General features: G+C 40.7%; 2 protein-coding genes across 3 annotated transcripts; one reads left to right on the top strand and one right to left on the bottom strand.

The window, feature by feature from the left end:
• Positions 1-51,280: 51,280 nt before the first annotated feature.
• Positions 51,281-196,485, bottom strand: LOC126484262 (N-alpha-acetyltransferase 35, NatC auxiliary subunit). Of its 2 annotated transcripts, XM_050107683.1 has the most exons (14): positions 196,361-196,485; positions 170,774-170,871; positions 163,435-163,507; positions 142,105-142,253; positions 137,163-137,386; positions 136,816-136,978; positions 108,078-108,276; positions 107,398-107,579; positions 89,816-90,007; positions 73,973-74,113; positions 64,519-64,697; positions 55,748-55,955; positions 53,946-54,209; positions 51,281-51,558 (listed from the first exon to the last, which is right to left on the bottom strand). In XM_050107683.1, the coding sequence occupies exons 2-14, from the start codon at positions 170,804-170,806 to the stop codon at positions 51,418-51,420; spliced, it is 2,148 nt and encodes a 715-aa protein (XP_049963640.1). In that variant the 5' UTR covers positions 170,807-170,871; positions 196,361-196,485; the 3' UTR covers positions 51,281-51,417. The 2 variants fall into 2 exon arrangements, with proteins under 2 accessions (XP_049963640.1, XP_049963639.1); XM_050107682.1 differs by lacking the exon at positions 163,435-163,507 and having other exon boundaries at positions 196,361-196,479.
• Positions 196,486-196,696: 211 nt separating this feature from the next.
• On the top strand, positions 196,697-223,618 carry LOC126483969 (probable U3 small nucleolar RNA-associated protein 11). The gene is made up of 2 exons (XM_050107269.1): positions 196,697-196,810; positions 222,762-223,618. Exon 2 carries the CDS (start codon positions 222,776-222,778, stop codon positions 223,535-223,537), a length of 762 nt encoding a protein of 253 aa, XP_049963226.1. The 5' UTR covers positions 196,697-196,810; positions 222,762-222,775; the 3' UTR covers positions 223,538-223,618.
• Positions 223,619-284,114: the final 60,496 nt, after the last annotated feature.

Raw genomic sequence — 284,114 nt, 5'->3', positions numbered from 1 at the left:
GTTGGGTGAGGGGGTGGGGGACAGAAGAAAAGGCAAAAGAGAGACACTTGTTTTATCAAATAAATTTTTTTATCTTATAAAGTTTCTCCTTTCAGTTGCGAGAGGGGAATATTTATCTTTTCTAATGTGCACGTTTAAAAAAGTTTAAGCTCAGCAGTATTTTCGATGTATGAAGCTATTTTGTTTCCTGTTTACAATTCCTTTCGTTGAAAACGACTGTAATCTAATGACTGGCAACAGTTGGACATTTACACATGTAAATTCATTCACATTTCCAGTGACGATGTCAAACGAAAATAAATAAAAGAAACGAGTTCATTGTAAGGGGGTTGGGGTAAGTTTCGATAGCAAAATGGATCAAGTAAATATAGTTACTTGAATGTAAAATTTCCGAAGCTTGCAATGGGGCAGAGCGTCTTCTCATGTTGATTTACGTTTGTTTCGACAGGATTCAGTAATACAGAACTATGATCTTCATTTGTAGCTTTACGATAGTAAGAAAATCTTTCATCTAAATAAAACTGCAGAATCCAAAACAATACCAAACATTTTGTCCAGAAATAAGAGATTTATACTGATAATCACGCCCAGGCGTTTCTGCCTGCAACAGACCTGGCGTTCGCCGTGCCTAGCTGACGTGACGTCACCAACAAGCGCCGAGGCCTTCCTTTGAGTCGGTGTTGGTCACACGCACGACACTGTCTGCGGAACGGCCTGGGCGCGCCTACAGCTAGGAAGCAGCGCCAAGTGGACAGCTACAATAGTTTAAATATTTAGTGTTGGACTAATACATGTAACCAGAATTTGAAACCACCGTTATAGGTTTAATTGAAAATAAAATAAAGAAATGATTACTACAAGCGACCCAGAAATTTATGGTTCAGCCACGTAACAATGGAGGAGACTGCCACCAGTACCGTAGCTATCAGTTACTTTCCACACAGACCCGACATTCTTTTCCATATAACATCCATCTTAAGACTTTTCACATCCCAATGTCTACCCACAACTACGAGTAATACCCACAGTTATTGGTAATAAGGAGAATGTACATCATCACACCACCACCTTGTCACAAATATCACTACCTACTCTGACGGACAACTACACTGCAACCCCAAGAAATAATAAATGTAGAGTATCCTCCGGGAATTTCTCTTCTAATTCCCGCAGCGTCACCCGATTTAATTCGACTACATTCCATTATGGTCCTTTTGCTTTTGTTGATGTTCATCTTATATCCACCTATTAAGACACTGTCCATTCCGTTCAACTGCTCTTCCAGGTCCTTTGCTGACTCTGACAGAATTACAGTGCCAAATTTGGGTGAAATCAATTCAGGGATTTTGAGGAGATCCTGGACGTACAAGTACGTACAGTCTGCTTCATTATATACAAATAGATTATGAAAATTTGTCTGGCAGTTCTACAGTGTTTGAAACGTCCGATTAGAATAATTATGAATGACTATGCTGGTAAAATTCTAATTTATTTGAACGTACTCAGACAGTTCTCTCTTTACTTATTCTGATCACTAAACTGACACACAATATTTTTTAGCGCAACGCAATCTGACTTTCAATAATCCCTACAAAAGAATGGATGGCCCTGACTAACAATAACCTATACCTTTCATGACTCACTTACCTCACAAAAATCTTCGTTACTTGAACTACTGCAATACAGCGAGCGCCAATATTTCCAGCTAAATAAAAGATTCTAACTACTGAAGGCACTAAATACTGATAGGCATAGTTAGCAAATGAAAGATTTTTATAGAGAACAAACAATGTATTTACCTTAATAGCGTTCAAAAGTCATTATATATATATATATATCAATTCATGACATCCATCTATATAAATTTCCTTTTTCTGGCGGACACACGTCCAGTTCGTTCGCTTATAGTGTTGTTATTGTTGTTGTGGTCTTCAGTCCTGAGACTGGTTTGATGCAGCTCTCGACGCTACCCTATCTTGTGCAAGCTTCTTCATCTCCCAGTACCTACTGTAACCTACATCCTTCTGAATCTGCTTAGTGCATTCATCTCTTGGTCTCCCTCTACGATTTTTACCCTCCACGCTGCCCTCCGATACTAAATTGGTGATCCGTTGATGCCTCAGAACATGTCCTACCAACCGGTTCCTTCTTCTTGTCAAGTTGTGACACAAACTTCTCTTCTTCCCAATTCTATTTAATACCTCCTCATTAGTTATGTGATCTACCCATCTAATCTCCAGCATTCTTCTGTAGCACCACATTTCGAAAGCTTCTATTCTCTTCTTGTCTGAATTATTTATCCTTCATGTTTCACTTCCATACATGGCTACACTCCATACAAATACTTTCAGAAACGACTTCCTGACACTTAAATCTATACTCGATGTTAACAAATTTCTCTTCTTCAGAAACGCTTTCCTTGCCATTGCCAGTCTACATTTTATATCCTCTCTACTTCGACCATCATCAGTTATTTTGCTCCCCAAATAGCAAAAGTCCTTTACTACTTTAAGTGTCTCGTTTCCTAATCTAATTCCCTCTGCATCACCCGACTTAATTCGACTACATTCCATAATCCTCGTTTTGCATTTGTTGATGTTCATCTTATATCATCCTATCAAGACACTGTCCATTCCGTTCAACTGCTCTTCCAGGACCTTTGCTGTCTCTGACAGAATTACAATGTCATCGGCAAACCTCAAAGTTTTTATTTCCTCTCCGTGGATTTTAATTCCTACTCCGAATTTTTCTTTTGTTTCCTTTACTGCTTGCTCAATATACAGATTGAATAACATCGGAGATAGGCTACAACTCTGTCTCACTCCCTTCCCAACCACTGCTTTCCTTTCATGCCCCTCGACTCTTATAACAGCCTTCTGGTTTCTGAACAAATTGTAAATAGCCTTTCACTCCCTGTATTTTACCCATGCCACCTTTAGAATTTGAAAGGGAGTATTCCAGTCAACATTGTCACATAACTAATGAGGAGGTATTGAATAGTATTGGAGAGAATAGAGATTTGCGGCACAACTTGACTAGAAGAAGGGATCGGTTGGTAGGGCACATTCTGTGGCATCAAGGGATCACCAATTTGGTATTGGAGGGCAGCGTGGAGGGTAAAGGGTTGGGGTTGGGTTGTTTGGGGAAGAAGACCAGACAGCGAGGTCATCGGTCTCATCGGATTAGGGAAGGACGCGGAAGGAAGTCGGCCGTGCTCTTTCAAAGGAACCATCCCGGCATTTACCTGGAGCGATTTAGGGAAATCACGGAAAACCTGAATCAGGATGGCTGTACGCGGGATTGAACCGTCATCCTCCAGAATGCGAGTCCAGTGTGCTAGCCACTGCGCCACCTCGCTCGGTGTGGAGGGTAAAAATCGTAGAGGGAGACCAAGAGATGAATACACTAAACAGATCAGAAGGATGTAGGTTGCAGTAGGTACTGGGAGATGAAGAAGCTTGCACAGGATAGAGTAGCATGGAGAGCTGCATCAAACAAGTCTCTGGACTGAAGACCACAACAACAACATTCTTCCGGAATACATTTGTCTAGGTAACATAGTTAAGTAATTAACATTATAAGATCACAGGCTAACGTAAGCGCGTGATAAGCCATTGAAAATGTGGAACGCCGATACATTAATGACCAGTGTAACCGCCATGCTGTTGAATGCAAGCGTGCAAACGTGCCTGCATTGTGTTGTGCAGGTGCCGGGTGTCTGTTTGCGGAATGGAGTTCCGTGTCTGTTGCACTTTGTCGGTCAATACAGCAGTTAATGCTCGCTGTGGATGGTGCAGAAGGTGTTGCCCGATGATGCTCCATGTGTGCTCTATTAGAGACACATCTGGTCATCGAGCAGGTCAAGGCAACATGTCGACACTCTGCAGAGCATGCCGGGTTACAACAGCGCTATGTGGGAGAGCGTTAGCCTGTTAGAAGACACCCCCTGGAACTATGTTGATAGACGGCAACCCAACAGGTCAAATCACCAGAGTGACATACATATCTGCACACAGGGTGCATGGGATGACCACGACAGTGCTCCTGCTGTCGTTCTAAATCGCACGCCAGATCATAACTCCAAGTGTAGGTCGAAAATGTCTAGCATAAGAAAATTCCTGACAGATTGTGTGCCGGACCGAGACTCGAACTCGGGACCTTTGCCTTTCGCGGGCAAGTGCTCTACCAACTGAGCTACCCAAGCACGACTCACGCCCTGTCCACACAGCTTTACTTCTGCCATACCTCCTCTCCTACCTTCAGCGCACACTCCGCTGTAGAGTGAAAATTTCATTCTAGAAACATCCCCCAGGCTGTGGCTGAGCCATGTCTCCGCAATATCCTTTCTTTCAGGAGTGCTGGTTCTGCAAGGTTCGCAGGAGAGCTTCTGTAATGTTTGGACGGTAGGAGAGGAGATACTGGCAGAAGCAAAGCTGTGAGGACGGGGCGTGAGTCCTGCTTGGGTAGCTCAGTTGGTAGAGCACTTGCCCGCGAAAGGCAAAGGTCCCGAGTTCGATGCTCGGTCCGGCATACAGTTTTAATCTGCCAGGAAGTTTCATATCAGCGCACACTCCACTGTAGAGTGAAAATTTCATTCTATGTCTAGCATACCTTCTCTGCGCGATAACAACGGTGAAGTTCAAAATGGTTCACATGGCTCTGAGCACTATGGGACTCAACTGCTGAGGTCATTAGTCCCCTAGAACTTAGAACTAGTTAAACCTAACTAACCTAAGTACATTACAACATCCATGCCCGAGGCAGGATTCGAACCTGCAACGGTGAAGTCACTGATGACAGTGCCACTAAAGCAGAGTTACCAAACACTGTTTCTCGAAACTCCTTCACCAAAAATACGAAGCAAATATTCGTGAATTTCAATCAAGAACAACTGCCAAGATGAGAAACATAGAAGTAGATATCCTCGGTGTAACAAAGCAACTTAAATCACTTAATAAAGGAAAGGCCTCCGGTCCAGATTGTATACGAGTCAGGTTCCTCTCAGAGTATGCTGATAAAATAGCTCCACAATTAGCAATTATATACAACCAATCGCTCACAGAACGATTCGTACCTAAAGACTGGAAAATTGCTCAAGTCACACCAATAACCATAAAGGGAAGTAGGGGATAATCCGCTGAATTACAGGCCTGTATCACTAACGCCGATTTGCTGTAGGGTTTTGGAACATATACTGTATTCGAACATTATGAAGTACCTAGAAGAAAACGATTTATTGACACATAGTCAGCATGGATTCAGAAAATATCGTTCTTGTGAAACACAACTAGCTCTTCATACTCATGAACTAATAAGTGGTATCGACAGGGGATGTCAAATTGATTCCATAATTTTAGATTTCCAGAAGGCCTTCGACACCGTTCCTCACAAGCGTCTTCTAACCAAACTGGGTGCCTACGGAGTATCGCCTCAGTTGTGCGACTGGATTCGTGATTTCCTGTCAGAAAGGTCACAGTTCGTAGTAATAGACGGAAAGTCGTCGAGTAAAACAGAAATAATATCCAGCGTTCCCCAAGGAAGTGTTATAGGCCCTCTAATGTTCCCGATCTATATTAACGACATAGGAGACAATCTGAGAAGCCGTCTTAGATTGTTTGCAGATGATGCTGTGATTTACCGTCTTGTAAAGTCATCAGATGATCAAAACGACTTGCAAAATAATTTAGATAAGTTATCTGTATGGTGTGAAAAGTGGCAATTGACCCTCAATAAAGAAAAGTGTGAAGTTATTCACATGAGTACTAAAATAAATCAGCTAAACTTCGATTACGCGGTAAGTCACACAAATCTGAAGGTTGTAAATTCATGTAAATACTTAGGGATTACAATTACAAATAACCTAAATTGGAACGATCACACAGATAATATTGTGGGTAGAGCAAACCAAAGACTGCGATTCATTGGCAGAACACTTAGAAGGTACAACAGGTCTACTAAAGAGACTGCTTACACCAAGCTTGTCCGCCCTATTCTGGAATATTGCTGTGCGATATGGGATCCGCATCAGGTGGGACTGACGAATGACATCGAAAAAGTACAAAGAAAGGCAGCTCGTTTTATATTATCGCGAAATAGGGGAGATAGTGTTACAGACATGATATGTGAATTAGAGTGGCAATCATTAATACAAAGGCGTTTTTCGTTGCGATGGGATCTTCTCATGAAATTTCAATCACCAGTTTTCTCCTCCGATTGCGAAAACATTCTGTTGCCACCCACCTACATAGTGAGAAATGATCATCGCGAAAAAATAAGAGAAATCAGGGCTCGTACAGAAAAATTTAAGTATTCGTTTTTCCCGCGTGCCGTTATAGAGTGGAACGGTCGAGAGACAGCTTGAAGGTGGTTCATCGAACCCTCAGCCAGGCACTTTATCGTGAGTAGCAGAGTAATCACGTAGATGTAAATATACACTCCTGGAAATTGAAATAAGAACACCGTGAATTCATTGTCCCAGGAAGGGGAAACTTTATTGACACATTCCTGGGGTCAGATACATCACATGATCACACTGACAGAGCCACAGGCACATAGACACAGGCAACAGAGCATTCACAATGTCGGCACTAGTACAGTGTATATCCACCTTTCGCAGCAATGCAGGCTGCTATTCTCCCATGGAGACGATCGTAGAGATACTGGATGTAGTCCTGTGGAACGGCTTGCCATGCCATTTCCACCTGGCGCCTCAGTTGGACCAGCGTTCGTGCTGGACGTGCAGACCGCGTGAGACGACGCTTCATCCAGTCCCAAACATGCTCAATGGGGGACAGATCCGGAGATCTTGCTGGCCAGGGTAGTTGACTTACACCTTCTAGAGCACGTTGGGTGGCACGGGATACATGCGGACGTGCATTGTCCTGTTGGAACAGCAAGTTCCCTTGCCGGTCTAGGAATGGTAGAACGATGGGTTCGATGACGGTTTGGATGTACCGTGCACTATTCAGTGTCCCCTCGACGATCACCAGTGGTGTACGGCCAGTGTAGGAGATCGCTCCCCACACCATGATGCCGGGTGTTGGCCCTGTGTGCCTCGGTCGTATGCAGTCCTGATTGTGGCGCTCACCTGCACGGCGCCAAACACGCATACGACCATCATTGGCACCAAGGCAGAAGCGACTCTCATCGCTGAAGACGACACGTCTCCATTCGTCCCTCCATTCACGCCTCTCGCGACACCACTGGAGGCGGGCTGCACGACGTTGGGGCGTGAGCGGAGACGGCCTAACGGTGTGCGGAACCGCAGCCCAGCTTCATGGAGACGGTTGCGAATGGTCCTCGCCGATACCCCAGGAGCAACAGTGTCCCTAATTTGCTGGGAAGTGGCGGTGCGGTCCCCTACGGCACTGCGTAGGATCCTACGGTCTTGGCGTGCATCCGTGCGTCGCTGCGGTCCGGTCCCAGGTCGACGGGCACGTGCACCTTCCGCCGACCACTGGCGACAACATCGATGTACTGTGGAGACCTCACGCCCCACGTGTTGAGCAATTCGGCGGTACGTCCACCCGGCCTCCCGCATGCCCACTATACGCCCTCGCTCAAAGTCCGTCAACTGCACATACGGTTCACGTCCACGCTGTCACGGCATGCTACCAGTGTTAAAGACTGCGATGGAGCTCCGTATGCCACGGCAAACTGGCTGACACTGCCGCCGGCGGTGCACAAATGCTGCGCAGCTAGCGCCATTCGACGGCCAACACCGCGATTCCTGGTGTGTCCGCTGTGCCGTGCGTGTGATCATTGCTTGTACAGCCCTCTCGCAGTGTCCGGAGCAAGTATGGTGGGTCTGACACACCGGTGTCAATGTGTTCTTTTTTCCATTTCCAGGAGTGTAGATGTAGGTTGGTTGCAGGACCTCAAATTGCCTCCTTCTAAGCAACACACGACGATCACTGGCACTGAGGCAGAACCATCTTTCACCAGAAAACACAACAGACCTCGACCGTGCCCTCCAATGAACTCTCGCTTGACACCACTAAAGTTGCAAATGGTGGTGGTTTGTGGTCACTGGAGTCACGCTACAGAGCACCATCTCCTGCAGTCATGTACATTCCTGCCAAGTCTTTCTACAGTATCGCAGAAAGGACATCCAGGTTCTCTTAGCCCCATTGGCTAGTTCAAATGGGTCTGAGCACTATGGGACTTAACTTCTGAGGTCATCAGTCCCCTAGGACTTAGAACTACTTAAACCTAACCTAGGGACATCACACACATCCACGCCTGAGGCAGGATTCGAACCTGCGACCGCAGCGGTCGCGCCGTTCCAGACAGTAGCGCCTAGAACCGCTCGGCCACTACGGCCGTCTCTTAGCCCTATTACACGACATTGTTCAAACTCAGTGAGTTGTAGATAATGGTGTCTTTGTCACCGTAACTAACATTCTTAACTAACACCAATTCACCACGTGCAATCTCAAAGGTTATTAACGCTCACAACCGTTACCGCATGTATTTGAAGCAAACCTGATCTGAATCCTCTTAGTGGCGCTACTAGGGACGTTCTTATACGAATTCGTAAAGTTTGAACAAACGTCATCTTTCAGATGTAGAAACACTTCTACCAACTTCGTTTCTACATCTACATCCATACTCCCGCAAGCCACCTGATGGTGTGTGGCCGAGGGTAACTTAAGTACCTCTATCGGTTCTCCCTTCTATTCCAGTCTCGTATTGTTCGTGGTAAGAAAGATGTCGGTATGCCTCTCTGTAGGCTCTAATCTCTCTACATCTACATCCATAGTCTACGTTTATGTCGCACAACTCCTTTTTTATGTTTTGATTTTTTCCGTCAGTCTATTTCACCTTCTAAAACGTTTTATATTAAAACTGAAAAACTTTACAACGTAATGGCTGAAGAATGACAATTTGACCGCAGCCAACCTGCCCCCCAAGAGGGGAAATGTACATGACTGGTTAATAAACTCAACATTCCCCCACCCATGACCACCCTCATACACAGCCCCTACATAACTGGTCGATGAAGTGGGCTGATACTACTCCAGCACAAGACAAGGTGACCACCGTGCCGGGCAGCCTCTACGTCGCAGGCTGAAAGAATGTGCTTGCTGCATTTCCACTCCTATTAGAGGCGAGAAATTAATACCCACAGGACTGATACTCGTGACGTGTGCTGTTTGTGTGCCAAATTTGGTTGAAATCAATTCAGGGATTTTGAGGAGATCCTGGACGTACAAGTGCGACAGTCTGCTTCATTATACACAAATAGATTATGAAAATTTGTCTGGCAGTACTACAGTGTTATCTGTAAATATGTATAAGATGATCAACATTTCAGAGTGCTTCGGTAGTATTCTTAGTAGCATTCGTCAGTTCAATGTAAATGGTCAGATGCAAACAAGATGGCCGATTAGACTGTCCTTACTGTATGTAGATCGTCGGAAACGGACTATGTCGAACTACTTCTATCACATGATTCTGCCAGTATCACACTAATTCAGTGACTCATAAGGAATTGTGAGTTTTTATATTATTCTATGTGTAGCTTGCGAACAGCTTTCAACACAAACAGCATAATGTACTTCAGATTTTATTTTTTGCATTTGTTTTAATCGTTACGACATCTGCATTTTTTCCGTCTACTTACAAAGCTGCTGATTATATTTCATGGGGCCTTAAACTGCTAACCTGAACTGCGGTAGTTCCATGAATTTTGGAAGACGTGCCGGAACAATCTATATGCTGGGAAAGTTTCAAATTTGTAACGATCTATAACAGTTGTCATGGTATAACATTTATTTCTCTTTCGGTAAAAAATTATCAGGAGGGTTTCTTTAAAACTCAGTAAAACTGTACTTTACTTTAATGGTCGAAATAACAAGATCCACTGAATATAAGAAAACCTCTGACATTGCAAGAAATATTCGGTGGAACGTGAATATGTGTGACAGTAAATTAGTGATCAGTCGGAATTCACTAGCCGACAAAAAATATATGATCCAAAAGAAACATCCACTAGTGCAAATACAACTTATTAGACACCATGCTACGATATAATTTTCAATAAAGCGAGTATTGCTATCGCACTCAGAAATGGGTACGGCCGGCCGAAGTGGCCGTGCGGTTAAAGGCGCTGCAGTCTGGAACCGCGCGACCGCTACGGTCGCAGGTTCGAATCCTGCCTCGGGCATGGATGTTTGTGATGTCCTTAGGTTAGTTAGATTTAACTAGTTCTAAGTTCTAGGGGACTAATGACCTCAGCAGTTGAGTCCCATAGTGCTTAGAGCCATTTGAACCATTTTTGAAATGGGTACGAGGCTCCTCAGTTGACATAACGAAAATTCTTACTGCCTTTACTGAAAACGATTCCTGTTGATATCAGCGTACTTCTTCCACCCACTCTGTAATAACGTTTTCTGCAGTAGCTACGACCGCTATTCGACAGCGTCCAAGACATCGTTGTCAGCAGAAATCTTTTTTTAACCGATATCTTCGTTGAGTTTTGGGAATCACTGGAGCCAATTCAGCCAAGCACAAAGGATCTGAAAAACTTGGAAATCTGTTTGCAAAGCACTAAGTTGTAGGATGTAGGTTTCGTCATGATTAGGAAAGTTACTGTGTACAGTACAGTGATAGGCGGTGGGGGATCATGGACCTGAGTTCTGGGGAGGCCACTAAACATATTGGATTGGTTGGTTGATTTGGGGGAGGGGACAAAACAGCAAGGCCATCGGTCCCATCGGATTAGGGAAAGATGGGGAAGAACCGTCCCGGCATTTTCCTCAAGCACTTTAAGGCAATCACGGAAAACCTAAGTCAGGATCGCCGGACGTGGGTTTGAACCGTCGTCCTCCCGAATGTGAATCCAGTGTGCTAACCACTGCAGCACCTCGCTCGGTGAAACATAACTGAAAATCGCCTTTCCTTCCCATTTAATGTACGCGCACCTAGCGTACCTAACGACCAACATCAACAGCACGACCACCATCATCACCACCGCTGCTCCTAGTACTAAGGCAATGACAACTACTAAGCTACTAGTTCTACTACTAACTAGTGTAATAATAACGTCTCTCTTCTTTCTTTTTTTTTTTTTTTTTTTTTTTTACAAACAATCTTGTGTGTTTGAGCGCTGTAACAAAAGTGAACTCTCCGGTCCTTCTTCCCGAATCATTTCATGACGTCGTCTTACCATGTGTCTCGGCATTCAAGTATTCGCAGTACTGGTTTCTCGACTGAGGTACAAGCAAGAGTTGATAAGCGATCCAGGCCCATACTGTTCCTGAAATACGTTTTTACACGCTTAAGACAAGAAAAACTCCTTCCAATTGCAGCACTCGTTGCAGGTATGGTAGCAATTATACAAAATAGTTTCAAAGCTTCTGGAAGAATTTGGTCCATTTCACTCTCGGTCATTCTTTTGATTACATCTCTCAAACTGACAGAATGAACTGTTTCTTTATGCTAGAATGACAAAACAGCCTCCAGTTCTACACGCAGCTGCGAGCGACTGAAGGACGCACCATATGTTTGTTTTAATGAATCGACACTGTCTACAGGAAATGCTGAGCATAACTCGCGAACTGAATAGGACCACCTAATTTAAGGAAGAGCAGTTTATCAAAATGTGAAAATCTTGTTTCCAGGAGTGTTAAATAGTACCTCAAAGTACACATGTTTGTATTTTGACGTCAATGGATTGCCATTGTATTCATCCATCATTTCAGCTTATTCATTGAAGCTTCAGCAAGCGAATTAGTCGAGCATATCGTATAATTTAAAAAGTCGGTCAGTTTATCTCAGTTTCTTAAATTTTTCGTGTAATTTATGCACTCTGAGAAGGTATTGTTTCAAAATTGTGCGTCATTGCTGTTTATTCTGAAGAATGATGAAAAACGTTTCAGTCTTTAAAATATGCTTTTGAAAACAAAGAGAAGAAAAAAAGTCAAAGCCTAGGAGGCTGTTTTTGAAATCAAAGATTTCTCTTATAGTTGTTGCACTGGAGTCTAAACTGCCTATTACTTCTGTTATGACAGGTTATCTGTCTTCAGCTGACTGCATTGTAATTAAAAAGAATTACACCAGACGCGTTTCGCTTTTAATGACAAAGCATCTTCTGTGGTATTTATTTTTAATTACATTGCAGTCAGCTCAAGACAGATAACCTATAATAAAACATGTTAACAGCTGCTGCGGAAAATGGCCACACAAACTAACGTCTATTATTTCATTTAAAAACTCAGTTGACCCCAGACGGTTTTCGTGAAAGGCAGATATTACTCTGGCGTTACAGTTCCGTCTCGTTCCACTGTTCGAAGGAATGCGTTTAGCAACAATACTGTCGAGAATTGCTGTGCACTTGGAATACCGGTGGAAGAAAGCGGGAATGCCCTGACGTATGGAGAAAAAAATCCCTACTGGCTTTATATGAGAACAGCTCTGCTGGAAAACTAAATCCAAACGGCCTGCAGGACAGTGAGTTAAAGGAGTTTGGGGCAATTTCAAAGATATTAACTTGCAGACCATTCAATTATTCTACCAGACGGAAGCACCATCATAATTCTAAAACACACAACTCTGCACAATGAATAAAGTATCTTGGCTAACATCATGAAAACCAAGAAAATGTTCGCCTTCGGAGTCCGCAAGCCTCACAACAATAGAGCATTGTAACTTGTCCAAAACGTCTGTTGCTTCATCCACAATGCAGGCATTAAATAAGGTTCTATCTAATGTTGAATGAATGCATTCACAAATCGTCTCATTTATACGTTCACTCAGTTTGTTCTCCATAGCTTTTGAAAATCGCCGGAACTAGCCCATATCCTTCCACCATGTTTTCAGATCTTCATGACTGTTAAGCACAAGTTTAAAAATGGCTGTGAAATTTCGGAGAATGTTCTCTCTCATTATGACCTTTGAAAGCTAACTCCTGCTTACACAAAAGATATGTGGCGTCAAATTGGAATTTTCCTGATGGCTGTTAGTTTTCACTTCATCTTTGATTTTCATCAGTTTGTGGTGTTCATTAAGTAGCTCTGAAATACTAAACACTTTATAACACCAGCCTGCCGTGACACAAGCTAATGTTACCCTCTGAGAGGATTTCGGAAATTTTGACCGCATCTTTGCCTAATGAATGAAGGTATCGGACTGTAAATTTGAAAATAGTGCAATTATAGAAAAACTAAACAGGCTTTAACTTTGGGGTTCATGAAAGTAGTAAAATTCATATACGAATGAAAAATCGAACGGTCACCAGCCCAATTAGGCACATTAACTTGAAAATACGAGGGGCGTATGAAAAATCCCTGCAAAAATAAAAACTACTTACGTGTTTGGGGTAAACCTTTTTTATTTTTCGACACTATCTCCTTTTAGACTTATACACTTTGTCCAACGCTGCTCTAATTTGTTGATTCCTTCCGAATACAAGGAATTGTCCAAGTCTGCAAAATAGCTGTTAGTTGCTGCAATCATCTCCTCATTTGAATAAAATCTTTGGCGCGCCAGCCATTTCTTCAAATTGGGGAACAAATAGCAGTCCGAGGGAGCCAAGTCTGGCGAATAGGGGGGATGTGAAACGAGTTGGAATCCTATTTCCATTAATTTTGCGACCACAACTGCTGAGGTGTGTGCTGGTGCATTGTCGTGATGAAAAAGGACTTTTTTGCGGTCCAATCGCCCGCGTTTTTCTTGCAGCTTGGTTTTCAAACGGTCCAATGACAATGAATAATATTCATCTGTAGTAGTTTTACATTTTCCAGATAGTCGATGAGTATTATCCCTTGCAAATCCCAAAAGACAGTCACCATAACCTTTCCAGCCGAAAGAATGGTGTTCTCCTTTTTTGGTGCAGATTCTCCCTTGGTACCCTATTGTTTAGATTGTTTTTTGTCTCAGGAGTATAGTAATGTATCCATGTTTCATCCACAGTGACAAAATGATGCTTGAAGTCCTACGGATTCTTCCTGAACAGCTAGAAACCATCCTCGCAACACTTCACACGATTCTGTTTTTGGTCAAGCATGAGCAATCACGGAACCCATCTTGCGGGTAGTTTTCTCACATCCAAATGTTTATGCTAAGTATTATGTACCCGTTCATTCGAGATGCCCACAGCACTAGCAATCTCACGCACCTTAACTCTTCTGACAACTATCGCCATATCATGGATTTTATCAATGATTTCTGGAGTCGTAACCTCCACAGGGCGTCCAGAACGTTCAGCATCACTTGTGCCCATATGGCCACTCCAAAAATTTTGAAATCGCTTATAAACTGTTCTAATCGAAGGTGCAAAGTCACCTTAATGTTTATAATGCTTCTCTTTAGTCTCCTGAGGCGTTTTGCCTTTCATAAAGTAATGTTTAATCACCACACGAAATTCTTTTTCGTCCATGTTTTGACAATCACTCAACTTCCTTGATTCACACGAATGCCAAACACAAAAAAATAGACCAATATGGCTGAAACTTGATGTACGTTCTTTCCAAAGATGCTACTAGCTAAACATGACCTTGATACATGCCAGTGGTGCCATCTCTCAGACTTCGCACGGACTTTTCAAATGCCCCTCGTATATCTTTAAGAAAATTGAATATTAGTTGTTGAAGTGACTTTCATTAAGATTCCCTTTGACTAGCACACTGGATACAAACGGTCACAGGGTCATCCAAGCTGCGGGTAGCAGTAGTTACCAATAATGCACAAACCAGTAATCATAGAAAGCAAAATTGTACCCAACTCCTAATAATAACAGCTACAATCACGATCATTACATGACTCAGTACTGAGTCGTTACTGTAGGAGGCACCGAATTTAAGTTGGACATGGAGGGGCTTCTAACTTAACTGACAAGTAAGAACCAGTAATAAAAATAAAAATAAACAAATAATATCACAATTACACTTTTTATACTCCAATGTAAAGAAATATATCACATTTCCTTAGTAGCAATAATATTTCAATTATCTTTTTAATATGAGAAGAATATAGTGTGGCCCATAAACTGATATTGTATCATTAGTCAAACCCTATGGTGATCTCAGTAGCTAAATTCAATTCAACTAAATTTAATTCTTAGCTTCACTTGAAATAGTTTATGTTTTTATTTTTTCAAGGCAAATTATACTACATTGAGCTCAATGAACTTAAAAAAAATTTTCATGATAGTAATCAAGGCTCAGTTATGTTTCAAATAAGTTTAACTTATGTGTCTTTTTCATCACCTGTAAAGTATATATTTTAGACAGTAACATTTACACACTCTGGCACTGAATTTTTGCAAAACGATACTTTCCAATAAGTTGAGAATATTTTGGAAAAATTCTAGCTAGCTTCAACGTTTGCTAATCCTTGCACATTTCACAAACATAAATAAACGACTAGTTCATTTGAAACAGGATACTCGGTTGAAGTTGGTGGAGCAGTGGCGAAGTAATGGTGGCACGCGACGTGGCGGCTGACTGTACTCATGGCTCTTGATGTTTGAATGCTCTACAATTTCTTCTTGACAACGGATTTTTAATGTGTTAGAGCCACGCCGTATTGCCGAGAGTACATGCAACAGCCAAATCCACATCCGAGGCAAAATTCCTAGCAAAGCGGCTTCCAATTGTCTCCCTCGGCACCGACGATGTGTATCGTGCAACGGCTAGCCACTGACTGCTTACCGTTCACACAAAGGAGCCGCCCAGTTTGACCGCCAAAACGACCTTTTACATTGCGCCAAGCCACTTCCGTTGCGGAGGGACTTCCTTGCATCTTTTACATTTACAAACACAAACGCCCTAAGCATGAACTAGCCTCCAATATACAAAGTTTATCTTCTAAATAGACACATATTATAACATTTCATTATTTTAAACTTTAAGTAGATTTTTGTATATATACATTACAGAACTCTAAATTTCCTGTCACAAATCAATGACCTTTACTAACAAAGAACGCTCACTTCATAATTACAGTTACACAGTTACCTGATATAAACCTGCCACTAATCGATATAAGTGTTACAACTTGTTTGGATACTTTTTGAAATGAAACAACAATACTTAGATGGTCTTTAGAAGAAGCATACCGTGCTAGACCCCTAGACAGATTCTTAAGACCGTCGGTAGCCTCAGCGGACCATATTGTTTTTTCTTGTGCTCGAGAGCTAACGTGGCCAGCAGAATTATTTCCCTTTTGTGGGGCTAGCACATAACCACTTGAATTGCTCACACCATTAAGTCTGGAATGCACGTGTTTTGAAGTTAACTTTCTGAAGAAGGTGTAACACCGGTGTTGGATGCCCTTCTTTAAAATTCCATGTCGTTCAGCTTCACACCTCCCTCAAATCGAAAGCTCCTGCAAGGAAGTAATGATGTTTTCACTCTAAAGCGTTACATCATTACTTGTACGAGGTTGGTCTTTACCCATATTCACTGTACACAGGACATTTAACGTATGGTACGTCTGAATACTCTAATAACGGAACGTAGTTGCAACGCAGTTGTAGGGGAAGGAATAGAAGACAGAGGGTTAATGAGTTGAGTTTGACGTTCTCTAAAGCTGTAGATACCGCGACAGCGAATGTTACGGAAGACAGTCCATTTGAAGAGGAATGGACATCTCTAAAAAGGATACATGAAAGACGTTGGCCAGGCAAACATAGGTACAACGAAGCTAATTGCGAAGAAACCCAGAAGAAATACTTCAATTGGTCAATGAAAGAAGTAAAATACAACAGAGTCCAGGAAAAGACCGGAACATAGCAATATAATTCACTTAGGAATGAAATAAATAGGAAGTTCAGGGAAGATGAGACGAAATGGATGTGTGAAAAACGCGAAGAAATTGACAATGAATTGTTCGCAAATCTAAAAAAACCTTCGGTGAAAAAGCAAACAAAGGTGTCAAAGATAAGAGTACAAGAGGAATTCTACTGTTAAACGTAGAGGAGAGAGCGGATAGGCGGAGGTATTACACTCTCTATTATAACTTAGAGAATATAATATTTCAGCCTACATTTATGGCCTGTCTGACGACGTGATTGAAGAAGAAATGGAAGTCTACATCAAAGACATAGCGGAATTAGTGTTAAAGGCGTAGTTTAACATATCCTGGATGACTTAAATAAGGCAGAACGCTCAGATAACTCTTCTTTGGGATTCTAACATCACTGGGGACGTGGCAACCGAAGGACTATATATATATACTAAGATGGTATCTGTTCTTTCGGACAGATGAAAATATGTGCCCCGACCGGGACTCGAACCCGAGATCTCCTGCTTAGATGGCAGGCGCTCTGTCCATCTTTTTTTTTTTTTTTTGCATTTTGTACGTTGTTGATCGTTGTGTTTGGTCGTTGCGGACGTCTCGTGACATCCATTCAAGTTCGTTGTTCATCGTTTCACTCAGTTTTTTATTACAAAGGCCAACCAGCTCTCTGACCGAACACGCTGAGCTACCGTGCCGGCATCCATCTGAGCCACCGAGGACGCGGATTTATCTCTGGCACGTCTCCCGCGAAACCCACATTCTCAACGTATTGTCCCGCACTGCATTCGTAGTGCCCCTGCCCATTAGACTCATTACTCGCGGCGCATTGCCGATTCCCGTAAGAGTTCGGACTCTGTTTGTGCATTCGCACAGAAGAAGAAGATGGTCAAATGGCCGGTGAGCCTTAACTATATATATGCTAAGATGGTCCGAAAGAACAGATACCATCTTAGTATATATATAGTTAAAGCTCACCGGCCACTTGACCATCTTCTTCTTCTGTGCGAATGCACAAACAGTGCCCGAACTCTTACGGGAATCGGCAACGCGCCGCGAGTAATGAGTATAATGGGCGGGGGCATTACGATTGTAAAAATGGTTCAAATATCTCTGAGCACTATGTGACTTAACATCTGAGGTCATCAGTCCCCTAGAACTTAGACCTACTTAAACCTAACTAACCTAAGGACATCACACACATCCATGCCCGAGGCAGGATTCGAACCTGCGACCGTAGCAGTCGCGGGGTTCCGGACTGAAGCGCCTAGAACCGCACAGCCACCGCGGCCGCCTGCTACGAATGTAGTGCGGGACAATACGTTGAGAATGTGGGTTTCGCGGGAGGCGTGCCAGAGATAAATCCCTGCAGTCGCACTATCCTCTGTGTCCTCGGTGGTTCAGATGGATTGGACACCGTGGCCAGGCCTCCAAGTACGACGCCTGCCCACTGACCTACTACACCATTTAAAAAAAAATAAAAATAAAAGATGGATAGAGCGTCTGCCATGTAAGCAGAAGGTCCCGGGATCGACTCCCGGTCGGGGCACACATTTTCATCTGTCCCCGTTGACGTATGTCAACGTCTGTAAGCAGCTAAGGGTGTTCATTTCATTGTAACCAAAGGACTATTCCACTTGGTTTTTAAAATCTATGAGTTTGGGGACATACCATCAGCCATTCGGAAAAATGTAATCCACACAATCCGAAGATAGTAATAGCGTATCATCTCAAGAACAAATGGAAAAAATGTCATCGATTTGTCATGATTAGAAATTATAGAACATATTTTTCGTACCCAAGATATATGGTTTTACGGGTTTATCTTGATAAAGGATACAATCCTTATAGACCGGGGAAAAGGCGTTTCTAGATGAATGCCTAAACAACGTATAGTTAAAATTTGAGCCATTTGCAGTGGTTAATTATTTAGATTATTGCGGCCCACGGTGCAAAAACGGCAAAAAAACAATTTTTGCGGTTTTCTGCGTAAGTCACTACCTTTGAACCTCTGGATCTCGGTAATGGACAATGATATAGAAAAAAGTTTCGAAGTTCCCCGACAATGCCATCTTAAGAACGTATGGTAAAAAATTCGACGACCTGCCGTGAATATAAATTATAGAAGTGGCCGTCCCCAGAATTAGTGCTTTTCGTAACCATTAGAACCGACCAATTTTGTCACTCTGCCTGGGCTGGAAGAAGTGTGTAATGTTTAAATTCTGACAAGACGCTGTAGGATGACTAAAGTATGCCCGTTCTTCCGATCGGTATACAAATGGTAGCTAGAACAAGGGCTAACCAAAACCCTTGAGCCCTTATCTCTGTGATCAATAGAACCCATGACACGAACCCCTGACACGTCACATTTTAGAGCGCGGATTTTGAACGTACTAGTACCGTGCACATCCGTCACGTCATTTTTAATGACCTCCGTGAACGTACAGGGTGAGCGAAAAGTCTTTCCCTGATTACATAAATTGATAACTCAGGCTGGAAGTAAGATACAAATATGAAACTGGTGTCTAATTGTTTACAAACTATCAAAGTTTTTTCACACATCAGTAAACTTCCACATGAGCCCCCTTGGTAGCACGTAGCTCATCTAGGCGATATTCAATCTCCGTCCACACATTAGCCTACATCACTGGAGGGATCGATTCAACGACTGTGGTTATCCGTTGCCGCAGGGTTTCAAGATCTGGTACATGTGTTCGGTAGACCTCGTCCTTGACATAACTCCATAAAAAGAAGTCTAATGGGGTTATGCCAGGAGAGCGTGGAGGTCAAACCGTTGGCCCATCACGACCAATCCATCTCCCAGGAAAGGTCATATCGAGATAGGCACGGACGTCCAAACCCCAATGAGGCGGTGCGCCGTCTTGCTGAAACCAGACATCGGGGTGATACTGAAGCAGCTGAGGAACAGCATACAGTTGCAACATGTCCAGATACACTGAAGATGTGATGATAGCCTCAGCGAAGAAGAATGGCCCGATAATTCGATCGTGCAAAGGCCTGAACGATTTGCACTTTCTTCACTTAAAACTTCCGGGCTGATAGGCCATGGTCGAAGTATAAAACTCTCTCCTGACGTTTCGTCTCCGACTGCGGGAGACATCCTCGGAGGTAGAGCGGGGAACTTTGTACTTTGCACTTTGTATGCACGAAACAATAAAAGTTTGTGTGAAATGTCATGGAGAGAGCTTTTTGGCATCTGTAATTCACGTGAGGCCCTGCGTACCGATTTTTTCGGACTTCGCAGAAAAGACTGCCTTACAGCTTCCACCCTGTCTGCTGAGGTTCTTGGTCGACCAGACCTCGGAAGGTCAGCAACCGATCGTGTGTACTTGAACTTCTCATACCAGGCTTTAATGCTCTTGACATCAGGTGGATTCCTTCGAAATGTTGTCTGGAAGTGTCTCCGCACTGTGGTTGGTGATTGTGTCTCTTGGTACCACAGGACACACTGTGCCTTCTCCTGATTGGTTAACATGGCTTCTTGGGCACTGCACCTCATCCACTACTTACGTACTGCGAACCTAAAACAGAAAAAAACTTTGATAGTGAGAAACAATTCGACACAAGTTTCATATTTGTATCTTACTTCTAGCCTGAGTTAGTGTGTGTGTGTGTGTGTGTGTGTGTGTGTGTGTGTGTGTGTGTGTATGTGTGTATGTATGTATGTGTGTGTGTGTGTGTGTGTGTGTGTGTGTGTGTGTGCACACGAGGGCGTGCGTGTGTGTTAGTATTTTTGGTTTTAGATAGTGACTAAACGCTACACGCATATTCTGTGTTATTCCTCTACAAGCTTTTCAGGGCAAACGAAACGATTGTTTACATTTATCTGGTCAACAAGCACTATACGCAACTGAAGTTTTCAAAACCTCGAAGTGAGTCATCTGTGTCAAGCTTCACTTACTATCGAGACTTCAAGGAAATAGAAGACCTTGAGAAACAGAAGCGTCTGATAAAACGCCAGCCACTGATGCGCCACAAACACACGCATATTTCTAAAAGATATTGGCAGTCAAAAGCTTCTTCCAATTACGGAAACACTTCACAAATGACGTGCCTAAACTTGTAGTGGAAAGGAAACGTTTTAGGTGCGATCTACAGTTGTACAGCAAAGAGCTTTACTAACGCGAGAATTATAACGGGATGTTCGATACTGAAATTATGCACCTGTTGGTTTTTATAATTTTATGCTCATCAACAAGGAACACTTACACATTTGAGCTCCTCTTGCTCTTTAGAAATATTCTATTCTCATTTTTTTTTCATCTTTCTGTCAAATTCTGATGTCTGTCTTCCGTCCGTTATGTTTGTCTTTATTTCTCTAGCTCTTAATTCGCGAGGTGACTTTTCTGTAACGTATACCACGAGGTGGGGTCTCTGGAACTCCCAAGTTTAAACTTAGATTTAAGGCAAAAATCATTTGAAATTTTTAATTTATGCTATATAACATTTATTTTTATAATTATTTCAGTGTAGTTTAAATGCTTCTAGTTTATTTTCTTGCACTAAACAAAGCCTGCAGAATTTTACTATTTATCACACAAAAGCACATAATTTTGTGTGGTTCTTTTAAATAGTACACAAAATAGACTCTTAGAGTACTGAATTTTACATTCTGAAAAATTATACAATCTCTATAGCAAATAAATTTTCAAATAAAACTGAATTCCAGGGTTCAAAATTGCTCATAAAAATTCCACCCGAGAGGTACAAAAAGAAAGTCCGTCAATCTGACATTCATTGCTGGTAACTACGTTTTTATCACCACTCAGAATACATTCGATTTTAACACATACTTTAAGTAGTTCATTGGAGAAAAAGACAGATCCACATTACAACTTTCCTGAAGTCCTTCCTCTGAATGATACTCTTGATCGATAGCAGAACTGTGATCACTGGATAATGCAAGACCGTCGTCTTTTTAGTTTATTTCTTGATCTATATCACTGACACCTTCCTCCATAGACCGACTAACAATTTCATCAAACTCGGAAAAGTTAAAAATGACACATTCGTGCCAACACATTTTCAGCTATACGATACCGTACTGAAGGAAACAGGTACGTAGTTCACGAGGCGCGGTCTAGGAGACTCCAACACCAATCAGTAACACGTGTCAACAGTAAATACATAAGGTGATAAAGTAACCAACAACAAAACATCGAAGGCTTCGCAGTTTAAGGAGGGTAGGGGGAGTATAGAAGCATTCCACCACAAATGGCCTTTGAAATTGAGTTCGAACATTTTCGCGCTGTCTGAGAGACCACACCTCGTGAGTTACGTGCTAGCTTCTAATTATTTTTGTTTCGTTTCTTTTCCTATAATTATTTCTCTTTTTTTCAAAATCTACAGTTTAATTCTTCAAGGCATTTTGACATTCCGATACAAGCAATCGATTTGTTTTCCAAGAGATATGTAATTTTTTAAATTTAGGTTTTCTCATTCTGTAAAGGCGTGTACTTTTAGCCCATTCTTAATTGTTCATGTGCACTGAACATCATTTTTAAATAGTATTCTACGTAAATTATACATTTTTTCTTTTCAGTTCGCCGTTAATTCTTGCTCATTTGTGATATTTCACATATTTAATTCTGAGAATTTTTGCGCTGTTGTCTGTTTCAGTAATTATGTAATCGATACCGTTTGTGGGTTACTCACGAATTCTTCTTCTGACAATATGCTGAATTCTGAAATGACCTGATAGCGGTAGCTATTCTGCCTCGTACATGTGTCGAATGTTGTAAGCTACCCGAAAAGCTAAATGTTGCTTAAATTCTGCATACTTTCGCAAGTTATGAATTCCTGTTTTCAGACTTTTCGCCTTTTTAAGACAGAACTGCACTCTGAAGATTATAATTCACGAACTTGTTTTAGGTCCAGTACATTTGATAATTTAGATAGCATGTTTTTAGAGATATCCTTCATCAAGGGATTAATTTTTACCTGGAAATTGCAGTTTGTTAGATGGCTCTGGTTTCTGTATGTTAGTCCATTGTGCGATACCTTATAGTTGATGTCAGGAAATTATATGACCAGCACATTAATTTGTTGAACCCAATGGCTGTTATTGTCTCAAGTCTCAAGTATGCATTGAAAACATCTGATTTTTGTGTGGGTCCGCATCTATGAAGATACCGAAACTCCTTTATTTGTCCTCCCAACTTGAGAATCTGGCAGTCACAGTACAGTAGTCTGCAGTATATTTTGGCAAGATAACATGTATAATTCTGAGTCTCATTTTTTCGTAGCTCATGATTCTGAAGGCTTGGTTTTGTGCGACTGTTGTGGGGGCAGTCTCATCCAGCTGCTTCTAACCAAGTTGTTGTTGTTGTGGTCTTCAGTCCTGAGACTGGTTTGATGCAGCTCTAAATGGTTCAAATGGCTCTCAGCACTATCGGACTTAACATCTATGGTCATCAGTCCCCTAGAACTTAGAACTACTTAAAGCTAACTAACCGAAGGACAGCACACTACACCCAGCCATCACGAGGCAGAGAAAATCCCTGACCCCGCCGGGAATCGAACCCGGGAACCCGGGCGTGGGAAACGAGAACGCTACCGCACGACCACGAGATGTGGGGCTTGATGCAGCTCTCCATGCAACCCTATCCTGTGCAAGCTCCTTCGTCTCCCAGTACCTACTGCAACCTACATCCTTCTGAATCTGCTTAGTGTATTCATCTCTTCGTCTCCCTCTACGATTTTTACCCTCCACGCTGCCCTCCAATGCTAAATTTGTGATCCTTTGATGCCTCACATGTCCTACCAACCGGTCTCTTCTTCTCGTCAAGTTGTGCTGCAAACTCCTCTTCTCCCCAATTCTATTCAATACCTTCTCATTAGTTATGTGATCTACCCATCTAATCTTCAGCATTCTTCTGTAGCACCACATTTCGAAAGCTTCTATTTTCCTCCTGTCCGAACTATTTATTGTCCATGTTTCACTTCCATACATGGCTACACTCCATACAAATACTTTCAGAAACGACTTCCTCACACTTAAATCTATACTCGATGTTAACAAATTTCTCTTCTTCAGAAACGCTTTCCTTGCCATTGCCAGTCTACATTTTATATCTTCTCTACTTCGACCATCATCAGTTATTTTGCTCCCCAAACAGCAAAACTCCTTTACTACTTTAAGTGTCTCATTTCATAATCTAATTCCCTCAGCACCACCCGACTTCATTCGACTACATTCCATTATCTTCGTTAGCTTTTGTTGATGTTCATCATATATCCTTCTTTCAAGACACTGTCCATTCCGTTCAACTGCTCTTCCAAGTCCTTTGCTGTCTCTGACAGAATTACAATGTCATCGGCAAACCTCAAAGTTTTTATTTCTTTTCCATGGAATTTTAATACCTACTCCGAATTTTTCTTTTGTTTCCTTTACTGCTTGCTTAATATACAGATTGAATAACATCGGGGATAGGCTACAACCCTGTCTCACTCCCTTCCCAACCACTGCTTTCCTTTCATGCCCCTCGACTCTTATAACAGCCTTCTGGTTTCTGAACAAATTGTAAATAGCCTTTCACTCCCTGTATTTTACCCATGCCACCTTTAGAATTTGAAAGAGAGTATTCCAGTCAACATTGTCACATAACTAATGAGTAGGTATTGAATAGTATTGGAGAGAATAGAGATTTGCGGCACAACTTGACTAGAAGAAGGGATCGGTTGGTAGGGCGCATTCTGAGGCATCAAGGGATCACCAATTTGGTATTGGATGGCAGTGTGAAGGGTAAAGGGTTGGGGTTGGGTTGTTTTGGGAAGGAGACCAGACAGCGAGGTCATCGGTCTCATCGGATTAGGGAAGGACGCGGAAGGAAGTCGGCCGTGCTCTTTCAAAGGAACCATCCCGGCATTTACTTGGAGCGATTTAGGGAAATCACGGAAAACCTGAATCAGGATGGCTGAACGCGGGATTGAACCGTCGTCCTCCGGAATGCGAGTCCAGTGTGCTAGCCACTGCGCCACCTCGCTCGGTGTGGAGGGTAAAAATCGTAGAGGGAGACCAAGAGATGAATACACTAAGCAGATTCAGAAGGATGTAGGTTGCAGTAGGTACTGGGAGATGAAGAAGCTTGCACAGGATAGAGTAGCATGGAGAGCTGCATCAAACAAGTCTCTGGACTGAAGACCACAACAACAACATTCTTCCGGAATACATTTGTCTAGGTAACATAGTTAAGTAATTAACATTATAAGATCACAGGCTAATGTAAGCGCGTGATAAGACATTGAAAATGTGGAACGCTGATACATTAATGACCAGTGTAACCGCCATGCTGTTGAATGCAAGCTTGCAAACGTGCCTGCATTGTGTTGTGCAGGTGCCGGGTGTCTGTTTGCGGAATGGAGTTCCGTGTCTGTTGCACTTTGTCGGTCAATACAGCAGTTAATGCTCGCTGTGGATGGTGCAGGAGGTGTTGCCCGATGATGCTCCATGTGTGGTCTATTAGAGACACATCTGGTCATCGAGCAGGTCAAGGCAACATGTCGACACTCTGCAGAGCATGCCGGGTTACAACAGCGCTATGTGGGAGAGCGTTAGCCTGTTAGAAGACACCCCCTGGAACTATGTTGATAGACGGCAACCCAACAGGTCAAATCACCAGAGTGACATACATATCTGCACACAGGGTGCATGGGATGACCACAACAGTGCTCCTGCTGTCGTTCTAAATCGCACGCCAGATCATAACTCCAAGTGTAGGTCGAACATGTCTAGCATAAGAAACTTCCTGGCAGATTAAAACTGTGTATCGGACCGAGACTCGAACTCGGGACCTTTGTCTTTCGCGGGCAAGTACTCTACCAAGTGAGCTACCCAAGCACGACTCACGCCCCGTCCTCACAGCTTTACTTCTGCCATACCTCCTCTCCTACCTTCAGCGCACACTCCGCAGTAGAGTGAAAATTTCATTCTAGAAACATCCCCCAGGCTGTGGCTAAGCCATGTCTCCGCAATATCCTTTCTTTCAGGAGTGCTGGTTCTGCAAGGTTCGCAGGAGAGCTTCTGTAATGTTTGGAATGTAGGAGAGGAGATACTGGCAGAAATAAAGCTGTGAGGACGGGGCGTGAGTCGTGCTTGGGTAACTCAGTTGGTAGAGCACTTGCCCGCGAAAGGCAAAGGTCCCGAGTTCGATGCTCGGTCCGGCATACAGTTTTAATCTGCCAGGAAGTTTCATATCAGCGCACACTCCACTGTAGAGTGAAAATTTCATTCTATGTCTAGCATACCTTCTCTGCGCGATAACAACGGTGAAGTCACTGATGACAGTGCCACTAAAGCAGAGTTATCAAACACCGTTTCCCGAAACTCCTTCACCAAAAAGACGAAGCAAATATTCCTGAATTCCAATCAAGAACAACTGCGAAGATGAAAAACGTAGAAGTAGACATCCTCGGTGTAACAAAGCAACTTAAATCACTTAATAAAGGAAAGGCCTCCGGTCCAGATTGTATACGAGTCAGGTTCCTCTCAGAGTATGCTGATAAAATAGCTCCACAATTAGCAATTGTATACAACCAATCGCTCACAGAACGATCCGTACCTAAAGACTGGAAAATTGCTCAAGTCACACCAATACCCATAAAGTGAAGTAAGGGATAATCCGCTGAATTACACACCTGTATCACTAACGTCGATTTGCTGTAGGGTTTTGGAACACTTACTGTATTCGAACATTATGAAGTACCTAGAAGAAAACGATTTATTGACACATAGTCAGCACGGATTCAGAAAATATCGTTCTTGTGAAACACAACTAGCTCTTTATACTCATGAACTAATAAGTGGTATCGACAGGGGATGTCAAATTGATTCCATAATTTTAGATTTCCAGAAGGCCTTCGACACCGTTCCTCACAAGCGTCTTCTAACCAAACTGCGTGCCTACGGAGTATCGCCTCAGTTGTGCGACTGGATTCGTGATTTCCTGTCAGAAAGGTCACAGTTCGTAGTAATAGACGGAAAGTCGTCGAGTAAAACAGAGGTAATATCCAGCGTTCCCCAAGGAAGTGTTATAGTCCCTCTATTGTTCCCGATCTATATTAACGACATAGGAGACAATCTGAGTAGCCGTCTCAGATTGTTTGCAGATGATGCTGTGATTTACCGTCTTGTAAAGTCATCAGATGATCAAAACGACTTGCAAAATAATTTAGATAAGGTATCTGTATGGTGTGAAAAGTGGCAATTGACCTTCAATAAAGAAAAGTGTGAAGTTATTCACATGAGTACTAAAATAAATCAGCTAAACTTCGATTACGCGGTAAGTCACACAAATCTGAAGGTTGTAAATTCATGTAAATACTTAGGGATTACAATTACAAATAACCTAAATTGGAACGATCACACAGATAATATTGTGGGTAGAGCCAACCAAAGACTGCGATTCATTGGCAGAACACTTAGAAGGTACAACAGGTCTACTAGAGAGACTGCTTACACCAAGCTTGTCCGCCCTATTCTGGAGTACTGCTGTGCGATATGGGATCCGCATCAGGTGGGACTGACGAATGACATCGAAAAAGTACAAAGAAGGGCAGCTCGTTTTATATTATCGCGAAATAGGGGAGATAGTGTTACAGACATGATATGTGAATTAGAGTGGCAATCATTAATACAAAGGCGTTTTTCGTTGCGACGGGATCTTCTCATGAAATTTCAATCACCAGTTTTCTCCTCCGATTGCGAAAACATTCTGTTGCCACCCACGTAGTGAGAAATGATTATCGCGATAAAATAAGAGAAATCAGGGCTCGTACAGAAAAATTTAAGTATTCGTTTTTCCCGCGTGCCGTTATAGAGTGGAACGGTCGAGAGACAGCTTGAAGGTGGTTCATCGAACCCTCAGCCAGGCACTTTATCGTGAATAGCAGAGTAATCACGTAGATGTAAATATAGATGTAGGTTGGTTGCAGTACCTCAAATTGCCTCCTTCTAAGCAACACACGACGATCACTGGCACTGAGGCAGAACCGTCTTTCACCAGAAAACACAACAGACCTCGACCGTGCCCTCCAATGAACTCTCGCTTGACACCACTAAAGTTGCAAATGATGGTGGTTTGTGGTCAGTGGAGTCACGCTACAGAGCACCATCTCCTGCAGTCATGTACATTCCTGCCAAGTCTTTCTACAGTATCGCAGAAAGGACATCCAGGTTCTCTTAGCCCCATTGGCTAGTTCAAATGGGTCTGAGCACTATGGGACTTAACTTCTGAGGTCATCAGTCCCCTAGGACTTAGAACTACTTAAACCTAACCTAGGGACATCACACACATCCACGCCTGAGGCAGGATTCGAACCTGCGACCGCAGCGGTCGCGCCGTTCCAGACAGTAGCGCCTAGAACCGCTCGGCCACTACGGCCGTCTCTTAGCCCTATTACACGACATTGTTCAAACTCAGTGAGTTGTAGATAATGGTGTCTTTGTCACCGTAACTAACATTCTTAACTAACACCAATTCACCACGTGCAATCTCAAAGGTTATTAACGCTCACAACCGTTACCGCATGTATTTGAAGCAAACCTGATCTGAATCCTCTTAGTGGCGCTACTAGGGACATTCTTATACGAATTCGTAATGTTTGAACAAACGTCATCTTTCAGATGTAGAAACACTTCTACCAACTTCGTTTCTACATCTACATCCATACTCCCGCAAGCCACCTGATGGTGTGTGGCCGAGGGTAACTTAAGTACCTCTATCGGTTCTCCCTTCTATTCCAGTCTCGTATTGTTCGTGGTAAGAAAGATGTCGGTATGCCTCTGTGTGGGCTCTAATCTCTCTACATCTACATCCATAGTCTACGTTTATGTCGCACAACTCCTTTTTTATGTTTTGATTTTTTCCGTCAGTCTATTTCACCTTCTAAAACGTTTTATATTAAAACTGAAAAACTTTACAACGTAATGGCTGAAGAATGACAATTTGACCGCAGCCAACCTGCCCCCCAAGAGGGGAAAAGTACATGACTGGTTAATAAACTCAACATTCCCCCACCCGTGACCACCCTCATACACAGCCCCTACATAACTGGTCGATGAAGTGGGCTGATACTACTCCAGCACAAGACAAGGTGACCACCGTGCCGGGCAGCCTCTACGTCGCAGGCTAAAAGAACGTGCTTGCTGCGTTTCCACTCCTATTAGAGGCGAGAAATTAATACCCACAGGACTGATACTCGTGACGTGTGCTGTTTGTGTATCAAAATTTGGTTGAAATCAATTCAGGGATTTTGAGGAGATCCTGGACGTACAAGTGCGTACAGTCTGCTTCATTATATACAAATAGATTATGAAAATTTGTCTGGCAGTACTACAGTGTTATCTGTAAATATGTATAAGATGATCAACATTTCAGAGTGCTTCGGTAGTATTCTTAGTAGCATTCGTCAGTTCAATGTAAATGGTCAGGTGCAAAGAAGATGGCCGATTAGACTGTCCTTACTGTATGTAAATCGTCGGAAACGGACTATGTCGAACTACTTCTATCACATGATTCTGCTATTATCACACTAATTCAGTGACTCATAAGGAGTTGTGAGTTTTTATATTATTCTATGTGTAGCTTGCGAACAGCTTTCAACACAAACAGCATAATGTACTTCAGATTTTATTTTTTGCATTTGTTTTAATCGTTACGACATCTGCATTTTTTCCGTCTACTTACAAAGCTGCTGATTATATTTCATGGGGCCTTAAACTGCTAACCTGAACTGCGGTAGTTCCATGAATTTTGGAAGACGTGCCGGAACAATCTATATGCTGGGAAAGTTTCAAATTTGTAACGATCTATAACAGTTGTCATGGTATAACATTTATTTCTCTTTCGGTAAAAAATTATCAGGAGGGTTTCTTTAAAACTCAGTAAAACTGTACTTTACTTTAATGGTCGAAATAACAAGATCCACTGAATATAAGAAAACCTCTGACATTGCAAGAAATATTCGGTGGAACGTGAATATGTGTGACAGTAAATTAGTGATCAGTCGGAATTCACTAGCCGACAAAAAATATATGATCCAAAAGAAACATCCACTAGTGCAAATACAACTTATTAGACACCATGCTACGATATAATTTTCAATAAAGCGAGTATTGCTATCGCACTCGGAAATGGGTACGGCCGGCCGAAGTGGCCGTGCGGTTAAAGGCGCTGCAGTCTGGAACCGCGCGACCGCTACGGTCGCAGGTTCGAATCCTGCCTCGGGCATGGATGTTTGTGATGTCCTTAGGTTAGTTAGGTTTAACTAGTTCTAAGTTCTAGGGGACTAATGACCTCAGCAGTTGAGTCCCATAGTGCTCAGAGCCATTTGAACCATTTTTGAAATGGGTACGAGGCTCCTCAGATGACATAACGAAAATTCTTACTGCCTTTACTGAAAACGATTCCTGTTGATATCAGCGTACTTCTTCCACCCACTCTGCAATAACGTTTTCTGCAGTAGCTACGACCGCTATTCGACAGCGTCCAAGACATCGTTGTCAGCAGAAATCTTTTTTTAACCGAGATCTTCGTTGAGTTTTGTGAATCACTGGAGCCAATTCAGCCAAGTACAAAGGATCTGAAAAACTTGGAAATCTGTTTGCAAAGCACCAAGTTGTAGGATGTAGGTTTCGTCATGATTAGAAAAGTTACTGTGTACAGTTCAGTGATAGGCGGTGGCGGATCATGGACCTGAGTTCTGGGGAGGCCACTAAACATATTGGATTGGTTGGTTGATTTGGGGCAGGGGACAAAACAGCAAGGCCATCGGTCCCATCGGATTAGGGAAGATGGGGAAGAACCATCCCGGCATTTGCCTCAAGCACTTTAAGGCAGTCACGGAAAACCTAAGTCAGGATGGCCGGACGCGGGTTTCAACCGTCGTCCTTCCGAATGCGAGTCCAGTGTACTAACCACTGCAGCACCTCGTTCGGTGAAACATAACTGAAAATCGCCTTTCCTTCCCATTTAATGTACGCGCACCTAGCGTACCTAACGACCAACATCAACAGCACCGCCACCATCATCACCACCGCTGCTCCTAGTACTAAGGCAATGACAACTACTAAACTACTAGTTCTACTACTAACTAGTGTAATAATGTCTCTCATTTTTTTTACAAACAATCTTGTGTGTTTGAACGCTGTAACACAAGTAAAGTCTCCGGTCCTTCTTCCCAAATCATTTCATGACGTCGTCTTACCATGTGTCTCGGCATTCAAGTATTCGCAGTACTGGTTTCTCGACTGAGGTAAGTTGATAAGCGATCCAGGCCCATACTGTTCCTGAAATACGTTTTTACACACTTAAGACAAGAAAAACTCCTTCCAACTGCAGCACTCGTTGCAGGTATGGTAGCAATTATACAAAATAGTTTCAAAGCTTCTGGAAGAATTTGGTCCATTTCACTCTCGGTCATTCTTTTGATTACATCTCCCAAACTGACAGAATGAACTGTTTCTTTATGCTAGGATGACAAAACAGCCTCCGGTTCTACACGCAGCTGCGAGCGACTGAAGGACGCACCATATGTTTGTTTTAATGAATCGACACTGTCTACAGGAAATGCTGAGCATAACTCGCGAACTGAATAGGACCACCAAGTTTAAGGAAGAGCAGTTTATCAAAATGTGAAAATCTTGTTTCCAGGAGTGTTAAATAGTACCTCAAAGTGCACATGTTTGTATTTTGACGTCAATGGATTGCCATTGTATTCATCCATCATTTCAGCTTATTCATTGAAGCTTCAGCAAGCGAATTAGTCGAGCATATCGTATAATTTAAAAAGTCGGTCAGTTTATCTCAGTTTCTTAAATTTTTCGTGTAATTTATGCACTCTGAGAAGGTATTGTTTCAAAATTGTGCGTCATTGCTGTTTATTCTGAAGAATGATGAAAAACGTTTCAGTCTTTAAAATATGCTTTTGAAAACAAAGAGAAGAAAAAAAGTCAAAGCCTAGGAGGCTGTTTTTGAAATCAAAGATTTCTCTTATAGTTGTTGCACTGGAGTCTAAACTGCCTATTACTTCTGTTATGACAGGTTATCTGTCTTCAGCTGACTGCATTGTAATTAAAAAGAATTACACCAGACGCGTTTCGCTTTTAATGACAAAGCATCTTCTGTGGTATTTATTTTTAATTACCTTGCAGTCAGCTCAAGACAGATAACCTATAATAAAACATGTTAACAGCTGCTGCGGAAAATGGCCACTCAAACTAACGTCTATTATTTCATTTAAAAACTCAGTTGACCCCAGACGGTTTTCGTGAAAGGCAGATATTACTCTGGCGTTACAGTTCCGTCTCGTTCCACTGTTCGAAGGAATGCGTTTAGCAACAATACTGTCGAGAATTGCTGTGCACTTGGAATACCGGTGGAAGAAAGCGGGAATGCCCTGACGTATGGAGAAAAAAATCCCTACTGGCTTTATATGAGAACAGCTCTGCTGGAAAACTAAATCCAAACGGCCTGCAGGACAGTGAGTTAAAGGAGTTTGGGGCAATTTCAAAGATATTAACTTGCAGACCATTCAATTATTCTACCAGACGGAAGCACCATCATAATTCTAAAACACACAACTCTGCACAATGAATAAAGTATCTTGGCTAACATCATGAAAACCAAGAAAATGTTCGCCTTCGGAGTCCGCAAGCCTCACAACAATAGAGCATTGTAACTTGTCCAAAACGTCTGTTGCTTCATCCACAATGCAGGCATTAAATAAGGTTCTATCTAATGTTGAATGAATGCATTCACAAATCGTCTCATTTATACGTTCACTCAGTTTGTTCTCCATAGCTTTTGAAAATCGCCGGAACTAGCCCATATCCTTCCACCATGTTTTCAGATCTTCATGACTGTTAAGCACAAGTTTAAAAATGGCTGTGAAATTTCGGAGAATGTTCTCTCTCATTATGACCTTTGAAAGCTAACTCCTGCTTACACAAAAGATATGTGGCGTCAAATTGGAATTTTCCTGATGGCTGTTAGTTTTCACTTCATCTTTGATTTTCATCAGTTTGTGGTGTTCATTAAGTAGCTCTGAAATACTAAACACTTTATAACACCAGCCTGCCGTGACACAAGCTAATGTTACCCTCTGAGAGGATTTCGGAAATTTTGACCGCATCTTTGCCTAATGAATGAAGGTATCGGACTGTAAATTTGAAAATAGTGCAATTATAGAAAAACTAAACAGGCTTTAACTTTGGGGTTCATGAAAGTAGTAAAATTCATATACGAATGAAAAATCGAACGGTCACCAGCCCAATTAGGCACATTAACTTGAAAATACGAGGGGCGTTTGAAAAGTCCCTGCAAAAATAAAAACTACTTACGTGTTTGGGGTAAACCTTTTTTATTTTTCGACACTATCTCCTTTTAGACTTATACACTTTGTCCAACGCTGCTCTAATTTGTTGATTCCTTCCGAATAAAAGGAATTGTCCAAGTCTGCAAAATAGCTGTTAATTGCTGCAATCACCTCCTCATTTGAATAAAATCTTTGGCCCGCCAGCCATTTCTTCAAATTGGGGAACAAATAGCAGTCTGAGGGAGCCAAGTCTGGCGAATAGGGGGATGTGAAACGAGTTGGAATCCTATTTCCATTAATTTTGCGACCACAACTGCTGAGGTGGGTGCTGGTGCATTGTCGTGATGGAAAAGGACTTTTTTGCGGTCCAATCGCCCGCATTTTTCTTGCAGCTTGGTTTTCAAACGGTCCAATGACAATGAATAATATTCATCTGTAGTAGTTTTACATTTTCCAGATAGTCGATGAGGATTATCCCTTGCAAATCCCAAAAGACAGTCACCATAACCTTTCCAGCCGATACAATGGTCTTCGCCTTTTTTGGTGCAGATTCTCCCTTGGTAACTCTATTGTTTAGATTGTTTTTTGTCTCAGGAGTATAGTAATGTATCCATGTTTCATCCACAGTGACAAAACGATGCTTAAAGTCCTACGGATTCTTCCTGAACAGCTAGAAACCATCCTCGCAACACTTCACACGATTCTGTTTTTGGTCAAGCATGAGCAATCACGGAACCCATCTTGCGGGTAGCTTTCTCACATCCAAATGTTTATGCTAAATATTATGTACCCGTTCATTCGAGATGCCCACAGCACTAGCAATCTCACGCACCTTAACTCTTCTGACAACTATCGCCATATCATGGATTTTATCAATGATTTCTGGAGTAGTAACCTCCGCAGGGCGTCCAGAACGTTCAGCATCACTTGTGCCCATATGGCCACTCCAAAAATTTTGAAATCGCTTATAAACTGTTCTAATCGAAGGTGCAAAGTCACCTTAATGTTTATAATGCTTCTCTTTAGTCTCCTGAGGCGTTTTGCCTTTCATAAAGTAATGTTTAATCACCACACGAAATTCTTTTTCGTCCATGTTTTGACAATCACTCAACTTCCTTGATTCACACGAATGCCAAACACAAAGAAATAGACCAATATGGCTGAAACTTGATGTACGTTCTTTCCAAAGATGCTACTAGCTAAACATGACCTTGATACATGCCAGTGGTGCCATCTCTCAGACTTCGCACGGACTTTTCAAATGCCCCTCGTATATCTTTAAGAAAATTGAATATTAGTTGTTGAAGTGACTTTCATTAAGATTCCCTTTGACTAGCACACTGGATACAAACGGTCACAGGGTAATCCAAGCTGCAAGTAGCAGTAGTTATCAATAATGCACAAACCAGTAATCATAGAAAGCAAAATTGTACCCAACTCCTAATAATAACAGCTACAATCACGATCATTGCATGACTCAGTACTGAGTTGTTACTGCAGGAAGCACCGAACTTAAGTTGGACATGGAGGGGCTTCTAACTTAACTGACGAGTAAGAACCAGTAATAAAAATAAACAAATAATATCACAATTACACTTTTTATACTCCAATGTAAAGAAATATATCAGATTTCCTTAGTAGCAATAATATTTCAATTATCTTTTTAATATGAGAAGAATATAGTGCGGCCCATAAGCTGATATTGTATCATTAGTCAAACCCTATGGTGATCTCAGTAGCTAAATTCAATTCAACTAAATTTAATTCTTAGCTTCACTTGAAATAGTTTATGTTTTTATTTTTTCAAGGCAAATTATTCTACATTGAGCTCAACTAACTTAAAAAAAATTTTCATGATAGTAATCAAGGCTCAGTTATGTTTCAAATAAGTTTAACTTATGTGTCTTTTTCATCACCTGTAAAGTAGATATTTTAGACAGTAACATTTACACACTCTGGCACTGAATTTTTGCAAAACGATACTTTCCAATAAGTTGAGAATATTTTGGAAAAATTCTAGCTAGCTTCAACGTTTGCTAATCCTTGCACATTTCACAAACATAAATAAACGACTAGTTCATTTGAAACAGGATACTCGGTTGAAGTTGGTGGAGCAGTGGCGAAGTAATGGTGGCACGCGACGTGGCGGCTGACTGTACTCATGGCTCTTGATGTTTGAATGCTCTACAATTTCTTCTTGACAACGGATGTTTAATGTGTTCGAGCCACGCCGTATTGCCGAGAGTACATGCAACAGCCAAATCCACATCCGAGGCAAAATTCCTAGCAAAGCGGCTTCCAATTGTCTCCCTCGGCACCGACGATGTGTATCGTGCAACGGCTAGCCACTGACTGCTTACCGTTCACGCAAAGGAGCCGCCCAGTTTGACCGCCAAAACGACCTTTTACATTGCGCCAAGCCACTTCCGTTGCGGAGGGACTTCCTTGCATCTTTTACATTTACAAACGCAAACGCCCTAAGCATGAACTAGCTTCCAATATACAAAGTTTATATTCTAAATAGACACATATTATAACATTTAATTATTTTAAACATTAACTAGGTTTTTGTATATCTACATTACAGAACTCTAAATTTCCTGTCACAAATCAATGACCTTTACTAACAAAGAACGCTCACTTCATAATTACAGTTACACAGTTACCTAACATAAACCTGCCACTAATCGATATAAGTGTTACAACTTGTTTGGATACTTTTTGAAATGAAACAACAATACTTAGATGGTCTTTAGAAGAAGCATACCGTGCTAGACCCCTAGACAGATTCTTAAGACCGTCGGTAGCCTCAGCGGACCGTATTGTTTTTTCTTGTGCTCGAGAGCTAACGTGGCCAGCAGAATTATTTCCCTTTTGTGGGGCTAGCACATAACCACTTGTATTGCTCATACCATTAAGTTTGGAATGCACGTGTTTTGAAGTTAACTTTCTGAAGAAGGTGTAACATCGGTGTTGGATGCCCTTCTTCAAAATTCCATGTCGTTCAGCTTCACACCTCCTTCAAATCGAAAGCTCCTGCAAGGAAGTAATGATGTTTTCACTCTAAAGCGTTACATCATTACTTGTACGAGGTTGGTCTTTACCCATATTCACTGTACACAGGACATCCAACGTATGGGACGCCTGGATACTCTAATAACGGAGAGTGATTGCAACGCAGTAGTAGGGGAAGGAATAGAAGACAGAGGGTTTGACATTCTCTAAGGCTGTAGATACCGCGACAACGAATGTTTCGGAAGACAGTCCATTTGAAGAGGAATGGACATCTCTAAAAAGGGCAATGAAAGACGTTGGCCAGGCAAACATAGGTACAACGAAGCTAATTGCGAAGAAACCCAGAAGAAATACTTCAATTGGTCAATGAAAGAAGTAAAATACAACAGAGTCCAGGAAAAGACCGGAACATAGCAATATAATTCACTTAGGAATGAAATAAATAGGAAGTTCAGGGAAGATGAGACGAAATGGATGTGTGAAAAACGCGAAGAAATTGACAATGAATTGTTCGCAAATCTAAAAAAACCTTCGGTGAAAAAGCAAACAAAGGTGTCAAAGATAAGAGTACAAGAGGAATTCTACTGTTAAACGTAGAGGAGGGAGCGGATAGGCGGAGGTATTACACTCTCTATTATAACTTAGAGAATATAATATTTCAGCCTACATTTATGGCCTGTCTGACGACGTGATTGAAGAAGAAATGGAAGTCTATATCAAAGACATAGCGGAATTAGTGTTAAAGGCGTAGTTTAACATATCCTGGATGACTAAAATAAGGCGGAACGCTCAGATAACTCTTCTTTGGGATTCTAACATCACTGGGGACGTGGCAACCGAATACTAAGATGGTATCTGTTCTTTCGGACAGATGAAAATATGTGCCCCGACCGGGACTCGAACCCGCTCTATCCATCCTTTTTTTTTTTTTTTTTTTTTTTTGGTCGTTGCGGACGTCACGTGACATCCATTCAAGTTCGTTGTTCATCGTTTCACTCAGTTTTTTATTACAAAGGCCAACCAGCTCTCTGACCGAACACGCTGAGCTACCGTGCCGGCATCCATCTGAGCCACATTCTCAACGTATTGTCCCGCACTGCATTCGTAGTGCCCCTGCCCATTAGACTCATTACTCGCGGCGCATTGCCGATTCCCGTAAGAGTTCGGACTCTGTTTGTGCATTCGCACAGAAGAAGAAGATGGTCAAATGGCCGGTGAGCCTTAACTATATATATGCTAAGATGGTCCGAAAGAACAGATACCATCTTAGTATATATATATAGTTAAAGCTCACCGGCCACTTGACCATCTTCTTCTTCTGTGCGAATGCACAAACAGTGCCCGAACTCTTACGGGAATCGGCAACGCGCCGCGAGTAATGAGTATAATGGGCGGGGGCATTACGATTGTAAAAATGGTTCAAATAGCTCTGAGCACTATGGGACTTAACATCTGAGGTCATCAGTCCCCTGGAACTTAGAACTACTTAAACCTAACTAACCTAAGGACATCACACACATCCATGCCCGAGGCAGGATTCGAACCTGCGACCGTAGCAGTCGCGGGGTTCCGGACTGAAGCGCCTAGAACCGCACAGCCACCGCGGCCGGCTACTACGAATGTAGTGCGGGACAATACGTTGAGAATGTGGGTTACGCGGGAGGCGTGCCAGAGATAAATCCCTGCAGTCGCACTATCCTCTGTGTCCTCGGTGGCTCAGATGGATTGGACACCGTGGCCAGGCCTCCAAGTACGACGCCTGCCCACTGACCTACCACACCATTTAAAAAAAAAAAAAATAGATGGATAGAGCGTCTGCCACGTAAGCAGAAGATCCCGGGATCGAGTCCCGGTCGGGGCACACATTTTCATCTGTCCCCGTTGACGTATGTCAACGCCTGTAAGCAGCTAAGGGTGTTCATTTCATTGTAACCAAAGGACTATTCCACTTGGTTTTTAAAATCTATGAGTTTGGGGACATACCATCAGCCATTCGGAAAAATGTAATCCACACAATCCGAAGATAGTAATAGCGTATCATCTCAAGAACAAATGGAAAAAATGTCATCGATTTGTCATGAATAGAAATTATAGAACATATTTTCCGTACCCAAGATATATGGTTTTACGGGTTTATCTTGACAAAGGATACGATCCTTATAGAACGGGGAAAAGGCGTTTCTAGATGAATGCCTAAACAACGTATAGTTAAAATTTGAGCCATTTGCAGTGGTTAGTTATTTAGATTATTGCGGCCAACGATGCAAAAACGGCAAAAAAACAATTTTTGCGGTTTTCTGCGTAAGTCACTACCTTTGAACCTCTGGATCTCGGTAATGGACAATGATATAGAAAAAAGTTTCGAAGTTCCCCGACAATACCATCTTAAGAACGTATGGTAAAAAATTCGACGACCTGCCGTGAATATAAATTATAGAAGTGGCCGTCCCCAGAATTAGTGCTTTTCGTAACCATTAGAACCAACCAATTTTGTCAATCTGCCTGAGCTGGAAGAAGAGTGTAATGTTTAAATTCTGACAAGACGCTGTAGGATGACTAAAATATGCCCGTTCTTCCGATCGGTATACAAATGGTAGCTAGAACAAGGGCTAACCAAAACCCTTGAGCCCTTATCTCTGTGGTCAATAGAACCTGTGACACGAACCCCTGACACGTCACATTTTACAGCGCGGCTTTTTGAACGTACTAGTATCGTGCACATCCGTCACGTCATTTTTAATGACCTTCGTGAACGTACAGGGTGACCGAAAAGTCTTTCCCTGATTACATAAATTGATAACTCAGGCTGGAAGTAAGATACAAATATGAAACTGGTGTCTAATTGTTTACAAACTATCAAAGTTTTTTCACACATCAGTAAATTTCCACATGAGCACCCTTGGTAGCACGTAGCACATCCATGCGATATTCAATCTCCGTCCACACATTAGCCAACATCACTGGAGGGATTGATTCAACGACTGTGGTTATCCGTTGCCGCAGGGTTTCAAGATCTGGTACATGTGTTCGGTAGACCTCGTCCTTGACATAACTCCATAAAAAGAAGTCTAATGGGGTTATGCCAGGAGAGCGTGGAGGTCAAACCGTTGGCCCATCACGACCAATCCATCTCCCAGGAAAGGTCATATCGAGATAGGCACGGACGTCCAAACCCCAATGAGGCGGTGCGCCGTCTTGCTGAAACAAGACATCGGGGTGATACTGAAGCAGGTGAGGAGCAGCATACAGTTGCAACATGTCCAGATACACTGAAGATGTGATGGTAGCCTCAGCGAAGAAGAATGGCACGATAATTCGATCGTGCAATAGCGCGCACCAAACATTCACCTTCGGACTGCCTCTGGTGCACTCCATGACCTCGCCAGGGGGTTGTGAATCGCAAATGCGCACATTATGGCGATTCACTACTCCACTGACAAAAAATCTCGCTTCATCGGAAAAGGCAATTCGTCTGAGATAACCATCATCGTCCTCAATACGTGATAGCATTTCGACCGCAAAGTCATATCAACGTGTACTGTCACTGGGCAACAAGGACTGAACAATTTGCACTTTCTTCACTTAAAACTTCCGGGCTGATAGGCCGTGGTCGAAGTATAAAACTCTCTCCTGACGTTTCGTCTCCGACTGCGGGAGACATCCTCGAAGGTACAGCGGGGAACATTGCACTTTGTATCCACGAAACAATAAACGTTTGTGTAAAATGTCTTGGAGAGAGCTTTTTGGCATCTGTAATTCCCGTGAGGCCCTGTGTACCGATTTCTTCGGACGTCGCAGAAAAGACTGCCTTACAGCTTCCACCCTGTCTGCTGAGGTTCTTGGTCGACCAGACCTCGGAAGGTCAGCAACCGATCGTGTGTACTTGAAGTTCTCATACCAGGCTTTAATGCTCTTGACATCAGGTGGATTCCTTCGAAATGTTGTCTGGAAGTGTCTCCGCACTGTGGTTGGTGATTGTGTTTCATGGTACCACAGGACACACTGTGCCTTCTCCTGATTGGTTAACATGGCTTCTTGGGCACTGCACCTCATCCACTGCTTACGTACTGCGAATCTAAAACAGAAAAAACTTTGATAGTTTGTAAACAATTCGACACAAGTTTCATATTTGCATCTTACTTCTAGCCTGAGTTAGTGTGTGTGTGTGTGTGTGTGTGTGTGTGTGTGTGCGTGCACGCGAGTGCGCGCGTGTGTGTCAGTATTTTTGGTTTTAGATAGTGACTAAACGCTACACGCATATTCTGTGTTATTCCTCTACAAGCTTTTCAGGGCAAACGAAACGATTGTTTGCATTTATCTGGCCAACAAGCACTATACTCAACTGAAGTTTTCAAAACCTCGAAGTGAGTCATCTGTGTCAAGCTTCACTTACTATCGAGACTTCAAGGAAATAGAAGACCTTGAGAAACAGAAGCGTCTGATAAAACGCCGGCCACTGATGCGCCACAAACACACGCATATTTCTAAAACATATTGGCAGTCAAAAGCTTCTTCCAATTACGGAAACACTTCACAAAGAGCGTGCCTAAACTTGTAGTGGAAAGGAAACGTTTTAGGTGCGATCTACAGTTGTACAGCAAAGAGCTTTACTAACGCGAGAATTATAACGGGATGTTCGATACTGAAATTATGCACCTGTTGGTTTTTATAATTTTATGCTCATCAACAAGGAACACTTACACATTTGAGCTCCTCTTGCTCTTTAGAAATATTCTATTCTCATTATTTTTTTTCATCTTTCTGTCCTGTTGTCTGTCTTCCGTACGTTATGTTTTGTCTATATTTCTCTAGCTCTTAATTCGCGAGGTGACTTTTCTGTAACGTATACCACGAGGTGGGGTCTCTGGAACTCCTAAGTTTAAACCGAGATTTAAGGCAAAAATCATTTGAAATTTTTAATTTATGCTGTATAACATTTATTTTTATAATTATTTCAGTGTAGTTTAAATGCTTCTAGTTTATTTTCTTGCACTAAACAAAGCCTGCAGCATTTTACTATTTATCACACAAAAGCACATAATTTTGTGTGGTTCTTTTAAATAGTACACAAAATAGACTCTTAGAGTACTGAATTTTACATTCTGAAAAATTATACAATCTCTATAGCAAATAAATTTCCGAATAAAACTAAATTCCAGGATTTAAAATTGCTCATAAAAATTCCACCCGATAAGTACAAAAAGAAAGTCCGTCAATCTGACATTCATTGCTGGGAACTACGTTTTTATCACCACTCAGAATACATTCGATTTTAACACATACTTTAAGTAGTTCATTGGAGAAAAAGACAGATCCCCATTACAACTTTCCTGAAGTTCTTCCTCTGAATGATACTCTTGATCGATAGCAGAACTGTGATCACTGGATAATGCAAGATCGTCGTCTTTTTCGTTTATTTTTGATCTATATCACTGACACCTTCCTCCATAGACCGACAAACAATTTCATCAAACTCGGGAAAGTTAAAAATGACACATTCGTGCCAACACATTTTCAGCTATACGATACCGTACTGAAGGAAACAGGTACGTAGTTCACGAGGCGCGGTCTAGAGACTCCAACACCAATCAGTAACACGTGTCAACAATAAATACATAAGGTGATAAAGCAACCGACAACAAAACATCGAAGGCTTCGCAGTGTAAGGAGGGTAGGGGGAGTATAGAAGCATTCCACCACAAATGGCCTTTGAAATTGAGTTCCAACATTTTCGCGCTGTCTGAGAGACCACACCTCGTGAATTACGTGCTAGCGTCTAATAATTTTTGTTTCGTCTCTTTTCGTATAATTATTTCTCTTTTTTCAAAATTTACAGTTTAATTCTTCAAGGCATTTTGACATTCCGATACAAGCAATCGATTTGTTTTCCAAGAGATATGTAATTTTTTAAATTTAGGTTTTCTCATTCTGTAAAGGCGTGTACTTTTAGCCCATTCTTAATTGTTCATGTGCATTGAACATCATTTTTAAATAGTATTCTGCGTAAATTATATATTTTTTTCTTTTCAGTTCGCCGTCAATTCTGGCTCATTTGTGATATTTTACATATTTAATTCTGAGAATTTTTGCGCTGTTGTCTGTTTCAGTAATTATGTAATCGATACCGTTTGTGGGTTACTCACGAATTCTTCTTCTGACAATATGCTGAATTCTGAAATGACCTGATAGCGGTAGCTATTCTACCTCGTACATGTGTCGAATGTTGTAAGCTACCCGAAAAGCTAAATGTTGCTTAAATTCTGCGTACTTTCGCAAGTTATTAATTCCTGTTTTCAGACTTTTCGCCTTTTTAAGACAGAACTGCACACTGAAGATTATAATGAACTTGTTTTAGGTCCAGTACATTTGATAATTTAGATAGCATGTTTTCAGAGAGATCCTTCATTAAGGGATTAATTTTTACCTGGAAATTGCAGTTTGTTACATGGCTCTGGTTTCTGTATGTTAGTCCATTGTGCGATACCTTATAGTTGATGTCAGGAAATTATATGACCAGCACATTAATTTGTTGAACCCAATGGCTGTTATTGTGTCAAGTCTCAAGTATGCATTGAAAACATCTGATTTTTGTGTGGGTCCACATCTATGAAGATACCGAAACACCTTTATTTGTCCTCCCAACTTGAGAATCTGGCAGTCACAGTACAGTAGTCTGCAGTATATTTTGGCAAGATAACATGTTTAATTCTGAGTCACATTTTTTCGTAGCTCATGATTCTGAAGGCTTGGTTTTGTGCAACTGTTGTGGGGGCAGTCTCATCCAGCTGCTTCTAACCAAGTTGTTGTTGTTGTGGTCTTCAGTCCTGAGACTGGTTTGATGCAGCTCTCCATGCAACCCATGTGCAAGCTCCTTCATCTCCCAGTACCTACTGCAACCTACATCCTTCTGAATCTGCTTACTGTATTCATCTCTTCGTCTCCCTCTACGAGTTTTACCCTCCACGCTGCCCTCCAATGCTAAATTTGTGATCCCTTGATGCCTCAGAACATGTCCTACCAACCGATCCCTTCTTCTCGTCAAGTTGTGCCGCAAACTCCTCTTCTCCCCAATTCTATTCAATACCTCCTCGTTAGTTATGTGATCTACCCACGTAATCTTCAGCATTCTTCTGTAGCACCACATTTCGAATACTTCTATTCTCCTCCTGTCCGAACTATTTATTGTCCATGTTTACCTTCCATACATGGCTACACTCCATACAAATACTTTCAGAAACGACTTCCTCACACTTAAATCTATACTCGATGTTAACAAATTTCTCTTCTTCAGAAACGCTTTCCTTGCCATTGCCAGTCTACATTTTACATCTTCTCTACTTCGACCATAATCAGTTATTTTGCTCCCCACACAGCAAAACTCCTTTACTACTTTTAGTGTCTCATTTCCTAATCTAATTCCCTCAGCATCACCCAACTTAATTCGACTACATTCCGTTATCCTCATTTTGCTTTTGTTGGTGTTCATCATATATCCTTCTTTCAAGACACTGTCCATTCCGTTTAACTGCTCTTCCAAGTCCTTTGCTGTCTCTGACAGAATTACAATGTCATCGGCGAACCTCAAAGTTTTTATTTCTTCTCCGTGGATTTTAATACCTACTCCAAATTTTTCTTTTGTTTCCTTTACTGCTTGCTCAATATACAGATTGAATAACATTGGGGAAAGGCTACAACCCTGTCTCACTCCCTTCCCAACCACTGCTTCCCTTTCATGCCCCTCGACTCTTATAACTGCCATCTGATTTCTGTACAATTGTAAATAGCCTTTCGCTCCCTGTATTTTACCCCTGCCACCTTTAGAATTTGGAAGAGAGTATTCCAGTCAACATTGTCAAAAGCTTTCTCTAAGTCTTCAAATGCTAGAAACGTAGGTTTGCCTTTCCTTAATCTTTCTTCTAAGATAAGTCGATTTTCTAAAATAAGTTGTACTGTCAGTATTGCCTCACGTGTTCCAACATTTCTACGGAATCCAAACTGATCTTCCCAGATGTCGGCTTCTACCAGTTTTTCCATTCGTCTGTAAAGAATTCGTGTTAGTATTTTGCAGCTGTGACTTATTAAACTGATAGTTCGGTAATTTTCACATCTGTCAACACCTGCTTTCTTTGGGATGGGAATTATTATATTCTTCTTGAAGTCTGAGCGTATTTCGCCTGTCTCATACATCTTGATCACCAAGGCCGTAAGTAGTTCTAATGGAATGTTGTCTACTCCCGGAGCTTTGTTTCGACTCAGGTCTTTCAGTACTCTGCCAAACTCTTCACGCAGTATCATATCTCCGATTTCATCTTCATCTACATCCTCTTCCATTTCCATAATACTGTCCTCAAGTACATCGCCCTTGTATAGACCCTCTATATACTCCTTCCACCTTTCTGCTTTCCCTTCTTTGGTTCGAATTGGGTTTCCATCTGAGCTCTTGATATTCATACAAGTGGTTCTCTTTTCTCCAAAGGTCTCTTTAATTTTCCTGTAGGCAGTATCTATCTTACCCCTAGTGAGATAAGCCTCTACATCCTTACATTTGTCGTCTAGCCACCCCTGCTTAGCCATTTTGCACTTCCTGTCGATCTCATTTTTGAGACGTTTGTATTCCTTTTTGCCTGCTTCATTTACTGCATTTTTATATTTTCTCCTTTCATCAATTAAATTCAATATTTCTTCTGTTACCCAAGGATTTCTGCTAGCCCTCGTCTTTTTACCTACTTGATCCTCTGCTGCCTTCACTATTTCATTCCTCAAAGCTACCCATTGTTCTTCTACTGTATTTCTTTCCCCCATTCCGGTCAATTGTTCCCTTATGCTCTCCCTGAAACTCTGTACAACCTCTAGTTCTTTCAGTTTATCCAGGTCCCATCTCCTTAAATTCCCACCTTTTTGCAGTTTCTTCAATTTTAATCTGCAGTTCATAACCAATAGATTGTGGTCATTGTCCACATCTGGCCCTGGAAATGTCTTACAATTTAAAACCTGGTTCCTAAATCTCTGTCTCACCATTATATAATCTATCTGATACCTTTTAGCATCTCCAGGATTCTTCCATGTATACTACATTCTTTTATGATTCTTGAACCAAGTGTTAGCTATGGTTAAGTTATGCTCTGTGCAAAATTCTACGAGACGGCTTCCTCTTTCATTTCTTAGCCCCAATCCATATTCACCTACTATGTTTCCTTCTCTCCCTTTTCCTACACTCTAATTTCAGTCACCAATGACTATTAAATTTTCGTCTCCCTTCACTATCTGAATAATTTCTTTTATCTCATCTTACATTTCATCAATTTCTTCATTATCTGCAGAGCTAGTTGGCATATAAACTTGTACTACTGTGGTAGGCGTGGGCTTTGTGTCTATCTTGGCCACAATAGTGCGTTCACTATGCTGTTTGTAGTAGCTTACCCGCACGCCTATTTTTTTATTCATTATTAAACCTACTCCTGCATTACCTCTATTTGATTTTGTATTTATAACCCTGTATTCACCTGACCAAAAGTCTTGTTCATCCTGCCACCGAACTTCACTAATTCCCACTATATCTAACTTTAACCTATCCATTTCCCCTTTTTAAATTTTCTAACCTACCTGCCCGATTAAGGGATCTGACCTTCCACGCTCCGATCCGTAGAACGCCAGTTTTCTTTCTCCTGATAACAACGTCCTCTTGAGTAGTCCCCGTCCGGAGATCCGAATGGGGGACTATTTTACCTCCGGAATATTTTACCCAAGAGGACGCCATCATCATTTAACCATACAGTAAAGCTGCATGCCCTCGGGAAAAATTACGTCTGTAATTTCCCCTTGCTTTCAGCCGTTCGCAGTACCAGCACAGCAAGGCCGTTTTGGTTATTGTTACGAGGCCAGATCAGTCAATCATCCAGACTGTTGCCCCTCAACTACTGAAAAGGCTGCTGCCCATCTTCAGGAACCACACGTTTGTCTGACCTCTCAACAGATACCCCTCCGTTGTGGTTGCACCTACGGTACGGCCATCTGTATCGCTGAGGCATGCAAGCCTCCCCACCAACGGCAAGGTCCATGGTTCTTGGGAGGGGGGGGATCTAACCAAGTACATGACATTATAACTGTGAAGATTTCCTTTTCACCAGTATTTTATCCTATTTTCACTCCGATGTTCCGTGTACTCTTATCATGTCTCAAATGAGTTAACATCATACATTCGTACATCCCATGAACAAATTTTGCAACAGATCTTACCTGTTGTCTTATTTCCATCCAAGGTTGCCTTTTTGTTATACTCGCATGCAGTGGCGGATGCAACGCATGCAGTGGCGGATGCAGAAAAAGTTCAAAAAGTGGGCGCTCAAGATACCTTGAGCTACCATTACTTTTAACGTAATAAAAAATAATCAAGTCAAATGCAGAGTTTAAGAATGTTTTATTTAAACTAATTATACACATATACAAGACAACGCCATCTTATGATATAAAAAGTTATAATTGTGGTTCTCTTCCTTAAATGATGAATTCTATGCGCCTATTCTCCTGGCAAATTGGTTAATTACATCATCAACAGGACAATCAATGTCAGGGTGAGTGTTCGACAGAGCTAAGCAATTAAGTCAATCCTCCTCCATTGTCGACCTCGGTCATGTCTTACGAGTTAGGTATGGGAAACTGTTGTTGCGTTATTAGTAAAAATATTGTTACGAATCTCGTAACAATATTTTTACTGAGAAATTACTATGAATTACTATTATTAATACTTCACAATCAGCTGATCACTCTTACTCTTGACTGATCCTCACACATGCACTTGCTACAACTAGGACTTTTTACTTATTCATTCTTAAGTCTTAATATTTCTGTTTCTGAATGTATAGCTTCCTATTAGGCAAGTTGTCCGTATTTATAACGCTACGTATCGAAGGTGCTCTTTACAAGAAAACAGTAGAATATTCGTGACTTTTCTCGAACAAATGCCCGACAGAATAACGTACTGAGATCTCAAGATTGGCAGCGACTTTTCTCGTAGGTATTTGTTAGCCATATATGTGCCAGACAGAAACTTATAAAATACGCGCCCCATGCGGGCCCTCATATGTATCTGCTACTGCTCGCATGGAGTGCGTATCTGCACCAGCTGTGATGATGTAATACACTACTGGCCATTAAAATTGCTACACCACGAAGATGATGTGCTACAGACGCGAAATTTAACCGACAGGAAGATGCTGTGATATGCAAATGATTAGTTTGTCAGAGCATTCAAACAAGGTTGGCGCCAGGGCCGATACCTACAACGTTCTGACATGAGGAAAGTTTCCAACCGATTTCTCATACACAAACAGCAGTTGACCGGCGTTGCCTAGTGAAACGTTGTTGTGATGCCTCTTGTAAGGAGGAGAAATGCGTACCATCATGTTTCCGACTTTGATAAAGGTTGGATTGTAGCCTATCGCGATTGCGGTTTATCGTATCGCGACATTGCTGTTCGCGTTGGTCGAGATCCAATGACTGTTAGCAGAATATGGAATCGGTGAGTTCAGGAAGGTAATACGGAATGCCGCGCTGGATCGCAATGGCCTCGTATCACTAGCAGTCGAGATGACAGGCATCTTATCCGCATGGCTGTAACGGATCGTGCAGCCACGTCTCGATCCCTGAGTCAACAGATGGGGATGTTTGCAAGACAACAACCATCTGCACGAACAGTTCGACGACATTTGCAGCAGCATGGACTATCAGCTCGGAGACCATAGCTGCGGTTACCCTTGACGCTGCATCACAGACAGGAACGCCTGCGATGGTGTACTCAACGACGAACCTGGGTGCACGAATGGCAAAATGTCCTTTTTTCGGATGAATCCAGGTTCTGTTTACTGCATCATGATGGTCGCATCCGTGTTTGGCAACATCGCGGTGAACGCACATTGGAAGCGTGTAGTCGTCATCGCCATACTGGCATCACCCGGCGTGAAGGTATGGGGTGCCATTGGTTACAAGTCTCTGTCACCTCTTGCTCGCATTGACGGCACTTTGAACAGTGGATGTTACATTTCAGATTTACGACCCGTGGCTCTTCATTCGAACTCAAACTCGGGAGTTCGAGTTCGAGTCTCGGTCGGGCACACAGTTTTAATCTGCCAGGAAGTTTCATATCAGCGCACACTCCGCTGCAGAGTGAAAATCTCATTCTATGCTTTTCATTGTTCAGAAAAGCAACAAGTTCACCATTCTCACCTGTATTGTCAAGCTCCTTAGGAAGTCATGGGAAACACTCAGAGCAGCTTGTGTCCTGGTCACTGCTTCCTCCGTAATTGCGCTCTCGGTAGACCTGTCACTACTTGGATGTTATTGCACACCACCTGCATTCCCTCAAAGTTGATGTCTAACCTGACGGTAATGGCAGCTTCTGGCAAAATAATGGTCCAGTCCATGTCTCAAGGCCAGAATTGTGCTACAGTGGTTTGAGGAGTATGGTAGTGAACTTACATTGATGTCCTCGCCACCAATTTTCCTGTTCTGAATCCAATGGAACACCTCTGGGATGCTATTGGGCAGCATCTCTGTGCCCATAAGCAACTCTTCTGTAATTTATGGAAATTGCATGATCTGTGCATACGCATCTGGTGCCATATATCATGTAGAAATTGTCAAATAGATGCCATGCAGAATCGCTGCTGTTCTGCCTTCCAAAGGTGAACCAACACACTATTAAGCAGGTAATGTAAGTAAAGGGGATGGCAATACTGAAAGTCATGGATTCTTGATCATAGCCCCACATGGAATCTGCAAACAGACATCGCATGTTTTTTCCTCAGTAATTCCCTTCTTAGATTTAAATATATCGTGTGAGTGTAGTAGGTTGCCTAAAGATATGTCATAAAATACCAGAGAATAACAATAAAGAGCTTCATACATTAGTCACAATCTAGGCCGAATGGAATAACACCTAAAATTCGTTACTAGATGAACTACATGATTCTCTGGACCCTTTTAATCAATGATTAATTCAATGGTCAACTTCACTGACTACAGCCTTTCATATGAGGGTACGATTTTACTTTTAGTCGAGATATATGATAAAACATCAATACTGTATGTGCCATTGGAAAGTACATTCCGAAATTTTTTTCTCTCTCTCTCACACACACACACACACACACACACACACACACAAAATATATTCCTACAATAGTGAAAGCTGTAATAACATTAATGATCATTTGAATTGCACTACTTTCTAATTTAAACACATTATTTGACCGACTTGTATTGTTTTTGCAACTCTTTCACCATCTGTATACTGATAAGATAACCATTCACTAAGTTACACCTACAATAATTATTTGAACACACAAATTGGGTGCAGAGCTGCAATAAAGTGGCTTAAGAACAAACTTTAGTCTGTTCGGTGAAGTTAGTCGACTTTCGATGGAGCTACGTGGTTGTAGACATACCTGTAACTAGCTAACAAATCACAAACACTAACACCAATGTCTTCTTACATTTTAACTCTCCATGAAGAATAATCTACAATTTAACAGGAAAAATTTGGCCATCTAAATTTCTCCATATCATTTTATTGTTTTCTATAAAACTGTCTAATAATGTGCCTAGGGGATTTGGAGAGATAACAAACGAATTACTTTAACAACATTGGTCAAACTGACCTCTCAAATAAGACACTAAGTGTTTTCTTAAATAACACAGATTATAAAATAAAATAACTGAATGCTCAATATCTGCAGTCAATAACATTATCCTTTTCCATTTTTCTGAGCATATCATCTCACTATTTATTTCTTCTGGGTGCAGGAATGAGTATACATTGCCAGTACGGTGATTCTGACGTTGGGTGGAAGTGAAATGAAGAAAGGAAGCTCAAGAATTTCAATGTCCCACTGACATCAAGGGGTCAGGGGTAGAGCAATGACCAGGCTTGGCAAGAACAGGGAAAAAAATCCACCATGGATTATTTAAATAATTAAAAGAAGTATCTTTTTACTCTCCCAAAGTGACTTTATTCTTGTCGTGTGAAGATACGAACTCAGAAAACGCAACAAATGCACACGAGGATAAAGTCACTTTAGGGGATTAGAGAGGTGCTTCTTTTAATTATTTAAATAGGCCACGGCTGATTTCTTTGTTCTTTTTCAACTTGGTCTGACACTTGACATCAGTGGGACACATTGTAATTCTACAATCCAGACCAGGATTCAAATACTATACCTGCCTTTCACATGTATTATTACTTCTCTAACTCTTTCACACGATGAAAGAAAAGAACTGGTTAAGAGAAGAAGGAAAGAGAATATGTTAATCCAATTTTTTTTTTTTTCCTCCTTAACTAAACTAGTCAAAAACACACTGCAGTGAAATTCCTGGACTGTCACAATAGACGTAATGTACGTTAATATATAAATAAGCAGAGACTACAACACTGCACAAGAGTGATTCTCGACAACAGCAAAAAGTAACTGTTAATGTTAAAGGAGCATTCCATGTATTTAAATGAATAATGGTACTATTTAGTATTTGTGCTGAAGAAACTGAAAGAAATGATCATGGGTGGATTATATGCAATTGTTTGACTATTTCTGCACTTATTGGACAATAATAAGATGCCCATGTTTCTTATATGAATGTTAAATCTATGTTGAGTGCTAACACTGGTTTTGAAGGGAGTGATCTCTTAAATATTAAAACCTGCAACTGAGTGTACAATTAAAAAACAATGGATAAATAGTTCTTTCTGCCTTTAATTCAGATTCAATTGGAACTAATAAAATAGAGTCTTTAAAGAAGCTTACGAAAGGGTAGACGGCTGGAGATGGTGGGGAGGCAGGGGAAGGTTAAATTCTGTTAGTAGTTTATCATATATGGGCAATGCATGTATCATCAGTTTTAATTTTTTATGTACTTCCACTAAGCAGAACATTCAACATTTATGAAATTATATGACTGATGTGAAAAAAGGACAGCAATAATAATTTAGAACATCCTACAGCAGCGGGATCACTGGAATAAAAAATAAATAAATAAATAAATAAATAAAACATAAAAAATAAAAAGTTATTGATGACTCAAATCTTGCAAGCCTTTCTTATTAGCACAAAAGGGAAAGTATTACATACTTCGTGTGAATTATGCAGTCCAAAAACCCTCAGGATTAAGTAAACGTGAAAGGAATTACAAAAAGGAAAAGTAATTTTAAAAAAAACATTGTTGTATTAACACACAGTGAGCTCTACAATGTACAAACTTCAAAATAAATAATTTTAATTACAAAGAGACACAGGACAATGTAATATTACATTAATTTCAATAAAGTTGTCAACCATCTCAGGGAAGTTTGATTATTGGAAAATGACGATGAGTTGAAAAGTCAAATTCTGGTGGTGTGGTCGAATCTTTCTTGTGGCCTCCTGCAAGTAGTTTCAGGACAACAAAGTTTGTTTTGGCCACTTTCAGCAGATCATTAACCTGTATAAAAAGTAAATGTACCATTAGCTCCTTGTTTTAGACATTACACTACACACTAACGAGAGGGAAAGAGAATAAAAATAATCATATCCCATGCAGCTAACATAATAAGCATTAATACCAAACATCCATAAGCAGGTTCCATGCATTAAAGTAACCCAGTTAGACTGAAGTGTGTGAGAGACAGACAGAGAGAGAGAGAGAGAGAGAGAGAGAGAGAGAGAGAGAGATGTTTTTGATCTATCAACAGAGGTTTATTCACAATCAAAATGTTTATCTAAATTCACAATGGATGAAATTTTGACTTGTAACAAACACAATAAAAAATTACAACCTTACTATTATTTGATTGTTAGGAGTGAGACAATACAATACAGAGATACCCAACGGCATAGTTTATTAGCACTCTCATGTGCGTCATTTAGGACAAAAAACTCAACACATCATCTACTGCAATTCCTTGTGACTAAGCAACCAAAAAGTATACCCAAGAAAGAGAGACACTGTAGAAGTAACGTGAATTTAGGGAGCAGAGATCTTAAATAGCTTCTAACCAGGAGTGAACTATATAGTTTCATCTGTGTGTTTTGGTAGTTTAGTTTTTGAATCTCTATGTATTAATCTACTTTATTGGACACAGTTCTTGCATTTACCCCCATGTCTACTGTAGAGTTCTGTAACGCTTTTTATAAGAGAACACTGGTAACGCATGTCCTGACATACTGATTTAACCTTCCTCTCACCTTGACAACAGCTACTGGTACATTGCAAAAATATCTGCCATTAAGACTTACTACATGGCCACAACCAACTACTTGTCATCTAGACCAACTACCTGTCATCTAGAGCTACAAGTATGTGTCTGTGTATATGAATTTTATGTACTTCCAATCACAGTTTTCATGGTCCAGTTGGCTAGCCAATGGGATTTGCACCAATCCAGCAATGGCAGCTGAATGATCTCCAGTCAATCTCTGGGCACTGACCCAGATGGCACACATTTGTTGAAGTTTTGTTCTGATATACTGGCACATGTTGTGCAATAATCTAAGTCAAGCGACAATTTGATCAGCAGAATAGTCTTGTTAATATGCTGTGTGACATGTGGTTCCATCATGTGGATAAGCTGGAATACCGTCCATCACATATTCTTTATTTCAGGTGGTCTGTCATCAATGAAAGTTTATCCAACTGGAAAATGTTTATCAGAAACATAACAGAAACAATGAGAAAGTGCACAATACACTATAGTACAAAGGGTGATTAGTGATTCATAGGGTCCGAAATAGATGATACTATGGGCATTTCAGAAAGAGCACTGTACAGGAGGAGGAGGAGGAGGAGGAGGAGGAGGAGGAGATTAGTGTTTAATATCCTGTAGACAATGAGGTCATTAGAGACGGAGCACAAGCTCAGTCTACGAAAGCATGGGGAAGTAAATCGACCATGCCCTTTCAAGGGAACTACCCCAGCATTTGCCTGAAGTGATTTAGGGAAGACGTGGAAACCTAAATCAGATGACTGGACGTGGGTTTGAACCATCATCCTCCTCAATGCGAGTCCAGTGTGCTTAACCACTGTGCCACCTGGCTGGGTAGGAGTACTGTACAATTCACATGAAAAAGCTATGTGTGAGACGGAAGCTGCATCTGTTGAATACTGAGCAAAAGCAATGTGAAAACGAAATTTCCCGATATGTTTGGACCATTTTTTTCAGAATGATTCTAACTGAATGAATGAAGCAATTAAATTTGTTACTGTTGGTGACACGCAGGTACTGTGGTTGATGACAGAAGGGAAGAATAATCAATGAAGTGAACGGAAGCCATTAGCTCTGCAACTAAAAAATAAAATTTACTTCACTAAGTGATGTGAAGTACGATTTGCTGGAACATTCACATCATTTGCCAGATATGGCACACACTGACTTCCATCTATTGTAACACCTAAAGAAATCTGTGGTTGGAAAAGGTTGCAGCACTCATGAATGGCTATTTTGTAGATCCTCCCAAATCCAACCTTTGGGATGGAATCTACTCACTGGAAGAGTGTTTGACAATGTCTATTAAAGAAGACCACGTCATCATTTTGGGAAAAAAAGATATTTCATATCCATTTGAGAATTCCTCTCCCCCCTGCTCTTATAAATTTTGATTTTCCTAGTTGGACCTCTCACAAAATTGTAAACACGGTCCACCTCTCACTACAATCTAAAATATTATTCATGGATAGCTCTCCAGTCATGGAATATGAAAACTCCCCCCCCCTCCCCCCCCCCCCTCTCTCTCTCTCTCTCTCTCTCTCTCTCTCTCTCTCTCTCTCTCTCTCTCTCTCTCTCTCTCCCTCCCCTCCCCCATATAATAATACATACAGTAAGTAATGCTTACCTCTTGATCTTGATTTGTAATCCCTTCTAATATTGTTCGGGCTTTATGGAAATGTTGACACCCCGACAAGTACAAGTTTGTGCTTGTAGGTGGCTGCTCATAGCGTTGCAAGGAAGTCATCTCTCTAAACTCCGTATATTGCATAGGTGGGGGAGTCAACAAGCTAGCAAATGGTGCAAATCGATGCTCATAGCGTACTTGTTCATTATCAAATTCTGGATGAGGAAGCCTGATTTTTCCATCCAGTCGGAAACCCACCATAGCCTGTGAACGTATGAGGAGTATTTCATAATGACCAGTTGCTTACATCACGAAATTAAATTTACATTACTCTATAAACTTAAGAAAACGTCTTGATAATTTTTAACATTGATGTGCCACATTCATGACTTAAATGAAATATGATAATACAACAAAATTTTGGTTTGTATAACAATAATGGAAATTCCTGGAAGAAGCAATACATAAAATACGGGAATGACACATTCATAGACACAACCACACAGACACCCAAACGCACTCTCCCACGGCTAAAGAAAGACTAATTATTGATACTCGATTACTGAAAGCAGTTGCCTGAGCTAGTGGAGATGGTGACAGGGGTAGTGAAAGACATAAGGAGGGGGTAGTGGAAAAGAGGCAGATCTTTGGATGGATGACTCCATGGCTGCACAGTGAGATAAAAAGTGTAGAGAAGGTAAAGCAAAAAAGAAATGTAGGAACAGGGAAGGGGTGGAAAACAGAGAGAAAGGTGAAGGTGAAAAGAGAAAAAGGGAAACGAGACAGGTTGAAACAGGAAGGATGGAGAGGGGGAGACAGTGAGTGGGAGAGAGGGAGAGTGGGAGAGAGAGAGAGAGGGAGAGGGACTTACACTGGGTGGGGGGAGAGGTGGGACAAAGAGTGGTGGAAAAGACAGATCATGATCTGGACTGAGGAGGAGTGGTGTGGACAGAATATAGAAGGGAAAACGTAAGGCAAGGCAGTGGTAACAGTTTAGTGGAAGTTTAGGCTACAGGGGATTGCGAGAGTGCAGAATATGTTGAAGTGACAAAAGGCCCATGTAGAGAAGCAGCTATTGACATCATTTGTGTTGCGGTGTGCACTATGTTCAGCAACTGGATGGTCAAGTTCGCAGTTTGCCACAACTTGGCAGTGGTCACTCATGTGAGTTAACAGTTGGTTACCTGTCATGCCCACGTAAAATACTGTACAGTAATTGCACCATAACAGATATGTGACATAACTGCTTTCACACCTGGCCTTATCTTTTACTCACTAGGAAGTGCCTGCAACTGGACTGATGTGGGTGGGTGTATGGGACAGGTCTTAAACCCACTACTTTCTCCAACCACACAACTCTCCGCCCCCCCCCCCCTCCCCCTCCCATGTGAGCATTCTCTCCCTCTCTCTCTCTCTCTCTCTCTCTCTGGACTCTCTGTGCCTCGTCATCTGTCCAAAGACCTGCCTCTTTTGTGTAACTCCCTCTTTGTGACCCCTTCCGCACCTATATCTGTTCAGACAACTGCTTTCTGTAATCGAGTGTCCATAATTAGTCTTCCCGTCGCCACGGGAGTGGGTGTTATGGTGTCTGCATGGGTGCACGTGTGAACATATGTACTTTTGCTAGAGAAAGCAATTGTACTCGAAAGCTAGTGAGAGTGCTGTTTTCCATTACATGTTTCTGGGCTCAATGCACTGGTCCACTACAGGTGAGTAGTTGCCTTTCCCTTATTTTATGTAAATATTGGTTTGGCTATGTTTTCTACTACGCTACCATAAAATGACCATCACAGAAGTTATACCTTGTACAAACCACCACAGATATTCTGCAGTGCTTGGTAGATCATGATCTCCCTCCCATAAGGTCTCATTTTCTTTTTCTTGGCTTTATTCTTTTTATTTGCTCTACTCCTGTTATGTTGCTCAACTACAGATTCTTGCTCAGCAAAGAAGCTTTCAGCACGGTTCAGGGCAGAAACCAACCAGCTATACAAGAATTCATACATGTACCTGCAAATAAGTTTCTGTTAAGTATGGTCAGTATCAAACAACAGATTTCAACATTTGCAACAATGCATTAATTTCTAACAGATCAATGAATTCAAGCACTTAATGAATGTTCTTAACAATAATACACTGGGGTCACTGTTTCATCATAACAAATTTTTATGTGGAAGACAAAGGTGAAAAATGCTTTTTGTTTTGTTAGAAGGCACAACCTATTACAGAGTCTTCCTCCTAAAACAGGTGTGTCCATCACCACCTAAAGCGTGAGTAAGCACACCCCTCCCCCACCAATATTTTTATTCTTATTTTTCTGAATGGACTGCTCCCTTTCATATGTGACACAGTATGAAAGTTATACATTGCTGAATTCACAGCAGAATCATTTTATCAGGTCTGGATGGAGAGACAAAGGAAAGTTGATGATTAAAGAGACAGTTATAAGGTCCAACTGTAATGAAAAATTTCTCTTGGGCATCAAAACTTGTATATTTCTAACCTGGGATTTTACCTCAGCTGTCACAGACAGTGCGGCATTTTGCTTACAGAAGTGCCAGTAAAAAATTTTTGATAGTAGTAGTAGTAGTAGTAGTTGTTGTTGTTGTTGTTGTTGTTGTCTTCAGTCCTGAGACTACAGTAGAAACCCTCGAATTTGACCTTTGATGGTCCGTCACTCCAGTTAGTCCGACCATGCTCAGGCTTGCGAGCCTGTGCCAACTTGTCCCTGTCTGGACGCCTGTCGGGCCATTGTTGCGGTGTCTATCGCTGTGCATATTGTTATACTATGTGTTACTGTGCAGTTTTATCCTTTGTTTGGATTAAAAAACGTCGTCGTTTGCTTTATTCCGTATTCTCTACAGTACTTCCTACTGTAGATTCATTGTGTGTACAGTTGTCTGTTTTTCAACATATCTGGATTCAAACGTAAACACTTAACTCTTTCGCTAAATGAAAAATTAGCAGTGCAACAAAGACTGGACGAAGGAGAATCGCTCCAAAAAATTGCAAAGGAACTGAATGTAGGTGTTACGACAATTACGGATTGGAGGAAAAATCGGAAAGACATTGACTCCTATACAGTTACAATTGATGGTGAAAACACTCTTCAGAATCGCAAAGCATTAAAAAAGCCTAAACTTGAACTGCTTGATAACGCATTGTGGATGTGGGTTTGTCAAGAAATAAGGAAAGGAAATCCAATATACGGACCAATTCTCAAAGAAAAAGCGACAGTTTTGCACAAAAAACTGGAAGCCGAAAGTAAATTTGCTACCAGTGAAGCTGAATTGATCGCTGGAATACTCATCATGGTGTCCGATTTTTTTCTATTTCTGGTGAAAAACTCTCTTCCGACGAAGCAGCTGCTAAGGAGTTTTCTGTTAAGTTCCAAGAAATTGTAGGAGAAAATGAACTGTTACCCTGCCAAGTGTGTAACGTCGACGAGACAGGGCTGAACTTTAAAATGTTACAAAAAAAAAAACACTCGCAGCTTCAAATGAATCCGTAGTAGGAGAAACTTATAAAAGATAAAATAACAGTCATTCATTGTAGCAACGCAGATGGTACCCACAAGATCCTCTTGTTCATCACTGGCAAATCAAAGAAGCCAAGGGCATTTAAAAATCTAAAATTATCTTCCTTGCCGGTTTATTACCGCAATCAAAAATCCGCTTGGACGGACTGCAACCTTTTTAAATCCTGGTTTTTCGACGAGTTTGTGCCATCAGTCGAAAAAGACTTCATGCAAAAAAATCTGCCTGTTCGTGCTCTACTGCTGTTGGATAATGCACCATCACATCCATCTGAGGAAGATTTGGTGAAAGGGGACATAAAAGCTGTCTTTCTGCCTCCTAATGTGACCTCATTCATCCAACCAATGGATCAGGGCGTTATCGAATGGTTAAAAAGGCGATATCACAGAAAGTATATCAGCTCAGTCTTGGAAAAATCTGAAGGAGGTCATAACTTATTTGATGCAATGTAATCCCTGAACATCAAAGATGATATCTACACAATCGCTGCAGCATGGGATGAACTGAAACTTGACACACTGCGGAAATCATGGCGTAAGCTTTGGCCAAAAGTTATGACTGAAAATGAGCATACCAAAGAGGAGCAAAACAACAATGCACTGGAAATCGTTAAAGATCTACAAACTCTGGAGCTGAACATCCATGCCAATGAAGTTGAAGAGTGGGTCAACGGATGTGACAAAGACTGTGACACTTTTGAAGAGCTGAATCACGACCAGATTGTTCCCGCTGTTAGCCAGGAAACTGAGAATGAGGACTCTGACGGCGAAGGCAAACCCTCCAACCCAGATTTCACACAACAATGCCAAAAACGCTTTTGACATGGCCCTTCAATACATCGAGCAGAATCCAACTTCAACTCCAATGGAAGTTTTGTGGATAACAAAATGGAGGGACACTGCAGATAAATCTAGAATAACATCTGCTAAGCAAAAATGTATCACTCACTTTTTTTCCAAGTAATTTGTTTTCATTTCTACTGTAAAAACAATTCATACAGTGTATTCATTTCTTAGTTTATACATACAGTAGTTTATTTCATTGCAAGAAATCTCTTTTTTATATACAGTGCTATAAACATTTTTTAGTTTACAGTATATATCGTTTATACGTTATTAAGTACAGTACAGTACTCGTAATTTGTTTGTCGTTTTTCATTTCCAAAAAACCAATAAATATTATAGTGTGTGTAGACTTTTTTAGTTAATATATTGTTTAACACTGTGTCAAAAATATCTTTTATATTACTGAAGATGTCTTTTAGTTCTTAAATTGTTTAATTTTTTGTACTAAATTTCTTCATATTTTTTGCAATAAATATTAGATTTTTCGGATAATCCGACCTTTTTTTCTTTCCGACCATGGTCCCGGTCCCAAAGGTGACGTATTAGAGGGGTTCTACTGTAGTTTGATGCAGCTCTCCATGCTACTCTATCCTGCGCAAGCTGCTTCATCTCCCAGTACCTACTGCAACCTACATCCTTCTGAATCTGCTTACTGTATTCATCTCTTCATCTCCCTCTATGATTTTTACCCTCCACGCTGCCCTCCAATGGTAAATTGGTGATCCTTTGATGCCTCAGAACATGCCCTACCAACCAATCCCTTCTTCAGTCAAGTTGTGCCACAAACTGCTCTTCTCCCCAATTCTATTCAATACCTCCTCGTTACTTATGTGATCTACCCACCTAATCTTCAGCATTCTTCTGTAGCACCACATTTCGAAAGCTTCTATTCTCCTCCTGTCCAAACTATTTATTGTCCATGTTTACCTTCCATACATGGCTACACTCCATACAAATACTTTCAGAAACGACTTCCTCACACTTAAATCTATACTCGATGTTAACAAATTTTTCTTCTTCAGAAACGCTTTCCTTGCCATTGCCATTCTACATTTTATATCCTCTCTACTTCGACCATCATTAGTTATTTTGCTCCCCAAATAGTAAAAATCCTTTACTACTTTAAGTGTCACATTTCCTAATCTAATTACCTCAGCATCACCCGATTTAATTCGACTACATTCCATTATTCTAGTTTTGCTTTTGTTGATGTTCATCTTATATCCTCCTTTCAAGACGCTGTCCATTCCGTTTAACTGCTCTTCCAAGTCCTTTGCTGTCTCTGATAGAATTACAATGTCATCGGCGAACCTCAAAGTTTTTATTTCTTCTCCGTGGATTTTAATACCTACTCCAAATTTTTCTTTTGTTTCCTTTACTGCTTGCTCAATATACAGATTGACTAACATCGGGGAGAGGCTACAACCCTGTCTCACTCCCTTCCCAACCACTGCTTCCCTTTCAAGCCCCTTGACTCTTATAACTGCCATTTGCTTTCTGTACAAATTGTAAATAGCCTTTCGCTCCCTGTATTTTACCCCTGCCACCTTCAGAATTTGAAAGAGTTTTCCAGTCAACATTGTCAAAAGCTTTCTCTAAGTCCACAAGTGCTAGAAACGTAGGTTTGCCTTTCCTTAATCTATTTTCTAAAATAAGTTGTAGTGTCAGTATTGCCTCACGTGTTCCAGCATTTCTACAGAATCCCAACTGATCTCCCCGTGAGGTCGGCTTCTACCAGTTTTTCCATTCGTCTGTAAAGAATTCATGTTAGTATTTTGCAGCCATGACTTATTAAACTGATAGTTTGGTAATTTTCACATCTGTCAACACCTGCTTTCTTTGGGATTGGAGTTATTATATTCTTCTTGAAGTCTGATGGTGTTTCGCCTGTCTCATACATCTTCCTCACCAGATGGTAGAGTTTTGTGAGGACTGGCTCTCCCAAGACCGTCAGTAGTTCTAATGGAATGTTGTCTACTCCCAGGGCCTCGTTTCGACTCAGGTCCTTCAGTGGTCTTTCAAACTCTTCACACAGTATCATATCTCCCATTTCATCTTCATCCTCTTCCATTTACATAATACTGTCCTCAAATACATCGACATTGTATAAACCCTTTATATACTCCTTCCACCTTTCTGCTTTCCCTTCTTTGGTTAGAACTGGGTTTCCATCTGAGCTCTTGATATTTGTACAAGTGGTTCTCTTTTCTCCAAAGGTCTCTCTAATTTTCCTGTAGGCAGTATCTATCTTTCCCCTAGTGAGATAAGCCTCTACATCCTTACATTTGTCCTCTAGCCATCCCTGCTTAGCCATTTTGCACTTCCTGTCGATCTCATTTTTGAGACATTTGTATTCCTTTCTGCCTGCTTCACTTACTGCATTTTTATATTTTCTCCTTTCTTCTTCTTCTTCTTCTTCTGCTTTTACGGCCTCATTGGACCACTTCAGTCAATCATTTCTGTTCCTCTTCTTTGGTATTTTCCCCTTCCGAGTGGCCCAGTATCTCTTCATTCTTTCCTATGCTTTTTGTCGTTCCTCATCTGTAAATACCCTTTTCATTGTATGTCGTTTGTCAATTTTTGGTTTAAATCTTATTTCTGTGTCCCTCAACTTCTTTAAATTTGGCGTTTTCTTCTGCAAATCATTCAGAGTTATTTCCAGTTCTTCCATATCCTCTCTTATTTCCTTAAGCCATCCTCCTTGTTGTTTCAAATTCCAGAGTTTCTCAATAATTTTCCTTGATAATCTGGTTTCTGGTGTCCTCAGAATGTGACCACAAAAAGAGATCCTTTTATTTCGTATAGTATCGGTGATGGGCTCCAGTTCTCTGTATACCACTTCATTTGGAACTATCCGCCATTGCCCAGCTTTTTGATATTTCTTATTTATGCATGTTCTAGCAATTCTTCTCTCTACTTTTAAAATTTTGTCAATTCTGTTTTTCTGGGTGACTTTAAAAAGAGTTTCACTTCCGTATGTAACCTCTGGTTGAACCACCGTCTTGTAATGTTTTAATTTTGTTTTAATTGATAGACATTTTTTATTGTACGTAGACCATGTTAGTTTTTGAGCTTTTATCATTTTATTAGTTCTTGCTCGCCATGCAGGTTTCTCGTCCAATTTATGTGTTATAATTTCACCCAGGTATTTAAATTGTTTCACTATTTTAATTTCCCTATTGTTCACTGTGATGTGATCTATTACAAGTGGATCCGTTACCATTATTTCAGTCTTTTCAAATGATATCTGGAGTCCTAATTTTTGTGCTATATTTTGTAAGCTTGTTATTTGTTTCGTGGCTTCCTGAATATTATTAGCTAGTAATGCTAGGTCATCAGCAAATCCCAAGCAATTTAGGTTTATTTTATCTTTCCTACTTCCAATTTTAATATTCATAGGATTTTCCTTGTACCATTCTCTCATTACATATTCAAGAGCACAATTGAATAGCAATGGTGATAAACAATCTCCCTGTCTCAACCCTGTTTTAATCGTAAATGGTTCAGATATTTCTCCTCTAAATTTTACTTTGGATTTGGTGTTTGTTAAGGTTAGCTGTATCATTTTTATTAATTTAGGATGAAGTCCAAAATTCCTTAATATTTTCATCATTGAAGATCTATGGATGCAATCATACGCCTTTTTGAAATCTACAAAGGTTATGACTAGTTGTTTTTGCCTTCTTTTGTAGACATCCATAACTAACTTCAAGGTGATTATCTGTTCTGGGCAGCTTCTCCAGGATCTAAATCCTCCTTGATATTCTCCCAGTTCCAGTTCTAGTTGATCTTTACAGCGGTTGTATAGTATTCTTGACATGATCTTATACGTGCAGTCCAAAAGGGAAATTCCTCTGTAGTTGTCTGGATTTGATTTTTCTCCTTTCTTATGTAATGGATGTATTATAGCAGTAGTCCAATTTTCTGGTAATTTCTCTTCATTCCAGATTTTTACTATGCATTGGTGTAATGATATCTTTACTGGTTCTGCTGCATATTTCCAAAGTTCAGCAAACGTTTGATCTTCTCCACTTGCTTTGTAGTTTTTGAGTTCTTTCAAAGCTCTGTAGACCTCATTAATTGTAGGTGGATTTATATTTTCTGCTGGTGTTTTAATTGGGGTTTCTGTGTTTATCTGAAGAAGTTCTGGGGGATCTTCACAATTTAGTAACTTGTTAAATGTTTCTGCTAGAATTTCTGTATTTTTGCTATTGCTATGGGCTAGGTTATTATCTTTATCTTTTAACATTAATGTTGGAGGATCATATCTTTGTAATTGTCTGCCAAATATTTTGTAATAGTCTCTTGAGTTTGTTTTTTCACTATTTGTTTCTATCATTAGAAGTATATCTTTTTGGTACTGACGTTTAACTCTCCTTATTATATTTTGTGTTGTCTTCCTTTGTTTTGTGAGTTCCAAATATGATTTTTCTGTTTTTTCATTTTGATGCCTTAACCAGGCTTGGTGTCGATCAAACACTGCTTCATCACATTCATCATTCCACCACTGGTGTTTTTTCCTTGGATTTATAGGGGCAACTTGTTCAGCTATTTGTTTCAGTTTGGGAATTATTTCTTCCAGATCATCTGTTATTTTTATATCCCTGGTTTGTGCTTCATAATCCTCATTTTGTATCAGTTTATGAGGGCCATAGGTTCTCTTCTTCTTCTGGTGGGATTTTTTCTTTGCTAATGGGGTTAATTTAATTTTAATTTTTATCATGTAATGATCTGATCCAGTATCTGTCCCTCTCAGTACTTTCACATTGTAAATTTCCTTGTGGTAATTCTTATCCATGCATCAATTAAATTCAATATTTCTTCTGTTACCCAATGATTTCTACTAGCCCTCGTCTTTTTATCTACTTGACCATCTGCTGCCTTCACTATTTCATCCCTCAAAGCTACCCATTGTCCTTCTACTGTATTTCTTTCCCCCATTCCTGTCAATTGTTCCCTTATGCTCTCGCTGAAACTTTGTCCAACCTCAGGTTTAGTCAGTTTATCCAGGTCCCATCTCCTTAAATTCCCATCTTTTTGCAGTTTCTTCAGTTTTAATCTACAGTTCATAACCAAAAGGTTGTGGTCAGAGTCCACATCTGCCCCTGGAATTGTCTTACAATTTAAAACCTGGATCCTAAATCTCTGTCTTACCACTATATAATCTATCTGATACCTTCTAGTACCTCCAGGCTTCTTCCATGTACACAACCTTCTTTCGTGATTCTCGAACCAAGTGTTAGCTATGATTAAGTTATGCTCCGTGCAAAATTTTACCAGGCGGCTTCCTCTCATTTCTTAGCCCCAATCCATATTCACCTACTACGTTTCCTTCTCTTCCTTTACCTACTATCGAATTCCAGTCACCCGTGACTATTAAATTTTCGTCTGCCTTCACTATCTGAATAATTTCTTTTATCTCATCATACATTTCATCAATCTCTTTGTCATCTGTGGAGCTAGTTGGCATATAAACTTGTATTACTGTGATAGGCATGGGCTATCTATCTTGGCCACAATAATGCGTTCACTATGCTGTTTGTAGTAGCTTACCCGCATTCCTACTTTTTTTATTCATCATTAAACCTATTCCTGCATTACCCCGATTTGATTTTGCATTTATAACCCCGTATTCACCTGGCCAGAAGTCTTGTTCATCCTGCCACCGAACTTCACTAATTCCCACTATATCTAACTTTAACCTACCCATTTACCTTTTTAAATTTTCTAACCTACCTGCCCGATTAAGGGATCTAACATTCCACGCTCCGATCTGTAGGACGCCAGTTTTCTTTCTCCTGATAACTATGCTACTTAGAGTCTCAAAAATATCATTCATGGCAATCACATTTGCTTATATTATAATACATTCTGGGCTTACACATCTAACTGATAATTTGAATCTCAGAACAGATATATTCACATCCGTCTTTTGCATTCATACACCGAGAAGAATTCACCGTTTCTTCTTAATTTATCAGATTTTTGGGGTTCTACTTTCTTATCTTGTTTGATTTTTTGTATTTTTAGTATAAAGTGAAGGGTAATTTATCTTATTGATACTATAAATATCCTTGTGTTGTGTATCCATAACTAGAGCTGAAATTATTTCCATGCATATTTTAATTACATAATGTCTAATTATACGCAGAACAGAAATATAACATACACATATGTCTTCAGATTCCTTACCAAAAGATGTAATGATATTCATGTGTGCTGTACAGTTCAAGTTCAAACCCAGACAGCAAATACATAATCATTATCCTCAAAGTATGATACAAAATCCAGGTTCCAAAACATGCTAAGTGTGGCCTTGGTGTTTCAGACTTCAAGGAAAGTGTGTGCAGATATCCATCAACTCGTTCAGCCTGATTCAGAAACACAGAAGAAAAATAAATAAACTGTTTACAAACATGTAACTAACAGGTTGTTGCAGTTTAAATTAACAATACCTGATAGCACAGAAACCAAATCATGCATTTTTTTAAGAAAGAGAGGAAAACAGAAGATTAAGGTTTAATGTCCTGTCAACGACATTACAGAGACAGGACCAAAAAGGTAGAGACAAGATGAGAGGACAGGAAGAAAATGAAGGACGGCAATACTTGCATGAAATTGACAAGAAACGTCATACACGAGTGTCGCATATCAAAACGTGCAGCTCTACAATAATGTAATTTATTATTGATGTAATGTGGCTGGAACTACTGTTTAATGTGTGACAAACATCATTGTTACTAAAATGTAAACTTTCACGGCCAGAAATATCATGTCCATTATAATTATCCGAGCTGTTATGCCGTGGTCGGTTGATGAATTCTGAGGTGATTCCCAACGCTCGCAAACCATTGGAAAAAATCTGGAGTGTATAGGATCCCATGCAGCTGTGGTGATGTTTATGAGGGTACCACCAAAAGAACTGTTTCTAAACGTTTGGAAGAGCACAAGGGAAATTGTAGAAGAGGAGAAACGGAACGATCAGCTGTTGTGGAGCATGCTTTCCAGCCAGGGAACCACAATATTCGTTTCGAGGAGACGCAAGTACTAGCGGCCACGAGCGGATACTACGAAAGGCTCTACAGGGAGGCAATCGAAATCGCTAAACACCCAAATAATTTCAACCGAAAGGAGGAGGGCGTCAAATTAAACGGTATATGGATGCCGGTGTTAAAGAAGATGTGTACCACTCGTCCACTACTGGGTGATGGCAACGGCGATCGACGGCGACGGACAGCGGCCAATTGCACTGACGTTTTCAAAACACGTGACGTCACGCCGCGGCGCGGGGGGCGCGGACACGGAATTTAGCGGCAGTCAGTAGCGACCCAGTGTGTGTGTTGGACCTTCCATCAAGCTACGGACCCCCTTGAAGATGTCTCCCGCAGTCAGAGATGAAACGTTGGAAATCACCTCAGAATTCATCAACCGACCACGGCATAACAGCCCGGATAATTATAATGGACAAAACATCATTGTTATGGAAAATATGATAATCTCCAACTTTTGTATTCTTGAAAGGTAGGAAGTGCAAAATCACCCACCCTTTCCTGGTGAAAGGGGGGGGGGGTGTTATTTTCCTAAAAAAGAAATATTTTTCTCAGATATTTGAAACAAAAACTGAGCACTTAACCACACCTTCAAATATACACTGAAATTATGCAGTGGAACATATTTGTCAAGAAGGTAACTCTGGATTTAGAACTTAGTGTGGTTTCTCCTCACTATTAATTAAAATTTTTAGTATTCTGTTTAAGCAGATTATTTTCATTTTCTACAGCATAAGGAAAAGACACTGCTACTTACGGTAAAGGTGACATATTAAGTTGCAGACAGGCACAACTAAAACACACTCACACATTAGATTTCTGCCACAGCCTTCATCAGCAAGCACACCTCATGTATACAATTTCCATCACCTGAAGTTCAGATCAGAATGCAGCTGTTACTTAGAATGGAAACTGCTATCTGGTGGAGGCAGCGAGTGGGAAGAGTACGGATGAGGAGAGAGAAGAATACAGTCTGGCAGAGGACGCATGGACTAGACTGCCGATAGATGCAGTATTGGAAGGCTGTGGTGTGATAGGAAGGTAGGGGACATGGAATGAAAACGGAGAGGAGCAGGGAAGGGGATAGATGGACAGGTGTGTTGGCTGAGGGTGGTAAGCAAAGAGAGCGGAGATGAAAATACGGAGCAGGTGATAGGACAGAGAGGGTGGAAACAGTTGGGTGGAGGGCGTGGAGACGGTACACTGCTTTAGGTTGAGGCTGGGATAATTTCAGGAATGGAGGAAGTATTGTAAGCATAACTCCCATCTGTGAAGTTCAGAGAAGCCGGTGGTAGAGTGAAGGATCCAGAGGGCTCAAGTAGTGAAGCAGCCATTGAAAGTACACATTTTATTTTCAGCTGTGTTTTGGGCCAGAGGGTGGTCTACTTTGCCCTTCGCCACAGTTTGGCGATGGCCATTCATCCTGGTGGACAGCGAGTTAGTAGCTGTGCAATGATTGCAATAGAGCTAGTATATGACATGGCTGCTTTCATGGGTGGCCTGGCCTCTGGTTGGAGCCCTCTTATTGGGTAGGATAAGGCAGTGACAGGACTGGAATAGGAAGTGCTGGATGGTGGATTGGGCAGGTCTTGAACCTAGGTCTTCCACAGGGGTATGATTTTTGTGGCAAGAGGTTTGGATTGGGAGTGGTGTAGGGATGGACTAGGATGATGCTGAGGTTGGGTGGGCAACATAATGCTATTTTAGGAGGGATGTGAAGGATCTTTGGCAGAATGTTCCTCATTTCAGGGCAAGATGATAGGTAATCGAAGCTCTGTCGAAGGATGTGGTTCAGCTGTTCCAGTCCTGGGTGATATTGCATGACAAAGCCACTCTGCATCAATGACCTTATCTGTGCACAACACACGAGTAAATGACCTTGCTGATTGTTGTTCTTCCCACCAATTATCATCCCACTTCCTCCCTCATCCTCACATATTTTAGCATTTTATTTTCCACACCTATCAGTGCCACACGACTTTTGGTCCTCAACTTAACCAATGCCGCCTCCCTCTTTTTTTCCCTTATCCCAACACATGCATACTATCACACATTATTGGTTCCTTTTCTCCCAGGTTTCTGTATGTTTTAATGTATGTTGTGCATTTTTATACATTTGTGTGTATTTTTATGTTTTCGTGCCTATTTTGCATATATGTGCATGTTTTTGCATGTCTAAGTATTTTTATGCACCTTTTCTCTTATCCAGATCCCCTCATAACCATCTGACACCTTTTTTCACCCATTTCTGCATCATTCCCATTTCCCTTATGCCATCCCCACCACAATGGACCCAGCTCCATTTTTCTGCGCCAGTTCAGAAAAGTATCTCTTTCCCCGACTAAAACCCAGTCCCATATCCTGCTTCTTAAATGCTACCTATACCATGGAATCTCCCCCAATGCCCTAACCATAAAAATTCCTTGCTCTGGATCCCACCTCTCCTTTCACAATTACCTTTGCTGTTTCAGATTCTCCAAAAACACATCTCCATGGCACATGCATCCCAGAACCACCTCTGCTCCCTCTGCAAGACACTGCTACTGTGCAATCCCTACGCCGTACATCACATCTCTGAAACTGAGCTCCTTGCTCTCCAACACCTCGACGATCATTCCAAACACCACCTCCATAAGTCATCCAACCTGTTGGCATCTACTGCCAAAGTGATTCCATCCCAGAAGTCCAGCATAACCTCCAATCTCTACTTAAAGCCTTCGGCTCTTCCCAGAACATCTTCCCCGAATCCATTCCCCCTCACCCCTATGACACCCCACATACCCATCATCTTCTACATGGTCCCAGAAATCAACAAACCCAACAACACTGGATGCCCCATTGTGGCTGGTTATTGTGCCCCCAGCGAAACATTTCAACTCTCACTGATCAACAGCTTCAACCAATTGTCCATTATCTAGCCTTCCTACATCGATTCTCCACCAGCCCTACCCCTTTACCTCCTGGAGTCCTACTTATCACTATTAACACCGCCTCCCTATATGCAAACATTCCTCATGCCCATGTGCTTACTGCTATTGAACACTGTCTTTCCCAAAGTGCTACTGACTCCAAATTCATTACCTCATTCCTCATACACCCTGCTAACTTTATACTAACTCACAACTACTTCTCCTTTGAGGGGAAGGTATACAAATGAATCTGCAGCACAACCATGGGCACTCACATGGCACCCTCCTATGCTCATCTGTTAATAGGATATTTAGAGGTGATCTTCCTAGCCTCTCAAAATGCCTGGTTCAGGTTCACTGATGATATCTTTGTGATCTGGACTCAGGCCTGAGGCATACTGTCTTTGTTCCTTCACACCCTCCAACATCTCTCCCATCCCCTTCACCTGGTCCTCCTCAACTCAGTATGCTACCTTCATAGATACTGACCTCTTCCTCTCTGATTGCTCTTTCCACACCTCTGTCTATATTAAACCCACCAACAGAACCTGCATTTTGACAGCTGTCATCTCTTCCACACCAAAAAATTCCTCCCACAGAGCCTGGCCACTCACGTCCACCACATCTGCAATGACAAAAACTCCCTTGCCCAGCATGCTGAGGGTCTCCCCTGAAGGTCTTCACAGACAGGCACTACCCCCCACCCCACCCCACCCCACCCCACCCCACCCCACCCCCCCCTTTCCCACCCTCCCTAAGACCTACTCCACAGACAGATCTCCTGAGTCATTTCCCTCTCATACCCCCAATCCTCCCACCATTGAACCACATCCTTCATCAGGGCTTTCATTATCTATCATACCCTGAAATGAGGGACATGCTACCCAAGATCCTTCCCACCCCTCCTAAAGCAGTGTTCCATTGCCCACCGAATCTCCGTAACATCCTAGTCCACGCCTACACCTGCCCCAATCACAATCCCTTGCCACAGAGATCATATCCCTATAGAAGACCCAGGTGCAAGACTTGCCCAATCCATCCATCCATCCAGCAATTTCTATTTCAGTCTTGTCACAGGCTTATCCTACTCCATCTATCCCAGCAGTGGCCAGGCCACCAGTGAAAGCAGGAATTTCACATACCAGCTCTGCTGCAATCATTGCACAGATGTTTGTATTGGCATGACTACCAACCAGCTGTCCACCAGGATAAACTGCCACTGCCAAACTGTGCCCAAGAGCAAAGTAGACCACTCTGTAGCTAAACATACAGCTGAACATAACATGCTTCACTTCAATCCCTATTCTTGTCTCCCATCTTCTTTGTGTGCCGCTCTCTGCCAACGCACCTGCCCATCTTTCTCCTTCCCCACTCACCATCTTTTTCACCGACCCCACGGCCTCCATATGTTGCACTTGTTGCCAAGACTGCCATTTCCATTCTAAGTGACTCTTGCATTTCAGTCCAAGATGCTGGAGATAGCAGCTTGTGTGAATGAATGCATGTTTGGTTCCTTTTCTGATGAATGCTGTTGCTGCAAGGTAATGTGTAAGTATCTTTCAGTGTACCGTACCTGTCTGCAATTTAATGTGCCATCTTTACAGTAAGCAGCAATCTATCTTTCCTTTGTATGTTTGATATTCCAACCTGGAATTTCCATTATTCTCACTTTCTCCAATGTTGCTTACCTCAGACCGCCTCTCTTGACCTTCCTCATCACAGGAAGAAGGTGTGACGAAGACCTCTAATTCACTTCTCAGTTTCAGTTAAGTAACCACAGAAGATGTCTAGACCTCTAGAGTTGTAGTGCAAAAGAACTATCAGATTCACATAATCACTTAGATTTCTTCCACACATGTGACAATGTGTGTCCACAAAATTGAATAAGGCTATTTTTAATATCTGAAAAATAATGGGATCTCTTTCAAGTCAAATGAATGGATCAATGGGCAGTGAAAGCAGAAATTTCACATACCAGCTCTGCTGCAATCATTGCACAACTGTTTGTATTGGCATGACTACCAACCAGCTGACCACCAGGATAAACTGCCACTGCCAAACTGTGGCCAAGAGCAAAGTAGATACTGTATTGTATGGTGTCCCCAGGAGCAGATCTAGGCTCAGATCACAATGTAGTAGTGATGAAGAGTAGGCTGAAGTTTAAGAGATTAATCAGGAAGAATATATAAAGAAAGAAATGGGATACCAAAGTACTAAGGCATGACAAGGTATGCTTGACGTTTTCTAAGGCTATAGATCAGCAATAGGAATAGCTCAGTAGGCAGTTTGTAGTGATTTGAGACTTTCGGTGTAAATTCTAGAACCACTCGGAATTCTACCGTCTCGAACACACAACATTTTAGATGTGAGTGTGGGATGATAGAATCCTACCTACTGCGCATCACATGTTTGTGTGTGCAGGTTTGAAATTCAGCCGCGAGAAGAATGTAGACCCGGTGGTCAAACGGCACTGACAAATACCTGTCGGGTGATCCATGGAAGTTTTAGAGGAAGTGCGTATGAGAGGACCATGGAGTATTTATGTAACTCTGTGATAATAGTGTCAGTGGCTATTGTTAGTGAAAAAAGAACAGTGGAGAAAGAACTCTTTTAAAAAAACTCTTATTCCAGCCTTGCTAGAGGCAAGACGTATTTTATGAATCCTGTGATAGATTCATGGTTATTAAATCAACTCTGTTGAAAATGTAACTTACTTGTTTCTAATGTGAGACGACACGGGTGACTTGCAAGAAGTCGAATGTTTATGTGAGAAGTGTGAATTTTGTTCTGTATGAAGTTCTAATATATCGTTAGTTGAAACTTCCTGGCAGATTAAAACATTGTGCCCGACCAAGACTCGAACTCGGGACGGGACCTTTGCCTTTCGCGGGCAAGTGCTCTACCATCTGGGCTACCGAAGCACGACTCACGCCCGGTACTCACAGCTTTACTTCTGCCAGTACCTCGTCTCCTACCTTCCAAACTTTACAGAAGCTCTCCTGCAAACCTTGCAGAACTAGCACTCCTGAAAGAAAGGATATTGCGGAGACATGGCTTAGCCACAGCCTGGGGGAGGTTTCCAGAATGAGATCGTTAGTTGATGAAAAGTAACCTTCGAGTATCTACTTATTTCACAAGTAGAGGGAGTATTTTAAATATTCCTGTACCTAGCATCACTCTTCGGAGAAGAAGTTTAAAGAGATTCCAGCAGCCAATTAACCAGCGAAGAAGATCGGCTGCGCACTTCCAAGTAAGTCAACTCGTATAAAGGAGGTGGGAAGGTAGCATACATACACTTCACACACTCTTCTGTCGTCATAACCATTAGAAGTTCAGTTGAAGAGGAATGGATATCTCTAAATGGACAACCATGGAAGTTGGAAAGAATAACATAGGAACAAGGGAGGTAACTGAAAAAACCATGGGTAACAGAAGAAATACTTCAGTTGATCGATCAAAGAAGAAAGTACAAAAATGTTCAGGGACATTGAGGAATACAGAAACACAAGCTGCTGAGGAATGAAATAAATAAAAAGTGCAGGGAAGCTAAGACGAAATGGCTGCATGAAAAATATGAAGAAATACAAAAAGAAAGTCAAAACAACCTTCGGTGACATTAAAAGCAAGGTGACATTAAAAGCACGGGTGGTAACATTAAGAGAGCAATGGGAATTCCACTGTTAAATTCAGAGGAGAAAGTGTATAGCTGGAAAGAGTACATTAAAGGCCTCTATGAGGAGGAGGATTTGTCCGATGTGTGAGAAGAAGAAATAGAAATCGATTTAGAAGAGATGGGGGATCCAGTATTAGAATCAGAATTTAAGGCAGCTCTGGAGGATTTAAGATCAAATAAGCAAATTATTCAAGTTTATGTGTAGACTGTATGAGTCTTGTGATATATCATCTAACTTTCAGAAAAATACCATCCACATGATCCCGAGGACAGCAAGAGCTGACAAGTGCGAGAATTATCGCATAATGGGCTCAACAGCTCATGCATCCAAATTAATATACAGAAGAAAATTGAGGAAGAAAAATCATGAAAAAAGCTGCGAGATGTTCAAAATTCTGAGAAAAATAAGAGTAAGTTGTAGGGAGAGAAGGGTAAAATACAACATGTACAAGAGCCGAGAGGGAATAATAAGAATGGATGACCAAGAATGAAGAGCTTGGATTAAAAAGGGTGTAAGGCAGGGATGTAGTCTTTTGCCCCCACGGTTCAATCAGTACACTGAAGAAGCAATGATGGAAGTAAAAGAAAAGTGCAGGAGTGAAATTAAAATTCAATGCAAAAGTACGTCAATGACATGATTCGCTGATGACATTGCTATCCTGGGTGAATGTGAAGAAGAATTACATGATCTGCTGAATGCAATAAACAGTCTAATGAATGCAGAATATGGACTTGACAGTAAATTGAAGGAAGTTGAAGGTAAAAAAAGGTAGCAGAAATGAGAACAGTGAGAAACTTAAGATGAGGACTGATGGTCACGAAGTAGATGAAGCTGAGGAATTCTACTACCTAGGCAGCAAACTAACCAATGACGGACGGAGCAAGGAGAACATCTTGCCATTCCTGGCTAAGATAAGTCTATTAGTATTAAACATTTGGCTAAATTTGAAGAAGAACTTTCTGAGAATGTATGTTTGCAGCACAGCACTGTATAGTAGGGTGAAACATGGACTGTGGGAAAACTAGAACAGAAGAAAATCAAAGCATTTGAAATGGGGTGTTACAGATGAATGTTGAAAATTAGGTGGACTTTTAAGATGGAGAACACTGAGATCAGGGAAGGACTTCCGTGATACTAGAGGGAGCCACATATCAAACCAGTCGGAAGACTGGTGGTGGTGATGGTGGTGGCGGTTAGGTCCAGTATTGACATATGGCTCAGAATCATGGGCATTGATATAGCAGTGTGTAAACTTATAGGGTGTTTTGAACATAAGGTGCTACACAAAATGTATGGGGCGACTAGTGAAAGTGGGCTATGTCGTACACAATGTAGATGTGAACTTTGTGGATTCTATAGACCTCTTGAAGTCACAAATTTCATCAAAATAAACCACTCGAAATGAGTCAGACATATTTTTGGTATGGAACAAAGAACCCAACAAAAATAGTGGTGATACAAAACCCAGTGGGATGAAGAAGCAGGGGAAGATCAAGACTTTGATGACATACAATGAGCTCTGAAATCTACTGGTGGCTGAGCATGGAGAGACAAAACACTGGACAGGGACAAACAGAATTATGTCACAGAGCAGGCCAGCGTCCATAATGACCTGTACAGCGAGGAAGAAGAAGAAGAAGAAGAAGAATAAGAAGAAGAAGAAGAAATACAATTCATTTCAAAATCTGTCGATAACAAATCATCACGTGGGAATTAACAATGCTATAATTAAGAAAGTAGTTAGGAGAAGAGTCTGACAATGTAACAGATCTTATATACTTGGTATAGTATTTATGAAATCTACAACATCACATGTAAGATGTACTTTTTTGCAAAATAATTTGTTAAAGGCAGTTCCAAGAGGAACAGCAACGAAGCTGAGGCAATGACCAGCTGATACATCTATACATTATTCTCTTGACACTGAGTATTTTTCCTCCTCCTAGTCACTACTTTTATTTTTTGAAAACTTTTTCAGAAAGGTATTTATTATATGTAGAAATTTGAATATTACCTCATCTTGAAGGGCTGCAAAATCTTCAAGTAGATGGGCTAATTTATCCCTCTGTCTGGCTCTGTTATGGCCACACAGTTGAATTAAATTTCCAAATGGCCTCACACAGTGACCAAGGAATGATTCCACAAATTCTTTTGCCTGAAATTCAAAGCAAACACTGCATCATTCTGCTATAAATCTGACAATGGCTAATGATATGATATTCCTGTATCGCCATGCTAATTAACACAGGAAAATAAAGAGCTTCCTTAAAATTCTTTAGTCCGTCAAAGTTTCAGAGTTGATAAAGTACATATATCAGACTTACATGAAGACAATTATTATCAAAAACATAATGAAAAATTCATATGATTTATAGAAGTTTTGTTTTGATAGTTACATAGGAGACTGTATGAGGTTGAAATTTTGTAGCTAAAATTCTGTACTACATCTCACACAATACGTACTTAATGTAAAATTTGTTTTAAACCTACTATTCATGAGAGGATAGAGGTATCTGAGAGTAAACAAGGAATCAGACATGACAAATACAACAATCGAAAATCTACGATGCATTGTAACAATATTATGGAAAGGATAGTTGTTACTCACCATACAGCGGAGATGCTGAGTCGCCAACAAAGTCTTCACTGGAGATACAACACACACACACACACACACACACACACACACACACACACAAGCGCGCGCGCGCAAACACCAGTCACATGCACATGACCATAGTCTCTCAGTCTCTGGCTGCTGAGGCCACACTGTGAGCAGCAGTGCATGATGGCAGTGGTGGGGGTAAGGAAGTAGCTGGGGCAGGAAGGGGGAGGGATAGCATGGTAGGGTTGGGGGGACGATAAAGTGCTGCTTGCAAGAGCATACAGGGACAAGCTAGACACATGGTCGGGCAGCTAGGTGCAGTTGGGTGGCTAGACGGAAGGTGGGGGAGGGTTAGTGGAAAAGGAGAGAGGTAAAAAGACTATGCATGCACTGGTAGAATAGAGGACTGTGTAGTGCTGGAATGGGATCAGGAAGGAGCTAGAGGGTAACAACAAAGACTAACAGAGGTTGAGGCCAGGAGGGTTATGAGAACGTATGATATATTGCAGGGGGAGTTCTCACCTGTGCAATTCAGAAAAGCTTGTGTTGGTGGGAAGGATCCAGATGGCACGGGCTGTGAAGTAGTCACTGAAATGAAGAACACTGTTTTGGGTGGTGTGCTCAGCAGTGGGGTGGTCCAGCTGTTTCTTGACCACCATTTGTTGGTGGCCATTTATGCGGACAGACAACTGGTTGGTTGTCAAGGCCACATAAAATACATTACTGCCACTTAGCTTTTAGATCACATGACTGGTTTCACAGGTAGCCCTGCACCCGACTGTACTAGGTGGTGGTGGGAAGATATACGGGACAGGTCTTGCATATTGGTCTGTTACAGGAGTATGAGCCGTAAGACAAGGGGTTGAGAACAGGAGTTGTGTAGGGATGGACGAGGACATTGTGTAGGTTTGGTAGATGGTGGAATAGCACTGCGGGAGGGATGGGAAGGATACGGGATAGGACACTCCTCATTTGAGGGCACAATGAGCGGTAGTCAAACCCCAGTGGAGAATGTGATTCAGTTGCTCCTGTCCCTTTTTTTGTATGTGTTTAGGGCGCTCAACTACTAAGGTCATTAGCGCCCAGTCACAAATGTTAGTGCAATAATAGTGTAGAAAAACACAAGGGGGCAACACCAGAAAGTACGTACAAAGACACAGATAAACAAAATAAAAGAGTTAGATCTCTTTGGACAAGTCCGTCAATGTAATAAAACTAAGGACACGAGCAGCTGCTCGAGCATCATCAGCTAACAGTTCCTGTAAGGTAGACGGCAGACACAGGACAACATGAGTGAAGAAAATGGGGACAGGACTATAAAACATGGCACACTTTCAATGGATGACCACAGGGGCACTGCGGGGCGGGGTCACCAGACAACAGGTAGAGGTGGCTAAATCGGCAATGTCCAATCCACAACCTGGCCAAAATGACCTCCTCTCGCCGGGAAGGGCGTGACGAGGTCGTCCAATCCGTCAGGATCGGTTTGATGGCCCTAAGCTTATTTTCATGGAGAGAGGACCAAGCCTCATGTCACAATGATGAAACGTGCTGACAAGGAACCCCACTAATATCAGTTGATGGAACACAAAAGGAAGCTGTCCGAGGCAGGAGGACAGCAGCCTTCGCTGCAGCATCAGCAGCTTCGTTCCCAGGCACATCAACGTGGGCAGGAATCCACAAAAAAAGGACACGAGCACCAGTATCAGCTAGTGACTGAAGGGACTAGTGAATTCGTTGCACGAGAGGGTGGTCCGAATATGGGTCACGGAGACTCTGAATGGCACTCAAAGAATCAGAGCAGATGGTATAGGGAGAATGACGATGGCAGCGGATATACTGAACAGCCTGATAGAGAGCAAAAAGCTCAGCCGTAAAGCTTGAACACTGGTCAAGGAGCTGATATTGAAAGGTATCATCCCCAACAACAAAGGCAGATCCGACGGCAGCAGTAGTCTTGGAGCCATCAGTGTAAATAAAGACATTATTAGCAAGCCTCGAACAAAGTTCGAAAAACCTTGAGCGGTATATCGAATCCGCAGTCATCTCCTTTGGGAGCAAGCTGAGTTCAAGGTGAACGCGAACCTGAGCCTGGAGCCAAGGTGGTGTCGGGCTCACACCCACTCGAAAAGTCGTAGGGAGGGTAAAATCAAGTTGCTGAAGCAGGCGATGAAAGCGGACTCCAGAAGGTAACAGGGCAGAGACATACAGCCCATATCGGTGATCGAGACAGTCGTCAAAGAAGGAGAAATATGACGAGTGGTCGGGGACTGACATCAGTCGGCAGGCGTACCGACAAAGCAACATATCGCGTCGGTAGTTTAGCAGTAATGCGCCAGCTTCGGCATACAGACTCTCAACAGGGCTGATGTAGAATGCTCCAGTCACCAGACGTAACCCTCGATGGTGGATGGAGTTTAGACGGCGTAAGATGGACCGCCGGGCAGAAGAGTAGACAAAGCTCCCATAATCCAGCTTTGATCAGACAATGGACCGATATAAGCGAAGCAGGAGCATTCGATATTCTCCACATGATGTACCGCTGAGAACACGGAGGACATTTAGGGAACGTGTACAACGAGCAGCCAAGTAAGACACATGTGGAGACAAGCAAAGTTTCCTGTCAAATGTTAGACCTAAAAATTTTGTTGTCTCCACGAATGGGAGAGCAACGGGCCCGAGATGTAAGGACGGTGGAAGAAACTATTTGTAACGCCAGAAGTTCATACAGACCGTTTTCTCACCAGAAAAACGGAAACAGTTAGCAACACTCCAGGAATATAGGCGGTCTAGACAACACTGAAGACAGCGCTCCAGGAGACATATTCTCTGAGCGCTGCAGTAGAATGTAAAGTCGTCCACCAAAAGGGAGCCTGAAACTTCAGCTGGAAGGGAATCCATTACTGGATTGATAGCTATGGCAAAAAGGGCCACACTCAAAACAGAGCCCTGGGGCACCCCAATCTCCTGGCGAAAGGCATCTGACAAAACAGAACCCACACATACCCCGAACATTCAATCTATTAAAAATGCATTAATAAAAAGAGGGAGGCGACCGCGAAGGTCCCAAGTGTGCATGGTGCAGAGAATGCCCACCCTCCAACAGATGTCGTAAGCCTTCTCCAAATCGAAGAACACAGCCGCCGTCTGGTGCTTACGCAAACAGTTGTTCATCGCCTACGAAAGCCACATGGGACATTGGTAAGGAGGCGTCGAGATTCAAGGAGCCACACCAATCGAGAATTTACCATGCGCTCCATCACCTTGCACACGCAGCTGGTACGGGAGATGGGGCGATAACTGGAAGGAAGGTGTTTGTCCTTTCCTGGTTTGGGTATGGGAGCAACAATTGCCTCACGCCAGAGTGTGGGAACATGACCTTTAGTCCAGATGCGATTATACGCGCGAAGAAGAAAGCCTTTACCTGCAGGAGAAAGGTTCTTCAGCATCTGAACACGGATACCATTGGGCCCCGGAGCAGAGGATCGGGACCAGGCGAATGCACTTTTTGAGTTCCTGCACGGTGAAGGTGGCATTGTAACTTTCACGATTCAAAGACTGGAAAGAAGGTGGCCGTGCCTCCTCTGCTTGTTTTCGGGGGAGGATGGCGGGGTGGTAATGGGCAGAGCTCGAAACCTCCACGAAAAAGCGGCTGAAGGCAGTTGAGACATCCTCAGGATCCACAAGGACTTCATTCACTACAGTCAGGCCAGAAATCGGGGAGTGGACCTTGGTGGCAGATAGCCGGCGCAGGCCACCCCAGACAACCGAAGGAGGAGTAAAACTATTTAATGAGCTGGTGAAAGCCACCCAGCAAGCCTTTTTGCTTTCTTTGATAACACGGCAACATTGTGCACAGAGTTGTTTGTAACTGATACAGTTCGCCATCGTAGGGTGGTGTTGGAAGGTGCGTAAAGCACGTCACCGAGCATGAATAGCATCGCTGCATACTGTAGTCCACCAGGGGACTGGGACTCAATGTGGAGAAGAGGAAGTACGAGAGATGGAATATTCAGCAGCAGTGAGAATAACGTCCGTGAGGTATGCGACCTGACTATCACAGCTGGAGAAGGTTTGATCATGGAAGGTCGCCAGGGAGGTGAAAAGCCCCCAGTTGGCTTTGGAGATGTTCCAGCTAGTGGAACGTGGAGAAGGGGTGTCATGCATGAGATGGATTACGCAGGGGAAATGGTTGCTCGAGTATGTCAGACAGAGCATACCACTCAAACCGACATGCAAGTTGGATAGTGGATATTGAGAGGTCCAAGTGGGAATAGGTATGCGTTGCATCCGAAAGGAAAGTAGGTACACCGGTATTTAAGCAGACTAGATTGAGGTGGTTGAAAAGGTCTGCCAAGAGGGAGCCTCTCGGGCAGGATGCTGGAGAGCCCCAAAGGGGATCGTGGGCATTAAATTCTCCAATCAACAAAAATGGTGTAGGAAGCTGAGCAATCAGTTGTATCATGTCTGCCCTAGTAAAGGCAGACGATGGAGTGTAAACAGAACAAATGGAAAATGTGAAAGTGGGGAGAGTAATCTGGACGGCAACTGCCTGCAGATCTGTGTGCAATGTGATGGGATCGTAGTAGACATCATCCCGAACCAGCAACATGGCCCCTCCATGAGCAGGAATACCTGCCACAGGGGGTAGGTCAAAACGCATGGAGGTATAGTGTGCCAGGTCAATACCATCGCATGGGCATAACTTCGTTTCTTGGAGACCCACAACAAATGGGCAGTGCATTCGAAGAAGCAATTTTAGTTCCTCTCAGTTGGACCGAATGCCACGAATATTCCATTTTCCTGAGCTGGTCAGGAGGGGCAGCTTCCTCCGCCGGTGAAAGGCCAGCTGATCGGCTACCAGCAGCGGTGCGGCCTGGCGAAACTGGAGATGGCCGGTAACGGCAACCACTGGGTGGCACAGGAGAAGAAATGCACCTCGGCGGAGATGGAGAACTCTTCTTTCTATGAGCCTTCTTTGAAGAATTACGTTTTGTCGAAAGAACAGTTGATGGCTGTGAAGTTTGTGTACGCAAGAAATCTGCGAGTGTCGGTTCTTTTTTGAAGGTCTGAGCATCTGATTTAGAGGTCCTCGTCTTAGCGGTAGCAGGTGATGATGTTTGAGACTTAGGATTGGTGGGACGAAGAGGAGACGTTGATTGGGCGATCTTAGCACTGGCCGATCTGACGGCCAAATTGCTAAATATTAGATGGCATGTCTGTATATCTACCTCCCTGGTAGACCGAGGAGAGGCGAGAACGGTACTGTATTGACCTGCCGGAAGCACTGTGGGTTTTCTGCTATTGAATAACTTGAGAGCAGCCAAGGTCGACACCTTCTCTTTCACTCGAATTGCCTGTACACTTTTCTCATCTTTGTAGATGGGGCAGTCGCAAGAGGAGGCAACATGGTCGCCCATGCAGTTGATGCAACGAGGGAACGGAGGGGGACAGTCACCCTCATGGGCGTCCCTGCCACAGGTAACGCATTTAGCCGCACTTGAACAAGACTGCCGTGTATGGTTAAACTGCTGACATTGGTAAGACCTTGTAGGGCTGGGTGCATAAGGCCGAACAGAAATGATCTCATAACCCGCTTTAATTCGTGAAGGCAATTGCACATTGTCCAATGTCAGGAATGTGGTTCGGGTCGGTATGAGGTCCTTGTCGACCCTTTTCATGACCCGATGGACGACCGTCACTCCCTGATCAGAGAGGAAAGACAGAATCTCATCATCAGTTAGTCCGTCAAGTGACTTGGTATGCACCACACCACGTGGCGAATTCAAGGTGCGGTGGGCCACCAACCCGTACAGGAAATGTGTGTAAGAGAGTGGCTCGAAGTAATTTTTGGGCCTGGAAGGTGCTCTCTGTCTCCAACAGCAAGGTACCGTTGCACAACTGAGTACAAGATTTCACTGGTCCTGCAATCGCATCTACACCCTTCTGAATGACGAAAGGGTTGACTGTTGAGAAATCGTGACCGTCAGATCTTGTGACAACAAGAAACTTCAGTGCTGGTGGTAGAATTTTCGGAACAGGAGTTGCATCTAGCTTTCTTTTTTGGGCAGAAGACAGGGAAGAAGAAGAGAAATCCATAGCGGATGAATCCCATCATCTCCGATGGTGTGCTCCTTCCTTATGGGGGCCCTCTCAGAGGGCATTCCCGCCTTAGGTGATTGTCCACACCTCAGGTCACACCTCCCGAGAAACGGACGGAGGGACCAATCAGCACGTTCGGAAGGTAACAGCTCAGGCAATCACCCCTCCCTGGGCCAGGCCTTTACCAGGGGGCACGTGCGTGCCTTACTTGTCTGCCCAGGGCAGGGAATTACACGTTACCCCGTCACCAGCTATGCATGCGAACATGTGGGTCGGCCTTCAGACACGCACAGGGAGGAAAGAAGAGAGGAAAGAGAAAGAGAGATAGAGGGATAGAAGAAAGAATCTCAAACGCTGAAGTGGAGAATAAGACATGGAAAAGAAGAAACGGAGAATAGGGCAAGGAGAATGAGGCAGAGATAGGAGTAAGGGCATGAAATCAAAGAGAAGAGAAGAGTGAACATAGGGAAAAAGACCAATAGAGGAAGAAAGCGTGAGAATGGAGAAAAACAAAGGAAACAGGATCCTGGAGTTTCCAAACGTCCGTCTCCAGACGAAGGCTCAATACATTACTCCCAAGAAGAGGGAGTGTGAAGGGAAGGTGGGGGGGGGGGGGAGGATTGGGGACGAGGAGGGATGGTGGAGGGGGATAGGGCAGCCCGGAAAGGTAGGAGAACTGCACTAGCTCGGGGCCCCATGCTCGTCACACACGTATCCACAAAAGAGTTGTGGACCCCCTGGGGGTTCTCCGGTCCTGAGTGGTACTGAGTCACAATGGGAATGCTCCCCTGTGGTCAGATGGTGGGACTTTCGGAGGTGGTGGATGATTGGAGGGAAAAGGCATGGGAGATCTGTTTTTGTACAAGGTTGGGAGGGAAATTACAGTCTGTGAAGGCCTCAGTGAGACCCGGAGTGTGGGAGCACTCATCACAACAGTTGTGATGACCACAGGTGGCTAGGCTCTATAGAAGGGACTTCTTGGTATGGAACGGGTGGCAGCTGTCGAAGTGGAGGTATTGCTGTGGTTGGTGGGTTTGATATGGATGGAGGTACTAATGTAGCCATTCCTGAAGTGGAGGTCGACATCGAGGAATGTGGCTTGTTAGGCTGAATTTGATCAGGTGCAGCGAATGGAGGAGAAGGTGTTCACATGCTGGAGGAATGTTGATAGGGTGTCTTCATCCTTTATCCAAATAATGAATATGTCACCAATCAATCTGAACCAGAGAAGAGATGGGGATTCTAGGTGTTTAGGAACTATTCCCCTAGATGGCCCATGAAAAGGTCAGGGAGAGATTCTGGGCTGGGCCTAAGGATTTGAGGAGAGACTGGAGATCCTGCTGGAATTTTTGGAATGGGGGTCACTGTGGCAGGGTTTGTAGGTGGCTGAATCTGTCAGCTGGTGGAGTCTTTCCACCAGGCAACCCTTGCAGTTCATAACAGTAGTGGTGGAGCCTTAGTCAGCAGGTAGGATTATAAGTCCGTGATCAGTTTTTAAATGGTGGATTGTGGTTTTCCATGGATGTGAGGTTAGTTTGCATGTTAGGGATTTGGGGATTGACAATGAGACAAGGTTTTTGGTTAAGAAATTCTGAAAAGTTAGCAGGGGGTAATTAGGGGAGCAGTGGGGGTGAATCACAGTTGGATGGCAGCAGAGTGAACTGAGTCGGGCAAGGTTTAACATTTGTCTTTGGTTGAGTCCGATAGCTAGGGATGGTGGCGAAAAAGTGTTTCCACTGCAGGGATCAGCAGAAGGAGAGAAGGTCTTTAACAAGTCCTGCATGACTGAATTTGGGAGTGGGGGAAAAGGTGAGGCCTTTGAAAAGGACTGATACTTCTGTAGGCCTAAGGCTATTGGAGGAAAGGTACATGACTGTGTTTTATGTCTGTTTAGGTTCTGAATTCTATAAGGTGATGGCAGGGAATTTTTGAGGGTGAGGTAAATGTAGCAGGTCTGTGAGGCGGGGTTTGTCAGCTATGAGGGGAAGTGGGGAAGGTTTGAAGGTCGTTGTAGAGGTGGTGAACAGTGGTTGCTCAAGGCGGGAGTAGGACGTGAACAGGGTGGAGAGTTTTTGAGGTGGCGTTGTGCATATTGCTCTAGTTCCTGGAGAGCAAGAGTTTTAGTGTGTGTTATGGGATCCAGGAATTTGGGATTGCATAGCAGGAAAATTTTACAGATGGAGTCAAGGTATTGGAAGGAGGTTTGGGCCAGACTGATAACGGTTTTGAAGGATTATGTTGGCGAACGTTAAGTATTGGAGGAATCTGAACAGACAGATGTCATTGTTGAAGGAAGGGTGGCAGCCAGAGATGGGAAATTTGATGGTACAGTCATTGGGGGGGGGGGGGGGGAGATTCTGTGAGTCAAGCAACAATGCGGGGAAAAACACACAAAAATAGTTAAATAACGCAGAATTATGTCTGAAAAATTTGCAAAAATACACCAAAACATGTGGGAAAAAAATCACAAAATGGATGAAATAAGGGGAAACATGATGAAATCTGAGAGAGTAGGCCGACAGCAAATGGCAAAACCCAACTGGATGTGGCGTGAAGGCACAATGAGATCAAAGAAAAATGAATAAAAAGATTGTAATGTGAGTTATAGGGCTGTTGGTGGTTTAAGTGTGAAGAAGGGGTGACAGATGTTACTAGATTAGGTGAAGTTAGTAGGTGCGAACCGTAACAGAGAGGGGATGGGGGACGGTTGGTATGATGCAAGTTCGTGGTATGGGAAATAACACGCAAAAATACTTGAGAGTGACGCAGGAAGAGTAATCAATTTGGAGGTATTGGACTAAGATATCAGCGCAGTCTCGTACTTGTCTGTTGTGCACAGCACAGACTGTTGATACAGAGTGACTTGTAAGTGAAGCATGCACTGCATTTCGTAAGTTGACAAGAGAAACACAGGAAAGAGAAAGGCGGATGGACACTGATTATAGTAATGCAGTAGAAAACAGTAACACAGGAAAACAGCACTGGGTTATGGGATGAAAAAAAGTTGTCGGCAAAATTGAACAATGGAAAATCCAGGATGGAATGTAAAAATATTATGAAAAGGATAGTTGCTACTCACCACACAGTGGAGATGCTCAGTCACAGATAGGCACCATTACCCACCCCTACCCTACTATCCTTCCCCTCCCTGCCCCAGCCTCCTCCTTACCCCTACCACCCAGCTGTGTCTCCAACCATGCACTGCTGCTCTCAATGTGGCTTCAGCAGCCAGAGACTGCAGTCTGTGTGTGTGTGTGTGTGTGTGTGTGTGTGTGTGTGTGTGTGTGTGTGTGTGTGTGTGTGTTTCTGTCTCCAATGAATGCCTTGTTGGCTGAAAGCTAATTTTCTGAGAGTCTTTTTGTTGTGCCTATCTGCAACTCAACATCTTTGGTATATGGTGAGTAGTAACTATCCTTTTCATAATATTTTTATAAGACAAATACATTTACTTTTCCTTGGAAATCACAATTTTTTTCATCCATTCATACATATCACATAAAACCAAAACAGTAACATAAAATTTGAATCAATAATGTAATGATAGTGAGAAGACACACTTATTAGCAAGGCACTTGCTGTGTTGAACATTTTGTGTGAAGTTAAAACTGTTTGCTTGACTGTGGTTCAAAAGAGGATTCCAATTTGCAGTATCCAAGCACACCTTATGGACCACACTTTTGACAAGTATGGAGAGGAACTAGTGGTTACATGCAGCTCTGAGTAGATCCGCAAAGCATGTTTGAAAAGGCAGTTGGTAGCACACTGATTTTAAAAGCAGGGCTTGAGATTTTTGTTTCTGTTTAGTGCTAAGTTTCTTCACAAAATGCTGGTAGTTCTAGACATTGTGAACTAGAACTTCACTCTAAAACTGGTAAAATTAGAATGTTAAGAACAACTGCATTAGACTAAATAATATATCCACCTTTTATTGTGAAATTTTTCTCACTTGATATACTCATCACATATTTCATCTACTGACGCTTAAACATTTTTGACAGCTATCTGAGAGAGATAAAATTAGCAAATGAGGCAGAGTGTTTGTTCAAGCAATGAAACCCTGGTATCTTTTGACAGTTAGCAAACTGGTTCTTTTGTGTATTCATGGTCTGAAACAGTTTAAGATTTTTGCACTGCTCAAACACTATTTCATTCTCATGCCATGATATGTACAATAAATAATCTGAGTGCATCATATATTCTTCATTAGCAGTGGAAGTTACTCAGTCGATAGACTGATACAGCAAATGTCATTTCTACACATGTAATTATTCAGTGTCTTTTAATGGAGTCTATTGTTGCACCTATCTCACAACCATTGCAGATCTTGTACTTTACTGAACATCTTCAAATCCATCATACTCACTGAGCAAGGTGTTAGTTTCATTTGTTATGCACAGTGTCCTATAAAGTTCAGATATTTGTTAAATGTACCACTGCCAAAAATGACTGAAAAATTTTTAAAAGTTTAATGATAATTTTCTCATTTTAAGGAAAGTAACTTCTTCCAGTTAAAGCTCATTTTTTCCTCGCTTGAATACCTCAAATAATGCAGTTCTTATACACTAATATTGTAAAAAAATGAATGTTGTAATTAGTCTAATTTTGTCTTTGTGGCCCCTATGATAGTGATATACAGGGGAGTGCAGCATATGCCTTGATTCATCACTTACTGCTGGTTCTTGGAACTTTGTATGTAAGTTTTCATAGGATATTTTGCTTCCATCTTCAAGTGAGTGCCAGTTCAGTGTCTCTCCCATCCCCCCCCCCCCTCCCACTCCCACCTCGCCAGCATCTCTGTGATCCTCTCCCTACAGTCAGACAAACCTGTGACTATTCAGGCTGCCCTACTTCATATGCATTCAATAGGCTGATTGTGTTTCCCTAGCATTTTATAAATGAAACAAAATATGCCATTTGCTTTACCTAAGGCTGAGTGATTATTCTATTTCATATTCCTCTCAACTGTTACAGCCATGTATTTTTACAAGTTGACCGATTCCTACTGGGACTCACTGATATCCAAGACACATTTTTTTTTTTTTTTTATGCACAGTTTTACGTTTCTGAACATTTAATGCAAGTTGCCAGTCCTTGCACCACTTTGAAATCTTATCAAGATATGAATGAATATCCGGGCAGCTTTAACAACTGCATTACCTGTGAAAAGTATGAGCTTACTTTTAATATTGCCTGCAAGGGCATTAATACACAACATGAATAGAAAATGTCCCAACATATTTTGCTGTGGCATGCCAAAAATTGCTTCAGCATCAGAGTCTGCTGATGAGTCTCCAAAAAAAATGAGCTGTGTGCCTCCTAATAAGAAATCGTCAGCCCACTAACAAATTTCACTTCATACCCCACACAACCATACTTTCAACACTAAGTGTAAGTGGGGTATTGAGCTGAATGCCTTTCAGAAGTTAAGAAATAATGCACCTTCCTGACTGCCTTGATCCACAACTTTCAGGATGCCATGTGAGAAAAGTACAAGCTGTCTTTCACATAATGAATTTTTCAGAATTTCTGCTGGTTGGTGTGGAGGAAGATATTCTGTTTGAGATACCTCATTACATTAGATCTCAGAATATATTCTAAGATTCTACAACAAGTAGATGTCAAGGATACCAGAGAGTAGTTTTATGGATGTGTGTGTATCCTCACACAGTGAGCTACCCAGCCTCTGATGTGTAGTACAAATTTGACTCATTTATGGGGATTCTGCAGTTCTAGACATGATGCAAGTCTAGAAATTGGCAACCTCGATTTTCACAGAAGCTTTGAAGTATATGGTTCAAGACTTCCACTCAACTCAGAACCTGGGGGGCCATGGTTAGTTCTAATTACAATGCTGCAGATTGTGAGATTCATTGTAATTTTGTGAGCAACTCTAGAGTACCTGGTGGGTGAGATCCAACTATGACCTCAGGGCCTATATGACATGCATTGTTTGTGCCAGTGTGCACCATAATCCACAGTTAGCTGCATCCTGTTTGCCCAGTGGCCCAAAATCACCTCTTCAATTTGAATTGTGTGTCCAGGTATACACATAGAATGCAGCTGGTGTTCCTTCCCACCCCTTCCCACCATTTCTCTAAGGTGAAATCATACTGAGGTGGCAGAAGCCATGGGATACCACCTAATATTGTGTCAGACCTCCTTTTTCCTAGTGTAGTGCAGCAACTCGATGTGGCATGGACTCAACGAGTCGTTGGAAGTCCACTGCAGAAATACTGAGCCATGCTGCCTCTGTAGCTATCCATAATTACGAAAGTGTTTCTGGTGCAGAATTTAGTGCACAAACTGATCTCTCATTTAAGACCCATAGATATTCAATGGGATTCATGTTGAGTGATCTGGGTGGCCAAATCATGCACTCAAATTGTCCAGAATGTTCTTCAAACCAATCGTGAACAATTGTGACCCAGTGACATGATGCAGTCTCATCCATAAAAATTCCATCCACAAATGACTGCAAATGGTCTCCAAGTAGCTGAACATAACCATTTCCAATCAATGATTGGTCCAGTTGAGCCAGAGCACCCACTCCATTCCATTTAAACACAGCCCAAACCAATATAGAGCCAGCTTGCACAGTGCCTTCCTCACAACTTGAGTTGTGGCTTTGTGGGGTCTGCACCACACTCAAACCCTACCATCTACTCTCACCAACTGCAATTGATGTTAATTTGACCAGACCACGGCTTTTTTCAATTGTCTAGGGTCCAGCAATACGGTCACGAGGCCAGGAGAGGTGCTGTATGCAATGTCGTGCTGTTAGCAAAGACACTCGCATTGGTCCTCCACTTCTGTAGCCTGTTAATACCAAATTTTGCCACACTGTCCTATGTCCCACATTGATTTCTGCAGTTATTTCACACAAGGTTGCTTGTATGTTAGTACTGACAACTCTACTCAAACGCCGCTGCTCACGGTCATTAAGTGAAGGCCGCTGGCCACTGCATTGTCTGTGGTGAGAGGTAATGCTTGAAATTCGTGGTGAGAGGTAATGCTTGAAATTCAGTATTATTGGCACGCTCTTGATGCTGGGGACATCAGGATATTGAATTCCCTAACCATTTCCAAAATGGAATGCCCCAGGCATCTAGCTCCATTTACCATTTCATGTCCAAAATCTGTTCATTCCCATCATGTAGCCAAAATCATATCAGAAACCTTTTCACTTGAATCACCCAAGTACAAATGACAGCTCTTTTGTACCTCGTGCACATGATACTACCACCATCAGTAATAAGCATATTGCTATACCATGACGTTTGTCACCTCAGTGTATTAGACCTATGTCTGAAGTGTCAACTATTAACAAACCACCTACTCTTATTGTGTATCTTCAAGTTTTTGCTGTGCAATGCCGCATCCATTAGATTTTGGCCACGCAATTGGAGAATCCTTTTTCTTCACCTGACATTTCAGCTATGTGTCTTTTGGCCATCTTATAAGTGAAACATCACACAAACCCTAGTACTCACTCTTGTCCTTTTAAACCCACAGTCTGCAACACCGCATGTGCGGTCAATTACCCTTGCACATTAGCTTCCCCTCAACACGAGACTCAGCAGGTTTCCCAACAGGTGAAGTGAGTCTCACTGACTCATTTCCAATTTCAATGGAAGACACCAGCTCAAACTTGGTTACGAAGGTAAAGGACACCTATCCCTACCATTTCCATGCCAGTGCAGATCCTATACCTTCTGTAGAACAGAGGAGAGGAGAGAACAGTACTTGAAGTATCCCTAATTTATGACTCTCAGTAGCCCTCCCAACAAACACTTATGCAGCAGCTTCCAATCACACTGCAATTTAGCACAAAATACTTTTTTCCCCAGCAATCAACTGTGTGCATATCAAACACACACAGTTCACATATAGCTAAAATCATAAACCTTATCACCTCAACAAGTCTTTAGCTGCGGGCAATGGCCACCCCACTAAAACAATTTGATTCTTTGTTGATCAAAGCTCAGTCCTCCTCATGACACTGATTCTCACAGAAAAAAATATTACTGGCACCTATAATTCAATTTACAGTTTGATTCTCCCCTCTTACTTTTTTTTCTACACATTTTTTCGTAAATGTGATCTCTAGTAACTTTCTCACCCACTGACCTGAGAAACCACACAAAATTATATTTCACAGATCTCTTGAAGATATGGAGAATTTACATGCAAATATCAACAAGGTTTTCATGCTATTCTAAGGATTTCTGGTTTGCCTGTCTTCCCTTGTTACAAACTCAAACAAACACTTCTTGCAGTTTACATGTACAGATAAAGATTTCAGAATGTGAGTAAATTATGTTATTGTCTCTTAGTCTTCCACAAATACAACTTATTTGGCAGTTCACTCCTCTGTTCTTACACCACACAAGTCATCAACAGCATCTGCACAGCTGTTACTGTTTCCATAACTAAATTTGTCATTTGCATTGTACATGGACACACACTGACAGAAAAAGAAATCGCAACACTAAGAAGCCATATGACATAAACTAAAGTTGATAACTGTGTTTCTACATCTGAATGATGATGTATATTCAAGTTTCATACCAGTTAGTTACTGTTGAGATTTTATGTTAGTCAAGGATGCCTTTAAGGTAACACACACACACACACACACACACACACACACACACACACACAATGCAGTTGAACAAGATCATGTAATAGGGCTATGAGAAGTTGGATGTTCCTTCTGCAATACTGCAGAAGGACTTGGCATAATCTGGTTGTTAATGCCTTAATTCATTTTACCATATTTCCTCAATATAGTTTCACGTACTGGGGCATGAGGTGGTTTTTAACAGTCTCTCTTCCCACAGAGATCAATATTAATATCTTACAATGTCATACATCACTTGTCAGTTCTTCACACCTGTTCTTATACATCCACTTTCTAAGTATGTAACAAAGTGTTTAAGTCCTGATACTGCTATGATATCTTGCTAACTGATAAAAGCAGGTGATTTCTGTTAATTTGTTTATGTGGTTCAAGACAGATCCTTTCTCAAATGTTCACTCTTATCAATAACAGGAATTAACAGCTTAAACAGCACAATTTTAGGATTGCTTATTTAGTAAAGACCATTTCTCAAAAATATCACCTCAGAACAAAATTAGGGATTTATTTACCTGTTGATTGTTCAAAAGTGTAGACCTAGGCATCAAAGCAGGAGGAAATATAAAGTTTTTTGCAGCATCTCTAAGAACATCAACAAAATTTAGACTGCCAAACACCTTATTACACTGTGGTAAATACAGGAGCTGAAGAATGGATCGAGAAAGAATACAAGGGCCATGTCGACTGAAATCAATGAAGAAGTCCTGCAAAGAAAAATTTAGTACATCAGCAATGTGCTACACATAACTATCTTACAAAACAGATGGGAGCTACATCTACGTATTGCTCAAAAACGTTACCATCAGTGAATACATGTTCAACCATGTCTCTTATACATGCCCTCATAATACATCGGTAAAGATTAACTTAAAGAATAAAAATATGTACATTAATAAATTATGAGATTTAACTTCAATGTTGAACTTCATCAATGTCAGATACACAATGAATATGTCATCACCATGTACTCACAAAACTAAAGTTTATGTTATCGTTTCAGTTTTGGTGATGCCTTTTTTGTGGCATTACAATCCACCAATCTTAACCTAATCAAATTATCTATTACTAATCTAAATATCACTAATAGATAAAAAAAAATCTACTCACCAAGCAGCAGCAAAACACACACACACACACACACACACACACACACACACACACACACACACACACATGAAGGTTGTAATTAGGCAAGCTTTTGGAGCCTCACCTGAGTTCAAGTATATATTTATGTCCATGTAAACGAACTACAGTCTTTCATTACCAGCAAAGCTATTTTAATGAGTTTCAAATATTTGTGGCTTTCTTAAAAATTTATGCTGTACTCTCACAGAAGCTCAAGGAAGATTTAAACTTACTTACTTACAGAATTTTGTCTTTATCCAAAATTCATTTCCAGATAAGCTCTATACAACTTAACATACTTTATTTTCATACTACTTTGCAAACTGAACTGTGTAAAAGCTTAATTCCCTCTCTCCTTCTCCAAATCTCTCTTTTTGTTCCGTATCTCTTGGATAAATCAACCCAAAACTTAATAATTTTGCCTATCTTATTTACACAATTGTGCAGAGAAAACACGACTACAGTGTCTGTCATGATTTATTTACAGAATAAGATACAGAGCTTCTCCCATTCATGTTTGCTTACACTACCATCTGATCAGGTCAAAGGCTACGTGCACACTGTAAGTCTCTGTGGGTAATTTCTTGTGGTAGTGTTGATAAACTCCTGCAGGAGTGTTGCTGGTTCCATAGCATTGCAATGTGGCATGCTGAGGCCACCACATTGTACATCCGCAGGATGAAACAGTGATATCTGTCAATTTATGAAACTGTCTGTAGGCCCATGCAAAACTGGACTCGCTACCTGCAGCACATAACCACAGTTGCACCCTATTCCCTTGACATTTGGTGCAGAGTGATGCCTGTGTCTGAATGAGGGGTCGCTGTTTGTTGAGTTGCTATGTTTGAAATATGCTTTGAGGCCCATTTGGCAGTGAGCGGCTATTTGACAAAATCTTCAATATTTACGTATGCCAAATGATGAAAACAACTTTGTTTTACCCTATTATCTGAAAGGTTTGCCTTTTGCTACATGTAGGGATATTGGTACAGTGGCTTAAAATCTTAGACAATGGGCCTCAGTGCAGAAAGCTGTGTTTTGTCATGGCCAGGTCTGTGAGAACAAATGTGGCTCACCTGTTGTGTTAGGCCATATGTTAGCTTAGTAGCAGACTCCTTCAGCATAATATGCAGTTTGAGCTGTAATAGCGGAAGTATTCATACCACAATCTGTCACATGGTACATGATGACAGCCGTATTTGAATGGCGAAGATGCTCTCTTGTCCCACAGAAGATTTGTGGTACAGTGCTGACAGTTGTGAGTTAAACGTCATACAAATGTGTTGTGGTACTGAATATCTCAGCCTCCCACAGGCAATCTTGGTCTGATTTCACCTGTTCTGGGAAGCTGAAATTTACTATTAAACTGAACTCAATAGCATGAACCAGACTCTTTACTATCACATCTTCTAGTGTTAAGACTTCATATGGTGCACACGTTCATCACAGGCAGTGGCAATTATTGTGACGGATAGGTAGCAAGCCAATGAGAATCACAAGCAGATGTGTGAAATTTTCATTGGTAAGGAAAAAGTTATCAAGCAGTGTTTGTACATAATGTGATACTTTGCACCTGTGGCAGAGGATGCATTCCTGGGTCCATGAGTTTCAGTGCTTCTGCACATTAGGCCATAAATAACATCACATCTGTATTATTCTGGCAGCAGGGATGCCTGGCAACTTAATAATGCAAATACTGAAATACGCTGTGGTGTAGAGATGTGAGTATGTAAGGCCACAGTTGGCATGTGGCTTCATCACACAACACTGGTGCCTGACAGTGGCACATGATGTAAACAAAGAGCCAACATTCCTTGCGGTAGGTCCATCAGTTCTGTATTGTTGATCTGCGCCACTGTCAAGTGCACCGAAATCTAGAAGTTAAGAAATAGCTCCAACTCTAGACACAGCATCAGCAACAATATTTTCAGCATGTGTTGCATTTCAGTCAGAAAGCGGGTACTGAAGCTACGGCGGTTCAGCTGTACTGACAGATAATTATTCTGGGACTTTATAGTCAAACATTAGCAATCGGCAGTCAGTGTATATAATGAAGATGTGGTTTTTGCCCACAGAGATAATGTATCTTTTTCCCTCATAGACAGCCAAGAGCACTGTATAAAATGGCAGCAAAGAATATTGTTGTTCTGTTGTTTTTTTGGATGAAAAGCCTACGGGCTCCCAGGCTCCACTGACGCACTGCTGCAGAACCGCAACCAGAGAGTGGGCTAAAACATTACCAAAAGCACTAGGGCTACAGTCATGTAAGTGTCCACAAAACATCAACAAAGGTTATAGAGAAATTCAGGTCCTTAGCAATTCATTAATAATCTCTTGGAAGGTCTGTGCATTGCTGCACAGAGCACACAACATGTAAGTCAGTGCTGTAATTCTGTATTTGGCTGTAACCATGAGGTTCAGAATGAGAAAAAAATATATAACTGAAAAGGTAATGTGTTTAACCTCCAAGGTATCACATTAGGTAGTGGTCTGGGATTGTCCAAGTATTTAGTACTCTACATGGTGTTACAAAAAGGTACGGCCAAACTTTCAGGAAACATTCCTCACACACAAATAAAGAAAAGATGTTATGTGGACATGTGTCCAGAAACGCTTAATTTCCATGTTAGAGCTCATTTTAGTTTCGTTCTTCCACCTACGCTCAATGGAGCACATTATCATGATTTCATACGGGATACTCTACCTGTGCTGCTAGAACATGTGCCTTTACAAGTACGACACAACATGTGGTTCATGCACGATGGAGCTCCTGCACATTTCAGTCGAAGTGTTTGTACGCTTCTCAACAACAGATTCGGCGACCGATGAATCGGTAGAGGCGGACCAATTCCATGGCCTCCACAGTCTCCTGACCTCAACCCTCTTGACTTTCATTTATGGGGGCATTTGAAAGCTTTTGTCTATGCAACCCCGGTACCAAATGTAGAGACTCTTCGTGCTCGTATTGTGGACGGCTGTGATACAATACGCCATTCTCCAGGGCTGCATCAGTGCATCAGGGATTCCATGCGACGGAGGGTGGATGCATGTATCCTCGCTAACGGAGGACATTTTGAACATTTCCTGTAACAAAGTGTTTGAAGTCACACTGGTACGTTCTGTTGCTGTGTGTTGCCATTCCATGATTAATGTGATTTGAAGAGAAGTAATAAAATGAGCTCTAACATGGAAAGTAAGCGTTTCCGGACACATGTCCACATAACATATTTTCTTTCTTTGTGTGTGAGGAATATTTCCTGAAAGTTTGGCCGTACCTTTTTGTAACACCCTGTATAATCATCACACACTCACCAGAATCTGGCTTCTGTGCTACCAGATGCAACAATAATGCCCATGGGCTATATGCGTGTCCTAAGTCTTCCTGACCCAGTATGTTAAATTTCCAAAGTTTATCATGGGGCAAGACACAGTTATAGAGAGAAGACAGGATGGCCAGCTCTGTCTATTTTTGGTGCACTTTTGTTTGGCATAGGTGATGGAGGTGGGTGTCTGGCACACCCAATAATCAATGCACAGTCCATTAACAGATGCACAAGAATTGATCGGAATTTACATCAACGTCTACATGACTGTTTTGCAAGTCATACCTAAGTGCCTCGCAGAGGGTTCATTGAACCATTTTCATTCTATTTCTCAACCGTTCCACTCTCAAACAGTGCATGGGAAAAATGAACACTTACATCTTTCCATGCAAGCTCTGATTTATCTTACTTTATTACAAAGAACATTTGTCACTATGTAGGTGGGTGTCAACAAAATATTTTCAAAGTCAGAAGAGAATGTTGGAGATTGAAATTTCATGAAAATATCTTGCCGCAACAACAAAAAACTTTGTTTTAATGACTGCCACCCCAACTCATGTATTATATCCATGAAATCCTCCCCTAACTTGCAATAATACAAAATGAGCTGTCCTACTTTGAACTTTTTTGATGTCCTCTGTCAATCCTATCTGGTATGGATCCAACACTACACAGCAATAATTTAGCAGAGGAAAACCAGTGTGGTGTAGGCAGTCTCTTTAGTGGATCTATTGTGTCTTCCAAGTTTTTTTGCCAATAAAATGCCTTCTCCACAACATTATCTATGAGATCATTTAATATTGTTTGTAACTGTTATTGCTAGGTATTTTGTTGAATTGACGTACTTTTGATTTGTGTGATTTATCGCGTAACCAAACTTTAATGGATTTATTTCAGTACTCTCATCGATCACCACACACTTTTTAAAAGTTCAACTGTCACTTTTCGCACCATACAGATACCTTCTTTAAATCATTTTACAATTGGTTTTATTTTCTGATGACTTAACTAGATGGTAAATGACAGAATCATCTGCAAACAATCTAAGCGGGCTGTTCAAATTGTCTTCTATATCATTTCTATAGATTAAAAACAGCAGAGTGCTTATAACACCTCCTTGGGGGACGCCAGATATCACTTTTCTTTTATTCAATGACTTCCTGTCAACTACAAACTGTGACCTACCTGACACGAAATCAGAAATCCAGTTGCACAACTGGGACAATACTTCATGAGGGTGCAATCTGATTAAAAGCTCTCGTCAGGAATGTGTGGGGCGGCGGGTGGAAATTATTATTGTTGTTATTTAATTGTAGAATGTACATTTACATTTACATTTACATTTATACTCCGCAAGCCACCCAACGGTGTGTGGCGGAGGGCACTTTACGTGCCACTGTCATTACCTCCCTTTCCTGTTCCAGTCGCGTATGGTTCGCGGGAAGAACGACTGTCTGAAAGCCTCCGTGCGCGCTCTAATCTCTCTAATTTTACATTCGTGATCTCCTCGGGAGGTATAAGTAGGGGGAAGCAATATATTCGATACCTCATCCAGAAACGCACCCTCTCGAAACATGGCGAGCAATCTACACCGCGATGCAGAGTGCCTCTCTTGCAGAGTCTGCCACTTGAGTTTATTAAACATCTCCGTAACGTTATCAAGGTTACCAAATAACCCTGTGACAAAACGCGCCGCTCTTCTTTGGATCTTCTCTATCTCCTCCGTCAAACCGATCTGGTACGGATCCCACACTGATGGGCAATACTCAAGTATAGGTCGAACGAGTGTTTTGTAAGTCACCTCCTTTGCTGATGGACTGCATTTTCTAAGCACTCTCCCAATGAATCTCAACCTGGTACCCGCCTTACCAACAATTAATTTTATATGATCATTCCACTTCAAATCGTTCCGCACGCATACTCCCAGATATTTTACAGAAGTAACTGCTACCAGTGTTTGTTCCGCTATCATATAATCATACAATAAAGGATCCTTCTTTCTATGTATTCGCAATACCTTACGTTTGTCTATGTTAAGGGACAGTTGCCACTCCCTGCACCAAGTGCATTTCCTGGCCGATTAACCATATGTGGGGCGGCGGGTGGAATTAATTGTTATATAAATGTTCCTATTATTTATGCTGTCTTTTGCCGTTCTCAACACTGGCTCTCTAACTACAATATTGGCAACCAGAAAGTGATTAGCAAAACCTGAAGCCTGTAATTAGAATTCCTAGTGCCCACTTCATCTGGGAAATACACTTATAGCTACAGCTTATAATGCGCTGATGCAACTATAACTGTCCAAATTAAATGTTTAAGTGAATGCTCGCCATAATTTGATGATAATGTTCATCAAACACCACGCTAAATAATGGTAGAACGTATGTCCCGCGGCGGCACGTGAAAATACGACATACGCAAACTGAAGATAGATCATTAAAGTCATCCCAGAATTAACACATCACTCGAAAACGATTTCATGGTTACGCGTATCCCAAATAACTTATTACGGCATCCGAGGCTGTTTATAGCAATGATACCGACGCGACGCGACGCGACTCCCAGCACAGGTTGTGTGCTATTCAGCGTCTGGAGAGAACTGGGGCCTTTCTCTCTCACGCAGCGTTCTTATATATAAAGCCGCGGTGCGGACGGCTAAGGGAACGCCTGATCAAATCGGCTCTCCCGACTAGCCGCTGGGCTAGTAATGCACCACATTAAGTTATTGAATAAATAATCGCTTTCTTTGCTGATGGCCGACGAAGCTCTCAATTTAAATGTGCAATCAGCACACAGGTAAGTAATCATAATAAAAGTCTGACGTGGCTAAGTCAATTATTTTGGGCGAGAGAATTAATTTAATTACACTACACGCAGTAGACGAGCTCTGAACTTGCCCTTTGGAGATACGTTATCGCTACAGTTTTATAGTTATTCAATTGAAACTTCTCACATGTTTATGATTATAGCGGATCTCCCTTCTACTTAAATTTAAACATACTAGCCTAATTTATTCGCCTACTTAATCTATCTCGCTTACTTAATTTCTAAGACAAAAACCAGAAAAATATATATTTCAACTAAAATTTTAATTTGTGAGACCCAAAATACTGTTTCTACTAAATTATTATGAAAAAGGAATCTAAATATAATTTTTTAAGTTTCTAGCTCTTTTCTGTTGCGCCAATGATTTTTACAGAAAAACGTCCAAATTTCGAAAATGGTTAAAGTTATTGAACTGATATTCAACACGTATTGATTTAGTATTACTCCAGACATGCTAGAAACGTTTCAGGTTATTTACCTGATTTTTAAAGTATTGCGCAACATTTATGACGTCAGAGCTAATTTGGCACACAATGGAAAGACTGATGTGAATTTTATACAGCGTGAGTAGGCTGCTTCCCTACAAATGGAATCAAAAGCCTTTTGGAAACCTAGAAATATAGCTGTCAATAGCACCGCAGGAGTAGACAGCATTCCATTAGAACTACTGATAGCCTTGGGAGAGCCAGCCCTGACAAAACTCTGGTGAGCAAGATGCATGAGACAGGCAATATACCCTCAGACTTCAAAAAAGAATATAATAATTCCAATCCCAAAGAAAGCAGGTGCTGACAGATGTGAAAATTACCAGTTTAATAAGTCATGGCTGCAAAATACTAATATGAATTCTTTACAGACGAATGGAAAAAATGCTAGAGGCCTACATTGGGGAAGATCAGTTTGGATTCTGTAGAAATTTTGGAACACATCAGGCAATACGGACCCTAGAATTTGTCGTAGAAGATAGATTACAGAAAGGCAAACCTACATTTCTAGCATTTGTAAACTTAGAGAAAGTGTTTAACAGTGTTGACTCGAATACTCTCTTTCAAATTCTGAAGGTGGCAGGGGTCCAATACAGGGAGCCACAGGCTATTTACAATTTGTATAGAAACCAGATGGCAGCTATAAGACTTGAGGGGCATGAAAGGGAAGCAGTGGTTGGGAAGGGAGTGAGACACGGTTGTAGCCTATCCCCAATGTTAGTCAATCTGTATATTGAGCAAGCAGTAAAGGAAACAAAAGAAAAATTCGGAGTAGGTATTAAAATCCATGGAGAAGAAATAAAAACTTTGAGGTTAGCCGATGCATTGTAATTCTGTCAGAGACAGCAAAGGACTTGGAAGAGCAGTTGAACGGAATGGACATTGTCTTGAATGGAGGATATAAGAAGAACAGCAACAACAGCAAAACTAGGATAATGGAATGTAGTCGAATTAAGTTGGGCGATGCTGTGGAAATTAGGTTAGGAAATGAGACACTTAAAGTAGTAAAGGAATTTTGCTATTTGGGGAGCAAAATAACTGATGATTGTCGAAGTAGATAGGATATAAAATGTAGACTGGCAATGGCAAGGAAAGCGTTTCTGAAGAAGAAAAATTTGTTAACATCGAGTATTGATTTAAGTGTCAGGAAGTCATTTCTGAAAGTATTTGTGTGGAGTGCAGCCATGTATGGAAGTGAAACATGGATGATAAATAGTTTAGACAAGAAGAGAATAGAAGCTTTCGAAATGTGGTGCTACAGAAGAATGTTGAAGATTAGATGGGTGGATCACATGACTAATGAGGAGGTACTGAATAGAATTGGGGAGAAGAGAAGTTTGTGGCACAACTTGACTAGAAGAAGGGATTGGTTGGTAGAACATGTTCTGAGGCATCAAGGGATCACCAATTTAGTATTGGTGGGCAGCATGGAGGGTAAAAATCGTAGAGAGAGACCAAGAGATGAATACACTAAGCAGATTCAGAAGGATGTAGGTTGCAGTAGATACTGGGAGTTGATGAAGCTTGCACAGGATAGAGTAGCATGGAGAGCTGCATCAAACCAGTCTCTGGACTGAAGACGACAACGACAATGACGACGACAACAACAGCACTCAGTACTTGAGGAGAATAGAGAGCTAGTTGTTTCACAAGAACAACATTTCTGAATCCATGCTGACTATGCATCAACAGATCATTTTTCTCAAATTAATTCTTAATGTTCAAACACAGTATATGTTCCAAAATCCTACTGCAAATCAATGTCAGTGATATGGGTCTGTAATTCATCAGACTAATACTACTACTACTACTACTACTACTACTACTGCCTCTCTCAAGTATTGGTGTGACCTGTGCACCTTTCCAGTCTTTAGATATAAACTTTTCATCGAGCAAGCGGTTGTTTATGATAAGTACAGAGCTATTTTATCAACATACTCTGAAAGGAATCTGACTGGTATACAATCTGGACTGGAGGACTTGATTCTATTAAGTGATTTAAGATGTTTTGCTTCACGGAAAATATCTACCTCTAAGTAACTCGCGTTGGTAGTAGATCTTGATTCAAGTTCTGGGAAACTGTGTTTTGTACCGCTGCTTTAGTGGCACTGTCATTGGTAACATTATCAACGCTGCTGCACAGGGAAGATATTGACTGTATCTTGCCAGTGGAGTACTTCACATATGACTAGAATCCCTTTGGATTTTCTGGCAGATTTCAAGAGATGGTTTCATTATGGGAACAATCAAGAACATTCCACATTGAAGTTTTTGCTGCATTTCGAGCTTATCTAACAGTTTGCTAATCTTGGAGATTTTGCATTCTTTTAAATTTGGCATGCTTTTTCGTTGCTTCTGCAACAATGTTCTAACCTGTTTTGCATGCTACTGGAGGTCAGTCCTGTCTCTTATTAATCTATTTGGTATAAATCCCTCCATTGCTGTCGATACTATTTCTCTGAATTAAGGTGCAACTGTTCTACACTTACATATTTAGGGAGGAATGGGGCTGTCTCTCACAAAGGCTTTAACCATATTTTTATCTCATTTTTTGTTTAAACAGATGTATTTTGCATTTACTTTTGATGGGTTTGGGTGCTACAGTATTCAGTCTCATTAGAACGGTTTTGTCTCACTAATCCCTGTAATCTGTCGTAATGCCCCGTTTGCTTGGGATTATTTGTTGCGATGAGATTCTGTATGTTTTCGCAATCACTTCCAATTTGAGTGGGCTCCTGAACTAATTTCCAAAATACTTTTCAGAGAAGTCACTTAATATGGTTTCAGACAATGTTTTATGTCTACCTAATTCTTTGACATACTGAGGGTAAGTCCTGCACCCTGTGATATCCTGATAAAAATACTACACACACAAGTGACAAGAGACCACCTTGTAATGGTCTCCACAAAAGTGGGAGCATTAAGAAATTCCATTTTTTTTTTTTTGGAGGGGGGGGGGGGGGGGTGGAAGAAAATGGAGATGTGTGGCTTCTGCTGCCTTTAGAGACCCTGTGTGAACCATAAATTTTAGTGTCAGTGTTTCCTAGTGTAACGGGACAGAAGTAAGACGCCACACCTTGGGTGCCAAAATGTAGCAGGTCAGAAGTAGCTGCACAAAAATAGGAGTAAAATGAAAACACTTCTTTTTTCTCATTATGTGCTCAAGTCTTCTTTCGGTGTTATGGGTTTCAAGGTGGCTTGGGAGATAGGTGAGAAGTTGAGGAGAAGATGCATACAAACATGTGGTGAACAAACAGTTCTTTATAAATTTGTTGAGCTTGGACAGTCATTCAGAAGTGCCCGTCTGTACTTTGGCACAGCATTCTATCATGCTGTTTCCTCTTGTAGCAGCAGGTGGGGCAGTGCAGTGTGTGGTCAACACATGCTGCCAAGGAAGGCAGTGGGTTGACCTGGCATAGGCAGTATGCTGGGGCTGAGTGGACAAAGAAAACCGAGCACTTCTAGTGACCCTCTGTGGTGCGAGGTGGCTGGTGAAGTGAACAGGTGTGGAGCTACCCAGAGTCTGGCTCTTAACCAACAGCTAGAGAGTGATAGCAGACTGCTCATTGAGACGATGCTCAAGCGTTGGCTGTTAGAGCATGGGCAGTCAGGCAGTGGAGCCACACTCAGAGCCTGGTGATGGCTGTGGTGGTGGTGGCGGTAGCGGTAGCAGCAGCAGCAGCAGCAGCATAGTTACACCGAAGACTCCAAGGCTGATGCTGACACACATTGGGTGCAGTTTCATTGTCCAGCTGATCAAACAATGATGAGCTGATTTGGGTGAGTTTAGATGCTGCTGGTCCCTGCTGAATTCGTGGTAGTGGCTGCGTTTATGCGTCACACCAATTGACCTGGAACATGGGCAACACTCGGGATGGCTGTCATATGTAGCAGTAAGTCTGGCTGTCATAACTTCCTGAACGCCAGCCTGAGGGTTGCCAAGTGGTGCTCTGTTGACATAGAGGTGGTTGCTTCCACTTATCACACAGTTGACTGTGACTGTGGCCCTGATTATAGCTCTGAGTTCTATCTTCTGCTTCATGTTCTACTACAGTTTATTCCCTTACAACTCCTCCTTCCTAATGAAAAAATCTTGCTCCATTACAGGCAGTTACTAATTTACAAGTATTTACACTTTACATTTACAACTGCACTCACATTTAGTCCTTCACATTATTTACACTTCTTTTTTTGGCCACACTAGCACTTGGTTCACCATTCTCTATATTTTCATTTACACACTCTTCACTTCAACTCACTTTTGTCCTGCTAACAGTTACATGATTTCAAGTCATGGGAAAGGAATGTGCTTCAAGAAGGCACCCTATCAGCTAGTCTTCCCACTTAATATTTACATACGCATTTTCCTATTTCCCACGTTCTCTTATTACATACACTGATATGTCTAATAACTAACAAGAAAAACCCAGGAAAATTCTCTTGTATCACATTCCACATTAGTCCCACATTTTCACAAACATTTTCTAACACTTTCCAATGTTGACATAAGAAGACCACGCATTTCTTGATCCGTATAACTTGTTTACATTGATCTTTAAGCATACTATCCTATCGCCTCATCATTATGACCTAACCAGTAATGAAAGCTATTTACAATAGAACGGAGTCACTGGCAGTGTTACTATCTACGTGTACTCAGTCACACTCACCAGGCAAAATGCTATAATGAACACAATTCTCGAACTTTGTTCTCACAATACACAATAATACTTCACAATCATATTCCTCATGATACTTCATAATGAACCTCAGTATCTAAACTCATAGATTCCCTTCATTCTGAGGCCAGTGTATTACACTGCACGAGCTGCTCAATATCACCGTCTTACAACCTGGTTCACAGGCACTTCCCAGCTATGCACTGCCACCTCTCACCCCCCAGAGACTATTTCCTAGTTTACCCTCGTGCCCATAATATACCTTTGAAAAACTTCATAAAACTTTCCCATCACATTCTCCTGTTGTAGTGAATTCCTACAAGCATCATTGGTGGATTTACTGCTGTTATGTGCACTGTCTACAGGCAGACCTAGAGCAGTTTAATTGATGATGTGATGTCTAATGATAAAATCTGATATCTGTGTGGTACACCTAAGTGTATTGCTGCTTTGGGTCAGTGTCGCACAATGCACAGACAGAAAATGTGAACCAGCCAATTCCGTTGCGACTCTCAGACCTTGCTCTACTTAGTCAGTGCTGAACTACCACTTGCTACATCTAGCTTATATCTATCTATGTCTGCAAACTAAATTACATTCACTAACTTCATACTACACACTTTACTAATTATTCCAACTGCTAATGTTTCCTACAAAACTAAACCCACTAAGTACCAATGGATCACATATTCCAAGTAATCTAAATCTAACCTCAAAGCTCCTCTAACCTTTTACCTAAACTTTACTGCTTACAATATTAATTCTACTTTATAAAATTCCTATTTACAGGTAAAACTTATTGCTATTTTGGCCTATTCCTTCATCCTCTTGGCACCCATGATTTACCACATCTAAGCCATCACTGGTCTGTGGAATGAACTTTTTGAAGGCAAACCCAACAAAACACATCATTTAACTTGATGACAAGGCTGAATGGCCTTGTAAATTATGTTGCATACAGGTTACTGGCAATAGGGGTTCATTATCAGGTCTTTCCCAAGCACTACAACTGAGCCTACTCCTGACATACTGAACAAGGATACAAAGATACCAGAATACATTGATCCCATGAGTGAAAATTAAAATTCTGTGCTGCTACTCGCACATGTTACTGTCCCAGCTGAATCACTCTTTCAGTCTTCTGTATCAGAATGCTGCAGATCTCCTTTGTTGCCATCGATCATCAGTGTCACTTCTGTCACCCAAAATGTAAAGGGACAGAAGAAAGCAGCTCCACGATGGGTGGCAAAATGTAGCAGATCAGAAGTAGTTGCAGAGATACAAGAGTGAAACAGACAGTTGTTTCTTGTCATGGTATGCCTGGGTCTTCCTTGGACCAATGTCCAACGGTTCATAGAAGGCTTGGGAGACAAGTGCAACACTGTGGGGAAGCTGCAGATGAACATAAACAGTTCTTTATCAATTTATTCAGCTTGGACAGTCATTCAGATGTGGTTAACACATGTTTCTGGGAAGGAAGCGCACTGACCTGGTGTAGTCAGTATACCAGAGTGGAGATGACAGAGGAGGTCAAACACCGCACTTGGCCCTCTGCACCACATGGGGGCCGGCAGCAGTGACAGGTGTTGCGACAGGTTGTCGTACTGTCCGGAGTCTAACTCTGAACTGATGGCTAGAGAGCAGGGGTGGACTGCTTGTTGAGACGGTGGTGGAGTGTTAGCTGCCAGGGCCTGGGCAGTCAACAACTGGTGCCTCGTTCATGGCCCAGTGATGGCTTAGTGGCAACATAGTTATGGCAAAGATTCCAAGGTTGCAGCTGACATGGAATGAGCTCAATTTTGTTGCCCAGCTGGTCAAATGATGACGAGCTGGTTTGTTGTTGTTGTTGTTGTTGTTGTTGTTGTTGTTGTTGTTGTCTTCAGTCCTGAGGCTGGTTTGATGCAGCTCTCCATGCTACTCTATTCTGTGCAAACTTCTTCATCTCCCTGTACCTACTGCAGCCTACATCCTTCTGAATCAGCTTAATGTATTCATCTCTTGGTCTCCCTCTACGATTTTTACCCTCCACGCTGCCCTCCAATGCTAAATTTGTGATCCCTTGATGCCTCAAAACGTGTCCTACCAACCGATCCCTTCTTCTAGTCAAGTTGTGCCACAAGCTCCTCTTCTCCCCAATTTTATTCAATACCACCCCATCAGTTATGTGATCTACCCATCTAATCTTCAGCATTCTTCTGTAGCACCACATTTCGAAAGCTTCTATTCTCTTCTTGTCTAAACTATTTATCGTCCAAGTTTCACTTCCATACATGGCTACACTCCATAGAAATACTTTCAGAAATGACTTCCTGACATTTAAATCTATACTCGATGTTAACAAATTTTTCTTCTCCAGAAACGCTTTCCTTGCCATTACCATTCTACATTTTATATCCTCTCTACTTCGACCATTATCAGTTATTTTGCTCCCCAAATAGCAAAACTCCTTTACTACTTTAAGTGTCTCATTTCCTAATCTAATTCCCTCAGCGTCACCCAATTTAATTTGACTACATTCCATTATCATCATTTTGCTTTTGTTGATGTTCATCTTATACCCTCCTTTCAAGACACTGACCATTCCGTTCAGCTGCTCTTCCAAGTGCTTTGCTGTCTCTGACAGAATTACAATGTCATCGGCTAACCTCAAAGTTTTTATTTCTTCTCCATGGATTTTAATACCTACTCCGAACTTTTCTTTTGTTTCCTTTATTGCTTGCTCAATATACAGATTGAATAACATCGGGGATAGGCTACAACCCTATCTCACTCCCTTCCCAACCACTGCTTCACTTTCATACCCCTCGACTCTTATAACAGCCATCTGCTTTCTGTACAAATTGTAAATAGCTTTTCGCTCCCTGTATTTTACCCCTGAAACCTTCAGGATTTGAAAGAGAGTATTCCAATCAACATTGTTCAAAGCTTTCCTGAAGTCTACAAGTGCTAGAAACGTAGGTTTGCCTTTGCTTACTCTTTCTTCTAAGATAAGTCGTAGGGTCAGTATTGCCTCACGTGTTTCATCATTTCTACGGAATCCAAACTGATCTTCCCCGAGGTCGGCTTCTATCAGTTTTTCCATTCATCTCTAAATAATTCGCATTAGTATTTTGCAGGTGTGACTTATTAAACTGATAGATCGGTAATTTTCACATCTGTCAACACCTGCTTTCTTTGGGGTTGGAATTATTGTATTCTTCTTGAAGTCTGAGGGTATTTCGCCTGTCTCATACATCTTGCTCACCAAATGGTAGAGTTTTGTCAGGACTGGCTCTCCCAAGGCTGTCAGTAGTTCTAATGGAGTGTTGTCTACTCCGGGGGCCTTGTTTCGACTCAGATCTTTCAGTGCTCTGTCAAACTCTTCATGCAGTATTGTATCTCCCATTTCGTCTTCATCTACATCCTCTTCCGTTTCCATAATATTGTCCTCAAATAAATCACCCTTGTATAGACCCTCTATATACTCCTTCCACCTTTCTGCTTTCCCTTCTTTGCTTAGAACTGGGTTTCCATCAAAACTCTTGATATTCATGCAAGTGATTCTCCTTTCTCCAAAGGTCTCTTTAATTTTCCTGTAGGCAGTATCTATCTTACCCCTTGTGAGATAAGCCTCTTCATCCTTACATTTTTCCTCTAGCCATCCCTGCTTAGCCATTTTGCACTTCCTGTCGATCTCATTTTTGAGACGTTTGTATTCCGTTTTTCCTGCTTCATTTACTGAATTTTTATATTTTCTGCTTTCATCAATTAAATTCAATATTTCTTCTGTTACCGAAGGGTTATGTACATGAGGATGATAAGCAGCAAATGGTCTGTTCTTTCAGATATTCATATTGGTTTGTTCTATGGAAGGGGAGAGGGGGATTTCATGGTCACACTGCTTACACTGAGTATGGTATGAGTGTCATGATGTGACACTACTTTGTTGCATCCTGTGTTATGTCAGTGGTGGCAGAATGGCTCTCAGCAAGACTGAACCACAGTGCTAGCACTCAGCACAGAAGGTCTGTGCTTTGAAGGCCACATAGTGCATTTCCACACTTAGGAAGCATGAGCAATCTGGCTTATCAGACTTACCACTGTAGGTAGATAGTGGCTGACTCACTTTGTCTGCTGTTGTTGTTGTTGTTGTTAGTCTTGCATCTAGTGCACCAAACTGTTGCTGGCTTGGACAGAAGTGAGTTTGCTGCCATGAAGAAATTTCACCATGGTATTCGTTTCATGATTTCTGCTGACAACCTTGAGATTCCCTGTGTAAGGCAGCAACTTCCTCCTGATGCAAAATACAGTATTGTTTACGCTGGATTAACAGAAGAGCTAAAGGAGATTAGAAAAAAGGATGCTTCATCATAGGCTCGTTTACACAAGAACATCACAGAAACGTTCAATGAACTCCAGTGGGAAACATTTTACAAAGGGGGTTGTGTACTGTGGAGAGACTTACTCTCAAACTCCAGATAGCCTGCATTTGAAGACATATCAATAAACACATTTTCTACACACACTTCGTTTAATGTGTGTGAGCAAAATAGTGGAATATACAGAGTAGCAGCAACAATCTTTTTTCCTGTGCACTGACTGCAAATGGAATGGTAAAAGGGAAAATGACTCTGGTACATCATGTATCTTCTACTACCCAGTAGTTTGCAATGTGTAAATATAGAGGGAAATGTAAAAGTGATTCACTGTAATCTTCTATAGGGGTTACAAACCCTGCTGCAGAAAATACATTTTCTACATTTTTATTGACTGCCAACTGTTATATTTGCACTATCAGTACAGTATGAGAGGGATTAATGTCACCCACTAGTTAAGAGAAAAGTGGTTCACTTCAATGAACTGTCATCTGTTATTTTATGAGTTTGTCCTCACAACTTCTTGCATTTAATATCACTTCCCAAGTGTGAAAATCAAGTAACGCAAGTATCAACGCCACATCATTTTGGTGTGTGAAGCCATTTTTAATTTCTTAAATGTTGAAGATGTAGTGTTTTTCTATACCACTGAGGATTGCTGCATCTTTGTTGTCACATGATGAATCCAAATTTTGTCCATTATAACAATATTTTGTAAAAAGGGCATTGCTTTCATATAAAGTGCATCTAGTGCAGAAGGCACACTCCCATCCAAGCAGCTTCTAAGGATTTAAAATTTGCCTTGACATCCAGCATGAGTGTGTCATATGGGAGCATAGGTACTAATGAAGGGGTGTGTACACACTGTAACAGACTAAGCCTGCTAGCAATATTGTTAAGAGAAAAGCTGCAGATATTCTACATAATGCCTTTAACAGGAGGTTTTAAGGATGAAAAAATATGATTACACTACATGCACCTCTACAAGGGCATACAACAGTGAGCGATCAACAAATAATGTGAGGTTATGACTTACTATGTGTATCATCCATAACATGGTTACTCTGCTGTATTCCTCACAGGTATTTTAAGGATCCAAATAGAACATGGAAACTATAAAAGTTACTATTACCTTAATTTATGAACTGTCATCATATCACACTTTTAATTAGTCAACCATATCTCTCAAATAACAACAAAGATGTCTTTTTATTGAAGTACCTGTCTAGAAAAAGAAACACCTACAATATACTAACATTGTAAATGAATGAAAATACATAAACAGGCAGTGAACTTACAAGTGCAGAGTGGAAAGATGTGTAGTTAGTAATTTTGCAAACCACTTTCAGTCTGTTTAATAGCTCCTCAAAATATTCAAAGGCTTCAATCCGAGATTTTATTTTTGTATAGCGTGGAAAAGTTGGTGGCAGCAGACGTTGATTAACAAGGGGATCAAATCCCATTATTGTTGGATGATCGGCTGAAATGAAATTAAAATTAAAATCAGTGAACTATTTCAAGAGCTTGTGGCGAAAAATGACAGCTTGCATCACTTTTGTATATAAGGAGAAAATTAAATAATACAATAACTCTATTTATTTCCATCTATCTAATGCCAGAAGATATTTTTCATGCAAATACCAACAGATACCAGAAGACCAACAGCGATCCCTCTAAAAGTAATAGTTATAAACTTAACTCATAGGTGGAGTGACACTGAATTTTCGAAATTAGAATAATGAGGTTGTAATTTTTTGTTTCCAGAAAAAGATCCATCAAAAGTAATATCACAATGTCTGTAGGTGAACAGAAGGATTGCACTTGAGAAAACACACACACACACACACACACACACACACACACACACACACACACACACACACACACACACACAAACTGTATAACTATGCAGATACACACAAAAATTTCAAGGTGCTTTGAGTTAAAAGACAAATCATCATTTCAAAGATGTATTTACATTCAACTTCAGGTTGCACTCCACGGCCAACAGTGCGATGAACAGTAGACAACAATTCCAGGCAGCTGGAAAGAAGTCGAGGGCAATCAGCAAGAGTCGCTGAAGTTAGTTGTTGATCTCGCCGCCCGAGTGTGCATAAGGCCTGATATAAAAGTCTTGTTAGTTTGATACGTGACATCAATGCCACAAGATCATCATGCTGAAAGAAGAAGAAGAAAATGTATATTATCACCATAATTAAACTCATCTGTTAGAACTTTGCTTATTCTTAAGCATTCTAACAATATTATTAAGTAAAACACAACATTAAAAGAGTGACATTAATTACAAATATACTTACAATTGGTAGTGCAAATACTTTGAAATGTGAGGAAATAGCACAGTCATCAGGCACCAAAAAAGGTCAGTTATAGTAAAAAATTGTGTAGTTGCAAATTTTTGCAGAATGCTAAGGGAGAGTGTCATGAATGACATACTAAAAATCCTGACCAGTGGCATGTGAGTGATGGGAGGAGGGTGGGTTTAAAGGTCACTTTGTTAGATTATTCTCAAATAACTCTAAAGCCACAGCTTCTAGTGAAAATATTGTCCAGTACAAAATTATAGTACAGTGTAACCTCTCAAGAAGCCCACCCCTTAAAGCCAACCCTGTCTCTAAATGACTGTTTTTTAAGGAACAGAAATAAACTTCCATAAGAGCGACGTATCTTTATCCCCTTTAAGATGACCACCCCTTTACCCGACCAACAACCAGTCTTTAACTAACAATGTCCTCTCGTTATGACGACCACCAATAATCAATGAAGAGGGAATTAGAATAATGTATTACTGTAATGTTCCTTGTCAACAATCTCACAAATTTCATTGCCATTTTTACTTCTAATAGCAAACAGTTCAGATTTTTCCTCTGCAGTGAACGGTCATGCCTACTTCAAATAAAATAAAAGTAGTTGTTCTTTCACTACAACAGCGAATATCTGTTATTACAGACAGAGTGAAAAAGGAAAATCTCAGCATCAATTTGCAAGGGAGTTTAACTGTGGAAAAAGCCAAATATAGAATACAATTGCAAACTCCAGCAAGTGTGTTAAGGAATGGGAAGAAACTTCCAACAAAAATTCAAAGAAAAGATGGTGGCAACCATTTGAAGACATTAATAATGCTGTTTTAGAGTGGTGTAATAAAGCACATCATAAAGATTGCCTATTAGTGGACCGATGCTACAAGAAAAAGCTCTTAAATTTGCTTCTTATCTCAGAATTCCTAATTTCAACGCAAGCAACGGCTGGTTGGACTAATTTCATGTTCGACACAGTACTGTTTTCCGAGCAGTCTGTGGAGAAAGTGCAGAAGTCAATTAAGATGCTTTATCTGACTAATTCAGGGCTTAGTGCAGTTAACAATACAGGCGAAACTGGCGTATTTTCTAAAGCTATTTCAGACAAAACACCAACTGTGAAGGATGATCAATGTAAAGACACAAAATGGTGAAACAAAGATTAACAATCAGTCTTTGTGCTAACCTCTGTCGTGGAAAAGAAGAACCACTACTGATATATACAGCAAATTGTCCACTGTGCTTCCAAAACAATGACATTTCTTTGCTTGTTGTCTCTTGGCATGCTAATACTTGGTGTCTCTTGGCATGCAAATAAAACTGCACAGATGACGTGTGACACTTTTTGTTCTTGGCTGAATAATTTAAATTCTAAATTGAATATTCAGAAATACAAGATCATATTTTTCGTACATAATGCACGCCACTGCAGCGAAAAGTTATCAAATGTTTCCTGCCAACACAATGTCATGTGTTCAGCCTCTTGACCAGGGAGTGACCTGGTCTTTTAAGTTAAATTACCAAAAGAAGCTTCCGCATTTCCTAATTGCAAAGATGGACAACGCCATATCCTTTTATGATATAGCTAAGTCTGTGACCGCTAGGTGATGGCATCAGCTGGATTAAAGTGCGTCAAACGAAATGAAAAACGAAATAATTAGAAAATGCTTCATTAATTCTGATTTTCAGTCTTTACAAAATGTGGACACTGGACGAGGAGGAGGAGGAGGAGGAGGAGGAGGAGGAGGTGGCGAGGAATCAATAAACATCCACAGCCACCTGTGTGATGATGCCAATACTGAACTGGATATTTCTATAGTGAACAAAGAAATTGAATGCTTCAGTATCACTTTAGCAGTTGTTGTCATTAATTGTGTTTAAATGATTATGTTCAATATCACATTTTAACTTGATCACCTTTTAACAAGACCACCACTCCAGAAGACCACTTTCTCACAAAAATTCAAGGGGTCGGCTTAAAGAACTTTCTCTGTATATTAAGTTTCTTATAAAAAATGTCCTATTCATTTTTTTTCTTTACGAGCAGATGACATAAGAAGAAAGTCGGTGGCGGCGGATGTAAAGAACAGCCTGATAGACGGCAAATACCTCAGCTGTGAAGACCGAACAATGGCCATGGAGCCGGTATTTGAAACTGTGTGCCCCAACAATAAAAGAACACCCGACACCGTCATTAGTCTTAGAGTCATCTGTATAAATGAAGATCATATTAATGAACTTCAAACGAAGTTCGACAAACCGCAAGCGGTATACTGAAGCTAGGGTAACCTCCTTTGGGAGCGAGCTGAGGTCAAGGTGAACGCGAACCTGAGCCTGGAGCCAAGGTGGCGTTTGGCTCTCGCCCACTCTAAAGGTTGCAGGGAGTGGAAAATCAAGTAGCTGAAGGAGGCAACGAAAGCAAACTCCAGGGGGTAGCAGGGCAGATACATACAACCTGTATTGACGGTCGAGAGAGTCGTCAAAAAAGGAACGATAAGACGGGTGGTTGGGCATTGACAATAGCCAACAGGCGTACCAACAGAGCAGTATATCAAGCTGGTAGGTTAGTGGCAATTCACTGGTTTCAGCATGACAACTCTCGACAGGACTAGTATAGAACGCTCCGATCGCAAGACATAAGCCCCGATATTGTATAGAGTTGAGGCGGCGTAAGATGGACGGCCGTGCAGAGAAGTATACAAAGCTCCCATAATCCAGCTTTGAGTGGAAGATCAACCGATATAGGCAAAGTAGGATGGTTCGATCCGCTCCCCACGACGAACCGCTGAGAACACAGAGGACATTTAGGGAACAGGTACAACGGGCAGCCAAATATGACACATGTGGAGACCAGCTAAGTTTTCTGTCAAATGTAAGACCTAAAAATTTTGTTGTCTCCACGAATGGGAGAGCAACGGGACCGAGATGAAAGGACGGTGGGAGAAACTCTTTGTAGCGCCAGAAGTTAATACATACCGTCTTCTCGGCAGAAAAACGGAAGCCATTGGCAACACTCCAAGACTGAAGATGGTCAAGACAACGCTAAAGATAGCCCTCCAGGAAACATGTACGCTGTGCACTGCAGTAGATGGTAAAATCGTCCACGAAAAGGTAGCCTGATACATCAGCTGGGAGGCAATCCATTATTGGATTGATCGCTATGGCAAAGAGAGCGACGCTCAAAACTGAGCCCTGTGGCACCCCACTCTCCTGGTGAAAGGCGTCGGACAGGGCAGAACCCACACGTACCCTGAACTGTTGATCCATTAAAAAGGCACGAATAAAAAGAGGGAGGCGACCGCGATGGTCCTATGTATGCATGGTGCAGAGAATGCCCGCCCTCCAACAGGTGTGGTAAGCCTTCTCCAAATCAAAGAACACAGCCACTGTCTGGCACTCCCACAAGAAGTTATTCGTAATGAAGATCGACAAGGTAACCAGATGGTCAACAGCAGAGTGGCGCCTACGAAATCCACATTGTACACTGGTAAGCAGACCTCGAGATTCGAGCAGCCAAACCAAACGAGAGTTCCATCACCTTACAGACACACCTGGTAAGGGAAATGGGTCAATAACTGCAAGGCAAGTGCTTGTCCTTCCCTGGCTTAGGAACTGGGACAACAATAGATTCGTGCCAGCATATGGGAACATGACCCTCAATCCAGATGCGATTATAAGTACTAAGAAGAAAACCTTTACCCGCAGGAGAAAGGTTCTTCAGCATCTGAATATGAATAGAATCAGGCCTTGGAGCGGGGAACCATGACCGGGCAAGTGCACTTTCTAGTTCCCGCATGGTGAATGAGGTATTATAACTTTCATGATTCGAGGAGCGGAGGTTAGGTGGCCTTGCCGCCTCTGCCTGTTTACATGAGAGGAAGGCAGGGTGGTAATGAGCGGAGCTCGAAACCTCTGCGAAAAATCGGCTGAAGGCATTGGAGACATCCTCAGGGGCCACAAGGACGTCATTCGCAACCGTCAAGCCAGAAACTGGTGAGTGGACCTTAGTGCCAGATAGCCAGCGCAGGCTACCCCAGACAACAGAAGAAGGAGTAAAACTGTTGAAGGAGCTTGTGAAAGCAGCCCAGCTGGCTTTCCTGCTTTCTTTAATAACATGACGACACTGCGCAGGTAATCGTTTATAACTAATACAATTCGCCATCGTAGGGTGGCGTTTAAAGGTGTGTAAAGCACGTCGACGAGCATGTATAGCGTCTCTACATGCCGTGGTCCACCAGGGGACCAGTACGTGACGTGGAGAAGAAGTAGTATGAGGGATGGAATATTCAACAGCAGTGAGAGTGACTTCCGTGAGGTGTGCGACCTGACTATTGTGGCTTGCAAAGTTTTGATCCTGAAATGTCGCCCTGGAAGAGAAGAGCCCCCAGTCTGCTTTGGAGATGTTCCAACTATTTGAGCATGGAGATGGGGTATGATGCAGGAGATGGATAACACAAGGGAAGTGGTCACTCGAATATGTATCAGAAAAAGCGTACCACTCAAACAGATGTGCAAGTTGGTTAGTACATATAGAGGGGTCTAAATGGGAATAGGTGTGAGTTATGTCTGAAAGAAAAGTAGGGGCGCCAGTATTGAGGCAAACAAGATTGAGGTGGTTGAAAAGGTCTGCTAACAGGGAACCTCTCGGGCAGGATGCTGGAGAGCCCCAAAGGGGATGGTGGGCATCGAAGTCTCCAGTCAACAAAAATTGTGCATGTAACTGAGCAATAATTTGCATCATGTCTGCCCTAGTAATGGCAGACGATGATGGAGTGTAAACAGTACAAATGGAAAATGTAAAAGCGGGGAGAGTAATTCGGCAACTGCCTGCAGATCGGTGTGCAATGTGATGGGATCGTAGTAGATATCATCCCGGACCAGCAACATAACCCCTCCTTGAGCCAGAATACCTGCCACAGGGGGTAGGTCAAAACGCACAGAGGTATAGTGTGCCAAGTCAGTACGATCGCATGGGTGTAGCTTCGTTTCCTGGAGAGTGCAAGCGTAACAGCAACTTTAAGTCGTCTCGGCTGGAGCGAATGCCGCGAATATACCAATGAAGAAGTGCCATTGAGAGAAGAAAAAGGAGAAGCAAGGAGGAGTCACCTTAAAGGCTGCTGAGAGCCTGGCTTCGAGCGAGCACTGCTGCTGCCATCAAAAGGTAGAGTGTCATTGTCCATTTTTTCAATAGGTTCGTCGGCCACCATGTTAAGATGGTCGGGGGGGGGAGCTTCCTCCGCCGGTGAATGGCCAGAGGTTCGGCTACCAGCGGTGCAGCCAGGCGAAACGGATGATGGCCTGGGGCGGCAACCGCTAGGTGGCGCAGGAGAAGAAACGCATCGTGGCGGAGAAGGAGAACTTTTCTTCCTATGAGCCTTCCTGGAAGGTCATTTAGTTGAAGTACTGGTCGATGGCTGGGAGTTTGGGGTACGTAAGAAGTCTTCACGGGACGGTTCCTTCTTGAAGGCCCGTGCATCTGACTTCTGGGTCTTGGTCTTGGCAGAAGCTGATGAAAGTACTTGTGTCTTAGGGGTGACGGGAGGAAGAGGAGCCTTTGACTGGGCGATCTTAGCACTGGCCGAATGGACAACCGTAGCGCTAAAGGTCAGATCGCATGTCTGCGTTGATACCTCCATGGTAGGCCGAGGAGAGGTGAGGACAGTACTGTATTTCCCCGCTGGGAGCAGCCTGGGCTTCCTACTAGCAACAAGCTTGTGAGCAGCCGAGGTGGACACTTTCTCTTTGACCCAAATTTCCTGTATACAGCGTTCATCCTTGTAGATGAGACAGTCGCGAGAGGACACTGGATGGTCACCCTGACAGTTCACGCAACAAGGAGACGGAGGTGGACAGTCACCCTCCTGGGCATCCCTGCCACAAGTAACACATTTAGCCGCATTAGAACAAGACTGGTGGGTGTGGTTAAAATGCTGACACTGGTATCAGCGCGTAGGTGTCGGGACATAGGGGCGAACAGAAATAACCTCATAGCCCGCTTTGATGCGCGACGACAGCTGAACACTATCAAAGGTCAAGAAAAGTGTCCGGGTCGGTACAAGGTCATTGTCGACCTTTTTCATGACCCTATGGACAGCCGTCACGCCCTGCTCAGCGAGGAAAGACTGAATCTCCTTGTCAGTCAATCCGTCGAGTGATCTAGTAGATACCACACCACGCAACGAATTCAAAGTGCGGTGAGCCTCCACCCGGACAGGGAACGTGTACAGGAGTGTGGCCCAAAGGGGTTTTTGTGCCTGAAAGGCACACTCAGTTTCCAACAACAAGGTAGCGTTACGCATCCTGGTACAAGACTTGACAGGTCCGGCTATGGCATCTATGCCCTTCTGAATAATGGAAGGGTTGACAGATGAAAAATCCTTTCCGTCCTCAGATCTAGAAACTATAAGGAACTTTGGGGCAGGTGGTAGTACTTTTGTCACTGGTGCCTGGTCAAGTTTCCGTTTTTGGGCAGAAGCGAGAGAGAAGAAGAGAAATCCATTGCGGATGAATCCCCCATGATTTCCAGGGTCTCCGATGGCGCGCTCCTTCCGTGTGGGGTCCCTCTCAGAGGGCGCTCCCGCCTTGGGTGAATGTTTACATCTCAGGTCATACCTCCCGAGAAACGGACGGAGGGACCAATTGGCATGGTCGGAAGGTGTCAGCTCGGGCAATCACCCCTCCCCGGGCCTGGCCTTTACCAGGGGGTACGCACAGCCCCTACTTGTCTACCCAGGGCGGGGAATTACGCTTTACCCCGTCACCGGCTACGCATGCGAACACGTGGGTCGGCCTTCAGGCATGCACAGGGAGGAATGAAGAATAGGAAAAAAAGGAAAAAAAAAGGGAGAGTGGGAGAGAAAGGACAGACTGTCTCAAACGATGAGGTGGAGACCATAGGGTGGAGAAGAAGGCAAGGAGAAGAAGGCAATGTAAAAAGTAAGGAAGACGGTAGAGAGGGAGAAGGACAAAGAAAGGAAACAAAGGAAGGAAGAAACCAGAATAAGCGAAAAACCAAAATGACCACAAATGTAAGTCGTTGAGCCGTCCGTCTCCAGACACAGGCGCAAACTACCCTCTTGAGGGAGAGGGACTCCTTTTAGTCGCCTCTTACGACAGGCAGGCATACCTCAGGCCTATTCATACCCCGGGCCCGCAGGGGGGATATACACATTGATGAAAAGCAAAACTTTCATGCACGTGTAGAAATCATCAGCTGGAGAGGCATTAAAATCCTGAACCAAATAGCAACCACTAACTAGAGAAGTTTTCAGCTGCCAGTAAGTACAATAAGAACATACCACAATGCAATCTTAAATGTTACTGTGGGCTTCACGTCGAGCATTTTGGGCTCATGGGGCCAGCAAGGTAAGGACAGTACAGGTTATACACTGAGTGCACAGAAGTGTACTCCTACACCCGACAGCCGCATACAGAACAATACCAACTGAGGTGATGCTGATGATACTACGCTTGCTATCTCTAGACCTAGCAATAAGAAAGAGATGTGCACAATTTTGGATGGAAAAGGGCAAGAGAATGGCAAGAAACATGGGACAGCGCCGAAGCAGGGAGGAGAACCCACCTGTTCCTTCCTAACATAAAAGAAAGATAAAGAGTGTCATACTTTCTTCCAACCAAAAGAGTTATACGTAACCTGTTGGGATATGGTCCATATCCCTACTACTTACTGAAAATACGACGACACACCGCGGACACTTTTGAATGTGGGGCAATCAGTACGCCGGAACCATTGTCTAGGAATGTGCCATTAGACAAGAAGAGGCCATACATCTTGACAATAAGACGCATAATGGCTGAACATCCACTGTAGCAACATTCCAGAAGCACTGAGGAGATGAGCCTCAGGGAGGACCAGAAAGGATTTACTGAGACTTTGATCGCAAAGCAGCAGAGTCCCTTTGAATCCAGAGTTGAACCTCAGTGCTCCGGGGCTAACTATCTGGGCAAATGGGAAATCTAGCTTGGTTCTGATACCTAGTACAATAGTGGAATGTGGTGCAGTGTAGTGCCACATGGTGTACTGTTGTACAGCAATGTAGTTCAGACTTATAAATTACAAAATTTGTTATCCAGCAAGGCAGGATAGTGTAACAAACCAGGAGACGTGGCTTCTGGATTCCAAATGAACATGTATCTGTGCACCAGATGGCCAAAAAGAGTATGTCGACTTTTTCTTTTTTTAAAAAAAATATTTTCTTTTTTATGTACACATTTTATGTAGATTTTTTCCTCTCAAAAGGCCATAATGCTTAGTTATACTAACACATTTGAAATTATTTTAAAATATTATGTGCTATATTCATGCCAATTCAAATGCAGCAACTGATAACACACTAAATGAAAACAGCAAATAAATAATTATGCATGCTGTTCACTGGTATGGCAGCAGAAGTTAAGCATTTTCTCTTCACTGTGTAGAGTTAATTGCAGATAGAAAGAAACCAAAACAATAAACTATTGCAGATTTTTTTTAAAAATATGCACTTAATTTAAATTGTTTTAATCTCATACTCTGAGTATGTAAAGAGAATGACAGCAAGAGTAATTTATTTATTTTTGCTTGCTGTGTTTCCAACGTTTTCCCTGCATTTGACACTTTCTTGCAGTTATACTTTTTTGGGTCAGGTCACTGTAAAGTGTAAAAGGGGGGTTTTACTGTGTATGTAAATAAATGGGATAGTGACACACACATACAAAGATGGTGGTATCATACACACAAGATATAAAAGGACAGTGCAGTGGAAGAGTTGTCTTTTGTACTCAGGTGAGTCATGTGCAAAAGGTTCCCCGTCATGATTATGGCCACGCAATGGGAAATAATGGACTATGAATGAGGAATGGTAGTTGGAGCTAGAAGCAAGGGACATTTAGAAAGTGTTAACAAATTCAATATTTCAAGATCCACAGTGTCAAGAATGTGCCACGAAGACCAAATTTCAAGCATTGCCTTTCACCACAGACAATGCAGTGACTAAAGGCCTTCACTTAACAATCAAGAACAGTGACATTTGTGTTGTCAGAATGTAATGGATCTGGGAGATGTGTTATTTTCTACCGGATTTGTCGATACCAAATTGTAAATGTTTTCTTATATTTTTGTCAGAATTTTTTTTATTGTAATTTGCCTTATCTTATGTTAATTTACTTATATTTTTGAGAGTGACAGCATATTGATTACTATTAGTAGATGTGACGAAGAATATCAAAGAGACTGGTTACAAGTGGAAGCTTGTGTGTTGTGCAAAATGTCTTTGACGCTGGAGTCGTCTTTGACTGTAGTCAGTCGGCAGTTAACTCTTGGGGTGTGTTGACGGTAGAACAATGTGCAGGTCGCCGTCATCAATAATTTGCTAGTGAACAAAGAAAAAAAAAAAAGAATTATGTTACTTTTTTTTATATAAACTTTAAGAAGAAACCACATTCGAAGAAATGGTATTTGAAGCACCAAAAATGAGGCAAACGCATTGAACCAGGTCATTTCTGCAGCCAACAAAGATGCAGTGTGGAATCATACTTCCACTCGACAACTGAAGCCAAGACCAATATCACCTTGTAAACATCTAACGGAAAAGGTACTGTCACGAAATATGCCAAATTTAAGTAAATAAAAATAGTGAGCATATTTCAACTGGGGGCTCAGCCGGGATATTGTTTTCACGTGATCTTCGACAGTGCTACGAGGAAGAAAATTTTTGTGTGTTAATACCAGATTTTTCAGAATGTGTGTTACAGTATTTGTGTTCATCGGGAAGTAAAAGTTTTGGAGAAGAAATGTTTTGGCAAAAAACATAATTTTCGACAGAAGAAAAAATTTGAAGAATTTTGGTCAACAATCACATGGATGGAAAACGTGGATTTGCAACAGTAGAAGAGTGTTCCAGATAAGTCACGAAACCCTTGTATTTTGTTAAAACAATATTTTTATCTTGTTTTGTATTGTTGCGTATAAATTTTTTTTCTTCACAATGACTTATGAGATTTTCGAGAGAATTGTGCCTAAAGTAGAAAATAGTAATTTAATAGACTTCGAAAATCAGGACAGGTCAAATGAAACAGAAAGAACCGATCAATTTGATATTAAAAGTTTTCTTGTAAATTTCACAAAAGAAATTAAACAATCAGTTGACGACAATAAGACTTACTGGGATGAAAAAATTGATAACATTTTGTTGCAAGTCCAAGCAGTCAATACCCAAGTGGATGATCTTTTGAACAGAGTTGGCAGTGTTGAGGAAAAAATTGAATCTGTGGAAGCAAAAGTAAATGAAATTGATGCTAAATTGAGCGATGAAATTAATACTGTAAAAAATGAGTTACTGGCAGATAGGGAAAGAAATTTAATTGATTTTAATGAGATAAAAGGGGAAATTAAAAATTTGGATGAGAACACAAAAGTTTTAGTAAAAAATGTAGAACAAGAAACTGACAATCGTTTGGTTACTCTAGAAAAAAAAGTAGAGTGCAATGATTTAGAAAACAAAAAAATCTGTCAAAGAACTTAGCGAAAAACTTGAAAGTTTTGACATTGAATTTCAAAGCAAAAATCACAATGCCAACGCATGCAATCTTGTATCTAATATTCCAGTGAAGCACTTTTCGGTAGATGAACCCTTACATCCCGTTGATTTTATACAGTATTGTAAGGATTGTTTTTTACCTCACTCACCAGATGAAATGAAAATTAAATTTGTGAAAAAATTCTTGGAAGGGGAAGCTTTGACTTGGGCAAACCAGATTGTAACTATGGGGATGACCTTTTCAGAATTTGAATCAAAATTTCTGGAAAATTTTTGGGATGATCTTAAACAAACTAGAATCAAAAGTGAATTTTTGAATGGGAGAAACTATAGAGAATCAGATGGGAGCATGAAACAATTTTGCAAAAGTGAACTTCAAAAACTTATTCATTTAACAAAACCTTTGGATGACTTGATCAAAATTGATACCTTAAAGAGAAGATTGCCATCAGCAATGCAGTTGAGTTTAGTTCATTGTCCTGATAGTAATGTTGAGCAGTTTCTCAATTATATTGAAAAGTTGGATAGGGTAACAACAAGAACACACAGTGGGTTTACTCAGAAAGGTAATGGTCAAAATTGGGGAAACGATAACTTTCAAAAAAGGGAACAAAACAATTATCATGGTGTCAGTCAAAATTCAGGGGGATATTGTGGTGTCACCGCCAGACACCACACTTGCTAGGTGGTAGCCTTTAAATCGGCCGCGGTCCATTAGTATACGTCGGACCCGCGTGTCGCCACTGCCGGTGATTGCAGACCGAGCGCCGCCACACGGCAGGTCTGGAGAGACTTACTAGCACTCGCCCCAGTTGTACAGACGACTTTGCTAGTGATGCTACACTGACAAATACGCTCTCATTTGCCGAGACGATAGTTAGCATAGCCTTCAGCTACGTCATTTGCTACGACCTAGCAAGGCGCCATTACCAGTTTATATTGAGATTGTTAATAATGTCTAAACAAGAGCGATGTTCTCCAATTGTGGATTAAAGTTAAGTACTCCAAGAACTACGTTCTTTTCTTTATAGGATAATTACTTACCCTGTTCCAGACCTCACGCCAATCTGCGTGAGCTTAAAAGCGTGCATTTCGGCCTCCTCTAGCAACACGGTGTTGGCTCTTCTGCCAACACTTCAGATATAACAATTTTCAAAAGAAGGACCATAATTTTCATCCAAAATAAGAACAACATTTTCGCGGAAATAATCAACAAAATAGAGAACACTTTAGGGATCAAAATCACAGAAATTTTGCTAGAGATCAGTACAATAGAAACTACCAACAATCAGGTAATGTTTGGCATAGGAATGCGAACAGAAATGTTGATCAGAGACATTGGCAGAACCACAATCAGCAGTTCAAACAGGAACCAGTTGTAATTCAGGAAATAAAAAATGAAGGTCCGCAAGGTTGAGGCAGAAGGTGAGCATGATGAAAGGACCAATGGATGTGACTATCATAAACCCAAACATGACAGTTCCAAACCTAAGCTATCACATGAGGTTATTAGTTGTTACTTATTGAAAAAATTTCAAGAGGAAAATAATGATGATATTGATAAAGATAAAATTTTCAGTGCACAAGAACATACAGTAGATAAAAGTAATTATGATTCATTTAATTTGACAGAGTTTTACATTTGGGCAGAAAAGAACAACACTTTGTCGGATGATGTAATTTGTAGTAGTTCAGAGACGTGTGTGAATGAAAGAGAGAATGCATGCTGTGAGAATGAAAATATTGGTGAAAGGGATCTGGTAACTTTAGAAAGGGGAAATAATATTTTAGGGGATAATTTGAGTGTATATGACCTGAATATGTATAATGATAATGATGTTGCTGATAAAGTTGATAATGATGGTAATGGTATTATTGATGATGTTGAGGAAAGGTGTTTCATTAGTTTAAATAGGGAGTTGGGTATACACCTGGTTGAAAATGGATTAAATAGTGAGAATATTATAGAAATTCCCAGGGATGTTACCACGATGAATAAGGCTCGCAAGCAGGGTGTATGTAAAAGTGTGAATTTTGATGTTGTTGGTAAAGAATCTGACTTCACAAATAATGATGACACATGCATAACTTCTAGCCTAAGTGAAACTTTTACAGATACTAATGACACACACACATTTCTTAATAATCTATGGCTGAACAGTGAAACTATTTCTTTGGACAAGAACTTTAGAAAGATGCTTATTAATGTATGTGAAACTATATGTCCTGAGTGGTGGAAAAAGATGAGATATTTTATTTTTGAAAAGCTGAAGGATAAGTACTTCAATAGTATACAATGTGATTTGGATGAAAATTCTTGGCTATTTGAGATAATAGAGAGTACTAATGACAATTTTGTATCTTGTGCAAATTTTATAACTGTGACAAATAATACATATAATGGTACACCATATGATTCTGATAAGTATAGGTTTGGGGAAATTGAAAGTGATTTATTACATGAGGATACAGGTTTTGAGAAGAGCAATCAATTTTGCAGTCGTTATATAAAAGTTCAAATTGGGTCATGGATTGGTAAATGTTTAATTGATACAGGAAGTGAGATATCGGGAATGTCTGAAAGTTTAAGCAAGAAATTGAAAGTGGGGAAAGATTATGTTGAAATGCCAGTTGTTGGGGTAAAGATAAAAGGTGCTACTGGGAAGAGCAGTAAATTGGTAAAAAGCCAGGCTTTAGTGACATTTTTAATTGAAGGCAAGTTGTTCACACATGGATGTTTTGTAATTCAGGAATTTAACGAGGATTATCTTTTGGGTATGAATTGGATAGTAAAAGTAAATACAGCATTTGATTGGGTTGGAAGAAAACTTTTGATAGAAACATCAATTTACTAAAAGAAAATAGATTGGAGAATATTGAAATTCATAGATTTGATACTGATGAAGTTGAATTTAGGAATTTAGTAAATTTGAAAATTTCAGAAACACAAAATTTATCTGGGGAGCAAAAACAACAGTTAGAAAATCTGCTGTGGGAATACAATGATGTTTTCAGTGACATACCTGGTAGGGTAAAGGGTTATCAGTGTGAGCTTCACGTAAAACCTTATGAACCATTTTCCATAAAACCATACAGTATTGCAATATCAAAAAGACCTGCTGTTGAGAAAGAGCTGAAAAAGATGGAAGGATGTAATATAATAAAAAGGAGTATCAGTGCATATAATAATCCTCTGGTAGTAGTTTCGAAAAAAGATGGTGGAGTAAGATTGGTTTTCGACTCTAGACACTTAAACAAAATTTTGTTCAGACAGACAGACCATCCCAAAAATATTGATGAGTTTCTCTATAAATTTACAGATATAAAATATATGTCAAGTTTGAATCTAACTTCGGGTTTTCATCAGGTACCACTTTTGGTTAATTCTAGAAAATATACAGCTTTCTTGTACAATGGTAAGAGTTACCAAAATTGTGTTGTGCCATTTGGGTTAAATTCTTCTGTTTCCGAAATTATAAAAGCTTTGGATCATGTACTGGGGCAAGAACTTGCATCTAAACTGATAATTTATGTAGATGACATTTTGGTTACAGGTCAAAATTGGGAGGAACATTTTTCAATTTTGAAGTCAGTTTGTGAAAAACTTAAAAAAGGGGGGATGACATTGAAATTAGAGAAATGTAAATTTGCAGTTTCTGAATTAAAATTTTTGGGTCATGTTGTCACAGACAAGGGAATTTCGGCAGATCCAGAAAAAATTAAAGCAATTTCAGAAATTCCTATTCCTAAGACTAAAAAACAATTAAAGTCATTCTTTGGGTTATGCGGTTATTACCGAAAACATATAAGTGATCAGAGTCTGAATGCACCATGTTTAAGTCAGTTACTTAAGAAAAACACTGTTTGGGTTTGGGATAAAAGTTGTCAGGAAGAGTTTGATAAAATTAAGCAAGAGTTGAGGAAGCAACACTTATTACACAGACCTGATTTTAATTTACCATTTTGTTTGAACACTGATAGCAGTAATTATGGGCTTGGAGCAGAGTTATTTCAAGAAAGAGTAGAGAATGGAGTTAAGATACATTGTACCATAGCATTTGCAAGTAGAATGTTGCTCAAGTATGAGAAAAAATTATACAGTCACAGAGAAGGAACTTTTGGCAATTCATTGGGCTTTTACAAAATTTAGAATTTACCTTATTGGACATAAAACCATAGTATTTTCGGATCACAAAGCTTTGAGTTACTTACAAGAGTGCAAGTTATACCACAGTAGACTGACCAGATGGGCAATATTTCTGCAACAGTTTGACTTTGAAATCAAGCACATAAAAGGTTCTGAGAATGTAGTAGCTGATTCACTTTCAAGGTTACCAATTGGGGAGGAAAAGGAGATTTTTGAAAAAGAGGAGGAAAAGCAATTCAAAATTAGATACCTGAAAGGGGTGGAAAATGAGAAAACAATTAGAGCTATTTGTAACAAAATTAGAAAAAAATCAAAATTTAGATCAAAGTTGGAAATTAATCAAAGAATGTCTAGGCAAGAAGGGTTATGAGAAACTTGATAAATTTTACAAATTACATAAGGGGATTTTATTTCGGAGACCAGATGTAGATTTTGATAATTGGAAACTGTGTTGGCCAGAGGCAGATGCTGAAAAGCTGATCATTTACATACATGAAAGTTTTGGTCGTCGTGGGATACAGAAGTGCATTCAAAAGATACAAGAAAACGTTTATTTTTACAATATTGGAAAGAAGGTAAGAAAAGAATTGACAACCTGTGACAAACGTCAGAGAGTTAAAGTGAGCAATCAAAGATGTGGTGGAGAGATGCAAAACATTATTCCGGGAAAACCTTTAGATCTTATCGCTGTGAACTTATATGGAATGTTACCAAAGAGTAAAGGTGGTCACTGTTACATATTTGTTATAGTAGATGTATTTTCAAAATTAATTAAACTATATCCAGTGAAAAAAGCTACTAGCCATGAAATTATAATAAAAATTGAAAGAGATTATTTCGCACAGGTGGGTAAACCAAAAGCTATATTATCAGATAATGGTTCACAGTTCACCTCTAAAATTTGGAAAAAGTTTATTGAAAGATCAAAATTGAAGCATATACTAATATCTGTTTATTCTCCATCCACCAATCCTGCAGAAAGATATATGAGGGAAATTGGGAGGCTTTGAAGAACCTATTGTAGCCATGAACATCCAACCTGATTTGAGCACATTCGAAATTTTGAAGATATTATGAATAGCCTACAACATAGTTCCACAGGATTTTCACCGTATGAGATAATGTTTAATATTAGACCTCCAAATCTTATATCAGAACTTATTGAATTTCCTAAATGTACATCTTTAACCATGCAAGAGAGAGAAGATATTGTCAGGGAAACTATGAGAAGGGGAAAAGAGGAATAAAAGACATAACAATAGGGTAAAATTAACCACTTTCAAAATTGGGGATCTTGTTCTGGTCAAATCTCATGAAAAATCAAAAACGTTAACTTCAGAAATTAAAAAAAATTCTTTGATATCTATATTGGGCCTTTTGAAGTCATAGAAAATCCACACCCCAATGCTTATCGTTTGGTGTACCCTAAGTCAAAGAAATTATTTGGTCTCAGGAATGTTGTCTCTTTGAAACTATATAAACAGAAATCATAATTTCAAAATTTAAATAACCTATTTTCATCTAAAACAAAAGTCCTCCACTGGAATATGCTTGCTGGAACAAAAAACTACCTGTACAACCAAGTATGCATATTTGCATGTATAAATTAATATTTTGAAGTCACATGTTAATTGAAACTGATGAAAAAACACTGTTGTAACAAAGAATGAGAGAAAGATTTATTTTTACTTTTTTACAAAAAAAAAGTCTCCATAGTGAGCATTTCTGAATTTTTCTAATTTTTGGAAGCTAAGTCTTCCCTGTGGGTGAAGGCATGCATGTGAGGACATGCATACAAAGGTATAAGTTTCAAAACCAATTTTAGATACAGCCTCATGATATTTGAGCAATGTATTGTTCTTTATACTGATGTTGTGGGGAGCGAAAGTACTCTTCACAAGAATGTGACTTGTAGTAATATTGTAGTAGAGAGGCAGGTGGACATAAATAATTGCAAAAAATTTATACAATACTGATGTATTTTTAGCTGTACTAAAAGAAGAAAATCATAAGCAAAAAAAAAATACAAAATAAAAAAACATGAATAAAAAAAGAAGAAAAAAGAAAATCATAAGCAAAAAATATATACAAAATAAGAAAAAACCATGACTAAAAAAAATATAAATATAAAATTCAAAAAAAAAAAAATCAGAAGTAAAAAAAATATATAAAAGGCAAATATATACATAAAAAAACACTACACTATATATGTTCATGAGCCAGTTGGCACAGTGTGACCAAAGAAGTGGTTGTAGATATCTTATTCTAGCAAAGGAGTTTTATCTTACTATTATTTTCAATCTGTATGCTGTATTTTAGAATATTTCTCATGTATGTTTTATGCCATGTATATTTGTCATGTTAAATAATTTCTTTACTTGAATTTTTTGTGTATGAGATTGATGGGGAAGTATCATTGCAACAACAGCCAGTAACAAGTCAACAGATTCAAAGAGTCCAAATTTGGAAGAGGTTATCAGACTGCATCATTAATGTACTAATTGTGTAATACAGATCCATTACTGAGTGTTGTCGGGATTTTGCTGTATATGTTCATAACAACAAAAGCCCTGGGGAGCAGTTGTAATGGATCTGGGAGATGTGTTATTTTCTACCGTATTTGTCGATACCAAATTGCATATGTTTTCTTATATTTTTGTCGGAATTTTTTTTATTGTAATTTGCCTTATCTTATGTTAATTTACTTATATTTTTGAGAGTGACAGCATATTGATTACTATTAGTAGATGTGATGAAGAATATCAAAGAGACTGGTTACAAATGGGAAGCTTGTGTGTTGTGCAAAATGTCTTTGACGCTGGAGTCGTCTTTGACTGTAGTCAGTCGGCAGTTGACTCTCGGTGTGTGTTGACGGTAGAACAATGTGCAGGTCGCCGTCATAAATAATTTGCTAGTGAACAAAGAAAAAAAAAAAGAATTATGTTACTATTTTTTTATATAAACTTTAAGAAGAAACCACATTTGAAGAAATGGTATCTGAAGCACCAAAAATGATGCAAACGCATTGAACCAGGTCATTTCTGCAGCCAACAATGCATTGTGGAATCATACTTCCACTAGACAACTGAAGCCAAGACCAATATCACCTTATAAACATCTAACGGAAAAGGTACTGTCATGAAATATGCCAAATTTAAGTAAATAAAAATAGTGAGCATATTTCAAGTGCTAACAGACAAGCAACACTGCATGAAATAACAGCTGAAATCAATGTGGGATGTATAATGAAAGTATCCTTACGAGAGTGTGGTGAAATTTGGCATTAATGGGCAATGGCAGCAGATGACTGATGTGAGGGCCTTTACTAACAGCATGACATTGTCTGCAGCATCTCTCCTGCATTTGTCACCACATCAATTTGACCCTAGATGATGAAAACAATGGCCTGGTCAGAAGAGTCCCAATTTCTTTTGGTAAGAGCTGATGATAGGGTTTGAGTGTGGAGCAGAGCCCACGAAACCATGGACCCAAGCAGTCAATAAGGCACTGTACAAGGTGGTGGTGGCTTCTTAATGGTGTGAGCTGGGTTTACATGGAACTGACTGGGTCCTCTGATTCATGTGAACTGATTGTTGCCTAAAAATGGTTATGTTCGACTACTTGGAAACCATTTGCAACCATTCATCGATTTCATGTTCCCAAACAATGGTGGAATTTTTATGGAGACAATGTGATATGTCACAGGGTCCCAACTGTTGGCTACAGTTTGAAGAACATTCAGGACAATTTGAGAAAATGTTTTGTCCCTCCTAATCGTCCAAGATGAATCCCATCAAACATTTATGGGACATAATCAAGAGGTAAGCTCATGCACAAAATGCACCAGCAACAATTTCACAATTATGGACAGCTATAGATGCAGCATGGCCCAATTTTTCTCCTGGGGACTTCCAACGACTTGCCGAGCCCATGCCACACCGAGTTGCTGCAGTAAGCCAGGCAAAAAGAGGTCCGACATAATATTAGGAGGTACCCATGACCTGTGACGTCAGTGTGTATATACGAGTTGCTGCAGTAAGCCAGGCAAAAAGAGGTCCGACATAATATTAGGAGGTACCCATGACCTGTGACGTCAGTGTGTATATACAGGGTTAATCACCTAAAACTTGCACCACAAATTTTGCGGAAATGGAGAGAGCTACTGATGTGTGGTTTTCACAGAATGTATTGGTAGTCAGGGGCTCATATTGTTAGCCGATCAACAGATTGTAATAATACATAGAAAGCGTATTTTTTTCTGCACACATACACTTTTCTAAATGGAAAAATACCTACTGACATTTACAAACTAAAAGTAGGGTAAATTAGAATGTTAGTGGTGTTTGTTGCAGGATTCTAGTGCAACTCATTTATGAGATATCTCATTTTGAAAAGTTTCCACACCAACACTCGTACAATACCTGTAGTGGCGCACACTAATGAAGAACACAAGTGCATACACAAGTTGTGTGGATTCTTATGAGTAATAAGACAACTGATAACACGGTTGTGTTCAAAATGACCAACGGCAGCATCAATACAAGTTTTCAGTCTGGCATGGAACAACTGCTGCACCCTCACTAGCATTTCAGCAGAGATGTCTGAGTAGGGTGCGGTAATACATCGTTATCATTGGATGTAGATTGTATGTCCTTGTAGACAGAGTCTTTCAGCTTTCAACACAGAAAAAAATTCTATAGGCGTCAAATCTGGGGAATGGGCCAGCTGAGGTACAGGTCCTCTGCATCCAATCCAACACTTTGGAAACAATTTGTAAAGAAATGCTATAGTACTTTATACACTATGGGCTGGACAAGTATGTTGGTATCACGAGTTCCTTCTAGTCTGCAGAGGAACAGCTTCTGGCATCCATGGACGATGGTCCATTAGGTGTCTGCAATACTTGTTGCATTCACTGTTTAGTTTATGAAAAACGGACCTATGAACTGATGGTTCACTGTCAAACCCCACCCATTTCCTTCCCATGGTCACTGACGTGCTACAGTGGTTTACCTGGCTATGACTGATAAATGTGGCTTTAGTCACTAAACAAGGTACATGATACATCTTGAGTGCCATGTCATAATGCTCATGTACAGAAGTTAACACAATTATCACAATCATTTCCATGCATTTCTTGATGGAGAGAGATGTGATGGGGATGGAACATATGTCGATGGAGAATGCGTACGACACTAGCCTGATTCATGCCACTTCCTCATGCATTTCCATGGGCGCTAATGTGTTGCTCAACTGCAAACAGCAGCATGAACATTAATTTCCTCCTTTTCTGTTGTCACTTGTTTCCTTCTGTTACAGTGTCTAGGTGTTACACTGCCACGGTGATAAATAATTGCCAAGATGATTGATGGCTATTGGGATATCTTGCCGCATACACTGAACAAGAATGAACTGCTTTCTTCCCACACTCTACATACACTATGAGTACCTCAGCTTTTTCTGGATTGGTAAATCTCATCATCCACTTGTGACGAAGCAAGCTGGGATAATTTTAATTCCTCTCTTGTTTCGCCATCTGCCTCCTCAAATTCAGTTTGTTACTTTTAACTATTTACCATTAGCATAAGCGAATATAATCTGCATTTTCATACAAGAGAAGAGTGGGCCCTCAGTTTTAAAGTAAATAACACCAGATCTAATTTTGTGCCTTGTTTAATATATGTAACTGATTTTCTAATTTATTTTGACTATTCTTAGTTAGTATCTTTCAGTACAGGGTGAAATCAGTAACTGTTTTGTAATTTAAATTCTACTTTTGATGTATAAACAAATATAAATTCTGTAATAATTGTAAACATTTGCAAGATGAAATGCGAGCATTCTTTAAGTATTTATTTGGCTCTATTCGAAAACGTTAGCAAAGCCAGTCCTTAATTAATTCCAAACTAATTAACAGTTTTGTCAAAAGTATTGTTTATATATATATATATAAATATATATATATATATATATATATATATCTAAAAAGAAAGATGATGAAACTTACCAAACAAAAGCGCTGGCAGGTCGATAGACACACAAGCAAACACAAACATACACACAAAATTCAAGCTTTCGCAACAAACTGTTGCCTCATCAGGAAAGAGGGAAGGAGAGGGGAAGACGAAAGGAAGTGGGTTTTAAGGGAGAGGGTAAGGAGTCATTCCAATCCCGGGATTGGAATGGCTCCTTACCCTCTCCCTTAAAACCCACTTCCTTTCGTCTTCCCCTCTCCTTCCCTCTTTCCTGATGAGGCAACAGTTTGTTGCGAAAGCTTGAATTTTGTGTGTATGTTTGTGTTTGCTTGTGTGTCTATCGACCTGCCAGCGCTTTTGTTTGGTAAGTTTCATCATCTTTCTTTTTAGATATATTTTTCCCACGTGGAATGTTTCCCTCTATTTTTTATATATATATATATATTAACGACACTTACCAAAAGTTAAACAATAGTGCACTGGCTGTATAATTGTGTATTATTGAGCAGTTGTGAACAGTGAAATTAAAGTACTGTGAAAGGCAACTGTGCACCTCTCGGCTACATTATTTACAGTAGCCAGTGTCGGAATCCACAACCTATTTTTCAGCCAGTGTACGAGGGCAGTTCAATAAGTAATGCAACACATTTTTTTTCTGAAACAGGGGTTGTTTTATTCAGCATTGAAATACACCAGGTTATTCCCCAGTCTTTTAGCTACACAACACTATTTTTCAATGTAATCTCCATTCAATGCTACGGCCTTACGCCACCTTGAAATGAGGGCCTGTATGCCTGCACAGTACCATTCCACTGATCGATGTCGGAGCCAACGTCGTACTGCATCAATAACTTCCTCATCATCCGCGTAGTGCCTCCCACGGACTGCGTCCTTCCGACGGAAATCCGACGGTGCGAGATCGGGGCTGTAGGGTGCATGAGGAAGAACAGTCCACTGAAGTTTTGTGAGCTCCTCTCGGGTGTGAAGACTTGTGTGAGGTCTTGCGTTGTCATGAAGAAGGAGAAGTTCGTTCAGATTTTTGTGCCTACGAACACGCTGAAGTCGTTTCATCGCCTGTAACAATCTTTGACAAGAAATTGACACCCTCAGCCACATGACGAGCAAGCAATTCCGCACAGATGGTTCTCCTTTGCTCTTTATGGTGTTCGGTTAGACAACGAGGGACCCAGTGGGAACAAACCTTTGAATATCCCAACTGGTGAACAATTGTGACAGCACTACCAACAGAGATGTCAAGTTGAGCACTGAGTTGTTTGATGGTGATCCGTCGATCATCTCGAACGAGTGTGTTCGCACGCTCCGCCATTGCAGGAGTCACAGCTGTGCACGGCCGGCCCGCACGCGGGAGATCAGACAGTCTTGCTTGACCTTGCAGCGATGATGACACACGCTTTGCCCAACGACTCACCGTGCTTTTGTCCACTGCCAGATCACCGTAGACATTCTGCAAGTGCCTATGGATATCTGAGATGCCCTGGTTTTCCGCCAAAAGAAACTCGATCACTGCCCGTTGTTTGCAACGCACATCCGTTACAGACGCCATTTTAACAGCTCCGTACAGTGCTGCCACCTGTCGGAAGTCAATGAAACTATACGAGACGAAGCGGGAATGTTTGAAAATATTCCACAAGAAAGTTCCGGTTTTTTCAACCAAAATTGGCCGAGAAAAAAAATGTGTTGCATTACTTATTGAACTGCCCTCGTAGCAACGCATTACATCGACACAGTGGACAACAAACGAATAAGAGATAAAAGCAGGCAGAATTGCTACACACTCATGACCCACTGCTTGGACAGTCACACACTGGCTGATTGGCACACAGGCATACTGTAAGAAAACATAACATCATACCTAATAACTATGCAGGCTGAATGGAACAAACAAATGTAGTGTGGAAACTTTTCAAAATACAATATCTCATAAACGGCTTGCATTAGAATTCTGCAAAAAATACCACTGACATTCTGATTACCCTAATTTTAGGTTGTGAATGTCAATAGGCATTGTTCCATTTAAAAAGTGTACGTTTGCACAAAAATACATTTTCTAACTATTATTACAATCTGTTGATTGGCTGACAGTACATATCCCTGACTACCAATCCATTCCATGAAAAGTATATAAAAAGGAGGGGGGAGGAGGGCAGGATTGTATTATCTGCAACCTACCTAATGATACAGTTTGGTTTATACATTTTTCATACGGGAGGTTAACTTACCTCCGTATAAACAGTCTACCTCATATTATACCCTTACTGAAATTTGAGAAAGATACATAAATGTACTGCAGAACTGTCATCATGCAGAATCTGTCACCTTCACTGATAATCTATCCACATGCTTTCCATTCTTTTTTTGAGGTCATCACTCTTCTGATGGGTTTGATGTGGCCCACCATGAATTCCTCTCCTGTGCCAACCTCTTCATCTCGAGGTAGCACTAGCAACCTACATCCTCAATTATTTGCTGGATGTATTCCAACCTCTGTCTTCCTCTACAGCTTTCGCCCTCTACAGCTCCCTCTAGCACCAAGGAAGTCATTCCCTCATGTCTAACAGATGTCCTATCATCTTGTCCCTTCTCCTTGTCAGTGTTTTCAACATATTCCTTTCCTTTCCGATCTGCACAGAACCTCCTCATTCCTTGCCTTATCGGTACACCTAATTTTCAACTTTCATTAGTAGCACCACATCTCAAATGCTTCAATTCTCTTCTGTTCCAGTTTTCCCACAGTCCATGTTTCACCACCAAACAATGCTGTGCTCCAAATTTACATTCTCAGAAATTTCTTCCTCAAATTAAGACCTGTGTTTGATACTAGTAGACTTCTCCTGGCCAGCAATTTCCTTTTTGCAAGTGCTAGTCTAGTTTAATGTCCTCCTTGCTCCATCCGTCATTGGTTATTTTGCTGTCTAGTTAGTAGAATTCCTTAACTTCATCTACTTCGTGACCATCAATGCTGATATTAAGTATCTCTGTGTCCTCATTTCTGCTACTTCTCATTACTTTCATCTTTCTTCAATTTACTCTCAATCCATATTCTGTACTCATTAGATTGATCATTCTATTCAGCATATCATATAATTCTTCTTCACTTTCATTCAGGAAAGCAATGTCATCAGCAATTTTTATCATTGACTTTCTTTCACCTTGAATTTTAATTCCATTCCTGAACCTTTCTTTTATTTCCATCATTGCATCTTCGATGTACAGATTGAACAGTAGGGGGGAAAGACAACATCCCTGTTTTACAACCTTTTTAATCTGGGCACTTAGTTCTTGGTTGTCCACCCTTATTATTCCCTCTTGGTTCTTGTACATACAGTGTATTATCCATCTCCATATCTCTCTCTCTCTCTCTCTCTCTCTCTCTCTCCAGCTTACCTCTATTTTTCTCAGAATTTCAGAATTTCGAACGTCTTGCACAATTTTACATTGTCGAACGCTTCTTCCAGGTTGACAAATCCTATGAACATGTCCTGAAATTTCTTTAGTCTTTCTTCCTTTATCAACTGCAAAGTCAAAATTGCCTCTCGGGTGCCATTACCTTTTCTAAAGCCAAACTGATTGTCATTTAGTACATTAATTTTCTTTTCCATTCTTCAAGCCTTGTTAGCAACTTGGATCCATGAGCTGTTAAGCTGATTGTGCGATAATTCTCACACTTGTCAGCTCTTGCAGTCTTTGGAATTGTGTGGATGATATTTTTCTGAAAGTCAGAGGGTGTGTCACCAGACTCATACATTCTCCACACCAACGCGAAGAGTCGTTTTGTTGCTACTTCCCCCAATGATTTTAGAAATTCTGATGGAATGTTATCTACTTCTGCCTTATTTGATCTTAAGTCCTCCAAAGCGCTTTTAAATTCTGATTCTAACATTGGATCCCGTATCTCTTCTAAATCGACTCCTGTTTCTTCTTCTATCACATCAGACAAATCATACCCCCAATAAAGGACTTCAGTGTACTCTTCCCACCCACCTGTCCTCTTCTCTGCATGTAACAGGGGAGTTCCTGTTGCATTCTTTATGCTAACATCCTTGCTTTTAATGTTACCGAAAGTTGTTTTGACTTTCCTATATGGTGAGTCAGGCCTTTTGACAATCATTTCTTTTTTTATTTCTTCACATTTTTCATGCAACCATTTCGCCTTAGCTTCCCTACACTTACTATTTATTTCATTCCTCGGCGACATGTATTTCCGTATTCCTGAATTTCCGTGAACATTTTTGTACTTCCTTCATCAATCAACTGAAGTATTTCTTCTGTTACCCATGGTTTCTTCGCAGTTGCCTTCTTTGTACGTATGTTTTTCTTTCCAACTTCTGTGACTGCCCCTTTTAGAGATGTCAATCCCTCTTATAGAACTTCAAGCCTGTCTCGTCATCCCTTAATACTTCTGTATCCCATTTCCTTGCACACTGATTCTTCCTTACTAATGATCTGAGTCTACATCTGCTCCTGGGTACACCTTACAATCCAGTATCTGATTTTGAACTCTGTTTGACCATTATGTAATCTACCTGAAATCTTCCTGTGTCACTCGGACTTTTCCAAGTATACCGCCTCCCCATGTGATTCTTGAACATAGTATTCACCATTACTACTGAAATTTATTACAGAACTCAGACTTTCGCCTGTCTCATTCCTTGTCCCAAACCCGTATTCTCCTGTAACCTTTCCTTCTACTCCTTCCCCTACAACTGCATTCCGGTCCCCCATGACTATTAGACTTTCATCTCCCTTTATGTACTGTATAATCCTTTGGATACTCTTGTATATTTTCTCGGCCTCTTTATCTTCAGCTTGGGATGTCGGCATGTATACCTGAACTATCATTGTTGGTGTTAGTTTGCTGTTCATTCTGATAAGAATAACTCTGTCACTGAACTATTCACTGTAACACACTTTCTGTACTACCTTCCTATTCATAACGAATCCTACTCCCATTATACCATTTTCGGCTGCTGTTGATATTACTCTATACTCATCTGACCAGAAATCCTTGTCTTTTTTCCATTTCACTTCACTGACCCTTTCTGTATCTAGACTCAGCTTTTGCATTTCCCTTTCCAGATTTTCTAGCTTCCCTACCACATTCAAGCTTCTGACATTCCATGTCCCGACTCATACAATATTATCCTTTCATTGATTATTGAATCTTTTTCTCACGGTCACCTCCCCCTTGCCAGTCCCCTCCTGGAGATCCGAATAGGGGACTATTCTAGAATCTTTTGCCAACGGAGAGACCATTATGACACTTTTTCAATTACAGGCCATATGTTCTGAAGATACACATTATGTGTCTTTAACGCAGAGGTTTCCATTGCCTTCTGCATTCTCATACCATTGATCATTGCTGATTCTTCCACCTTCAGGGGCAGTTTCCCACCCCAAGGACAAGAGAGTGCCCTGAACCTCTGTCCACTCCTCCGCCCTCTTTGACAATGCTGTTGGCAGAATGAGGTTGACTTCTTATGCCGGAAGTCTTTGGCTGCAAATGCTGATTAGTAATCAAAATTTAAGCAGCGGACAGTTTTGAACCAAGGACTGAGGGCGTTTTGATTACTAATCAAAGACGCTACCACTAGACGGGGCCTGTGTAGATGAAGCCAGTGGTGTCCATTCAGTAGGACTGGCACAGATCTTTGTCTTATGGCCCACCAGTGAAGTTCCTCCCAGGGTGGGATTCTTGGAGTGGAGGTGGGAAGGGTATCTGTCTAAAACTGAAAATCCAACACAATGGAACCATGGAATGGTTTGACTCAAAAGGAACCAGACAATCAATTCCTGTTTCACAGAAATTAGTTGGCCACTGCAAAGATCCACAACCACACCCACTCTTGCACTTCCTCGTCCAAGCGAAACCAATGGCCACGCATCTCTTTCTTCAGGTCACTGAAGATGTGAAAATCATACAGTGAACAACCCAGGCTGTACAGAGGATGTTGCCAGAATTTCCCAACCAAACTGCTGAAGTGCAGCTTCTATCTGATAGGCGGTGTGAGAGCAAGTATTTGGTAAGGAAGATATGGGATGTCTCCACTGTTGTCTTTGTCCTTTGCCCTCAGGCTTGAAATGGTTGGACCATTTAAGGCCACGCTGATCTCCTCCAACTTCAGGGGCCCTCTGCTCATTGAATTCCTTGAGCATGGAATCAAAACCAATGTGCAATGCTAAGAAGACACCTTGCAGAAACTGTCATGTGCCATAAGTCAAAACATCCAGCAATATTGTCAGACAGAACCATCCTGCTGCATGATAAGGATCGTCCCCACACAGTCAATAAGATGAAGGCTATGCTTCAGCATGGGAAACACTAAAAGCTTCTCTATGCAGCTCTGATCCCTCACCATACGATTTTCACACCTTTGGCAAGCTGAAAAAAGAGGTGTGGGTGTCAGTTTTGGTAAGACAAGGAAGTGAAAGAGTGGATGCGGTTGTGGATCAATCAGCGGCTGACCATGTTCTACAAAACAGGAACCAATGGTTTTGTCTCCCAGGGGGATAAATGTCTTAATGGGTGTGGTGATTACTTCTGAATGGAACCATTCCATGGTCCCATTGTGGCAGTTATTTGGTTTTCATTTGACTGCCCCTCACATACAACTTTCCTAGACCTATTTTTTTTCCTTCTCTCTTTTCCACCAGGAGTACTAAGTCTATCCCTCCCTCCCTCTTTCCATAATCAATAGTTTCCATTGTGAAAACCCTTCTCTTCTACATATATTTAAACCTGATTCCTCAGTACTGACTGAGATGTATCAACACACAAGTAGCTTCTGGACAAACTAAATAATGTTAAATTCATATTTACTTGATTACTACTGGGAAAAAATAATGTTTTTTGTGTATCCTGATTTATCTGAAGTCCACATGTATGTTTAAATTAAAATTATGTGAATGTACGTGAACTAAAGTACCATAAGAATTGGTTAGAGACAAGTTTATCTGGTTTTGTGCCATACTTAGAGAGTTTCAAGTGAGATTACATGAGTTGCCATAGCGTAGAACTCCAAGTCAATGTAATTAAAGAATTACAATTAATATTGAGTTAGTTTGCTTTTACTACTCTTACAATAATTCTGTAGTTTTATCTCAACTGTCAGTTTGAAATTGCACACTGAGATTATTGTGGTGTTCCCTATAAAGAGACATTAATATGAAGTCATTGTATTTGAAGCCACAAATATATGTCAAATTAATATGAGAAGTTTCCAGAAAGAGATTTTCACTCTGCAGCGGAGTGTGCACTGATATGAAACTTCCTGGCGTATTAAAACTGTGTGCCAGACCGAGACTCGAACTCAGGACCTTTGCCTTTCGCGGGCAAGTGCTGTACCACTTGCCCGCGAAAGGCAAAGGTCCCGAGTTCGAGTCTCGGTCCAGCACACAATTTTAATCTGCCAGGAAGTTTAATATGAGAAGTGTTATATTCATTTTTCAAATTGGATATTGTGTTGTACTCTTGATTTCCAGTGACTGCTACAGAGTATGGAAAACCAAGTCTGAGCTTTTCAAGACTGGTGGTCATGAAGAAGTAAATGGGGAGTGCATTCATATCCTGAAAAAATGGTTCATGAACAAATTAAACATTCACAACCAATGGGAACACCACAGACATAAGTACTGAGGAGCCTTTGTGAGAATTTATTATAGAATTCCTGTTCTTATATAATTATGTATTACTTCTATATAATGCAATACCCATTCCACTTACCTCAGATGAAGAACTTATATCAGGAACTTTACCACGTATCCGTCTCTGTATGTCTTCCTCAACCTCCTTCAGCATGCCTACAGCTCTCTGTTCTGTAACATCTGGTATGAGACGGTATCCATATACCATTGGCTGGAAATCTTCTTCTTCAAAAACCTGAGCCCTAGAAAGAGTTTCCCAATATACTGTGGAAACAGTGATAAAAAGGCAGAGATAAAGTAATAGATCTGCATTTTAGAAAGGATACTTGATGTATGAATGTGTACTTCATATTTTTTACAACTTTGTCTTTTGTTTCCAAAACATGTACCATGCCACGTAGTTCAATATTGAAGACTATTACATACCTGTTAACAAAATCTTTTATGACATCAACTATTTTAAACACACATATGCTGAAAGCTTTAATTGGACGATCTTCAATTTGATGTGGCTTGTGCAAGTACAAATTTGTGAATACAGTTTGAGCTAGAGAATGCCCCTCAAGCCAAGAAACCAAACAAGCGAAGGTAGAATCAATTATTCCAATCTGTTCTGCTATGCTTAGATCTTGAACTTTTAAGACTCCACCCTGTAAATAAAATTATACAATTATGAAACTAAAAAGGTAGCTTACAGCAAACATTTGCTAATTTGGCAGTAAGTGCACAGCTTAACAAGAGATCAAAATAACTGTCAATTTCCAACAGTTATCTTAACTATCAGACCAAAAGGTTTTGAGACTGATTTAATAAAATATAAAGAAAAGTTAAGATTGTCATTTTAATGCTTCTCATGCTACACAGTCTACCCCCAACATGACTACAACACACAGAATGTTCATGCAACCACGTGAAACTGTCAGGAAAATCAATCTTTGGGGTGACATTCAACTCACACATTACATTCACACTTTTTTCAGTCCTGACGAACTGTCGTGGACCCATTCTCCACTGTTTTCCTTTTGTGGTAGGTTTGTACTGATAATACTAAGTCTCATCACCCATGATGTCCAAAGCTTTTCATTTCAATAAACTCACAGAAGAGATGTCCTGTACACGGTGGCAGCCAGCCAAGGAATATTTTAGGGAATTAGTTTCAAAAATTTGTTTCAAAGGCCCTGGGAAATCCTTACAAGTTTTCTCCCAGAGCTACTTTCACTGTGCCTACGTGACACAAGTTGCCTCTCTTTAAGAATCAAGGTTATTCTGTCCAGTTAAAGCTGCTGAAAATAGACACATTGAGCCCTATGCTGAAATTGCTAGTGAATTCATGCCTTTGGTTTTAGCCAATAGCATGCATGGGATACAGGTCACTTGTGTGAACACTGAAGGATTCACAGTGCAGAACACCAAACAGAGAGTCCATTAATCACATGATCTAAGGTGGCAGAAACCAAGGGAAGGGAGGAAAAATAAATAATAATAATTAAAAAAAAGCGGTTCACCCAAGAGCACGGGAAACCGGACAAACGCAGAGGTAAAAGCAATGTCGGGGCACAAGGAAGAGAAAAGAATGAGGAGGGGGCTACGGCAAGAGCAGGGGCGCCCCATACACGCTACGCATGTTTGGGCACCAGCACCGCTACTGACTCTTTCCGATCCCCAAGCCATACCATGATCACAACACAATGGGGACAACACCAGAGAAAAAGACACAAGAAAAGGGGAAAATGTATGGGAAAAGGGGTGGGAGAAACCAGCTACTACGAAGGCAAGGCCAATGCTAACTGAGAAACTCCACTTCCCAAGGAAAATGCAAGGACTTAAACCTGGGAGGACAAACCACTTTCATGAAATAAACTAAGGACAGACATAACCATGCAAGGGTCATCCACTAACACCCTGGACAAAGAAGGTGGAAGTGCGACTTATTGTGGAGAAAAAAAAAAACAATGTGTCAAACTATTATGGCCAATAAGAAGACAGCAGAAGATGGTAGATTCCTGCAAGGAGAGACAGAGAGAAGAGTACCACATGATGAGAGTTTTCTTGACTGTACGCAGTTTATTAGACAAGGGGGTAGTTGCCCTAGAGTCAGTCCACAACTGAGTAGAAAGGGATTTGACGTAAGGCCACAAATCCGCCTCTGGACATGTCATGAGGAATGGAGCATAGGTGGCCGCCATCCACATCCATCCATCCATCCACCCTCTACCCCCTCCCCTCCCCTCCCCAGCCAGACAATCAGATCAGCAAGTTAATTACCTGGGATACTTACATAGTCAGGAGCCAAAAAGAAATCAACAAACAGCAGCAGCACCACCACCAAGATCGGCAAGAAGGTCAGGGATGGCAGAGACCAATGGGTGACAAGGGAAACATCGAGTGATGGCCTGAAGGCCACTCATTTGAGTCCATACATAATAAAACTGGGGTGAGGAAGGATCACTGAATATAGCAGAGGGCCTGATTGATGGCCATCAATTCTGCAGGAAACACCCCCTAAATGGCAGGTAAGATATCATGTTCTGTGCCAACAGAAGATATGAAGGTATATCCCATGTGACCAGCAGATTTAGAGCCATTGGTGTACGAAAAAATGGCATCCTGAAAATACCATAAGAATGTTCGGAATAAACAACCCAACATCTTTGGAGTGATGGTGGCCTTCGGACCCCGGTAGAGATCCACCCAAAGGGGGTGTTCGGGAGAGAATGTGGGGAAGAGGACAAAGAGAGGAACGGAAATCACAGAGGAGAAAAGCGAGGCAGAGCACAACTGGTAAACCGACCTGAGGGTGGGCAATAGGCGGGCGATGGCTTGAGGCCACAAAAAGAATAGAATAGCAGAGATGAGCAGGGGAAGAGCGGCAAGTGATGGCATAGGAAACCAGGAGCTGGGACTACCGAACCAAAAGGGGATGGATCTAACATCAACCAGAAGACTATCGACAAGTCTAGTGCAAAAGGCACTGATAGCTAAATGGATCCCACGATAATGAAACAGGTCCAAGAGGAGCAGCATGGAAGGGGCAGTTGATCCATAAACTTGACAACCATAGTCCATACGAGACAGAACTAATGCCCAGTACACGCAGAGAGGGGTTGAATGACCCACAACTCAAGAGGTGTGGGCAAGGAAGTGAAAGACATTGACTTTACGAAAACATTCAACCTTCAGACGATGGATATAGGGCAACCAAGTAAGCATGTTGTCAAAAAGAAGACCTAAGACATGGAAGTGGGGGACCATGGTCAGGTGATGGGTGTTGAGGTAGAGCACTTGATCAGGATGGACCACTGTGACAGAACTGCGCTACCCTCGACTTAAGGGGAGATAAATGAAAACCGTGCTAGAGTATCCACACAGAAGCATGCTGGATGGCACCATGGAGCTGTCTGTCATTCTGCAGGGACCACCAAGTGGCAGCTAGTCCAGATACAAAAATCATCCACACGCAGACCAGGGCTGGCAAACAGTCCAATAAATGTTACAAGTCCATTAATATTGATGAGAAAAAGAAGGACTGTGACATGCCATTCTCTTGGGCCTGTGGAGAGCAGAGAATGGTGCCAACCTGAACTCTAAATGACCTGTGGGACAGGAAATGGCAAATAAAAATAGGGAGGCATGCCTGAAGACTCCACTCCCCAATTTCGAACTGAATCAGATGACCGATAAGACTGTCCTCCCCAAAAGCCACACTGGTATGGAGACAAAATGACCCAAGATTCAAGGACCCAACTGAGCCGATGAGCCACCATCCATTCAAGTAACTTGCAGGAGAGACTGGACAAGCTGAATGACCGGCAACTATCAAGGGACAATGGATCCTTCCTGGGCTTTAGGACTGGAAATACAATACTCTCTCTCCACTGTGAGGGGAAAAATGTCTTGGAGCCAAATACGATTCGACACCTAGAAAATATATTGACATTGTGAAGTATTGAGGTGTTGAAGCAATTGATTATGAATGGAATCAGGACCAGGGGCTGAATCATGGGAAGAAGAGAGGGCCAGAAGCAGCTCCCATTCAGTAAAAAATTTATTGTAGGATTCCACTTGACAAGGGGTAAAACATAAGTGGGAAGCTTCAGCACACTGTTTCGAGAGGTAGTAGGCAGCTGGATAGGTGGCCGAAGCCGATGCTGTTGCAAAATGGGTCACGAAGTGTTGCACGAGAACTGATGGATCTGTACAAAAGTCACCAAGAGGAGCAAGGCCCAGAATGGAAGACAGCACAACTAATGCTATATCTGAACATTATGGGTTTGTTTTTCCTACTTATTCACATTAACTAACTTAATTTTTTTTCCCTAGCTGACATTAATCACACCAACTAGAAATTTTGTCTAAGTCATTTTGCATCCTCCTAGTCACTTAACTTCGACATCTTACCAAACACCACAGCATCAGATTGCTGAGCACCCTTTCTGTCATATCATTTATGTATATTGAGTACAACAGCAGTCCTATCACACTTCCCTGGGCCACTCCTGACACCATGGACTACTTGTTCAGTTCCTTTAATTTTAAACTGAAGCCCAGAAATATTCATATTACAGTGCAGTGGAGCAAGACTTAAGTTGTAGAAATCACACATGGCTGCAATAGTCTCAAAGTTCCTTTTATCCAACCTATGATTTCCCCTAAATCCTTCAAATGAATGCAACATTGCCATAACAGCTCACAGTCAGCTCCATCCTTCTTTTTTGCACAACTAAGCTAAAGAAATAGTCTCTAAAGAAACTGTGTTATAGGACGTTAAACTTCAACCATCGTTAATTTTTTATTTATTCTAGGTTTAAAATTATTTTGTACTTGCAGAAAACATATCTACATGGCTAAGACTGTGATTCTAGCATCATAAGAGTTCTTCCACATTGTATGTTGTTCCAAAGCATCACTGACTGCTATGAAATTTCCAAAATCTCACCCCCTCTGCAATCATAGTACCCATTTTCTGCCCCCTATCCAGCAATAAATGCTTATGTGCAATACACATCCAACACTCATGGTTTTTAAAAAAACAAACCAGAACAATCCTTTTACTTCAATTAATTGTAATATCTTTCCTTAGTGTTGACTGTCAACAGCCATCATGTATTAACAATATACCATGGAATTCACTGTAGGAAGCAAGTGTTACAACAAGAGAATATATATAGTTACTTCAACAACATAACCATGCAAGCTACTGTCAGTAGCACTGTTTTACCTTCAGTGATATGACAGTGTTTCAACAAACAAAACATATAAAAAATTGTTAGCTGTATGCGGTGTACAGTGTGGCTATTTAAGATACTGTTATATCTTACTACATGAGGAAAATTAATAACAGATAAACATAAATAAATAATGTTTCTACCTTTACAGCCTGGTCAAAATTTAGTGCTGTTTTGTTTCCTCTATTGCATAACATGCCAGCATCCATTTTGGGATCCATCATTTCAATTGCCGACATTGCTTCAAATAAACCAAACAGTTCATCGTGCAGAAGTTCACCCAACTCTAGGCCTGTTTAAAAGAAATAATATCAGTATCCTATCACAGAAAATAAAAAAATAGTATCTTCCCAATAACATTGAATATAAATATTACACAGTTGTAACAGTATGAAAAGTAAAATTCAATTAAAAATGCAGATGACAAGATTGGCCAGAGTCTATATTCAGCGAACACTACTCTCAGTGGCAATCGTGCTAGTAGAAAGACATAACCATAAATCACAGCACTTCTACCTTTCAGAATAAGTTTCTTCTACAGGCAGGAAAGAGGAATTGGTTACACATTTTAGAGAGAGAGCTGAAAGCAGAATCAATACTGTAATTAAAGAATGATAAATAGAAGCCAAGGAGAAAAAAATGTACATTAGGGAGAAGGGGGAGCAATATGACAGCAGAATCAATTCTTCCTACTTCTAAATGTTTGAAAAGAGGACCTGACATTACACTGTATTCTCTAGACCTTGAATACTTCAATACATTACTCTGTCTGCCATATAAACCTCTCAAATCAAGTACACAAATAAACCTCTCAAATCAAGTACACAAATGTATCTTTCCCCGTACCAACCAAAGGGCACTTCCCTTGCCATTCTAAATTCTAAACCACCACCTCATATCGCTTGATATTCTCAGAAAATCATTCTTCCCCACGGTTCCAACCCCCCTGCTAACATGCTTGCTGTAAAATGTGCCTCATGAAACCATCAACTGCCACAAACTCAAGCCCCATCACTAACAGATTTTATAACACTGAAGAAGACAAGTGAAACTACACACAATATTTAACTGTTGATACTGTTCACTCCACAGCTTTCATTAGGGATCACCAAATTGGCAGAACCCATGAATAGACATATAAGAACTGTCTGCCTTAGAGAGGTTAAGTATCCACCTGCACTACAGCATGATTTAAGCAAGCTGAGTGCATGTTATAGCACATGGGCCATTTGGATCTTCTCAACCAAGACCCAGTATCCAAAACTCCAGAGATGAGAACTTGCTCTCCAATAAATCCTTTCACCCTGACACTTACAGGATGCAACCTCCATTAGCCTACACCCCCCCCCCCCCTTCAATTCCTATGTTCATGTTTGTCAGTATTTTATCTTATTTCATTATTTACTTGTTTGTATTCTCTCCCCCTCTCACATTCCCATGCACCTTTCCCCCTTTCTTTTCCTTGTTTTCTACTAATTACACTTAAGTTGCATTATTTGATCCACTTCCTCTCATATTCCATGTTTGGTTCTCATTCCCTCTCTTTGCTCAAATTCACTAATGCACTAATTACAACCTCCTTCCTACTCTCTCTGTTGTCTTTTCCTTTGTCCTTTATTCCCTTCCTCCCCATAACAGGCAATTACATCTTCCCTAGGTTTTGAGTAACATCCCCCATCCCTTGCCACCTACCACAATCAATTCTTCTTTCCTCTCCGAGAAGGAACATTTTTTTCCCAAAAGCTATGATCAATTTTTATGCAGTTATATAGGCAGTACTGAAACTTGTACCTCTTGAGTGTAAGTACTGACCTGTCTTTTGTGATTTTAATACCACTGTAATTGTATGGAACACACACACAATCACTTAAAAAGTAGTTTGAGTTTATGCTGATATAGGAGGATTTATGAATTGCCCACTGAATTAATTCACAACTTTTAAAGGATATGCTTTCCACCTGTTTTTATGGTATTTCCTAAAATATTGCTGTGAGTGAGAAAACTTGAGAGCAAGGAAAGGAAATATGTACTAACATATGAATTGCACTGATCAACAAGAAACATGAATTTTTCCAATGGAGACAATTCCATTAATGCCAATGACCTCCCAAATCCAGTTGGTCAAGTATGAGAACGTTATTGGCCTGTCACTCAACAATGCACAGAAACCATGGAAAAATGTCACCAGGATGGGTTGATAAGCGATTTTAACTCTAGCCACTATCACTAGTAAGTTACGAGTGTGATATTTTGGGTCACTTCACTGAATGAAATACGAAAAAATTGGGAATTATAAAATTCCCTATTTTTTCATATTTGGTATAAACCAAATTTCAGCAACTGAATATTAAATTTACAAACAGTAATAATTATAGTATGTTCTTAGATCAAAAGTGTGCAGACATCAAATAAACTGCAACAAAGGTTAGGTTTACTTCTGTAAGCAGTCCTAGGAAACGCTTGGTCCATTTCTTATCTATGTGATACATTTTATTATTGAAGAAACATGTGGAAAATAGTTTTGCGAAGTATATCAGGCCAGTTTTCAAAGAAAGCTGCAACAGTACTGATAATATGGCATAAAGCATTTGATGCCTTTGGTCATGGAGCTGCTCACCTGTGAACCATTCAGTAAGGAAGAACTTAGTTCTGCATTGACACAATAAACTCTCATTTCTAAAATGTAGGTATGGAAGCATGCCTAAAATTACTGAAATTACTTCATACCAGAAACTGACTTTATTTATTAGGACATACAAAACAGCCTAAACACCAACTAAAGCTTCTTGACAGAAAGGAGGATTAAAAACACTTTTTTTCAATCTGGCCTCCACCATCCCCCACAGCCAGCTCACTCACACCTCTTTATTGCTTTAACTGAATCAACATATAAAACTATAACAAAATTGCATGTAACAATAACAAAAAACAATCAGGAAAATTATTTCATTTTATTATAATAAAAATAATAATGACAAGCACTTATTCAGCACAAATATACCTAAAATTAGAAAAATCTTTAAAGTGCAGCTATGCAAAACCATTTCCAGAATAATACAAACAAAATATTTACAACTTTTAATTTTTAAATGCAATGTGGAAAATCATCTGGCTATTTTTTTTCTTTCAAATTCAGTTCATCAAAACCCAATTTGCTTGTGCATCTTTGAAAAAAAAAATGTTTTTATAAAATGGCATTTTTGCTTATCAACCGGTTTCTGTGCCTTATATATTCCGTCAAACAATGGAGAGTCCAGGATGGAATAACAATAATGTTGTGAAAAGGACAGATTGCTACCCACCACATAGGAGGCGGCACTGAGTTACAGAAGGCATAATGAAAAGACTACTAAACATTTAAGCTTTAAGGAAAAAGAGTCCTCCTCCTTCAGAACTAGAAAACACACAAACCATTCACATAAGAGCAACTAGCACACACATGGCCACTGTGGCCTGACTGCAGACTGCAACTACATTTGTGTGTGGAAGGATCTGGAATGGGTGATGGGGGAAATCCTCTCTTACCCCCCCCCCCCCCTCCCACACAGCCTCCTCACTCTGCACCTAGCAGCCTTGTCCTGATCCCACCACATGCCTGCACCCTCTCACAAACAGCCCATCAATTTTCCCCCACCCATGCCCTGCTATCCTTATCCCTACCCCTCCTTGCCGCATGCCTCCTCCTTACTCCCCAAGTCCTACTCATCACAGATTGCTGCTCACATTAGACACAGTTGCAGTCAGGCCACAATGACCAGATACTATGGGCAAGTGTCTGAATTGTGATTGTTTGAATGTGGGTGTTATATAGGCTAATACTGTCTTTTGTGACAGTGATAACAGTCTTATTAAGATCAAATCCATTTTGCTTTATTTCAAAGGATCTTCAGTGACCACTGGAACAAACATTTAACACTGTTCATAGCCACCAGAATCTGACAAGTCCTGGAATGACTCGAGAACCAGAAGATGAGGGTGTCACAGCAAGTCGCCTGAGAGTAAAGAGGTGGACAACACAATTAGAGAATGACAAAACAATGGAGATGACATACCAGAATAATAAGCCGAGAAACCAAGTCCAGATTGAAACCAGAGATGCAGCTAATTCGAAAACAAGACAACAACATGCAGTGAGATCAATACAGTAGTGCAGAAAAATCGCAACTGACTGCAGAGCTGTGGCACTGCTGGCTTTAAAGGGCAGCCACTGGCACTGATAGACTGGCACAAAAGGCTTGTCTCTGTAGTCAGCACTGCATTGGCAACAGCAGTGCTGTCTAGTAGCTGTCATTGAAATCCATGCCATTCAGAGGGATTTCGAACTCACCATTTAGGATTCCAGACTGTTTATAGTAGCAAACGAAAGCAAGGGAACTGTTCATGACTAACAGACAAAATTGTAAGAAGAGATATATTGTTAACAGTGACCATGGAATATGCTTTGAAATAAAGCACAGCATGTTTGGTCTCAATAAGACTTTTAGTATGCATCATGTGAACTGAAGGTAGAGGGGGGGAGAAAGAAAAGGAATTACTGATGTCAGCTACATCAGAACTTTATGTGGAAACAGCAGGGACGAGTGAAATTTGAACTGGACCGGGACTCAAATGTGGGATCTGCTTACTAGACAATTGCATAAACCACTGTGCCATTTGGACACAACTGTTTATTGCAATTGCACTGACTACCTAGGCACACCAGCCGGCTGACCACACTCACACTGAGTACCACCTATCCGCAGACCCATCCATGTCCTCCATGTCCACTATTTTCAGATTCCCACAGGTCGAATGTAGTTAAGCATCTACACTGAAGCTGGTGGATTCATAACCCATCAAGATGAACTCATGCATTTATATAGTTTTATTACAGTCGCAAAAGACGGTATTAACGTATGCAACCTGTAAAGTATGACTATACAAAAAAAGAGGCTGTAAAACAAAGAACAAAACATGAATGTGCGTGTGCATGTTTTCTATTTCTGAGGGAGGATTTTTTTTTGTCCAAAAGCTTCAATGTTCAGCAGTCTTTTCATTGTGTCTTTCTGTGACTCAATGCCTTCTCCACATTTTCTATGTCTTTAATTTTCTTCACTTCCTGTTCCACAAATTTTGCGGCATTCTGCAACATTGCTTGGGCCAGACTAATTCCTGCTGAACCACTTTTATTTATTGCTCTTTTAACGACTCATTTACAGCATCCAATTATCCATCAGCAGTCAATATTTTCTCCTTTTCTTCCTCTTTCAGTTTCCTCGGTGCCTTTGCACCATGCCCAACATTTACTTACAGAGAGAGTAACATCAAACAAATGCTAAGCTCTAAACAATGTGAAATGATGTAAATTACATGAACTGTTATCAATGTTAACATTGTTGATGTTACTGTATTTCTACAGTGAAAAGGATTATTTTTGACAATGACATGTATACCTGTCATGGGATTTTAAAGTCTGACATGCGATGAAGCAAAATATTACAGTTTTGAACATTGCTGTTATTCAGCAACCATATATCAGTTTCAACACAGGATTAAAGAGCCAACCGGTCACAGATCAACGGTAGGTACAATGGCCTATAATGTTTCAAATGGGCACATTACTGCCCATGCCTAACAGGTGGCACAACTCTTATTGTTTTTGTGGCAGAAACTTAAAGCCACTGGGCCGATCAGTCTGATGTCATTCTCAGCTGGGCACACATGGCAAAGGATAGAATGTTATATTTTACTTTTGACAGGAGCTTCGCTGCTCCAAATTCTCTTGCTTTTTAGGAATGTAATTTTACGCAAGTAACCTTTGTGCATCATGAAAACTGTCATCTTGTTTTTGGGCATACCTCATTTCCTATGTATTATTTTATAGGATTCAGTAACATTTATTCTGATGAAGATACTCCTAGCAGGTGTCAAAACCTAGTCCAATATACCTACTGTTTGTGGCAACCGATTGGCTGTTTAATCTTATGTTGGAAGCAAAATCTTTTGCAATACTGCGTGAAAATGGCCCAAAGGCCGAAATTGCAATTGTGAAATAAACAACGTCTACTGTCAATGGTGAACATGGTGTCTTTTAAAAAATTCTACACAACTATGAGAAGTTAACCTCTGTACTTGCTTGCAACAATTTTTCTTTATCATGTTGTTCTTGTTTCCACAGTTTTTCCTCCAGCCGCTCTCTTCTTGTCTTTTCAGTACTGCTGTTGTCTGATATGAGCAGTGCGTTCCAACTGAAGAAATTTCTGAGTGATAACTATACAGTGAACTTACTGCTCACACAAATTCATTACAGCATCTTACAGCCAAACAAGCATCCAATGTTCTAGCACACATATTTGCAGTGTCTTCATTCAAGATGTTCCCAAAGAATGACAATCCCCTTTCTACATTTGCATTGATGTGCAAAAGTGCAAGTGCTGCCTTCACAATTTTCGTAGCAGTAGCATATTTCTTTTTTTCCAGAGGTATATGTCTTTTCAAAAAACTGACTGCAGTAAATATCGACTGGGTTCTTATGCCTACTTAACTTTCTTCCTGTAATGTCAATAGTTCCCATTCATCAACTAGTGCATGTTCATTGTGCTCAACTGGAAAAACTGCAGCTAATTTCACTAAGTTTTAGTAACATCCTTATTTCATCGTCTTTGCAGGATGCAAACTTAGAATGTACCACAACATAAATTTATCCAAAGACGACTTTTCCAAAATATGTACTCAAGCAGACACATAGAGCTTTCTAGCCTGCATAGGAATATAGGGTCTTTTTTGTGCATTTAGCTTCTTGAGATAGTCACTTTCTCTCTGTTTTTCAATGGTCAGTAACATTTATTACAAAATGCTTCCAGACACTATGGAGTAGCCCTAACAATAATTGATTTGTGGGTGTTCTGAAATGGTTTGTGAACTCATTATAGATTAGATGCATTAAAGGATCCCTCCTCTTCTGAAAGAATATTTAACATGTATAAGCATTTCCACAAATCAATTTTTGACAATATAATATAATTAGATAGATAAAAAAATATACTCATCAAGTGGTGGCAGAAGAACACACACACTACAGAAGGTAAAACTTGTGCAAGCTTTCAGAGCCAGTGGCTCTGAAAGCTTGTGTAAGTATGGCCTTCTTTTGTATAATTATAACCTTCTTTTGTGTGTGTCTCCACTTGCCACCAGTTGGTGACTAGATTTTTTAAATCTATCTAATAACATTACAATTTCTACTTTGGTAGTTTCGTCATTTAATAGTTTAACAATATTTTTGTATTTCAAAGAACTCATCAGCTTGATTTGTGCTGGGGTATGAACTGGGGAACATATTTTTCAACAGTTGACCATTATTCTAAAAGTCTCTCTCCAACTGGTTCTGATGTCAGCCACCTAGAGGAAACATATTTCATAAACCAATGACCGAGAAGTTTCATACTCGATTGTGTTTTTTTCAAAATCTTCCCAACAAGATGTTTGGCCATAAAAAAAATTAGAGAGGAACACAATCATGTCCGAAGCACTTTCACCAAAGTCTGGTAATCCTTTTTTGAATACAATATGGATGATGTGTATGTTACACATGCCAATATCAATCAACTGTTTTCTTCTTAACAGAATAAGAGAATCATTCATAAGACAATTCACAGTTTTGTTAACATTGGATCCATCACAACCCATCATCAATATCTTCGAACAAGAAAGCTGTGCATTATCCAAAACTTCATTTCATTTGGAGTAAAGATCACCCACAGTGGCTTTACCAATGAAGAAAGTGTCTAGACGTCACGTCATATTCATTTATCAAACCAGTATTTAACTAAAGTATGAAGCTCTTTCTTCGAATCTGCATTCACAGTTCTGTTAAAAGGAAGATAGAAATGTGCTCATCCAATACTATCCACCATATTTATTTATTTATTTATTTATTTTTCTGGAGCTAAAGCATCACATACTAAATATCTTGCCTTTGTCTTGAAAGTGTGAACTTAGAAGGAACACTTCCAGGAAACATTGCCTCCAAAGGTTTTTTTCACAAGCTGGACAGGCAGCAAAGTTCTCTCTAATCATTTTCAAATACCGCATTAACTATCCCTGAAGCAGCTTGTTTAGCAGAATGAAGCAGAAATGATGGTGTAGCTCCAAAGGATGAAACTACATCATCATCACTGTTACATCCAGGATTGTCTAAACAGCACATTTTCCCATATTTTAGATGGAAGGAACCCAATTAACCGAAAAAAAAATATAAAGACAGTTACATCAGAGAGAGAGAGAGAGAGAGAGAGAGAGAGAGAGGGAAATAGAGAGAGAGAGAGAGAGAGAGAGAGAGAGAGAGAGAGATTTATAAGTGGGGTGTCTATTAAAATCCTACAGTAAAATTTATTGAGTATTTCCAGATCAAAAGTTTCATGCTGGTATAGGGCTCCACCCTGCCTTCATTCCACTATAGGTCACACCCTGTCTAGGGTCATTCCATGTCAAGTCATCCAGGCCATTACACCCACTATCTAGTTGTGAACTGAGATTTTGTGATTTTGTGTACTGCTTTTGTACCTAATATTATCAACTTTTGCCAATTTTTATTGCCTTATATACATTTTGTTGGTAGCAATTGCTGAAAGTTTGATGCAATGTGTTACTTCAAATCAAACTGTAAAAATTTGAAAATTGGCTGCAGTTTTTAAACAAAGAATGGTATGCTGACAGTTTTTTCCCTGAATATCCTTTCAGACATGTAGTTTCTGAAAGTGTGTTAGAATTGTCCAATTATATTTTTATAAATTAATTTTATTTTATTTTATTGTTACATTAGAAAAAAATATTTTTGACAATAAAGTTTTGTCACACAAAAAAATCAGTTTTGAAAAATTAATGGCACTGGGGAAAAAAATTGTGATATATATATATATATAATAGAGGGAAACATTCCACGTGGGAAAAATATATCTAAAAAGAAAGATGATGAAACTTACCAAACAAAAGCGCTGGCAGGTCGATAGACACACAAACAAACACAAACATACACACAAAATTCTAGCTTTCGCAACCAATGGTTGCCTCGTCAGGAAAGAGGGAAGGAGGGAGGAGGGAAGGAGAAGGAAAGACAAAAGGATAATATCCTTTTGTCTTTCCTTCTCCTTCCCTCTTTCCTGACGAGGCAACCATTGGTTGCGAAAGCTAGAATTTTGTGTGTATGTTTGTGTGTCTATCGACCTGCCAGCGCTTTTGTTTGGTAAGTTTCATCATCTTTCTTTTTTTATATATATATATATATATATATATATATATATATATATATATATATATATATATATATATACTGGAGAGAAGTACGATTACTACTCAAGAAACATTAACAACATAAGTACACATAACAATATCCAAACTGAACAAAAATTGCAATATATGAAACAAAATTACACATTATAAAATATGGGGCAACTAGTACATTACAAGGCTTATGAACACTTTCTCACCTCTGCCATAACCAAATTAACTCAATGTAAAAATACATAGCATTTTGTTTATAATATTTATGCATTTTGTCAAAAGCTAATATTGTCAATATTGTATAAAAAGCTGGTCCTGCAATCTGCATTCTAGTTGATTTGGAACTACACATGTGACGAGACACTTTGACGCTTAGATAATATTTGTTTGTATGAGAAACACTTTTCTTCCACCAACTTTGAGGACTCTTTGCTCAGAGAATAAGTACAGCCTATTGCTGTGGTGAGATCAACTTCACACAGAAGAAGAGAGAAAGAAAGAAACATCATTATGAGGCCAACAGAAGGACGGGAATGGTCCATGAGGATGCATGAACCTTACTGTAACATTTCCTTCACAATTCATCTCCTCAACAATTGCTAAATACCAAGAAGAGTCATATGCACATGCAACACAGCAGTTGCGCTGCACAGTGCATTCTGGCATTAGTGGCGGAAGTGCATCTGAGAAATCATGGGCGATACTAAAATCCGTATCGCAGCTCAGCCTTTTTGCTTCAATCTTGGTTGGTAATATTGGTACAATGTGATGCATAGATCGTGTTCGAGGAATTGTTTCTGCACTTGCGAAGCAATGAGAAAGATAATGTCTGACTTGTACCATTTCACCTTTTAAAACAAAGAGAACTGAAATGTCTTGCAGGTTCTTGCGACAGAATTCAAATACCTGTGAAGCTGTAAGTATTTACTCTTTATAAACTCTTTGCAAACTTGTTTTTGTGACAAGTCTTTTAACAGTGCCACCAATACCATCACAAGGAGATTTGCCATGACTGGTAGTAAAAAAGGACCAGCTGCACTTTATGTTGAAGTTGTGTTCATGGTAGCAGATATTTCTGAAATTCTTACTATTTTTATATTGTGCTGCACAACCATCAGTAAAATATTCTAAATACGCAAGACAAATTTCTGAAAATTCACACTTAACAAAATTCAATACAGTCTTCTGAGTTGGTACACCAAGGCAACATTATATTCTAGGTCATCAGAAACAATACAAATACTTTTAGCATGCAACTGTTTGTCCTTTTTGTAATATATATGGACAGTGTGAAGAGTGCAGCTGTCATTGTTCCAATGGTACCCCTGTACTTCAGCTTGAACAACAAAATTGAGATTTTCCTTCTTCATTTTCAGATAATCAGATTGTGATTGAGAAATAAAAGTGTGTGGGGCAATTTTTTCAATATTCTTAGTGTGTCACAGAATTCTGATAGAGGAGTGATTTTAACACAAAGTCATTCTATCAGTTGATACTAGTTGACTGTACTGAACCATCTCATTAGGATCTTGCTCTTCTATTTCGTTTTCTAAGTGGGTTTGAAGCAATGAACTGGTGGGGCATTTTTCACACAGACGAAGCATACAGGCTCGGTTATTTATATCACAAGTTATTATTTTAATTAGATCTTGGTATGTTTCTTTAATAGAAATGGAATTTAGAGGTAATTTAACATTTTGGTGGTAAATGCATACACACAGTATGTGTTTCTGATGATCCTGCAAGTATACACTATTTTGTCAAAGAGAAGCAAATTTTGAGAATCCTACTTTGTCTTCAGGATACTTTTTTTTATGGAGAGAATCATCATCATCATCATCTTGGACAGTTTCCAGTCTTTGGCCGGGTCTGTCTGGAGCATAGGCCTCTCCATCGTCTTCTGTCTTGCCACCATCTCTCCGTCTTCACCTTGGTCTGGTCTTCTCCTTTCTTCTGGATGCATTCTTCTACTCCTTTCAGCCATCTGTCTCTAGGTCTTCCTCTTGGTCTCCTTCCTTCCAGTTTCATCTCATGTATCCTCCTGGGTACCCTTTTCTCCATTCTCTTAATGTGTCCATACCATCTCAGCCTTGATTTCCCTATTTCCTCCTGTAATGGTTCCACCTTCATTAACTCTCTGAGCCTCTTATTTCTTAACCTGTACATCTTTGTCACTACAATACTGTTTCTCAAGAATTTCATCTCACTAGCTTGTACTTTGCTTTCCTCTCTTCCTTTCATAACCCAGGAATCTGATGCATATGTCATGACAGAGAAAATACAGTTCAGTTAAATTACTTAAAACAAGACGCTTTTGTTTATAGGTATTTTTGCTGGTGTTCACTTTGTCTTTTTTCCTCAGGCATTATTCTTGTGTTTCTGTCATCCAAATAAAAACTCTTTACTTATCATGTGGCAATGTCTTTCCTCTTTTTTGCTTAGCCATCAATAAAATACCCTTCCCCATTAAAAGAGCTCTTGCTTGTCGTACCAAATATACAGAAACCTGAAATTTGGAACTGACTTTTCTGTCGAGACCAAGCTGGCAGCACAAGAGTAAGAAACTGAATTTTTTCACGATTATTTGCATATTCAATTTTCTGTTTGATTTTGTCCATGAGTTCATCATGATGTTTTGCCTTTTCTTCCAGTTCTGTTAAATCACTGTCAGGGATAGTGCTTGCATCACCAGCCAGCTCAACTTGATATGTATAAGAAATTTTAGTTTTCAGAGCCCCAGCTGCTGATCCCAATTTTCGTTTGGCCGCTGCATACTGACTATGTCGAGCAATTGAATGCAGCTTTGTAGGAGATACTCCTAAGCTAGTACTGAGCACAGATTTTTCAGGAGTCTGCACCTTCACATTACTGTCATTTATATAGTCTGTTAATGAGTCGTCACTTGCTTGTTTTTCAGTAATAAGTTTGATACAGGTTGGACACATTTTCTCCCCAGGTATAATCCCAAAGACCCCCATTTTGAAGGTCTTTTGTCTTTTCTAAACTAATTTCATGCAATCCAGATGAAACAGATCATTTTTGGCACCTGAAGGAATCACAGCAATTTTTCTTATGCAGAGAGAATTTTTGCAGGTACCTGTCTTTGTGTTTAACACACACACATGAAACACTTAAATCACAGTGTGAATGACTGTTGCTTCACCATAATAAAAGTTCTTGTTCTTCACTGGTCAGTTCATTCATATAAGTCAGGGCATTATCAAACATATCTTGCAGATACAGTCCAAGAAAACACTGCCTACTTGTACTTTCCAAACTGCTTCAGTCATAAAACCAATATTTGTTGTAAATTATTCAAAAGGTGATTCGTGTAACCTGAAAAGTAATTAAATAATGAAAAATCTTTCTATCCCATTGTTTCATTACAAAAGTATTTCACATTATTATTGTAACATTAGGGGGCTTACTTTTTTTTGGAATGAATAGTTAAAAACTGCAACAATTGAATTTTTAACTAATAACTGACTCTGGATACAACACGTAGTTGCAATAAAACAGTGTTCTTAGATATTATTTGTTCCTAGGGAAATCCAGTGTAACCAACTTCAGCAATTTAGTAGTGACATGGTAGTCATGAATTAGCAACTTCAATATTTCTTTTACAATAATGTTGTTTTTCACACTTTCCATTATGTCTACCAACTGATTCTTTTTATGTGACATAATGGAATATTTATAATTATACTGTAAATTTTTAAAGGGTATCTATGAGGGGGCACTACTTTAAAAAAATTATAATGTCCATGCATGAATTTTGTTTAAAAGAAATTATTTACAATTTTTTCTGAGATGTAGATGATAGATATTCACTACAAGAAGCATAACTATAAAAATATAAACCTTCTTCTTTAACTAAATATACCAAGCTTCCACTGCAAAAGCTGTAAAAACTATTGCATTTTTAAATTATAAAAGAGCTTGTTTATGAAAGCCTGAATTCCTGAATCTATACAACTTCTTTTTATCATAATTGAAAAAGAAACTGACCTGCAACATTTACATTTTGGAAATGTGAATATATCTAGGTAAACTTCCATTACCCAAAATTTCACGGATTTGCGTGACAATGGGTGTCATTTCCTAAAATTTCTGGATGATTTGAGAAGGAATGACCCCCTACACAGCTGCGAACTACCAGGCCACTACAATGTACAAATGTCACCTCCATATTATTATTTTTAGAAAAATTTCTTTTAAAAAACGGCACGGATAACTTAAAAATCACAATTAACCAGATAAGGTCATGAACCACAACCAGACACTGAGAGGGGCAGACACACTCAGAGACTGACACACAGACAGCACTTTGGAAACACTGAAATCAAATACATGTATTTATCATGAAACCTCAAATCTGAAGTTTTGCACAGTTACAATTCTTGCTCATATTAATGGATGAGAACATAATACGAAAAATTATAGGAAATACAGTACAAAGGCTCAGAATGTAGGGAATGTAAGATTGACAAGATCATAGTTTGCATCTGTGTGTGCACGCAACTCTTATAAAACCAAAATAACACACGTGGCAAGGAAGCACCAGACAGAGAATTCCATATCTGTAGGTTTTTTACTGTCAGTTTGTAGCTGCTGTTTGATTAATAATGTGAATTAGAACTTCATTTCAGTCGACAATATGAGTGGTCCTAGCAATATGGATTGTTTCTTCATATGCTCACTTATCTATAATGTGTCTGACAGGTGATTTTTCTTCTTTTTTTTTTTTTTTTTTTTTTTTTTGAGATTTTATATATATTTTTTCTATGACACAACCACATGTGAGTCTTACAGGCTTGGATGCAGCCACCTCATGTGAGTACAAGTGTGAGCTGGTGCTATCTTGGAATGTTGATGAATTGCAGTGTCACTATACACTGGCCGCAGAGCATCTCCATGCACGCAGTAGTCGCGTTGCATCGCTGGCCACCTGCTGGGCAAAACTGTTTCCAAAGCAACTGGTTTCAATGTGGAGTTTAGGTCTTTTGTGGTTCACAATGGATTTGTTCATGGCAAGATGTCAGAGGCAGTTATGACAGGTCAATGAGCAATCATATTATTATAATTTTTTACAGAAATAAAGTGGTGATGGTTAATAAGCCACAGTTTGCGTATTTCTGTGCCACATAGACACAACGCCTGCAATATTCCTTACAAATACCAAAGGCAAGCCCTTGGCCAAGGACACAAAACTCATAATCGCCTTATAGAAGTGGTGTCAGCATGGGGATCAATTACAGAAATCCTACAGACCTGAGGAAATGCAGCAATGTGTAAAGTTCTGAGAACTTCCGGGTTCCTGTCACATATCCATGGTGAAGCAGCAGCAGGATGGATACCATCTGACAACACGGTGTCATCCAATGCTGGAACTCATGTTAGTCTAATCAGATTTGGCTACAATATGAAAGGCAGCGATGGATCTGTAAAACTTTTGCTGTAATGGAGTGATTTTGTTGGTGCACATCAATGTACAGCAGAATCTAACATAAGTAACATGGTCAATCTGCAAACTGTTGTAAACAATTTGAGAAAAGAGATTCAATGTTTAGACACAGTTGAAGTGAGTGCAGTCTTCCACATGACTCGTCAAATGACAGCTCTTGCAGTGCTGGCCCATGAGGAATTCCTCATCATTGCCTTTAGCACTAGTGTTTAGTGGTAAACCCAAGGAAGATGTGAAAGTATTCTTCTGTAAACTTGAAGGGACTGCCTTGTTGGATTCGTGGACCGATTCAGATAGATCAGCAGATCCTAAATTAAGAATTCAGGGAGCCACACAAAATTTCAGTACCACAGAGTCCAGTTGCATGAAGTCAAAAAACTACAATGAATTCAAAGTGACAGTTGTTCAGAGATTCAAGTGGGAAAATGCTATCAGATTCTGCACAGAGCAACTACATGGACTGTGGATGTGAAGAGATGAATCTATCAAGCAGTTTGCCAACGAAGTTAAAAACATTAACACACAAAACATACGAGAATGATAACCACTTTCAGCTGTTTGGAGCCAAAGGTTGTAGGCAAGGAAGCAGGTAAAGCAGTCAGACTGGCACAGTGTAAGACCACTTTAGAAGGAGTTGTTGGCTTCATCAAAGCATTATGACGGCCAAATGATATGCAAAAAGAAGAGTGTCACTTATTCAACACAAATGCAGACTATTACAGATATAACAAGCCTGATCATAAAGATAAAGACTGTAAGGAGAAACTAATTTGCTACAATTGTGGGATGCTGGGCCACATATCGAGAGATTGCCTCAATAAAAGAAAGGGTGATGCGAGCAACAGACGACTTGGATCATTAACCGAGTTTGGGGACATATGTAGCACCACACCATCCCCCCCGCCCAAGACAGTGATTCCTGTTGGCTCCACCAAAAATCAGATCGACAATGAATTTCTGACGGTGCTGTATATCATGGACGACAGATCAAGCTACTGTGTATCATGGACAACAGATCAAGCTACTTACTGATACACGAGCGCAGGTAATACACTGACAAAAGTAGCTACTTACTGATAAAAGAGCACAGACATCACTAATGAATGTGATGTTACATTGACAAAAGGGATAAGTTAAGACCGCCACCACTAAAGGTGCGTGGGTCAAGATGTGTAACTATGGAAAAATTGATATAAAATTATATTTAGGCCAAGAAAAATACACAACAAGAATGCAAGTAGTTTCAAACAATGAAACTTGTTAAGCTGGTGTACTTGGATTTGATTTCTTGCCCGCAAACAGGGCAGAAGTATTTGTCGCAAACAAAAGGAGCAGGTTAGGTTGAAGAAATTATGACCTAAGAAATCATTCTTCACATGGTACTAAAAAGAGCAGCAACACTGACGTCATGGGCTCTATCAACCTGACTGACACATCAGTTCAAACCCTCCGAGTCAATGTAGAAATTAATCAGCCTCAGCGAACTCTTCAGGGAGCAGTAAGAACAATCTATGTTGAAGTCAAGTCACCCTGATGCAATGAAGGCACTCTGTTATCGACCAAACAGTTGGATAAATGTGAGTTACTGGATAAAATGCATTGTTATGATTTCAGAAGTGTAGGCATGGCTACAATGGCGAGACAGAAAGTAGCTAGAGTCCCAATAACAATAACTAACATGAGCCACAAAAACATTATATTGCTATGAGGAGTGAAAGTTGCTGAAATGTTGAGCATAAATAAAAGTGATTACAAATGTCGCAGTTATAAAGCCACACTTTTGGAGTAGTACTGAAAAGTTGCACAACAGGAGTCAAAATTAATAATGAACCAAAGAATAAGATTTGGCAGAAGATAGAACATTTAACAGTTCAAGAGCAGAAGATTTTAGCACTTGTTTTATTGGAGTATGCAGATGTTTTCTGAGAACATTCATATTTACCTGTTACTCATCTGGATCAGCATTGTATACATATTAGAAATGCAGCACCAGTCATTCAGAAACCTTACAGAATACTATTCAGTCAAAAAGAGCTGGTAGAATAAATAGTTAAAGGACAACTGGAAGCCGGAATTATAGAACCAAGACATCCTGCAGATCTGCTATGGTGTTCACTGTCATCACTGTTAAAAAGAAATCTGTTTACGGAGAACCACAGGTCCATTTTTGCATGGACTACATAGCTCTGAATGCAGTAACCACACTAGACATTTAGCCCTTACCAAACCTGGTAGAAACTCTGAATTCCTTGGGAAGGCATCAAATTTTTCTGGTTTGTGATCTAACAAGTGGATATCATCAGCTGACAGTGCATCCAAAGGAAAGATCGAGCAAAAACTTCATTTGTTACAACAGGAGTGAATAAATACTTGCTATGGCATTTGGACTTTGCAATGTGCCAGCCACCTTTCAGCATCTAATTTATTCAGTTTTACGAGGGCTCACACTAACACAAGCTCTTGTATACCTTGATGGCGTAATAATTTTCGGTAGAAACATAAAACAGCATACTGAGTGACTTCAAGTCATTTTTGAGTGTATAAGAAATGCAAGTCTGCCTTTGTCAAAAGATAAATGTCACTTTGCACAAAGTCAAGTGAACTACCTTAGATATGTTAACCAGCAGATGCATCCGTCGTGATCCAAAATAAATTGAAGCGGTCAAGAACTTCCCCGAGAGACAGAATTTAAAGGAATTACAATCGTTCTTGGGATTAGCAAATTTCTGTAGGCATCTCATAGACAGTTGTGCAAATATAGCATGTCCAATGACATGGCTACTTAAGACAGGAACTACATTCAATAGGTCAACAGAACGCACAAAGGCAATGGATGAACTTAAAACAGCCCTAACCACAGCTCCAGTGTTACTCGATCCTGGTTTCAGCAAGCTCTTCATTCTTTCAATAGATGCTTCAAATTTTGCTCTTGGTGCTATTTTGTATTAAAAAAATTGATGGCCATGAACGCTCAATACAATTTGCTTCCAGACAGTTCAACAAAGCAGAATGTAGTTATACTACAACAGAAAAGGAGCTTTGTGTTTTGGTTTTTGGTATAATACGTAACAGATGTTTTTTGACAGGAAGAGAAATCACAGTGATTACAGACAATGCCGCACTTAAATTGCTATTGAGCTTAAAGTAACTAAGTTCCAGACTAACAAGGTGTGCTTTGAGACTGAGTGAGTTTCAGTTTAAAGTTATTCATTGACTTGGCAAACTACACATACATGCTGACATGATGAGACAAAATATACGTGTTTATGTTAAGAGTAAGTCATGAAGAAGAGTTAAAAGCAGCTCAAGAGGAAGATCAAAAACGCAAAATCTGGAAAAAGTTCAACGTTTTGTCAAGATAGATGGATTGCTGTACAAAGTCGCTTGTAAAGGAAACTATTCTGGAGAGCTTAGAGGGCAAATCATGACGAAACTGTTATCTGAATATAGTATGGCAAAAAAGCAACAAACATCAAAATGGCTGAGGTATACTGGCAGCCAAGTTGTAAAGCAGATGTTTTTGAGTTTCTTTCACTATGTAATTATTGTAACAAATGGAACAATTTGGGGAAAACTAAGGCAGCATTACTAGAACTGCCAGAGACTAGTGAACCGTTCGAAAGAGTAGGATCTGATGTCGTCGGACCTTTGCCTAAGACCAAAGATGGAAATAAATACCATACTATTGACCATATTAGATCATTTCTCCAGATATCTTCTCACGATACCAATAGTTGATCGAAGTTCCAAGACCATAGCTAAAGTTCTTTGTAAAAGAGTTGATTCTCAAGTTTATATCACCATTATAAGCATAATCAGTGACTAAGAATCAAATTTAACGAGTGAACTACTTAAACAGACTTGTAAGCTAATGCAAATAACACAACTAAGAATTACACACCCTGAATGAAATGGATGCACTGAGCGAGTTCACAGAACTACATAAGCAGCAAGCATGCGTAGACACATTCAGAGTACCAGGTAGAAGGACTGGTGGCACACGTAAACACATTCAGAGCACACAGGGACAGGTACAAAGGCACGCGCGTTAACATGTCCAGAGCAGTTAAAGGGTTAAAGAAGAGTCAGGTCAAAAAGCTTAAGAAGTTTTAATGGGCCGTATCAGATCTTAGAGGTGTTGTCACCAGTTACTCTTAATCTCCAACTAGCTTTCCACTTGATTGTCTTCATATCAATCATGCAAAACCATTTCTGAGTGACTTTCTATAGCATCGCGAGATGACGATGAGGATCAGCTCAGGGGCTGACCAACTGTTCTTAAATCCAGGAAATGAGCAGCACAGGGCTGCAGTCCAGACTTTGAGGCCGAAACATCGTGATACACCCAGCGACCCAGTCCCAGACGCCCCTAAAATCTTCGTAGAGGTATGCAGTGTGAGTGAGTGCAAATAATATGTAACTGTATTGTGCAAATATAGACTGAACTATTACATAAAGTGAGCAAGTGTAACATTTTATTCCACAGGTTACTGCAAGAGATACATTTGTATTATATTCATTGTTTAACTTTATAATGTTTAGAACAGATTAACCATGTTTACTGTAATTCTAATTTTTGCTATGTCAATGTGTTCCTTTAATACTACAGTAACAGTGCCACAGACAGCAGATGTCTTGTTTGAACTACAACTGGACATGGTAGTTTCAACGGATAATCTAAGCTCGTATTGAAATAAAACCCAAGAGAGATTCAACAATAATTCAGTTCTTTTAAGAAGCAAATTGATTTAATTCATTCAGTCAAGAATAATGTCACAGCTTTGGAAATGGAATGTCTTAGTATAACAACTGGATTACCACCAAAATGCAGGTGGAGGCCACATTTGCTACTTATGAAAAAGAGATTAACTGTTTCTTAAATCTTCTGCCACACAACACATTGATTAGGTGCAAACATGGCTGGTTTCATTTTTGAATAAGTGTCCTTTGTACTGTGTTTGGTAATTTAACCAGCCAAGATATAATGGACGTTAGAGACAAAATTTTAGCCCTTGAGCAACAGTCTAGTATGACTTCAATTAAACTATCTAGTGAAATAATTGTATTAATAAATACACAAAAAACCATTACTAATCACACAGTTTTATTGAACAAATTGTAAAGCAATTTATTATACATTTCAACATAATTTGTGGTGAGATGAATGCAACCATCCACGAGTTGTTTGAAGGATTAAATCCTGCAAGTGCTCACTTAATCTGAACACTGCTTTTGAGAATTACTGACAGTCTATCAAATGCTAGAAATGATGCTCTTAATTTAAGAACAGCTCTTGAAACTAGTTAAAATGCTTCCTCAAGTAGTGTACTATTGGATCCAGACCAATCCCTACAGACTGCATAAACTTTATACTTACCCTGTCATGTGGCAACAAGCAGGCCTTCATGTTATGAATCAGCTAGAAAATGATTTACTGATCAGCAAGGATCAAAGATTTATCTCTTAATGAGTGCGATCTGTATACATGGAAACCTAGTCATGAGTTAATTTGCCCAGAATCAGCAGTATTTTTAGATAGTAGAGTGCACAGCTGTGAGAAAGAATTGTTTATGAATAATTCTCGGAGAGATGATTGTCTTAGGAATTGAATGTACCTGTATCAGCCATTTCTTAAACAATTTTCTGAAGGTATAATTTACTCTTTTAATTCGACTCTCAATTCACATTTAGATGTACAACTTCTGGCACTCCGGACCAACCTTTTACACTCAAATTAAATGGTAATAGATTGATTTTAAATGCCAATCAAAGTGTTTTATCATGTGATCTGTTTGATATCCCCTCTGTATTGTCAACTACTTTTCATGCAGCTGGAAAGCTTCCATTAATGACAATGTTACCAGTTTACTATGACAAATCATACATACCATTCTCTGTCAAATTTTCCCAAGGATAATGATTTAATTATCGATATCCAAGAAAATGTAATGATTACTAACAATGAGCTAAATTATTTCATTTTAACAGAAAACAAGATTACGTCTTTTAAATCTCTAAGTAATGTTAACTCATACTTAACTATCAGTATTTAGGGCCACTTTACCCGGTTGGATAACAGGAGTAGGATAGGGACACACAAGTCACCAAAGTGGTGTCCACAACTTCCACCAGGCCACTGAGCCACACAAAATTATCATTATACAGAAGACAACAGTAGGTAGAGGGTGAGGTTCTGTAGACCAATTTAAAACAACAACCGAAACAAAGACTGAAAGGGTACTGAGCCATCTGATCACAGATGCAACCACATTTAGGATCTTTCAACAATTAATATATTTCTTACTTTGTTGAAACTGTAACTACAAAACATTTAATCACATTCAGACAATTTTATAAAAATTTTGACCTATGTGATCTTTTTCATATGTTTTACATATTATTTCAATTTTGTGAAACTTCTGACATCCTCAGATTTGTCAAATGTCTTCATGTTTTTAGTGACTTCACATCACTCAGATAACATTCCCAATACAGACATCAAAAATGACTCTTTGGTGCACAAGGCTATTAACACAGCTATGACTGAAAGCCTTTTAGCAGCATTTTCTAATTTTTCAATCAACCTGTCACATAAAACTTTATTGCCTACAAACTTTTTTTTTTTTTCGCTATCACATAAATCTTTTTTAAAAAAGCCGTGGCATTAAAATGACTTTAAAGACCAAAACTGAAAAATAGTAACCAGGACCGACAAATCTGAAAAATATGGACTTTTACCGATTTTACTGACCATTTTTCATCCCTGGAAATGCTGTTTCAGTGGCAGAGACAATAAGAGATTGGCATGTCCATGTGCACCTCTCCTGTAACATGTGTAAATAGTGCAATAAGAACACATGCCTTTAATATTTACAAAGAATAGTTCTTCACCTGCATATTTCACTGCAGACACTAAATGTGTTTGCAAATGTCAATAATCACATGTTACACCTAGCATGCTTCCACCAGAACACCACATAATATATTCTGATTTCTTGCAGTAGAAAATCCTGTTCATATTTTGGTGGTATCACTCCAAGCCACACACGAGACATCAGCATTTGCGTCTTTAATATGGCCTAATATGTGGTACATAGGTAGCTGAAGTAGGTTGTGGCAGGTGAGTTTACATAGCTCAAGCACAACACGGAAACTGTTTTTTGACGTTCTCAATGGTCAATAGTCTTGTGTACGAGTAAGGTTGGGCTGCTTAATTTTTTAAGGGTGGATATTTTGCTGCATTTGCAGTTCAACCTGAAATCAGAGACAACAACACTATCTGTATGTTGCCACAAGGTACTTCTCAATTGGATTAACTCTGACACACAGCTCTTTGCTCATGGGATAAATACTATAGCAACAACCAATCAGAGAATGAGTTTGGTCATGAATTCTTTTTCTTTTTTTTAAGTGTTGTCACAATTATCTTCAGTATCTTGCCATCATCACTTGAGTCTGTAATGTAACTGTGATGTGTTTTCACTGTGTACTTTATTTCTACATCTACATCTACTTTCACAGTCTGCAAGCCGCCATATGGTGCATAGCGGAGAGTATCTTGTACTACTGCTAGTCAGTAATTTTCTGTTTCCCTCACAATGGAGTGAGGGAAAAACAACTGTTTGCTTCCATACGATCCCTGATTTCTCTTATTATGTCTTTGCAATTGTTAAGTGAGATGTACATCAGTGGCAGTAGAATCGTTCTGCAGTTAGTAGCAAACACTGGTTCTCTAAACTTTCTCGAGAATGATTTACAAAAAGAGCAACTTCTTCCCTCCATTTAAGTTCATAAAGTATTTCTGTAACACTTATTTATCAATCAAATCTATCGGTAATAAAACTAGAAGCACACTCCGAATTCCTCGACATTTACCTTTAATACAACCTTTTGAGGATCCCAAAGACTCAAAGCAATACCAAGGATGGGTCGCCTTGGAAGTGTTGTGTATGCAGTCTCCTTTATAGATGACTAACACTTCCCTAAAATTCTCCCATTAAACCTAACACGACACTCACCTTCTCTACAACTGTCCTAACTTGCTCATTCCACTTCACGTCGCTTTGTAACATTATGCTCAGACACTTAATCGATGTGACTGTGTTAAGCAGCACACCACTAATACTGTATTTAAATATTACAGGATATGTTTACTACTGATCTGCATTAAACTACATTTTTACACATTTAGAGCAAGCCTTCCTGTTGACTTTTTGTCTTTGCAATGTATATTGGAGAGGGGAAAGGGAGAGAGAGGGTGGATAAAATTCTATTAATGAAATAGTCGATCCAAATCTCTGGTATACTTTATGACATAATTTACAACAGCATAACGTGATACGAAAGCTCACATAAAAGTAATCCTTTCATTCAGTACGGTTGTAACTAAATAGAAGCATTTCCTTTCAGTTATTGTTGCGTGCAATATGTACGTATAAAACATTACTTATTTTGGAACATAGGAAGTACTTACAATGGGAGGGAATGGATCTCACCGATTTGACTCAAAGTGTGTGAGTGGAAGAAGGTAGGTGATCCTTCCAAGTACCTACAATACCTCACCTGAGTAGAATAGTTATTTATAATATTTATATATATTTTTTAAAAAATCAATTTATATGTGTTAAATTAATCTATTCAGTTTTGTTTCAATTACTTTAATTTAATTAATACATTTAAACAGGAATTGTTTCAAATGACATTTTTGATGCTTTGTGTTTTCAACAATTTTCTGATATAGTGAAATGGCATATATAGTTATGGCATATATAGTTAGTCTTGTGACGTGTCGGTGGCGATCTTCCATTAAAAATTATTATTATTATTATTATTATTATTATTGGAAAATGAAAATGTACCATGAATTTTCTACCACTGAAGTGAATGGAGAACACATCAAAACTGCAACTTTTCTTAATGAAGATAAAAAAAAAAGGCGTCATGAATTTTCATGTCATTGCTAACTATCTTCATAAATAAAAATGTAAATGTTTGTTTGTTAAAGATCATCTATCTCAAAAGCGTCTTCACCGACTGCTTTGAAATATTGACATGACCTTGCACTCATACAAGGTTATTTCTAAATACCTACTGCAGCACCATAAAGTGCATAAATATATATAATATATAAAGGGCTATGTTGTTACCAAAAACCTCAAATCTTGAAACTGAAAGTTCTTTCCAGTTCCTTTTAAATTCTGACACAACATTGCATTCAAATATGTGTGTATATAAAAACTCATGCATATTTGAATTCAACATTCTGTCAAATTTCAAAAGCATCATTGAAGAACTTTCAGAGATTTAAGATTTTAAACAAATGATCATTTACATTTTTATTTATATAAAGGTAAATGTTCGTTCATTCAAAATCTTACATCTATGGAAGTTCTTCACCAACTGCTTCAAAATTTTGACACAATGTTGCATTCTAATAAGCACATGTTTTTATATACCTGTTTCTTAATATACGTAACATATAAATAAATATGGGGCAATGTACAGTTACACACACACACACACACACACACACACACACACACACACACACACACACACAGGGGGAGGGAGGGAGGGAGGGGGAGGGGTGGGGAAGGGGAAGGGGAGGGGGAGGGTGAGGGGGAGGGGGGAAGGGGGGGGAGGGGGGGGAGGGAGAGAGAGAGAGAGAGAGAGAGAGAGAGAGAGAGAGAGACCAAGGCCAAGGAAAAGGGCAAAAGGGAATGGACAAAATGGTGGAACTAGAAATAACAAAATTGTATTCATCAACTCGAAACATGGGAAAGGTGTCTGGATGCATGAGGATGTTATGAACAAATGATGAGGACAATATTACAACAATGGACAATGACAGTTGCATTCTCATATTTGTCAGGCAAATTACACTTTATTACTAGTGACATCGGGGTAACATATTTCAAATGTAAATATTCAATAAGGCACTGAAAAATCACCAAATTCATCAGCAAAAATAATGTAGCATGTTTGGAAGAAACAGAGGAAGCAGCAAATAGATTATATAATTAACACTGACTAGACTGGAAGCCAGTATGATATGAATAAACAAACATATAACAAGGCACTGGATTACAATGGTGCAGAGACTGTTTTGGTGAGAAACCACCCTGTCTTGCACAGTGCAGTACAGTTTAGCCACTTCAGGGAAACTGCTACCCCTTGTATTCAAGAGCTTGCCAGTATATTCAGTCAAGTTGCTGCTACCATCAAGAAATTAGAAGAAGAACATGAGAATGTTGTTGTTACTTGCTCCAAGTCAGGGAAACAACAAAAGAGCTTTATGTAAAATTCTTGTAAACAACACTAAAACCATAAATTGCTAACAACAAATTCCTTCTATTGGTGGATTCATGGGGTGGCCAAGAAGATTTGTCATTGTATGATGAGACATTCATCAATGAAGATGGCAAAGCAACATGTAATATTACGATCATTCCACCCACATGTACTCTTCTTGGTCAACGCTTTGGTGTATATTTCCACTGCCAAGCCAAAAATCTAATTAAAAAACTGTAAAGTGCTCCTGCATTGCTGCTACAACAACAACTATTGTCAAGAGAAGATTACATTACAATACATTCTATTGCACTGCATCAAACCAGTGCTCCTATTTTCACCCTAGTGATTTTATATGCTTGGTATGCATAAAAATTGATAGGGCAGGCCTGGAAAACCGTGGCTCACAAGACACACCCTCTATTGAGCACTCCCTCTTCATCTCTAGTCACGTGGCATATCCACGGCCTTGCCGCAGCCTATGGTTTGCTTGTTTAACTGCAATTGAGTGGGACAGCTTCTCTTGAACTGTTTCCTCAATGTATAGGCTTTTGCACCTTCACTGGCTTTCCAACTTCGAAGAGGCATAACTGTTTTGCTACTCCTCTTGGACTTGGTGTTTTGTTCAGATTTTTTCTCCTTATTATTGTGCTATTGGTCAGATTGTCATTTTCGTTATTACTGTGATTATTATTCTAGTTTTCATTTTGGTTGGTGCTATCGTTATTTTTCTAGAACGATTCTTAAGAATGTCGGGGGACAAAAAAAAAAGAATACTGAAAACAGTGTTTTCAATGAGTGGGAGATTAAGTACATTTTTGTACACAATTTTGATGGAAGACCCCAATGTCTGACACACAAAAAATGCTTAAAATAAAGCAAAGGTAGTAATTTGGATCAAACTTTTACTCCATGTGCATCGCACGGGTGTCACTCCTATGACGAACAATGTGCTTTAGCAGATAAGTTGGAGGGGGGGGGGGGGGGGAGAAAAAAAAAAAAAAGAGGTACAAGGGATGCCTGAATCACCACGTATTATACACAAGTTTAACTGTGTCATATGTGGTATGCTTAAAATTAGAAAAAGCACAGAAATGCTTCAGTGATGGAGTACTAGTGAAAGAATGTCCAACAGAAATGGCCAAAGTATTGGGTTGTGACAATGGCACTGAACATTTAAAAAAAAGATACTGTGTCATATAGCACTGCCATAAGCCGAAATCTCCATAGGGGATATAGCATAAAAAGGAAACTAAACAATTTATTGCATTTTTTATTAATGATCGAATGTCATTTCCCTAGTTGCTGCAAACTGAAACAGAAATACAAGTAAGTACATTTTTTCAAGGTTTAAATCCAATACTGATGAAGTCTGTAATCAGTTTCATAGTTGTGTTAAAGATTGTAAGTCTCTAGAACCAGATACCACTTTCTTTAATAAACTACTGGATGTCTGTCTCGGCAGTGTTGAAACTGATCTTCAAGGAGAAGTGTTCAGTTTACAAAATGATCCATTCATGCTATCAAAAACAGAAAGAGATGCTGCAATTTTTGAAGTAATGCCACAAGATCACTAACCAAAACCTGAAAACTTAGCCATTAAAATAAAACCTTTTTTTGATTCAGCATACATTTGTGAATACATTTTCTTCAATGAAGTACATTGAATCTGCTCTGTGTTATGCAGTGACCACTGATTTGGTGGAACATAATCTTCGTTCCACTACAATCCACAATGTAACTGACATTGCAGAGCTCAAGCCTAAGTTCAAGAAAACTGACCTAAATATTAAAATATCTCATTAATAGAAGTACAAGTGTTTAGAGATAAATAACCAAGAAAAATGAAAGTTTTAGTAGTTTATGTCTTATGAAGTTTATGTTGTCAGGCCATGATGGCACTGTTCAAGTAGAGCTCGAGGATGAAGTACTTGCTGAAGGCGAAGGTCTTGTGAGCCACATCTTGACAGGTCTATTCTAGGAACTTTAAAGGGTCCTCTACCTGCTCCTACTTACGTAGTTTGAGCCAAATTGGTAAGACCCATCTTCCTGCACCCACTACTAGTTAGAAATAAAAAAGGAAAAATCTATCTGTTTCAAACTGTTTATTGTCTTCTATTAGGCAATGTACTGAATATAAACATCTCCAAAAAGTAAAAATTGTATTTAAAATGTTTTGGATTAAAATTTATTATTCATGATTCAGATATCTGCTACTTGTTTGAAACAATATGACTAGTTTCATTGAAAATGTTCCGGCGTAACATCAAGCACCAGCACATCGGCCCAGAACATAACTGCAGAGAAGGCTACAAGGTGACATCAGCCAACAGAACACTGACTAGGACTGCACCACGACAGGAGTGTCACCTATAGGAAGAGAATATAAGTCTCACTCCAGCTAGCCTCAACCACACTAGATGAGTCACACTAGAAGACACACACTAGGAGAGCCGCACTTGAAGACAAATCGTCATCCTAACTCTTCAGTAGTGACTTATGTTTTGCTTGCATGGAAATTGTATGTATCAAAGGACATTGATTATTCGCATGTCACCATTTGCTTGGGACTCATCACTGTAAGACGGCAAAGTTAAGTACTGCCAATTCAATTTATTGTAATAAACTCCATTAATTACATTTGCTTGAATATTGTCTAGATATCCGAGAAAACAGCTTCCTAGGCACCCTATATTAGAGGAGTGTGCAGGATCCTACAGAAAACACGTTATTTAAAGAAAAAAAATCACAAAATTACAACTTGCATAGCATGTTTCCTTTACAGAACAGAATGTTTAAAGCCAGGATAAATGGTGGCCTTAATAGTGGTAAGGCTATTACAATACTGCAATGCAAAATGAATGCTGAATGTTAACAGGGCACGATGATTCTAATCAGTATAGAAATGCACAACTGTTGGAGCCAAAGCTAAGCAGCGAAACAGGTTAAAAGTGAACTGACAACATTACCCATTTCCATGCTCAATTGACTGTCATAAATTATGTTATTATAACCCACATATACTGATAAGTGGTGCCACTGACAGCAATACGCAAGGTGAAGTTAGTGCAGTTTTGGTCACATAGTCTACAGCCAGGTGCTGACAGGTATGAGGATTACCATACCATTAATTCGACAAGTCATGCTTGCAAAAATAGTAACATGATTTTTTTTTTACTGAATAATGAAACAATTGGTAGAAGCCAACCAAGGTGAGATTCAGTTTGGACTCTGGGGAAACACAGGAACACGTGAAGCAGTATTTCAGATTATGAGGTTATCAAAGATGTAATACAATGAGTGGAAGGTTACCTATAACTTGGACAGAAGTTGCACACGTATACAAGACTCAAAGAACATGAAATGGAGGCAGTAACTGAAAAGAGAGTGGGACAGGATTGCCACCTATACCCCTTGTTATTCAATCCGTACATAGAGGGCACAGTGAAGGACACTGAGATTAAATTAGAAATAGAATTATAGTTTAGGGAGGGAAAAAAAAGAAAAAGAAAAAAAAACACATTACGGAAAGGCACTGACATTGTAATCCTGCGAGACAGCAGGTGGCTTGAAAAATCAGCACACCAGAGTGGATAGTATCCTCAAAAGTAGTTACAAAATGAATACCAACCAAAGTAAAACAAGTGTAATGGAGTGAGGTCAAAGTAAATGCTGAGGGGTTCAAGTTATGAAAGTGGACAGAAAAAGTAGGGACAAGTTTTATCATTTTGGCAGTAAAATAACTGATAATGGCAGAAGTAAACAGAACTTGCAAAACTGACTGAGTCATTTGCCCTTACCTTTAACAGCTTTGAAGAATTCCTCAGTAACATCTACCCAGTTGTAGTGAATAAATGGCAAAGGATGGCTAGGAATCGGTTCTGTGCCAACTCCAAAGCTGTAACATAAAATTAAGTAACATAAGATTTAAAAAGATTTGCATATAAGTTGGAGATACATTACGCAAGTCACCTGGTACTCTGATGCCACAATACTTGGTCTAAGTGTTGGGAATGGTTAAATTAAATTCTAAAGGGTCATTTTACTCCATCTGTACCAATTTCCATGAGCCATGTGAGTAAATGTACCTACTTATGTGCCGCCACTTTGATATAGCTGGTTCAAATTATGGTGGTAAGCAAATTTTCCTTGCCTGTATTTGATTGGCAAGAGGAAGAGAGACTGTGGCTTAATATTCCTAATCAGCAATACTAATGTTTTGCATTAAACTTAAAACCACTCCACAATCTTACGTGGAGTGAGGGCAACTAAAACTGTTGATGATGTTCCATTCATTAGAAAAGGATGATAAGCTTGGCCAAAGCTAGCTATTCTAATGCTGTCAGAGGTTGGGATCATTCCACTGGATTCTCTTGCATCATTTGGAAGTTAATATTGATGGAGTCGTGGTGTTATGTATGATGGAGTGCAATTAAATACGAGTATGATTCTGTTAGGGGGCAAAATATAAAAACTTGTGTGTTTGGGAGGGACAAATAGGTCAGATTTCTCCACCACACCTTCATATAAGAGTATGTGAGCTGATTTTGCCTAGCAAGGACTTTGTTAACTATGTCATGTATGTGCACACAGCACTTTCCCCTTACAGTCTCACTCGAGCCTCCGACAGCTGACATCTCATGATGGAATCCAGTGCAACACAGCCTCCTAGATAAGATGTCATTTGAATTCCCATTCATAAAACCAAATTTGAGGACTAGTGCCTCAATGCTAACAGAAACAGCAGATTATCACACCAACACCTGCATATGCAAATGCAATGTAAGGCTGCATCTGTAAAAGTATATTCACAGTTAAATTTACACTGATGCAGACAACAAAACAGATCCATCAGCCACTGAACACATACAGTCTTCCCAGTTATAGCTATAGCATTCCCTCAATCATAACAGGAGGAGGAGGCTCCATGCATGATAAAAACACACACACACACACAACAGAATAAAAGCTACATGATTAAAAAACTTCCACAGCCTTTGATATAAATGATGGAGGTATGGAGATAGAAGCACTATGTAACAAAACCATCTATTTTTCCTAGTTCTGCCTGAGCTCTGTCAGAACCACCTCTTCCACAAAGGGAGAAAGTGATTAAGGAAGACAGTACTTTGTACTTCAGTGGAATATGAATAGTTAGATGGTTTATATAGAAGAGAGACAATTTAAGTCCTATGACTCCCCTTTGTTAAGGTATATAAGCTTTATAGGAAGGCTGATTTCAGTAGTGAAAGGTCGGAGACTGGAGTTGCTATGTTTGTGAATGACTTTTATGACTTCTCATCTATCATGTTAAATATTTGACAACACGTTATAGCTGTATCGGTTTATGTTCCAGCTATAACAATAGCTCCTCATGAATACATTAACAGTGTTCCCAAAGAAATTAATGCACACAATGTGCTTTGGGTTTCCTCTAACATCTGCCCCTAGAGCCAAATTTAGAGCACCAGCTTCTATTTAACTTCTTGTATCTCCTAAATATGGATAATACTGCACAATTCAGGGACAAATTGGGATCCATCTCTGGCACAAACCTTGCAATATGTTCACCTGCCCATGGGAAGTGGTAAGTAATTTTCATTCCAGTGACTACCTCCATATCTCAATCCACTTAGCAGTGAGTGAGTGAGTGACTGGGTTAGTCCCATGTTCTGTGGATCATTTGCACAATTAATCTTAATGGTGTGGAATGAGTCATTTTACATTCACATTACACATTAAAATATATAATTTTCTTTTTTTAGTTAATAATTCCTACACATTACAAAATTAGAAATTCTTCTACATTATAGAAGGAGTTGTCAGGAGAAACTGTTGTCAGTTTCTTTTCAAATTAAACTTCGGTATCTGTCAGTCATTTTACATCACTGGGTAAGCAATCAACAATTTTGGAATACTTACTTCTTAAAAATATGTCTACCTGATGATTGTGGGTGAGCACCACATGATATTCTTACAGCATGTTTTTGATCAATGCTCACTTTCCTTCTTAAAGCTGAGTTACACCAGAACATTATTCCATATGACATTATTAAATGAAAATATGTAAATTAAGTCAAGTTACTGATTTGTCTATCCTCAAGATTTGCAATGATCTGAAGTGCAAATGTGGTTGAACCAGGTTGTGTTAGGAGTTTGAAAATGTGTTTTTTTCCTGTTCAAATTCTCATCAATGTGAACACCTAAAATTTTTGACACTTCCGCCTTAGCTACTATTTCCTCATCATGTGTTATGCTTATCATTGATGTAGTACCTCTAAATATGCAGAAATAAATAAGTTGTCTTTTTGATACCATTCACAGAAAATGGCTCAATAATACTTTTAAGGGCATTATTTATCATTTCTTGTCTTGCTAGGATTGATAACAATACTAAGGTCATCCACAAAAAGAACAAATTCTGCTTGTATGTTAGATGGAAGATCGTTTACATACGGGGTGATTCACAAAGATATGCAAATATTTTAATATATTATTCTGCAAGTGAAACTAAAGAAAAAAGTTCATATAAACATAGGTCCACAAATGTTTAGTTACAGCTAATGAAAAATTTTGCCTGAAATTTAGCAACTTTGCTAATGTGAAGCCATCGAGAAACTGTATGAGGTTAAAGTAAAGAATGATTTCTATTTATTTTGTTGTTATTGGTCTGGCGAATCTAACAAAAGATGTCCCAGACGTGCATCTGCAGTAGTTTTCCAGAACATCCAGAGAAGCAAAGAAGTAATTTCATAAAATTTTTAATTTATTAACTACTTGACCCAATTTGTTTTTTAAAGTCCAGACAATTGCACGATGTTTTCAACAGAAGTTGTAGAGATTTTAATTTTGGAAAAATGATGGTAATAACATCAACTGAAACTGTATGAATGTATCAGATAATCTGCTTTTATTAATACCATAGTACATGTGAATTCACGTTAAATCAGAAAAAACAAAGCTCTGTGTTAAGGAAGTTGTACAGTGTACATACAATTTTACAATACAATCACAATAAATGTTCAAAAATGTCCGCACCGAGTTCAATGCATTTAGCTGCACGTCTATGAACATATTTTGTTGCTCATTTCAGTTTCACAGAGTTGTTCTTAATTTTGTCTTTGCTTCTCTGGATGTTCTAGAAAACTACTGCAGATACACATCTGGGACATGTTTTATTAGATTCACCAGATCATCAACAACAAAATAAATGGAAATCATGTTCTCCTTTAACCTCGTACAGTTTTCCAATGGCTTCATATTAGCGAAGTTGCTACAAATCCAGGCAAAATCTCTTACTAGCCATAATTAAACAATTGCAGACCTACATTTATATGAACTTTTTTCTTTAGTTTTACTTGTAGAATAACATATTAAAATATTTGCATATCTTCGTGAATCACTCTGTATATGAGAAACATAGTGGACCTAAGACAGGGCCTTGTGGAAGCCCTTAAGTGATTTCTCCCCAGGTGAAAAATCTCCCCTGCTTAAATGACTGAATTATTAAGTACAACTTTTTCCATTCTTTTAGTTAGGTATTACACTATCCATTGCTTTGTTACAATATCAATTCCATACATTCTCAGTTTATCCAGGAGAATATTGTGATTCACATAGTCAAACGAGCTATATACACTATGTTATTAAAAGTATCCGGACACCTGGCTGAAAATGAGTTACAGGTTCGTGGCACCCCTCCATCGGTAATGCTGAAATTCAATATGGCGCTGGCCCACCCTTAGCCTTGATGACAGCTTCCACTCTCGCAGGCACACATTCAATCAAGTGCAGGAAGGTTTATTGCGGAATGGCAGCCCATTCGCCATGGAGTGCTGCACTGAGGAGAGGTATCGATGTCAGTCGATGAGGCCTGGCACGAAGTTGGCATTCCAAAACATCCCAAAGGTGTTCTATAGGATTTATGTCAGGACTCTGTGCAGTCCAGTCCATTACAGGGATGTTATTGTCGTGTAGCCACTCCACCACAGACCGTGCATAATGAACAGGTGCTTGATCATGTTGAAAGATGCAATCACCATCCCTGAATTGCTCTTCAACAATGGGAAGCAAGAAGGTGCTTTAACATCAATGTAGGCTTGTGCTGAGATAGTGCCACGCAAAACAACGATGGGTGAAAGGCCCATCCATGAAAAACGTGACCACACCACAACACCACATCCTCCAAATGTTGACACTACAAATGCTGGCACATGACGTTCACCAGGCATTCGCCATACCCACACCCTATCATCAGCTCATCACATTGTGTACCACGATTCGTCACTCCACACAATGTTTTTCCACTGTTCAATCATCGAATGGTTATGCTTCTTACAAATCAAAGTTTTCTCACCTCCCGCCTAACTGTCGTAGTAATTGCAGTGCATCCTGATGCAGTTTGGAATTCCTGTGTGATGGTCTGAATAGATGTCTACCTATTACACATTATGACCTTCTTCAACTGTCGGCAGTCTCTGTCAGTCAACAGACAAGGTCGGCCTGTACACTTTTGTGCTTTACGTATCCCTTCACATTTCCACTTCACTATTACATCGGAAACTGTGGACCTAGGGATGTTTAGGAGTGTGGAAATCCCACGTAGTGATGTATGACACAAGTGACACCCAATTGCCTGATCATGTTCGAAGTCTGTGAGTTCCCGGACTGCCCCATTCTGCTCTCTCATGATGCCTAATGACTACTGATGTCGCCGATATGGAGTACCTGGCAGTAGGTGGCAGCACAATGCACCTAATATGAAAAACGCATGTTTTTGGGGTGTCCAGATACTTTTGATTACATAGTGTAGGAACAAAAAATACCAATGGGTGCTATTTTATTATTCAGTGCTTGCAAAATTTGGTGAGAGAATGTATAAATGGCATTCTCAGTCGAACAACTCTTCTAAAATCCAAACTATGATTTACTGAGAATATAAATGTTGCTTAGGTGGGATGTTGTTCTGGAATAGATGACGAACCCAGAAATTTTGGAAAATAGTGCCAGTAGTCAAACGGACCAGTAGTTTTAAAACCTCTCCTTTCACCTTTCTTACAGCAAGTTCTGACACTGGCGTATTTCAATCTCTCTGGAAGAATACCTGTAGTAAAGCTGTGAGGATGGGTAGCTCAGATGGTACAGCACTTGCCCACGAAAGTCAAAGGTCCCGAGTTCGAGTCTCGGTCCAACACACAGTTTTAATCTGCCAGAAAGTTTCAGACTTCACTATTAAGTTTGTTGTCAGAGTATTGATTTCTCACACAATGTGTATGTTCCTTGATTTTTTAATAACTTTTCTCAGCAACTAGGAGTAGTTTCCATAGCGTGCAACTAGGGCAGGATCTAAGAAAGAGAAAGAGAGAGAAAGAGACAGAGACTGATACAGAGTTAGAGAGAGAGAGAGAGAGAGAGAGAGAGACGTGTGGAACAGTAACTGGCATGTGTATGGAGGAACAGGAAGGCAGCACTGCAAAGACTCAGTAGTAGTTCATCTGTAAGGGATATAACAGCACTTCAGATAGCTGGAGATAAATCCAAGCAGATGTTCAAAGGAGCAAAAGCATGTCATGTAATAAATTCCTGTACCTATAAACCACTCCACTTCCTCAGACAAAGTACTGATATCAATAGACAATTTCTGGGAGAGGATGAACACATCAGCTCACTGTGTTATGAAGCTGCGAGAAGGAAGACACCAAATGTAATAGCAAACAAAACAGGTGCGACAAAACAGATGTGGCAATTGGAATCAGCTCTTTCATTGGCTTATGATACCTCACCTGGGACAACTAAGATTTGGATTGTTGTGTGTGTGTGTGTGTGTGTGTGTGTGTGTGTGTGTGTTTTAAACCAATCTTTTGACCAGTTTGATGTAGCTTACCACAATTTCATCTTCTGGGGCAAAATCTTCATCTCGGAGTAGATGCGAAACACCTCAGTTTGCTAACAAGAAGAAATCTTACTCTTTTTTTTAAAGGCATGGAGGGACTAAACAAACTGAGTAAAATTACTTTTTATGTTATTAAGTTAACCAGTTCCAAGTCTACAAAATACAGAACGGTGAATTAGGTGTACTTCAATGAGTTAGTATGTTTGTTAGTACCTGACTTGTCCTATCTTCATTAAATGTGTGTACCATCATATGTCTGTGCATCTGATGCTTTCCTAACCTTAAGCTGACAAATCTTATACCACTGCAAAATGGTCCTTGGGTGAAGAAATTACTAATACTAAGAGAAAATGGACTGACTGCTATAATTCCAACACTCCACAGGAAACCATCTTAATATTCGTGCTGCAACCAAAAGAATATAGTACATTCCGTAGAAGCATGGCTTCAAATGAATCATTAACTATCATACTGTATGGATTCTGTAGTTTATTAAGATAGTTAGCTTCCTTTTAAAAAAAAGCCACCTTGTGGGAGACTTATCTGATATAAAAAACACATATGATAGTACTTTGGAGGCATAATATTATTTAAGATGGTGAGTTGCAGATAGGCACAACAAAAAGACTGTCACTAAATAAGCTTTTGGCCAACAAGGCCTTCGTCAAATACACACACACACACACACACACACACACACACACACACACACACACACACACACACGCGTTCGTGCCTGTGCAAATGCAACTCACCCACCCATGACCACAGTCTCTGGCAGCTGAACCCACAATACGAGCAGCAGCAGCGGCAAATTGATGGAAGAGGCAACAGGGTGGTGGTAAGGAGACGGCTGGGGTAGGGAGAGGGAGGGGAAGCTGCGTAGGGGTATGGGACAGTAAAGTGCTGGTACAATAGTAATATGGCCTAATCATTGGTAGATATGGTGTCTATTTGACTTTCCTTCTGTGCTCACGTTCATTTAATATGGAGCAGTAGAGCTGACTAATCATGATCATCATCTTTCCTTGTATTGATCTCAATTCACATCAAAAATTCGTTTCAGCTAATCCATATACATTCACGAGTTAGCTGCCTGAGATGAAGCACAAGTGACACCGCCGTCTTGGTGAACATGTTGCCTATGCTTAAAGTATAGAATTAGAACAAACTTTACAGTGGTGGACAAGATGATTTATGGTAGTGGATTCTGTAATCTAGCAGTTGCCAAACATTGAATAGCTTAGACTGTTATTCCATTTATTCTTGCATTCCTTGTCTCACTGAAGAAAGAAAAGCATAGCACACAGCCCACCCTACACACAATGCAAAAACTTTTGACCTAGCTTCACTCAAGCCAATATGACAGCTTCTATTAGTCTTGTACAAGACAAAAAGAAGTCACTTAAATGGACATAGGAAAGCACTGGGGTGGTCCATCCTCCATTTATCTGAATAAGGAGGTTTATACACCAGCTTCTCTATATTTATGGAAGGAAAGTCTGATATGACATACATGTATCTATGTAACAAGAAGGTAATCACTTACTCACCAAACTCCGAGCAGTGGAGAGAAACCTCTGTGACTGCCACTGGGCCTGATCCAGAGTTTAGTCTAAATTGGATTGTCTGGTTGGGGAGAGAAAATATTCCTAACACACAAATACAAAATTTCCAGGAACACACAACCTCAACCAAATATTACAACTAGGAGGGTAAGTAGGCGGTGAAGCACTTTTGGTGAAAGACATTGGACTTCACATAGTCAATGTGACTATCCCACTACTCAAGCAATTTTGAAATCCATGAAAACCAAACTTTGGCTGACTGGTTGGTGATTTTGAGTCCTTCCCTCCTTGCTATTCTTTACTTAAAAATTACTTTTTCTGGGTGAATTTTCTGAAACTACCATTGCTCTGTTTATTTGTATCCATTTTTAGCCTATACATAGTGCAGATATTAATCTTTATCAATAATCAGGCAAAGTAATATGTAGGAATGTAGAATCTGAAATCAGTGTTAATATAAAATACTTATCTGTGTAGGCAGAACATGTTTGAGTATCAAGGTGGTTTCAAATCCTCCAGTATTTTCAGACAGAATACACACACAACTCATGATTACGAGGCTTTTTCTTAATTAACTTCTTGATTTTTTCCTTATTCCTAAATGCTGTCCCTGATGTTGTCGTGTACTGGACAGCTACGTACCCATTAGAATAGTTCATGACAGGAGGGACTGTCAAGGGTCATGCTGTAAAGAAACTTCTAAGGAAACAAAGATTACTGCATAACATGGGCCCAACAGGAATGTTTGAGATGAGTCGTTGACCTTGGCCAGTGACGTGATGTTAATGGCTGCATGTCATCTTAGGTATACTTTCCCAGTTTTGTTATTCATTGGTGAAGAAAATGAATTTGAAAGGGGAAAAAAAGAGGAAAAAAAATATATGGTGAGAAACTGATCTGTAGCTTAGCCTGAGGTGTACTTTAGGTTCGAAGGTAAAAGTTTGGCCGTGCATTGGCAAAGTGATAGTAAAGAAACCTGGTTGCGGTGAAAGGCTGATCTGTACCTCAGCCCTTTTATTTTTTAAAAAAAGGCCAATAACATCACATTATAGTCATCAATAGTGTTTGTAGCATTTGTTGCATGTTTCCTGTGTGTCTGATCAAAACCAACAACTCGTACTGAACATTGCTCCACATCCTATGATAGGTACAAAACAAAGCCTAGCGCTATAGGTAAAGATACATTGAATGAAACACGCCTCGCTGTCAAGATAGCAATGTGTGAAACCTTCAATGACTACTACAGCAGAATATTATCAAAAGATCTTTCACGAAACCCACAGAAATTCCGGTCATATGTAAAGGTTGTTAGTGGTACTGAAGTTAGTGTCCAACCACTCACACAGGAAACAGAAACTGAGAGCAGCAAAGCAAAAGCAGAAATGCTTAACTCTGTTTTCAAACGTTCCATTCCAAAGGAAAACCCTGGAGTGTTTCCCCAATTTAATTCTCGGATCACTGAAAAGACAAGAAACAGATGTCAGTGTCAGTGGCATTGAGAAATAGCTATAATCATTAAAACTGAACAAAGCCCCTAGCTAGATGGAATTACTGACGGACTCTATACCCAATTTGTGGCTGAGTGTGCCCCTCTACTAACTATAATCTATCACACATCCCTCAAACAAAAAAATGCTGCTCAATAGCTGGATAAAGCACAGGTCACACTCATCTGGAAGAAGGGTAGCAGAAGTGACTCACCACTATTCTTGACATCCATTTGTGTAGATCTTAAACATAAACTGAGATCAATCTTAGAACATATACTGAGATCAAACATACGTATTTCAAAAACATAGATCACGTGAAACTCAACTCTCATTTTTCTTACATGACATACTGAAAGCCAAGCATTTTACTCAGTAACACACCTCTTACTCTCAAAAGTATGAATGTGTATGGTATCAAGTGAAATTTGTGACTGGATTGAGGATTGCGTGGTAGGGAAGACTCAGCAAATTATCTTGTATGGAGACTCATTGACAAATGTAGGTGTAACTTTGGGTGTTGGTTGATTGATTATAGGGACTAAGCTACCAGTTCATCAGCCACTTTGTCCTCAAACACACAGGTGTACATTACATGACTTTACATGATAGATGGCCTACCACACAAAAACCAGGGAAAGAAAACCCCAAGGTCTAACAAAGGTTAACGAAGACTAGATAAGGGACAACACGGAAGAAAGTGGGGATATAGAAAGAAAGGCAGGTGACACGCCCTCATTAGGGAGCAGGCGGAAGCCCCTGAAAACAGAATGCAATGAGGAGACATACATCCCCCATTCCCTGCCACCTACCAGAGGTACTCCACTCAGAAACTGCTTAGGGGAAACATGGACAGGGCAAGAGAAGCACAGGCAGACATAAGATGAACAAGTCAAACAGATCATGCAAACGACTGGGAGGAAGAGTAAAAGAGCAGGAAGGATGAGGGCCAGGGTGGACCAACAAGCCCAGACAGCTGCAGCCTCGTCTGGGCACAGGGAGCAACAGAGCGTTCTGCCAACCCCTCAATGGGCTGATATTGTTAAGTTCCCCCCCTCCCTTCCTCTTAAAGAGAGTGGTAAAAGCCGCCTTCACAAATAAAATATAAAACCAAGTCAGCCGCTTAGGCATTGTCTCCTAATATCAGGGGGAGTGAGTCAGAGAGATTAAGAGTCCGCTGCAGGGTAGCTAGTTTGAATAGTCCAGCAAAATGTGGATCGCCGTCACATGGGAACCAGTACAGTGGTGTGGGTCCTCGCGACAAAGGAGATGACCATGAGTCAGCGAAGTACAGCCAATGCAGAACTGGCAAAGGACAGTACAGTCCTTGTGAGAGGCCTACACAGAGGACCTCCAAGGATTTGTAGTCTCCTTTATCACCTGTAGCTAGTTTGGTGAAGTCAGAGTGGCCATTCCATATTCCAGATCCCTAAAACTTGATAGCGTAGCACCAATCGGAGGTCTATTTACAGAATACCTATTTCAAGAGTTGGTTTATTGACAGCCAATCTGGCTAATCTATCAGCAAGTTAATTCCCCAGGATCCCAACATGGCCTGGGATCTATACGAAGGTCACTGAGCATCCACCATCATTCAAGGACATATAGGGAACCCTAGATAGCCACGACATAGGGGTGGTGAGGGTAACACTGGTCAAGAGCTTGCAAACCGCTCAAGGACTCAATGCAAATTAGAAAGGTCTCACTGAAGCAGGGACGGGTATGCTAAAAAACATGAGAAATGGCTACCAACCCTGTAGATAAAACACTACAGCCACCCAGCAAGGAGTGCAGTTCAGTGTGTTTGCCGCAAGTATAAGCAAAGCCTATGTGATCAGCAACAATCAAGCCATAAGACTACTTCTGAACCCAGGGATGCATCAAGGATGGAGAAAAATGGACAGAGAAGGACTTTGGGAGAGGCCAAATCTTCTGAACCTTGTGATAGGTCAAGATGAAGCTGTGGCTGAGGAATGTACCATGGAGGTTTGTGTAGGAGGATTCAGAGGAGGGGCAGGAGAGGAAACAGCTGTAGTTAGAGAGGATGGGCTGGATGCAGATTGCAATCGCAATCCCTGATCTGGGTTGCTGTTGCAGCAGACTGATTTCCATGTTTGGAAAGATGAGATGGTAGTTTGGGTGTTTAGGGGACCTGCGGACATGTGTAGCACAACTGACATGCCGTTTTTGGTGCCTGATCCACAATGGAGGGACCCCAGCCTCCATGAGCAAACTGTTCCCAGGACTACTTTGAAAGGCTCCTGTCGCAAGTGGTGTATCGGATCCAGTATCTGCAATGCTGAGGGTGATGCCAAACCACACACCCAACTCCCATAATCAAGGCAGGCCTTTATCATGGCTTTGTAAAGCTACAGAAGGGTAGTGTCATCTGCACCCCAGCTGGTGTTACTCAGGCAGTGAAGTGTACTATGGTGCAGCCAGCACTTTCACTTAAGCTGGCGAGGATGTGGAATCCACGTCAAACGAACATTAAAGACCAGTCCAAAAATGCGGTAAGTCTCTACCACATTGAGTAGTTGGTTGTTGTGGTAAAGTTTGGGTTATGGGTGAACGGTATGATATTGACAGAAGTGCATGATGCGAAATTTGAAGGCTGAAAACCAGAAGCCATGGGTGAGGGCCCATGACTGTACCATTCGTATAGCACTTTGCAGTAGACATTCAGCAATACCCACACTAGAAGAGCAATAGTAAAGACAAAAGTTGTCAGCATACAAGGAGGGTGATACTGAGGACCCGACAGCTGCTGATGGACCATTGATGGCTACTAGAAAGAGAGGGACTTTCAGTACAGAGCCCTATGGGACACCATTCTCTTATATATAGGTGTGGGGGCGGGGGGGGGGGGGGGGGGGGGGGGGCTGTGGGAAGCATCAACTTAAACCCGGAACATACGGTGTGACAGGAAATTCTGGATAAATATCTGAAGCGGGCCCCAGAGACCCCACTAGTGTAATGTAGCAAGGATGTGGTGTCATAAGTCTTTTGCAGGTTGAAGAAGACAGCTATAAGGTGTTGACATCGGGCCAAAGCTGTTTGGGTGGCAGACTACGGGTAAACCAGATTAACAGTAGTGGAATGGCCTTGGCGAAAACTGCCCTGGGACGGAGCCAGAAGACCCTGAGACTCAAGGAGCCAACACAGCCGTTGGCTCAACATGAAGTCAAGCAACTTACAGAGAACAATGGCAAGACTAATTGGGTGATAACTATCCATCACTAAAGAGTGCTTAACTGGTTTCAGCACTGGGACAATGATGCTTTCTTGCCATTGCGATGGGAACTTGCCCTATTCCAGACGCAGTTAAAGGTGGAAAGGGTATGATGATGATCCACCAGTAGGTGCTGATCATTTGGTTGTGGATGCAGTCCAGCCTTGGAGCTGTATCAGGGCAGTGGGCTACAACCCTGACGAATTCCCAGTCACTGAGTGGAGAATTATATGGCCCTATGTGGCATGCAGTAAAAGATAATTTCTTTCGCTCCTTCCGCTGTTTTAGAACACGAAAAGAAGGTCGATAATTCCCAGATGCTGAGGCTCGAGTACAATGCACAGCAAAAAGTTCAGTGACAGCATCTCGGTCAGTGAAGACAGTGCCTTCTAAAGGTGATATCAGGTACACCTGCAGGCGCCTGGTATCTGTAGAAATGTCCAATCTTAGCCCAAACCTGCAAAGGAGAGGTGTGTGGTTCGATGATTGAAACATACATTCCGAGCATTATCACTTCTGTCGTTATATTAGATGGTGGACCTGGACACAGAGCCACTTAAAGGCAATGGTTGGTTGGTTTAAAGGAGGGGGCAATGGACCAAACTACAAGGCCACAGGTATCTTGTTCCCGGTAAAATAATTACACAAGGGAAAGAAGAAAAGAAAGGAGACGTACAGAACAATAACAGGAGAATGGAAGAACCGGAAGAACAACAGAAGGACAACCAACACTACTATGGACAAAACAGGAAAAGAAAACCACAGAGAGAAGCAAGAATCACGTAGAGGGGATAAAAACAAGAGCAGATGATCGTGGCTGGCCGACCATGAGAATAAAAAGGGAAAGCCAGCCACTCTGCAACACATGAAAACATCCAGCCTAAAAGCATTAGAGTGGAGAACACAAATGGATAAAAGACATGCACGAAAACTTATATAGAATGATAAAACCCACCATCATGTATAAAACGTAAAACTAATTTAGTCAATGAGGCATGGTCAGCTAAAATTAATGCCAACTAGTCCGGTAATGGAAGCATCTGTCTCAAGGCAGCCAAAAGAGGACAGCTCACCAAGATATGGGCCATTGTCAGCCGAGCGCCACACCGGCAATGAGGTGGGTCATCACGGAATAGGAGGCAGCCATGTGTCACCCAAGTGTGGCCAATGTGGAGCCGACAGAGAACCACAGACACCCAACGAGAGGCCCGCGTGGAGGTCTTCCACACATTCGTAGTCTCCTTAATGGCATGCAGTTTTTTTGTGCGTACTGAGGTTATGCCATTCTGTCTCCCAAAGCCGCAAAAATCTTATGGCGTAGTACTGAACGCAGGTCAGTTGCAGAGAAGCCAGTCTCCATAAGCGGTTTCTGCATAGACTGTTTGGCCAGCCTGTCGGCAAGTTCGTTGCCTGGGATTGCGACGTGACCTAGGGTCCAGACAAACACCACTGAATGATTGGACCGTTCCAGGGCATAGACGTCTCCTGGATGGTGGCAACCAAAGGATGACGAGGGTAGTACTGGTTGATAGCTTGTACGCTACTTAAACAGTCAGTACACAAAAGAAACGACTCCCCAGGGCATGAACGGATGTGCCCAAGAGCACGAGATACAGCCACCAGCTCAGCAGTGAAAACACTGCAGCCATCAGGCAAGGAATGCTGTTCAATATGTCCTCGATGGACATATACGAAGCCGACGTGACTATCAGCCATTGGTGTAAACCACTTCATGGCCTCAGTACATGTCAAGAATCGAGAGGAAGTGGCAGCGGAGAGCCGGAGGGTTAACTGAGTCCTTCGGGTCATGTGAGAGGTCCAGGCGAAGCTCTGGCCTAGATGTACACTGTGGAGGTGTATGTGAATGGACATCAAGTATAGGTGGTAAAAGCAAGGACTCCAGTTCGGAAAGAAGGGATCAGACATGAACTGCAATTGGAAGCTCTGACATGGGTCACCAATGCCAGAGATGAAGTTTCGTGCACCATAGTGAAGTGCGTGTGGGTATCTGTATTCAAGACGCAAAAGTCAAGTTGTGCCAGTAAGGTTTCAAGGTCTTACCCCGGACAGTGATCACAGTTCCAACCCACACAGGGTTATGGGTGTTGAAATCACCCAAGATTAAGAAAGGTGGGGGAGTTGAAAGGAGACAGTAATTCGGATGCGCAGGAGAACTACAAACGTGTGCAACGTAACTGGCCAGCAGTTGTGCTCACCTAACTTCCAAGGGGGGGACTCCGACCTCCACCAGGACACTAGTCACCGGACTCTTCCTGAAAGCTCCTGTCACTAGTTGAACGACACAGTGGTGCACTAGGTCGAGTAAACGCAATGCTGAATGTGCCACCGCCATAAACCCATAGTCCAGGTGGGACTGAACAAGGGCTCTGTAGAGCTGCAGCAGAGTAGAGTGATCTGCACTCCAGTTTGTGTTGCTCAGGCTGCGGGGGACATTGAGGTGCTGCCGGCACTTACGCTGGCTGATGAAGGTAAGGAGGCCAAGTCAATAGGGTGTTGAAAACCAGTCCTAAGAATCAATATGTCTCCACTACAGTGAGTGGATTGTAATTAAGGTAAAGTTCTGGTTCCGGATGAATGGTGCAACACCAACATCAGCACATAACACATGACTTTGCAGCCGAAAACTGGAAACTGTGGGCTAGAGCCCATGACTGCACGTTCCGGATCGCTCCCCATAGGTGCCGCTCAGCAACACCGGTACTTGTGGAGCAGTACGAAATGCATAAGTCGTCTGCATACAGAGAAGGTGAGACGGACAGCCCTACAGCTGCTGCTAGACCATTAATGGCCACTAAAAATAGAGATGCATTTAATGCAGAGCCCTGCAGGAACCCATTCTCCTGGATATGGGGGGCTATGTAAGGCACCAACTTGGTAATGGAAAGTACGAAGCGACAGGAAATTTTGAATAAAAATCGGGAGGGGGCCTTGGAGACCCCACTCGTATAATGTGGCATGGATGTGATGTCGCCACGTTGTTTCATACGCTTTTCATAAATAAAAAAAGACGGCAACCACGTGTTGGGGTCTGGGAAAGACTGTTCGGATGGCAGACTCGAGGGACACAAGATTATCAGTGGTAGAGTGACCATGGAGGAAGCCACCCTGATATGGAGCCAGTAGGTCACATGAACTCCAGGACCCAACCCAACCACTGAAACACCATACGTTTCAGCAGCTTACTAAGAACGTTGGTGAGGCTGATGGGCTGAGAATTATCCACATCAAGTGGATTTTTACTGGGTTTGAGCACCAGAATAATCATGCTCTCCTGCCACAGCGACGGAAAGATGCCATAGCACCAGATCTGGTTGAAGATGATGAGGTGGTGTCACTTGTAGTCAAATAAGTGATGTTTAATCATCTGGCTGTGGATCTGGTCTGGCCCAGGAGCAGTATCAGGGCAATGTGCGAGGGCACTGAGGAGCTCTCACTCTGTAAATGAGGCATTATAGGATTCATTGTGACGTGTAACGAACGAGAGGACTCTCCCTTTCAGCCACCATTTGACAGTGCGAAAGGCTGGGGGGTAATTCTCCAGTGCAGAGGCTTGAGCATAGTGCTCAGCAATCGCGATTGCGCCGGTAGATAACATGCCATTTATGTTAACACCGTGAACAGCTGTTGGGGTCTGGTACCCAAAAACACGATGATCCTTGCCCAGATTTGGGAAGGTGACATATGGCACCCAACGGTCAAGACATAGTTGTAGTCACCTGCTCGATCATCACATCGATGTTCCCGTGTGGGGGAAGATTCAATGGTGACAGCAGTGGTGAAAGTTTCCCAGTCCGCCTTGTTTAAAGCCCATCTGTATAGGCATCTGTATGCTTGACGCCAGGGCAGTGACAGGAAGATGGGGAAGTGGTCACTACCAAACAGGTTGTCATAACCTCTCCAGGGGATAGATGGGAGAAGTCCTGGGCTGCAAATTCACAAATCAATGGCCAAGAAACTACCATGAGCCACACTGAAATGTGTGGTGTCCCCAGTATTTAAGAAGCAGAGGTTGAACTGATACAGTAAAGTTTCGACATCTCCGCCTCGGCCAGTAAGGACGGTGCCACCCTACAAGGGGCTATAGGTGTTAAAATCTCCCAAAAGTAGGAAAGATTTAGGGAGTTGACCAATCAATGCAGCTAATACATTCGGGGGTACAGCACCATCTTGAGGAAGATATACACTGGAGACAGTTACTTCCTGCGCCGTCCTTATTCTGACAGCCACAGCTTCAAGAGGGATTTGAAGGGGCACAGTTTCACTACAGATTGAGTTTAGGACATAAACACAAACTCCACCTGACACTCGATTATAGTCGCTACAGTTCCCGTAATATCCCTTATAGCCGTGGAGGGCAAGGGTCCACATTGCCGGGAACCCGGTTTCCTGGAGGGCAATGCAGAAAGCAGGTGTAAAGCTTAATAGTCGGCATAGCACATCCAGGGGGTGGAAAAAACTGCCGCAATTCCACTGGAAGATGACGTCATTGTGAGACTGGGAGGCATGGAACATTCAATGAGGCAGTTTACGTCTCAAGGTCACCTGCTGCCACTGACTTATTGCCTGAGCAGTCTATAGCCAATGTGTCTGAGGGTCCAGTGAAATCCAGGCCCTCAGCGGATTCCAGAATCTCCACCTCATCCTCAGACGCAGAGCTTGTAGGTAACGTTGGTGTGGGCACCACCACAATTCCCTTGGTCTTGGGGATCTTCTTTTTGGATTTCTCTCGCTGCTCCTTGGGTTTCCCTGGCTGGGAGTACTTCACTAATTCAGTCTCCAGGACTGAGGATGAGCGTACACCCCTACGACCACCTGCTTTTGGACTCTTCAGCCATTGATGGGTGTCATCTTTCCCACTAGCACATGGAGTGACCCAAGGGACCACTCCCTAACTCCCTACACTCCCTAGCGAGAGGAGCCGAAGAAGACTTATACTTCTCCGGCACGGAAGTGGGGACTGGTATCCTCAATGGGGGGAGGGGGGGGGGGGGTGCTCATGAAGTAGGTAGTGCAGGAGCAACAGAGAGGGAAGTGCCCCCCCTCCACCATCAAGGGGGCACGTGTGGTCTTCCGGCTCTGAGAGGTAACTGTGGTTGGCGGAGCGGACGGGGCTAGAACTGTTGTAGGGGCGGCATAATACGATTTCATATGTACTGGATGAAGGCGTTCAAATTTTCTCTTAGCCTCAGTGTAGGTCAGTCGGTCCAGGGTCTTGTACTCCATGATTTTCCTTTCTTTCTGGAGAATCCTGCAGTCATGCGAGCAAGGTGTATGGTGCTCTCCGCAGTTGACACTGATGGGAGTCAGGGCACATGGAGTATTGGGATATGATGGGCATCCGCAATCTCGACATGTAATGCTGGAAGTACAGTGGAAAGACATATGGCCGAACTTCCAGCATTTAAAGAATCGCATTGGGGGAGGGATATAGAGATTTACATCACAGTGGTAGACCATCACCTTGACCTTCTCGGGTAATGTATCATCCTCGAATGAAAAGATGAAGCCACCGGTAGCAACCTGATTATCCCCCGGAGCCTGGTGGACACGCCGAATGAAATGAACACCTCGCCTTCCTAAATTAGTGCGCAGCTCATCGTCAGACTGCAAAAGAAGGTCTCTGTGAAATATGATACCCTGGACCATATTTAAGCTCTTATGGAGTGTGATGGTTACAGAAACGTCCCCCAGCTTGTAACAAGCGAGTAATGCCCGTGACTGGGCAGAGGATGCTGTTTTGATCAAGACTGACTCAGATCTCATTTTGGACAATCCCTCCGCCTCCCCAAACTTGTCCTTGAAATGCTCAACAAAACAGGCTTCATCATCATGGAAGATTCCCCATCAGCTCTTGAATATACATGGTACCGGAGCGAATAAGAGCCGCTGCCATCCTTAGCCTGACATTCCTCCCATGGTGTGGCCAGGAAGAGGAACGATTTGGGGTCGTACTTATGTGTGTTGAATTGAGCCTGTGAGCGCTTAGAGGCTGCTAGTGTTTGACAACCAGCAAGAGATGATGTACTACACTTCATCAAGTGTCATCCACCCTGATGCCACCTACTCCGACCAGGGGTCCTCCCCATGGGCACCACCCAGCCGCAGCAAAGGCCACCTGGCAGGATGGCCATTGCCAGGAGTCCCAATGCCCAGGGTGATGGGCATCTACTCCTCGGCATAACGTGGGGAGTTAATGGAGCAGGCATCAGCATAGTGATCCCTGTGTGGTCAGGGGGCTACAAACAGCAAGGTACATGGCGGCCTCGCCACAATGGACTGGCTACCGTGCTGGATATCAGATGCAACCCAGCAAACAAGTCCTCTGTTATCGTCAGCATAGAAAACGATACTGCACAGTTGATGGAAAAATACGCACCCAGGAGGGTGACCTCATCCAACAGTTGGAGAATGAGCAGAAGTGCAGATCCACATCGATGATGGGCACAATAGGTATCAGCGCATGATGGACATGATGCACCATGTAAGGTGCGCTTCCCCTGTTGGCTCACTCTTCGAGAAAAATTTTGAAAAATGGAGGTTAAACCCTACAGGGGACCATCACATAAAGGCTGAAATGTGTGAGACTCCTTTTAGTTGCCTCTTATGACAGGCAGGAATACATCTGGTCTATTCTGGCCTGCAGGGGGGGGAGGGGGGGTAAAGGTAATGAGGTACCCCATTAGTGGGTGCCATTTATGGCGTTGGAGAGACTGTCTATGATCTCTGATGGCCACCAAGGTACTGTCTTCTATTAGAGTGGGCCCGAGGAAAAGGGGATCGCTAAATCAGCTGCCGGGAGAATGGCTGTAGTTGTATTCCGAACTGCCTCATCGATATAGCCATGTGGCCTGGAGCCAATGGCAACAGCGGAGGCAAAAGCATCCCAGTCAGCACTGTTGAGAGTCCATCTGGGTGGGTGTCCAGGGGAGTGACACTGAGGAAGGCACAGGAAGATCACAAAGTGAACACTACCACACAGGTCATCGTGGACTCTCCAGTGAATGGATGGGAGAAGATAATGGCTGCAAATGGAAAGATCAATGGCCGAGAAAGTTTCGTGCACCATAGTGAACTGCGTGTGGGTATCTGTATTCAAGACGCAAAAGTCAAGTTGTGTCAGTAAGGTTTCGAGGTCTTGCCCCAGACAGTGATCACAGTTCCAACCCACACAGGGTTATGGGTGTTGAAATCACCCAAGATTAAGAAAGGTGGGGGAGTTGAAAAAACAATGTAAACAATTTGTTCTGAGAGACTTCATCATTGGGAGGGAGGTAAACACTGCAGATGGTAATATCCTGAAATGTCCTTACCCAAATAGCCACAGCCTCCAAAATGTGTATTAAGCAGCACAAGTTTGCTGTATAGAATATTCAGAACATGTGTGCGAAGTCCTCCCAACACCCTGCCATAGGCTGCACAAGTCTTATAACATCCCCAGTACCCACAAAGGGTGGGGTCCACATTGCTGGAAACCGTCTCCTGAAGGGTAACGCAGAAGGCAGCAGAAGTGTTTAATAGATGTCGTAGTTCAGCCAGTTGGTGGAAAAAATTGCTACAATTCCACTGGAGAATAATGTCGTCAATGTACTGTGAGGCTATGAAGGGATCAAGGTGACAGATTATACCCACTAGGGTTCCTTGCTGCTACTGGTTGAGAGGTTACGGGTTCCGTTGTGTGGTGCAAACCGAGGCCTCAGAGGCAATCTGTTTATCTCCGCCTCAGCCATAGGAGTGGAAACAGGTGGGATCTGATTGTGGGGGCCACTGGAATGCCCTTCTTGGAGGGCTTTTGCTTGTCTTTCATCTTCTTAGAGAATTTCAATGATGGCAAGGGCTTCTCTGAATCAGTTTCAGGTAAAGATGACGATCGCGAAGCCCTGTGACCAGCAGCCTGTGGCTCCTACAGCCACCAGCTGGTGTCTGGTTGTAGCCTGATGGAAATTTTGGGAAGTGTCCTGAGGAACGACAAGAGAAGCTGGAGAAGGTGATTCGCCTCTGACTGGGAGTTGGGGACCAATCTCCTTTGTGGATGGGAACCCATTGATCCCAAATTAGGTGGGAGGGAAGCAGCAAGATGGGAGCCCCCAAATATCGGGGGGGGGGGGGTTGAGCGGCCCAGATGGGCCACTGTAGGGGTTGTAACAGGTGGGAGTACTGTCACCAAAGGAGCAATGCCTTCATAACTGTAGCATATTACATTGTTGTACGTGCTGGGTGCAACCATTTGTATTTCTTCTTCACCTCTTGGTGAGTGAGTTTATCCAGAGTCTTGTATCATCTTCTCTCTCTGGTAAAGAGTGCAATCTGGTGAGCAGGGAGAATGGTGCTTTCCACAAATGACACAGATCACAGATGGTGGGGGGGGGGGGGGGGGGGCAAGGAGCATTTGCACACAGCACTCATCCACAATTTCTAGAGATGGGGCTAGCACTGCAACACAAAGGCGTGCCAAATTTCAAACACTTGAAGCATTGCATATGGGACGAACATGCAGTTTCAAATCCCATTGGTATACGATCACGTTGACCTTTTCAGGCAATGAATTGCCCTCAAAGGCCAAGATGAAGGTATCAGTAATGACCGTGTTGTCCTTTGGCCCCTTATGTACATGACAGACAAAGTGTACACCCCGTTGCTACAAGTCAGCACGTAGGTCATCTTCAGATTTTAAGAGCCGGTCTCAGTGGAGAATGATGCCCTGAACCGTATTAAGACTGTTATGGGAAGTGATAGTCACTGGTACGTCACCCAGCTTGTTACAAGCGAACAGTGCCTGTGACTAAGCAGGGGACACTGTTTTGACTAAAATTGATCCACTCTTTATTTTAGAGATGTCTGCAACTTCCCCAAAATTGTGCTCCATAGTTTCTACAAAGAAAGAAGGCTTTGCATTCAAGAAGGAATCCCCATCAGTCTTTGTACAAACTAAGTATTGTGGGGAGTATTTCTCTGCGTGCCACTAAGCCCTACGTTTCTCCCACAGTGTAACCAGGGAAAGGAACATTTCAGAGTCATTTCGCTATGCATTACAAGAGGACTGTCCTTTCACAGAGGCTACTGGGGCCATATGGCCAACAGCGGGAGATTACTTCATCTGCTTCATTTGTGCCTCATCTGCCAAGGTGCCAGTAATCTGTTGGTCAGAGTCCCCCATGCCCGAGTCACAATGGGCACAAACTCTTTGGCATAAATGGGGAGCTTTCAGCTTTGGCACCAACAGTATAATCACTACATGTGGTCGGGGGGGGGGGGGGGGGGGGGGAGTGTTCTAGCACTGTGCAGGTACTTGACACCCCCCACCCCCCCCAAATGTGATGGTTATCGTGCTGGGTTTTGCATATACTGCCTTAATAAACGGAAGGGTGCGAAGACGGAAAGACACAAAGATGGAGCATACACCACACTTGGTTACTTTCCTTGCATGATCTGCACTTCAGGAGAATTTTGAAAATTGGTTGCAGGTCTAGCTCAACGATGAGAACCATGTGTTTATTGAATGAAAAGTTGTAGAAAACACCAGGAGTTGAAACGCGAGTCCCAGTCATGAACCAGGTCCACATAATGTCTGCATCAAGAAAACCATCCAATGGAGATGCAGAAGGTGAAAGGAATAGTGGAAGTATAAACTTGCAGCACAGAAAGGAAGTAATGCTGCTAATGTTGGAGATCTGTGGTACCCAAGTGCATATACACAAAAGAGTTGGGAGCCCCCTGAGAGGTAACTTCAGATGTACTATAGGGAACTGTGTTGAGTCCCTTGCTGTTCACGTTGTATATTAATGCCCTTCCAGAAAATATTAATAACAGCCTCAGACACTTCACAGATAATTCAGTTATCTACAATGAAGTACAGTCTGAAAGAAGCTACACAATATTCAGTCAGATCTTGGTGAGATTTCAAAGTGGTGCATAGATTGGCAACTTGCTTTAAATGTTCAGAAATGTAAAACTGCACATTTCAAAAAATTAAAGAAAGTAGTATCCTGTGACTACAGTATGAATGAGTAGCATCAACCGAAAAACGTGATTTCATCCATCTGCTTTTTCCCTTGACTTAGTTGTGTTGTGTGGTGTGGTATGATGTGAAGTCATGGTGTTTTTGAATCGTGTCATATTAGTAGATGGCATGTTGTAGCATTTGATGGTGCTCTCTTGTGCTAGGTGTTGGGCTGAGTGTGTCAAGTTGTTATTGAAAGAGTTTGTGGCAGTTACTTGTGAATTGCTTTGATTTTGTGGATAGTGGCTGATGGATTCATGTTTGTTTGGAATTATTAGTGCTACGAGTTTCTTATGGTCATGGATTCAATTTTATTTTTCATTTTTTTGTCAGTCCTGGATAGCAGCTTTGGTTCATAAGTATCTGTCTGAGGTTTTATTCTTTGTTATTGTAATATGTATAGCATGTGAATTTATAGTTGTTTGTGTACATCAAAATTCATGATGATGCAAGTTTTCAGGAATTTCTGGGTTTTTCTTGTTAGTGTTTGGTAACTGTGTTGATTTATAAATGTTAGTATTGTTGATCTGGTTAGTGAGTTTTGGTTTGTTATACTGTAGACTTGGTTTCAGATAGATAGGGTAAGAGAATGTTTGGATAATAGACGTGTCAATTTGAGTATCGGTTTTTGGTACTGTGAACTCAGTTTCAGCTGCCAAATAGGTCAAGTGAAATTTGGGGTATCTTGTTCTGGAGTTGTGCTTTGGTTAGTGGTACTGAGGGCTTCGTAGAGGCTATATAGGTCAACTGAAAATTGTAATACTGGGTTTTTTACTTTTAGGAAGGACTGCAAAGAAATTACCGAGTTCTCAGTTCAGTAAGTTGTACAAAATACTAACGATAATTCTTTAAAGAAGAACGAAAACCTGGTAGAAGCTGATCTTGGGGAATAACAACTGGGATTCTGGAGAAATATAGGAACACGCAAGCTAATAAAGAGCCTACGACTTATCTTAGAAGATAAGTTGAGGATGTGCAAACCTAAATTTATAGCATTTGTAGAATTAAATAAAGCTTTTTGCAATGTGGACTGGAATACACTCCTTAAATTCCTGAAGGTATTGGGGGTACAATACGGAGAGCAAAAGATTATTTATAGCTTGTACAGAAACCAGATGGCAGGTATGAGTCATGTGGCATGAAAGGGAAGCAGTGGTTGAGTAGGTAGTGCGACAGGCTTATAGTCTATCTTTGATGTCTTTCAATCTGTACACTGAGCAAGCAATAACAGAAAGCAAAGAAAAATTTGGAGTAGGAATTAAGGTTCAGGGAGAAGAAATAAAAACTCTGCTGACATTATAATGCTGTCAGAGTTAGCAAAAGACTTGAAAGAGCGGTTGAGCAGAATGGACAGTGTCTTGTAAAGAGGATATAAAATGATTGTCAACAAAAGTAAAACAAGGATAATGGAATGAAATCAAGTTAAGTCAGGTGATGCTGAGGGAATTAGTCAAGGAAACAAGGCACTTAAAGTAGTACATGGAGTCTTTTCTGAAGGTATTTGTCTGGTGCATAACCATGTATGGAAGGGAAACATGAATGGTAAACAGTTTAGACAGAAAGACAATAGAACTCTTCAAAATGTGGTGCTACAGAAGAATGCTGAAGATTAGATGGGTAGATCACATAACTAATGATGAGGTATCAAACAGAACTGGAGGGAAAAGAAATTTGTGACATAAACTGAGTAGAAGAAGGGATCAGTCAATAGGACACAATCTGAGACATCAAGGGATCACAAATTTAGTATTGGAGGGATGTGTGGAGAGAAAGTCATAGAGGGAGACCAAGAGATGAATACTGTAAGCAGATTCAGAAAGATGCAGATTGCAGTAGTTATTCTGAGATGAAGAGGGTTGCACAGGATACAATAGCATGGAGAGCTGCATCAAATCAGTCTTCAAACTGAAGATGATGACACAATGACAACAGAAACAACAACAGTGGTGTCGAGGTCTTCATCTGACATATATGTGAAGCAAGATTTGCGATACCAATGATGTTACTTTTTTTGGTTGTGTTACATTTTGAGCTTGATTGTTGGGTTAGTATTTATTTTAGAATGGTGTCATTCTAATTGTCGTTTATTTTGTTTGTCCACAACCAAAACCCGCTCCTTCCCAGGTTGCCCCTTTAGTTGCTGGAGTTTTATTCTGCGAGTGTAACGAGTGACATCATAGTCACCATACTGCATACGCTTGAAATACAGACCTATCTGATAACGTCACATAACAAAGCAAGTGGTGGAACAAGAATGGCAACTTTCGGTTTTTGAATCGGTAAACTCAGAAATACTTGGGTGTAGCACTTTGTACAGTTACGAAATGGAAGGATTACATAAGCTCAGTCGTGGGAAAAGCTGGTACCACATTTCGGTTTACTGGGAGAATATTAAGGAAATGCAATCAGTTAACAAAGGAGATTGTACAAATCACTCATGCTACTCGTCCTATAATATTGATCGAGTTTTGAGATACCTACTAAATTGGACTATAACAGGGGATACTGAACATATACAGAAATGGGCAGCACGAAAGCTTATAGACTTATCTGACCCGTGGGAGAGTGTCACAGCAATGTTGAAAGAACACACTTGCGAACAACCTATACCGCGTGAGCCTACTTACAAAGTTTCAAGATCCGGCTTCAAATGATGACTCTAGGAATATATTACAACCACCTACATATAACTTCTGTAGGAATCGTGTGTGCAAGCTTACATTAATTACAACAAGCGCAGAGGCATTTAATCATTCTTCTGGGCTCCAAACGTGAATGGAACGGGAAAAAGCCTCGTAACTGGTAAGATGGGACGTATCTCTGCCACGCACTTCACGGCGGTTTGCATTGTCTAGATGTAGATGCATAAAACAAAGTCTTGGAGCGAATGAAGCAAGCAAATTTCTTGCGTTTAAGGTTTACGTTACCAGCAAACTCTACGCAACTGTCAACAAGCTGGGGCAGGTACAGCCTCCACAAAACTTTTATTAACGAGTACATCGTTATAGCTTATATACATGGGACTGGAGAGATACACTGCACTCTGTTAACTGAGTTCTTTACTGTCGTTCTGTAACCTTTCAATGCCAAAATCAACGCTGAATGTCAATTCACACCATTACCTTCACTCCAACAGCGACTTTTAAATTGCACACACATATAAACATTTTACTGTGCAGTTATTGCTCACCCATCTTTCTGACCATCCTCTGTAATTTCAGGATTCCCATCTTCAAATTCTATTGACGCCATGCTCCAACACAAACTCAATCCACCGAACTCACTGACACAAACATCCAAACACACTTGTTGACTGTATCGACCGAACAGGAATCGAGTGCGTTTCCGGAGTAAATTGTAATATAACGAAACTATGGGAAAAACTGACACATGAATGCGTGTAATATATTTGACTAAATGTTTATTACCAATATATAGAAATAAGTAAAATTTCTATCATTAGTTACAGAGTGATATATTATTTCGGGTATGTTTACGCGGTAGGAATGGAATATCTCTAAAGCGTATTATCTTTGGCAAGCCGATTGTATGTTTGTCAACACTAAAGAACACCACAGACGGAACACATGTTCCAGGACAGAAGTTGAAGTGGGCCAGTTTCTATATTTGTAAACAAAGAGTAAGTAGCGTAATAGCAGTTGCATAGTGTTGACCCAATTGCTGTCCGAAATTTCATTCTTGATGTTTCCTTTCCAAGTTATATGACAGATCTGTTCCTTTCATAATTTCTTTCCGTTACGTTTACATTTTTTATCTTGATTTTCTCTACCTCACATTTTGTTAAGCTTATTTCCATACCTGCTTCTTCAATTACGCTCTGCTATATATTTATCATAATACGAGTTAAAATAGGACACTTTTTTCATCTAATGATTTCAGCAATTTAACTCAATTATACCTATAAACTTACGTGCACAAAATCCTGGTGACTTTGTAACCTGTATATTTTGTGAACATTTTCTATATAGTTTCGCATTTGACAGCCTTTTTAAACGAAAATTCGGGTGTTCTCTTTTACATTGCAGAAAGAGTTAGCATAGGGCATTGACATTTTATTTTACAAAAAGCTGTTTTTTTTATCAAAGAAGGGTAATTCTAGCTATTCGAAATCAAATAATTTGAAAGCAAAAAAAAATTGGTTTTAATACCAAACATTGGTCACAATTTCAAATTTACATTGATAAACTGAAATGGATCATAGTTCAAATTTAAACTTGTAGTGCCCTCATGATACAGTTAGTGATGTCACTAATGATTTCCTCAAGAACTGGACCTGAAGCTTTACCTGATAATTAGAAGTAGAAAATAATTGTGCATAAAACTTCTTCTCATATTCCTTCTTAGTGTCCTTGTTGTATTCAAGTTTAAGACTGCAAATGCACCTACTGGCACGCAGCGTGGAGAAAAATTTACACTTTTAGATGGCAATTGGCTTTCTTCATTTTCTTCTGCTGTTTCCTCTACAGGTGTTTCAAGAAAGGACATGTTTCCATTTGAATCAGAGTCATGAACTGAATACATCTCACATTCATGTCGAGTTTCTTATCTTTGTTTTTGTTGACATGTTTCTTTGAAGTCCCAGGAACTGCAGGTGTAGTGCAGTCTCTCAGTAATATAGTTTTTCCTGCAGGAACACCCATTCTTTTCCTTTTACTTCGCAGAGGTTGTATCTCATTTCTTCTGATTTGCTGAAGAAAATTTTCTAAGCTTTGAACCCATTCTGGTTCATGGAGACTGGTAGCTCTGGATCGAGGCAATTTTATGAGCACTTGTTCTCTGTCTATAGGAACAATACCTATACTTCTGAATCTCGATTTCAAATTCTTTTCACAGTTGTCACCAAGCTCATCAAGACATTCGTTCAGCAGTTCAGGAAACCAGTCTTTTGGAATCTTCCCTCTGATTTTCTCTTTCCAGTTCTCAGTAACAGTTTTTCACTTAATTTTTAAATGCTTTAAAAAGGGAACATCGAGATGTTGGAAGGAAGTAAAACATATTTGATGATGTTCTGACATTCAGATATTACTTTTGCTGATACATGGCTGCTTAGATCATCTTCAATTAAAATTTTTGGAGCGTCAGCCCTGAATTGTTTGAAATAAGGCAAAGCTACCATTTCAAACCAGTGTTCAGAAATTTCTGTTGCGAACCAACCACTTTTGCTTTTGTTATAAACTGTTCCTTTTGGTCCCCCTTCTGTCCAGATGCTGAACAAATTTTGTGCTTTATATGTCACGTAGGGAGGCAGCAGTATCCCACCAGCTGTTCCCAAAAACATGACTGAAACACTTGACTTATTTGAGTCAACAGTTCTTTGAGGATGTTGACAGCCAAGTCTGACAATGACTAATTTTCTTCTTGGGTCATCGGTAATATTGTTTGGGGCTGAGGCAACTAGGTAGATGCAGTGTTTCTTGATTTCCAAAAAGCATTTGACCCAGAACCACGCCTATGCTTATTGTCAAAAGTTCAGTCATATGGGGAATCAAGAGAAATTTGTGATTGGATTGAGGAATTTTTGTTAGGGAGGATGTAGCATGCTATCTTGGATGGAGAGTCATCATCAGAAGTAGGAGTAACTTCAGGTGTGGCTCAGGGGCCCTTTCTGTCCGTATTGTATATTACTGACCTGGCAGACAATGTTAATAGCATTTTGCAGATGATGCAGTTACCCGTAATGAAGTACTATCTGAGAGAAGCCCCATACATATTCAGTCAGATCTTGATAAGATTTCAAAGTGGTGCAGAGATTGGCAACTTGCTCTAAATGTTCAGAAATGTAAAAATTTGCTCTTCACAAAATGTAAAAACATAATATCCTATCACTATAATATCAATGAGTCACTGTTGGGATCGGCCAGCTCATACAAATACCTGGGTGTAACACTTTGTACCGATATGAAATGGAATGGTTGGTTGGTTGGTTTTTGGGGAAGGAGACCAGACAGCGAGGTCATCGGTCTCATCGGATTAGGGAAGGAAGTCGGCCGTGCACTTTCAAAGGAACCATCCCGGCATTTGCCTGGAGCGATTTAGGGAAATCACGGAAAACCTAAATAAGGATGGCCGAACGCGGGATTTAACCATTGAATGATCACATGGGTAAAGCAGATGCTAGACTTCAGTTTATTGATAGAATACCGAGAAACTGCAGTCAGTCTACAAAAGAGATTGCTTACAAATCATTCGTGTGACCCATCCTAGAATATTGCTCAAGTGTTAGAGACCCTCACCATATAGGTATAACAGCAGATATTGAACATGTACAGAGAAGGGCAGCCTGAATGTTCATAGGTTTGTTTAATCCATGAGGGAGTGTTATAGAGATACTGAAGAAGCTGAACTGGCAGACTCTTAAAGGCAGGTGTAAACTATCTCGAGAAAGTCTATTAACAAAATTTCACTGAACCAGCTTTAAATTGTTACTGTAGGGATATACTACAACCCCCTATGTATCACTCACACAGGGATCATGAGAAAAAGATTAGAACATAATAACTGGTACAATGGGATGTATCCTCTTCCATGCACCTCACGGTAGTTTGCGGAGTATAGGGCTAGATGTAGATTGGCCTCATCATAGTTTAAAATAAGATGAGGCTTGACACCTTCAAAAGATTATTGCAATTCATCTAAATATTGATTTACTACTTCATGAGTGAGTTGAGCTCTCGATCTTCACACATTCGGAAACAATCTTTGTGGGCGTTTTTGTTTATAACAAGATAAAAATGATAAAAACCAATCTTTGCCTGGTAAATTGTTGTTGAATATCTTTTAGTAATTCCTTTGTGGTCAGGGAATGATTTCACTACTAGACGAATGTCTAAAGATGTCAAAGGGAAACCTGAGTCTCCTGCAGAAATGATATAATACACAAGTTTATGTTGATCATCTTTACAAATTGTGTAAGGTCTGCCCACTTTTCCAATCTTTACAGCCTGTATATGATGATCTAAAGTGGATCTGGTGACCCCATATAATTCAGCAGCTCTTCTTACATGTAGACCATTATTTTTCACTTCATCAATCGCTTTCTGTAATTGTTCATGAGTGAAACACGATAATTACGTGACCCAGTCTTCCTCTTTGGATTTCTAGGCATACTGATTCTCGTAAAACAGAAAAAAATGCTATCAATATGTTGAAACATCATTTAAAAATAACAAGTGGATAACATAGGACACTGTCCCATGGCACCCCACAACTGCTCATTCGAAGAATTTTGGCAAATAGCATTACTTCTGTTGGCAGCACTACTTTCAAATGTGCCAGTGTAACATCAATATTTGATGTTATGTTACAAAAGCATTGATACTTAATAATGAAGGTCATTTCAGGACAATCAAATTTTCTTGGTGCATATTTTAATGTTATTTGCACCTGATGTTAAAAATAAGTTGAAACTCACCTTCAGCAAATACAACTTTTTATTCAAAAATAAACCAGCACTTCTCTGACCACATCCTCATATTATAAACAGTATCACTAGATACCAGTGTAACCACAATGTTCACTTAAAACAATGTCAGAATGGCTCATGGTACTCCAATGTTCTATTTTACTTTCCTATTCCTGCGCATTGCCTTTCCAAGACACCACATCATCTGCATATGCTATGATTTTCATATCCTGTGCAGCTGACGCTTGGCAGACGTTGGTTATACATGTTTCCGATTGTGAGTTGCATTCCTTTCGACAATTTCAAGCTATTCACTCCATGCCTCCTCTCTTCCTTTCTAACAGTATCATAAGCCTTTTTTTTTTATATCTCTGACTGCAACTACTGTGTCTTTCCCAAATTTCCGTTTCTTCCCTCCTGAGTGTCTTAACTGTAAATATATCATCCATAGTTGGCCTTTCAGGTCGCTGTTCTTGTTGTTGTTCTTCTCTTAATTGTTTTTGTATCATGTTCTTGATTTTCTTTAAAATTATCTTTTTATAAAGCCTCATGCAGTTTCACAGTACTGCTGTTCCTCCATAGTTCTCAGAGTCTGTTGTTACCCTTCTTAAAAATAGGTACAATAATTACCTTTTCTGGTCATGAGGCATCTTTCTTGAAATCCATACTATCCTCATTATTCTTTACAGCCACACAATTCCAAAGGTCCTTCAACTGTGATCATTTTCATTGTGATGTCATCTACACCAGGAGCTTTGCTGTTTTTAATTTCTAATACAGCTTTATCTACTCCCATCATATGCAGATCTCCTCTTCTGTTTCCTCTGTAAAGGTGTTACCATTTTTGTCTTCCTGTTTTTAATTGTGTGTATTTGTTTCATTCTGTTCTTCACATAGATTTTGGAAGTATTCTTTCCGTACTTTCAAAATCCTTCTTCCTTGCACAAGGCTTTCGAACTTTGTCGATGACTTTGGAAGTCTTTTCTTTTTACTTCGTTAGATGTTACCTACTATGCAGTATGTCTTCTTGTCGCCCCTAAAATTCTCTTATATATCTTTTTAGACTATTTCCCAAGACATCATCTTCGACAATGCTATCATTTTCCTTGCTGTTCCGCTTTGTGATTTCCATTTGTCTCCAAAATCTCCTGTCCTGTTTTTGAATCATTCTCTTTATGCATTATTCTTCTCCTTTACTGCTTCAGCAGTTCTTTCATTTCATCATGGAGTTTCTTTGTGTCTGACTTTTGATGATGTCCTTCCACATGTTTGTTTTGCTGTCTTGATTAGGGCTTTTATATCTATATAGATACTCCACAAGCCACCGTACAGTGCATGTGTGAGGGTGCCCTGTAGCACTGCTTGTCATTTCCTCTCCTGTTCCACTTGCAAACAGAGCGAGAGAAATACAACTGCCTGTACACCTTTGCATTAGCCCTAATCTTATCTTCATGGTCCATACATCTAATGTATGTTGGTGGCAGTAGAATCATTCGGCAGTCAACTTCAAGTGTCTCTTCTATAAATCTTCTCAGTAGTGGTTCTCAAAAAGAATGTCACCTTCCCTCCAGGGATTCCCTATCGAGTTGCCAAAGCATCTCCTTGACACTTACATGTTGTGCAAACCTACCAATAACAAATCTAGTAGCCCACGTTTGAATTGCTTTGATGTCTTCCTTCAATCCAACCTGGTACGGATCCCAAACACTTGAGCATTACTCAAGAACAGGTCATCCCAATGTCCTAGATGTGGTCTCCTTTACAGGTGAACTACTCTTTCCTAAAATTCTCCCAATAAACCGAAGTCGACCATTTGCCTTCCCTACCAGTTCTCACATGCTCATTCCACCTCATATTGCTTTGCAATGTTACACCCAGATATTTAAATGACTTGATTGTGTCAAGCAGGACACTAGTAATACCGTATCCGAACATCACAGGTTTGATCTTCATATTCATCCTCTTTAACTTACATTTTTCTACATTTACAGCTATCTGCAATGCATCACACCAACTGGAAATTTCGTCTAAGTCATCTTATATCTTCCTAAGTTTGCTCAATTTTGACACCTTACTGTACACCACGGCACCATCAGCAAACAGCTGCAGATTGCTGCCCACCCTGTCTGCCAAATCTTTTATGTATATAGAGAACAACAGCAGTCCTATTGCACTTTCGTGGGGCACTCATGATGATACCTTTGTCTCCGATGAACACTCACCATTGAGGACAACATACTGGGTTTTATTATTTAAGAAGCCTTCGAGCCACTCGCATATCTGTGAACTTATTCCATATGCTTGTATCTTCATTAACAGCCTGCGACGGGCCACCATGTCAAATGCTTTCCGGAAATCTAGAAGTACAGAATCTATCTGTTGCCCCTCATCCATAGGTCTCAATATATCGTGAGAAAAGGGCAAGCTGAGTTTCACATGAGCAATGCTTTCTAAAACTATGCTGATTTATGAACATAAGCATCTCAGTCTCATGAAAGTTTATTATATTCAAACTGAGAATATGTTCAAGGATTCTGCACCAAACAAAAGTTAGGGGTATTGGCCTGTAATTTTATGGGTCCGTTCTTTTACCTTTCTTGTATGCTGGAGTCACCTTCATTTTTTCCCTATCGCCTGGAACTTTGTGCTGGGCGAGAGATTCACAATAAATGCAAGCCTGGTGCCATAGAGTACGCTTTGTTAAATCAAACTGGGATTCCAACCAGACGTGTGATTTATTCGCTTTCAAGTCTTTCAGTTGTTTCTCTATACCGGCTATACTTATTACTATGTCGCCCAAACATGAGTCTGTCCGATGGTCAAATGATGGTATGTTTGTATGATTCTCCTGTGTGAACAGTTTCTTGAACATGAAATTTAAAATTTCAGCTTTTGTTTTGCTATCTTCAGCTGCCACACCATACCAATCAACAAGGGACTGAATGAAAGCCTTAGTCCTGCTTAGCTATTTTATGTACAACCAGAATTTTCTCGGGTTCTCAGTCAGTTCGTTTTCTAAGCTGTGACAGTCGTAGTTGTTTGCTTCATGCATAGATTTTTTTCACATAAGCACAAATCTCTACTAACCTTCGCTTGTTGTCATTTACGCATTCCATTTTGAACCAAGAGTGCAACAGCATATGCTTCCTCAGCATCCACTAAATTTGGTTGCTAAACCAGGGTGGATCTTTTCCATCTCCAGACCACAATTTACAGTCTGCTTAAACTTTGCCCATAATTCCTCTACATCCATCTTTCTGGAACTAAGTGATGCCAATTCACTGTCCAAGTGAGATGTTAATAACTGCTTATATACTCTATGTAGCAGAAACACTCTTCTAGCCTTCTTGTTTGAACATCCTCCATTCTTCCTCTGCATGCTTCCCCCATCTTTGTGAAGCTGTGCCTTAATCATATCTCTTGGGTTTATTTACCTTCCAGTTTCCAGTGCTTCAATTTTGCCTGTCTTTTTACCCTGTATGTACCCTTTCAGAGTTTCTTCAATGACCCTTTCAATAATCTGTTTTTTTCCCATTGAAATTAATGCTTGGTATCACTTTCACTTCTGTCAGACATCTTCTGATTTCTTCAGTTACAATAAAGTTTTTATCCTGGATTTCTGTTGCAAATTCCAACGCTGTATGGTGAACTTGTGGTTACCTTTTTTCTTATACCATCCATTACCAATTATTCATTTATTTTTCAAACATGTGTGTAGTAATACCTCCCCTTCGTCTCTCTTGTGATCATCTCAGTGGCTTCATATGACTGCTTTTATCATTCCATCCTCTAACATCGAAGTCTTGTTAAATGTTACAGCATCCTCCAGTTTATCAAAAATCTTTTTCTTGTAATCTGTTTTGAGGAACATAAACCTGGACTACAGCAAGAATATTTCTTTCCATCATAATCTTAAGTTAAATATTGTGTCACATGTTTTCCACGTTCTTGTTCACCAGTTCTTTGGCTACTATGATTGTGGTACCAATTCTTCTTTTGGCACTTCCTGACCACCACACCTTCTGCATTTACATCTACATCTGTACTCTGCAAACCACCATGAAGTGCATGGCAAAGGGTATGCTCCATTGTACCTGTTAGTAGGGTTTCTTCCCATTCCATTTATGTACGGAGCACGAGAAGAACTATTGTTTCAATGCCTCTATGCATGCTGTAATTACTCCAATCTCATCTTCACAATCCCTATGTGAGTGATACGTGGGGGGTTGTAGTATATTCCTAGAGTAATCATTTAAAGTCGGTTCTTGAAACTTCGTAGAGTTTGCCAACACCTATCTTCAAGATTCTTGTGACACTTTCCCATGGATCAAACAAACCTATATGGTAACCACTTATGCTGCCCTTCTCTGTATACATTCAATATCCCCCATGAGTCCTATTTGGTATTTGCGCCCCCCCCCCCCCTCCCACACACACACACACACACACACACACACACACACAATTCTAGAAATGGTAGCACAATTGATTTGTTAGCAAGTTCCTTTGTAGATGGATTGCACTTCCCCAATATTCTACCAATAAACCAAAGTCTACCACCTGCTATACACACTACTGAGCCTATGTGATAATTCTATTTCACATCCTTACAAAGTGTTACATTTGGGTATTTGTATGAGATGACATACTTCAACAGTGACTCTGTGGTATTATGGTCATAGGATAAAACTATGTTTTTTGAGCAAGTTGCCAATCTTTGCACCACTTATCCAGATCTGACTGAAGGTTTATGCAGCTTCTTTCAGTCACTACTTCATTACAGGTAACTGCATCATCTGCAGAAAGTCTAAGGGTACTATTAATATTGTCTGCAAGGTCATTAATACACAGCATGAACAGCAACAGTCCCATTACACTTTCCTGGGGCACACCTTAAGTTACTTCTGCATCTGATGATGACTCTCCATCCAGGATAACAAAATACTGAGTCGTCCCTATTGAAAAGTCCTCAATCCAGTCACATATGATCGTACTGTGGACAATATGCATAGGTGTGGTACCAAGTCCAATGCTTTTCAGAAATCAAGAAATACTGCATCTACTTGCCTGCCTGCCTCAATCCAAAGCTTTCAATATGTCCTGTGACAAAAGAGCAAGTTGAGTTTCGGGTGATCAGTATTTTCCAAATCCACGCTAACCAGCATTCTCTTTGAGATGCCTCATTATGTTTGAGCTCAGAATATGTTCTAAGATTCTGCAACAAATCCATGTCGAGGATATTGGATGGTAGTTTTATGGATGACATCTACTACCCTTCTTGTAGATGGGTGTGACCTGTGCTTTATTCCAAGTACTGCACAGGGTTTTCTGCTCAGGGATCAGTGATAGATTATACTTAGAAGAGGAGCTAACTCAGCCCCAAATTCAGTATAAAATCTGATAGGGATGCCATTGGGTCCTGGAGCTTTGTTCAGTTTTAATGATATCAGCTCCTTTTCAACACCACTGACACTGATACTTATTTCACTCATCTTTTCAGTGGTACAAGAATTAAACTGAGGCAATTCCTCTGGGTTTTCCTTTGTAAAGAAACATTTGAAAACATAGTTAAGCATTTCAGCATTTGCTTTGTTACCCTCAGTTTCTGTTCATGTTTCATTCATTAAGGACTGGACACTAACTTTGGCACCACAAACAGCCTTTACATACACTTGAATTTATTTGGGTTGTGTGAAATATCATTTGGCAATATTCTGCTATGATAGTCATTGAAGGCACAAGGCATTGCTCTCTTGACAGCCAAATGTGTTTCATTCAGCATCTCTCTGTCTGTAGTCCTATGCTTTGTTTCACACATATTATGCTGTAGTCTCCATTTCTTTAGAAGTTTATTTACAATGACTCTATATCATGGCGGGTCCTTCCTATTATGAACTGTTACTGGGTACATGTCTATCCAGTATGTGGTCAACCATTCTTTTAAACTTGAGCCATAGTTCATCTACATGCTCCTGCCCTGTGCTGAAAGTTCAAAGTTCCTCATTGAGATATGACACTGCTGATTTTGTATCTACTTTACTGAACATACATGTCTTTCTGCTTGTTGTAATTGTCCTTTGTGCTTTGGTGATCATTGTTGCCACAAATGTGTGTGATCACACAAGATGGAGGTTAGTTTTTAATGTCCTGTTAACAACAAGGTCATTAGAGATGGAGCGTAAGCTTAGTTTAGGAAAGGATGAAGAAGGAAAGCTGTCATACCCTTTAGAAGGATTCATCCTAGCACTTTCCTTAAGCAATTTAGGGAAATCGTGGAAAACATAAATCGAGATGGCCGGACAAGGGTTTGAACTGTGGTTCTCCAGAATCAGAGTCCAGTGCCCTAACCATTGAGCCACCCCTCTCGGTACATCATGATCAGTGATGCCAGTTTTGATGTGGACATCCTCAAAGAGATCAGGTGTATTTTTTGCCATTAGGTCCAATATATTTCCATAGTGAGTGAGGTTCCGAACTATCTCTTCTGGGTAGTTTCCAAAAGGCATTTATTAATGTTTCACAGGATGTCCTATCATGCCCACCACCAACAAAATTTTGCCAGTTGATTGCTGGATGATTAGTCTCCACCAACAATTACAGTCTGATGGAGACTTATGTACAAGTTAACTGAGGTTTTCTCAAAAGTTTTCAGTTACTTCAGGAGATCACCCCTGATACTGAGTCTTTCCCAAACAGTTTCACATGCAGCTTCAGTTTCTATCTCAGTGGATTTGAGTTTCTTGTCTACTGTGACAAATACACTACTTCCATTTTCCATTTGCTTATCCTTTCAATATACACTTAAATTTCCCCCTAAAATTTCACTGGTATCAATTTCAGTTTTCAACCAGCTTTTTGTACCTAAAGTTATGCGAACTTCACTGATTTGTAGGCGTGCTTTGAACTCTGCCTCTTTGTTGCGAATGCTTTGGCAGTTAACCATTAGGATTTTAATACTGTCACTTGTGGAAGGCATTTCTTTTGATTTTACACTCATAATTCTGGGTTTCCTACAGCTATCATTATTTCGATTGGATTTAGAGTTGCTAATCTAAAAAAAAAAAAAACCTGTGTGCACACACAGTCAGCTACTGGAGTAACAGCCTCTGATGTGTAGTGCACACATGACCCATTTAAGGGGATCCTACAGTTCTTAATCATATGGCACAAGTCCAGGAATTCACAGCCTAGTTTATCACAGAACCTTTGAAGTATCTGGTTCAGTGGATCCACTTGATTCACCCCTCATGGGCTTGGCGACCCCAGCGTTCCTGGGCTAGGGCTGGTAAGTGCCGCCAGTCCAGTGTCACCTTAAGCTCTGGGCATGCTTCAGCAACCACTGTGCGGTATGGCGATGGAACATTGTGTGTGTCTGGGAACGGGGATCTTGGCTTGACCGCCTGGATTGTTTGCAGACAACCTTTGGGGAACCTACTACATCTCAGTTGTACAAGACTTATTCAGGCATGCGGGACTCTGTCTGAGTGGACCCTTATTCCTGTAGCTGCTCATGGGACAGATATGGAATCCTCAAAATCATCTTCTTCCACTCCCAGTGTGAAGGGTGTACCACATGGGAGTATTCACACACATTCATCCAAGAGAACGAGAGGGGCTAGTCCCTCTGACAGTAAGAATAATTTGGACATAGGTAATAAGGCTCACGGAGTTATCAGTAATAATCTTTCTTGTGATGAAGAGGAGGAAGGGGCATTTGAAAAAGTGTCTCCCATCTATATCCACAAGGGTTTGGAAGGGCTAGCTGGCACTTTAGAATCTATAAAATGACTGCGTAGTGGCTCCTTATTGGTCAAAACTAAGAGATCAAAGCAGGTGGGACTTCTCAAGAACTCTCACAAACAGGGTGAATATGATGTCATTGTTGAGATGTACAACTCTCTCAACACAAGATATGGACATAGCAGAGCTGAAACAAGAATGGCCATCACAGGGGATAGTCGATGTAGAGCATCGAACCTGAAGTAATAGTGGAGAAACTGAAAAGACTTCCACTTTCATTGTCATTTTCAATTCTCCAATGCTTCCTGAACATATTATGGCAGGGTTCCTTCGACTTATAATTCGGCCATACATATCAAACCCAATGTGGTGTCGGCCGTACATATCAAACCCAATGTGGTGCTATAAATGCCATACAACCATGAGTTGTGGAGGCTAAGTGACCTGTGGGAAGTGCAGAAAAGCAGCCCATAACACTGGGACTAACTACCTGTCTCTGGCAATCTGCATCCACTGCTCTGGGAGGCATTCAGTCTGGAGGCGAGACTTCCCTGTTTTTGCTGAGGAATGCAAAATACAGGAAATAAAAGTAACCAAGCGGATCCCCTATGCTGAACCCAAAAAAGAATATAAGGTGACAAAACCTTCTGTCTTTGCCACTCCATATTCTTCCATGTAGCAGAACCTGTTCCCCAGGTGGATGCCTCAACTCAGATGACATCCAGCTAGCATGTATCCACCACAAGCACCTGCATGTGTACATGCCAAGGTAAAAAGAGTAAGTACAAAGCAATCCAGGCAGCTGCAACCGGACAGACCAACAACAGTTCTGCAGTGAGCATCCAGAAGGCACATGAAAAGCAAAGTGCCTCTCAACACCCTCTTTCCCCCACATCCTCAAAGAGACAGGATCCCAAAGTTTATGGGTCAAAAGCTGTCCCAGGCACCATCAGATGTCATTATGGTGCATTTGACTGATGAGGAAGACATCATGGAGTTCAATGCCTCGGATCCAGGCAGCCTCTCCATTCCCCTTGCTCTACAAGTGCTTCATCTCCCTGGTGCAAAGACAGGGATACATTAAAACAACACTGATGAAATGGCTCCCACACTACAGTGGAACTCAAATGGGTTCAAGACTTTAGTGGAGGAACTGAAACTTCTATCACAGCCATGCCTCTTGTGCTTGTGTTTACAAAAACATATTTTAAAGATAATGATGTCCCTGTGCTACAGGGCTATACACTATACTGCAAGGATGATCTATCTGGAGAAAGAGCCAGGGGAGGGGTTGCAGTGTTTGTAAATAATGCGCACCACTCATCTACTTTCCCCCTGGCTACTGGCCCACAAGCAGTTGCAGTCGAAATTCTTGCCTATCAGTGGATTACAGTTTTTTCACTGTAATTACCTCCGCTAGATGCAGTAGACTCGCTCGACCTTCCTCCTCCTGGAAGACTTCAATGCCCATCATATCTTGTGGGGCTCAACCTCTATTTGTCCTCAGGATCAGGTTTTGGAGAGCCTCATGTCATATCATGAGCTGTGAATCCTTAACACAGGTGCTCACACTGATTTCTGTACTGCTACTGCGTCGATCTCAGCCATCGGCCTGTCTTTCTGCTCTCCCACCCTTGCAGACTGTTCAATGGGAGGTCATCGACAACCTTCAATCCATTGACTACTTCCCACTCCGCATTCACCTACTGGATGGAGCACTACCTGCAGAGAAGCCACCAAAATGGATGGTCTGCAGGGCTATCTGAACACTATTCAGGCAGCTGGCTGTGTTTGAACAGCATGACACTGTCCAAGCATCCTCAGGTCATCTTAGGAGGTGATCTGTTCCTTGGCGGACAGATGAATGCTGTTCAGCAATCTGGGAAAGGCCTGCAGCTCTTAGGGATTTTAAATGCTGACTGGCAACAGGCAGCCTCAGTGCCTTTCGAATCACAAAAGCCAAGGCTCGACACATCATTAGGGAGAGTGTACCTGGACTCCATCGAGCACTCCACATCTTTCCGGTAAACCCAGTTGTTTACCAGCAGTAGTGAAATGGTTGTCTCCAAACAATGCCCGAAGACATTGCTCAGTTGCTGGCCAAGCATTTTGCAAAAACTACTGCCAGTGCCTACCAGGATTCGGCATTTTGTTGCTACTGTGTGACTGCAGAGAGGGAAAAGTTGAACTTCAGATCCAACAATTCTGAGAATTACAACCACCCTTTGTCCATGTGGGAGCTGGAAGCAGCTCTGTCTGAGACTCATGATACTGCACCCAGTCTCGACCATATCTGGTACTGCTTGCTTTGACATTTTCCTGTGGCTTCAAATGAAGTATTCCTCGAACGCTTTAATCTCATACTGCAGACTGGTAACTTCCCCAAGTCAGGGAGAGAGGAACTTTTGATACCGTGCCTCAAACCAGGAAAGGGCTAAACATGTTCCAGTCGTTATTGGAGTATCACGTTAACAGGCTGTTTAGGAAAGATACTGAAGTGAATGGTTAACTGTCATTGGTCCTGTTGTTAGAGACCAGGCAACTCCTTCCTTAGCCATTCTCAATGTGGATTCCGGATATTTCAGTCCACTGTCAACAACTTGACTCTGATAGAGGCGTCTATTCAACAGGCTTTCCTATGCAACCATCACTGCACTGGCATATTGTTTGATATCAGTAAGGCGTATGATACTACTTGGAGACACTGTATTCTCGAACAACTGTATCAGAGTGGCTTTCATGGCCACCTCCCTATCTTCATGTGGTCATTTCTGTCTCAGCAGTTTTATAGGACCCGAGTTTGTATTTCGCTCTCAGGTTGTTTCGAGCAGGAAAATGGTGTCCCTCAGGGCAGTGTTTTAAGTGTTACCCTCTTTGACATAGCCATTAATAATATCAAATCTGCAGTAAGGAGTCCCGTTCAGTGCCCCTTATTTTTGGACAATCTTGCTGTTTTCTGTTCCTCCTCCAGTTTTGCAACAGTGAGCCGTCAGTTGCAACTTACAGTGCAGAGGTTGGAGGAATGGTCTGCAAAGATGGACTTTCAGTTTTCTGCAGATATGTGTGTGTGTTCATTTTAATTGCTTTTGTCATATTTTTAATTTGCCTATGTGTTGCATATGAGGGACACCATCCTACATTTTAGAGACTCACTGAGATTTCTGGGCATCATTTTTTACTCACAGTGGTTGCAGTTGCCACACCTGAGAGACCTGAAAACCAAAACCATGTATGCTCTGAAAATCGTCAAGTGCCTTAGCCGCAGGCCTTGGGGAGTGGATGGGGCATGTCTGCTCCAGTTTTATAGGGCTTCCATGCGCTCACAGCTGGGCGATGGGTGCACAGTGTTTGGATCAGCAAGACCTTCGTATTTGAAGATTGACACTGTCCACCATGAAGGGATTCAGATGGCCATGGGTGCTTGTAGAACCAGTCCCATACCCAGTCTCTGTGGTGAGGCTGGGAAACTGCCAGTCACCATCCAGCAGCAGCTCCTCATGGTGCATCAGGCATGTAAGTTCCTTGCAGCACTGACTTCACCCACATACTATACTGTTGCTTGCCTTTCCTCCAGCCATCCATGAGCCACAGTGCCATTTGGTATCCGGTGCAGTGTGTGCTGGGGTCACCTGGTGTGGACCAAGTACAACCCAAAATCCAGGATTTTAACTGTCTGCCACCCATGTTACTGCATAGGCGCAGCATCATTTTAGACTTAGTGCAGTACAGGAGAGATTGCACTCCTGCATCTGTTTTTAATTCTGATATTTTCAGACATTTCATATGAGCACCACAACTATGTAGCTGTCTTTATGGATGGGTCTAAGCATGGGGACTCCGTTGGTTGCTCTGCCATTTTCCCAGATCATGTCCTGAAGGTCTGACTGCCTCAAGAATTTGCAGTCTTCAGCGCAGAATTATATGCAATCTTGTGGACACTGGAGCAGATCAGACATTCTTCGAGTGCTACCTAAATTTCTTGTCTGTTCAGATACTCTGAGAGCTCTTTCCTCTCTCCAGCATTTGTACCCAGCAGATAAAGTCATCCAGAATATCCAGGACATCCTCCTCCAACTATGACAACTGGAAAAGGAGGTGACTTTCTGCTGGGTATTTGGGCAAATGGGAATTGCGGGGAGTGAAAGGGCAGATCGAGCAGCCAAGGAGGCATATCATGATCCTCAGGTATTTTAGTGTGCCATCCCCCTGCATGCTACCACCTCGCTGTTGAGGTACAAAGTCATACGTCGATGGGAAGGCGAGTGGCTGGAAGTGACCTACAACAAGCCTGTAAATCCCCCAACTCAGCCATGGCGTACTACCAGCCACGTCGATGGGACGAGGTCCTTACTCATTTTCACATAGGCCACAGCCCCATGACACATGGGTTCTTACTCCGGCAAGAGAGCACTCCAATGTGTGGCGCTTGTGGCAAGCAGATCACTGTGTGCCACATGTTATTGGCTTGCATCTGCCCTCTTATTTTAAGCAACATTCCAGCGAATGTGGTTCAAGTTTTTAAACTTTTGTGTGTTGTCCAACATTTTTAACAAGATTTTAGGAAGATGTTTTTAATGTATCAACAGGGTGACTGGCTCATCCAAATTTTTTTGTAAGAGGTCAGCCAATCACATTTTGCTGTTTTTTGTTTTTCTTTTGGCTCTTCTGTGCTTTGGTTTTTCTGTGTTTTAATTTCATGTATAGCTAATTTCCCTCTTAATTGGTTATAGTGCATGTGAGATAGAGTGACTGTGTGGTCATTTTGAGTGCATTAGTGTACAACAATTTTAGTTGATCTTCACATTCGTTTGTTTTGCTAAGTGTAAGGGTGCTGATGACCTCGCCGTTGGGCACCCGTAAAAAAAAAAAAAAAAAAAAAAAAAAAAAAAAAAAAAAAAAAAAAAAAAAAAGAGGCACTCCACTCAGAATCAAAGGGCCAAAATCAGTTCTGGAGACAATGCTGCAAATTGTGAGCTTTGTTGAACTGCATGCGTAATGCTGGTCCTCTCAACCTTCTCTGCCAGTCACAGAAATGACAAAAGTATGACCTCGGAACCCAGACGACGGACATCATTTATTCCAATGTGTGCCACAGTCTGCAGTTGAGTGCACCATGCTTCCTCAATAGCTTCCAGAACAGACACTTCAACATCTTGAATGAGGCCCCCAGGCATACAGACTGAGTGCATGTGGTGTCCTTTCTTGTCCCTTGCTGCCATTTTCCAAAGGGGTACCATCATTCGCCGTACATTTGAACTGCCAATGGTTAAGAGACTCCTAACCTTTTGTGTTAGCCTCCTCTTAACACTGAATAAAACAGGTTTCCCCAAAACAGGTGAAGTGTGAGTCCCACTGGCTCAGATTCAGTGAAAGACAACACCTCAGATTTGTAAGCTAGGGGGATCGGTAGAACACCCTGAGTCCTCTCTGGTCCCTGTCCACCCTGCACAGGATGCATAGATCTACCATTGAAATGCCACTCGCAGTGAACTGGATGAGTAGTGACAGATCCTGCACTTTCTGCAAAGGAGCGGATAATACTTGAGGTGCCTTTGGTACCACTGCCACAGGTACACAGCTCTCGGGTTCTTCCAACATGATGGCTTGCTGCAGCTGCCAGTCATTTGACAGTTATTAGTTAGGGCAACTTCCAATTGCTTATGAATGCGTTACATTCTTTTTCCAGCACTTTATTACCATTCTCTTTCTTTCTTACTTCACTTAGTCCCATTAAAGATATGTACCTCTTGTCATTATCCACGTGATTTCCTGGATTCTTGCATCCTTTACTTAAGATACAACATTAATAGCCCCTTTCCTTGCATTTTTCATCAAACAAATATCTCTCTCATCAATACCATGCTGGATGTCATACCCGATAGATCTGTTCGAAAGCTTTGTCATCTTTAGTATTGGTTTTGATCAGAGGCTTGTTTGGTTGTTGAAAGCAAAGGGATTATCCACTACTGGCTTGCTGATCCCTATTGGAAGCCAATGTTCCTCTAGGACCTGCACAGCTACTGTAGCAGTCTTGGGACACACTTGGACCACACTGTACTTCGTCCCTACAGGTAGTCCCCTGCTTTGTGCCGTTGTCTGTCTCCCTCAACATGGACAAGGGATTGGACATGGGGAGACTGACTCAGTCCTGTCGTAGTCAAAAGGTACTGGAATTTGTGATGTGCACAAACTTGTTTTTTAATGTTTAGAGTGAGTTACTAATCTTTGCGTAACTTTGAAATCTTATAAAGATCTGAGTAAATATTTTTGCAGTAGTTTTACAGTACTCCATTATAGACATCAGCAGTTTAAGTCGCCACTAATATTGCCTGCCCACACATTTATACATGGCATGAACATGGAGAGTCTCAACACTTTTCCATGAAGCATGTGTGAACTTTAATTAAATGAAACAACTAGTTCACTGCTACCAGTCACCATTTTATTTATTTCCATGACGCGTTTCAAAGGTTTAAACCTCCATCATCGGGTGGATATACATTAGTTAGTATTACATATGTGTGTGTGTGTGTGTGTGTGTGTGTGTGTGTGTGTGTGTGTGTGTGTGTGTTTGTGTGTGTGTTGTGTTACGATTTTGGAGGAACTTGTGGCACTGCCTAGTGGAGAAACAAGACATTATTTCAGAATATGGTTTAGGATTACTTTTGATAAAAAAAATTAAACTGATATCTAATGGTAAACAGTAAATAAGAAAACTAGGGTACCTCCAGTGGTCACAGGTTCCTCTTGCTGTCGTAAACAAATATGGCGTCTGGAATCAGCTGGGTGCAAGGTTCGTATAGCAGAAGAGAAGACATAATCACAAAGTGCAAAGAATATACATCGTAACAACATTATTACAGAATAATTGTTTAAAGCATTTGGAGGTGTTTGTTTTTAGGTGTCGAATATATGTGTGTGTACTTCAGGTGGTATATAAATCCAATTTTGACAAGTTAAAACAGCTAAACATTCGTACCCGTTTATACAATCAGGTGAAATGTTAAAATGGCTTACACTTCATACTTGTTAATAACAATCAGGTGAAATGTTACAGACTTGCATTACAATGATCGTATTGGCTACAGCAGTAAAATCATACATAGATGACACTCTTTCATTGGGATTAATAAACAGATTTGAGGGGCTGGAGGCAGAAGGAGAGGAAGAGAGAGAGAGAGAGAGAGAGAGAGAGAGAGAGAGAGAGAGAGAGAGAGAGAGAAAGTGTGTGTGTGTGTGTGTGTGTGTGTGTGTGTGTGTGTGAGAGAGAGAGAGAGAGAGAGAGAGAGAGAGAGAGAGAGAGAGAGAAAAGAGTGATTATATGAGAGCAAACATTTACATGGCAAGGAGTCTTAAGATTACATGTTGCATATATTATCTGCCTAAAGGTTGGGGTAATACATTGGTTTGCTATAAAATATGCAGATAGATATACATTTGTGCCAGTAGTTGATGTACATACAGCTTTAAGCTGACAAGGGGTACAAGCTGTTGGTGTGGTGAATTACACTCCTGGAAATGGAAAAAAGAACACATTGACACCGGTGTGTCAGACCCACCATACTTGCTCCGGACACTGCGAGAGGGCTGTACAAGCAATGATCACACGCACGGCACAGCGGACACACCAGGAACCGCGGTGTTGGCCGTCGAATGCCGCTAGCTGCGCAGCATTTGTGCACCGCCGCCGTCAGTGTCAGCCAGTTTGCCGTGGCATACGGAGCTCCATCGCAATCTTTAACACTGGTAGCATGCCGCAACAGTGTGGACGTGAACCGTATGTGCAGTTGACGGACTTTGAGCGAGGGCGTATAGTGGGCATGCGGGAGGCCGGGTGGACATACCGCCGAATTGCTCAACACGTGGGGCGTGAGGTCTCCACAGTACATCGATGTTGTCGCCAGTGGTCGGCGGAAGGTGCACGTGCCCGTCGACCTGGGACCGGACCGCAGCGACGCACGGATGCACGCCAAGACCGTAGGATCCTACGCAGTGCCGTAGGGGACCGCACCGCCACTTCCCAGCAAATTAGGGACACTGTTGCTCCTGGGGTATCGGCGAGGACCATTCGCAACCGTCTCCATGAAGCTGGGCTACAGTCCCGCACACCGTTAGGCCGTCTTCCGCTCACGCCCCAACATCGTGCAGCCCGCCTCCAGTGGTGTCGCGACAGGCGTGAATGGAGGGACGAATGGAGACGTGTCGTCTTCAGCGATGAGAGTCGCTTCTGCCTTGGTGCCAATGATGGTCATATGCGTATTTGGCGCCGTGCAGGTGAGCGCCACAATCAGGACTGCATACGACCGAGGCACACAGGGCCAACACCCGGCATCATGGTGTGGGGAGCGATCTCCTACACTGGCCGTACACCACTGGTGATCGTCGAGGGGACACTGAATAGTGCACGGTACATCCAAACCGTCATCGAACCCATCGTTCTACCATTCCTAGACCGGCAAGGGAACTTGCTGTTCCAACAGGACAATGCACGTCCGCATGTATCCCGTGCCACCCAACGTGCTCTAGAAGGTGTAAGTCAACTACCCTGGCCAGCAAGATCTCCGGATCTGTCCCCCATTGAGCATGTTTGGGACTGGATGAAGCGTCGTCTCACGCGGTCTGCACGTCCAGCACGAACGCTGGTCCAACTGAGGCGCCAGGTGGAAATGGCATGGCAAGCCGTTCCACAGGACTACATCCAGCATCTCTACGATCATCTCCATGGGAGAATAGCAGCCTGCATTGCTGCGAAAGGTGGATATACACTGTACTAGTGCCGACATTGTGCGTGCTCTGTTGCCTGTGTCTATGTGCCTGTGGTTCTGTCAGTGTGATCATGTGATGTATCTGACCCCAGGAATGTGTCAATAAAGTTTCCCCTTCCTGGGTCAATGAATTCACGGTGTTCTTATTTCAATTTACAGGAGTGTATCTGTGAATGAGGTCAATCTCTTGTACTCTTGGCGGCTGTCAAAATTTATGGTAAATATTAGGATGTGTGCACGTGTGTGTGTGTGTGTGTGTGTGTGTGTGTGTGTGTGTGTGTGTGTGTGTGTGCATTTTTAAGAATGTAGGCAGTTAAGATGGATTCTGGTTGTTTCATTTGGTGTTTGTATATTTGGAGTGTTTCAAGGATGTCTAGTTTTCTGCCTTTTGGTTGGATGTGTAGGATGCTAATACTTGTGTTGTTAACAAGGGCAACACAACTGTTGTAATGGACAGAACAACATACATAGAAAAAACTTTAGACTTCTTCCAAACCAGCAACATAACTGAAATACATAAAGATCCAACAGCCAGAATACAAAAGGAGATTAAACACATTTCAAACAACATTAACTTTCTACTCACTATCCAAGAAGCAAGAAACATTGTAACAATGAGCCCACAAACACCTTGCCTTAGATCACAACCAAAGATCCACAAAAATGGGACCCCCATCAGGCCCATAGTGAACTGTAAGAACAGCCTAACATTCAAGCTCAATAAAATACTCTTCAGAATTCTCAAACAATCATACACATTCAATAATGAGAGAACACTTAAAAACACAACAGAATTCACACAGTATGTCAAAAACATACAAGTACCTGATGGAGCCACACTTGCCTCATTTGACATACAAAACCTTTATTCCTCTGTGCCAATAGATCCCATACTACAGATAATCAATGCCAAACTACATTAACACAAAAAAATACCTTCAACTCACATGAATGAACTAATGGACCTGCTTGAATTCACACTTTCACACAACTATTTTAAATTTAACAATAAAATCTACAAACAAACAGATGGTTTGGCAATGGGCTCAAATCTTTCCTGATTGCTAGCAGAAATATTTATAAGTAACCTAGAAGACAAAATCCTGAATTCCAATCACCACTTCCTCAAAAATATCATCTACTACTACATATATGTAGATGATACCATCATTTTAATCAAAGACACTAAAGATGACATCAGTGAGTTGAATCAGCCTACCACAACACATACCACAATCCACAACTCTTCTTGCCACCCCACAGCACATAAAATGGCAGCATTCCGGTACATGATTAATAGATCTATCCAACTACCACTCTCAGAAGATAAATGTGATCAAGAAATTGAAATAATAAAACAAATAGCTATTGAAAATGGTTATAACAGCTCCATAGTAGACACCCTAAAACACTCAATAATGGCAAAGCAATCACAACACAAAAAACGAAAAGAAAATAGCATCTTCCATACAATCCCTTTTCTGGGTAACATTTCATGCCAGATTGCCAATATCTTCAAAAGAAAAGGCATAAGAATATCCTTTACAACAGACAACAAGATTGGACAGAAGTTACCCCACAACATCGGCACACGAAACCCACTTCATCACACAGGTGTGTACAAAATTGAATGTTTGGACTGTGACTGCTTCTACATAGGGCCAGACAGGCAGATCATTTGAGATTAGGTTCAAGGAACACATGGCAGCACTAAAAAACAAAAAATACCACACATCGGCAATAGCTACCCACCTGCATGAAACAAAACACCATGTTAACAACACAAGTATTAGCATCCTACACATCCAACAAAAAGGCAGAAAACTAGACATCCTTGAAACACTCCAAATATACAAGCACCAAATGAAACAACCAGAGTCCATCTTAAATGACAAAAATTACAATATTTATAATAGTATCATCTCTGTTTTCAGCAACTGCCTACACTCTTAAAAATGTGCGCGCGCGCACACACACACACACACACACACACACACACACACACACACACACACACACACGTGCGCGTGCACACATCCTAATATTTACCATAAATTTTGACAGCCGCCAAGAGTACAAGAGATTGACCTCATTCACAGGTAATTCACCACACCAACAGCTTGTACCCCTTGTCAGCTTAAAACTGCATGTACATCAACTACTGGCACAAATGTATATCTATCTGCATATTTTATAGCAAACCAATGTATTACCCCAACCTTTAGGCAGATAATATATGCAACATGTAATCTTAAGACTCCTTGCCATGTAAATGTTTGCTCTCATATAATCACTCTTCTCTCTCTCTCTCTCTCTCTCTCTCTCTCTCTCTCTCTCTCTCTCTCTCACACACACACACACACACACACACACACACTTTCTCTCTCTCTCTCTTCCTCTCCTTCTGCCTCCAGCCCCTCACATCTGTTTATTAATCCCAATGAAAGAGTGTCATCTATGTATGATTTTACTGCTTTTGCCAATACGATCATTGTAATTTAAGTCTGTAACATTTCACCTGATTGTTATTAACAAGTATGAAGTTTAAGCCATTTTAACATTTCACCTGATTGTATAAACGAGTGCGAATGTTTAGCTGTTTTAACTTGTCAAAATTGGATTTATATACCACCTGAAGTACACACACATATATTCGACACCTCAAAACAAACACCTCCAAATGCTTTAAACAATTATTCTGTAATAATGTTGTTATGATGTATATTCTTTGCACTTTGTGATTATGTCTTCTCTTCTGCTATACGAACCTTGCACCCAGCTGATTCCAGATGCCATATTTGTTTACAAATGTGGCAGTATACATGTGATGTGTTACGACAGCAAAAGGAACCTATTACCACTGGAGGTACCCCAGTTTTCTTATTTAATGTTTATGATTAGATATCAGTTTAATTTTTTTGTCAAAAGTAATCCTAAACCATATTCTGAAATAGTGTCTTCACACACACATATCTAATACTAACTAATGTAAATCCACCCAATGATGGAGGTTTAAACCTTCGAAACGCGTCGTGGAAATATATAAAATGGTGACTGGTAACAGTGAACTAGTTGCTTCATTTAATGTCAGTAACAGTCACGGTAAAGCCTAACCTAAAAATGCTCACATTTAAGATGTGTGTACTTACTTGGACATCTATCAGTGACTATCCATCCACCGTAATACTTTTCACTCCCCTACAAAGAAATTCTCAGTCAAATCCTCAGTTTCAGTCAGCACCCTCATAAAATCGTACTTTCCTTAATAAGTGTGTGGTACTAAACCAAATGCTTTTTGAAAGTTAAGAAATACTTTACGAACCTGAATATCATGGCTTTCAGTATGCCATGAGGAAAGTGCAAATTGGGTTTTACATGATCAGTGTTTTTTGGTAATAATCATGGGTGGATTTTTTGTTATATCTGGGAGTGAGTTAGGGTATATATAGAAGGATACAATTTTAAATTTTTGCTGACTGATCCCTTCCAACTTGTCCTAACAATATGGCATGCAATGTCAGTTTCCATGTCTGTGAAGCTGAGTTTCTTGTCTGTTGCAAAAAATGCAACTCCTGTTTCCATTAGCCTATTCTATCAACACACACACGGATTTGCCCTAAAAACGTCATTGCACTATGAATTTCAGATTTTTTGCCTGATTTCTGTTCCTAGTTTTTTGTGAGCTTCACTGTGTTGTTGGAGTATTTCTAACTCTGGCACTTTTTGTGAATTACTAATACTTTGGCATCTTTTGCAACTATCACTATCTCTGTTTGATGGAGTCATCTAATCTGACTACCTCTCATGTGCATCTGCACATACAGTGAGCTACCTGAGTAGCAGCTTCCAGTGTGTAGTACACATCTGACACACTTAGAGGGATCCTACATTTTCAAAGCTGTGGCATAAGTCTTTGAAGTCTCAACCTAGTTTGTCATGGAACCTTCAAAGGCTGTGGTTGAAGTGTGCCACTTGACTCTAAACCAGAGGGCACAATAAGTTATAGGGACAATGCTACTTTGTTGGAATACTGTAAGCTAGGCTTGTCATCTCAACCTTCTGTGCCACTTGCTGCAGTGATTTAGGTATGACCTCCAAGGCCAGATAAAAGGCATTGTTGATTGCAACATCTGCAACAATCTTCACTTGGTTGCATCCTGTTCTCTCAGTACCTGCCAGAACAACTTCAACATGATGAATGGCACACACTTAGCACACAAGGCGATCCTTCCCATTCCTTGCTGCCCTTTTCCTCAAGAGTACAATTATTCACTGTATGTTCTAACTGGTAATGATTAACAGATTGCATCTGCTTCCCTGACATAGCCATTGCAACCTTCCCAACAGATTGAGTGTGTGTAACTGGCTCAGTTTCATTGAGAGACAGCAACTTGAACTTGTTGGTTACGGGTATGGTGTACACTCTTGAGTCTTTGCTGGTCCCTGCCTCCCATATACGAGGTCCCTAGACCTACAGCTGACACGTCATTCAATCAAATGAACAAATGGTGGTAGATCTTGTTCTTGTTCTTCTTGTAAGAGGAGACAGTGTTGACAGTAGAAGATAGTACTTGAGGTATCTTTGGTTCATGTCTCTCAGTAAACCTCTCTACACACCCAGAATTCTGCTGCTCTTTCTTTACCAATCTCACATAAGACCTTATTGATGACATGATTTGTTTTTGTAAAACGATTCAGCAGTGCTACTGCAAGAACTCAAACTGAGCGAGAATCAGCCAAAGTGCCTGTTTCTGGTTTCAGCCATCTGTTGTACAGGTTGGAATTCAGTGACTCAGTGAAAAAAAAAAGATAGATCCTAAACTGCTGATGGCATTCTGAATTATCCAAACAACCAACTGTGCAAGGTGGTTAATCAGGGCAAACATTTATATCCATCTATTCTACATTAAATAATTTTAATTAAGCATTATTTTGTCTGCAACACATTGAACTTTCTAATAAACAAAACAGTTCTATTTTTATTGCATGCATCACAAATAAGTTAGTGACAAATTTCTCAGTATATCCTTGGACTCAAAAGATTACCACTGACCTATCGATCATCTTATTTATTTTCGTGGCCCTTATCATTTATCTTCACAAGATCGATGTGTTAATTATTGTATTTGGAAATGTTAAAGGTAGTAGTTTTTGAATTGATCTTTGATATGCATTTGGACCCTGTTCCCTTATCCCTCATCCATGCAGCATTATTTACACCAACTTGTTGCACCAGTTAATTTAGGCACCACTTTGGCGGTAAATTGAGAAAGTGACATCTCTGCATATTCTTTGAAGTGACACATACCTGAAAGAAGAAGTGGTTATTTCATATACTGTGATGGTTTTTTCCAAGATGATCATGATCGTCTGTCTTTATGCTTGTTAGCTAAATAACAGCAAGTCCTACTTAATAATCAGTTACTTTTAATTATATACTGTGTAGTCCCAATAAGAGTTAGTTGTTCTGCCATGGATTACATATAGAGCTCTAACTTGATTTGAAGTTCTAATGTATTGCTGAAAATTCGGCTGATGACCAACTTATGTCTTGAGTTGCTGTCAGTCTCCCACTTCTTTATTTTTAATTCAATAACATCCATACTATTTGTGTAACTATGTACGCAGTACTAAACTTAAATTTGTATATTTTCCTCTCCTAGGTTAATTTTTCGTGATGTCCTCGTGGAAGAAGACTTCAAAGGCAAACCAGAAAACACACCGAGAAAGATCACAACCAGAAAGCAGAGCACACCTGGGAATCCTAGAGAAAAAGAAAGATTATAAAGAGAGAGCAAAAAATTATGGGAAAAAGAAAAAGACACTCAAAATATTGAAAAAACGTGCTCTAGATAGAAATCCAGATGAGTTTTATTTTCATATGATCAATTCTCGTGTTATGGATGGTGAGCATCACGAAGTTGATAAACCAGATGAACATACACCCGAGCAGATCAAATTGATGCAAACGCAGGATTTAAGGTACGTTACCACAAAACGAACAATGGAGTCAAAGAAGATAGATAAACTTCAGTCACAACTTCACTTGATCGATGTAGCAGATCAAACGGAAAATACACACATATTCTTTGTCGATACAGAAGAAGAGGCCAAAAAATTTGATGTTGCCGCTAGGTTAGACACACACCCATCCTTGCTCGGTCGGCGAACAAACCGACCTAGACTGTCAGTTTTGAAGAATACATTGTTGCCAGAAGTAGATGAAAATATTTTGGAGAAAGCTGTTCTCCAGCGGACTCAGGCATACAAAGAATTGAGCAAGAGAATTCAGCGTGAGAAGGAACTCGCAGTTGTACAACAGAAGCTCGAAATTGAACGTCATCTTCAAAACAAAAAGGAGGAACGTCCAAAGAAAATCAAACCAGGGTCTCAAGATTCTGCACCTGTCTACGAATGGAAATTTGAACGAAAACGATAACTTTTATTTTGTAAATTAACAAATGCATTTATTATCTACTTGTGTATGATTGTGTAATAAATAAAGTATTTTTACAAATGAGTAGCCATCTGTTACTTTCTGGTCACTGTTTATTGCAATGAAAGACATGCAGTTGCTTTGAAAACTGTAGCAAGTGTTGTGTATCTGGCATGTGTTGTGACCCTACAGTGGGTGCTAGTGTGTCTTCTGTACCTACAGAACTTCAGAAGATGGCTGCATAAAACTAAAAGACATACAGAAAACTGACATGCATATCAGTGGATACAGCATCTCTCCAAGTTTAAATTTAATACATGCCATGGCACAGTTGCAGTAGCAGCTAGATGTGTGTTGGAACTTGTAACCAAATAATCCGCTCCATATTGTCACCTAGAATTAGTTAGCACTTACAAATCAGCAACACAATGAATAGAGTTTCCAAATGGGCTGCTATTGTGCTTTTCTGGGCATTTCGTGTCAGCGATTCGATGAATTGAAGCCACTTATTAATGTTTGCTGCACGGTAAATTGTCCCCCTATTGAGCATTCATAATATGAGTTAAAACTTGGATACACGCACTATCCACTGATATGCGTCTGTTTGCGGTACGTTGTGTCTTCATACAGTCGTCTTCTGAAGTCTCAGAGGAATTTTTGAATAACAGTGTATGGTGTGGTCATTAATTTATCAAGGATATTAATGCACTAAAATTGGCTCCTCATGCGTGCTATAATGTAATCTTCATAGAACTGTCTTTTGACAGCTCTTAAAAAATTACTGTCAAGTTCAATAACCACCTTAAAAATAATAGAAAGAGTGGTGACTTTGCAATGAACTTACTAGTAATGAATGGTATTTGGTGACTGGCCCAGTTAACTTCATTATTTGCTGGGAGTTTCGGTTTTGAGTGTCCTCAGTCTCTGGAACCTGTCCCAGCTCCTTCTCCCACTCTGCCGAGAACAATTGTGAATAACTTTGGTTGTATCAGCATATTGTTCACTTTAAACAGTGCACAGTTTTACATTTCTGAACATTTAAAGCAAGTTGCTTCTAATCTCTGCACCATTTTGAAATCTTATCAAGATCTGACTGAATATTTATTCAGTTTATTTCAGATTGTACTTTGTTAGAGATAACTGTTTCACCCGGAAAAAGCCTGATTTTACAATTAATATTGTCTGCAAGGTCATTAATGTTCAACATGAACAGCAAGAGTCCAAGCACACTTCCAGGGGCACACCTGAAGTTACTCCTGCATCTGGTGATGCCTCCCCACCCGAAATAACATGCTGCATCCTCCCTGCAAAAAAGACCTCAACCCAGTTACAAATTTCACTTGATATCCCATATAATCGCACCTTGGCAATAAGTGTAGGTGTGGTACTGAGTCAAATGCTTTTCAGAAATCAAGAAATACAGTATCTACCTGGTAGCCTTGATCCAAAGCTTTCAGTATGTCACGTGAGAAAAGTGAATGTGGGGTTTAACATATCCATGTTTTTGAAATTCATGCTGGTTTGCAATGAGGAGGCAAGTCTGTTCAAGATGTCTCATTATGTTTGAGCTCAGAATGTGTTCTAAGATTCTACAGTAAATTAATGTCAAGGATATTGGACCTTTAGAGCCTTACTGCATAAGATAAGTTGAGAAAGGAAACTTTCAAGGTCTTATTGCTCGGTAGTAGCCATGACAGTAAAAGGTCAGAACTGGCACAAAACTTCTTGTGAGTTATTACCAGGTAAGAAGTATTTTTAAGCAAAGTGCAGGTTAAGGTGATGTCATCTGTGATTCAGACTCTTTGGGGAAAGATCTTGGGGAATATTATCATGTAAAGATAGTCAAGAGTACAAGCAACAGTTTGATCCATAATCTTAATTTAAAATTGTTGATGGCATGAAGTGCATTGCTGAGAATGCTTTGCATGTCAGTAACACGACTGCCTCACACTCTGAGCAACATGATAAGCCATGGATGAAGTGCTCTGTGCACTGTATTAACGCAAAACTTGGAAAAAAATCGCATTCACACATAGCTATGAATAGCCAAATCATATGTGGTATGGTTTGCATCTGAATGACCGGGAGGTGTTGCTTCCATGTCAGAATCAGCCAGTAGAATCAAAGCAGTATCCATCCAAACTTTCTGCGGATGGTGCGGCTAAGTACAATGAAGTACTGGTACACGTTGAAAGAATCTGCATAACTATCACTAGAAAGTGTGCTAACAAAATTTCAAGAAGCTGCTTGTAGAAATATTCAGTCAGGTCTTGTTAATATTTCAAAGTGGTACAGTAGTTGTCAACTTGCTTCAAATGTTCAGAAATGTAAAATTGTGCATTTTGCAAAATGGAAAAAAAGTAACCAATGACTATAGTACCAATGTGTGAATTGGAATCACTCAACTCGTATAAATATTTGGATGTAGCAATTTGTAAGGATAAAGAAATGAACACATTGTCCCAGAAATGATGTAAAGCAGGTGGCAGACTTCATTTCATCTGTAGAATACAAGGGATATGCAGCCTTGTCAGGCTCATCTCCAGATGGGGAGTACAGAAATTGTATATGGTACTTACTTTTGTAGCATGATGCTCAGTACTGTGTCTGTGACAAGAAGACAGGAAATACTTGATGCATTGCCTTGCATGTTTGTTTAAAGGCACATTGTGTCTGGGGCACTATTGTTAAAAAATCCACCTGGCAGTTGCAAACAAATATTTCTTAAGTGACTGATTGCAGTTTAATCCCGTTTTACATTCACTTAGCAATGTAGAAGATAATCATTTCTTGCTTTAAAAAATTCTGCTGTAGAAAGCATGTGAAGATTTAGTTGTTAGGTAAAGAAGAATAATTGTGAATACGTTCTGTTTTCCAAACCATTTCCAATATGTTATTTCATGTTGTTTGACATTTTCCATTCTCTCTGTTGCAGTCAGTCACTTGTTGAGGTTTCACTGATGGTATTTAACAAACTATTTTCTGTAGGATTTTGTGCTCTGTAACTGAAGTTGATTTATTGCTAAAGCATATGTTGTTTCCTGGCAGATCTTAAAGTACTGGTGCAAGCAGAAAGTTTGCTATTGTTAGAAATTCATTTGTTTAGAGGAGTGACTGTGGAAGTAGATTTATTTCACTGTATGTCAGATAGCTGCATTACACCAATGTCGTTCTAGTACAACTATTTTCAGACTGGCATGTAGTATTTATCACACTAAGTGGAGGTGAGGAAGATTTGTAGAAAAGTTATTAAAAAGTCCAGAAGTATGTGCATTATGTCTGAGATTAACACATCTGATAAAATTAAAACAATTTGGAATATTTTTAAAAGGGAAACAGGGCAACCAAGAGCACAGGAAGACTGCATTTCTATCAGACACAATGAAAATAATAGAGGGAAACATTCCATGTGGGGAAAAATATATCTAAAACCAAAGATGATGTAACTTACCAAATGAAAGCGTTGGTATGTTGATAGAGACACTAACAAACACAAACACACACATAAAATTCAAGCTTTCGCAACCCACGGTTTAAGAAAGCCCACATCCTTTCGCCTTTCCCTCTCCTTCCCTCTTTCCTGATGAAGCAACCGTGGGTGTGAAAGCTTGAATTTTGTGTGTGTGTGTGTGTGTGTGTGTGTGTGTGTGTGTGTGTGTGTGTGTGTGTGTGTGTGTGTATGTGTTTGTCCTTTGTTTGTTTTTGTTTGTTTGTTAGTGTGTCTAAACACAATGAAAAGTTTGTTAACAAGAAGTCAGAAGTATAAAACATTTTTAATAATCATTTTTTAAGTGTTGTAGAGAAAATAGGAGCCAGCTACTCATTAGAAAATGCTAGGCAGTATATGGAAGAGGCAGTACCTAAACAATTTGATAAAATTGAAATTCAACCCACCTCTCCTGCTGAAATTAGGAAAACAATAAAGTCACTCAAAAGTAAATGCTCACATGGAATTGATGGCATTTCCAACAGAGTACTAAAAGCTTGTTTCCAACAAATAAGTAGGATTCTCAGCCACATATATAGTAGCTCACTGAAACAGGGCATTTTCCCAGATAGACTGAAATATGCTGTTGTTAAACCATTGCATAAAAAAGGGGATAGGTCTGATGTTAACAACTATCACCCAATCCCACTTCTGACAGCTTTATCCAAAATTCTTGAAAAAGTAATGTATTCAAGAGTAGCATCACACATTTGTAAAAATGAAGTACTAACAAAATGTCGATGTGATTTTCAGAAGGGTTTTTCAACAGAAAATGCTATATATGCTTTCACTGATCAAATATTAAATGCACTGCATAAGCAAACATCACCCATTGGGATATTTTGTGATCTCTCAAAGGCTTTTGATTGTGTGAATCAAAATTCTTCTAGATAAGCTTAAGTATTGTGGTATGAGTGAGACAGTGCACAGATGGTTTGATTCATACTTAACTGGAAGATTGCAGAAGGTTGAAATTAACAGTACAGATAGTCTGCAAAAATCGACAGTCCTCTAACTGGGGAGGTATCAAGAATGGTGTCCCACAGGGTTCAGTCTTGGGTCCCTTCTTGTTCTTAATATATATTAATGACTTGCCACTCTATATTCATGAAGATGCAAAGTTAGTTGTTTTTGCTGATGATACAAGTATAGTAATCACACCCAACAAGCAAGAATCAGCTCAGAAAATTGTAAGTAATATTTTTCAGAAAATTATTAAGTGGTTCTCTGCAAATTGACTCTCACTAAATTTTGAGAAATCACAGTTTATACAATAAATGGCATAACACCATTGATAAATATAGACTATGAACAGAAGTCTGTTGCTAAGGCAGAATACTCAAAAGTTCTTGGTGTGTGCATTGATGAGAAATTGAATTGGAAGAAACACATCGAAGATCTTCTGAAATGGTTAGATTCGGCTACTTATGATATTTGGGTTATTGCAAATTTTGGTGATGAACATATCAGTAAATTAGCCTACTTTGCCTATTTTCATTCGCTACTTTCATATGGCATCATATTTTGGGGCAATTCGTCATTAAGAGAGAAAGTATTCATTGGAAAAAAGTGTGTAATCAGAATAATAGCTGGTGCCCACACAAGATCACCTTGCAGACATTTATTTACGGAACTCAGGATATGTACTTGAGTCCAACCCGAATAGTTACGCGATCGACAGTCAATACTCTGCTACAATATATATGTTTCATATTCGGTCCTTTTCAGTGGATTTCTAATAAAGAAACTGCTCACCAAATATTCCATAGACGAATATGAAACGTGCCACACACAATTTTACAATGACTGAAAGTTCGCGTGCATTTATCTTTCCAACAAAACACTTCATGAAGCTCAAATTTTCACAATCTGTCCATAAATGCAACTGTTTTCACAGCAATACAATCTGGACGCGAGCAACCAATAACTTCTGCATTTTACCCATAAGGTAGACGGACACGTCCAACATGACCTGTACGTCCGATAGCTAGCCACCGACTGACTCACTGCCATTCCTTCCAGGGCCTATAACTACTTGCAATGTGTGGGAAATACTTAATGCTGATTGGTTGTTCAAAATGACCAGCCAATCAAAACAACCCTCCAAGTTCTTTCTCGCGAGAAAACTGTCTAACTCCAATCAACATTCACAGATGCATTTATGTGACTTCATCATGCAAATATTAATAAAATGTTTAACAAAACCAAATGGGAAGAAAACTAATCTTGAAATAACTTTAGAAACTATTACTCTGTAAATGGCTATTCTGGTTGCCTTCTTACAAAAGCAAGTACCCTTAGAAATAAATCATTAGCAAGGTGGGGAAATTACATTTTTCATTGCAACATGCTTGCTTAACACTTTCCCATGATACAGTTATGTAATGTTTAACCTGAGATAATATTGAATTTTTTTGTCCCACATACACACTCTCACTCATTCTCATTTACTCACACTACACCACATTAAATAAACACAGATCTTTTCTGAATTTTATATTATGAAAATCAGTTAACGTTTTTAATTATGAAAATTCAAACAAATTGACCTAACATTTTGTGAACTTGAGTAATGATTCCAAATGATACTAAAAGACAAACTGTTATAAATCCTAACTCGCTTTAATTGTACAAGTGTTGCTTTGGGGTGTTTTAGGTAATTTTCTCTAACTCTGAGAGTATGCCAGCTAGAAAACTAAGATTTTTACACAATCTTCTTTTTAATAGCAAAGGGCAGTATATTTACTTTTAACTAAATTGAATAATATTTAATATACTTTATTTAGATTCTTAGAGGCCTGAATATTATGTCACTGGAATTGACACAGGTACCGCTTCCCACAGCTAGGCTAGTGAGAGGTGCCAATGAGTCATGCTAAGATACAAGCGGCTGTTCCTATCACCTCCAACGGCTCCAAAGCTATGAGCCATAGTGCAAAGTAGTGCAATAAATGCTATTGTGTATTGACTCGAGATGTTACAGCTCATCAAAGACAAAATTTCATATTCAGTATAATCAGAGGTAAACAAAATTTATCATCACTCAGGTCCCAAAAAATTAAACAGGCACGTAACATTCTGCCCCGTGTTAGCAGATGCATGTGTACCTATCACCATAGGTATTGCTATACTCCTGTGTCACATCAGCCTTCAGAAAGATTTCTGCTGATGATGGTTAATTGGCATTGGTGGTGTTATTCTCAACAATACACAGTATTGGTTGTGTTTAAATAGAAAAAAAAGAAATAATGGCACTAGTTTCAACTCCTACCGAGCTTAAAGAATAAGACATTAACCTTAGTTATAATTTTTCATGTGCCGAGACAATATCTGCATATATTGGTTTAAAATATACAGATATAGTGATCAACTTCAGGTGATGCTGAGGGAATTAGATTAGGAAATGAGACACTTACAGTAGTAAAGGAGTTTTGCTACTTGGGGAGCAAAATAACTGATGATGGTCGAAGTAGAGAGGATATACAATGTAGACTGGCAATGGCAAGGAAAGCATTTCTGAAGAAGAGAAATTTGTTAACATCGAGTATGAATTTAAGTGTCAGGAAGTCGTTTCTGAAAGTATTTGTATGGAGTGTAGCCATGTATAGAAGTGAAACGTGGACGATAAATAGTTTAGACAAGAAGAGAATAGAAGCTTTCGAAATGGGGTGCTACAGAAGAATACTGAAGATTAGATGGGTAGATCATGTAACTAATGAGGAGGTATTGAATAGAATTGGGGAGAAGAGGAGTTTGTGGCACAACTTGACTAGAAGAAGGGATCGGTTGGTAGGACATGTTCTGAGACATCAAGGTATCACCAATTTGGTACTGGAGGGCAGCGTGGAGGGTAAAAATCGTAGAGGGAGACCAAGAGATGAATATACTAAGCAGATTCAGAAGGATGTAGGCTGCAGTAGGTACTGGGAGATGAAGAAGCTTGCACAGGATAGAGTAGCATGGAGAGCTGCATCAAACCAGTCTCAGGAATGAAGACCACAACAACAACAGTGATCAACTTTGCAAAGTCAACTCAAAACAGGTAAGAAACAAAGTTTTGTCTTCCAACGCCTTCCCCAAGTGCTGTATTTTCACATGCCCCATGTCGAGGGTATCGTATGAGTATCTGCATTTAGGGTAAACTGCTGCCATCATGATCTGCTGTAAGCAGCACCTTGTTGATTACAAGGATTACCACCGCTTACTGCTGGTTGCAAAAGTGACTGACCATAGTACTGTAAATTGCTCACCACTTCAATGCTGATCTAAAAGTGGTGAACAGCTACACCATCCAGAACTATCTCCTTGCTATGGCGAAACAAGAGGCCAGAAGATAGCATATAAGTCTTACAAGAGAAACTAAATCTACCTTTCACCAAAAGGAAATTACTGCCTCAAAAAATAGCTTTTATTGTATGGACTCACATAAATAAAATAGAGTAGGATCAAATAGGTTAGAAAATGAAAACCTATTACTGAAGAAAGAAAAAGAGGAAGGCATAGATCCAAAAGAAGTCAGTAACATTTTTTATCAGTGCTCTGTAGATGTAATATCCAAACCTTTTAAGTCATAGTATTAAAGAAAAAAGCTTATGTACATGCTCAGCAGAGGAGTCCTTTCTTAGTCCTGACAAATGAGTCAATAATATGTTGTCATTGTGGTCTTCAGTCGGAAGAATGGTTTGATGCAGCTCTCCATGCTACACTACCCTGTGCTAGCTTCTTCATCTCCAAGTAACTACTGCAACCTTCATCCTTCTGAATCTGCTTACTGTATTCATCTCTTGGTCTCCCTCTATGAATTTTACTCCACACACTTCCCTCCAGTAATAAATTGGTCATTCCTTGATGCCTCAGAAACTGTCCTACCCTTCTTCTAGTCAGGTCGTGCCACAAATTTATCTTGTCCCCAATTCTGTCCAATACCTCCGCATTACTTATGTGATCTATCCATCAAATCTTCAGTATTCTTCTGTAGCACCACATTTCAAAAGCTTCTATTCTATTCTTGTCTAAACTGTTTATCATCCATGTTTCACTTCCGTACTTGGGTAGCACTCCTTACAAATATTATCGAAGGACTTCCTGACACTTGGGTCTGTATGTGTTGTGAACAAATTTATTTACTCCAGAAACGCTCCCTTTCCATTGCCAGTCTACATTTTATGTTCTCTCTACTTCAGCCATCATCAGTTATTTTGCTGCCCAAATAGCAAAACTCATCTACTACTTTAAGAGTCTCATTTCCTAATCGAAGTCCCTCAGCATCACCCAATTTAATTCAACTACATTCCATTCTCCTCATTTTGCTTTTTTTTATGTTCATCTTATATCATCCTTTCAAGACACTGTCCATTCCACTCAACTGCTCTTCCAAGTCCTTTGCTGTCTCTAACAGAATTACAATGTCATTGGCAAAACTGTGAGGGTTTTTCCCCCTGGACTTTAATTCCTACTCCAAGCTTTTCTTTTTTTCTTCCTTTACTGCTTGCTCAATATACAGATTGAATAACATGGATGATAGGCTACAACTCTGTCTCACTCCCTTCTCAGCCGCTGCTTCCCTTTCATGACCCTCAAGTTTTATAGCTGCCATGTGGTTTCTGTACAAATTTTAAATAGCCTTTCACTCCCTGTATGTTGCCCCTCCTACCTTCAGAATTTGAAAGTTTGCTCTTAAGTCTACAAACGCTTTAGATGTAGGTTTGCCTTTCCTTAACCTATCTTCTGTGAAAATTTGTAGGGTCAATGCGAACTCAGCATGAGTGCCACATGTTGCTCAAGAAACATAGAAATGCTAGTTCATTCCATTCCCTACATGAATCAATAGGTCCCTGTTTGCAATATAACAGTTTCTGTGTTGTTAAAAAGAATGATGTAATGTTCCTTTGGACATGCATAATTCTTCTTAACAACTTAGTCACTGCAGTATCATGTTTGTGTACTGATACCAGGCAGCACCTTTGAATTAAAATGTTCTCCCGTGTATGGGAATTACATAACATGTGTACGAATACAGACTGTGATGCATGATTGATGACATTTGGAAGTTTGGGTCTGATCCGTGACTTATTCATGAACAGCCAAACTTATTAAGGTGACCACTCGCAGAATCATGAAATCCAGGTTTGAGTCCTGGTCTGGCACAAATTTTCATCATTGTCATTCCCTTATACAACTGATGGTTGTTTGTATTCACAACTGTGAATACATTTTAATGTAAGTTCCTCTTTATTGAACTGCCAGCTTCAATAACATGATTTCTCAGCTCTTGAAGAGTAGCTACCAAATGTGAGACAAAGACTCTGTCTTTTAGTAAGTGCACAAGAAAAAAAAAAAAAATCACGAGAGTGACCAGGGAGGCAAAAGCAATGAACAAGATCATCTTGTCCACATCTTCCAATCCATCATTATGGAATACTGATGTTAAGATAATGCCACACCTCAAGATGAAAGTGGGGGAGGGGAGGGGGGGGTGGGGGGTAGGTGCTGTCATGCATAAAAATTAAATCAATGGAATCTTCATGAAATTGAGGAAACAAATAGTTTTGCAGCACATCTAGATAAGACATCCCTGTCACCGTTTCCTCCACAAAAAGAAGGTCCATAAATTTTGTGAAGAAAAATGGCATAAAACATGTTCAGCTTCAGTGAGTCTCTTTCATGATCGGTGACATTGCCATGTTTTGTCACCCTCATTTTGTGTAATGGCAGTTTAGTTTATCCAATAGGTGAAATGTCAATTCATCTGAAAAGATGATTTATACCTTCTGTTATGGTCACCGGGACACAATTGCTGCAGTAATTGCAACTTGTAAGGCTTTTTATACACAGGTGCTGTTTCAGAACATGCCACACCATCATTTGAGGAAGTTCCCTGCCTGCCTGTCTTGAGGACAATTGAGGACTCATTGTGAATGCATCTCAGATATGCTCGACATTTTCATCAGATGTGCACAGCTGACCAGTGGTCTTCCCTTTGCATATGCAATCAACTTCCAAGAATTTTGTATGCCAGTCATAAATTTGCTTGTGCAAAGGCAGCTTCATACTGAATTGATGGCAGAATGCACATTGCACTTGAACAATGGATTGACTCTATGCAAATTCCAATACACAAAATGATTTCTCTTGTGGTGTAATCTCCATTTTGCTGCAATCAAACATCAGCACAGCTGTGTCAGAAGCTTTGAATGTTCCTCTATCAAGTGGTGTATGCAGTTTATTTGTATCTTATATAGTTTGTCTGTACTAAGCAATTGAAATCTGTTCTTTCTTTTTGAAGGCACAATTTGTCAGAATGAATATTCTGTCTACTGGCATGTGCAAACCAACACCCAACCCTTATGCCACTATGCAACTGTTATATTAATGCAGCAGGAAAAACATTATTATTATTAATATTATTATTGTTTTTACTGTAATACTATTGAGCTTTGTTAATTTCAAGCAACATTATTTCGTATGTTATGAGGGAAAAAATTAAAAAACAAAATCGACATATCAAATGCAAATTATTATCTACTTGCCTATAGTTTTAATTATTTAATGAGAAAACTGAGACACGATTGTATCACGACTTGCAGCATATAGTTGATCTAATTTTGTGTGTGTTAACCTGTGACTTATAACTACAGTATTTACCCTGCACAAACAAAAAAGATATACTACTGCACTTTGGATGTACTGAAAATAATATTAGCCCGTCCATATGCCACCCTTGTCAAGTGTGACCAGCTGTAGCAAGTGGTGGAATAGACCAAAATGAATGAGTAAATAAAATATAGAATTATCTGCCTAATGTTAAGATAACACTTATCCTTTTGAGTAATTGCACATCTGCCTTTAACAAGATTAGGGGTAGTGCCTTCTTTACAGCAATGTACTCTACAGAGAAAGTCTTTTACTTCATTGCACAGTAAAGCAATACCTTCATCAAAAAAAGTTCCGTTTGTATGCAACATGATTTTCCCTGTCATGTAGCACCCCCACCAAATGCATAGGCTGTGTTGTCGACATCATGATCACCTCATGTAACAAAACTGCCTACCGAGCTATCCGCTGTGGATGGCCTTCCAGATAGCTAAGAAAAATTTAATTTTATCATTCTTTTTTACTTTATTTTTTTAACATATGGAGGCAGTAGAGCACCATAATATTGCACAACCTGTAGCTCTGTACTGAGTGCATTTCATGAGGTGCTGCATCCCATGTCTGTCTCAACTTCCGGACATGCCATACACAAATAGAGATGTCACTAGTGTCAATGATGCATGGCTTGCACATGTCTTGACACAGTGGGCTCTCATTCCAATTTAGTAATATGCAAAACCACATAAACTGTAAATATATGCATTTGTCAGAACAACTATCAGACTCTAACAGTAGCTAATTGTCCCAACTGTAAATATCAAGACTGCCCAAATCAGAAAGCCTTCATTACACAGCCTCCTGCAGCATAATGCACTCAACGAACACTTGCGGATATTGCAGAGGTTCTGCTCAACGTCATGCATCCTGCTGGCTTGGCTAGCATTTTCCATGGTACCCTACACAGGGTTAGTAGTCAATAAACAACTTCTAACTAGATATATGTGTAAACAGCAAACTGACTGCAATTGCTCATTCAAATCAAAGTCCAAGGTGTCACTGCACCATGGACTGAGATGTTACATAATACTGCATACTGTCAATTCAACTACCAAGCACAAAGTGCAGAATAGTAGTTCGTAGTATGCTGCTGTGATGGCACTGCATCACAATCCACTTAAAACATGAAGAATCTTTGATATGGGACAATTAGCTACTGTTAGAGTCTGATAGTTGTTCTGACAAATGCATATGTACACAGGGCTGGTTTACTATCTTCACAATAATAAAACAGATTTCATCATATTTTCTCATGATAATTAAACCCCACATTTATTTATCAATCCTGGTAAGTGTCCCACGCTAACTGATGAATAAATCCCGTATTTTATACATAACACACACAAAGTAAATCTGAAACAGGGGCTATGTAGGTGATAAATACCTATATATTAGGCATATTTACATTAACATCTTGTTTAATTCCTCTTCTGTGCTAGCCTCTTCATTTCAGGGTAACACTTGCAACCTATGTCCTCAATTACTTGCTGGATGTATTCTGATCTGTCTTCCTCTACAGTTTTTTCCCTCTACAGCTTCATCCAGTATGATGGAAGTCATTTCCTGATGTCTTAACAGGTATCCTATCATCTTGTCCCTTCTCCTTGTCAGAGTTTTCCTCATATTCCTCTTCTCTCCAATTCCTTACCTTATTAGTCCACCTAATTTTCAACATTCACCTGTAGCACCACATCTTAAATGCTTCAATTCTCTTCTGCTCCAGTTTTCCCATAGTCCATGTTTCACTTCCATACAATGCCTTGCTCCAAACATATATTCACAAATTTCTTCCTCAAATGAAGGCCTACTTTTGATGCTAGCAGACTTCTCTTGACCAGGAATGCCCCTTTTGCCAGTGCTAGTCTGCTTATGATATCCTCATTTCTCCGTCTGCCATTGGTTACTTTGCTGCCTACCTCGTGACAATCAGTCCTGATGTTAAGTTTCTCGATGTTTTCATTTCTGCTACTTCTTCGGTTTACCCTCAATGCATATTCTGTACTCTAATGTGTACAGAATATGGACTGAGAGTTCATTCCCTTCAGCAGATCCTGTAATTCTTTCTCATTTTCACTCAGGATAGCAATGTCATCAGCAAATCATATCACTGAAACTTCCTGGCAGATTAAAACTGTGTGCCCGACCGAGACTCGAACACAGGACCTTTGCCTTTCGCAGGCAAGTGCTCTACCATCTGAGCTACCGAAGCACGACTCACGGCCAGTCCTCATAGCTTTAATTCTGCCAGTATCTCGTCTCCTACCTTCCAAAGACCGAGGCAAAGGTCCCGAGTTCGAGTCTCGGTCGGGCACACAGTTTTAATCTGCTAGGAAGTTTCATATCAGCGCACACTCCGCTGCAGAGTGAAAATCTCATTCTGAAATCATATCACTGATATCCTTTCACCTTGAATTTTAACACCACTCCTGAGCCTTTCTTTTATTTCCATCATTGCTTCTTAGATATACAGATTGAGCAGTAGGGATGAAAGACTACACCCCTGTCTTACACCCTTTTTAATCCGAGCACTTCCTTCTTGGTTGTCCACTCTTATTATTCCTGTTTGGCTCCTGTACATATTGTACAATATATGTCTCTGCCAATGGCTTACCCGGTTTTTCCCAGAATTTCAAACATCTCGCACCATTTTACATTGCTGAGTGCTTTTTCAGGTCAAAAAATCCTATGGGGTGTCTTGATTTTTCTTTAGTCTTGCTTACATTATCAACTGCAACATCCAAATTACTTTCCTAAAGCCAAACTAATTGTCATCTAACACATCCTCAATTTACTTTTCCATTCTTCTGTATATTATTCTTGTCAGCAACTTGGATGCATGAGCTGTTAAGCTGATTGTGCAATAATTCTCACACTTGCCAGCTCTTGCAGTCTTTGGAATTGTGTGATGATATTTTTCCGAAAGTCAGATGGTATGTTGCCAGACTCATACATTCTACACACCAATGTGAATAGTCATTTTGTTGCCACTTCCCCCAGTGATTTTAAAAACTTGTATGGAATGTTATCTATCCCTTCTGCCTTATTTAATCTTAAGTCCTCCAAAGCTCTTTTACATTGTGATTCTAATACTGGATCTCCCATCTCTTCTAAATCGACTCCTGTTTCTTCTTCTGTTACAGCAGTCGGATCTTCCCCCTCATAGAGGTCTTGAATATACTCTTTCCACCTATCCGCTTTCTGCTCTGCGTTTAACAGTGGAATTCCCATTGCACTCTTAATGTTACCACCCTTACTTTTAATTTCACCGAAGGTTGTTTTGACTCTCCTATATGCTGAGTCAGTCCTTCCGACAATCACTTATTTTTTGATTTCTTCACAATTTTCACATAGCCATTTCATCTTAGCTTCTCTGCACTTCCTATTTATTTCATTCCTCAGTGATTTGTATTTCTGTATTCCTGAATTTCCCTGAACAATTTTGTACTTCCTTCTTTCAAGATCAACTGAACTATTTCCTCTGTTACCCATGGTTTATTTGCAGTTACCTTCTTTGTACCCATGTTTTTCCTTCCAACATCTGTGATTGCCCTTTTTAGAGCTGTCCTCATGAATTGTATTGCCCACTGAACTATTCCTTAATGCTATTTCTATAGCCTTCGAGAACTTCAAGTGTATCTCATCATTCCTTATTACTTCTGTATCCCACTTCTTTGCACATTGATCTTTCCTGACTAATCTCTTAAACGTCAGCCTAATCTTCATCACTACTACATTGTGATCTGCTCCTGGGTACACCTTACAATCTAGTATCTCATGGTCACCTCCCCCTTGGCAGCCACTTTTGGAGATATGAATGGGGGATTATTCCAGAAGCTTTTGCCAACAGAGAGGTGATCATGACACTTTTTCACTTACAGGCCACATGTCCTGTGGATACACATTGTATGTCATTAATGCAGTGGCTTCCATTGCCTTCTGCATTCTCATGTCGTTGATCTTTGCTGATTCTTCTGCCTTTAGGGCCAGTTTTCCACCCCAAGGATAAGAGAGTGCCCTGAACCTCTCTTTGCTCCTCTGTGCTCTTTAACAAGACCGCTGGCAGAATGACAGTGACTTCTTATGCCGGAAGCCTTCAGCTGCCAATGCTGATTACTAATCAAAATTTAAGGAGTGGTGAGTTTCGAACCTGGGACCAAGGACCTCTTGATTACTCATCACAGATGCTACCCCTAGGCCACAGGTGATCCCTTAATATGTGATGTGTTGAGTGTGCTCAACACTCTGACACCTTCAGGAATCTATCTTTGTCAGCAAGACAGTCAAGCTTCTGGACATGTATAGTTATTCTTTGTACTTCTCCTACTAGATTTTATCCCTCTCTCTAACACTAGCAAAGAAAACTGGTGGGAAGGTGGTGCTGTTTCCAGCAATAGTAACTGTAAGTAATAAATGTGTTTCTCAGTATCATCATATTACCTGGTTTTTACTCAATGGCAAGTATTTGACACCAGTACAATAGATGTAGACTCAGTTTCCATGTAAGCAAACATAAAGTTCTGCACAAAAATTCCATAATCAATAGATGGACATCAACTCACTGCAACCATTAAAAATTCTCTGTGAAAAAAGGACAGTCTTTCTACAGCATATACATCCCATACTCAATTTGAAATGTAACTTGCTTACAATGAATAGACTTTCAACCACCATAACAGCACAGAATTCCATCAGGGGATTGTCTACAATAACAATTGTCTGTATCGATTTTTTTGTAGTTTGTGTAACAGATTGCCATGTTAAAATAATTAAATCTGTAGGCATAGCAAATGAATGGATGCCTACCAGTTTACATCAAAAATAGAATCTTATAGCTGAGAACAAAAAGGATCATGTGTTTGACCACATCAAACAGTGTTTACAATGTGCTCGACTCTGTGCAGATCAATTTACATATGTACTTATGTCAGACCAACTATCAGGCTGAAATGCTGGCTAATTCTCCACACATGTTGCAATTTCTTTGTTTTTTATGTGGATTATTATGTAGCACCATCTCAACATCATACCGCGAACTACTATTCTCCACTTGCAATAGGCAGTTGATTGGCAGTATTCATGTGACATCTCGAGCTGTAACACCATGGACTTTGATTTGAACAATCAACCGCTGTCAACTTGCTGTTTACACAAGCATACGGTTAAGAAATGTCTGCTGTTTATTGACTACTAACCCAGTGTTGAGTGCCACAGGAAATGCTAGCCAAGCTGGCAGGTTATGTAACAACAAATGGAACCTACGCAATGTCCCAAAGTGTTCTGTGAGGCATTATGTTTCAGGAGACAACATATCAAAGGCTTTCTGATTCAGGCAATGGATTTGGTTCTCAAATAAATGTTCTAATGTAGTTTCTGTGAATCAAGACACATGCTGGCCCTGTGCAGTATCTGTCACGCATCATCAAGGTTAGTGACATCTTCGTGTGCATGTAGCATGGCTGATGATTTGATAGAGGTGGGGGACATAGCAGCTCATCAAATGCACTCAATATAGAGCTGATCAGCTGTATGGTATTCTAGTGCTGTATAATCTCACTATGTTAATTTATAGGTATGCATTAAGATCTGGTGCTGACATCTGCTTGGGTGCAGGATGCTTTTTTTCTAGTATTCTGGGAAAAAATTAGTAACAAAATAACATTTTTCTTACCCATCAGGAAGGCCATCTACAGTGGATAGCTCTTCTGGCAATATTGGCAGGATAGCTGATTGTGACATTGACAACACATTTCCTACGTGTTTGATGGGAGTGTCACATGATAGAGCAAGTATCATTGTAGATACAAAGAACATTTTTTTGCTTTGGGTATCACTTTACTGTGTGAGAATGTAAAAGATGGCTGGTGGTCATGCTTTTTAGTGTTTACAGGCAATGAACTGATTCTTTCTACTGCACATTAGAGTGGAGGCAGTACCCCTAACCACGTTACAGACAGCCATCCAATTACTCATAAGGAGAAGTGTAATCTTAATGTCAGGAAGCTAATTTTACCAATTTTTTTACATTTGCATTTTTGTTGTATTCCACCACTTTTTATGGCTGGTCACTATTGGCAAAGGTGACATGCTAATATCATTTTCAGGACACTCACAGAGCAGAACTACAATATCTTCTTCGTATGCACTGCAGTTGTAAATTGACAGTAAAAAAAAAACAAAACAAAAAACAAATAGATCAGCCTTATGTGCAAGAGATGATACCACAATATCTTGATTAGTAGAAGATCAGTGAGCATACAAGCCAAAAATGCATTGACATCAGCATTAGTATTCCTGGAATCAATGACATCAGCATCAGCTCTTTTCTTGGAATTGCTGACACCAGCATCCAGTGCTGGGTTAATAACATTATTCCCAGTATTCACCCCCCCTCCCCCCCCCCCTCCCCTGTAGTCAATGGCATTATGTATTTTGCAAAAAAGCAGAGTGGCCAATGGCGTGCAAGTGCAGCTGCACACCCTTCAAGCAAGTTTAATTTTTATAGCTCAGTTGAGTGAGGGCCACCCTCATTAACCGTTCAGTATGAAGTGCAACCAGCACCAGCGATCAGCTGGGAAGAAACAGTTTGTTAGTAAGTATTTGTCAATTTTTGTTTTATATATCTAAAAACAAAGATGAAGTGACTTACCAAATGAAAGTGCTGGCAGGTCGACAGACACACAAACAAACACAAACATACACACAAAATTCAAGCTTTCGCAACAAACTGTTGCCTCATCAGGAAAGAGGGAAGGAGAGGGAAAGACGAAAGGATGTGGGTTTTAAGGGAGAGGGTAAGGAGTCATTCCAATCCCGGGAGCGGAAAGACTTACCTTAGGGGGAAAAAAGGACAGGTATACACTCGCACACACACACACACACACACACACACATATCCATCCACACAAGCAGACATATTTAAAGACAAAGAGTTTGGGCAGAGATGTCAGTCGAGGCAGAAGTGCAGAGGCAAAGATGTTGTTGAATGACAGGTGAGGTATGAGTGGCGGCAACTTGAAATTAGCGAAGATTGAGGCCTGGTGGATAACGGGAAGAGAGGATATATTGAAGAGCAAGTTCCCATCTCCGGAGTTCGGATAGGTTGGTGTTAGTGGGAAGTATCCAGATAACCCGGACGGTGTAACACTGTGCCAAGATGTGCCGGCCGTGCACCAAGGCATGTTTAGCCACAGGGTGATCCTCATTACCAACAAACACTGTCTGCCTGTGTCCATTCATGCGAATGGACAGTTTGTTGCTGGTCATTCCCACATAGAATGCGTCACAGTGCAGGCAGGTCAGTTGGTAGATCACGTGGGTGCTTTCACACGTGGCTCTGCCTTTGATTGTGTACACCTTCCGGGTTACAGGACTGGAGTAGGTGGTGGTGGGAGGGTGCATGGGACAGGTTTTACACCGGGGGCGGTTACAAGGGTAGGAGCCAGAGGGTAGGGAAGGTGGTTTGGGGATTTCATAGGGATGAACTAAGAGGTTACGGAGGTTAGGTGGACGGCGGAAAGACACTCTTGGTGGAGTGGGGAGGATTTCATGAAGGATGGATCTTGAAATGCCTATCGATAAATTTTTCATGCAGTCATGTGGGAACTTTCAAACAGTGAACACGTCAAGACATATTGTGGCAAGACAGTCATTGTATAAGTATTAATATTGATGATGAATAAAAAATGCTGACGATGATACAGACATAATATTCTTAAATAATTTTTTTTCCTTAATGCCCTGCCATCGCAGCAGCAGGAGCAGCTGCTGTCTGATACGAAAAAAAAACCATGAAAGGTGGTATAGATGACACATAAACTGTTGAACAGACATGAAAAGTTTTATAAATAGGTCTCCATGCTTACTGTGCAGTTTACTCACTGGGCAAAATGGCATGATGCAATCCATTCTACTGTCTAATCTTTCGTTTGATGTACAATGTGAGCTTTTCATCGTCTGAAAAGAAAATGCACTGTACTTGCGGCAGCAGCCCCTCACACCACTTTCTGACTGTGTGTTGCTTTCTTCAAGATATCTCATAATGTTCAAACATGGGGTGTGTTCCAGATTATTACTGCAAATTTGGTTCAGTAATATTTTCGTCTGTACTCAACAACCCTCCAGTCTTTAGGCATAAATCATCTGTTGGGTGAATGGCTGTATATGATTATTACATCTGAACGTACTTCATCAGTGAGCCTCGAAAGAAACCTAAGTCGTGTGCAGTCTGGACTGAAAAACTTGCTGCAACAAATGTCAGTTTGCAATTTATATGGATGTGTGGTTAAAAGACTGACTGTTATCCTTGTGTAGGGAATCACATGAAATTCATGCATGTTACACTGCTGCAAATTGTAGCTAGGAGCACACTGGCATTGGTTTGCACATGCCAGTTGATGCAGATTTCGTCCTGACAAGCTCGGGCTTGAATAGAAATGTATGTGTATTGAGGCAGCTCAAAAGAGAGCTGTCTAATCCACATGTGTGCCGAACATATAGTCTAACATATGTGATTGCTAACCCATATTCACAGCACCTGAATATTTAATATAAAAGTGTTACAGTTTCGATATCTGTTCATAGATACAAAAGGTGTTAATTATACTAATACTGACTACAATTTTTTAGATTCAATCATACATATAATTTGCCTAGAGGACTAACATTTCTTGTAGAATTCACATGCCCATAATGGCAAAGTGCCATGTGGCCAGCGTTCACCTAAAGCGATTAGCAAGCCCTCTGTCGCTGAAACATCATGGATTTGCGTATATACAAGGCATTGCCTCTCTGGACTGCCTTGATAACAACAATGATGACAGATGGCAGGACAAGTGTTATTGGAGGTCCTCAATGCCAAGGACCTGTCTCCTTTGTCATGTCACCAGTGCAGAAGGGAATTGTCAAGAATTCCTCAGCACCCCAGCTATATAGGGCAGCATAATCCAACACATAGGCAGTTACCTCCTCAGGGCCACTTCATGCACCGTCTCTTAGCAGCCCATCTGTCAGAGCCCTTTCAGAAGCCACAGCTGCGGGACCTATGACTTTTCAATTATATCCCAAGATGTACCTGTCGGCCTGCAATGCCAAACTCTCAACCTCCATCGTTGGTGTTTGTCGGTGGTATAGTCTTTACATCCCACAACAATTATTCACTGTGTGTTCCAGGCATATGGTTGTTAGTGTCTGAGAAGTTGTATTATTTTTTTATTGCGAAGAGTTTTTCCTTTGTTATTAAATCTCTCTACTGTGGTCATAATAATCCCTTGTTTTTGTTTACTTGCTTCTTATTCTTTCTTATCAAGCATCTCCCTATGCGAGATATAGCACAGAGTGCCTTACATTAACATTTACCACCATTTTTCAGAATATGCTGTGACAAAAAAAAACCGTAAGTTAATTTGTTACATGGGGGTGTTATTATGAGGGCATTTAATAAGTAATGCAACACACTTTTTTTTAAAATCTCTCTACTGTGGTCACAATAAACCTTGGTTTACTTGTATCTTATTCTTTCTTATCAATCATCTGCCTGTGCGAGGTATAGCAGAAAGTGTCTTACGTTAACATTTACCACCAATTTTCTGAATATGCTGTGGGAAAAAAAATAATAATAATAAAAAATAAAAAAAAACCAATAAGTTAATTTGTTACTTGAGAGGCAGATGGGTTTTGCTCATGATTCCAGCACTCCATATTATTCCCCACTCTTTTGATTGCAAAACCCTATTTTTCAACATAATCTCTATTCAATGCGATGGCCGTACACCACCTTACTGGGAGGGTCTGTATGCCCGCATTGTGCCACTATACTGGTGGACATTGGAACGAACATCTTTCTGCATTGATAACCTCCCCATCATACATGTATTGCTTCCCGCACAGTGCGCCCTTCATTTGGCCAAATAGATGGAAGTCAGAAGGTGCGAGACCTGGGCTGTAGAGGAAGCACAGTGCAATTAAGTTTTGTGAGCTGCTCTCTGGTGTGTGACTATAGTTGAATTCTTTTATCTTGGCGGCTCGCGCATGCCCACCCAGGCACGGGAGATTGCTGCATTGCCAATTGCACACGATGCACGCGCCAAGAGAAGCAGCGCCATAGTATAGCATATAGTTCGCAAGCTTACGTTTAGGGGGGAGTGCGCAGTTTATGAAGTAAAGCCACCACGGCCGCATTACCCCCTTTCACTGCTACAGAGACGTGCTCCCCGCATTCCGCGCTGTGCGCGATTTTGTCACTGCACTGCTTGCCTGTGCTGACACATGGTGTTCCGACTGCTTTGACAAACTTATCATTCGATTCCACAAAAACTATTTGGCCCAAAAATTAGATTTTTACACATCTTCTTGACTGATACCTTCCCCCCATAAATGACTTAATTTTGTTTCGATGTTCAATGCAGTTATTATGCAGCATTAAGTGTAGTAAACCATTGCACGAAATTTTGAAGAGTTTGCAGAGGTAAAAGTTCATAGAGTATACTTTCCGTATGCTCGATTTTAGTTGCCACAATGTTGAGAATGAAATGTGGACAAGATACCTAAATTTCACATAAAATTTACTGTATAACAATATATCATTTGATTTAAGTACCACATTGGTGTCGTATGTAATATTGAGAAATATTCCATCTTTCGCGACTGTAAAAGTTTTATTTACACCAGGCATGTTTGGCTTTATTTTAAAGCACTTCAATCAATCAAAAGGAAGTAGTCAAAATACAGTAAACAAAACTGTGGACTTACAAAAACATCAGGACTTGAATATACCGTCTATCAGTGAAGTGCTCTGAGCTATGTCAAACGTAATTTTTGTGTGTGGCACACACAAACAGCATTTATTTGCTAAAACACTGAACAGCCGACACAAACGTTGAATATTGTGTTACCGCAGCACAAAACTACGAAAGGTGACTTGGCAATGGAGGAGACAAAATACTGTCCACTGAAGATGCTTCAAAAGAGAGAAACGCGTCTGGTCTAAATAAGTCGCTTATTACAGTTGCAGAAGAGGAATATATGTCAATACCATTGGTAAAACTGCGACTGTGGAACAAAAACAAGAAAGAGAACATGAGTACCATTGTGTATGTGCCATACCTTTCATTGATTGAAGTGCTTTAAAATAAAGCCAAACGCGCCTGGTGTAAATAAAACTTTTATTACAGTCGCGAAAGACGGAATATTTCTCAATGTTACATACGATACCTATGTGGTACTTAAATTAAATGAGATATTGTTATACAGTAAATTTTATATGAAATTTAAGTACCTTGTTCACATTTCATTCTCAACATTGTGGCAACTAAAATCGACCATACGGAAAGTATACGCCATGGACTTTTACCTCTGAAACTCTTCTAAATTTCGTGCAATGGTTTACTACATTTAATGCTGCACAATAACTGGGTTGAACATCGAAACAAAATTAAGTCATTTATGGGGTGAAGGTATCAGTCAAGAATATGTGTAAAATCTAATTTTTGGGCCAAATAGTTTTTGTGAAATCGAATGATAAGTGTGTCAAAGCAGTGGGAACACCATGTGTCTGCACAGGCGGGCAGTGCAGTGATGACAAAATCGCGCACAGCGCGGAATGTGGGGAGCATGTGACTGCAGCAGCGAAAAGGTTAATGAAGAGACAAAGCACTAGAAATTTCAAAAAATTGCATTCAAACGAATAAAATTCGTGAAGTAAGTAAGACACTTCAATATTGTTTTTAAATAAAGAAAATATTTAGCATCACCCAAGGTTTGAACTCTTTACCTTTCGCTTAGGCCGGTATTACACTATCAAATTTCTTTGTCAAAAATTTGATCAAAGATGTGATCAAATACTCCGTCAAATATATTTGACAAAGATCTTGGACGTAGTGCTAGGAGGGATATTACACTGTCATCACATTATTCAACGAGTTAAAATTTCATAGAGTGGCTATAGGTCCGCCATGTTTGAAGCAAATTGAAGTTCTGTCCGCCATGTTTTCTTTAGTCAAGGCATTCGTCTGCTGTGTCCCGCCCCCTTGTAACTGCGTATGACTTACTTGAAATAGCCCCTACTAGCTTTATTTTTTCTAAAACAAGCAATAGACAGCAGTGATTTCAGTGTACACTGACAGCAAAAAGGGATGTTTTTGTCGAAATATGGCTAAACTTTTCGATGTAGATAACACTACAAGACAACTCAAATAAGTCTGTCCATCCACTATAAAGTTACTTGTTGCCCATAAATTAATGCAATTAGAGCAGGTACCACCAGAATATTACGGTGAAACTCCTAAACACGCTGTGGTTAACTATTAGAAACAGTAACGGGCGCAGAAATGCGATATTTTTGTCGCTATTTCAAAGTAAACAGTCAAAGCCTCAAAAACCAGTACACTGTGAACGAGAATATTATTTGAAATGTGTGTTACAAGTAGTTAACACAAGCATAGTAATTCAATAATAATAATAATAATAATAATCTACAAGAAAGGTAAAATAATTTATTTACATTTAATTTTTATGTTTTAACTGACATTCGTATTTTTTCGGTCTTTTCACTGACCTTTAAATAAAATAAGCTTCGTGTATAGTTGTCTCACAACTTTACCTCTCTGCTCAGATGATTTTGATCTGCATAAGTGATTTATTCGACATACAAAAAAATGTTTGAGAAGCAGTTTTATCAGTTTAACATAATGGGTTTCTTCACCAAATTCGGTTTCTGTAAAAAGATGTTCATTGTTTATAAATAAGGAGCCTCTCACCAATTGCAACACTTCTGTCTGGAACCTCAAAAAAACGTTTTTCTGACGTTTCAGGATTATGTCCTCATTATTTCTGAAAACCTCAGCAACATTACAAAGTTTAACAACATCATTAGCTGGATTGATTAAACTGGTTTTCACATCTTTCACTGCAATCAATCCAGTTCTTTTAGCCTCAATACAAGCAAAAATACCTTCTAAGCAGTCAGTACAGTTAATTTTGTTTGTCACCTGTCTCATTATACACAGTCTCTTATTTTTTCCCCATCCCAAACAAGGTCCTTCTTAATAGCCATCTCATCAAACATCAATGTTGCAAAAATTTGGGTTGTGCTATTCTCAACTTCAGAGGCAATTTTAGTGAAACCCTCCTCAGTAAAACCTGGATGGCCACCCACTGACATTGCCCAACGGCGAAGCGTTCTTGGGTGGTGTAATTTCACAAATTTTCGTAAGTAGCTGTATGCCTTGGCAGAATAAAAGTGTAGGGTCAGGGCAAATTTCCTTATTTGCTGAGAATAATGGCATACTTTAGCAATGCACTGAAGTTCCAATAGCTCCTTCAACAAACCAACTACATGTTCACTGTTTAACATATCAGAAACTGAACTACATAGCCTTCTTCTCAAACCAGCAACTAAAGTCTGTAACTGCACTATTCTTCTTTTGTGTCATACACTAAGTTGCTTCATTTGCTTTATCCGCTTCTTTAGTCGCACATTCTCTACTTGTACTCAGTTATATTGTGTTTTCAACTTCTTAGGGCTTGGTAGACAGTAATTGTGGTCAGCAGAAACAGATGTAGGTGCGGACTCTGAGCACTATGGGACTCAACTGCTGAGGTCATCAGTCCCCTAGAACTTAGAACTAGTTAAACCTAACTAACCTAAGGACATCACAAACATCCATGCCCGAGGCAGGATTCGAACCTGCGACCGTAGCGGTCTTGCGGTTCCAGACTGCAGCGCCTTTAACCGCACGGCCACTTCGGCCGGCACAGATGTAGGTCCGACAGGCACTGTAAGAATGCAGTTACATCATAAGTTTAAAACAGAGTTACACCATAAGATTATAATAAAGTATGTAATTCAAAGTAATAAGAACACGGAGTAAAATTAAATTATTGACTTACTTTGTGTTAATGATGTCACTGTAACAGCACTATCTTGCAAATTGTCAAAAGATCGCTTTCTGGGTTGTGGTCGTAGTACTTTATATTGCTTTTGTAAATGTGATGGAAAGTTAAAGATAGTAGGTACTGCTTTTGACAAAAGGCGCCTCTGGACATTTGTGTGGTACATATATTTCTCTTCAAAATGAGCTGAACAGAGGTAACTGGCTGTAGTAGGAAACCAGTTTTCTCGCTTCATATTTATAATCCATCTTTTTGTAATTTCCTTATCATTTAAAGGAAATCTGTAATCAATGATAAATAAATTACTTTCCTGCATTTGTCTTAAGCATAATTACAGTTCCAATGCAAATGACTCTTTAATAAACATTAAATAACGTGTGTCGTACTAATATACTTACTTATAATATGAAATATTTGTTGTTTTATCGCTGCGATTTGTGCAGTTGAACGCTGAACACACTGCAGGCGTGTTGACTTTATATTTTGTAACAAAAAAGTCAACTAGAAAAGTTAAATATTGCAGTAATATCACAACAGCTGACAAACTTCCAACACAAACAACAGTAATGCTTTCCTAATGTTTTGACTAAGGAGAACATGGCGGTCGAGTTATCGTTGGTTGCCGCTAGGAGCGCTGTAACTAGTATCTCAGCCACTCTATGAAATTTTAACTCATTGGATCAAATTTACGGCGAGGCCCTAGATTTAATCAAATATTGGACGACATTTGACAAAGTTCCCTATTACACCATCAAATATCTTTGACAAAGATATTGGACAAAGAAATCTGATAGTGTAATGCCGGCCTTAGGCCGGTAGTACACTATCAAATTTCTTTGTCAAAGTTTGATCAAAGATGTGATCAAATATTCCATCAAATATATTTCACAAAGATCTTTGACGAAGTGCTAGAAGGAGTATTACACTGTCATCAAATTTTTCGTCGAAGTTCAAGATGGCTGACAAGAACTTGTTATTAACCGCAGCAGTTGCACGTACTGCAATGCATCGTGTGCATATGCGGAAAAGAAGTGGGGAAAAAAAAGGAACCATACATACAAGGCTGACAGTCTTAAATTCCTGGGATTACAACTTGATAACAAATTCAGTTGGTAGGAGCACACCACAGAACTGCAGAAAAGCCTTAACAAATCTGTATTTGCAATTCGAGTGTTAGCAGACATAGGCAACATAAAAATGAAAAAGCTTGCATACTTTGCCTACTTTCATTCCATAATGTCATATGGTATAATATTTTAGGGTAAATCTTAAAGTCAAACAAAAGTTTTCAGAGTCCAACAGCGTGTAACACGTATTTGTGGAGTAAATTCACGGACGTCCTCCAGAAACCTCTTCAAAGAACTGGGTATACTAACTACTGCCTCTCAGTATATTTACTCCTTAATGAAATTTGTCCTAAATAATATATCTCTTTTTCCAACAAACAACTCAGTTCATACATACAATACCAGGAGCAAAAATGATCTGCACAAGGACTTCAAAGCACTTACTTTAGTTCAAAAAAGGGTCCACTACTCAGGAACACTCATCTTAAATAATTTGCCAGCAAACATAAAAATTTTAGTTACAAATAAAGATCAGTTTAAAAGAAACCTGAAAGACTTACTAGTGGCCAACTCCTTCTACTCCACTGACGAAATTTTTAATAGAAACAAATGATGTATTTATTCATACTATTAGTATTGTTATTTCAGTTTAAAAAAAATTGACATGATCCACATCCATGAGGGTCTCCTCAGCATGGATCTATGGAACGAAAAACTAATCTAATCTGGGTGAAGCCATGGGTTTTACGACGACACGATAAAAGCATTCAACAAAACTTGTTAGGTGGGCTTACAGTGGAAGACGTCAAGTTGTACATCAATTACTTAAGAATGGATGAGCATACATTTCTGTATGTGCTCTGTGAGGTGTATCTTCATATCACAAAGAACAATATTCACTTAAGAACTGCTACATCTTCAGAAGACAGGCTCACTGTAACACTCTGATTCCTTGCTACAGAAGAGGGTTAGGTTAGGTCAGGTCAGGTCATGTCTCCAATCTTCTTAATCTATTTTTGTATTCAGGGTGCCTCACGTTGTAAAGTACCTCATCAGCTTCATACATCTCTATTAATTTTGCACTTGTCGGCACACACCAATTGTATTTACCGGCAGTGTTTATAAAAACACTACAGATGACAGAATGCAGCGATGCTAGCGCTCCATGTGGTAACATGTCACATTGCAGTGAACAGAAGACAGGCGATTTCTTTGATCAAATCTACAGCGATGCCCTAGATTTGATTAAATATTGGACGACATTTGATAAAGTCCCTATTACACCATCAAAAATCTTTGACAAAGATATTGGACAAAGAAATTTGATAGTGTAATACCGGCCTTACTAACCCAATGCCTTAACCGTTACACTAGCGCAGCTCGTCCTGCAATGTACTTCCAGAAGAACTCTAACAGCTCACGCAAAATTCTGACAAACATTGTTGGTATTCCTATGAATTACTCGCACTTCGTCGAAGTACAATAGAAAATAAACAATTACCACTGTTCTTTATTGCGAAAAAGCGGTTCGTGAAATTGATACAAATACCTTTCCTTGCTATCGCCTGAGTTAGGAGTCTTATTGCTTGTTTGGTTTAATTAATTAATAGAATATGAAGCAATTGGTATAAAGAATGGTTTTTCCAAACTTTCTATAAAACAAAGTCTGCTATCAAGACATTGCTTTTGTTCTATTACTTTATTTATGACTGAACGTTTCTAAAACTGAAGACACTCGTACGTGCTCTGCTCTGCAGTCGAGATCTGGCAACGTCATTCTCTGTTCATTGGCTGACTGTATTTTTTGACGTCAGATGCACAGAACAAACCTAAACTCGGCCGCCAACATAAATGACGTGCAGTTTAGTACGACGCCTGCATTGTCGTGGAGAAGGAGGATTTCATTTACATTTTTGTGGAGACAAACACGTTGACGTAGTTTCTTCAATTTCTGGAGGATAGCACACATTTTAGAATTGACCATTGAACCATTAAGGAGTACTCAGACAGAATAACCCCTTCAGAGTTCCAGAATACTGTCAAAATGACTTTACCAGCTGAATGTGCAGCTTTGAAGTTTTTCATTGGAGCAGAGGTAGTGTAGTGCCACTCCATGGATTGCCCTTTTTTTCCAGTTCTAAGGTATGAACCCATGTTTCATACCTGTGATGATGTTTGACAAAAAATCGGCATAATGTGTAAGCAATTCTCCACAGATAGTCTGTTGCTGCTCTTTAGGGTCTTCTGCTAGGTGGCGAGGAACCCAGTGGGTACACTCTTGAATACCCCAACAGGGGGACGGTGGCTGACTGTGTCAGCACTACCAACAGTGACATCCAGTTGTGCAGTGAAGTGTTTGATTGTTTTCACCAGTCACCTCATGATTGTGTCTACACATTCCAACACTGCAGGAGTCACAGCTGTTTGTAGCTGGCTAGCACATGGAGATCAGATACGTTTATGCGACATTGTTGTGATGATGACAGATGCCTCGCAAAATGACTCACTGTGCTTTTGTTCAGCCAGGTCTCCATAGAATTCTGCAAGTGCTTATGGATATCTGTGATGCTCTGGTTTCCCACCAAAAGAAATTAAATGACAGCTCTCTGCTTGGAATGCACCTCTGTCATAGATACCATTTTTAAGGCTACGTATAGTGCTGCCACCTTTTGGAACTTCACGAAACTGTAGAGGGTGAAGCGGGAATATTCTACAATGTGCCACAACAAATTTTGCATTTTTTTGGCGAAAATTAGCCAAGAAAAAGAATATGTTGCATTACTTATTGAATGCTCCTCATGTTTTTAAAAGACACTATATCTTTCCCTTTGAAGGTTACTGTAGGGTAGAGACAGATAAGAATATTTTTTCCTTGTAGAACATTTTTCTTTGGTTTTTTGTTTGTGTGTGTGTGTGGGGGGGAGGGAGGGAGGGGTATTGTCCAAATAATTCTGTTGTATATACCTGGAATTCAGCCTGAATCATATCCAGGCCTAGGCATCCCTTGAGTAAATTCAGCTGCCACAGATTTTATGCTTACAGGGTTTTCAAATGCATATCTTAGTGTTAGATGTACATAGTCATTTATATACTGTTCAAATTGATTTATATTTGCATTGTGCATGCACAAATAGTCAATAAAATCAGCCTGATGAAACCAGTAGGGCATAGTACAGGTTGTTTAAATTTTCCACGCTCAGCAAATGTTTAATGTATATGGCTGCACCTTCAGATTTCAATGCAAGCACTGCAGCTCCATATGTGTCAAAATTGATGCCTCACTCTTTAACATGCTATTGTTAATAGGACTGTGTTATTGGTTGTGTTCCATCATCATCTTTCTCTCTATGAACTCTGTCATACTACACAGATAGTCCCATTTACAACATTAATAATGTACTCTAGTACCAAGACAATGAACATTCTCCATCTCGGTCACCACATCAAAGACACTGTGAAATGCTAGGCCTACACTGACACACTTATATCCACTTGCAGTCAGATTCTTTGTATTGGTGAACAGCAGTATTTTGCCAGCACTTAGCTGACAAGGAACCCCTGGAGTGCGAGGTCCCAAGTTCAATCTTTAGTAAGCCTCATTTGAAAGTGTCATGTTAAGAATTATGATGGGAAACATATTAGCTGGCAATGACTCACCATGTGCATCAGGAGGGAGACAGAAAATAAGGGTGCGCAAAGTGCAGAGATCAACCTTCTACAGGATGTGTGTATTGCAACCGAATGTGAAACTGTCTATCGTGGAGCTTATTGTGAAACTGTCTATCGTGGAGCTTATTGTGAAACTGGCTATATCTGAAGGCACAGCTGCAGACAGTGCAATCACATGTTTCATAGGCACATAAAAAACAAACATCGAGAGGCTGAATTTGCCCAGTGGTTCCAGGTAGTTTACATTGCAATGTCACATGCTCTTCAGCAGGGATAGTTAGCTCTAACACAGTATGATTTTTTATATGGTAAGTTATTTTGACCAGCTATTGGCCAAAAGCAGTGCTCAGTCCATAGCTGTAGTTCTCTTATGCTCATTTTCCCACTCTTTCTTGTTGCGATGGAAATATTCCCCAATGTCCTTTCAAGATCATGCACATGAGAAAGAATCATAGGGGGCACAGCACCTACAACTTCTCAGAGCACAATAAATAACTTTCAAGCCAATTTACCATTCAGTTTAACAGTCAGCATAATTGTATATGAATGTGTTAAGGCACTGATGTTAGTTGATCTTAATACAACTTTCTTGGTACCCTTAATTTCCAGGTTTCCTTTCATACACATTTCCTCTTCAATTCTCCATTTATCAGAGCTGAAAAAAAAGTCTCCATTGAATGATGGGATAAGTTTGTTTATCTCATCTCCAAATTTTCAGGTCGATTCCACAGTTTGCTGTGTATTGCCAAGTTGACACTTTGTTTAAAATTTTGTTATCTTACACCATCAAATTCTGTAGCACTGTTTGAAGTTATGCAACCATCCACTGCTTCCCTTGAAATCACTATAATCTATGTCATGTACAATTTGATGTGCATAACATAGTAAGTCACTATCAGCAAATCCTGTAAATTGTATCAAGCATCCTTGTTCTCCTTTAAATATCCATAGTTTTTCTTATGCACTGCATGGTCATATTGCTGTGGACTTATTCGAAATCTGTTCAGATTGTTTTTTATTATGTTGCAGATGATCTTCCATGTACATAATTATGTTTAGTATCTGCTAGTTGAAGAACAATTGCCCTTTACTAAGTTTCACTGGAGACAGAATTTATGGCTCCCTGACCAACAAGAAATATGAACTACGTGGCTCAACACTTGTTTCAATATCATTTTCACTTGTTAAGCATGTATCATCATTGTACCCCTCATGTACATTGCCTGCACAGTTGAGCATATAGGACACCACGCATTCGTGTGGCTCATGTTGCAGAAATGCTAATCTTTCATCTCCCACTTCTTTCTCACTCTACAAAATTTCTAGGATTCCTTTATGACAAAATGTCAACTTCAGTAACTGTTGTTGTAGATATAATGCAGTGTTTGCTTTGTTTATCAGTGTCATTGCTCTGCTTTGTATCAGTACTGCTAGCACTGTAGCACTGTTGTGAGTTACTTGTCAACTAAGAAACTCAACTACACTCTTTAGCCTCATGCTTTGTTCACCATTGGCAGCCAATAGTGCGATCGCATGGTAGATAATATGTGGTGCATCAAATTCCATAAATATCATTGATCTTTTGTAACCTGTCACTCAAGGGGTTCCTTGTGCGACTCAAGTTCCGGTAGCTGTTGCTGCTACAGTGGCGGTGCTACAATATAATCTAACAATACTGTGTTTGAAAGGTTTGGGAAGAAAACATCCTGTGGACAGTGACTGCTGCTGCTGTGACTGTGCTATGACTTAGTCGAATGACACCAGGTCTGCTGACATCCTGTGGACAGTGACTGCTGGTACTGCTACTGTAGTTCAGGTAGGAACGTCTGTATGTCTTCATCTGTAACAACAACAGAAAAAATCTTAGTGTAAATGTTTTTAATTTATCATGGAGCATATGTAAAGTCTTGGATAGAGGCAGTGTAATGTTGTAGTGCTGTAGCACATGCACACAAAATAATCACATTGTTAGAACAAATAAGAATTGCAAATACTTACTGACGGTCTCCTTCTTCACAACTGATTGCTGCTGCTGGTGGCGCTCATACTGAACGGTAAATGATGGCACTTATGCAATTCAATCACAAAAATTTTGGTGGGGGTTGAACTTGGAGGCCATGGGCCACACTCTGTATATCATCAATTTACAACTGACAGTTACAGTAATAGCCACTCATGGTCCTGCTATATTCCTCATGTTTGCTTTGCAGACCAAGTAAACTGTCATGTCAGAAGACCACTGCTGGCTCAGGCAACAGAGAGTCATGGAACTCCTCTGTGTCTCAGTCCAGCAGTTCTGTCAGCTTTGGATCAGGGGCTCCTTGAGCCGTGGATGACTGCTGCAGCGGCTGTGCCATTGCATTGTCGAGTGACAATAGGTCCGGTAGGCTGGGACAGTGGCTGCTGCTACTGAGGCTATAGTACCACACGGATCACATCTGTGTTCTGGGCCAGCACCAGATCAGGGCCTGCAACAATAACAATAAAAACTAAGTATAAACACATTAAATGCCATGTAAAAATACACATGCAATATTTCTCTCTGTCATGCATGGAGTGCTGTGGCACGTGCATGCAAACTGATGGCTTTTGCAAATGATAATCAAAAATAAATAAAATAATATAAATAAATAAATAAGAAAAATATTGTTATAACAAAAAAAGAATTTCCCAGAGTACTATCAGACTTCTTCTCACCAGCTGATTGCTGTTGCTGCTGGTGTTGCTTCATACTGGACAAAGGACAGACAGCAAATGACAGCACTTGGGACTGTCAAATTATAAAAATTAAAATTTTTTGAGGAGTGGGGACTGAGCTTGCATACCATTGCCGGACACCACCATGTTATCGACGAGAGCCCAATGAAGTGCGAGTCTCAGGAGGGTAGGGGGTGTGGGATGAGTATGGCCTTCACAGGGCAGTAATGTGATGATGTCATGGCCTTGGTGCACTTATCTGGATGTGATGACATCAGAATTCCAGGAATGCAGATGCTGATGTCAGAGCAAGATAACAAGCACACTTGCCTGAGCACCGGACACTGAAGAATGCTGTTGCAGGTGTCATCTATTCCAGAAATGCTGATGTCGACATCAGCGACTTGATCCAGAACCTGCAATGATCCTCTTCTGTCAGACTCTCTTTTATCCACATTTTACCCTCTTGACATCTCTGTGATGGAGGTCAGAACCACGATGACATCACTGATAGTCATTGACGCTGCTCTGATATCCCCCCTCCTCCTAGGACACTTAACCCTTCTCTAAGAACATTGTGGGCCTGCAGCAGCACTGAACATGAACACACACCTTTGGTGTGTTGTGCGACTGCAATCTTTACTCTGGTGTACTTTACAAATGGCCCTGTACAGAGACAGCCATCCACTGATTCCTAGGTTCCCATGTGACAGCCAACCATTTTGATACACCTCAGCTGAGTGGCACTACATTGCTGAACTAGTGCTTGCTGGCCTCATTTACGGCAGAGCAAAGACTGTGGTCACGCTGTACTCCAAAAGAGTGCAGTCATGTTCAGTGGGGTTCCAGGCCCACAATGTCCTTAAAAATGCTTGAATCATCCAGTGCTTGACCACTGTGTCAAAGGTTGTCAAGAACATCCCCCTGTTGCTTTTGGTGTTGCACAGTGTTGTTTTCCACTGCGGAATGCGTGGAAATCAACGCCATCAAAGGAAGGATTAGGTTCATTTACGCCCTTTATGCCATCCCCTGAGGCCTTTTTGTGTCAGTTTTGAGCAGTATTGTGTCTGAAATGTTTTCCTGTACACCCGTAAGACAACCACGTGATTTAGAGACTGGGCACTGAGGTTCTGACCTCCATCATAAAGGGTGAAATATGGGTAACAAGGGTGTGTAGCAGCCTTCCCAGTGGGTGAAACATCCATGGTGGCGTTGAGCAGAATTTTGTTGACAATGTGACACCATTAACCCTTACACTCACATCCTTTTGCACCATTACAGGGGAAGGATGTAGTCATCTTTGTGGCAAATTTCAGTGTCGCAATGGTAGACAATTAAGAGACTTTGAAAAAGTGACACTTTAATTGTGTTGCACATTGCAGAAGTAACTTGCGGCGTGCCACAGGGAAGTGTATTATGACTCTTACAGTCTTGTTGTATACTCAGTGCACAGACCACGGGGGGTAGCCGCATGGCGCCTTGCCACGGTTCGTGCGGTTCCCCCCGTCAGAGGTTAAGTCCGCCCTCTTGCATGAATGTGTGTGTGTGTGTTGTCTTTAACATAAGTTACTTTAGGTTAGATTAAATAGTGTTTAAGTCTAGGGACCAATGACCTCGGCCGTTTCGCCTCATAGGAACTTACCACTTCCGCTACCACCACCCAGTGCACAATATTAACAGTAACCTCACTCTATTTACAGTACAGTCCAGAATCAGCATCCCAATCAGGCAAAATTGCCAGGAGCATTGGGGCGGTCATCCCACGGACGCGCCAGGTTGAAGATACCTCTATGGTAAGACACTATGTCCTGCTGCATGAAGATGTTTGCAACAGCCTGCCGCATATCCTTGTTCGACATGTACTGTCGATCCTTTGAGGCCTTTTCGAAGGGACCGAAGGTGTAATGATCAACACTATAGAGCGGGTGCTCGAGTGTCTCCCTTCTGAGTTCCATAACTTCTGCATTGCGACATTTGCGGTGTAGGGAAGTGCGTTATCATGAAGCAGCAGCACTCCTTGTCGTGGTTTTCCTGGATTTTTCCGGCAGACGAGCTGCCCCATACACGGTGGTCCTGTCTGGCCGCATTTGGTAATAATGTCGCCATAATTCATGATTCCACATTTGCCACACACACACATCAGAAAGAAGCGAATGGCATACTAATCCCTTGCCTACAAGTCAGTGCTTATATCCCGCATCCGAGTTATGCTACGTTGCATATATGCTGCAGGAATGCCCCCAAACAGAAACTTTTTGATCGCACCTTTACCAATACCATCTGAGAAAATGCTGCTCAAATATTCAGTCAAATATAGATAAAATTTCAAAGTGGTGCAAAGATTGTCAGTTTGCAGAATGAGATTTTCACTCTGCAGCGGAGTGTGCGCTGATATGAAACTTCCTGGCAGATTAAAACTGTGTGCCGGACCGAGACTCGAACTCGGGACCTTTGCTTTTCACGGGCAAGTGCTCTGCCATCTGAGCTACCCAAGCACGACTCACGACAATGATAGTAGAGCATTTGCCTGTGAAAGGAAAAGGTCCCGAGTTCGAGTCTCGGTCCGGCACACAGTTTTAATATGCCAGGAAGTTTCATTGTCAGCTTGCTTTAAATGGTGCATTTAATCCACAAGCAGTGGTTAGCACACTGGACTCGCATTCGGGAGGATGACGGTTCAATCCCGTCTCCAGCCATCCTGATTTAGGTTTTCCGTGATTTCCCTAAATCGTTTCAGGCAAATGCCGGGATGGTTCCTTTGAAAGGGCACGGCCGATTTCCTTCCCAATCCTTCCCTAACCCGAGCATGCGCTCTGTCTCTAATGACCTCGTTGTCGACGGGACGTTAAACACTAATCACCACCACCACTTAACCCACAAGCACTAAATATGAGTGAATCACAACTGGAGTCAGCGGACTCATATAAAGACGTGCAAGTTAACAATTTCTATTGCTATGAAAGGGAAGTATTACCAGTGGCGTATTTACATTTAGGCCCACTAGGCACGGGCCTAGGGGAGGCACCTTAAGGGAGGTGTCATTTTTTGCTCTGTACTCATTTCAACATTTTATGTTTTAAAAGAACTGCGCTAACAAACGACAAAAATTTTTAATATTGTTAAACAACTTGCTAGTTTAAAGAATCCTTAAGAACGATATTCGACAATACAAGCTTCGAAATATAGGCTACATAGTTTACTTGGTGACTGAGTGGAAATTTAACATTGGGTTTCTGTCTGGTATCATCTTCATGATTGTTCAAAGTATTTTGAAGTAAGCAGTCAGGACGGCAATCTACAATACAATGTTTGAAACGTTATTATACCGACAATGTTGTCGGCTTCTACTTCACCCTACCAATTTTCCCCGTGAAAATACCGGGGCCCCTGAAAACCTGAGATAAACTAATCAGCAGTTTCTTAAATACTGCAACATGTGTGCGCCTCAGTATGTAACACCCGACTCTATTTAAATTCCTTGTATCAAGACAACCCTTCATTACTGTAATTAACGTAAAAGCTCTGTGGTCTTCAATATCTGAGCTTTGATTTAATGAACCCGTTTAACAAAAGATGTTGATACTGGGAATGTTTTAAGCCCATGTTTACACGAAAAGAACAGAAGAAGAATATCTAATAATGTGTGAAATACACTTCACAACATTTAAAAAAATTTGTTTATTTATCTACAATTACTTTTCTGTTGAAAAAAGAAGAAGAAACCAAATTTTGTTTGTCTCATTTGAAAATGGCTCTGAGCACTATGGGACTTAACTTCTGTGGTCATCAGTCCCCTAGAACGTAGAACTACTTAAACCTAACTAACCTAAGAACATCACACACATCCATGCCCGAGGCAGGATTCGAACCTGCGACCTTAGCAGTCGCGCGGTTCCGGACTGCAGTGCCTTAACCGCGAGACCACCGCGGCCGGCTGTCTCATTTGTTGTGCTCCAGGTTGCACGACATCAAAGTTACCACTTTTTGCAAATTTTATATTATACTTCTTAAGTAAGCTTTTTTCCTTCGAGGAACGGTTATTTTTATTTTGTATTGGAACAAAAGGTGCATTTGCGTGTAGATATAACAACAGTGTTCACACCAGTGTTGCCAACTCTAAAAAACCCGAGTCGTTAGCTTCAGTATCAAAAGTCGCTAGAAAGTCGCTAAAACTGATTTTACTAGGGGTGTACTGAAAATTTCGTGCTGTGGCTGGTGCAATAAGCTAGTGGGGGGGCTAATAAAATATTATAAAAAATTGTATCATACGTAATTGATATATTGTCTTAATTAAATGACGCATCGCTTGCAACAACATACATATAAAATACGCTAACGTTATATAAACGTGTTTTCATAATTGACACAACACATAAATTGTTCTTTCAATCACAGTAGTCAAATATATTAGAAATATACAACTATATGTGTAACAAAAGAAAGCAAGAACTCAAATTAGGTTACAAAATATATACACATCGGTATGTGAGCTATTCATCGTCGTCACTCAGAAGATCGAATAACTCTTCTGTTTCATGCTCTGACAGAACTGTAGTTGATGTAGAGAGTTGAACGTCGCTCAAAAGGTGATGCAGTTCGACTGGTTTTGTCGCAAAAGAGTAACTTTTGTTCGTTCCAATACGTCTGACGGTATGTCAAAAGATGCACAATCTTTATTTTGTTTCTTCAGCTGGTCTCTCAATATGATCGAAGCATTAATTGTCTTTAACGATAATCTGTTACGTTGTTTAGTTGTTATAATGTTCATAGAACTGAATATTCTTTCCACTTCTGCATTTCAATGCGGTAGGCATAGAACAGTCATTACTAGCTGTGAAACCAAAGAAAAAGGATTCTCCCCTCCCGGCCGGGGTGGCCGAGCGGTTCTAGGCGCTACAGTCTGGAACCGCGCGACCGCTACGGTCGCAGGTTCGAATCCTGCTTCGGGCATGGATGTGTGTGATGTCCTTAGGTTATTTAGGTTTAAGTAATTCTAAGTTCTAGGGGACTGATGACCTTAGAAGTTAAGTCCCATAGTGCTCAGAGCCCATTTGATTCTCCTCTGCAGCATTTTTATACTGCAAAACCTCACTCCAAAATCGAACAGTGTTAGTAGTGTTATTACACCTAATGAAGTTGATATTATGCCATTCTTGCAGCATACCGTCTATGAAATCGCCACTTAAGCCCAATTCTTTGGCTGCATCCGCTACAGCATTATTTTTATTCACTTTTAGTGTTTCTTCAACATTCAGCATTGACTTTTTTTCGGGATCGTAACGTTACTTGGCAGTCTTTGTTGAATTTCTTTTATGAGTTTCAGACTAAACTGAATGCATCTCTTCTTCAAATAAACTTTATTTTCTTCAGACGAACTTGACTCCGACAATTTCTGTTCAAACATAAAACCAAGGTTCGGATTTGCATACATACATTCGCTTGGAACAAGTGTTGTCAACAAATCAACAGTTGGAAAAACTATGTTTTGTCCGAGTGACTGCATGAGAAATACAAGTGTATCTAGTAATTTAGTGGGGTCATTGTCTTCTCCTTCAAAAGCTTTTATTGCTATTTGTAGTTCTTTTAGAGCATGTTTAAGGTAAAACATGTAAAGATGATTTGAGTCGTCACAATACATCTTGTACAAAAGATCGGCAGTGTAACAATTGTCTTGAACCACAGCAAGTGAAAAATGTAGCTTTAGTTCTTCCCACTGCTCCAGAATTCTTTGTATTACTGGTTCAACTGAAAGCCCACGTGTTGCACAGACCTTCAAAATTTTTAGTGGCTATTTTCCACAATTTATTGTCTCATAAACCTTTTTATATTCCTCTTGTCTTTTGGGTGAAATGGAGAACCAATTGTTCCGCTGTAGAGAGTGACAAATGCAACGGATCAATACCAAATGCTTCAAACCATATTCTCTCATCGAGTTGTTCGAAAAGCTCATTGTTTATTCCAACCATTGCAGAAGCATTATCTGTGCCAATTCCTACCATATTAGCGATTGGAAGTTTGAGATCTTTCAAAGAATTCACAAGAACAGCAGCCAGATTTCTTGCATCTGCAGTTTCTACTACAGCGAGTTTGAGAAATGCTGATCTAATGGTTTGGTTGTTTACACTATGGTACCATATAACGATACCAAGCATTTTAGATAAAGATACATCTGTGGATTCATCTATTAGTACACTGTATTTTTGGTTACCTATATCTTCAATCAATGATTGCGTAAAATATGGAGCCAAAACTTCAGGTATAATGTTAGTGCAGTTTGTATGATGTAATTGCATGTTTTTAGCGCCCTCATCACCGGAAAACACCTTCTTGCACAGTATTCCTAAATAATCTACAGATAAAATAGACCAATGTTCAGCAATAAATAAAGAAATGGCGCCTTCCGCTGTGCTTGCAATTCTAACTGTAGTTTTCAGAACAATTTTCACAGGTAAAGTGGTTTGTGTTTTTTTTTTAAATCAATTTTTTGTTTATGCTTAATAGTTTTCGAATGCTTTCTAATATCACACAATTTAACATAAAACTCTGTTGCACATACTTGACACCTTGCCTTGGATAAGTCTCCAACGACTGGTTTCAGCCACCCATTGAATTCAGGCTCTGCTTCCCACACATCCCGATATTTTTGAGCGTACTGCTTCTTCTTCTGCGGTAAATCCATTATGTAAGCCACCACAACATAAGTTTCACCAATTTATAATCACTGAAAATACATTAAAACTCAGGTGAACTAGAGGTCATGAAACAATCCACTCACTCGGTAACTCGATATCAGTCCTATTGTTCATTGTTTAAAACGTAGTAATGTCTGAGATACCCCCACCGAATTGTTCTTGCGTTGCCACTGTGCATGTGGTAATAATTTGATTGCGAGTTAACATTTCGAAAAATTAGAGGTTGCTAGACAGAAATGTATTTTATTATACTTAATATTACGTATGTTTTTTGTCAATTCGAAAAATAAAGGGAGTTCAAAAGTTGAAGAATTATAGATCGATACGCTATCGACGATAACAGGCTAGTGGGTAAGGAACAATGAGTTGTTCTATAGTCAAGGTTTTCTTACTCTGTAGGCAGTTCCCCATTCATGTGTACTAAATGCTGAACAGTGCTACATGATCTGCTAAGAACTTAGTTTAACTTAGTAAATCTAGAACAAAGTCAGTGTAGTACCCATTCTATAGTTCAAATCTTAGTTTTGCTAATGAAAATACTGGCCCAAAATACTTTGGATTTGTACTTCAAAAGTCGTTAGTACTCCAAAAGTCGCCAGGTAAGTCGCTAAATAATCTTTGTCGCTAAAAAGTTTTTTTTGTCGCTAAGACGAAGGCAAAAGTCGCCATTTCTAGCGACAAAGTCGTTAAATTGGCAACACTGGTTCACACATATGACAACACACTACATCAACTGCCAACAAGCCTACTAAAACTTTGTAGTCTGTCTTCTCTGCCTACAGAAACCGCTAAAATGATATAAGTGGGATAAGAGTTGATCCAGCACACCTCACTCCAAGAAATTGCAAAAATAATTCGCTTTTTAAATTAGAAAGACAGTGTCAAGAATATTTAGAACATGTTTGCGTCCCAGCTACAACAGCGGCCAAAAAAGGGACTGTCCCGTTTTCTTTACGAGATGAATTCCAGCAGGCAGGTGTGCTTCTACTATTCATTGACGACAGAGGAACAGGCGACAATGAAATTAAATTATTCTGCATTGTCGTTCTTTCATAGTACAGTTATGTCGAGTAATCCGAGTTGGTCAGTTCATCGCTCCGTGTTTAAAGGAAAAATCTTTGTGCCCGTGTGCCGTGTTTAAAGTAAAAAGCTTTGTGTCCATGTGCGGTGTAATACGATTGTAACGGGATACTGCCTTTCTTTCTTTCCTTTCTTTTACAATTTTTCTTCTTTTGTTTTAACTGTTGGTTGAATATTTTGTAAGCGCCTTAACATGAATAACAGAGAAACAAGCAAACGTGCAAAATTAAGTGGAGTGGCATTTTGGAGATCATCAAAGGAAAGGCGAGAACGAGAAGCCAATGTTCTAAAAACTCACGGCAGAGTAGATAAATTTTTCGCAAAAAATGTTGCTGGTTCGACTTCGAGTTCAAGTAGTACGAATGATATTTCTGTCACTGCAGCTGTTGTAAAAGAAGTAAATACAAACGAAACAAAAGTTAAAGACGAAGAAAAGCAAATTGTTCCTGATTTCGAGTTTCACGAAAAACTAAGTGTCGAGTCAGATATTACAAAAAGAAATAACCTCGTTACTGATGGTCCTGCATGCTGTGTCAATGAATCAACAATCTACATTCTCTTACAACATGGCATTAATCAAAATTGTAACAGTGATTTTTCTAATCCAAGAAGATCAGTAGGCGATAAAACCAGATATTTGAACAAAGATGTATTTTACCGTAAACTTTTAGATTAATGATACTGCTGATCGGAAAAATATTTCTAATATTTTATCTCATCGTGAGAATTCACTTGAACACAAAAATTCTGAGTAATCACAATTAACAAGAAAAAAGTCACTGGGAACAATAGATAACCATTTCGAGTCGATTCATATGTTGATACAGAAAAAATGTACTGGCGCTGTGTGTGTTGAAAAGGGTATTTGCAATAGTGAGGAAGCTAACAAGTCGTGGACTTCCCCTACGTGGACACGTTGAAAGATTCCATTCATTACATAATGATCAATTTATAATGTCTCTTGAACTTACAGCCGAGTTTGGTTCTTTTCTCGCAGAGCACATTGAACGATATGGAAGTCCAGGGCAAGGACATACAAGTTTTCTTTCTTCAACAACCTGTGATGAAATGAGCTTCTTTCTAAACGAATAAAAAGAATTATAATAAGTGAATTAAAACAGGCCAAATATTTCTCTATAATAGTAGATTCTACTGTGGACATTTCACATATTCATTAGTTATCTTTCATATGAAGATATGAGAAAGAACCTGTTGAACATTTTCTTCTGCTTTTACCAAACCCGGGACACAAGTGCGAAAACTTAGCTGAGGCCGTACTAAAAGTCCTGTCTACAAATTCCATTGATATTACTGACTGTAGAGGCCAGTCATATGACAACGCAAGCAATATGTCAGGACCCTACACGAAATCCGAAAGCGCATTGAGTGCTTTGTGCAGCACATCCTTCGAATTTAGTCGGCACTAGTGCTGCAAGCTGTCGTCGGGATCTGCCTCGTGATGACTGGGTGTTGTGGGATGTCCTTAGGTTAGTTAGGTTTAAGTAGTTCTAAGTTCTAGGGGACTGATGACCTTAGATGTTAAGTCCCATAGTGCTCAGAGCCATTTGTCGTCGGGAAGCTTGTTCATTTTTCAATGTTGTGCAAAACAATTATAATTGTTTCTCTGCTTCTACACAGCGCTGGGATAAACTTCTTCATGAAATCAGTAAGCAAAACAGTAAAAAGTTTATCAGAAACACATTGGTCAACAAGAGAGGAAGCATGTGTAAGCATCTATGAAAACTGGGAGGGCATTATCAATGCCCTCACACATATTGCCAATAATACGTTTGAAAAACCACTTGTGCGAAATGAGGCTTAAGCTTTATTGAATCAACTCGGCAGACTAAAAATAGTATTCATGACGACAGTTTGGAAAGACATATTCCAGAGATTTAATAGTGTAAATCTGGAATTGCAAAGTGTAAATACTGATACTAAAATAGAGCATGAATTATATGAATCACTTGTAGGATTTATTGCATCTATTCGTGGCACCGTGGCATGTTCAACAAGTATGAAAACAAATCCATGGAGAATGTGACTGATATAGACTATGAATGCATCTATAAAAGATCACGAAAACGCAAACTTCATGATGACGAAGAAGCAGACTCTTTTCCTGACTGGAAGAGAAAAATTTAGATTCGAGATACATTTCTCCCAGTACTCGACAACTTGTACGCCGAATGAGTGTGGAGGAAGGAAAGCTATAGAACAGTGTTGGACTCCTTCACAGTTTTCAGTAACCTTAAGAACAGTTCACCTGATGATATTGCTGAACGTGCAACAAAACTCCGAGCGTCATATGACACAAATTTAGAGCCTTCTTTCCCTAGTGAATGTGTACATTTCGCGATACTTTTGAAATCTTCTGAGATTAGTGATACACCAGTCGAAATGAGTAATTTTTTACGAAAAGAGAGGTTACAGTCCGTGTTTCCGAATGTTGACATCGCTCTTAGAATGTTTCTATGTAGGGCACTTACAAATTGTTCAGCTGAACGCTCGTTTTCGGCTCTTAAAAGACTGAAATCGTACCTACGTTCTACCTTGTCTGAGGAGAGATTGAACGATTGTCCGTTCTTCACATCGAAGCCAACCTCCTAACTGATAACAGTCTGAACTATGAAGACATGATCAACGAGTTTTCTGCCGTCAAAGCCAGACGCAAACTTTGCTGACTGGTGAGTTTCTTTTTTTATTCATATTAGTTTTAAAAAAATATTTTTATTATAACTTAGAGCACATTCATTGGATTTGCAAACTACGTATTACCCGTTTATTTTACAATTGCCGATGGCAGAGCGCGGAACTGAGCCTCGTTTACGTGCAGACCTGACCAAAGGCGTCCGCCAACACTAAACAATACCCGATTGACCCAGGCCGTTCGGCGCTGTATAGTCAAGCCATTCTAATACTGTAATTATACAGGGTGATTCAAAAAGAATACCACAACTTTAGGAATTTAAAACTCTGCAACGACACAAGGCAGAGCTAAGCACTATCTGTCGGCGAATTAAGGGAGCTATAAAGTTTCATTTAGTTGTACATTTGTTCGCCATTTCAGCCAATAAAGTTTTTGGTCCCTTTTTCTTCGAAGGTGCCACTGTAACTGGACTACAGTATCTGGAGATGTTAGAGAATTGGCTGTTCCCTCAGCTCGAACAAGAAGCACAACAATTCATATTTCAGCGGGATGGAGCGCCACCACATTGGCACTTATCTGCCCGTAACTACCTGAACGTCAACTACCCGAGGCGATGGATCGGCCGCCAGGCAGCCCGTGACAGAGCACTTCATCACTGGCCTCCAAGAAGCCCTGATCTTACCCCCTGCGATTTTTTCTTATGGGGGTATGTTAAGGATATGGTGTTTCGGCCACCTCTCCCAGCCACCATTGATGATTTGAAACGAGAAATAACAGCAGCTATCCAAAGTGTTACGCCTGATATGCTACAGAGAGTGTGGAACGAGTTGGAGTATCGGGTTGATATTGCTCGTGTGTCTGGAGGGGGCCATATTGAACATCTCTGAACTTGTTTTTGAGTGAAAAAAAAACCTTTTTAAATATTCTTTGTAATGATGTATAACAGAAGGTTATATTATGTTTCTTTCATTAAATACACATTTTTAAAGTTGTGGTATTCTTTTTGAATCACCCTGTATATTACAACTGATGCATTTTCTTGGCGTCTGCGGAAATGCATGGTCATCGTGGAAATTACGTTATCGGAGAGTACGCTCAGCTGAAAAAATGTTAATAAATAACGCAGTTCAGTTCTGTCGATAAATCGTAAAAGCTTTCCTAATACCGTTAGAAAGAGCTATGGCGAGAGCAGTAGCTGCAGTACAAAACTGTTCAGCCCTTACATGGATTAAAGGTATTGTGTACACTTATTCTGCAGCATCTAGCTGAACAGACCCTAATGCTTTACCCTTTAACTATTAGATTATAAAACAAATTTGATTTTTCCACACTAGTCTGTAATACTATGTAATAGCAAATCCAGTTCTGTATTTGTTCGTCTGTATTTGGTTATTAGTTCGTACACCGAAATCTCTGTTTCATTTTCATTTCTTACACTTTCTATAGATTCACGTATTAATGCCGAACTTTTTTTTTTTAATCTGCTACACATTCAAGTTATTAGATCGTAAAACTACAGTTTAATTTTAATTTTGAACGCATGTCTGTAAGAGCAGGTATTAATTTCTAACGTATGGCACGTTCGCTTCAATTTTTAGATCGTATCACAACTTTTTTATTTTCATTTTCAACGGCTTCGTGTAAAAGAACATATTAAAAGTGAATGTATAACAAAAATCCGTTGTCTCCTACACGCTCTGCTGAATTTTTAGGCCAGAAAATAAAAGTTATTTTCCTAGTGTTCGTTGCTGTTGTCTTCCGACAGAAGAATGTGTTAATGCAGTTTTAAGTTTGTTTTATGCGCTGCCGTACACTAAATACAATTCAGGAACCATATTGCATTTTGATTGAGCGCGACTAGACCGCTGACGCGTCCTCCAGAACAACGAATAGCAGAGTACGGAAACAGCTCACAGCGCCCCCACTCAAAAGGCAATTGTGTAATGATCGGTTAATATTTAAAACATGTTTTTTGGGGGGAAGGCGCACATAATATGGTCTGCCTAGGGGAGCAAAATTTTTTAAATTCGCCACTGAGTATTACATACCAGGTGTAGAAATATGAATCCGGAAATTCCCTACAGACGGTGCTAGCTGTCAGACCGTGTGACCACCTCTGCAGCGCCAATTGCTTCCTGTAACGGCTGATGACGAATGTCAGCACACAGTAACCCAAGTTCCATACATTGGTATCTGTTTCAAACCTGTACACATGTCAAGTATTGTGCATAAGAACAATTATTTGCGGATAGCATTGGTTTTCTGTTATGATTTGAAGAAAATTGCTGCAGTATCGCATCGAATGCTCGTCGATACTTTCGGCGAACATGCTCTTTGGAAAACACAATGTTTCGAGTGGCTCAAAAAAATCAAAAGTGCTCTCTGCCGCCGTTGGATAAGCAGCTGCCAGCAGCAAGTCGTATACGCTTAGCTCACTTATTTGTTACATAGTTTAATTCTTAATTTCTTTGCCTGTTTTTGGTACTTGCATTGTTTAATTCGTAAATTTCGGGCGTATTATAGTATTTGAAATTTGTAGCATCGGGTTTTAGTACCTGAATAGTGTAAAATCGCGTAGTCTCCTTCTGCCGCCGAGCAGTGTGTCAGCAGTGCGCAAGTAGCAGCATTACTGCATTTCCTAGGCAATCTTGTATTTTAATAACCGTTTAAATTTTGTGTCGAATTGTTTGTGCTCTCTCTAGATTAGTTCAGACGTTCTTTGCACAACAGTTTTTAGCATGGATAGGGACTGTGACTGCTGTGTTCGGATGCAGGCTGAGTTGGCATCCCTTTGCTCCCAGCTTCAGGCAGTGTTGGCTTCGGTCACACAGCTTGAGGCTGTTGCCAATGGGCATCACTGTGGGGGTCCGGATGGGGGTTTGTCGGGGACGACCAGCTCGTCCCACGCATCCCCCGATCGGACTACGGCTGTGGCTGCCCGGGATACTACCCACATTGAGGCTGACCCCCACCCATGGTAGAGTGGGAGGTCGTCTTGAGGTGTGGCAGGGGGCGAAAGACATTCCGGAGGGCTGAACGGACGTCTGACGAACCGGTTTCAGGCCCTGTCTCCGGCTGATACTGATCTTCGGCCGGACATGGCTCTTTGTCGTGTTCCAGAGGTTGCCCCTCAGTCTGCAAGATCTGGGCGGTCGCAGAGGGTGGGCTTACTGGTAGTTGGGAGCTCCAACGTCAGGCGCGTAATGGGGCCCCTTAGGGATATGGCAGCAAGAGAGGGGAAGAAAACCAATGTTCACTCCGTGTGCATACCAGGGGGAGTGATTCCAGATGTGGAAAGGGTCCTTCCGGATGCCGTGAAGGGTACAGGGTGCACCCATCTGCAGGTGGTCGCTCATGTCGGCACCAATGATGTGTGTCGCTATGGGTAGGAGGAAATCCTCTCTGGCTTCCGACGGCTATCTGATTTGGTGAAGACTGCCAATCTCGCTAGCAGGATGAAAGCAGCATCGTCGACAGGACTGACTACGGACCTTTGGTACAGAGCCGAGTGGAGGGTCTGAATCAGAGGCTGAGACAGTTTTGCGACCGTGTGGGCTGCAGATTCCTCGACTTGCGCCATGGGTGGTGGGGTTTCGGGTTCCGCTGGATAGGTCAGGAGTCCACTACACGCAGCAAGCGGCTACACGGGTAGCAGGGGTTGTGTGGCGTGACTGGGTGGTTTTTTAGGTTAGATGGCCTCAGGCAAGAACAGAAAGGGCAGCAGCCTCAAAGGGTGCGGGGCAAAGTCAGGACATGCGGGGACCAAGCAGCAATCGGTATTGTAATTGTAAACTGTCGAAGCTGCATTAGTAAAGTACCTGAACTTCAAGCGCTGATAGAAAGCACCGAAGCTGAAATCGTTATAGGTACGGAAAGCTGGCTGAAGCCAGAGATAAATTCTGCCGAAATTTTTACAAAGGCACAGACGGTGTTTAGAAAGGATAGATTGCATACAACCGGTGGTGGAGTGTTTGTCGCTGTTAGTAATAGTTTATCCTGTAGTGAAGTGGAAGTGAATAGTTGCTGTGAATTATTATGGGTGGAGGTTACACTCAACAACCGAGCTACGTTAATAATTGGCTCCTTTTACCGACCTCCAGACTCAACAGCATTAGTGGCAGAACAACTGAGAGAAAATCTGGAATACATTTCACATAAATTTTCTCGGCATGTTATAGTCTTAGGTGGAGATTTCAGTTTACCAGATATAGTCTGGGACACTCAGATGTTTAGGACGGGTGGTAGGGACAGAGCATCGAGTGACATTATACTGAGTGCAGTATCCGAAAATTACCTGGAGCAATTAAACAGAGAACCTACTCGTGGAGATAACATCTTGGACCTACTGATAACAAACAGACCCGAACTTTTCGACTCTGTAAGCGCAGAACAGGTAATCAGTGATCATAAGGCCGTCGCAGCATCCCTGAATATGGAGTAAATAGGAATATAAAAAAAGGGAGGAAGGTTTATCTGTTTAGCAAGAGTAATAGACGGCAGATTTCAGACTACCTAACAGATCAAAACGAAAATTTCTGTTCCGACACTGACAATGTTTTAGACAGGTACGTGCCGAGTAAAACTGTGAGGGACGAGAAAAACCCACCGTGGTTCAACAACAAAGTTAGGAAACTACTGCGGAAGCAAAGAGAGCTTCACTGCAAGTTTAAACGCAGCCAAAACCTCTCAGACAAACAGAAGCTAAACGATGTCAAAGTTAGCGTAAGGAGGGCTATGCTTGAAGCGTTCAGCGAATTTGAAAGTAAAATTCTATGTACCGACTTGACAGAAAATCCTAGGAAGTTCTGGTCTTACGTTAAATCAGTAAGTGGCTCGAAACAGCATATCCAGGCACTCTGGGATGATGATGGCACTGAAACAGAGGATGACACGCGTAAAGCTGAAATACTAAACACCTTTTTCCAAAGCTGTTTCACAGAGGAAGACCGCACTGCAGTTCCTTCTCTAAATCCTCGCTCAAACGAAAAAATGGCTGACATCGAAATAAGTGTCCAAGGAATAGAAAAGCAACTGGAATCACTCAACAGAGGAAAGTCCACTGGACCTGACGGGATACCAATTCGATTCTACACAGAGTACGCGAAAGAACTTGCCCCCCTTCTAGCAGCCGTCTACCGCAAGTCTCTAGAGGAACGGAAGGTTCCAAATGTTTGGAAAAGAGCACAGGTAGTCCCAGTCTTCAAGAAGGGTCGTCGAGCAGATGCGCAAAACTATAGACCTATATCTCTGACGTCGATCTGTTGTATAATTTTAGAACATGTTTTTTTCCCAAAAAATCATGTCGTTTCTGGAATCCCAGAATCTACTCTGTAGGAATCAGCATGGATTCCGGAAACAGCGATCGTGTGAGACCCAACTCGCTTTATTTGTTCATGAGACCCAGAAAATATTAGATACAGGCTCCCAGGTAGATGCTATTTTCCTTGACTTCCGGAAGGCATTCGATACAGTTCCGCACTGTCGTCTGATAAACAAAGTAAGAGCCTACGGAATATCAGACCAGCTGTGTGGCTGGATTGAAAGTTTTTAGCAAGCAGAACACAGCATGTTGTTCTCAATGGAGAGACGTCTACAGACGTTAAAGTAATATCTGGCGTGCCACAGGGGAGTGTTATGGGACCATTGCTTTTCACAATATATGTAAATGACGTAGTAGATAGTGTCGGGAGTTCCATGCGGCTTTTCGCGGATGATGCTGTAGTGTACAGATAAGTTGCAGCATTAGAAAATTGTAGCGAAATGCAGGAAGATCTGCAGCGGATAGGCACTTGGTGCGGGGAGTAGCAACTGACCCTTAACATATACAAATGTAATGTATTGCGAATACATAGAAAGAAGGATCCTTTATTGTATGATTATATGATAGCGGAACAAACACTGGTAGCAGTTACTTCTGTAAAATATCTGGGAGTATGCGTGCGGAACGATTTGAAGTGGAATGATCATATAAAATTAATTGTTGGTAAGGCGGGTACCAGGTTGAGATTCATTGGGAGGGTCCTTAGAAAATGTAGTCCATCAACAGAGGAGGTGGCTTACAAAACACTCGTTCGACCTATACTTGAGTATTGCTCATCAATGTGGGATCCGTACCAGATCGGGTTGACGGAGGAGATAGAGAGGATCCAAGGAAGAGCGGTGCGTTTCGTCACAGGGTTATTTGGTAAGCGTGATAGCGTTACGGAGATGTTTAGCAAACTCAAGTGGCAGACTCTGCAAGAGAGGCGCTCTGCATCGCGGTGTAGCTTGCTGTCCAGGTTTCAAGAGGGTGCGTTTCTGGATGAGGTATCGAAAATATTGCTTCCCGCTACTTATACCTCCAGAGTAGATCACGAATGTAAAATTAGAGAGATTCGAGCGCGCACGGAGGCTTTCCGGCAGTCGTTCTTCCCGCGAAGCATACGCGACTGGAACAGGAAAGGGAGGTAATGACAGTGGCACGTAAAGTGCCCTCCGCCACACACCGTTGGGTGGCTTGCGGAGTATGAATGTAGATGTAGATTTCGACGTGAGAAACGACGAGCGCGAGATTCCACCGAAAAGTCCGAAGACAACGAATTGCAAGTCTTATTGGATGAAGATGATACTCAAACTCAACAGGAACTCGCGGAAAAATTGAATGTCACGCAGAAAACAGTTTCTCTTCGGTTGAAAACTATGGGAAAGAGGCAGAAACTGGGAAAATGGGTTCCGCATGAACAGAATGAAAGACAGAAAGCGAATCGAAAGACCACTTGTGAAATGCTGCTCGCCAGATACGAAAGAAAGTCGTTTCTCCATCGAAGAGTGACAGGTGATGAAAAATGGATATATTTCGAGAATCCTAAGCGTTGTAAGTCATGGGTGAATCCAGGCAAACCATCGACATCGAATACAAGACCAAATCGCTTTGGAAAGAAAACAATGCTCTGTGTTTGGTGGGATCAGAAGGACGTCATCTATTATGAGCTGCTAAAACCTGGGGAAACCTTTAACACTGATCGCTACCAACAGCAAATGATCGATTTAAATCGAGCATTACGTGAAAAACTACCGCAATATGGAAAAAAGGCAGCACAAAGTCATATTGCTCCATGATAACGCCCCACCACAAACAGGAAAACGGGCAAGGAAAAGGTCGAGGCGTTTATTTGGGAAATACTAGGGCATGCTGCTTACTCTCCAGATTTGACTCCTTCCAGTTGTCATCTATTTGCATCACCGAGACACGCTCTCGTTAAACAGCGCTTCAATTCGTATGAAAATGTACGAAAATGGATCGCTGACTGGTTCGCTTCAAAAGAAGAACTGTTTTTTGGCGTGGCATACATAGCCTTCCAGAGAGGTGGGAGAAATGTATAAATAGCAATGAAGATTATTTTGAATAAAATATTGTTTATCAGTTTCAAACAACAGAGTGTAATTATTGCAACCAAATTCCGGTTTCATACTTCTACACCTGGTAGGCTCAGTCGTCTATAAAGCAGGTGACAGAATTTAGCTCACTGGTAGGATACTGGGAAAATGCAGTAAATCTAAAAGGGAATGTTTTGGAGAGTTCGATGATTTTCAATGGTTGGAAATTCCAAACACAAAGAATTTTTTTAATTTGAGTGTAACGTAATACTAACAGGAAAGCCGCGCGGGATTAGCCGAGCGGTCTGAGACGCTGCAGTCATGGACTGTGCGGCTAGTCCCGGCGGAGGTTCGAGTCCTCCCTCGGGCATGGGTGTGTGTGTTTGTTCTTAGGATAATTTAGGTTAAGTAGTGTGGAAGCTTAGGGACTGATGACCTTACCAGTTAAGTCCCATAAGATTTCACACACATTTTTGAACTAACAGGAAAACAGAAGTATATTCCTGGTTTTCTCACTGTAGAGGTGTGTTTGATGTTGCACAACAGTGCATCAGTTATTTAGTTAATGCCATGTCACACAGGTCATTTGCTTGATTTCTGCCATGATGATGTGGAGCTAAACTGTGACTACTTACAAACGAACTCTTCATGTGTATGACTGTAGTCTATGCTGGCCATTTACTGATTATTAATTATAATGGGTCTTCAGTTTAATGAATTCAAGTGGATCTAATTTACTAAATTTAACAACAAAAGCGAATTACTTTATCTTCTGAAAGCTATTGTTTTTATTCTAAAAATTTGACAATAGAGTGGGAAGTGATGTTAAAAACACGTATTTTTAGATTTCAAAATTTGCTTTGCTGCCTCCTGGGCACTTTGTGTTATTGAGTATTCAAATATTTTGTGGCATATTATTCATGTATTTATGAAGAATCAAACAACTTTTTTCGGGAGTAGTGAAGGCCATTGTGTGTTTTAGTGCTGCAGCTCTAGGTATTACTATAAATTACTTTGAAACATTAATTTCAAAATTCAGTGTTACTCACGTCTTCCACAAGTGACATTTCGTCGACCATTTCGATGAAGTTGCCTCCTTTCTGAACTACCTTTCGTATTTCATATGTATACGTATTTCGTGCATCAACATGGCGTAAACGTCATTCGTTGCCTACTGTGTTTTGGTTTTTACCCACTTCGGTACGTGTGAACTATGCGTACTACATTGTCTGTATGTTACGTGGCCCAGTCCTACACAGCAAACGTTCCGTACGTATGGGTTATTCCATCAAACACGTAGTTCCCTGCTCAAAGGTGAGCCAACTGAACCTCCGAATATTACTTTATGTCGTATCACCAGGACAGATCACCAGGACAGAGAGTAAGATACCTCTTGTGACAAGACATGACACGACAACTTCAATGTTCAGTGGCAGCCAGCCAAGTCTGTTCCAGCGTAACACATATCTGGTCCTGTGGGAACAAGTAAAGTTAGGTCAGCTGTTACCCTGAGTAATTAAGAAACTTTTTTCAGTCTGTGTGTGTGCGTGTATTCTGCTTGGAATGAGAAGTATTTCAGTATGCGTCAGGATGTTTCTTGAATGATTATCAAGCTGGGTGTCACGCAACCTATCGGAAGAGACCAGGGGAGAGGGATTCAGATCGCCTTGATTCATATAATTGTATAGGGGCAAAATCTTACTGCTCTCGGGCGTCCTGTCGGAGATTTCATTGAATTAGAATGTTATGTTAATTCTGTATTAATGCCCCCTCCCCTATGTGATACTAACTGTCCAGCGCTAGAGTTGCAAAACTACTGTAGGCTACCGTAAACTACTGTAGATTACGGTAGTTTCCGTTGTAGCTTTAGTCAGTTAAGATCGTAACCACATTACCTGTACGTTAGGTGTGTTGCATACCTATTGGGCATTAGTTAGTTAGTGTTCCATTGATCAATCTCACAGTGACGTGTCAAGTGCATAAGGAATGACACATGAATGAAGTATTTCTTTTTTTAAAAAAAAATGGTTCAAATTTTTATAACCTACCCCAGTCTTTTAAATGGCACAAAATGCATATATTATACCTATAGGTTTATTTATTCCTATTCAAGAATTCATCTATTGTATAGAATGAGTTGTCAAAGAGATACGATTTCAATTTTTTTAAAGCTATTACTGCTGTCTGTCAGACATTTAATTTCATCTGGTGATTTATCGAAAAGTCTTACAGCAGCATATTTTACCCCTTTGTGTGCAAAAGATAGGTTAAGTAGAGGATAGTGTAAGTCCTTCTTTCTTCTGATGTTACTGTTGTTTTTAAACTAGTCTGTGTTGTTAAGAACAAATTTCATTACTGAGTAAATGTACTGTGAGGCTGTTGTAAGAATTCCTATCCTTTTAAAGAGATACCTACAAGATTTGCTACTATGAGCTCCACACATTATTCTAACAATTGTTTTGAGCAGTGAATACGTTTTGCCCAAGTGTTGAGTTACCCCAAAATATTATTCTGTATGACATCAGGGAGTAAAAGTATGCAAACTATGTTGGCTTGCTAATTTCTGTATCCTCAAAATTAGCAATTATTCTGATTGGAAAAACTGTTGAACCTAGTCGCATTAGGAGATCCAAAATATGAATTTCCCAATTAAGATTCTCATCTATATGTACACCCAAAAACTTAGTATGCTCTATCCTGGCTACTGACTTCTGTTGGTGTGTTATATTTATTGAAGGAACTATACTTCTTGCAGTAGAAAATTTGATGTACTGTGTTTTTCCAAAATTCATAGTAAGCCCATTTGCAGAAAGCCAATCAATCAACTTTTCCAAAGACAATATTTGTATCATTTTCTATTGGAGTTTCTTTTATTGGATTAATAATGATGTTTTTTATCACCAGCAAGCAGTATCTTGTTTCAGATACCAAGAACAGAAGGGGACCCATGATCGAACCCTGTGGAACACCTAATGTACTTTCATCCCAGTTAGATGAAGTGGAAAGCTTCCTTAACTCACTTAGACCATATAAAGAAACTATTTGCTTCCTGTTCTGTAGGTATGACTTAAACCTCTCATATGCTATTCCATTTCTACCATAGAATTGTAAATGATTACCTTATAACGATTACCTTATAACGATCGCTTTCTTTGCGTATGTGATCAGTGTCTTACTAGATTCCCCTAAAAACCAGAAGCGGCAAACTGTCTAGGAATTGAGTGACGATATATAAAGGGCCAGGTTACCTACAGAACATTTCTGTTCTACATAGTTATCGTCATTACAGAAAAATTGAAACTGCCCATACTTAATTCCGATTTTATACGAAAATTGTTGATATGTGATGTACAGCAGAGGGCTGTTGTATAAATAAAGATAACAATACGGATTTATGATATAGCACTAGAAAACGCAATTTCCTCAACAAAAAGGTAAAATAAAGAAAAATCCACAAAACAAAAATACATCAAACATCGCTTCAATACTTCGTGAAACTTACATAAAACACGTTTCAGTTACTCATTAACAACTTTTGCATATATCGATAGTAACAAGGAACTCTTGCCTTTGATCGTGATAAAGAACGTTCTACCAAATACATATTTTTTTGTTTTGTACATGTAAACTGTACTTTCATCACAAGTAATTGCTGTGCTTGCATAAAAACGCAGATGTTACGTGGTCAACAAATTTTTATTACTTATAAAATGCAATTTCTATTCTGTAAGGATATAAAATACACAATGGACTTACACTGAGTGATGTGCAGTAATACTTGTGCGCAAAAAAAAAAAAAAAAAAGTCGTCGGCTTCCAGTTTCTCTCTTACGCATTCATTTATGTTTCTTTCGCTACCTATGCTGCCAACACTACCGGTAATCCTACCAAATAGTATGTCATTTGTATAGTGTACCCAAACTGCTGTACCGTAGTTTTGGCAGAGCGCAACTCTATCCAGCGCACGTTCGGACCAGTTATGTAATTTGTCAGTCACTCATCAAAAAAAGGAATTTGCGGTGCAGTAATTTAGGTCGCCAGCTCGTCGAAGTTGATTAATGGTCGTGCCTGAGACGTCAGCGCCCGCTCCCAATTGCCGGTGGCCCCTTAAAGTCCCAGGTCGGAGCGTGAAACTTGTACACACGCCACTAAACGGTTGGCTCCAGGACTAACGAGGCCTTCCCCTACTGCAATTAGGCACACGGCAGTCTGCTGGCGGACCAGTGGCGCCCGTCTTATCAGGGTGCCGGCCGCCGACTGCTCATACAGTTTCTTACGAGGGGACCGCGCCTGTTTGTCATCACGGGTTTCTCACAAATTTACGATGTACGCAGGGCCTGGCCAGATACGAATGTGACAGAAGTGAGAGTCGAGACAGCCAACCGTTTAAAATAAATAAACATTTTTGTCGCGGACCGGCACGAGCCATTTATATTAGCGAAATTTCAAGGCATCGGCTGGGGCAGCGGAAAGAGTACAGAACGGTAATCAGAGGGTTGTGGGATCGAGTCCGTCTGCCCAAACGTTTCTTTTTTTTCTGTTTTCTTTTTACTTCTCTTGTACTGCGGATAAACTCAAATAGTGCTCATTGTACCGCATTTGTTAACATTTTCAATAAAGGCATGAAATGGAAAGGCAAGGCAAAATTTGGGATTCTTATCGAACATGCAGGAAGGCACACACGAGACCTGTGTATATAAAATTTGATAATTTTATTATTTTATACTAGATGATTTACACGTGCTGGGGCGATATTCATCGTAAAACTAGGGGAATCACTAATTTTCTCGTTATCCTGCACAAGTTAAATACGCCGTATTTCTGCGATTACGCAGTCGTTTTAAAGTTTCTAAAAAGAGGACAGATTTGGTTTACACTCATAAAAGGTCCTTTCTTATCGAACAGTTTGGCAGTAAACCACGAGTAACGCATCATTTCGTCCAATATTGACGAGGATAGCTGGTGATGTACTACGGGATGTATTTGTTTGCAGTCTTTTCGGGATAGGATTTCTTTTTCTCTCTCAATTGTACGAGGGTTGACTGAAAAGTAATGCCTCCACATTCGTAACTCTTCAACAGTTGGCAGCATTGGTATGCGGCAGGTACTGGCTTGTTCAGTAGCCTCTTCTCTGCAGCTCCAGTTAGCGGGAAGGCTTAGCATTGAACGGTTGTGTTGTTACAATGTAAAGTATGGAACCCTGCGCAGACGGTCGCTCAATGCGATTTAAGCAATGTGCAGTCACTGAATTTTTGACAGCAGTGCGTGTCACCCCAAAGGAGATTCATCGGAGAATGAAAGCAGCGTATGGTGATTGTGTTGGTGCGAGTACTGTGCGAATAAGTTTAAAGATGTTGAGGCGGGAACATCTGAACTGCGTGACAAACAAAGAGTTGGACGTCATGTAACAGCAACCACTGAGTTTCACAAGCGAGGTGTTGACAGAATGATTCAGGTCGATCGTTGTATCACTCAGAGAGAAATTGCGACATAATCGGCATTTCACAAGAACGTATGGGTCACACTATTGCTTTGCTTGGCTATCGGAAGATCTGTGCACGATGGGTACCCCGGATGCTGACTCCTGAAATGAAAGGGCACAGACCTGAAATTTGCCAGGAACTCCTCTTGCATCACAAGAATGTAGGCGGCGCCTTTCTCCATTCAGTTGTGACAGGAGACGCAACGTGGATACACCATTAGGACCCAGAGACGAAACGTCACTCTATCGACACAAAAAGACTCGCCCCAGATAAAGAAATTCAAGACGCAGCCCTGAGCTGGAAAAATCATGGCCACAGTGTTCTGGGATGCAGATGGTGTTATCCATGTTGATTTCCTAATCTTGGAACAACAATAAATTTAGAGTGTTACATCACAACGCTGCGAACACTGAAACGACGGCTAACAAGGGTCCGAAAGGAAAAGGGAGATGTTTTCCTGCAGCGTGACAACGCCAAACCATTCACTTCACGTGCCACCACAGAAGAACTCGAGGGACTGAATCTCACCACGGTACGGCATCCTCCATACAGTCCAGATTTAACACCGTCTGACTTCCATCTGTTCTGATGAAGACGTTGAGAGAAGTATGAGACTGTGGTTGCGGAAACAGAGTGTCGACTTCTTCCGTGACGGTAACGTCTTTCTCCATTGAATTATGACAGGAGACGAAATGTGGGTACACCATTACGAAATATCAGTCTGTGGAATATCGACATAGACTCCGTGACGGCTTCAGAAAACTTGTTCATCGTTGGCAGAAATGTATCCAATTGGCTGGTGATTATGTGGAAAAGTGAAGAATATTGATAATTAAAGATCAGATTCTAAGGATTATTTCTGCTGTGCGGCTGGTCCCGGTGGAGGTTCGAGTCTCCCCTCGGGCATGGGTGTGTGTGTTTGTCCTTAGGATAATTTGGGTTACGTAGAGTGTAAGCTTAGAGACTGATGACCTTAGTAGTTAAGTCCCATAAGATCTCACACACATTTGAACATTTTGATTATTTCTGCGTTTGATTTATTAAAATATTCCCATCCAAACTCAATTAACGAAGGTGGAGGCATTACTTTTCATTTGACCCTGGTATAATGGTAGTTTTGAAGCTTTTTGGTAAAATTCTTCAACAGGATGGTAAAAATAGTCATCACAGGGCTGCACTGACGGAGTGCGTTTGGGGAGTGTGGAGTGGCGGTGGGGAGGCACTTTAAAACTGCACAATGGCAGTCTTCCTTCGTCTTGAAAATACAATATACTGATCACAATAAAGTGATCGAGTTGCAATAATCACTATGTGGACGATGTGGCCTATTCTACACCTTATTTTAGATCTATGTGACGATGCTATGCTGATTATATTTATATGTTTTGACGATGCCATTATGGCCGTATCCACTTTAGGACATGGTGTAAAAAAGATCTGAGGATGGTCATTACAGACTGAAACCGGTCATCGTCTAAAGAATTCATATTGTGATCAGAGACTGGAATAAAAAAGCATTTTACAATAAAAAGACACTTACAGAAAGATTTCGGCCACAGCCTTCATCAGTAAAAGCGAGACACTCACCATTCGCACATAGTCGAGCACACCTCACGCACACAAGACTGCCAACTCCAGCATCTCGGGCCATAGATGCTGGAGTTGGCAGAGGTGTGCTTGCTTGTGTGTGTGAATGTTTGTGTTTGTGTGTGTGTGTGTGTGTGTGTGTGTGTGTGTGTGTGTGTGTGTGTCTGTTTCACCGATGAAGGCTGTGGCCAAAAGCTTTATGTAAGTGTCTTTTAATCGTGCCTGTCTGCAACTTGATGTGTCCTCTTTACAGTAAATAACAATCTCTCTTTTCCTACATTGTCAGTGAGCTTCATTTCGGTTTATCTGCAATGTAAGTAACGTAAAAATTGAAGGAAATATTTCTACATTGAGACTTGACCCCACGACCTTCAGATTAGCGTTGTGTTCTCTTTCCACTGCGCCAACCGCTGCGTGGAACCTGTGCTAACTTAAATGACTCATGTCTCACATCACCCAGGTCAAAAATACAGTTTTTCTGAACACTTCACCATCTGGAACTCCCCTTCTGTCACTTTCATTTCTGCCCAGGCTCTGCATGTACCATAAATTTCGACGCAGTCGGTGATGACGGGCAGGCGCGGTCTTCCTGTTAGTGCTATCAACAGTAAGGCCTTGCTAGAAGCTGAAGTTCTGTGCCATCTACGACATTCCGTCACTGGTCGTTAGCGCGGGAAAAGTACGCTGAACCAAGCTGTAAATGAGCCTTTTGAGCTCAATCACTATAGGAGTGCAGTACTATGAAATCCAATACCTCCTAAGTCTTTGAATTTACTGATATGAATGCTAAAAAAGAACATATAAGAGTAGTACATCACCGCCCAACCACAGTGAGTGGTATCGTTTTATAGAAGTATAGGTTATTGCATTTGGCAGACAAAGAAAAAGCAGATGGCAGCGAGAAGTTCCTGACTGTCCCACTGAGCGCCACTGACCTGGGCTGAATTTCAAACATTTTCAACGTGCCTCGTGGAGTTGCTGTTGATGTTGAGCATTAATTGGATGCCGATGTTAAGCTTAGTGGCCACTTATTGGAATTCGAGAGATGTAGGCTATGCATAGGCAGCAAATTTTGTCCCTTGCTTCTATCCAATGCCCATCTGCAGCAACACGATCGCACTGCTGAAAGACTAATCGTAATTGTACTCATGATACAGAAACACACTTGAACTCCATAACTGGGCGAAGGAAGACAACACCAAACCAACTCGACTAGGACATTGCTCTCGAATGTTAGGCAATATTCTAGCATTCTCATCGTTGACTCGTGATGTGATGACTGCTAGCACGCAGTCACGTGCACTAGCTACCTTATGTTAATAATATGAATAGCATTGGTTATGTACCCAGATCAACCATTATGTTTTTCAAACAGAGAAATACCGGTGCGCCATGGGCAAAGCTTTGTGTCTTGGTGCTGTACAATAACAAACTACATTCTACAGAAAGATAATACTAGTACTGCAGTTACCAACCTTTTTAGCTGTGTAGAACTAGGCGGGAGTCAACAAAATACACTGTTGGAAAACATAGTACACCCCTTCAGAGGTCTCCAATTCACTCAAGATTTATTGTTATATCTATGCACGTGGAGTACATGAAATGATTACATTTACAAGTCAGTAGCACAAGCGGTAGCAGGTGTCCACCCATGCTGAAACACCCATATTAGTACACTGTGTAGGCTCCGTGGGTGGCAATGCAGTGCTGGCTCTGGCATCCGGTCGATCATACAGGTGGAAAAATACTGTCCTAGGATACGTTATGCCACGCCTGCTCGACCTGTTCATGGGGTTCTGTAAGAGTTGTCGGTTGACAAGTCGCACGAATCGCTTCTCATCATATACCACATGTGAAACTTCCTGGCAGATTAAAACTGTGTGCCCGACCGAGACTCGAACTCGGGAATTCGAGTCTCGGTCGGGCACACTGTTTTAATCTGCCAGGAAGTTTCATATCAGCGCACACTCCGCTGCAGAGTGAAAATCTCATTCTATATACCACATGTGCTCTATTGGACACGAGATAACGACAATCAGTTGCGTGCAGGCAGAATCATACCGAGCGAGGTGGCGCAGTGGTTAGCACACTGGACTCGCATTCGGGAGGACGACGGTTCAATCCCGCGTCTGGCCATCCTGATTTAGGTTTTCCGTGATTTCCCTAAATCGCTCCAGGCAAATGCTGGGATGGTTCCTATGAAAGGGCACGACCGACTTCCTTCCCCCTCCTTCCCTAATACGATGAGACCGATGACCTCGCTGTTTGGTCCCTTCCCCCAAACAACCCAATCCAACCCCAGTAACCAGGCAGAATCTGCTTTCATTGCTGAAGAGCACGGCGCGCTATTACATGTTCCAAGTGATTCTCTGATAGCACCAGTCGAGCTGTGCACGTTGACGCTAAGGCCTGAGTGGAAGATGGGCCAGAGGTGTGTGTCCCCGCAGTCCCACTGCTAATAATTGGTTCATGCTGACACAGCTGAGTTCAAAAGCCCTCTTATCTGTGCTGTGTTAGCTGTGTGATCTTCCGCTGTTGCCCTTACAATACAGGGTGTCTGAAAAGTCTTTCCCTGATTACATAAATTGATAACTCAGGCTAAAAGTAAGATACAAATATGAAACTGGTGTCTAATTGCTTACAAACTATCAAAGTTTTTTTCACACATCGGTAAACTTCCACATGAGCACCCTTGGTAGCACGTAGCCCATCTAGGCGATATTCAATTTCCGTCCACACATTAGCCAACATCGCTGGAGGGATCGATTCAACGACTGTGGTTATCCGTTGCCGCAGGGTTTCAAGATATGGTACACCTGTTCGGTAGACCTCGTCCTCGACATAACCCCATAAAAAGAATTCTAATGGGCTTATGCCAGAAGAGTGGAGGCCAAACCGTTGGTCCATCACGACCAATCCATCGCCCAGCAAAGGTCATACCAAGATAGGCACGGACGTCCAAACCCCAATGAGGCGGTGCACCGTCTTGCTGAAACAAGACATCGGGCTGATACTGAAGCAGCTGAGTAACAGCATACAGTTGCAACATGTCCAGATACACCGCAGATGTGATGGTAGCCTCAGCGAAGAAGAATGGCCTGATAATTCGATCGTGCAATAGCGCTCACCAAACATTCACCTTTAGACTGCCTCTGGTGCACTCCATGACCTCGCCAGGGGGTTGTTAACCCCAAATGCGCACATTATGGCGATTCACTACTCCACTGACAAAAAAGCTCGCTTCATCGGAAAAGGCAATTCGTCTGAGATAACCAT

Source organism: Schistocerca serialis, chromosome 6 (genome assembly GCF_023864345.2).
Source record: "Schistocerca serialis cubense isolate TAMUIC-IGC-003099 chromosome 6, iqSchSeri2.2, whole genome shotgun sequence".
Lineage (NCBI taxonomy): Eukaryota > Metazoa > Arthropoda > Insecta > Orthoptera > Acrididae > Schistocerca > Schistocerca serialis.
This window is presented reverse-complemented; position numbering and strand designations above follow the sequence as displayed.

Coding starts and splice junctions, on each gene's coding strand:
- LOC126484262 (XM_050107682.1), bottom strand. CDS start 196,422: ATGGCGTCAATAGAATTTGAAGATGGGAATCCTGAAATTACAGAGGAT. Junction 142,254..170,773: donor ATTCTTCAAAGCTGTTAAAG/GTAAGGGCAAAT, acceptor TCTTTTAAACAG/GCCTAGAGTTGGGTGAACTT. Junction 54,210..55,747: donor TCTGTGGTGGTTTGTACAAG/GTATAACTTCTG, acceptor ATACGTTCACAG/GCTATGGTGGGTTTCCGACT.
- LOC126483969 (XM_050107269.1), top strand. CDS start 222,776: ATGTCCTCGTGGAAGAAGACTTCAAAGGCAAACCAGAAAACACACCGA.